Source organism: Mesoplodon bidens, assembly GCF_964165515.1.
Source record: "Mesoplodon bidens genome assembly, chromosome: 12".
In the NCBI taxonomy this organism is placed as follows: domain Eukaryota; kingdom Metazoa; phylum Chordata; class Mammalia; order Artiodactyla; family Ziphiidae; genus Mesoplodon; species Mesoplodon bidens.
This window is the reverse complement of record NC_138168.1, coordinates 85304637-85559265: the sequence shown is the minus strand read 5'-3', so window position 1 is coordinate 85559265 and position 254629 is coordinate 85304637. Positions and strand designations below refer to the sequence as shown.

At 46.8% G+C, this 254629-nt stretch overlaps 4 protein-coding genes and 1 long non-coding RNA gene across 15 annotated transcripts; 2 read left to right on the top strand and 3 right to left on the bottom strand.

Annotated features, from left to right (window-relative positions):
* Window positions 1-1178: 1178 nt before the first annotated feature.
* LOC308625973 lies at window positions 1179-3443 on the bottom strand. The gene is made up of 3 exons (XR_014017176.1): window positions 3283-3443; window positions 1861-2018; window positions 1179-1440 (listed from the first exon to the last, which is right to left on the bottom strand). It is a non-coding gene; the product is annotated as an uncharacterized lncRNA (long non-coding RNA).
* A 53131-nt stretch (window positions 3444-56574) lies between these two features.
* On the top strand, window positions 56575-105808 carry EZR (ezrin). Of its 2 annotated transcripts, none has more exons than XM_081250711.1 (14): window positions 56575-56728; window positions 57700-57786; window positions 81977-82060; window positions 86478-86573; window positions 87405-87679; window positions 88244-88327; window positions 89304-89450; window positions 96138-96234; window positions 101427-101590; window positions 101928-102058; window positions 102695-102855; window positions 103143-103235; window positions 104517-104768; window positions 104860-105808. In XM_081250711.1, exons 2-14 carry the CDS (start codon window positions 57775-57777, stop codon window positions 105022-105024), a joined length of 1761 nt encoding a protein of 586 aa, XP_081106837.1. In that variant the 5' UTR covers window positions 56575-56728; window positions 57700-57774; the 3' UTR covers window positions 105025-105808. The 2 variants fall into 2 exon arrangements, with proteins under 2 accessions (XP_081106837.1, XP_081106838.1); XM_081250712.1 differs by lacking the exon at window positions 56575-56728 and adding an exon at window positions 56736-56831.
* Window positions 105809-105943: 135 nt separating this feature from the next.
* SYTL3 (synaptotagmin like 3) lies at window positions 105944-196583 on the bottom strand. Of its 3 annotated transcripts, none has more exons than XM_081250708.1 (16): window positions 196226-196583; window positions 183638-184266; window positions 181486-181704; window positions 169763-169827; window positions 144801-144852; window positions 143705-143774; window positions 142110-142188; window positions 140630-140754; window positions 136524-136658; window positions 122531-122709; window positions 115389-115491; window positions 111915-112085; window positions 109769-109874; window positions 108770-108875; window positions 107626-107831; window positions 105944-106885 (listed from the first exon to the last, which is right to left on the bottom strand). In XM_081250708.1, the coding sequence occupies exons 2-16, from the start codon at window positions 183745-183747 to the stop codon at window positions 106776-106778; spliced, it is 1836 nt and encodes a 611-aa protein (XP_081106834.1). In that variant the 5' UTR covers window positions 183748-184266; window positions 196226-196583; the 3' UTR covers window positions 105944-106775. The 3 variants fall into 3 exon arrangements, with proteins under 3 accessions (XP_081106834.1, XP_081106836.1, XP_081106835.1); XM_081250710.1 differs by lacking the exon at window positions 196226-196583 and adding an exon at window positions 193921-193943; XM_081250709.1 differs by lacking the exon at window positions 196226-196583 and adding an exon at window positions 185745-186321.
* Window positions 196584-196648: 65 nt separating this feature from the next.
* Window positions 196649-203838, top strand: DYNLT1 (dynein light chain Tctex-type 1; the record flags this gene model as incomplete). Of its 3 annotated transcripts, XM_081250722.1 has the most annotated exons (5): window positions 196656-196736; window positions 199467-199508; window positions 202513-202636; window positions 203018-203095; window positions 203392-203838. In XM_081250722.1, exons 1-5 carry the CDS (start codon window positions 196710-196712, stop codon window positions 203460-203462), a joined length of 342 nt encoding a protein of 113 aa, XP_081106848.1. In that variant the 5' UTR covers window positions 196656-196709. The 3 variants fall into 3 exon arrangements, with proteins under 3 accessions (XP_081106850.1, XP_081106849.1, XP_081106848.1); XM_081250724.1 differs by lacking the exon at window positions 203392-203838 and having other exon boundaries at window positions 196649-196736; window positions 203038-203093; XM_081250723.1 differs by lacking the exon at window positions 199467-199508 and having other exon boundaries at window positions 196652-196736.
* A 704-nt stretch (window positions 203839-204542) lies between these two features.
* TMEM181 (transmembrane protein 181) lies at window positions 204543-252854 on the bottom strand. Of its 6 annotated transcripts, none has more exons than XM_081250714.1 (17): window positions 252817-252854; window positions 242192-242295; window positions 229301-229356; window positions 227457-227547; window positions 225957-226078; window positions 223193-223303; window positions 217479-217559; window positions 215732-215831; window positions 215071-215201; window positions 214739-214830; window positions 213689-213746; window positions 212950-213052; window positions 212318-212369; window positions 210289-210371; window positions 209244-209333; window positions 208428-208494; window positions 204543-208005 (listed from the first exon to the last, which is right to left on the bottom strand). In XM_081250714.1, exons 1-17 carry the CDS (start codon window positions 252837-252839, stop codon window positions 207927-207929), a joined length of 1443 nt encoding a protein of 480 aa, XP_081106840.1. In that variant the 5' UTR covers window positions 252840-252854; the 3' UTR covers window positions 204543-207926. The 6 variants fall into 6 exon arrangements, with proteins under 6 accessions (XP_081106840.1, XP_081106841.1, XP_081106839.1 ...); XM_081250715.1 differs by lacking the exon at window positions 252817-252854 and adding an exon at window positions 252192-252341; XM_081250713.1 differs by lacking the exon at window positions 252817-252854 and adding an exon at window positions 243232-243491.
* Between the last annotated feature and the right edge of the window lie 1775 nt (window positions 252855-254629).

Genomic DNA, 254629 nt, shown 5'->3' with positions numbered 1-254629 from the left:
TTTTCTGACCTCAAATAGGTATTGAAAAGGATATTTGTTACATTTAACCTAGCATTTCTAGGTATTTTGTATTTGGGTGGTTTTCACTTGGCTGTGGTTTGTCTGTTTGTTCTGGTGGTAGAATTAGCAGAGGTTCCAGTTTAGTTCATAGCGTTGTGTGTCTCGGGAGCAGGGCACAGGGCATTAGTTTTTGCTGGTAGAGTTCTAGCAGACCAAGCAGGGCTCAGGTTCAACCACTGTAGCAGCAGCTGCCCCACATCTAGAGTGAAGCTGACTGGGGCAAAAGTAGCAGCTCACCAGAGGCGCCGCTTCCGGGGCGCTGTTCTCAGAGCCATGCTTGGAAGCCCCACGAGGGTCCTGCCCCTTCAGCTCTTCCAGCGACCCTGGCAGAAGCTGATTCCCTTTGTCAAAGCTCTTCCTCCTTAAAACAGGAAGAGTGCTATTTGTTCTCTCCAGCTGAACCTGGCCTGACACAAACATCAGGAGCCTAAAGATAGAAGTGATTAAATATATAAAAAAGGAACCAGCCATATTTGTAATTGAAGAAATGCAAATTAAAACAAGATACATTTTTTTAAATTTTTCCTATTATTTTCTAAAGATACATTTCACCTATCACATTGGCAAATATTCAAAATATAATGCCCAGTAATGATGGAGACTTGAGGAAGCAGAGATATCATACCAGCGTTCACTGCTGCTGCTAATATAGAATTAGGACAATCTTTCTGGACAAAAAAGCTTTAAAAATGTGTATGACCTCAGACCTAGTGATTCTACTTCTGAGAGTTTATCCTAAAGGAATAATTAGGATGTGAACAAAGATTTAATTGCAAGAATGTTCAATGAATTGTAGTCTAACTTTTTTAAAAGGAAATTATGTCATGTTAAACAATTGAGGGCTGGTCAAATAAATTATGGCACCTACATAATATAGAACACTATCCAGACTTTTAAAAATCGATAGTAGAAGAATGCTAATAACGGGAAACTCTTGCCAATATATTAAATGAAAATATCAGTTGTAAACAATGGGCACAAGAGGATTCCATTTTTGGTAAAATAAGAAGTTGATAAAATAATGTTTTCAAAATATTAACCAATAATATGGATGAATCTCACAGACATCATATTTTTTAACACATTTTAAATATTTATTTATTTTTGGCTGCGTTGGGTCTTCGTTGCTGCGTGCGGTCTTTCTCTAGTTGCAGCGAGTGGGGGCTGTTCTTCGTGCCGGTGCTCGGGCTTCTCATTGCGGTGGCTTCTCTTGTTGCGGAGCACGGGCTCTAGGCACATGGGCTTCAGTAGTTGTGGCACACAGGCTCAGTAGTTGTGGCTCACGGGCTCTAGAGCGCAGGCTCAGTAGTTGTGATACACCGGCTTAGTTGCTCCGTGGCATGTGGGATCTTCCTGGACCAGGGCTCGAACCCGTGTCCCCTGCATTGACAGGCGGATTCTTAACCCCTGCGCCACCAGGGAAGTCCCTCCCAGACATCATTTTGAACAAAAGGAGCCAGATATAAAAAGTGCACATTAAAAAAAATCAAAATGGTGTTTACCTTCATGTGTGGGAGGCAGGGGTGCAGGGAGAATGGATATTGACTGGAAGGAACATAAGGGAAACTTCCAGCATGCTGGAAATACTTTCTATCTTGAGCTGGGATGTCAGCATATAGGTGTCCACAAAAGTAAAACTTTTTTGAGTTGTGCACTTAAGATGAGTGTTCTTCATGCACTTTATTGTCTGTATGATAAACCTTAATTTAAAAAAAGTAAAAATCTTTTTGCTGATGTGTCCCATGCCCTGCCCCTAAACACCGCTACCATCATATTGGAGCATCCAGTATGGTCAGTCACCTGTTCGTCGTCTGGAGGGAGGTGTGAGGGAGCGGTAGTCCGAGCAGCGGCAGAGTTAACACCCAGGGGCGTTAGGCCATCAGCAAGGTGCAGCTTCACACTGAGGCTCGGCTTAGTCTCTGCTCCTATCCATGAGGGTAACCCCATCTTAAATTGTCCTAGGGTATGAAAAGATGAGAGGAGAATATGCCCCAGGAGGGGAGGGGTATGAAGGTGAGAGGTGGGGAGCACAGACACTGAAAATATCTAGTTCATGAAATTCCTGAGCAGAAAAAGTGGTTAAATGCCTCCCATTGCAAAGGTATAAAGGAAGGAGGGAAAGAGAGAGGAAGGAAGGAAGGAAGGAAGGGAGGGAGGGAGGGAGGGAGGGAGGAGTGGGGAGGGAAGGAAGGAGCAAAAAAGACTTAAAAGATGTAGCTAAACTATAATAGAATTATGGATGATTTTTAAATTTTTCGCTTGTCTGTATTTTCTAAATTTTTTTTTTTTACAATTGTGTATTATTTTTGCAATAAGAAAAGGAAGCTGTTTGTTCGTGCTTCATGATACTTACACTGCATGCCGTGGTGGGAAGTCAACAGTTCCCAACAGGTCCTGTTCAATTTTGACCTTAGGTCAATCCACCCTGGTTTTACGTGACCTCAGGTGGACCCACCCTTGTCTAATGAGCATCTTGGGTAATATATCACCTTTAGGATTGTGCAAGAAACACGACTTTGTTGGGAGTCTTTTTTCTTGATGACAAATTACTAAAGACATAACCCAGAAAGAAAGTGTGCCCAGGCGCACGTATGCACAGAGCAGGCTGGTTTCTCTCCAGTGCTACACACAGGTGGGCCCTGGGCACAGAGCCGCAAAGGAGGGGGTGGGTTACCTCAGGCCACCAGGGCCTCGGCTTTCCATGCTCCTCCCTGCTTTCAACACTTGTTCCCAGGAAAGGTTCTGTAGTCTCTTTCATACTGAATTTAAAAGCACTTAGAGAGAGATCAGAGCTCTCAAGGGGCTCAGAATCTAAGATCAGAATCTAAGCAGAGATGCTCTAGTTGCAGATTTCTGCAAAAACAATCAACCACTGCACAGGTGTTTTAATGATAGAATAGGAAGCCTGCGTCAGCCCTTTAATAAAAGCTGCCACCAAGTCTGCCACCCTAAGGCCCTGATCCCACCCCATCTCCCACCCCAGTCACTGCTCCAAGTTCCCTGTTCCTGCCTGGGATGGTCCATGGTTGTTGGCACATTGTAAAGCCATGTCAACATTGACTGGACCCCATTCTACACTCAGTTTGGTGACCAGATGCCACTGAATAGAAAGTTTGAGGCAGGCTGTATTGCCCCAAGAGGCTTCTCTGGGGGAGGTGGGCTTATCAAGTACCAGAAAGATGCAAGTACAGACGGTCCCCAACTTACAGTGGTTTGACTTACAATTTTTCCACTTTATGATGTTGCAAAAGTGAAACACATTCAGCACTCGCTGTCACTGCCCGGCAGCACGAGAGACGATGGTCCCGCATTTCCCTGGCCCAGGAAAAGATCCAAATTCCAAATCTGAAGTACGATTTCTACTGAATGTGTGACGACAGTCAACAAACCAATACCTATAACCACTCTGTACCCAGACAAGCATTGTTTTTCACTTTCAGTACAGTTTTCAATAAATCACATGAGATATTTCAACACTTCATATAAGATAAGCTTCGTGTTAGCTGATTTTGCCCAACTGTGGGCTAATGTAAGTGTTCAGAGCATGTTTAAGGTGGGTGAGGCTAAGCTATGGTGTTTACTAGGTCGGCTATATTAAATGCATTTTTGACTTAACAATATTTTCCATTTACAATGTGTTTCTCAGAGTGTAACCCCATTGTAAGTCAAGGAAGATCTATAGTTGGGACCGGTAGGGATAGTTTGCGTAAGTCATTGAAGGCAGGACAATGATGAAACTCATGTGGCTGGAGCAGAAACTTCTAGATGGAGCTCCTTCTCCCCAAAGGCTGGAGTAGAAACTGAAACACACTTATTGATGGACAGATGGGATGGTAGGATATCAAAGAGTGAGCTGATTCATTTGTATTTTATCTTAAAAGTGATAGCGAGTCAAACAAATGATTCTGAGCAGCCCAGTGATACGCTGAAATTGTACTTTAGAAAGATGTACCTGCAGGACGGATAAGGAAGGGAGAACTGGTGATGAGGAAGCTAGGCTGTAGCCTACTCCTCAGGAGAGAAAGCACTTAGGGAGCCAGCCACAAAAACAGACATTGTGAATTAAGAAGCATTGGACTTTAGTGTCTCATTGGGTGTGAAGGGTTCAAATGAGGAAAGAATCGAAGACAGTGCTGACATATAAACCTGGAGAAATTTGATACATCCCCTAGCTCTTCCCATTCGTTCATTCACTGAGCACCAACTGAGCACTTACCATGTACAGAGAGCTAGAGATTTTTAAAAGATGGGTAAGAGAGACAGCAGGTACTCTTGAGAAGCTCAGAGCCTAGTGCGAGAGAAGCTAGAATCAACAAAATGATGTGAAGACGCAGGACTGGCACTTGGCTCGGGGTCCTGCAAAGCATGGAGAAGGGTCTTTAATTCTCAGGATGGGTACTGTCATCGACATGAACCCTGCTCCCCCATGCTGGCTCATTCTGTCATGGCTTTAAAGAGAGGCAAAGGCTGGAAAATTCCTAAGGGGCTGGGTGGGGGGTGGATCTCTGGGGCCAGTGAGAAGGAGAGCATTGCAGATGGGAAGGAGCCCCAAGAAGCATGTCTCCCTTTCCTGAGCACAAGGTGTGGTGGGTGGACCCCAACGGTACCAGGTCACCTCCCATTTGGTTACATCCCTGCTTAGATTCTCACGTATTTTTCCTCTCACTCTTCTGCAGATAACGCTGAGAGTCCTTGATGCTGGAGCTGGAAAAGGTAATTTAGCATATACAACCTCATCTGTAGATGAAGAAAACTTCCCTTTCAGTGTTCCTTGTTCTTCATTCCTCTCCATTTGCTCTCACTAACAAGACTTAACTCTGCTGGGTCATTAGAAAGCTAAGTGGGGACTTCCCTGGTGGCGCAGTGGATAGGAATCCGCCTGCCAATGCAGGGGACACGGGTTTGATCCCTGGTCCGGGAAGATCCCACATGCCGCAGAGCAACTAAGCCCGCGAACCACAACTACTGAGCATGCGAGCCACAACTTCTGAGCCCACACGCCACAACTACTGAAGCCCGCGTGCCTAGAGCTCATGCTCTACAACAAGAGAAGCCACCACAAGGAGAAGCCCGCGCACTGCCACAAAACAAAGAGTAGCCCCCGCTCGCCACAACTAGAGAAAGCCTGTGTGCAGCAACAAAGACCCAGTGCAGCCAAAAATAAAATTAAATATTTAAAAAAAAAAGCTAAGTGATAAGTACACAATAATTTTTTTTTTTTAATTTATGGCTGCATCGGGTCTTAGTCATGGCATGCGGGACCTTTCGTTGTGGCACTCGGGCTTCTCTCTAGTTGTGGTGCTTGGCCTCAGTAATTGTGGTGCGTGGGCTTAGTTGCCCTGTGGCATGTAGGATCTTAGTTCCCCGACCAGGGACCAAACCCACACCCCCTGAATTGGAAGGCAGATTGTTAACCACTGGACCACCAGGGAAATCCCCATAATAGTGTTTTAATGAAGTCACAGAATGGTGTTAAGAGCTGGTAATGACTTAATGTGTTTTTCCTTCTAGGGTCATTTACATTTTATAATAGAAAGTTCTTAAACACCCTTAACAACAACAACAACAAACCCCAAACAAATATTAATAAAAGCCAACAAAACAAAATGAAAACAGATGAAGGTATGCATGCCCCCAGGTGGATTGTATCAGATTAGAGAAGAGAGTAGACAGGCTTTCTGCAGAGGGGAGTAAGAGCTTCTCAAATTTCACCCTTCAAACCCAGGTTGCTGCCCCTTTGGCCTTCTATGAATGCAGCTGACCCTGTACATACAAATTCTTCTCACACGGACCAAGATGATGGATGTATGACCTAACTGGGAGAAAGGGGCAGGTGGGAGATAACAGTATGAAGGCAAGAGGACACCAAAGAAACACAAGACATGAGTGATGATAATCCCTCACTCCTCTTTCCTAATATTGGGATTTGAAATTATTTCACAAGCAATGTAAGGTATGTAATGTCACTTGCATATCAGAGATATAGATCAGTGATTTGGGGTCAGAATCCCTGGGAATCATCAAAAGACAGGCCATCTATTTACAGTGCTGACGCTGAGGAGCTGGGACCCACCTTCCCACAGGAGGTTGACTGTGTTCTCCAGTCTTCTGGCCTGACTTCCTCTCCAAACAATGTAGAAATGTGTGCACTGTACAGAGGCCCAGCCAAGGGGACAGAGAAGCTGAAATCCAGCTCATGCTCTGCTCACTAAGCCTTGAATCATGGGCAGGTCTGCACTGCAACACTTTTTTTTTTTTTTTCTTTTTTAGTGGTCTGACCAAAGAAGTGTCTGTTCCTAATTTGAACACAGGAATATGTAGGTTAGGGACATCTATCTACTTCTTGTCTCCCTGGAACCTACAAAAGACTAAATTGATGTCTCTGGAAATAAATAAGGTACTCTCGATCTCTCCAAGGGTCCATGTCAGACCATGCCAAACAAAACAGTGCTGAATTTAAAAGAATACTGTGAAGAGGAATCTCCCTTGTCTTTCCAAGTCCCTTGAATAAGTGTCCACTATTACCCCATCTATTCAACATTGTACTGGAGGTCCTAAACAGTGCAATAAGGCAAGAAAAAGAAATAAAATGTTTAAAAACTGGACAACAACAAGTAAAACTATATTTATTTGTAGATGACAGGATTATATAGAAGAAAATGAACAAATTATTAGAATTAAAAATAAACTTAGGGCTTCCCTGGTGGTGCAGTGGTTGAGAATCCGCCTACCAATGCAGGTGACACGGGTTCAAGCCCTGGTCCGGGAAGATCCCACATGACGTGGAGCAACTAAGCCCACATGCCACAACTACTGAAGCCCACAAGCCTAGAGCCCATACTCCGCAACAAGAGAAGCCACCACAATGAGAAGCCCGCACACCACAACGAAGAGTAGCCCCCGCTCATTGCAACTAGAGAAAGCCCAATGCAACAGAGACGAAGACCCAATGTAGCCAAAAATAAATAAATAAATAAATAAATAAATAAATAAATAACCCAACAACCCTCTCGCATGTATTTCATCCAGAAAAATGAAAATGTATCTTTACATAAGAACCTGTACACAAATGTTTACAGCAGCACTAATTATAATTGTTAAAAAGTGGAAACAACCCAAATTTTCTTCAACCAGTGAAAAAACAGTGGTACATGCAACCACACAGATGAATCTCCCAGGCATGACACTGAGTGAAAGAAGCCAGACCCAAAAGGCTACCCATTATATGATTCTATTTATATAACATTCTGGAAAAGGCAAAACTATAGCCACAAAGAATAGATTAGTGGTTTCCAGAGGTTACAAGCGGGGCAAGGATATGACTACAAAAGGGCAGCACAGGGAGTTCTGGTGTGATGGAACTGTTCCCAATCCACATTATGCTGGTTACACCCTACATGTGTCAAGTCCCGTAGCACTGTAATTTTTTTTTTAAGTTAAAAAACTCAGTGTTATTGTCTGTTCACTTTAAAAACAAAATAAAGACATCATAAGAAACTTAACAGGCAAGACACAGACTGGTAGACTATATTCATGATACATGTGCCTAATAAAAGACTCATATCCAGAAAATATAAGACATTCCCAGAAATTGTAGGGAAAAGACAAACCCATTAAAAAATAGAAGATCTGAAAAAAAATAGAAGATCTGAATAATCATTTCACAAAAATAAGTAACCTAAAAGGCCAATAAGTTAGTAAAGGGGCTCAACATCATTATTCATTAGAGAAAAACAAATGAAAGCCACAAGGAGATCTTGCTACATACCAAGAAATTGTTTTAAAAACTGTTAATGCCAACTGTTAGCAATGATGTGAAGTAACTAACTTGCATATATCAATTCAACTTTGGGGGGGAGACTGCTAAGCAGTGTCTATTAAAACTAAACATATACTATCCTACGACGTAAAATGTCCACTCATCTGTATAAACCCAAGATTGTGTGCATTTACTCACCAAAAGACCATATGAATGTTCACAGCAGCTTCATTCTTAATAACTGAAAACTGAAAACCAAAATGCCTATCAATGGTGGAACGGATAAATTAATTGTTGTATATTTCATACAGTAGGATACTACCCAGTAGTAAACAAACTACTGATATATGCAATACCATGGATGAATCTTACAGATATTATATTGGGTGAAAGAAAGCAGATGGAAGAAGGCACACTGACTGCAGACATGAAGTTTAAGAACAGGCAAAATTAATACACAGTAATAGAAGCCGGAATACTGGTTACCTCTGGGGTGATAAGTGTTAACTGGGAAGGAGCAGGTGGATACCTAGGGTGATGAAAATATCCTATATCTTGATCTGGGAGCTGATTACATGTGTAAAAGTTCACCCAGCTGTTCTCTTAAGATCTGTGCAGTGTATTATGTGAAAGTTGTACCTCAATTTTAAAAAAGGGAAGAAAGATGAGGAATGAAGGAGAAAAGACAGAAAATGAAGGAGAGAATGAAAGGAAGGAAGGGAGAGAGGGAGGGAAGAAAACGAGACGGAAATGAACATGATCTCCAGGGGAGCTCCTCAAAAATACGTTGTTGGGTAGGTACCGTTGTCTGCATCTTAAAGACGCGACCACGCCGAGGTTTGCTGATGTGTTCAATGTTCAGTGTCACAGAGCGGGTGTGTGACGCGAGCAGAGGCTGGAACCCAGTGTGCACGACGCCAAAGCCTTTGTTTTTCCACCTACTCTCTCAAGCCACCTCCTCCTAGAAAGGTGACCCCAAGAAATGCCTCCCTAAATTGATCATTTCTTGGTGGGAAGGATGTCTATCTTACATCCATTTCGAATAGGAAAGCAGTTAGAGGAGTGTAGCGCTGAGTTCTGTTGAAGTGGAGCCCGTCAGCGCCGCGTCACTCACAAAGAAACGCAGATTCCGCGGCTGCTGACGAGCCGCAGGGGACCACCCTCCCCACCTACGACAGTTGGAAGCAGACGCGCGAGGGCGCGGCTCTCGCCGCCCCTCCCCGCAGGTGGTCGGGCCCGGCAGCTCACCTGCCAGCGCGCGGCTGTGAGTTAGCCGCTCAGGACCTCACGCATTTATAAGGCGCTATTTTGGTCGCGCGTCCTGATTGGCCGGCCGCGGCTGAGGACACGCTCGCGCGCGCCGCGGGGCGGGGCGGGGCCGAAACCCGGGGGAGGGGCGCTTCCGGCGGCCTAGAGGTCTGACGAGGCCGGGGGTTGCGGCGTGCGGCCTTCCCGACCTTCCCTGAGGGTGTTCTGGGGCCGCCGTGGCCACTTAGCAGTCTGTCGGTTGGGTGACATTTTAACGAAAGAGCCTGTGTCACCGAAAAGGGGCTGCCAAGAGTCAACTGATTCACGCTTTTGGAGGGAGTTGCCGGAAGCCCTGACACTCACAAGCCACATGGCGGGAACTGCGAGAACCTTGGCAGACGCGAGCCCGCAGCCGCTCGAGTGTCAGTTCCTGTGTGTACAAGCGCTTGCCAGCTCCCTCTGCAGACCTGGCTTTCTGTCCTTCTTACCTCGCCCTTTGCTAAACCAGCCCTCTGCGGCCGCCAGCCCTCTGAGGCCGTCGTCCGACTGCGGCCGGGCCTCCATTCCTCTCTTACCTCGGTGCTGTCATTTACCCTTTTCTGAAGCAAGAGGAACAAAACACTCCCTGGACGTCTCAGGAGGATCTCATTTCCACCACATTCCCCTATCGTGGTCAGAGCCACGTCTGGCCTTCCCTGCTTTCTGGCTGTCCATCAATCAGGTGGTATTACTTCTCTGAGTTTCAAGGTTTTTTCTTTTGGTGACAGGCTGGTTTGAGCTTCTTTGGTGAAAGTTACTAAATAACTACAGAGTGTGATTCACGGAAAATCCTATCGTACTTAAAAAGATAAGCAAAAAGGACCATCTGAAGGCACCACTACCTATCGGATGGGAACTTAGCTTGAAAGGGATTCTGTTTAGGAGTTCTGTTACCTCATTAGAATCACAAATATTACCTCTGGTTGCAAAACCCTTAAAGGCCTTTGAGATTTCCTGAGCTCACAGCCTTGAAAATCATTTGCATTTAGATATGTAGAAAGAATATAACTTAGTAACTATTGAACACATCAATAAAAATTATCATTCATTATCTTTTTTAAATTGGGCTTTCTCTAGTTGTGGCGGGCAAGCGGGGGCTACTCATCGTTGCGGTGCGCGGGCTTCTCATGGCGGTGGCTTCTCTTGTTGCCAAGCACAGGCTCTAGGAACGCAAGCTCAGTAGTTGTGGCTCGCGGACTCTAGAGCACAGGCTCAGTAGTTGTGGCGCACGGGCTGAGTTGCTCCACGGCATGTGGGATCTTCCCGGACCAGGGCTCAAACCCATGTCCCCTGCATTGACAGGCAGATTCTTAACCACTGCACCACCAGGGAAGTCCCTCATTAAGCATTTTCAATAAGCCAGGCATTGTAAATGCCTAACAGGCATTTCTCTTAATGCTTACAAAATCCCCATGACTTAGATACCATTATTACTCCCATTTTACAGAAAGGGAAAGTTAGGCCAGAGGGATTGAATAATTTGACTGAAGTCACATATTAATCTGATGTCAGTGCTGGGATTTATACCCACGGTGGTCTGATTCCAATGTTTGTGCCCTTAAGTACTAAGCTCTGTAGTTTCTTTTTTCCTTGTCTTATCTGATTAGGAATTCAGTCTTGTCTGGCACAAAAGGATTTGAGGTCAGTCAGTAAGTGCTGTAACTTCTCAGGAAGATGTTTGTCCTGCTGCTGGCTTAAGAAAAGGATTGCTAGGAAGGGAAAATAATGGCGCCAGGGGTCTTAACATTCTCTGCTTCCCCTGAACAACAGACCATATTCAACCTGGAGTACAAAGTTTTGGAAAAGATTTTGAATTCTATTGTGCCCCTTGATATGCAGACTGGACTGTTTACAAAGTGGCCTCACTTAGATCCACTTGGTTGGTTAGGAGCCAAGAAGCAAACTGGTCTTAACAGTGACTTGCAAACATTTTTCTACACATTCCCCCACAGAGCTACCAAAACCACCTGATGGAAGTTAAAAATGCAAGACATGCAGTGGCTCCAAGGCTCCAAATTCCCAGCCCACCACCCTCCTTCTCTGTCTGATGTTGTGTGCGTTTCCAAACTTCTCTGAAACGCATTTTTCTTATCTGCTGCAAGGATTAACTGAGATCTGTGAAGTTCCTGGATTAGTGTGTGGTGTATATAGGTACTAGATGTTTGTTCTCTTTCTTGCCCTTTTCCTTGACTGTTTAAGAAGGAAAGCACCTAGTGTGACGATTAGCCCTTTATTTCTTACAGAGCTACATTGACAGTACTAAATTTCAGTCAAGTAATAATTTACATTAAGACCATTTATTATCATCTATAACTTTAAAAATCCTTATTGAAATTTCAGCAACATCATTTCCAAATAGCAGCTTCAGCTTTCTTTGTGTCTGTCATTCATTTAACAGAGAGTTACTAAAAATCTATTAGGTATAAGACATGGTTATTCTTTAATAGAGCTTTCTGAAAACATTTCAACAAAATAGCCTGTTCACAAGTAGGCATTAGGGAAACAGACTGTATTTTATGGTAATAATAGCTTGTTCTTTCTTACTGGTCCTAAGCTTCAACTCTGAACTTAACTCTTATTGAAAATTATTTGGTCTGACAAGACAAAAAAGAAAAACAAACAAAAAAATTAAAAACAGGAACAACTAGGCATTAACAAAAATTAAAGGCATGTTTAAAAAATATATAATGCAGAGGATGTTTCCCCTTAAAAGCCAATTCATTTTTGTTGATTGATCTTGCATAATCAATTAACAGATCGTTTTCATCACTGCTAATCAGGCAAAGAGACGCTTTTAGGTCTTCTTTTCAAATATAAAGTTGTAAAATATGCTGTGTTCGTGCGTGTTGCACAGTGAGATGGCAGTGGCTATTACTACAGAAATGCAAACTTCACGAACCATTACACATCCAGATATGTTTTAAGTAAACTGAGCCTCCAGAAACTTGCAAAGCATTACGTTTAACTAAATGGTTTGAATTTAAGTGGAGCTACTTTTTCCTAATTCAAAAGTGTGTGTATTAGGCAACACGTACTTGATACACAAATACCTGTTTGGATTATTTGATTCAGTCAAATGAGCAGCCAATTCAGCTGAAAAGAAATGAGACAAATCCACTTTTTTTGGCCACTTTAACCTATACTTTTAAACTTAGAAGCCTTTAATAGAATTTGTGTCTTAGGGGTGAGAAATTAACTTACAATTACATAGGATATGAGAAATTAATATACACCATAATATATAAGATCAGCTATTGAAAGTAAGTTATTAACTACAAAAATGTAATAATATGAATTGAGCATGTAGTGTAATAGATGCCGAATGCCAGTGTTGCTTAGTATAATGGTTTTGATTCATCCTTTTAACTCCTTTCATTGCTAGCAAGAGTAATTTAGGGTGTGATTGGCTCAGATTACTTTTTTGCTCCAATAAAGGGCTCCTTTTGAAAACCTGCCTGTCCCCTAACTCTTTACTGTTGCCCCAATAAAACATCTTCTGTTGACAAAACTGAGAAACCAAACAGTAGCAGGTAATGGAAGTGCCCTCTGCTATTGCAAAGCAAGTGAACATAGCCTCCACCCTGGAATCTCACCCAACGAGAATCTACATTTTAAATGGCCCTTCTGAAGCATGCATGCATGCATTCATTCATTCATTCAACAAATAATTCTGGGTCTCTTCTTATGTCCCAAGCATACAAATAAATATGGAGTCATGGTAACTGCTATAACTGGCTTGCAGTCTAGAGGAGGTGAGAGATGAACAAGCAAATAACGCAGCTGAGAACTAATTTCTACCATAGAAGAATTTAAATATGTGTGCAAGGGCATAGAATTGGAGAAAGCTACAGAGACTGTAGGCAACACCAAGCTCAAGGGCTCAGGCTGTGGGAGTATTGGGATATGAAGACAGTCAGAACACGACAGCCTGAGATCCACACTAAAGCATTTGATCACCAAACTGCAGGTTGTGTGGAGTCCAAAGGAATTAAGAGGATGTCAGAAAAGCTGCTTCCTGAAGTCTGCAGACTGACTTTCCGTGCTCTACCAAAGGAAGAAAAATGGAAGATTCGGATCTGGTTTACGGTTCTCCTGGGTGGTGGTATTGCCGCTAATACATTCCATGGTAAGGTATTTTACTATCTCTGCTTTACCCAGGATTAGAACTTCAGCTGAACTTGTGGGTTTTTAGGGAAATTATTTTGCCAGACATCAGTCCTTGTTCTCTCATAGTAAACAAATGGTTCCAGCAGCCTGGGGGATAATTGTCACATTTAATACACACAGTATTATAAGATGCTTAGACTTGGACTTTTGTCTAAAAACTGCAAGTTTAAGGATTTTTACTGACATTGCTCACTTTACTGTGAAACACATGATAAGCCTCTTTGCTTTACTTGGGAGTTTATAGTAATGGCTCGTTCAAGGTCTTAGCCATTTTGCATTACAGAATGCCACAGTCACTAAAGGGACACATTTTAACACAAGCACAATCGATAAGATGGAGGCTGAGTGTTCCTGCCAAAAGAATCAGTGGAGCACAAGAAATGCACACGGTGGAATGAACACCTGAGGATCCGTTCAGAGGTACATCGGAGCTAGGAAAGGTGCTGGATACTGACTCTGTAATGGCTGTGTTCAAGGATTGTGTAACTCACATTTCGTCAGGATGAAATACAGAAATGTTCCTCACCATTCACTGTGTCTTGCACTGGGGAATCTTGATTATTCCCGTGACAGTAAAACTAGGGAATTATACCAGGTGGATCTGGGCAGGATGGTTCATGATGGTAGCATTTTACAGCAGGAATCCTAAAAATGCCTGGAATGCAAGATAAACCCTTCTCTGGCTAATATCAGCAATCATCAGATACCTTCACATGGTCCTTGGTCACAAGCCCTTCTTCAAAGCTCACTTCAGATGACAGAGGTCACTGGCTGAAACACTGTGGTGATTGCTATGGGAATCTTGACTAAAGGGAGATAGCTAGCTAGATAGCTAGATAGATAGCTAGATAGCTAGCTAGGGCAGCTTCACCAGGTGCATGAAAAGCCTTTTAGGAAGGAGCTGTTTCACACCACTAGGGATAGGCTGTCAAGATGGGCAGACTTTGAAAAAGCCTGATGTCTAGCCATTTCCTAGGCATTCTCCAAAAACTGGAAGTTTCCAAGGAAGAGCCAGTGGCATACATTCTAGAACTGGCTACATAACAACTCACTTGCCAGTAGAAGTGTAACTTTCAGAAGCATGCTGGTGCCTGCAGCCCCAAGGGTCTCAAGCTCTGCTGGCCAAAGACCAAGGACAAGACTCAAGATAGGCTCCAGCTCCAGTTGTGGCTCCAGCTCAGGCCTCCTAATGGTGGCTATGCACCATAAAGGCCTCCATGTGCCATGTGAGGAAAGAAGGACTGGTGTCTTCCTGGGCTGCTGCCTGCATGAGGCTGGCGTCCTCCTGTGCTACTTGTACAAATAAACCTGAGGCAGGGGCTGTCAAAAAAAATTAATGTCGTTGATAACGGGACAAAGAAAATTATGTGTCACCTGATAAGATGCAGTAAGAACATAAAGCACTTCTGTGAAATGCCTACCAAAAATGCCTAATCTGAATCTAATTATGAGAACATATCAGACACACACAAATCGAGGAACATTCTACAAATTAACTGACCTATAACCCTCACAATGTCAGTGTTTTGAGAGACAAGGAAAGACATATCAACCATTCCAGACTGAAGGAGATTAAAGAAATTTGACATCTAAATGAAGTGCCTAATCCTGGATTGTATCATTTGTCTCTAAGGAATGCCATTTGGACAAACGGTGAAGCTTGAATGGAGTTGGTAATAGTTCTAATGTTCCAGCATTGATTTCCTGGTCTTGATGGCTACGTTGTGGTTATGTAGAAGACTGTCCTTATTTGTAGGCCATCTGCAGTAAAGTTAGGGGTAAGAGGAAATCATGCCTGCAACTTACTCTCAAATTGTTCAAGAACTAACAAGATCTTTGAATTATTCTTGCAACGTTTTTGTATTTTTGAAAAAATTTTTTAAATTTATTTACCTTATTTATTTATTTTTGGCTGTGTTGGGTCTTCGTTGCTGCACGCAGGCTTTCTTTAGTTGTGGCGAGCAGGGGCTACTCTTTGTTGGGGTGCGCGGGCTTCTCACTGCGGTGGCTTCTCTTGTTGCAGAGCATGGGCTCTACGAGCACAGGCTTCAGTAGTTGTGGCGCATGGGCTCAGTAGTTGTGGTTCTCAGGCTCTAGAGGGCAGGCTCAGTAGTTGTGGCACACGGGCTTAGTTGCTCCATGGCATGTGGGATACTCCTAGACCAGGGCTTGAACCCGTGTCCCCTGCATTGGCAGGCAGACTCTTAACCACTGCGCCACCAGGGAAGCACATATTTTTGAAATGATTAAAACAACACAAAAATCCAAGGACTTCAAGCATGCTAGGGCTAATACTTTGTATTCTACCATTCGTTCATTTACTACCATTTACTATTATTTACTACTATTCATTCAATTACTACCATTCGTTCATTAAACATTTAGTAGGCACCCACTAAGTGTGAAGCAGTCTGTCTAGTCGCCCTTGCTGAGCCAATTGTGCCCCACTTTTAAAAAAAGGATTCTGAAAAGTTGGGCCTGGCAGCACAAATTTACTATTTATTTATTTATTTATCTATTTATGACTGTGTTGGGTCTTCGTTGCTGCGTGCAGGCTTTCTCTAGTTGAGGTGAGCGGGGGCTACTCTTCATCGCGGTGCATGGGCTTCTCATTACGGTGGCTTCTCTTGTTGTGGAGCACGGGCTCTAGGTGCGCAGGCTTCAGTAGTTGTGGCGCACGGGCTTCAGTAGTTGTGGCGCACGGGCTTCAGTAGTTGTGGCGCACGGGCTTAGTTGCTCTGCGGCATGTGGGATCTTCCCGGACCAGGGCTCGAACCCGTGTTCCCCTGCATTAGCAGGCAGACTTCCAACCACTGCACCACCAGGGAAGCCCCCAGATTTACTTTTTGAGATCAGGTGTCTATTGAAGTCAGAATCTGCAGCACAGTGAACACAACCCCTCATTCTTTCCATTGAAGCGTCCTTACAGTTAGGAGCCATCTTGAATCATAAAATGCTTACTTAAATCTTGCCAAGGCTCTAATGGCCTACTGCTCAAGATTAATGTCGTCTTCACATTGGAAATACACCCAGGGGCAGGTCCAAGGTTTATTTATGCCCCACCCCCCAGATAAATAATACAAAATTATGAATTTAAAAATTGGCACGAGGGCTTCCCTGGTGGCGCAGTGGTTGAGAGTCCACCTGCCGATGCAGGGGACACAGGTTCGTGCCCCGGTCCGGGAAGATCCCACATGACGCGGAGCGGCTGGGCCCATGAGCCATGGCCGCTGAGCCTGCGCATCCGGAGACTGTGCTCTGCAATGGGAGAGGCCACAGCAGTGAGAGGCCCGCGTACCGCAAAAAAGAAAAGAAAAAAAAATTGGCACAGGACCTTTGCAGGGGGCCAGGCAAGTGAGGTGCCTGAAACTCATGCTCTACTTTCTCCATCAATCCACCCCTGACTCCACACAAATCAGACAGACCACCCTACTCATGAGAGTCCAGAGGTCACCTGACTGAACGACTTCCTCTGTGGTGGTGTCTTTTAAATCTAGTGAATCAAGATTCTTCTAGGACTTTCGTCTCCAGATAAACCTAAGCTTTGATTTGGGCTGTCGCCTTAGACACCCTCTTGGTATCAACAGAATGACCATACCCGCATGTGAAGGAGACTTGTTCGGTGGAATGCCAGCGTTCTCATGGGTTTGTTCACCAGGGGGGTCATGCTTCGTGCACAGAGGTCATATAATAAGGCCACAGAGAACGACTGTGAACTTTACAGTGTAATTTGTATAGTCATTCTGGAGAATGTCACAAGGCTGTTAAGTAGCGTTACCGTTTACTGCAGTATTTTTCTCACCTTTACCATGTAGGGAGTGTCACCTACATAATGAAACCTGCCAAGTACCTGGGCAAGTGTGGTACTGCATAAGATACTCCAGACCCTTCTCAGCAGGGAACCCCTAAGCCTCGGCTTTCTGTGATCCTCCATGACACGTCCCCACCTCCTTTCGATTCTCACGGTCCCATCATTAGAGCCACCGTGGTCCTCATTTAGCTCCTTACTGCCCACAGGTCAAGGTTTTGACGGCTTGGATGCACACAGGCCCTCACGTCAACCTCCACTGTGCCTCTCCAGCCTCCCCTCCCCTTGGTCCCATTCCCTCCTCCACTCCAGCCAACCCGGATGCTCTCCCAAAAGAGGCCACGTCCTTTCACACCCACCTCTTTGCCTTCACATCCTTCTCGCAGTGCCCAACGCATCCTTTCACCTCTTCTCCCTCTGGAGCCCCGAGGAAACAGCCTGTCTTAGTTGGCTCAGGCTGCTATAACAAAATACCACAGACTGTGTGGCTTATAAATGATGGAAATTTATTTCTCACAGCTCTGCGGGCTGGAAGCCCAAGGTCAAGTGCCAGCATGGTCAGGTTCTGGTGGGAGCCCTCTTCCTGGTTCCTAACTGAGGCTTTCTTGCTGTGTCCTTATGTGGTGGGCGGGGTGAAGGACGGCCTCTTTTATGAGGGCACTGGTCCCATTCATGAGAGCTCTTGCCTCCCAACCTGAGCACCTCCCAAAGACCCCACCTCCTGATACCATCATCTTTGGGGGTTAGGGCTTCAACATATGAGTTTTGGGGGGACACATTCAGACCGTGGCACAGCCCGAATGTCACCTCCCCTCTCAGAGATAGATTGGGCACAGAGTGTGCTAGTCTTACTTCTACCTTCGTCACCTTCAGTGTAATAATACACTTTTTGTCAGTTGTCCACAGTGGCCCGGAAACAGCCAGAGGCAGCAGGGGCCACACCTTGCCCATCTCTGTGGACCCGACACCCTCACACCGCGCCGGGTGTATGCTTGCTACTCGGTTGTTTCCGTAAGCTTCAGCTATTCATAATATCAGCAAGTATTCTATTCACTGACTGCTTATTCTCTGCCAGGTTTGACCAATACATGCAGCTGCTAAAATGCATATGTGACCCGAGGAGCGGGTGGGGCCTCTGGAAGGCCTCCTCCCTCCAGTATACGAGGGTGAGATGACTGAATTGTCATCTTGGACTGAGACCTGGGATCCAGAGGTCCACGGGTGGGAGGGGCTCCCAGCTGGCCAACTTTGGTCAGCCAGAGGCCACTGTGGGAGCCTCCCAGGTTAGGGGGCGCTCTCTGAGGTGGGGCTCCTCAGGAGGGCGGGTCAAGGAGAACAGGCCATAGGTGATAGGGCTCTGCAGCCAGTGCCAGGGAAAAGAGGAGACACAAGAAGTGGCCTTGGGTCTCTTTACCTCTACAGCTGGGAAACATCTTCGCATGTTGGCTAAATCCTTGAAAGAACAGATGAAGGACTGGAGTAGTGCTGATGCACTAATAACGACCATGTAAAAACTTCATCGTTTCACATACAAACCCATCTGAGGAAAACGCAAAGCTCAGCCAACTGGCCTTAAAACTGTTCGTTGTGCCCTGTTAAAGAGAAAGGGAGGAGAAAAAAAAAGGATTGAAAAGTGCCAGAGACTGTGGAAAATAAATCATTGCTGTTTAGATTCTGCCCATTTCATCAACATTCCCTGTAGCTCTTCCAGAGAGGTCTGGCCTAGCTGGAGCTTGACATTGCCTGATACCTTCCATTTATCTCTTGGTTTATCTCTCAGAGGGAAATATTTGGGAGAAGTGAACTCCCCACTCTCTGCTGAAAGTGCCTTAGTGACTGCATTCAGCACGGCTCTTGCTGTCCTGGAGGGCTCGAGTATGTGGCTTAGCAGGGCCTGGAGATAACCAGCATTAGAAAACCTGCCACTAGGACATTCCGATCCTGGATCTGGTTGCACCTTGGGTTCGAACATGCCCAGGTCCACTGTGGCTGAAATAGAGTCTGCTGTATGGTGACATTTCAGGGTAAGGACAGGCTTGTTTAGAATATTTTAAAGTCACTTTTTCCACCAATAAATTAGTCCTGAGCACCCTGAGTCCTTTCCCCTGTTTATGTGCAGGAACAGGGACAGTCTCAGTCCTTCCTAGGCCCTGGGATCAAGGCCCTTCTACCCTCTTGTCAAGACCATGCAATTCTCCCATCCATCCCAGCATCATGGGCTACCCAGCACCCCGAGTGCCACACATGAAAAGAAGGGGGCTCCTGCTTTAATTGGGAGCCCTCTGTTTTGGGATATGTTGGCCCGAGGCTCAGAAATAAATAGGAGACCTAACACTCTTCTGCTTCAGCTAATAATAATAAAACAACAGCAACAACAATATCAACAAGTATTCTAGCTACAGATTGCTTGTGCTGTGCCAGGCTTTACACTGAGCACTTTATATATCGTCTCATTCCATCCTCACTCCAGTCCTCGGGGATTGGTGTTACCATCCTCATTTCTCAAACCTACCTAGTCTCCCAGCTACGGAATGGCAGAGTCCAGTTTCCAAGCTCCTAGCCTCTCCACCCCTTCCACGCCCCCAGGGACATCTATCTGGCAGGCTGATCCTATCCTTGAACCGGGAGCAGTTGCCATACACCATGAGGACTCCCCTGGTCACCCACTGCCTTATGGACGATCTGGGGTGTTTTTACTCTCCTTCCCATCCAACCTCACCACGGGGGACCCATCTCAATCCCTCATGCTCCAGGAAACCTCCCTGACTCTACCAGGGTCCACTGACCAACCCCCCTCAAGAGCTCTCTAGTACCCCAAATACTCAAAGTGTGATCCACAGACCAGCAGCCTGGGCACCGACAGGGCGATATGTGGAACCTGAGACCCTATCCCAGTCCATGTTTCAACAAGACTCCAGGTGACTCCACCGCATTTAGGCCCTCTGTGATCTATGTCTTCCTCACTTCTCAATGGCCTTGTATGGTTGTAGAGCTGTTTCTTAGGTGGCCCCTGTGTCTTTCTGGAGAGATTCTAAGTGGAATGTTGGTTTGCTGCAATCACCGGAGACGGTCTAAATTGGATAGTTGGAACAGAACAGGTAAGTTGGGGTCCTTGCCCCCAGAGTGATCATATCGTAAGCCCTGTTGAACGGCATCTTGTACATCAGCATTATCCCAAGGATCCCAGTGGCCTTTTGGACCCCACCTCCCCTTGACTTTTGTTTGGGTCCTGGAGGTGCATGAACATTCATTGATTTATGTAGGGGTTTTAGGGCGCTGAGGTTTGCGGAAGAAGTGACACTTTGTTATTTTTAATGCTGAAAGAACCCAGCCCAACCTCTGGAATTCTCCCCTAGGGCCGTCTCTCTGACCCCACGTCTCAGGTGTCCCAAGTGCCCCAATCCTTACCACATTCTTGGCAGCCCAGCTACACTGAATCAAAGAGGAAGCCACCTCCTGGGGGCTCTGGAATTTCAAAGCCCTGTTCATAAAAGAGTTCATAGGAATCCTGCGGTTTCTACCAGGCTACCACCAGGTCCTCTGACTCATTGTACTTCTCCAGAGCTGTCACTACCTCTTAAACAGCTCTCACTTTTAAAAATCACCTATTTAATATGTGCATCCGTGCTGAGAGAAAAACTATATATATATTTACTCTTTCTCACTTCCTGGGGGAAGGGTGGGACCCACCGCTGACTACTCTTTAGCAGTTGCTATGACTCACTCTGGGAGTGAGGGCCTGTTAGCAGGAAGGAGAGTGATTTGTGTGGTCTTTGGAATGCAGGTATGGGCTGTACTTTCAGGCGTGTTTGCTGATAAAGGATAGTTGTGAGAGGCAAACCTGTTACCTAAAAGCACAGTTGTGTGTGTGTGTGTGTGTGTGGTGTGTGCCTGCCCCCAGCCCCCATCCCTTGGAGGAGAGGGCAGTTTATGTTAGGGCAGCCTTTGGCAGGGCTGGAGTGCCAGAAGGTTCTCTCTGTAATGAGAGTCAGTACATCTCCTTGGGCGTAGCCCCAGGCCTGCCCTTGCAGGGAATGTACCTCCTCTTGGCAGATGCCAAGTTAGATGCTCTTGGGGCTGTAAGGATGCAACTGAGGCAGGTGGTGTCAGAGCGCCTTGCCTGGCTCTCCACGAAGACCAGTCCCAGGCTCTCAGGGCTCAGGTCTGGAGCGCTGAGTCTCAAATCAAGGCCAGGGAGAGGCCCGCTCACCCACAGCATAGGCTCAGCTCACGGACAAGGGAGCTCTGGGCTGGCTCTTTCATTCACGAGGTTTGCAAGACCCTTGAGCCTTGGTGCAGGTGAGCCAGTGGCCTTAGAACAGCCCAGAACAAGGCCAAGGAGAGTGCAGTTGCAGAAGGCAGCAGTTGGGTGCAGAGGCCTGGTGTGGTGACGATTTGTGTGCTGGGCCATCCTTTCCCCTCCTCTGTTTCAGAGGTGTGTCATAGAAGGGTTAGGACAGTGGAGTCGGGCAAGCCTGTCAGGGTTCTAAACTCAGTCCTGCTGCATACTAGACGTAGAGCCCTCAGGCAACTTACTAAACCTCTCTGTGCCTCAGTTTCTTCCTCTATAAAATGGACCATAATAGCATCCACCTCATAAGATTGTTGTGAGGATTGAAGGGGTTAATTCATGTAAAGAGATTAGAACAGTGGCTTAATGAGTATACCATTCTTCTTTGGGAACAAAACTCAACGTCCCAGAGGGTGGCAGGGATGGGGTAGGGGAAGCATTTTAATCTTCTGAAACCCAAGAGACAAACTTCACCCATAGATTTTTCTATACTGTCAAAAAGAAAGGCCAACACATATGTCACTTCCTATTGTCAGGGATACCTTTTCAGATTATGTTGTAACATGGTAGCAAAGCTCTGACTCTGCTTTAGGAGAAATTCATACCTTAAGAAAAAAAACTGAACATTGAATGTGGGGCTGGCTCTCAAGCCATTTCCATTTTTAGAATTAATTCTATGGTCTCCTAAAATTAAAAGAATATCAGTGTTCTGAATCTATAGCTGAGAGGTTTTGATTGATATTTCTATGTAAAACATATGGTTTTATGGAGGAAAGACAGGTCTTTAACTTAAGTGTATTTAGATTTCTGCCTCTTTTTACAGTACCTGTAATACCAATCACCACTTCACTTTTTTCAGGGTCTGCCCTGAATCTATTGAAAATCCATGTAACTGGAAAAGGCAGCACTATATTAATTTTTGTGCATCCATTCATTCATCTGATATTCAACAAGCTTTTATTAAGCATCTACTACATCCCAAGTTAGATGTTGTTAAGACTGTAAGGATGCAAGAGGTCCAGGGCCCTATCTTGGGGAGACTATAATACAACAGCACACAACACACATACACTAAATGAGGATGGAATCAGTAAAAGAAGAAATATAGACGCACCACAACCTGTTCACACCAGGATTAGCTATAACTAATTTAAAATTATAAAATCAAATCCAGTAACATTTCCAAATGTAGACATGTTCTCTGTTGAGTAGCTCAGAGGCATATTGACTACTCAACCCGAGGAGTTTAGAGGCTTGGAGAGAATCACAGTCACACAAACCACAGCCAGACAAGCCAAACAATGGTCATCAGATGAGAAAAGGAAACAACATGTCTCTTTAAGCAAAAGATTTCGCAGGTGGCAATGAAAAGCAAACAAAAGAACAAAGATATAGAATAGCATTCCCTTTCATAAACACTGTTTACTATAATCTTACGAATTAATATAAACTCCATGTGTACTTCTTGTACTAAGAAAACGCCCTGCTTTCATGAAACAAAAAGAGCACTCTGGGTTCTTTAGAGAAAGGGAATTGTTGTCACATAAAACCTATTGCCTAGCAACAAAACAGCAACTCATCACACCTTTCCCCCAGCCATAGACACACACATTTGTAAGTCATGCCCCCTGACTTAGAAATACAGGATTCTTTTAATAGGATCTGTGGTTACGGTAAATGGGTTTTAAGGTTCTAGTTTAAAACGCAAATCAGTATGAAGTCCGGCCAATTGCTAAGAAGTTAGTTATATAGTCAGAGCCTCTGAAAAAGCCATGATATAATAAAACTGGGTTCCTTTGGGCTGGGTTCTCTTTTTCTTTTCCTATACTGAAAGTTTCTCAGAAGTCTCTCTCTCTCTCCCTCTCTCTCTCTCTCTTGCCCCTTAGCCAGGGGCACTGGGATGGTCCTTCGTCTCTGGCTCTCATGCTCAGTGTGAAAATGGAATCGTGCAACACAGCACCTCTCTTCAGAGTCTAAATCTATTGCTGAAAACCCAAGCCCATTTCAATGTCAGATTTGTTTCATTACTTGATGCTAAGTCAAAATGAGCAGCTCATCTCACTTTCAAATGTGTGTATAACAGAACCAGTGGACTCGATGTTTGGAAGTGAGTTGCTTACCAACGTTCTGTAGAATGGAGTGTATTCAGTGATATGACTCACAGATAAATTACTTCACCCTCATGGACCTCAAACTGGGTGTGCCGTTTGCTCTAGATTGACTTCAGTGCTTAACCCTTCCAAGTATAGGGAAATTCCACTCACCTTCTTTCTCCCAAAGTCTCAAATGTTTCTGAGTGGTGGCAAGGGCGTCCGTGGGAGGTACAAACTGCTGGCTTGGGAAGATGGTGGCACTCGGGGGCCACCTCACCTGAGAGCTGGATTCATTGTTTCTCACTATGTTCCAGCTATCAACAGGGGCATTAATTACGGGAAAATGCAAATCTCAGCAGTTTGGCAAGTAGGGGTAAACACTGGAATACCTTTCATCTCTAGCTGTGTAGGCAGTTTTACATTCAGGAAAAGTTCAATGTTCCATGAGATGAAGCATGTTATCCCATCCCTTTTTTTTTTTTTTTTTTGCGGTACGCAGGCCTCTCACTGTTGCGGCCTCTCCCGTTGCGGAGCACAGGCTCCGGACGCACAGGCTCAGTGGCCATGGCTCACGGGCCCAGCCGCTCCGCGGCATGTGGGATGCTCCCGGACCGGGGCATAAACCCGTGTCCCCTGCATCGGCAGGCGGACTCTCAACCACTGCGCCACCAGGGAAGCCCTCCCATCCCATTTATTGCCTTTTTGAAATAGACATTTAAAGTGTGTTTTTTCTTGTCAGCATTCCAAGGTCTTAAACCTCTAATGCTAGCTGAAGGCGTGAATAGGAAGGAGCAGTCTGGATACCTGCTCTGTGTGTGCCCTATCTAAATGTTTATAGATGTTTTCTTGTGCAAGTAAACGGGGACGTTGCTGTGACACCAATAGGCATACATTCAGCTTCAGTCATCAGGGACTTTGTGATTTGATGATCTGTCATTTTCTTCCAATCTTTTTTCCGCTTAAGGTCAGTTACAGTAGGAGTCCAATGACTTGTGATAACAGCAAAGGCAAAATATTTAATCTGAGCCCTGCAATGTTGTGATAGTCTTATTACTGCTAATAGAGGGCTGATGATTTCTGCAAGAGTTTAGAAGAATCTAGAGTGACAAGCTGAAACAGGAGACTGAGAAATTAGTTGTTTTTTTTTTAAAGACATACTTTTTTTTTTTTTTTTTTTTTTTTTTTTTGCGATACACGGGCCTCTCACTGCTGTGGCCTCTCCCGTTGCAGAGCACAGGCTCCGGACGCGCAGGCTCAGCGGCCATGGCTCACGGGCCCAGCTGCTCCACGTCATGTGGGATCCTCCCGGACCGGGGCACGAACCCATGTCCCCTGCATCGGCAGGCGGACTCTCAACCACTGCGCCACCAGGGAAGCCCAAGACATTCATTTTTTAGAGCAGTTTTAGATTCACAGCAAAATTGAGGGGACGATACAAAGATTTCCCATATGCCCCCTCCCCCCACCAGACTCCCCCATTGTCAACATCCCTCACCACAGGGGTACATTTGTTACAACTGATGGACCTGCATGAACACATCATCATTACCCAAAGTCCATAGTTTGCATTGGGATTCATTCTTGCTGTTGTACATTTTATGGGTTTGGACAAATATATAATAGCATGCATCTACTATTATAGTATCATACAAAGTAGTTTCACTGCCCTAAAAGTCCTCTGTGCTCCACTTATTCATCCCTCCCTCACCCCAGTCCCTGGCAACCACTGATCTTTTTACTGTCTCCATGGTTTTGCTTTTTCCACAGTGCCATATTGTTGGAATCATACAGCCTTTTCAGGTTGGCTTCTTTCACTTAGTAATATGCATTTAAGCTTCTTCCACATCTTTTCATGGTTTGATGGCTCATTGCTTTTTAGTGCTGAATAATATTCCACTGTCTGAATGTACCACACTTTATCCACCACCTAGTAAAGAACATCTTGTTTGCTTCCAAGTTTTGGCAATTATGAATAAAGCTGCTATAAACGCTCATGTACAGGGCTTTGCGTGACATAAATTTTCAACTCATTTGGGTAAATACCAAGGAGTGTGATTGCTGGATTGTATGGTAAGAATATATTTAGTTTTGTAAGAAACCACCAAACTGTCTTCCAAAGTGGTTGTATCAAAGTGAGGAATGAGCGTTCCTGTTGCTCCACACCCTTACCAGTATTTGGTGTTGTCAATGTTTTAGATTTTGGCTATTCTAATAGGCGTGCAGTGGTATCTTCCTGTTGTTCTAATTTGCATTTTCCTGATGAAAAATGATGTGGAACATCTTTTCATATGCTTATTGGCCATCCGTATATCCTCTTTTTTTTTTTTTTTTTTACTTTTTGGAGCTTATTGAGCTTTTTTTTTTTAACATCTTTATTGGAGTATAGTTGCTTTACAATGGTGTGTTAGTTTCTGCTTTATAACAAAGTGAATCAGCTATACATATACATATATCCCCATATCTCCTCCCTCTTGCGTCTCCCTCCCTCCCACCCTCCCTATCCCACCCCTCTAGGTGGTCACAAAGCACTGAGCTGATCTCCCTGTGCTATGCAGCTGCTTCCCACTAGCTATCTATTTTACGTTTGGTGGTGTATATATGTCCATGCCTCTCTCTCACTTTGTCACAGCAGGTTTGGGCTGAATTTTTAGTCAGGTTCTTTGTTTTCTTATTCTTGAAAGAAAGTAGTTGTAAGGAGTAAGTTAGTCTCTTCATCACCTAAACCCAGATATGTCTCTGTGCCTCTAGACCCCATGGTGCAGTAACATTCTACCTTCCAGAACAGCCCTCATGCTGCCACAAAGGTGACTCAGAGGCTAAGGGGACAGCCTTGGAGACCCCGACTCTGTACCCTTCCTACTAGATGACCTTAGGCAAGTTAATTCACATCTCTTACACTTAGGTTTCTTTTCCATAAAAATTAAGATCATAACAGTCCTTATGTCCAGCAGTTTGTACAGACTAAATAATACTGACAATGGTCTAGCACAGTGCCTGACACATAAGGTAGGGGTTAGGAAATATTACTTGTTATTAATAAGAAGTGAACCATGGTATGGAATTATTAAGTGAAACTGGGCTTTAAGAATAGGAATATTGGGCTTCCCTGGTGGCACAGTGGTTAAGAATCCACCTGCTAATGCAGGGGACACGGGTTCGAGCCCTGGTCCGGGAAGATCCCACATGCCATGGAGCAACTAAGCCCACGAGCCACAACTACTGAGCCCACATGCTGCATCTACTGAAGCCCACGTGCTCTAGAGCCCATGCTCCGCAATGAGAGAAGCCACTACAATGAGAAGTCCGCACACCGCAACGAAGTGAAGCCCCCATTCGCCACAACTAGAGAAGGCCCACGCGCAGCAACAAAGACCCAACACAGCCAAAAATAAAAATAAATAAATAATAAAGCAAGCTATAGTATTTGAAAAATAGTAAAGTATCAGTGAATACGGGCAAAGTCAGTACAAATTTGAGTATTATTGTGGAAATAAACTTTTTGCAAAGTTGTTTAATGTTAAGAAGCTCTTCTTATCTCTGAAAATTAATTACACTTGGAATAGATTTCCTGTATATTTACTAAATATTCTGTTTACTAAAAAATCTCTCATACGTGTTTAGAGAATTTTTAAGTAATTCTAATCCTCTCTTTTTAAAACAGTTGGACACCGGTTGACTGGTGGCAGATTACTAGATTTCATTAGTAGACTAAGGATTTTCGAGGTCCTCTGAGTTTAATTTAATTGAATATTGAATGATTCTGAAGGACTATAGAGCAAAGGTATTTCTGCTCCATAATTGACCTACCAAGGTTTATTGGCTTTTGCTCATAAAGATTATGAGTCTAGAGGCCCAGCCCTGGAGGAGTTGTTGATCTACCCCAGGACACAAAAATGTAAACAGATATTACAGTGCAGCAAGATAAATGCTCCCAGCGGAATGTACAAAATGCTGTTAACTTCACACAGCAAATGCAAAATACAGATTTACACAATCACCCCAACTTTCCACATTTCAATAAGTATCACAATTGGAGAGGGAAATATGACGAATAGGACAAGACTTAATTACACTGTTTGTTTGTTAGAACAAATAAGTTTATATTCATCCTTCCTTACCTTTTAGCAAGAGTAAGCTTACATGTTTCCTTATTTTGTCAGCTTTCGTGAGAAAATCGCTTCCTTTCTGCATGTCATTTCTCCCCCTTCCTCTGTCCGCCAGTGCCTTCCCCCATATATAATTATTTTTTCACTTTGTAGTTGGTCTTTTGGCACTGGGTTCCTTAAGGGAGACAAATTAGTATTCCCTAAATCACCTGACTTTTCAATGTATCCTCCTCGATTTCCAGCTTTCTTAAACATATAAAATAACTAATTTCTTATCTAGATATTTAAGAATTTGGAGTGAATGAAGAAGCTAGAATCTTAAGATACAAGTTCAATTTTTCAATTAGGTTTGGAGTATATATAATGCAGCTATCTAAACGACATGGAAATTGGTGTAGTAAATTGAAATTTAACCCATTCAACATAAATTTTCTTTTAGCTACAAGCATAATTTATTACTAACTGCTTCCGTTCTGACCCCACTGGGTAAAATTGTTCAGATGAGTCAAAACATTTTCTCAGAAACATTTTTGATATCTTTATAAATCTGATATATTTTTTCATCTATCAGGTCCAATTAAGTTCTGAAAATATTAGCAAGTAAAGCTATTGTAAAGTATCTGCTTTCATAATTTACAGAAAGCAGAATCTCTTATTTAACAAAAGACAACCCTTGCTGATAGTAGAGGCAGCTATATAGGTGACCTGCTGGTGGGTTACGGCCTCTTTTGCTCACTAGGTGGCTGTTTCCTTAGGCCCCAGCAATGACTCTGTAGCTAATCATATATAGAGAGTCATGTGATAAGCCAAATGGTCATTCATTCACTCATTCACTCATTCAACTAACTTTTATTGAGTTTCCTCAATAATAACAGTGCCAGCTACTGTTCCAGGCCCTGGAGAAACAGCAGAGAACACAGCTGGCAAAGTGCCTGCCTTCATGGAGCTTACATTCAAGTAAGCAAAACAGACCATAAACACATAAATAACCGTATACTCTAAGGTCCAGTGACATTAAGTGTTATAAAGAAATTAAAGCAGAGAAAGGGGTCAGAGCTGATGAGAGGTGATGTTTTAAAGAGGGTGAACAAGAGAAAGACAAATACCATATGATATTGCTTATATGTGAAATCTAAAAAAAAAAAGTGATACAAATGAGCCTATTTACAAAACAGAAACACACTCACAGATTTAGAGAATGAATTTATGGTTACCTGGGGGAAAGGGTGGGAGGTGGGGTAGATTGGGAGTTTGGGATTGACATGTACCCACTGCTATATTTAAAACAGATAACCAATAAGGAGCTACTGTAAAATCAATTAATTAATTAATTAATATAAAAAATGAAAAGATTAAAAAATAAAGAGGATAACATAGTATCTATCCCAAAAATAAATAAATAAATAAATAGGGTGAACAAGGTGGGCTCTCTGAGGGTTTGACATTTAATTGGAGACCTGAAGGAAGTGCAAGCCATTAAATATCAGGGGAAGAGCGTCCCTTGCAGGGGATAGAGCAGACACAAAGGCAATGAGACAGGAATATGCTCAAGATCCAAGTGCAGAAAACTTTTTTTGGGCCTCTCACTGTTGGGGCCTCTCCCATTGCGGAGCACAGGCTCCGGACGCGCAGGCTCAGCGGCCACGGCTCACGGGCCCAGCCGCTCCGGGAATTGTGGGATCTTCCCGCACCGGGGCACGAACCCGTGTCCCCTGCGTCGGCGGGCGGACGCTCAACCACTGCACCACCAGGGAAGCCCAACTTTTCTTTTTAAATCAGACCAAGAACAACACATTCTAAGTTCATTTCAAACGACAGAAAGCATGTCTTATCTTGTGAGTTACTCAATGATTCATTAGTTATGAGACGAGTTCAATAGGGATTTGTCAACCTGGAGAGACCTAAAATATTTATTTTCTACTAATTTATACCTTCCAACAGCTGGTATGTATGTGCAGAGAAGGGTAGGAAATTAGAAGATATTCAGGACAAAGGGAGGGAACAGAATTTTCTAGGTGGATCTTCTGGGTGGACTCTTTTAAAAGCGACACACTCAGCTGGTGTGTGCCTCTTGTCCTTTGCCCTTCCTCACTTTCTGTCCTGAACACAGATAGGTTGCTAGAGGTGGAGCATTTATCTTGCAGCCACCTGGCAAGGAGCATGAGGGACAAACATCACATGCAAAGGACTGCTAAACCAAAGGCTAGAAGCAGCCCAGGATCCTGATGGCCGCCCTGACCCACCAGAACCACCAATCCACAGGCTTCTTGTGTGTGGGAAAAGAAACCAAAAGAAACCTGATGTGCTAAGCCAGTCTTGTGCAGCGTTCTGTTACTCCCAGCCAAGTGAAATGCTCATTTATATTACACAGCAAAGTATTCCTCCAGATTTGAAGATGGACTTGATTATTAATAGAATGTGTGGGAGGGTTATTGAAGAAAATTTAGCCCCTGAATCAAAATTCACTGGCCGCACTTCACCAGGAAGGAAAAATTCTTAAAGGGAATCTAGTTCTTGCTCTTGCATTTCCACAAGGTCCAGGGAATAGTCATTTGTGTTTCGAGAAGAGGGTCCTGGGGCCTGACAACCTTGACCTGGACCCTAGAGTTCAGTTTTACCATCTGCAAATAAAAATGACTCAGGCCCAACTCTCCCGTTATTTTTCAGATATCTAACTGTAGCTCAAGGTTTAATATGATTCATGTGTTATAAACCTGAATGTATACTTGTAGATACTTATAGCACTTTTGTCATGTTTAATTCTTAAAGCTGTCCTTGCACAACTTTCCACATATGAAGAGGTTAGGAATTAAGGTCTGTTCTCACAAATGTGTGAGATGAGAATCTTGCTGTAAATGTCAGCAAAGCACTTTGAGATTATTCTGCATAATATTCCAGAAAATTCCTGGAAATTCTAGATAATATATAATCAACACTCAATGACTTGTACCCTTTTTTAAAAGTTTCTCCTTCTGTTCAGTCATTGCTCAGAGAATTTAAACTAATTGAAATCTGAGCCCAGTTATAAATTAGGAAGCTTATTTGCTAAGAGAAAAAAAAATAATCATGATGAAAACCCAAGGACATCACAGATGATCTTAGGCTTTGGACTATACATACATTTAAATAATATGTGTGAAGTATGTAAAGAAGTTAGTTCAAAGTACCATGCAAATTTAGGTTTATTTTTATTGTTGCTTAGTAAATTCAAGGTCTAGAATATTTTTTAAAGGATGGGCTGGCTTTTATCCTTCAAATACCGTAGCAATGGAAGGAATATTGGCAAAATAGGATTCTTTTAAAATTAGTAATTTATTTTTCTAAGTGCTTTTCTTTCAATAAAAGCACTGATATGCACTCTAAATGTTCTTTCATAGAACCTATCAGATGTATTACTTACATATCACAGTTTAGAATTTTTAAAAGAGGGCTACAAAATGCTCTGTATGTCCTGATGATGTTTCAATGGTTGCATGATAATCCAAATTTACATTCAGGTTAATATCAGTCATAGTGATCTATAATTAGTTGAATTTTAAAGGCATTGTACTGCTCCGGATTTTTCGTGGTGATTGACAGAAAACCCAACTCAAAAAGGCATAAGAAAGAGAAGGGAATTTCTTAGGTCACTTAACTGAAAGATTCAGGGAGATTGGCAGGGTTGGTCCCAGGAGCTCAAACAGTGTCATCCAGACCCAACCTTTCTTTCTTCTCTTGGTTGTGGGTTCTTCCAATTTTACTTAATATTCAGCTGTGCCAATGTCACATCCTAATAGTAGGAAGTCCATTTCTAAGTCTCCCAAGAGTTAAAAATATAAAATAAAATAACATAACCCAGAATTGAGTCCCATTGGAGGAATTAAGGATCACATGAAGCTAATCACTGTGGACAGGGGGCTCTCACCTTCTTATTGGCCATGTTTGTGTCACATGCCCAAACTTGGAGCTAAGGTTTGAGTCAGCTCACCAAACCACATGGACCAAGAATGGGGACTGAACAGATGTCCAAGGCAAGTATTGATTCTGTTACTGGAAGAAGGGGGAAAGAATGTTGGGTAGCTAAAATCAAGAAATGTCTGTGATTGGCTCAAATAGCACTTTGTGTATCCAAGACCTCTAATTGTACTATTTTATCATTTTTTCTCTATTCCCTATTAGACTGTAAACTCCTTAAAAGAAGGGGACATGATTATTTGATTATGGCCACCTTTTCCCCTTTACTCTCTACTTTGGACAATGCCTAACATTTAGCTGGTACTCATCAAATGATTTTTGAGTGAATGAATGAATAGCAATTGACACCAGCAAGGAGTATTTAAATTATTATGGCAAGTAGCAGTGAGATGAGTGCTATTAAAAGGTTTACTTATTTTCAATTCATACCACTTACTGGTTTTCTTTAAGGCAAGTCTGAGCATCTTAAGTGTAGTCTGAAATTATCTAACATTTATAAGTTATATGATTCCTTTATAGGTTGTGTACACTTAATATTCCCCAAACATAGGACAGAATTAAATACTCGTATTTGCACTTAATGACAGAACAAAAATAGACAAGGACAAGAAATATATTAGGGAATAACTTTACAAAGTATTTATTTTATTTTTTGAGGTTTTAAAAATTGTGGTAAAAAGCACATTACGTAAAATTTACCATCTCAACCATTTTTAAGAATATAATGCAGTATTGTTAACTGTATGTACATTATTATGCAACAGATCTTTACAACTTTTCATCTTGAAAAACTGAAACTCTGTACCTTGAAGAACAACTACCCTTTTCCCTCTCCCCCACAGCCCCTGGCAGCCACCATTCTACTTTCTGTTTCTGAATTTGACCACTATAGATACCTTAGATAAGTGGAATCACTTATGTGTATTTGTCTTTTTGTGACTGGCTTATTTCACTCAGCATATAAAGTCTTCAAGATTCTTCCATGTTGTAGCATATGACAGGATTTCCCTTTTTCTTTAAAGGTTGGATGATATTTGATATTTCATTGTATGGATATACCACATTTTCTTTATCCACAGATCTGCTGATGGACATTTAGCTTGCTTCCACCTCTTGGCTATTGTGAATAATGCTGCAATGAACATCAGTGTGCAAATATCTCATCAAGATCCTGTTTTCAATTTTTTTAGATATATACACTGAAGTGGTATTGCTAGATCATACAGTAAATTATGTTTTTGATTTTTTGAGGAACCACTATACTGTTTTCCATAGCAGCTGCATTATTTTATATTCCCACCAACAGTGCACAAGCTTTCCAATTTCTCCACATCTTCACCAACACCTATTGTTTTCTTTTTCTGTTTTTTTGTTTTGTTTTGTTTTTTGATAGAGGCCATTCTAACAGGTGTGAGATATCTCATTTTGTCTTTGATTTGCATTTCCCTGATCGTTAGTGATGTTGAGCATCTTTTCATATGCTTGTTGGCCACTTGTATGTCTTCTTTGGAGAAATGTCTATTCAAGTTCTTTGCCCATTTTTAAAATCAGGTTGTTTGTCTATTGATGAGTTATAGGAGTTCCTTACAGATTCTGGATATTAATCCCCTATCAGATGTGTGGTTTGCAAACGTTTTCTTCTATTCCATAGGTTGCCTTTCCACTCTGTTCATTGTTGTTTGCTGTGAAGAAGTTTTTAAGTTTGATGTAGTCTTATTTGTCTATTTTTGCTTTTGTTGCCTGTGCTTTTGATATCATATTTGAGAAATCATTGCCAAATCCAATGTCATGAGGCATTCCCCTTATGTTTTCTTCTAAGAGATTTATAGTTTTAGGTCTTACATTTAGGTCTTTAATAGGTTATTTTTTGTATATGGTGTAAGGTAGGGTGTAACTTCATTCTTTTGCATGTGGTTATCCAGTTTTCCCAACACCATTTGTTGAAGAGACTATGCTTTTCCCACTGTGTAGCTTTGGCACCTTGTAGAAGATCATTTGACCATCTACACAAGGGTTTATTCCTAGGCGCTGTATTACGTACCATTGGTCTATGTGTCTGTCTTTATGCCCGTGCCTCACTGTTTTGATTACTGTAGCTTTGTAATATACTTTGAAATCAGGAAGTGTGAGGCCTCCAGCTTTGTTTTTCTTTCTCAAGGTTGTTTTCATTATTCAGGGTCCTTTGAGATTCCATATGACTTTTAGGATTGTTTCCTATTTCTGCAAAAAATGCCATTGGTATTTTGATAGGGATTGCATTGAATCTGTAGATCGCTTTGGGTAGAATGGACATTTTCACAACATTAATTCTTCCAATCCATTAACACAGAATGCCTTTTCATTTATTTGTGTCTTCTTTAAATTTTTTTTTAACAATCTTTTGTAGTGTTAAGTGTACAAGTCTTTCACTTCCTTGGTTAAGTTTATTCCTAAGTATTTTATTCTTTTTGATATTATTGTAAATGGAATTGTTTTCTTAACTTCCTTTTTCAGGTTGTTCATAGTTGGTATAGGAATGAAACTGATTTTTGTGTGTTGATTTTATATCTTGCAACTTTGTTGAATTTTTAAATTAGTTCTAACAGTCTTGGGGAAGGGAATCTTTAGCGTTTTCTACATATAAGATAATGTCATCTGCAAACAGATATAATTTTACTTCTTCTTTTTTTTTTTTTTTTTTGTGGTACGCGGGCCTCTCACTGTTGTGGCCTCTCCCGTTGCGGAGCACAGGCTCCGGACGCGCAGGCTCAGTGGCCGTGACTCACGGGCCTAGCCGCTCTGCAGCATGTGGGATCTTCCCAGACCGGGGCACGAACCCGTGTCCCCTGCATCGGCAGGCGGACTCTCAACCACTGCGCCACCAGGGAAGCCCTACTTCTTCATTTTTGATTTGCATGACTTTTATTTCTTTTTCTTGCCAAACTGCTCTGATTAGAACTTCCAGTACTGTGTTCAATACAAGTGGCAAGAGTGGTCATCTTGCCTTGTTCCTGATCTTAGTGGAAAGCTTTCAGTTTTTCACTGTTGTATATGCTGTTAGTTGTGAACTTTTCATATATGGCCTTTATTACGGTGCGGTGATTTCCTTCTATTTGTAGTTTGTTGAGTATTTTTATCATGAAAGGATGTTGAATTTTGTCAAATGCTTTTTCTGCATCAATTGAGATTATCATGTAGGTTTTTTCCTTCATTCTATTAACGTAATGTATTACATTAATTGATTTTGTTATGTTGAACCATTCTTGCATTCTAGGAATGAATCTCACTTGGTCATGATGTACAATCCTTTTTTTTTTTTTTTTTGCGGTACGCGGGCCTCTCACTGCTGTGGCCTCTCCCGTTGCGGAGCACAGGCTCCAGACGTGCAGGCTCAGCAGCCATGGCTCACGGGCCCAGCCGCTCCGCGGCATGTGGGATCTTCCCAGACCGGGGCACGAACCCGTGTCTCCTGCATCGGCAGGCGGACTCTCAACCACTGCGCCACCAGGGAAGCACCTACAATCCTTTTAATGTGCTGTTGAATTTGGTTGATAGTATTTTGTTGAGTATTTATGCATCAGTATTCATCAGGGATATGGGTCTGCAGTTTTCTTTACTTGAAGTATCTTTGTTGGGTTTTGGATTTCAGGGTAATGCTGCCCTCATAAAGTCAGGTTGAAAGTGTTCCCTCCTCTTTAATTTTTTGGAAGGATTTGAAAAAGATTATTGTTAATTCTTCTTTAAATGTTTAGTAGGATTCTTCAGTGAAGCCATCTGCTCCTGGACTTTCCTTTTTTTTAAAATAAATTTATTTTATTTTATTTATTTTTGGCTGTGTTGGGTCTTCACTGCTGCATGTGGGCTTTCTCTAGTTGCGGTGAGGAGGGGCTACTCTTCGTTGTGGTGTGCGGGCTTCTCATTGTGGTGGCTTCTCTTTGTTGCAGGGCATGGGCTCTAGGTGCGCGGGCTTCAATAGTTCTGGCGTGTGGGCTCAGTAGTTCTGGCTCACGGGCTCTAGAGTGCAGGCTCAGTAGTTGTGGCGCATGGGCTTAGTTGCTCTGTGGCACGTGGGATCTTCCTGGACCAGGGATCAAACCTGTGTCCCCTGCATTGGCAGGTGGATTCTTAACCACTGCACCAGCAGGGAAGTCCCCTGGACTTTTCTTTGTTGGAAGTGTTTTGATTACTGATTCACCTCCTTATTAGCCACAGATCTGTTCATATTTTTAATTTCTTCATGATTCAGTCTTATTGTTTGTTTCTAGGAATGTATTTACTTATTCTAGCTTATCTAATTTGTTGGCATATAATTGTTCATAATAGTCTGTTATGATCCTTTTTCTTTTTGTGGCTTCAGTTATAATGTCTCCTCTTTCATTTATGATTTTTGTTATTTGAATCTTACCTTTATTTTCTTAATTAGTCTAGCTAAACTTTTTTCAATTTTGTCTTTTCAAAAACCAATTCTTAGTTTTAATTTTTTCTATTGTTTTTCCATTCTCTGTTTTGCTTATTTCTGCTAATCTTTTTAATTTCCTTCCTTTTGCTAAATTTGGGTTTGGTTTGTTCTTTCTGTAGTTCCTTAAGGTGTAAAGTTAGGTTGTTGACTTGAGATCTTTCTTGTTTTTCTAATATAGGTATTTACCACTATAAACTTCCCTCTAATATTGCTTTTGCTGCATCCCATAAGTTTTAGTATGTTGTATTTTCATTTTCAGTTCTCTCAAGATACTTTCTAACTTCCCTTGTGATTTCTTCATTGACCCATTGGATGTTCAAAAATGTGTTATTTAATTTCCACATATTTTTGAATTTTCCAGTTTTCCTCTTGCTATTGATATCTAGTTTTGTTTCATGTCAGAGGAGATACTTGGTGTGATTTGAATCTTCTTAAGTTTGTTAAGACTTGTTTTGTGGCCTAGCATGTGATCTATAGTGGAGGATGTTACTTGTGCATTTGAGAAGAATGTGTATTCTGCTTCTGTTAGATGGAGTATTCTGTGTCTGTCTGTTAGGTCCAGTTGGTCTATAATGTTGTTCAAGTCCTCTGTTTCCTTATTGATCTTCTGTCTGGATATTCTACCCTTTATTGAAAGTGGGATATTGAAATCTCCTACTATTATTGTGTTACTGTTTATTTCTCCCTTCAATTCTGTCAAAAATTCTGTTTGCTTCATATATTTGGGTGCTCTGATATTAGATCCTTATATGTTTATAATTTTTATATCTTCCTAGTGAATTGATCCTTTTATCCTTCTATAATGTCCTATGTATCTTGTGACAATTTTTATCTTAAATTCTACCTCTGCCCTCTTGGTTACCATTTATCTGGAATACTTTTTCCATCCTTTCATTTTCAGCCTATGTATATCCTAAAAGCTTCAGTGAGTTTCTTATAGACAGCATAAAGTTGGATCTTCTGTTTTGTTTTATTTTGTTTTAATTTATTCAGCCACTCTGTGTCCTTTGATTGGGAAGTTTAATCCATTTACATTTAAAGTAATTACTGAAAGGAATGAACTTACTATTGACATTTTATTCATTGTTTTCTGTGTGTTTTTTAAGTTATTTTGTCCCTCTTTTCTTTATTGATGCCTTATTTTGTGTTTTGCGGATTTTTTCAAGTGACATGCTTTGATTCCTTTCTCATTTTCTTTTGTGTATCTCCTCTAGATATTTTCTTTGTGATTAATGGAGATTACATAAAACATCTTATTGTTATAACAATCTATGTTAAACTGATAAAACTTAATCTGAATCACATACAATAATTCTACTCTTTTACGTCTCTCCCCCAATTTATTGATGTCACAAATTACATCTTTTTATATTTTGTATCCATAACATAGTTTTATAGTTAGAGTTTTCATGCTTTTATTTTTAAATTCTACAGTAGAATTAAATTGATTTATGTATCACCGTTACAGTATTATATGATTTTGTATTTGTCTATGTATTTACCTTTACCAGAGAGCTTCATATTTTTATATTTTCATATGTTTTCATGTGCTGTACAAGTCATTCACTTTAAGAGGAAAGTTGTGTGTGTGTGTGTGTGTATGTGTTTTTAATTGGCAGTACTCAAAGTCCTGGTACTTTAGTAACCTCAAGGTTTGTTTTTGTTCTTTCTTATTGCTATTGTCTTTTTTAAAAAAGTATTATGATCTTTTCCTTTAAGCCTGAATCACTTTCAAGGTGCTTTCAGTCTCTTGCTGGATTTTTTCCAGCACTTCAAGCAACTCAAACCTAGTCTCTGAACTTAGCAGAGCTAAATCCCCATCCTCATGTCTTAAAAAGACCTAACAATTAAGGGTATCAAAGAAGTTGTTCTCTCTCCAGCCTATTTCTCTCTTTGATTGTTCAACCTAGAATCCCAACAAAATGTAACATCTTCCAAAATCCATTTATACTGAGCAATTGGCTGGATCATGCCTGGTATGGTTCTCTGCAGTGGTATGTCCTGTCTCTAAAAGTAGAGGTCCTAGAACCCTGGAGATTTTCTGCAGGGGAGCTTTATGACCTCACTTCCTAGAGTGATCCCAGACTGGACAGTCCCTCCTTTAATGCACCTTGTGGAACTCAAATGGGAAACCCAACTTTCTCAAAGCTTCAAAGCAATTACATTATGCAGATAGTGAAAGGTTTACACAGTTTGAGTTACTTTTAGTCTACTTCAGATCACAGAGTTATAAATAACAAACATAAAGTTTCAATGCTGAAAATATATTGAAATAAGTTTCTAAACGGTGTTGTCATGCTTACCTAAAATATCACTGTAGTATTATCATCTTTTAGGTTTGAGGACCTGCCAACAGTAGTGTCCATTTTCTGGCTACCATCCAAACTACACATGAAGTCTTAGGTACTTCTTACTGCAAATTAAATGCTCTCCAGTAGTTTCTGATTAGTCATGTGGTTTAGTGGTGAAATTATTGGGCAGCTTTTGCTAATAATTATCTAGGCTTCTGAACTTAGAATTCAGCACTTTTACAACATTCTGTTATGGTTGCATAGCTCACTAGACAAGATAATTGCATGCCCTGTATTGCAGACTGCCTTACCTGGGTAAATGTAAATACAATAAATAAATAGAGAATCAGAGTGGAAACTGAATGTGGCAATCAACATACAAATTAGGATCCAAGCCATGCTAGTTAGTGCTTGATTTTCTACCTCGGATCACCTGCTTACTGAAGTTTTCTCCCTTCTCTTTATCCGGCGGTGATCTCTCCCACATTGGAAAGAGGACATCAGGTACTTTTCTTATTGCCCTCAGAGGGTGTGAGCTCTTTATTCTTCGACCTCAGCACGTTCTGTACCTCTCACAGAGGTCCCCTGGATCTGTGCTGTGCCTCGGTTATCTGTGCGTTTCTTATTCTTGCCCTCACCAGCTATGCTGGAAGGTGTAAATTTAAAAATAAAACTACCCATGTTTTGCAGTGTCTCTCAGTGTTTATCACCACACAGGTCACCTGGTGCAATGATGTCTGACTCTTAGACGTGTGGTGCCTGGATGAAATTCCATCATTTTCTTCTTTCCTAAAAATCTACAACTCACTTTGGTATACCTCCTTGAAACAATTTCCTCATAAACTTCAAGGAGTTGGTGATTAGTTTTTATGGTGGAAGCATTTGTCTTGTTTAAAGTCTAAGGAAGCCATATGCCAGGTCAGGGTTTGTTCTTAAGAAAAAGAAACCCTTTGAAACAGAAACATACAACCTCAGGTGTTAATGAAATACAGAGAGGAGAAGGGATGCTAAGTTTGATCCTGTGGCAGAGGAATGTGTCCGGGCCTTAGACATATTCTCTTTTTTTCTTACAGTAATTAATAAATTTTTCACTTTTTGCTGTAAAAATGAAAATCAAAACAAAACAAAGCTGTGGCAGTGCTTTATAAATGCTGACGTACCCTGGAAATGTATCTTCAAGGGCTGGCAACAGCGGGACGTAAATGCTCGTGGCTGCCCTTTGAATCCTGTTCCTATTTGATAGGGCAGATTTTATCAGCCCCACTTGATAGAAGAGAAAACTGCGTGCACTGAGGTCACCCCAGCCACTCCGAGGTCTATTTCTGTTTCCGACGCAGGTCTCTGATTCCCTTCTCCTTGGCTGTGCCCACTACCCACCCTCTTTCTGGAGGAGAATGTCGTCTTCACAGAAATCAGGAAGGTCCCCAGAGCTGGAGGTTCTGCTCTGGCTGCCATCTTTTTATTCCAGCCTGAATATATGCTTTCAGAAAGATGCTTGGCTCCCCTGTCCCCTGTCTCCCAGGCCCTCCCCCAGTGCGAGTACACACACACACACACACACACACACACACACGACCTAGAGGACGAAGAGCAGGGTGTGCAGTCCCTGCCTGCTCCGCGTTCACATTCCCACAGAGCCAGCCAGGATTCCGTGCCATGGGGCTTGGGGCCAGAATCTCCCTGCCCTCCAAGCAGGCATGGGCAGCGGCCACATCATCACCTCATCAGTTCCCATGATGCCAGGAGACGGAATAGTCTCCAGGGCTTTTTGGCCACTGCTTCTCCTGCCCTCTGGAAAAAATCATCAGGTCTGCAGTCCTGCCACTTTAGTAACTATTTATTAGAGGAAATGGTGACTAACATGTATTAATTGATCATCTGCTCTGTTCAACACACAATATTAATAATAGTAATTACAATTTCCTGGGTACTCACTATGTATGTGAACTGACTCTAATAAATATCACGATAACTCTAGGTATTATGGTTATTTTACAGATGAGAGAACACAGGTAGCTTAAGTATGTTGCTCAGCTTATACCAGAGGGTGAGTGACAAACCCAGGTCTGTTTCACTCCAAAACCACCAGCTGTAGGCAAGGCGCTTGGGATATTGTAAAGAATGCTGGCCTGTGTACATTTAACTGCCGTACCAGGTGTGATGGGTTGAATTGTTTTCCCCCAAAAGATATGTTGAAGTCCTCATCCCCAGTACCTCAGGTTACAACCTTATTTGGAAATGAGGTCATTATAGATATAATCAAGGTAAGACAAGGTCAGGTTGAAGTAGAGTGAACCCTTAATCCAATATGACTGATGTTCTTTTTTTTTCAATTTTTTAATTTGTTTCAAAGTTAAAGCCAAGACACACTGACTTCATAGGAAATCCATTGAGAAATGTTTTTCTAGGCTGAATGTCTGTTCCCCCTCCGTCTCCCCCAACAGAGAATGTACTGTTAATTACTTTCATTTTATAATTGCTGCACTCCTACCACTATACCAAGATCACCTAAACTGTGTGTGTGGTATTCTGAATGTTCTTAGTTATACCCTAATTTCACTAACTGCAAAAGATTTTCTGGGATAAACTGTCACTTGAATTCTTTGGCTACTTTTGACGATGAAGTCCAAGTAACCCTTAAATGATTCTCCTTTGCAGAGGGGCGTTACTTTATAAGCGTTAACAAGTAGCACCTGGGGCTGTGCTGATCCCATCTGGCATCACTGGGAGACCACTTGTAAAACCAAAGAATCATCTGATGCAAGAGCCAAGTAAGTGACTCAAAACTGAAGGTTAAATTTAAAGAAAAAACTAATTTAGAGGAAAAAAGAAAAGGCAGTCCTAGAGGAACTCATTCTAAGCAATCAATCAATCATTAGGCGTGTGTGTGTGTGTGTGTGTGTGTGTGTGTGTGTGGAAGACACAACCAGATCAATTCAGTGCAGGCTGGTGGGTCCCAGATGACTCTCCTTTTTGGGAGACAGTGCTCTGAGGGGGCAGAATCTGGCAAGTGGCCAGTAAAGAGCAGCCATGGGGCTTCCCTGGTGGCGCAGTGGTTGAGAGTCCACCTGCCGATGCAGGGGACGCGGGTTCGTGCCCCGGTCCGGGAAGATCCCACATGCCGCGGAGCGGCTGGTCCCGTGAGCCATGGCTGCTGAGCCTGCGCGTCTGGAGCCTGTGCTCCGCAACGGGAGAGGCCACAATAGTGAGATGCCTGCGTACCGCAAAAAAAAAAAAAGAGCAGCCATGAAGTACTGGGGACATTGATGCTCAACCCCCCTCTGGAGTCAAACCTACAGGTTCACTTGGGTCCCACAGAGCAATGACTGATGTTCTTACAAGAAGAAAAGAGACAGAGAAAGAAGGCAGCCACGTGTTGACGAGGTAGAGACTGCAGTGAGGCAGTCACAATCCAAAGAATGCTCGGGGCACCGGAAGCTGAAAGAAGCAAGGTAGGATGCCATCCTACAGGTTTCTGAGGGACCACGGCCCTGCTGACACCTTGATTTCAGCCTTCTGGCCTCCAGAACAGTGAGACAATAAATTTCTGTTGTTTTAAGCCACCAAGTTTGTGACACTTTGTTATGGCAGCCCCAGGAAACCAATATATTTCTCTGTTCTATAGGAAAACTGACTGGGAAGGCCTGGGAAAGGAAAAAGAAAAGCTTGCTGTCTTTGCACCTGCTCTTAAAGGAGAAGTAGTCTTCAGGAAGAGAAAGTGGAGGTTGGAGGGGCTGAAGAGCACACCTGGCCAGTGGAAAGGTACAAACTCAGACCCGGAGGAAGGCACGTCTGGGATGGGCCTGTGAGAGGGAGTGAAGTGGGGGAGTGGGGAGGGACGAGTGGCGTGATGCAAAGGGTTTGCAGCCAGGGGGGGAGTGATGGTCAGGCTGTGTCTGCCCCCCAGCATCTGCCCAGCAGCCCTCCTCAATGAGGGGCCCAGGTTGTCCCCTCTGGGCCCAGGACCCATCTTTCCGTGAAGCACGCGTTCCTCTGCTGGACATGACACCAAGCTAGCCTTGGTCCACGCCCCTTCCTGCCTGTTTTTATAACGGCACCGCCCTGGTCCCCAGTCTCCATCTCGTCGCACTGTCTGGCAGCTGGGTGCTCTGGGGCAGGGCCCTCCTTTCACTTGCTGGTCCCCTCGCAGGGACGCAAGTCCTTCCTCTGCCCTGGCGAACGGGCCCTGGACCTTCCCTCGGTCTGGTTGGCTCCAGCCTGGACCTGCATCCTCCCACTCGCAATCACCCCACTCTGAGCCTCCGGGACGCCAGCCCGCCTGGCTGTGCCCTCTGCCCTGCCGGGCCCTGCCCCTCTGGCCCCATGGATGGCCTGGTCCCAGGTGCCAGCGCTTCCTGGCCGCTCCAGCAGGCTCTGCCCTGAGTGAGCCCCAAAGGTCTGTGAGCATGACATGGTCCAAGCTGGAGCTCTGGCTGCTCTGTCGATGCTGAGCTGAAAAATCGATCATGTGGAAGCTGTCTGACAGGAACGGGCTGCTTGATGAATATTTGTTTTGTAAATGGACAGATAAAGGGGAAACAATGTGAGGATTATAGTGATTGTCCGGGAGAGGGGCACGGGGCACCTCTGTGTGGCCTTGTCCCGCTTCGGATACAGATGGCAGCAGACAGGGGGTTGAGGTGGGGACTGCGGACCAGGGGTCTGTGATGTAGAGGGGAGAGCGAGGGCTTCGCTGTCCAGCAGTCTGGCTTCAGTCCTGGCTCTGCTGCCCTCTGGCCTCTGAGCCTCAAATTCTTCCCCAGGGCATCCACCTCTCAGAGTAACAGGAACAGGTGATTTGTAACGTTTGTGGTGATCTGCATCCAGGAAATGGGTCGACAGGTGGTAGGACCCTCACCCCAAATTCTAATTCTTTGGAAGTGGAATCAAACGAATAAGGCATCATCCAGGTTCTCAAAGGGTCTGGAACACCTGGAGAAGGGGGTTACCTGGCAGGCACACAGGCTCAGGAAATAAAACAAGGCTCCAATAATCAGGACCGGTCTAGTGCCTTGCATAGGACTGGCACTTACTAAGTAAAGATGGAAACAATAGAATATCAGGACTTTTATATGATTGCATCCTACAGTTCTCAAAGTGGGGTGCCGGGACCCATAGCGGTCTCCATGACCCTTTCAGTGGGTCTGTGAAGTCAAAACTATTTTCATAGTAACAGTAAGGTCCAATTTGGCTTCTACACTCTCATTCTTGCATGAGCATACAGAGGACTTTTCCAGAGGCAACCTGATATATGATGTTGAAACAGATTGGATGGGGCTCCTGAAATGATTGTCAAATGATGAAAAAGCACGTGCAAACTTTATTCTATTGAATCTATTCAACTGAATGCAAAGGCAGAGATGAGAACCCAGCTGTCCTCTGCCCAGCTAGCCATTAAAGAAAGTTGAAAAAAAAAGAATTTTTTTGGTAATTCTATCATTTCCTTGCATATTAATAAAATGGATTATTATCAAGGAATTTTTAAAAAGATGCTTGAGAAAATAAGATCAGTTACATGAGTGACCAGATCTGGGGTGCAACATGAGAACAAGATGTAGAAGCCCAAGGCCAGCTGGACTACTTGGACGTGTGTCGTGGTGCCCAGTCCCAAGGTGTTGGGTCCACACTGACCCTTGGGGTCACAGGGCTAGTGTGGACCAAGTGGCTCTAGCTGGGGGAGCAAAGGGCTGTAAAGGCTGGAAACTGGGTTGGGAAAATAGCAGTGGGTGTCAGGCTGGAACAGAAGAGATGGTTAAGGGTGGAACTGTCAGGGATTAGACCAGACGATGTGGGTGGGAAGGAGGAAAGAATGATTCAGACATTTATAACCAGTATGAGTGCCAAGCAGGCACTGAGTGCCCTCAGGGGTAACCTGACTTGTGGCCTGCCAGGCAGAGGTCTTGGAGGGGGAGCAAGGATTCTCGTACCATTCCCAGAGTGACTGGGGACGCAGAAGGCTAGGCTGCTCTCCCATTTATCCACACAATGGGCAAGCCAGGCACAGTCCTGGTCCCTTAGCAGCAAAGGTGCCCTTCTCAGGTGACACAGCTACATTCACCTTTTTAGAGGTTTGTGCTAAAAACGTTCACAACAGTTGGAACTGAGTAGAAATGAAATACCACTCTGAATTCTATAACAAAAACTTAAAATTTGTAAAGAATCCTTCACATTTAATGATCAAACGAAGACCATGATAGTAAGAGAACAAGGTTAAGATAAAATATCTAAATGGAGCAGCTCCACCTATTCTGGACATATTCCAGCAGAGATCTTTATGAGATTCATTTGTTTATAATGGGATCTCATGAAGATCTTTGTTGATAATGAGGGGAAATTTGCCCTATCGGCTATTAAGATACACTTACTACAAAGCCATCCTGCAGTAGGATGCAAGCACTCACAGACTGATGGAGCAGAACAGAGAACCTGTAGACCCAGGAACACAGGGGAACTTCACACGTGATAAAGCTGACACCACAAATCAAGGGGAAAGGAAGGATGGTGAACTGAATGAGCTGGGAAAACTGCTTCTCTGTATGGAGAAAAATAAAACTGCGTCCCTATTAATTCCACGAAAGGGTGGACTACACTTCCAGGGAGATTAAACACCTACATATGGAAGGTAAAACTAAAAAGCTAATGGAAGAAAATGAAGAAGAATGTTTTTCTGGAACTGGGGAAAGAAAGTGCTTCTAAAACTGAATGTTAAGAACACAAAACTATAAAGGCAAGAAAACTGATGAGTTTGGTTAGAAAGAACACCATGGACAAAATTAATTCAGCGGATGGAGAGCATATTCGCAATGTCTAAAACTGATAGGGGATTAATAACCAGAAAACATAGGAAACTCTCGCAAACAACAAGAAAACCCCAACAAAAATAGGCAAAGGAAAGGAACAGCTTCCAAATAAGGAAATCCAAAAGGCCAGCAGACACATAGAGACGTCAGACATGTTGGTGATCAGAGGAATGCAGATTTCAACAGTACTGAGGCATTTTATAGTTATTGTCATGGCACCAAATAAGTGTAGTAGGATGTGGAGATGTGAACCCCCCTGCCCTGCTGGGGGAGTGCAGGTGTGGGAATCATTCTGGGAGGTCCTTGTTCCATTTACACGTACTCAGACCTTTTGACTAGAGTGAGCACGCATCTCGGTTCGCCTGAGATAGTCACGGTTTATGCTTCTTGTCCCCATGTGATTATTAATAGTGCTCCCTTTCATTCTTCTAGACTGTCCTTGTCTGGATGATAAGTTATAAGACCATCTTCCTGGGATCCAACAAGTCCTCTGAGGCATATGTGCCAGTGAAATTCTCAGGTCCATAGGGATCTGTGTGCAATATTTTTGGCATCTGTGGAGGTAACTTGAATGTCCAACCTGGGAGGGGGGGACAGGTGACACGTGGTGGATACACACACAAAGGATTATGCAGGTGCAAGGAGCAAAAGTTTAGATGAACCCGCAGCAAGCTGGGTGGGTAATAAAAACAGTGCCGAGTGGGGAAAAGTGAAGCAGAAGGAGATACACAACTTTATATCATTTATATAGATTAAAAGTATGTGTACACAGAACAATATACATTGTGCAGAAAACATATAAACAAAGAGATATGCATTAAACACATTAGGATGGTGAGGAAATGGGAAATGGGAATACAAAAGAGTAATTACAACCTAAAGACCTGGATTCCATTTTAATACGCAGAATGTTCTGTGAAAGGTCTCTGGGAGAAATGTTCAGTGAGTCACCCATTGCAACATCTTGGTTGCTGCTATTTGCTAAGAACTCTTAGTGCTATATGGGGAGTCGCAAAAGAAAACATCCTGGTCCCTTCAATAACACTGATGGGAGAAAAATGTACGTACCAGGGAATGAGGACAAATGTCTTCAAGTTGCCATAACCAAGTTCCTGCCTCAGATTAAAACACTTTCACCAATGAAAAGCTCTCTTTGATGTAACTAGCCACAACATAAATATTTGGACCAAGTAAGCCTCAGCTCAAATATTTTGAGAGTTGGTACAGTATTTAGAGAGAACGGAGTCCAATTCGTTATTCAGGGGCAGCTTGAGTCCTGAGTAGTGTTTTAAAAGAAGGGAGAGATACAGTTGCTGAAGATGGATTGTCCCTGACGGAGAAAGTGACAGAAGCAAAGAGAATGGAGGTGTTTTCAGGGGCAGTGGGGAAATGGGAGGGAAGGGTGCGAGGCGTGCGTGGATAGAACAGAGCCCAGGCTCTCACTCAGATATTGCGGGGATGAAAAGCATTCAGAGAAAAAGCCTCGCTGTCTGAGAGCACCTTGAAGTCTTTAATAAGAGGACATTTTCATTTGTTTCAGGAGGCATAAAGAGAACAGGAGCAGGAAATTTATGGCACTGAAATGACACTTGAGGGATGATCGTTCTTTTCAACTTGCATGGAACAGACCCGGGGAGAGAGATTAGAGGCCCGTGTTGCAGCCTGAAGGCGCCCAGTAAACTGGCTCCTCTCCCCATCCCAGTTCTGAAAACCCGAGAGCTTTATTGCTGATAAAGCCGCTACCAGGGAATGTGGCCCAGATCTGTGAGCGAGCGGCCATTCTAAAACCGAACCACAGGATTAAACAAACGTGCCCCCTCACAGGGAGCCCTGAACCTCACAGCCCTCGCAGACAGGCCGGGCCCTGTCACATGCATGGCTTAAAGGGGCAGAGCCGTCCTCTTTGCAGGCAGGCAGACTGGACACACACACACACACACACACACACACACGCACACACACAGAGCCAGGCTGCACGTGACCAGGTCCTTCCCTCCAAACACACCAGTCAGATCACGTGAGGCCTTCTCCATCAGAGTTACAGGGGAGCCCTGCATGTTCCCCTCGTCCCTCAGAGGCAAGGAAATAGTCTGTCTTCCATGTGAAAGCAGGAAGGGGTTCCTTAGTTAAGGGGTCTTCTCGGTTGCAAGTTCTAGAAGACTACGGGCCAGGCACTGGGACAAGAGGAAGAGAACAGAGGACACCAGAGTTCTGAGCTTCAGGAGCTCAGCAGTCCTATCAGCTTCACCCCTACCCACCAGTTAGCCTGTGCCCCAATACTTAGGAAATCCAGGATGTCAACGCTGGCAAATTCTGCCCTGAGACTTAAAATAGCTTTCTGATTGTGGGTGGACTGCCTTGCTTTTTCTTTCTTAAAAATCGTTTCAAAATGAAAGCAAGGGCTTCCCTGGTGGCGCAGTGGTTGAGAGTCCGCCTGCCGATGCAGGGGACACGGGTTCGTGCCCCGGTCCTGGAAGATCCCACATGCCGCGGAGCGGCTGGGCCCGTGAGCCGTGGCCACTGAGCCTGCGCGTCTGGAGCCTGTGCTCCACAACGGGAGAGGCCACAACAGTGAGAGGCCCGCATACCGCAAAAAAAAAAAAAAAAAAAAGAAAGCAAGTCTTAGGAAACATGTGCCTAATGTCCCAGGCTTGCTATTGGTGGGCCCGGGGAGAAAAATGTGTTCTAAGATGGTCAGGTGTCTTTAGAAGAAGAAAGGGTCATGCGATGGTGGTGACTCTGCCCTCAGCACCCACTAGGTGTTGTTCTAGGTCGTCTTTCAGAACAGGTTTCACAGCGACAGCGATGAGAGGCCAGAGGAGTCGGCCAGTCCCAAGGGTGTGGGGCATTGCTAGTCTAGATGCAAAACACAGCCGTCTGACAAGGAAATGTGCAGAAACTGGAAGCCCCTCTCTCTTGCCCAGCGAGTGTGGGGGAGGGAGAATGGGAGGGCAGGGCTGGGCGTGCTGCTCAGGACCGCATCTGGAGGCAGAAGGGAGGATGAGCCTCGGCCAGTCATTCAGGGGGTTGTGTCCACCACAAACAAGGGGAACTTTTTCTCCAACATCCCTTAAGTGTACAGCCTTGAGCTGCCAGCTGTAACCGTTCTCAGCACGGAAAGCCTGACCCCGAGAACTGACTCTGTGTTGTGTGCGGGATGGAAAGGTTGTGCACCAAGGCCTGGGGCCGGCCTGTGCGTTTTCTAGCACACCCAGACACACACAGAGCAGCCCCACAAGCAGCGTCGCCATCGTGCAGGAGCATCGTGCCTGCAGCGCCAGCACTTTGGAGCTGAGTGGGGTATTACGGCCCTGCGTCGAACCCCTGTGAACACAGACAGCAAAGCCGGCCTAGAGAGCACAGGGGATGCACACACCCAGCCTGCAGATGTGTTTTGTCTGGCTTGCATAGTGTTTTGAAAAAAAAATTTAACTCATTGCCAACATTTAAAAGTTGGGAAATTTCATATGAAAATCAGGATTTCAAGTTTTTCTTGAAAGCTAGACGTGTGACAGGGCAGGGCCCACACTCCAGCGTGGCCACAGCTGGGAGCAAAAGCTGAGGGGCAGCCGGCGCACCCCGCCTGCAGAGACCACCTTCCTCCAGTCCAGCAGCTTCCCTCCTGCAGCTGAGCTGCCTGCTCTGCTGGCCTTGTGTCTGCAGCGTGGTCCGAAGCCATGTGCCACAGTCACGGTTGATGGCAGAGCTGGCACCAGCTCCAGACTGTACAGTTGCCTTTGGACTCCACTGCCCTGCCGTCCATGCATTCCTGAATCAAATTGTTGGGGGTCACTTGAGGACCCAGTCTGAAGAAGTAGCTTGGAACTGCAGATTGACCAAGTGGCACTACCAAGTTCATAGAAATTCATGGAGAATCTGGTAAATTCCACACAGCCAAAGGCCAAGTTTAATTAAGTGTAAACTTCAGGAGTTTGTTTCATCTGTTTTGCTCCCCCTATAGCTAACTGCCTGACAAGGGGTAGGAGCTCAATAAATAGTTGTCAAATGAAGCATGTGGTCCATGTTTCAGCCTAAAGCATTCCTCAAGATGTTATAAAGATGAGTTCATTCCGGAGGGAGTCTTTTGCTATTCAGTAGGATCCAGCCAGGTCAGGTAACATCTATCATCTGCTACAGAAATTTGCCCTGTTAGCAAACAGCTTTATTTTTTTTAAGTGCCAGTTTTCCAGGTTACATGTCAAATCTCTAGGATTCAGACCTCTCATACTCAGTGAGATATTGTAATCACTACAGAGAACACCCAGGGCGCCTCTGTGTTCGAGTCAGTGCAATAAATATTTACTGAGCTCCTGTTATGTGCAATGTTCTCTTCTAGGTGCTCAAGATACCGAGAAAGCAGAGAATGGCCCAGCCTCCGAGGAGCTCCTGGTGTGAGTGGGCGGCGGTGCAGACGCCTGTGGAAAAGTCTGTATCGCGCCAGGCATTCCCAGCACATTAACTGCTTTATTAAGTTAGCTTTTTTTGTGTGTGTTACACGGGCCTCTCACTGTTGTGGCCCCTCCCGTTGCGGAGCACAGGCTCCGGATGCGCAGACTCAGCGGCCATGGCTCATGGGCCCAGCCACTCTGCGGCATGTGGGATCTTCCCGGACCGGGGCACGAACCCGTGTCCCCTGCATTGGCAGACGGACTCTCAACCACTGCTCCGCCAGGGAAGCCCCTTAAGTTAGCTTTTGACAATCAAAAAGAAGAAGAAGGAAGGAGAGAAGGGAGGAAGGAAAGAGGGAAGGACGAAGGAAAACTCATGGTGACTTTTAAATGTTTATTGTTGGGCTTCCCTGGTGGTGCAGTGGTTGAGAGTCCGCCTGCCGATGCAGGGGATACGGGTTCGTGCCCCGGTCTGGGAGGATCCCACATGCCGCGGAGCGGCTGGGCCCGTGGGCCATGGCCGCTGAGCCTGCGCGTCCGGAGCCTGTGCTCCGCAACGGGAGGGGCCACAACAGTGGGAGGCCCGCGTACCATAAAAAAACAAAATGTTTATTGTTTACATTCTGCAACCAAACACCAAAATTAAAAAATCTAATTTACTTGGGAGCTAATTTGTTTCACATAAGTGGATTTTTTTCGTATAAAACATTGAACCATGCATAAAGGAGATATAGCAACTTCAGAAGGAGGCCTCCTCCTCAGGAGGGCTTAGTGGGTTTTAGTGCTTTTCTTTTTTTCTTTTTAAAATAATCTGAAAATAATGTGATAAAATATTACCAATTGTTAAATCTGGATAGTTGGTACATAGTTGTCTATTGAATTATTTTATGATGAATTTACACCGATTTTAAAAATTACAAAATAATATGCTTCCCGATAGCATAGAACAGACATAAATAGACCCCTTTCCTGAGAAAACTACCCATATGAATATCAGTCAGTGGCCTGGGCTCTACTTTGTGCCCTCGGGACTCCCGAGGAATGTAAGGCTGTCTCTGGGCTACATGACCCCAGTTGACTGTATTCGGAGTTACTGTCTGTTTTGTGTAGTTTTTCTGCCTCTTTGCTGACAGGGTGTCTGCTTGTGCCTTGCACCCTCCCTTCTAATCTGCCGTGCCCAGAAAAGAGCTAATCAAACCTGTTAGAATCCCAACTAAAATTGGAATGAGTAAACTTTAAGAGAAACCTAGAAAGTTTCTAAATAGATGGACTCTTTTTTCTAATATTCCCCCCCCCCCCAATCTGGCTTTCAGTGGTGTTTTGGACAGTTGGAATCTAGGTACGTAAACCGTTTCCGTGGTTAGCAATCCGGGAGACAGCGGTGTGGTATGTTGGAAAGAAAACTAATGAGTGACCTGGCTTTGGTACTAACGAGCAGTGTTCATTCCTTCAGTTATTTATTCAGCAAATACTTACGGAACAATTATTAGGTGCTTGTTTTAGCTGCTGAGGGCATAGCAGCGAACAGGAGAGCCAGGAGCTTCCATTCTTGTGCCAGAGACAGGAAAAAAGACAAAACGAGCCAGTCTATAGCAGAGAGCGCTAAGTGCTCTCAACACAGTAGGTCAGGTGAAGTGGCAGGGAATGATCCCGAAGGCAGCACTTCACATGCGGAGCTGGAAGTACTCTCAGAGGAAGTGGTATTTGGGCAAAAAACTGGAACACTGGAAAAGGCCAGGCTGACAGAGATGGGGGAAGAGCATTCCAGGCAGAGGGAACCTCAAGTATGAGACCCCTGAGGCGGGCACCTAGAGCAGCTGGAACACGGGGAGGATGGGACACAGAACTGGGGAAGCAGGAGGGGGCCAGGCCACACGGGGTGGTGGGTGTGGAACAAGGAAGGGGTTTGCGTTTTATTCCAAAACCCCCCGGCAGGGGAGAGACTCCATCTGATGTACCCTTAAACAGGGCTGTTAGGTCTGCTGGACTGGATGCACAACGGGGTGAGGTTGGAGTGCGGTCAAGGCAAAGAGAGGAATTCAGGTTGACCTCTAGGGTTAGGGCCAAGGGGAAGGTTGGAAGGGGGGCAGGTTTCAGAAAATCCAGAGTACTGGAGATACCAAGTACACAGTTGTTGCTCTAGGGAAAGGTCGGGGCTGGAGATGTTATCTAAGCCTTGGAGCGGATGAGATGACCTAGGAAGGGAGTGTGCATAGATGAGGGCCCAGGAATGAGCCGGGAGCCAAGTCCACAGGGAGGCGCGCGGAGGAGGAACTGGAGAGGAGAGCCGGCTTCAGAGGGGGAACCAGGAGAAGCGGGGGAGGAGAGAACAGAAACGCTAAGAACAGAATGTTCCCAGGGAGTCCTACATGTGTCCAAGGCTGCTTAGGAGAAGGGTAAGGTGAGGCAGAGAAGTCCGGCCCCTTGATTTAGCAAGATGTAGGTCACTGGCTATCTTGACGAGAAGTTTGGGTGCAGGACTACAGACAATTTAATCATCTCTGTGGGGCTCTTTGCTCTGTTAAATGTGGGTATCTGAATAGAGGATGTTCAAGGTCCTGTCCACTATGTCATCATACAACATGGCTGTAAACTGGAAACTTTTTTTTTTTAATCTCATAAGCTGATCGGAGATAAGGAAAATAATAATAGATGCTACAATAGTTGGGAGTTTATTAGTCAAACAAGTGTTGTCATTAGTACTCTTTTACATAAAAACTATTAAGGTTATTTATGCCAAATTTTAAAAAAGCCAAAGAAACAATTAAAATAGAACACCTAGTGGCCAGAATTATTCTTAGTGGACTCAAACTATATAAGCCATACCATCAATATAGTGCCAAGAGCCTCCCAGATTACTGTCCTGTAAAGCCCTTAAAAATGATCTCCAGGGCTTCCCTGGTGGCGCAGTGGTTGGGAGTCCACCTGCCGATGCAGGGGACGCGGGTTCGTGCCCCGGTCCGGGAAGATCCCACATGCCGTGGAACGGCTGGGCCCGTGAGCCATGGCCACTGAGCCTGCGCGTCCGGAGCCTGTGCTCCGCAACGGGAGAGGCCACAGCAGTGAGAGGTCCGCGTACCGCAAAAAAAAAAAAAAAAAAAAAAAGATCTCTAGGCACGATGCAGAGGGGCCCCCTCTCAGGCTGTCTGAGTCCTTGTTCATTCTCGTGCTCTTGCACCCACTGTCCTGAATTTTCACCCAAGGTTACTGAGTCCTGCAAGATAACACAAATCATTGTTTTGCCAAGGGTACTCTATTTCCCTGTTGCCTATTGACTGTTCTTTACAAGTGATGGAGGCTAGAGACTGTCGTGCTATTTGTGAGCTTTTTCTTGAGATTAGGCTGGCACCAGCATGGAGATAGGTTCCGAAGTGACCTGACAGGCAACCTGCAATCAGGGGGCGCGGATGCTCTGTGCAGACAGTTCTCGTCCTTGTCTGCGTCTAAAGCTTCTGAGAGGGCTGCCTTAACTCAATTTCGTGTAACCTTGCCTGAAGAACTCCAAGCAATATACCAACAAACAGCCTTTCACCTGGGCTCGTGGGTAGACGTTTGATTTCCCTCCTCTGGCTGAAAAACCAAAACCCTGAAATGAGGCACAAGTGGTTCAAGGTCAACAGCTAGTGGAAACCAGAGCAGGGAATGGTATCTAAGACTCCCGGCTCCAGGTTTCTTCACTTTCTGCCAGGGCGCTGATGATCATACGTGAACAAAACCATGACTTACAAAATGGGAGAATAACTTCACCAAAGAAGGGTGAAGGGTGAGGCAAGGTAAGTAACATTTGTCAACATCCTGCCACACCTACGTCAGTGGTTCTCCAATCTTTGGGTACATCAGGCTCACCTGGAGACTCGTTAAAAACAAGATCCCAGGGTTTCCTAGAGGGGGAATCCATGAGTGATTCTAAGGCACACCTGATTCGGTATCACCGCCCTAAGCAACTTGCATAGATTCCTTGGAGTTCAGTCTTGTGTGTGTGGTGAGCGGAACAGGGTGGGGGGCAGCGGTTGGGAAGGGGCTTACGTTCTACCATCAGGTGAAAATAAATTACCCCTGAAAAATCCTTCTAAAACAGTCATAAGTTTGACAGTATAAATTTTTTGTTTTTTTGGGGAGATAAAAACCTGTACAGTAGCATGTAGTATAAGATTTAAGCTTTCAGTAATGTAAGACATGAGGAATGCATATGCAAAATATGGCTGTACTATTTTATTTTTATTAGTTAATTAAGTTTATTAATATAATTTTCCGATTTCTGTAGTGACCATTCTCTTGTAATCATTCCTTACCTCTCTGTATATTCTTTTTTTTAATTGAAGTATAGTTGATTTACAGTATCGTGTTAGTTTCAGGTATACAGCACAGTGATTCAGTTACATATATACATATATATATATACACCTCCTCATTTATCCCTCCCCCCACCTCCCTTTCCCCTTTGGTAACCGTAAGTTTGTTTTCTATGTCTGTGAGTCTCTTTTTGTTTTAGAAATAAGTTCATTTGAATCTTTTTTTTTTTAAGATTCCACATATAGCGATATCATATGATATTTGTCTAGCTTACTTCACTTAGTATGATCATCTCTAGGTCCATCCATGTGGCTGCAAATGGCATTATTTCATTCTTTTCTTTATGGCTTAGTAATATGCCATTATATATATATATTCCATATATATGGAATATATAGTAATATGTAGTAATATTATATATATATATGTGTGTGTCACATTTTCTTTATCCATTCATCTATCGATGGACATTTAGTCTGCTTCCATGTCTTGGCTATTGTAAATAGTGCTACAATGAACACGGGGGTGCATGTATCTTTTAGAATTACAGTTTTCTCTGGATATATGCCCAGGAGTGGGATTGCTGGGTCATAGGGTAGTTCTATTTTTAGTTTTTTAAGGAACCTCCATACTGTTCTCCATAGTGTCTGTACCAATTTACATTCCCACCAACAGTGTAGGAGGGTTCCTTTTTCTCCACACCCTCTCCAGCTTTATTATTTGTAGACTTTTAAAAAATTGAAATATAGTTGATTTAAAATGTACTATTTTAACTTATGCAAGAAAGTTATACCTAGAAGTTGCATTTGAGTTAGTTGAATGCTCACATTATACGATTCAGTGACCATGAAAGATCTTCTGAAAGGTGTTCAGAAGAACACCATGAAATATACATTATTATCTCCAGTCTATAGATGGAGAGGTGGGAGTTCAGTCAGGTTAAGAGACTTGCCCAAAGTGACCAGCTGTAAGTGCTGGAACCAGGATGAAGACTTAGGTCTGTGTGCTTCTGAAACCTGTGATCTTTTCATTTTTATGACACCGCCACAGGCCAGTTCATCTTTTAGCATTCCCCTGAAGGGTAAAGTGCAGAAATGCTCCAGAAGGTCTTGGGCTACTGTTATTTCAAACATCCAGTTAAAACAATATACTATAAACTGGGTGAGATAAAAAATTAGATTACAGTCATATCCTATCAGTAGAGTTGGGGACCAAAATTAGCTAACAAGGCTCCAGGCAATGATAAGAGGTGGAGATAGAGTGTGCTAGGAATGACATATCCAACCTGAACCTTTATCACTGTAGTTTAAATATCTTTCATAGTTTCCTTCCTCATGAAGTTCCCTTTACATTTTCACTTTACAATAGAAAGTCAGTTTTCCAGAGGGAACAGACTTGCCCAAATAGAGAACCAAATCTCAAAAAAGCCCTCCCTACTCACCTGGACTTCTGAAATACTCCCTACTCACCTGCAGCTAGGAGGGGGTCACAGGAGACAAGGAGTACCCCAGAAGCAGTCCGTCCCAATGACGGTTTGGGCATTACTGGGAGGCCAGAATGGTGCTAAACACTTTGCATACATTGTCTTATTTAATCCCTTCAAGCCCATGTAGTGGGTGCTACTAGTATCTCTATTCTACAAAGAGGGAAACTGAGTCTTAGAGTTTGGTGCTTTGCCCAAAGTCACTAGTTGCTCTCAGTACCAGGATAGAGTTGAGTGCTTACTATGTGCCAGGCGCTGTTCTAGGCATCTTAAATGTAGCGACTCCTTAAATCCTCGTAACAACCCTATGAAACAGGTGCCATAATTATGCCACTTTACAGATGTGAAAGTGTTAAATAGCTCTTAACTCACCAAGGAGTTAAATAACTCACTCAACTCAGACAGGGAGTTAGTGGTGAGTCCAGGAAGGGAATTCAGGAAAATCTCTGGTCTCAACCCTTAGCCTTTCACCTTTCCGACTGCTGGGCCCCAGCCCTAGAGTTTCTGATTCCGTAGGTTTCGGGGCAGTACCTGTGAGTTTCCATTTCTGCAAGTTACCAGGTGATGTTGTTACTGCTAGTCTGGGAAGCATGCTTTGAGAACCACTGCTCTAGAGCTAGCTCTCTTAATCACTGCGCAACAAATCCCACTGGGCACCGAAGTCCGTGTGTGTGTGTGTGTGTGTGTGTGTGTGTGTGTAATTCCTCTTGAGAAGCATTTGCAAATATATATATATATTTAAAATAATTCCTAGAATTTCTCCTTATGGAGATTTCTTTTCCAATACGCTTTGTGCTAGTAAAATCTAAAGAGCTTTAACCAAGAGCGTTCGGCGATGGAGCGCCTTCTAATGCTTGTGTCCTTCTCCGCCGAATCCGAGCCCGGAGGCGGCCACGTGCGCGGAGACACAGCGGCCAGGTCCCAGGTTCTCAGAAGCCCGTCTCGGTCCCGGGGCAAGGACAACAAAATGTCCCGACCACGGGACAGGCCGACCCCAAACGGCCCAGCACCTTCTCGGTGGCCGCCGGCCGGCTCCTCTAGGCTTATTTACATTTTCTTGCTCTTCTTCTGTCCACTACGGAACAATCTCACACTTTCCATCTACCCTCGGGAGCTGAGTCGAACTCGGCGAAGTTCGTCTCCAAGGGCAAGGGGAAGGGCAGCGAAGCGGGAGAGGTCTCTACGAGCGTGGGGTGAGGGGGGAAGGAGCGGGGAGGAGGCGGAGGGCGCCCCCTCCCCGGGTCTCCGCGGCCCTCGGGGGCGCCGGGCGGGCGGGGCCGTGGGAGGAAGGGAGCGCCCCCATGCGCGGGGCCGGCCGCAGCCATCTTGCCCGCGAGCCGCACCTCGCAGGTCAGGCGGGCTGGCAAGCGAGCGAGCGAGCGGGCGGGGCGGTTAGGGGCGCCGCCCCGGGGCCCCGCCCCGCCGGCGACTCTCGGGAGCGCGGGCCGCAGGCGCACTCCACCGACGCACAGACAGCGGGGAGTGCAGCCGTCCTGTGCGGGAGCCGCGGGTGAGCCAGCCGCGCGGTCCGGGGTCGACGGGCTGAGGGGCCGGGCCGGGGGGTTCGCGCCGCGCGCTCCGCGGAGGGGACAGTGGCCGGAACTCGACGACAGGTGCGGCTGGGCGGCTGGTGCGCGAGCCCGCCGGCGCGCGAGCCCAGGACTGGTGGTCCCGACGGGAGCCGGGCTCGCTCCGCCGCCGGCTCCCGGGGTCTCGGGCCGGTGGGGGTCCCGACCACGCGGTTCTCCCTGCGGCCCAAACACACGGCAGGTGAAGCTGAACCTGCCCGCGTGGCCGCCCCGGTTGCCCCGCCACCTTCCTCTTTCTGCTCTGTCCCCTCGGGTTCCTCTCCCAAATGCCAGCGAAGCCCGGGCTGCGTGGGAGCGCCCCCTCCCTCCTCGCCCGGCCGGGCGGCCCTCGCCGCTCCCGGGCGGGGACAGTTTTAAAAGTGTTTCTCAAAGGTTTGACGGTTGCGGTTTCAGCCCTGGGGCAAACGGTTGCTTCACAAAGTGAAACTTGCAGCCTTATGGGCTCCAGGCTGGTTTCCCGAAAGCCCCGAGGAATACCTCGGGGGACCCCCGCCCCGGCGCCCCCCGCCCCGGTCTCCTCCCGGCAGCCCAGGCCCAGCTGCCCCGTGCCCCTTTGCCGCCGGCTTCCCCGCCAGTCCCCGCCTGCCTGCCCGCCCTGCGCCGAGGTCCCCTCCCCCGCCGCCCAGGCTCCGCGCTCCCCGCCCCGCCCACCCGGCCCCCTCCCCGCCGGCTGCCCGCCCCTCGCCCCGTGGTCTCCCGCAGCCCCTCCGCGCAGGTCCCGCCCGCCCGGCCCGCCGTAATTGCAGGTTGGGCGGTGACTCATCCCGGCGCCCGCCCGGTCAGTTCTTAAGCAGCAGCGCGGGGTGAGCGCCGAGTCTCGGGGCGGCGGCGGCGGCGGCGGGAGTCGGAGGAGGGCTGCTAGGCGCTCTAAAGGGGTTTCCTCTGCCTCTAGGTCGGAAAAACCATTTCAGCTGCTGCTGGAGGGTGTGTTTCCAGGAGACTGAGAAAGACCCATCAGAAACCGAAAATGCCGAAACCAGTAAGTAACTCAGTTTCTGGGCGGGGTCGGATGCTTCGGGCATTATTTTCAAGTGGAGTTACCTGGGCGAGGTGTTGGGGCAGTTTTTTTTGTAGAATAGAGCTCTTTTCTAAACGGACGAGAGGACAGGAGCAGGGAATTGTCTCCTCTCTTTGTTGTTAGTTGGTCCTTTGTGGAACTCCTGGAGAAAACAAGATTATGATGCTTTTCTCTCTACAGTCTTGTTTTCGAGCCCCCCGCCCCGCCCCCAGTGGTTTGGGTCTTTTATAAAAATTAGAATTCCCTTTTACGCGGTTTCGGTCTGTTTAAAACCTGTATTCTAATGCAACTTGGAGGTTTCTTAAAAAGAAAAGTCGTCTAAATCCTAGGGAGAGTGAGGTGGCTTCCGACGGAGCACGCCGACTCCCTTCGAGGGTCTGGAGCCAGCTGCACCCCAGCTCTTCCTTTGGCGCTTTAAAGGGCATCCGGCTGTCCTTCTGGGGGCAGCTTCGTTCCAGTCCATTTTACGACAGGCCCGTGAAGCTGTGCTCTGTTAACCCGGGAATGTGCTGGTGGCAGCAGGATTCCTATCTGAAAGAGGTTTAGTAACGAATTTGAGTTGCAGATGAAGGAAGGTAGCCCTGGAGTTTGATTAGGAGGCTCCTGGGCCCTCTAGTCCTGCACTGCCGGTGCACATCGTAAACGTCAGCTGACTGGAGCGCTGCTGTGCCCTCATCTCTGTCCCCTGCATCTGATTATGTTGCCATCTCGGGTAGACTGTGGCCAGGCTGGGCTTTTATATAAGGCTTTCATTTAAGTTGTGGGAATGAGGCAGGTTCTTTGTGACCAGCGTTTCTTAGAAAGTTGTACCTGTTCTACCAGCTTTAACACAGGTGAACTGGTGGCTAGATATTGGGGAGAAGATTTTGGAGTTTTGAATCACGGTGGAGAGAATATCTGGATTCATGAAAAATTGCAATAAAAGATACATGTGGGATTTATTTCTTGTTTTTCAAACGAGTTGGTTCTGTAGTCAGTCAAAAAAACAGTTATGTGTTTTTTCTACTGTTAAATTTTAGATTCTCTAAAAGGAGTTCTTTATTAATAAAGTTTTACTTTACTGTTAGGTTAAATAAATTACTATGTTAATATGCTAAAAGATTCAGAAGCCAATAGAGCTTTTGCCTAGGTTACATCAAGATGATTCATTTGTGATGCAGAAAATTTTTTTCCTACACAGAATTCTTCTTTTCATTTACAATTTGCAATTGGCATGTGACGTTCAGGGTTTACAACTCCTGTGATATAAAACAGACCCAAGCACAACATCTTACTCAGGGACAGTCCTGTGCTGTGTTACACAGAGCAGTGATCAGGAGATTACCCTTCCTGGTGTAGTTTTCTTTACTTCATTAAAAGAAAAGATTCAGAGTTCAGCTTTTAAAATATCACTCAGAAAAAAAGTCAGTAAACCTGTTTCCTGTCACTATTTTACTTTCTCATAAGGATCTGTAATTTCTTTTATTCTCTTTCTGTCTTTTTTTTTTTTTTTGGTAGTAAAATTTACATTAACATACAGTTTACCATCTTAATTATTTTTAAGTTACGGTTCAGTGGCATTAAGTACATTCACATTTTGTGCACCCATCACCACCATCCATCTCCAGAACCTTTTCATCTTTCCAAACAGAAACTCTGTACACATTAAACACTAACTTCCCATTTCCCCCTCCCTCCAGCCCCTGGCAGCCGCCCCTCTACTTTGTCTCTGTGAGTTTGACTCCTCTAGGTGCCTCATATAAGTGAGACTGCACAGTATTTGTCCTCCTGTGGCTGGCTCATTTCACTTAGCGTGACATCCTCAAGATTCATCCATGTTGTGCTGTGTGTCAGAATGCTCTTCCTTTTTAAGGCTCTCTTTTTTTTTCTTAGGGCAGGTGTGTTTTCATTTCATTTGGCTTTGAAGTTCCTTTATGATGGATCAGAAACTTGGAAAATGTTCTTCCGACAAAGTGCCGATAGTTGTTGACCTGTTAAGGAGGGATGGTAGCCATCCTTAACTTGTAACATCTTTGTATGTTAGGGTCCCAATAACCGGAGTCAGATTTTGAAAGACTATATTTTGTATAACATTTTCAGTTATTTCCAGGTGGTATTGTGAGGTCCCCTTTTATGTGAGCCACAGCTGTTTTTCATAGGAAATTTCTACCTGCCTCCTTTTTGGTGGGGGAGGGTCTTGGAGATTTTGCCTCGTAAAATGATTACACTTAAGTCTTTCTCCATGTGAATCCTATGAGGGCCACTCCATGTGAATCCTATGAGGACCACTCCAGAGATAACTAAGAGCGAGCTTACTGGTTGATAGGTACTCCTAAGGCTGTTATAGAGTATCTAGTTTTTGTTACTGTTGTTTTTTGCTCCCTCATAGATGTTAAAGCTGAAGCATCCAATAACAAGCTCTACAGATGTGTCCTTTGAACAAATGGTTATTGATTCCTATTATTCAAGCCCAGATTAAGGTTTTTGTTAGGCGGCTTCCCATGATGATTTTTAACAACAGGATCGAAGGCAAACCATAAAGATGGCTACATCTGCATAGTCATGGTTTGAGTCTCCTCCAGACCTCTTGAATTCGTCAGGCAAAGTATTGTTGATTGGTATGTCTGAACAGAGTCAGTGGATGACTCTATTTGTAAAACAATTTATATAAATGAAATAATATTTACTTGCTGCGTTTTCTCTTAATACTGCTTCTGCGATCACCACTTGTTAAAGACATTGCACGTCCACACGTTCAGTGAGCATCTGTCGCCCCGGCACCAGGCACAGGGTATCGCACAGACGGTTGCAACAGATCTTGTCTTTGGGGAGCTTGCAGTCTGGGACCCAAGCCCAGACACAGGCCAACACTGGAATGGGAGCTGGAAAACCCGCTGGGAGCCATCCAGGAAGGAAAGAGGCTTAGGTAAAGTGTGACACAGCTGAGAGGAAAGCCACTGGTGCAGAGATGGGCAGGCAGACTGGGAAGTCTTGCTCAATCCCCCGGGGCGGGCGCCCCCCCCCTCCCCCCGCCTCCTGGCACTCCAGGGCTGTGATCCATTGCTTTTCCCAGCTGCTCTGGGCTCTACTCTTGTGTGATGGGTAGACTTTCAAGGAGGATGGTTTGAGGTCCAGAAGGCACCACACCCTCTGCCCAGCTGGCCGGTTTGGCCTGGTATGTCCCTGTCATCTGGGGAGGGGCACGGGCTTTGTGCCCAGGGCTCTGGCTCGGGAAGCGGCCCTCCTGCCCACGGTTCGGCTGAGGGTGACCAGCGGGCTCCTTTCCCCTTCCTTCTTCCTTTCCCCCATACTCGCTTTCTTCATTGTGACAGAGAGGAGACGTGGGGCGTCAGGAAGGAAAACCACTGCAGTCAAGCTTGGGGATGAAAAGGGTGTTGTGCTCAAGGCCACGCTCTCTTAAAGCTGTTTTCTGAGAAGTTTAGCCTGAACTGCCTTTAAGTGGCACCCGTGGATGCCTTAGCTATTCATTCCTAAAGAGTCGATATGGAAATTTCTAATGTAAAAGTTAAGTTTTCTCCCTTCAGTAGGAAAACTCTGAAAGTGTGTTCAAAATTCTGCCCTGTGCCAAAATCTTAAGATAATTTCTGAGATGACCTTGTCTCTGGAGAATACGTAGCCTCTTCCACTAAATATTTTAACACGGTCAGAATTCACCGAATAGCCTAATACATCCCCCCGCCCCATTGAGCACACACGGGATCCGTTTTCCCCGTGCCCCTCCTTCACCGCACGCAGATGGTGAGTTAGGCAGCTAAGGTTTTCCCATGTGGCGGTAAGGAGCGCTGGCTGGGCTTAGTCATTTGTCGTCACACTGGAAGGCACAGCGAGTGTGTCTGTACGTTCACGCATTACTGTGCTGGATGTTGAGGCTGCCGAGGTGAGCAGACACAGAAACAGTCCCTGTCGTCATGGATTTACAGTCTGGTGAGAGGAACAGACTGTAGTCGTAGAATAACTTGAATGCGTGCGATGGCGTGTGCGTGGGGGGGTGCTCGTCGGGGGTCAGGGACGCACCCGCACGCACGTCCTGACTGTGCTGAGCTACATGAAGAGTGAAGGGGCGGGCGTCCTCCAGGTGAAGGAGGGAGACGGGGGACATACCCTGCGGCGAGACGGGAAACGGCTACATGGGGGCTTAACTCGGGGAAGCGCTGAAGGGTTTTGACTGGAAGGAGGTGACCTGATCAGATCAGCCTTTTGGAAGGTCACTGCAGCTGCTGTACCCGAATCCCGAATCAGCAGGAGGTGCTGGGCTGTGGGAGGTGGTGGCAGCCTGGACCAGGGCGGGGCTGCGGGTGGAGAGAAGCACATGTGTCTGGGAGGTGAACTTGGTAGGACTCGGTGATAGATCGGACGTGCAGGGCAGAGCGCTGTGTGGAGGCTGCCTTCTGGTGTCTGGCTTGCATAAGTGTTTGGATGGTGGTGCCATTCACTGAGATAAGGAACCTGGAAAAGGAGCGGGTGTGGGAGGGGAGGTTGAGGGTTTGGTTTGTACATGTTGTTAATCAATTTGTGACTGTGATTGATGAAAGAAGTCCTCACCTGCTTTCATTATTGTAACCGCTGCCCCCTGCCAGAATATATACAAATACCAGACTTATTAAACGATAGTATTTTTAAATCCACATAGACTAAAAGTGATCCAGCAGCTTTCTTATGTTCCTCCTGAGTGTATGTACACACTATAGACACACGTAGTTCAAAGTTAGCATTAATTTAGTACAGGGTTCCCACATGCGGGTTACGCGATTATCTGGAGACGTGAAGCTTCCTGGTCCCTCACAGGACCGCTGAATCCCCATCTCTAGGGCTGGGAGGACTGGATGTCTGTGCTTTAGGTCCCCAGACGGTTCTGATGCACCCCAGAGTTCGGGCACTGATGATTTCATAGGAAAAGGACAGTTTTTTATATATTCCTCTCTCTCGGTGGGGTTGATGCTGGTGGTCGTGCGTGGGCAGCGAAGCCCAGCCCGGTTCCGGAGCCTCCGTTCAGGCAAAGGCACTCACGATCTCCCGCTCTCCAGAAGGCGGGTGCGCGGTCCCAGCTCCTAGCGCCACGGGTGCCCTCATTGGTATTTGGAACGCGGCCGAGGTGGGAAAAAAGAGATGGGGCTCAGGCTCCAGAAAGACAGGACCAGTTACGATGCACGAGAGGATCTCTCTGATTTGAACTTCTGTCTGCAGGGTGTCCAGTTGCAGAGCTTAATTTGGCAGTGACCAGCGAGCTTTCAATTTTTGGCTCTCTTTGTTTTTAAAGGGGAAAAAGAGGCCAACATTTCCTATTAAATGGCAGGGAACAAAGAGACCCCATTCCTTTGTTGTCTTTTCTTTCTTCTCTTATCCTTCCACGCCGGCCTCTCCTTTTAGTTACCATCCTAAATAATACTGTGATTTCTAACGACATTTTGAGTAATTTTATTCGTACTTGCAGTTTGGGAAAGGAAAGCAACATCACTATTCTTAGTGAATTATCGTAATTCTTTAATTTTTTTTTAACTTAAACTTTTGTGAATCTGACAATTTGGAGATTCTTTGGATGATTCAGTATGCCTCCTTCTTACAGTATTTAGACATTTCAACTCTAATCTGAAGTAGTAGAATTCAGTCTTTTTTCAAAATCAGTGAATGCATTTTGAATTATCCTCTAATTTATTTAATTTCAGTAGTAACTACACTTGGGATTCTTCCACTACTCCAATCAGTTTTTAATTTAAACACTACACAACACTGTAAAGCAATTATACTCCAATAAATATGTTAAAATATATATATTTATATAATTTAAACACTAACTGTGTGTCTGCCACTATTAATTAAATATGGAATACTTACTGAAGAGACCAGAAGGTTGCATTATTTTCCTTCTAACATGCTTAGTATCTGTGGCTTTTGATGTAAAGAATAAAGATCTTATTCCAGACTTCTGTAAATAGTGTTTTTTAAGAAAGAAAGAAAAATAAACATTGTGCTGTGATGTGAGTTAGAGACTTCTGACTATAAAGTGAAATACTTAATATATAATTAATATACATAATTTTTCCAGGCAAAAATGTAAAGAGCTGTAAAAAGAAGAGTTTCATAATTAATTTATTATTTACCTGTACTTCGGCAAGCCATTTAGTTTCTGTGAACCTCAATTTCGTCATTTGTAAAATGGAAGTAAAAACAAAAGTTTTTAAGTGAAAAGAGTGTGAGATAAACTGAGACGGAGCTTATACCTATGAAATCCAAACAATTTATCTTCAGATGCTGTAAGCTTCACTTCCTGTTTGCTCTTTTCCCCTGAAACATTTACAAACGTTTCAGTGCAACCTGTAGCTAAAGCTAAGGGCTTTAGTTCCCGAGTTGCTATAAACCAGGTAAAGTTTGTCAATAGATCTTCCAAGGGAAACAGCAACGTGAAACATTTGAGTTATTTAGTAAAAAGGAACACTTTATCTCCTTCTCATCCTCTATGTCTTCTGTGCTATGTCTTCTGTGTCTTCTAGCTGTCAGTATTCCCTTGTAGGTCACATGGGTTCCTTCCTCATTTATTGAAGCCCTATTATATGTGCTAGGTGCCAGGTCTATAAAAATAAATAGGTTTTTGCCTTGAAGGGATTCTCAGTCTAATAGGGGAGTCAGATATGTAAACAAAGAATTGCAGTGCAGTATAGTAAGTGTGGTAATAGAGATACAGAATATTGTGTACCCTAGAGAGCCAGGGAATGCCTCCCAGCTGGGTGAGATTCTTCAGGTGGGTGTTGAGGGGTGCATAGGAGTTACCCTTCTGCCTTTGGGCACTGGTGAGTTCAGGCAGCAGCAGTGGTCAGTTCTGTTTTCCTTGGATTATGATTCACATTGCATTCTCCAAGCCCTTTTAAACACCTATAGATAAACAGTAATGCTGTTTCAAAGGAAATGGAAAAGTGCATTAACATGATAATTATCTTTTTAACCTAATATACCCGAGAAAACAAACCTTAAAAGCAAAATGAAAATTTTCTGACCTTGATCTGACTTTTATTGATAAAAGAAAGGATGAAACTAATAAACAGTGTGAGACTTTGCTTTCCATTCTGTTAAATTTGAAGTCACTTTCCACAACCTAATTTTCTTTTCTGTTTTTGCCTGAGAGATGATCAGTTTGAAACTGTCAATACCAAAAAGATTGTCATATCAGATATTGTAAATAATTGTTTTTACTTCAGGATGGGGTAGGTAAAGGCCACATCTGGCTGTGGACTGTTTCTGCGTGGGCTGCCTAGCTAGGGTTGGTTTTTTACAATTTAAAGGGATTTTTCAAAGCAACAAGAACACGAACAAGAACATGCAGCAGGTGCCAGATACGGCCCCCAGAGCCTAAAATACTTACTGTCTGGGTCATTACCGGAAAGATTTGCCAACCCCTGCTTTAGGATAAAAATAATTGTTGTTAAGCCTTTGTTACAACCTTGTATATATTTAATGACTAAGCTAATAATATTTGGAAGCGGATCCACCCCATTGGTTCCAATTTAAAAAAATTTTTTGCCAAAGTACAAAGAACCTGTTTTGTGAGTCAGTGTGCAGTGCGCCACAGGCCTGAGCCTGGACGTGTGCTGTGAGGGCTGTCACCAAGGAGCAGGCATGGCTGGGGCTGAGGTCATGTTTTAAACGAGGCTGCTGTTCCGCGGGTCTTGTTTCTGTAGAGAAGGCGGTAGTGTCTTGTGTCACGTTTGCTAAGCCATTGTACAATGACAGATTTCTGGCGTATGCTAAAAGAAAGCAATTTGTACCTGATATTTGAGTTGGAAAGAGAATGTTAGATGAATGAGTTGCGTTTTTATCACTGATCGTTTAAAATTAACTATTGTCTGTGTCTGAATGTTTGAGTGTAGATAGTTTTATAATTTGATCCCCGATTGAGACCATTTTATCTAAAGTAGAGCTCCTCACTGTGCACCCCTTGCTGCTTTATTTACTTCAACTTATTTCTACCCATAACGGTGATAGATATTTGTTTCTTTGCTTTCTATCTTTCCTGGCCACAAAGTGAGAAGCCAAGTGGTTTGGGGGAAGAAGAAGCATCATTATCTGCTTCTAGAACAAACTTTAAATGCTTGCTGTATTGGCAGATAAATAGAGGGAAGGAGGATGAGCGAGCAGGTGAACAGGCCTGCCTCTGAGTGAGTGGCCTCGGGCGAGCATCCCAACCTCCCTGAGCCCTGCTTCCTCATCTGGGAAGCAGGATCCGAGGGCCTGCCTGGCCCAGAGGACAGAGTAGAGGTGGCCAACTCCACTCGTAACTACTGAATTCTCATCCGATTAAAAGCTCTCATACCTCATGATGGGCATTTTTTTTTTCTGACTTAGACTAATAATGCAATAGATTGGGCCTCCCCCTTTCTCCTGCTCCCACAGTGAAGACCACCACATTCCCTCCATAAAATTCATTTGTTCATTCAACAAGTAGAGTACCTACTGTGCGCCAGGTTTTTTAGGTCCTGGGGATACATTGGTGCACGAAAGGGGAGCAGTACCTGCCACTGTAGTGGAGAAGACAAATACCTGCTGTCAGGGAGTGGTGGGCGCTGAGGTCAGTCCTCATCCCGGCTTTGCCAAGAGGTACAGGTAGTTTTGCTCTTTTCACTGACTCTTGTTGCGTGAAGAGTTAAAACCATGGGGCAGAGTGACTTAGGAATGGGCCGAGGGTGACGTATTTTTGCTTGTTTTTTGGTGAATCACTCGACATGGCACCACGCGCCAAGGTGATATTTCTCCAAGGACCCGTTTTCACCTGGGTTTGGTGATAAGTACGTCGTCGTTTGCCATACCTGCTTGGATTCTTCCATCATTTCTCAAGCATGTGGTTTGGTGAAATTTATACTTTTTGAATAATATTTTGCCTATTGTACCATTATTGCATCTATAGGTTTTTTTAAATAAAATATGTCTTAGAAGGATATCCAGTCTTATTCCTTACTTTTTTTTTTTTTTGGCGGTACGCGGGTCTCTCACTGTTGTGGCCTCTCCCGTTGTGGAGCACAGGCTCCGGACGCACAGGCTCAGAGGCCATGGCTCACGGGCCCAGCCGCTCTGTGGCATGTGGGATCTTCCCGGACCGGGGCACGAACCCGTGTCCCCTGCATCGGCAGGCGGACTGTCAACCACTGCGCCACCAGGGAAGTCCTATTCCCTACATTTTTAAAGAGAAAATTGAATCACAGATCAGTTGGTAAAAGCTTAGGACAAATTTTAAATTGGAACCACCTCTTTATTTATGAAAATGTAATATGTTAGCCTAGTATCCTTGTTGAGATGTTTCATTGCCTTGGTTACGTAATTATGGATGTTGTTTCTTGGGCGTTCAAGTATCTGCTTACATAATACATTGCTATTTGGGTGAGACACTTAAGTGGGACTTAGATGGGGAGATAAGGTGGGGAAAACTTGATGTTTATTAAGAAACTGGCCAAACAGGGCAGTTTGGAAATATAATGGGATGACAAAGCTCCAAAGGGCATTATATGATTTGAACAAATCAACTGTAAAAAGAGAGTTTTGAGGCAATGGGGAACAGTTGAATATTGACTAAACTTTAAATATTAAGGAATAGTTTTTAATTATGTTGGCTATGATAGTGGCGTGGTGGTTTTATATATGTGTATGCTTATATATATGTGTGTGTAAGCTCAAAATATATTCATATTTAAAGTCCATTAGGGCTACATACCAAAGTGTTTACAAGTGAAATGATACACAGTGGTCTTAAAATGTGCCAGCAAAAAAAAAAAGAATGTGTTTTAGTGGTAGAAAGAGTAAATGAGTCAAGAATGCTAGAAGGGAAGTCGCCGTGTCGTAGGTGGATGCAGGGCACACGGCAGCTCATCGCACTGTTCTCTCTGCTTTTGTGAATGTTTCGAATTTTTCAAAATAAAAAGGTGGTTTTTTAAAAGCACATTATAGGGGTGGAAGGGAAAGATGGCTGTCACTTTTCAAATCAACAAGTCCCTGAGTCACTAGAGAGAGAGAGCGGGAAGGGATGCTCCTTCCCCGGGGGTCTGGGTTCCCGGGGAGCCCGCCCTGCCTGCTGCTGGGTCCCAGGGAGCAGTTCTCCATGGATCCCCGGAGCAGAACCGCAGTTCTTAGACCTTTGGTGTTCTGTTCAGATGAGGGACTGATTTAATCCCACCTGGGCCCTCTTGCCCTCCACACACCTTTTATTAAAGGAGAGCTCTAGTCAGAATTGCAGTCGACTTGGAAACACACAGAACTGTTTGTTCTCGGCTAGTTCCGCTACGACTCTGTATTCCCACGATTTTTTTTTGATGGGGGAGGGGGTGACCCAACTAGAAATAGGTCATTGTCTCAATAGCAGCATTCTCAAAGCTGAAAATTGGAAGTGAGCACACTCAAGTGTGGGGCATTACTTAGTGGAATTGTATGCAGCCGTTTTAAGAGATGAGTATGCAGTCTGTGCTGGGACTGGGGATGGGGGCAGGGTGTGAGGGGCTGAGACCCTCAGTAAATGCAGCAGCCCACGAGCTGCAGGGGCGAGGTGGGCGAGAGGATTACTCCCAATCAAGGAATCAGGTGCATAATTCTAATCGCACTCGGGATGTAGCATACTTGATTGTGACCGTACAAATTGAAGAGGTCTTTTTTTTTAAACTTCATATAATTTCAGAGAGTGGTTTAAAAGCATAAATTCAGTTGAAGTGGGCTTATTCGAGCAGATTTTGTTAGCTGGCTGCTTTAGCTTGGACTTTTAAAAAATAAAACTATTGGGGTCTTACTCTCTATTTTTGATTGATAGCAAAAGTACAGACTTCTTGGTCAAGTTCAAATATATCTTATCTAAGCTCCTTATAGGAGAAATGTTCTTTAATACTGCAAACTGTTACACGGCACAAGTGATCTTAACTAGGGGCAAAGATTGATTTCAGAAATGGCACAGGTTTAAGTGTGGCTTATTTTATATGCCCTTCCCTAAAACAGCAGGTTAGCAAAGCAATTATGTTGTTTTGACACTTTCATTATTTCATAGGCTTTCCTCCCACCAGATTAGAAAACTCTTCACAGGCTTCTAAATTTACAAAGAAAACAGTCCACTCCAGGTGGAATGAGGTTTAGTCTTTAGGCCTTTAATTTCCTATGGTTTAGGAGCCTGGAATTACAATCCATTGTAGCATGTGATAGCCCTCCTGGCCCCGTCCCTTACTTTGTGTCTTTTATGGGATCCTAAGTTTGTGGATATAATTAACCTCACTTTTCAGTGAACTAAATAGGTGCTGAAATATGTATGACACACCTAGTAAAACTGAAATGACATACTACAGAATCAAGACTTCACAAGCTTATTAGATAAAGTGACCTTGAACGGTAATTTATTTTGCCTCCCTTGGGGCGGGGAGAGGCTAGAGGGATAATGATTATTTGTGTTTCTGGAAAGGAACAGTTTCTTTTGCAGAATGTAACATTCTCTGGTTATGTATTTACCCCTTCCTGTGGAAAGTGGTGTCCAAGTGTCCTAGTTTAAATTTACACACAGGGTGTATGTCATTCCCAGTGTAGAAGAAATCAGTTCCTACTTACGGACACTCCCCAAAAAAGATCTTAAAAATCGACAGCCAGTAAGTATTAGGAATATTATTTTTACATGCCATTAGCAGGTAAGGAAATCCCCACCAGGGTTACCCTGCAGCACGGATTTGGAACTTGGGTGAGAATGACAGTCCTTTTGTTTGTCAGATGCTTGGAAAGCAGTTTCTTACTGCCTTCAGTTTCCTTCTTCCAAAATTAGTGCCTTAGCCTGGTGAACAGTGGGAAGGGCTTAGCACAAGCTCTTTCCAAAACCCCGGTTTTACAGTAGAGGAGGGAACTGTGACCCTCTTTTTAGTGGGACTGTTCACAAAGTTCCCTTCCAGCTCTAAGGTCATGATTTTTCTCTAGTTATATTGAGCAGAGACAGGACTGGTTTGTTCACTTTTTGTATTGTTAAGCAGGCTTGGCTGACAGGAAGTGGGTCTGGGGGCAGGAAGTGGCTTACTTTCAGAGGCAAAAGGAGCTGTTTAGAAAGACTTGGGAGTTCATGTTCTCGAAATTATGCGATGGATATTAGTGGATCTGAGCTCTTCCTTCCTATCTATATCTATCTGTATATATACTTCACATAATTTTCACCCTGGAATTTGGAAATACAAACTTTTCAATTCAAAAGTTTAAAGTCACTGACTTACATTGAAAGATACAACTTTAGGACTAACATTTAAGAGCTATACAAATATAAATGGTTTTAGTAGGTAAGGAAGTCGCATAAGCCTTTCTAGGCCACAGTTTCTCAGCCTTTAAAAGAAGGTGGTCAGACTAGGATAACTTTTTACCTCACCAAGCAATACCCATTTAGAGTCACCCTACGAAATAGTTACCCCTCCTCCCTTTTCTAATTATTGTACCTAGAACATATACATGTATATAACATAAAAACAGGATATAAAGTATAACATAATGTAGATACCTGAAACAAAAGTTGTTGGGAAATTCCAAGGCCCAGCCTTCATGTTTCTCTCTGCCGTGTTATCGTCCACAGCATGTTAAGGACTTAGCTTTTACACTGTAAGCTTAGCCTAACGGTGGCGGAGGAGAGCAGTTTGGAAGAGGAGCTGAGGGGGATGTAGGGTTGGTTTTCATGGTTACCTTTAAGTTATCCTCAGTACTCCTTAAAGTGATATTGAATTCTCTGGAAAATGAGCTAAGTGCCTACCGTAGGGCGTCGTGATTCTCGGAAGACGTGAGCTCAGAAACTGCTCACAGCTCTGTGGTTTATGATGGAGTCAGGTTGGCTCGTTTGACACTGAACTCTGTAGTTGTGACCTTACTTTTCATTAGTGATTAGCAGCTGGGCGGACGCTAATCCCCGGCTGCCTTTTTACACCTGGAGAAGGCGTGGGAGGGGCGGGCAGGACTTGGAATCCCAAAAGTCCACGACCTCGCCTGAGGCCCTCGATTGTGGTAGGTTAATTCGGTTTCTTGATAGGTCTCACCTACAGGGAATTTGGAGTCATTTTCATCAACTGTGAGCGTCAGTCCGCACGTTGCAGAGCTTGAATTTTCCTGCTGGGGGAGCGACCACTGCCACAGGGGCTGGAGTACCTGGAGCTCTGAGATGGACAGCGGGAGGGAGGCTGGGAGCGGCCGACGCGGGCACCCCCGCTCCTTCTCGGCGACTTTCCGGACTCCGTAGCCCCGGGAATAGCACCGGGCCGTGACTCCTGGGAAGTGCGGATAACAGGAACGGCGGGCCAGCACTTTTTTATTTTTTTTTTTGCGGTACGCGGGCCTCTCACTGTTGTGGCCTCTCCCGTTGCGGAGCACAGGCTCCGGACGCGCAGGCTCAGCGGCCATGGCTCACGGGCCCAGCCGCTCCGCGGCACGTGGGATCTTCCCGGACCGGGGCACGAACTCGTGTCCCCTGCATCGGCAGGCGGACTCTCAATCACTGCGCCACCAGGGAAGCCCCGGGCCAGCACTTTGAGCTCCTTAGGCGTTGTCTCGAGTGGACTCTTGTCAGCCCTAACATTCAATGGTTTTATTGTTCCTATTACTAGGCAATAAAAGGCTGGTATATTTATTATCCTGGTATCGTACAATTATATGAATACTTGATTAGAATATGAGTTTGTGTCTGTCCTGCCCATCTGTCTTGGTTGGCTGTGCTACAGACAAAATGATGGTGCACGGAATTCTTACTGCATCGCCTGGCAGTTTGTGTTCTGATTAATTCCGTAGACTTTTCCCAAGATTTTGTGGAGCTAGATAGCCGGTTTTCTTTGGCATTTGAAAATTTTCCTAAGCCTAACAAGCCAGTTTCTTCACCTTCACTCAGTTTCTTCTTTAACCTCAAAAAAGAAGACTAGATAATGCTGTGATTGTGTTTAATTTAAACTTAAGATACAGAAGAGCTTGAAAGAAAGGACTGATTTTAAAAAGTTATTATCCATTGGTGGTCAGGTTTGCCATAGCGTTATTAGTAAGATATACTGTTATTCACACCTTTTCTAAAGGTCAGTAAACCTCAAGAAGTCTGATGTTAAGAGCTCGAGCTTACACATGTACCCCTGAAGTTTCTAACTTTGAGTCCAGCTTGCCTTCAGGCACGCGGTGACATGTGGCTACTGCTGTTGTTGGCAGCATTTTAGAGAGAGACCGATGCCTCCCTCTTGACTGACAGCAGAGTTGATGTCTTTGCCAGTACAGTCAGTATCAGGTTACTATGGACTTGACTCCATTTAATGAAAGATTGTGTTTTAAGAGCCACATTTCTATTTTACGTGTCTTCTCTCTGTATAGTGTTTTAATATTTTGGCATATTGGTTTTTATTTTGACCTCTCCATGCTTAAAAGAATGGTGTACAACAGGGTGTTTTCTCAGCTGCCTTTCTTGAATAGAAAGGACACTTTAAAGTGGACACACTAGGGGCCTCCCTGGTGGCGCAGTGGTTGAGAGTCCGCCTGCCGATGCAGGGGATACGGGTTCGTGCCCCGGTCTGGGAGGATCCCATATGCTGCGGAGCGGCTGGGCCCGTGAGCCATGGCCGCTGGGCCTGCGCATCCGGAGCCTGTGCTCCGCAACGGGAGAGGCCACAACAGTGAGAGGCCCGCATACCGCAAAAAAAAAAAAAAAAAAAAAAAAAGTGGACACACTAAAGTGTCCACTTTAGAAGTTGGACACTTCTAAAGAACTGTGTGCTTATTAGAAACTATAACGATGTAAACTATGGTCATTGGATTTTTAACGGCAACTGCTTTTATAGAATTTTGTTGTTTATATAAACAGTGTTACTGGGAGCAGTGTTGCACATTTAACGGAGACAAACATTCATTTTATTTAATAGATAGAAACAAACATCTCTATTAGCCATTACCGGGACAGCCTGTAAAGGGTTAGTGATATGGACAGAGAAGAGCTAAAAAAACAAAAAATCCATTGCCTTTGGGGCTTTCCAACTTTGCCTTCTAAACTGGCGAAATTCACAGGTCTGCATTTCTACACTAAGCTGATTAAGGTTTGCTGAGTTAATGGTAATGTTTTACAGAGGGTGGTTATTATTTGTAAATGACCACTGTGTGTCATAGCTAATGCTGTGATTTATTGAGTTGGAGTATGTTCATGAGACTGATTTTTTATCTTAAAGATAAGGGGATCAGGATCCAAAGAGCGTACAAAAATTGGCATCCCTCTGTAGAGATACAGTTTCATTAAGAAAAACCTGTCTCTGCGAGTTTAGGTCTAGTACTGAAAAGTCTAGTAAAGGTGTTTTCACATAATGGAGTATAAATAGTAGCAGTACATACATTAATCTTGCCAGAAGGAGTTGTGGCTGTTTGCTTGTTCAGGATCCTAGCCTAGCCTCTTTCCCTGAGGGCAGGGTCTGTGTGGGTGTGGCCTTGCTTATGAGATGGGAGGAGCTGAAGATGGATGGGCCCATCCCAACCTCCGGAGTCAGAATCTCTGGGCCTGGGGCCCAGGAAACTGTTTGAACGAGCTCTCAGGTAATTCTTTTGTGTGTTCAAGTTTGAGGCGCACTGAGGGCCTGGGGAGAGTAGCATGTGAGATGTGGCTGGCCATGCTTCCTGTGCACTTGCTAACAGACACCAGCCTTCACGAAGCATGTCTGGTATTGCTGCAGTGAGCAGGGCTCTGGAGGGGTTGGTTAATGTTCATCCAAGAAAGCAAAATTCAAAGATAGTGTTCCGTTAAAAAAAATTTTTTTTGGTACTTTAATTGGGTGCTGGGCAATGACGAGCTCGGCACCAATTGGAGTTAAATGTGAAACAAGACTCAGTTTGCTGCTCAAAATTTACAAGAGCCTGGGCTCTCCCCTCTGCCCCGGGGGAGGGCTGCTCCCCCGAGCTGGCTCCTGGTTTGTTAAGGGAAGGGGCTGACCACAGTTCCTGCGGCTGGAATGACTGCTGGCCTCAGGGGAGAGCGAGTGTGCCCGTGGAGGAGACGTGTTTCCTGCTGTGCTCACAGCAGTTTGTTTGGCAGCTGGCACCTTCTTCCTGAGAACGTAGCGTATTTTTACTCACAACTTAAATGAAACAGTGAACTTAAGTTGAATTTTAGTTTTAAAAAATTCATTTTCTTTCATCTTCGTTTGCCCTTAAAATTTTTTTCTTATCAATTTGAATACCAAATTGACCATAGTCTAGTTCAAATGACTTGTTTTCTAGCTGTTTCATATTTATAATCACTAAAGCAACACAGAAAACAGTAAGATCCTCAACCCAAATGTCCATCAGCAATGAATGTATATATAGACAAAAGTGAGATATCCGGATAGTGGAATATTACTTGGCAGTAAAAAAAAAAAAGGAATGAAGTGCTGATACATGCTACAACCTGGACAAATCTTGAAAACATGTTAAGTGACAGAAGCAAGTCACCAAAGACCACATAGTGTATGATTCTGTTTATATGAAATGTCCAAAATAGGGAAATCTGTGGAGACACAAAGTAGATGCTTGGTTGCCAGGGTTGGGGGGAAGGAGTTATGGGAGTGACTGCCAGCGGGCATGGGGTTTCTTTTTGGGGTGATGAAATGTTCTAAAATTAGATAGTGGGGTTGGTTGCATAACTCTGTGGAGTTGCTAAAGACCACTCAGTTGCACATTTTAAATGGGTGAATTTTATGGGATATAAGTTATATTTCAACAAAGCTGTTGTAAAGAGTAATGACTCAATGATGAAAATAAAAATACAATGTCGTCTCAATAATTATTCAGTTAAGTGAACCAAAATAGCATCTGAAGAAGGTTTTATAATTCATTTCAGTTGTGAGAATTTTTCCTCATCATACTCCCCTGCGTTTCTTCCCCCATTTGTGGGAGAAAGTTTACCACACTACTTCCTGTCAGAGCCTTTCGAAGTATTTGAAAGGTCTTACCCAAATATTTGAAAGCTGCTGAAGTGGCACCTTCAGAAGAGGGCTGGAATGTTGGAAAACAGCATTGCCATTTTAAATGATTATGAAAGGTCAAGCTCTCAATGTAATCTTAGTGGTGCTTAGATAGTTCTACTTCGACTAATTTTTGAGTAAATGCAGGTGTGATAATATAGGGATTAATCTGTTATCACTGAATCCACTGCCTGCAATTCAAACATTCAAATGTTACTATTTGAATTTCCCTTTCATGGTTTTCCTGATTCTGCATACATAGGAAAATCACTGCAAACTTTTATTTCCCCTGCAGTGTTCTGGCTACTAAAATTACCTAAACCTGGTTAGTCTAAGAAGATGTAAAATGGCTACTTGTCTGTAAAGTTTGTGGAAGAACTGGTTTTGAACTTTTCCCTCCTGTCTCGGTCTTTAATATGGTGTGAATGTATTCTGTAACAAGTGTGATGGGGGCGGGAGGTCTTCTTACACGAAGTTTAAAGTAGTTCAGGAGGAAGTAGACATTTCTCAAAGGAAAGATTGCAGAACTAGATTTATTTACCAAAATGAGGAAAATAATGAGTGGGATAATTTGACAGCCAGAAGTTCAGCCATCGTACATGGGTTAGAAGTGAAACAGCATTTCACTGTCAACTCAGCATCTTTTCTGCATCTCTCAGACATTTAGAAGGCACTTTAGATACCATTTTGATAAAATGAAACCAAGAAGACTCAAAAATCATGTTCTTCCAAAGTGTATTCTGAAAAACACTGGTCCTTTGGGATGTTCCATGGAAAAAAACCTGTAGGCAGAAGAATCTGGGAGACCTAGACTAAGGCACCGTCTTGGAATTTCACAGTTTGCCTTAATACAGCAAAGACTCTCAAAGCCTTTCAGTTAAAGAAAGAAAGAAAAAAAAAAAATAGAGAACCTTAACCTGTGTGACCTGAAAATACTGCCTCCCCACCCCCCATGCTTTGTCCCTCTCTCTTTAAATTCAGATAATTTTGTAGAACCTACACAGCCACTGATTTGGATGACGTCAGAAGTCACTCCTATAATTAAGCTACAGAATGTTAGAGGACCCCTTACGGATAGAGTCATTTCCATTTTATAAAGGAGCAGGGAGTGCCTCCTTCAGACCGGGGCTAGGCCCGGAGGCGATCCTGCCCACCGCCTGCTGTCAGGCCTGTGTTTGTGATTGCCCAGCAAAGCGGGGATGGTGGATTTATTTGATTTTAATAGGGTGAATTGTTATTGAATTTATATTTTTAAAAAACAGATTGGGGTTTAACACCTTTAATTCCCTTTTTTATTGGAAAAAGAGCTGTCAGTTGCATTGGAGCAATAAAACTTGTACTATCGTGTGTCTGGTTAGAGACTTACATCCCCATCCTTGGAAATGTGAAAACAGGTGTGAGCTTTTCCTTTGTCCATGAAAACAGCCTCCCAGCCGGCTCGTAATAGTGTCACGTAGTTACTTATTTCCTCATGAATCTTCCCATTCCCTCTGCACGTGCACAGCTCTAGCTCGGATTGCATCTCACCTTGGGCCTTTGGACTTTAGACCGAGCATTTCAGAGCTGGAAAGGACTCAGGTCCTCTAACCCAGACCCTCTCTTTGCAGATCAGGGGGCTGAGGCCCCAGGGAGGAAGGCCTCCGCAGGTCACCGTGCCAGGGGGCCTCAGGGCTCCCAGGCCCTCGCCCACTGTTCCAGGGATCAGTGAATCTGGTTGGTCCTCAAAATCATTTGAGTGGCTTTTTAAAAATACAGGTTCTTGGGCTGAGGCCCAGAAACTCAGGTGTTTGTGAAGCTGCTCTGGGGATTCTAATGGTTGGTCCTGAAGGACTGGGGTGTGTGGCATCTATTTGAGGGCCACCTATTTAAGTCGTAAGCGGCGGGCCGCCCCCCGCCCCAGGAGGCACTGACTGGTGTTTGTGGAGGGCATGAGCCCTGAAGGCATGCACGGTGCCCACCAGCTGGAGTGGGCTGGGAACAGAAGGTGAAAGCTATTATGGTTCATCAGCTTGTTGATGGTAGTTTTGAGCTGAGCTAACCCATAATGAGAAGAGCAAATAGAAGTTTTGAAAGAGGAGATGAGGGAGTGTTACAGTTAGGAGGTCATCGTCTTCATTAAGGCAGAGGTAGGTAGGTATACGTGTTGAATCCTGATACTAAACAAGATACGCATTATATGGTTAAGTGGTCTGGTGCAAATACCTGTGAAACACCAGTCATTATATTCATGAAGAAAAAAGTGCCTGGTGTTCTGCTTAAATTTAAGAAGTTTTACTGGCTAGTTTCATTAGTTCTTGTTTTAGACATAAAATGAAATTCATTGCTATTTTTGTTTTTAGGCATTTGTCTCTTGCATATACTGATATTTTAGTAATAGATCAGAAACTTACCTCTCTTATTGAAATGAAAACTCCTACTAAGCTAGGCTACTATCAGAGGCAAAAAAGAAGAAAGATTTTTCTGCTAAATATGGTCAGTGTGAAAAACACACAAATACTCATTAAAAACCTCATTTTCCTCAAGGGCTTCAGACACCTTCAATACCAAGTTTTGTGTCTAGGATACATTATCTTACTCTAAAATTCTGACCTAGTATATAGCTGTTTAAAAAAAAAAACCTTGTTATTTTTAAATCCGTACAGTGCTAATGTAACTCTCACACTGAAACTTATGAATTTCCATTATACATAGTGGAGTATGAGTATGTCTGGTTCCTTTTAGGTTCTAACATTTTGGAACTCTAACTGCAGCTTTGTGCCATAGCTTCAAAAGGAGTAGCATTTGGAGGAGAGACATGAATGACTAAATTATCATCTACACCAACCACATGGTCCTCTGTGTGTATGTAGGGGGTTGGGGTACATGGGCAGAATTAAACTTTTATCACCGCTGCCCCCACCAAACAGAGCAGAATGTTAGAAAGGCTTTCAGTATTTTGACCAGCCTGGCATAAGCATTGCCCTTTTGGTGGGTAGATTTTAAATGACTAACTGCATACTGTACACACCAGTACCGCACTTTACTATGTGATTTTGCTGCCTTCAGAGAATATTGCCTTTGAGAAAAGTGTGTGATCTAGGGGGAAATACAAAGACAATGAAAATTGCAAACCATGTGCTTTACTCCAGCCTTTGCATGTGGTTTGGGTTTGTGTGGTGATACGTTTTACCCTGGACCTCCAGCTTTTTGTGGGACCATTCTCACATTTATCACGCATAACCATATCGTCCCACTTTATTTCTGTGGCACCACTGCAAACACGAGTGCTAGCTTTTCCCAAGTACACATTGAGTTCACTAAAAACAATTGAGGGCTTCCCTGGTGGCGCAGTGGTTGAGAATCTGCCTGCCAGTGCAGGGGACACGGGTTCGAGCCCTGGTCTGGGAAGATCCCACGTGCCGCGGAGCAACTAGGCCCGTGAGCCACAACTGCTGAGCCTGTGCTCCGCAACGGGAGAGGCCGCGATAGTGAGAGGCCCGCGCACTGCGATGAAGAGTGGCCCCCGCTCGCCGCAACTAGAGAAAGCCCTCGCACAGAAATGAAGACCCAGCACAGCCATAATTAATTAATTAATTAAGACCACATATTGTAAAACAAAAAACAAAACAACCAATTGATTACCAAGGAAACCTAACAGGATAATAAAAAGGAGAGTTGGGATTTAGGTATGTTTCCGTAATATGCCAAAGCCTGATTTCTTTGAAAGCCCCTGGATAAGTGGACCAAAACATGAATATAAATGGTCCTGTCGTCTGAGTAAATGTTCCATCTTAAACTTTGATGAAAGTTTATGCTGTATTTCAGTACGTTATTACAGATCTATAAAGTTTAAAAGCATCTTAATAGTCTTTCTAAACATGGGCCTGCTTAACCTGCTACTGATTAAGGCGGTGCCGTGCTGTGGTCCTCAGTCAGGGCAGGAGCACCCCCTTTCTCCAGAGGGTATTTTGGGGTGCAGGTGTGTTGGGTACTTTTAGAGGACTGGGGATACCTGGTGTTTAGTGGGTGGGCTCAGGGATGGTAAACATCCTGCAGTCCTTGAGGTAGTCTTGCAGAAGGAACACTCGTGCTGGCCCAGAATAGCATTTTACCCCCGACCCCATGAGAGACACGAGTAGGGTAACGACTAGTCAAGGGACACGCGCCCAGTCCTGCAGGGCAGCTTGGCTGGAGATCATTAACATGCTGTTCATTCGAGTGTTTAGCTTTCATGAGTTCTCCCATCTCAACCTTGGTCTCAAGATTGTAGACCATGCACTGTAAATGAAATACACATATATTGATTAAAATTAACCTTGATTTTGTAATTTTAGGGGGTGTCTGAAAATGAAAATTTTGGTGCCTCCCCAGATCAGAACTGGGCGTTGCTCTTTCCGACGGGGCTGGTAGGCACAGCGGAGGGAAAGGCTGTCTGCCTCCCGACACTGGTCCCAGCCATGCCTGTGACTGCAGCGCAAAGAGCTTAGCCTGATTGCTGGCTTGACAGCTTTGTTTGTGGCCATACACCAGACTGCAGGATTGCCTGGGTGTTGCAGCTCAGGGAAGGAAGTCCCTGGAAAGACCAGAACAAGTGAAGCTTGGTGGAATGTCTCACTGGAGCTGCTGATGGTCTTTTTTTTTTTTTTTTTTTTGGCTTATTTTTGGCTGCATTGGGTCTTTGTTGTTGCACACGGGCTTTTCTCTAGTTGCCGCGAGCGAGGGCTACTCTTCGTTGCGGTGCATGGCCTTTTTTCATTGTGGTGGCTTCTCTTATTGCGGAGCACGGGCTTCAGTAGTTGCGGCACGTGGGCTCAGTAGTTGTGGCTCTCATACTCTGGAGCGCAGGCTCAGTAGTTGTGGCGCACGGGCTTAGTTGCTCCGCGGCATGTGGGATCTTCCCGGACCAGGGCTCGAACCCGTGTCCCCTGAGTTGGCAGGCGGATTCTTAACCATTGCGCCACCAGGGAAGCCCTGATGGTCATTTTAAGTGCCTGTGTTGGGAGGTGCAGTTTTTGCGGGTTGCGCAGACCTTTCCAATGCACTTAATTTTTAAGAAAGTTCACTTTCTACATACTACTGGCTTGTTACATCTAATCTCAGTAAAAGTATTCATTTTGCAGGTTCTTTGCTTTTTCAAAGAGTTGTGTGAACTTTGAGTCAAATATGAACCAGCTCAGAACCTTAAAATAGTTTTTTTTCTAAATTCCTGTTAAAGTTTGCAAAATGGTTAAAAATAGTGTGATGATCACTTTTTTATGTTAATTATTAGCATTGGTTTCCGGAGGTGACCTTTTTTTCTTGGTCCTCAAATTTAGAGGTGATCGAGATGTAGGAGTTAGAGTCTGAAATCTCCTACGCATGAACCTCTGGTCTCTTATATGCATCTTAACCAGGGTAGTGGCATTCAGTACACATTGTTTGGTGGTTCAGTTTCTGAATCAGTAGGTAACAGAGAAAGAAAAGCGTATCTGAGGCCCGGCATTCGTCAGCCCCGCATCCCTCCACGTCAGTTTCAAGTGTGACATTCATTGTGGGCTTATGAGTGTAATTTAATTTGGAGCTGCGTTTGTTACAGAATATTTGACTTTGGGGCTGCTTTTCACTTCTCTCTTATGTGCCCTTGGAACCATAATTGAGAGAGAGAGACTTGCTTTGTAACAGCCATTTTGTGATTTCTTTAAATTATTGCTGGCAGGAGAAGGAAGAAACTTAGGTTTTTATATTTAAATAAACTTGAAGAATCTAAAATGTGCCTAGTCTTCTCAGTAAACTTCAGTTCTTTAATTTGTAGACTTGTGATTGGAGAGGAAACGTGTATTAAAATCTGGAAAATTATGCCTGACTTCTCTGTATGTTATATCAGTCAGAGAACCTTTAAGACAGGCTGTATGTATGTAAAAGTATCTCTCAATCATCACAGTTTTGAGCGTTAGGGGAAAAATGATTTGTAAAGACTAATTTTTGTTCAACTTAGAGTCTAAGTATCCAGCCAAGGCATGACACACATTTGGAACTCAGCACTTTTTAGTTCTTATATCAGGAAGCTAAATAATACATTTAGGGGACTTCCCTGGTGGTCCAGTGGTTAAGAATCTGCCTTCCAATGTAGGGGACATGGGTTCAGTCCCTGGTTGGGGAACTAAGATCCCACATGCTGCAGGGCAACTAAGCCCATGCACCGCAACTACTGAGCACACGAGCCGCAACTAGAGAGAGAAGCCCGCACACTGCAACAAAAGATCCTGCATGCTGCAAGGAAGATCCTGCGTGCCGCAGCTAAGACCCGACGGAGCCAAAAATTAAATAAAATAAATAAATATTTTAAAAAATAATAAATACAGCCAGTCACTGTCCTCGTTACATTTCTGTCTGTGTTAGGAAGAATTTGGAATATATGTCTCTCCAGCTATTTATATATTTCACATGAAAAATGGTGAGAAGCAAGCATTTCTTAATGTTAAGCATTATAGTTGCTGTGTTGTTTTCCTTTGGGACCGTGATATAAAGTAGCTAGATTTGCATGTTTTTCATATGCTAGCCAATTCTGGGTTTTTTCAGGTGATAAATTGGAAAATGACCTTGAAATAAATTTCTTTAAACCACCAATATGGCACCATTAGAGACGTTTTTTTAGGCCTTCCCGTCACTACCGCCTTGTGACCTTACCATCCTAGTAATGCTTCCATGTTTCCAATGTCTTCACACTTACCTTTTCTAATTACTACAGAGTATCCTATCCTCTCCGATGTGTCTGTGATCGTTTAGCCATTTCCCTCTCCACTGTCGAGGTGGTTTCTAAAGCTGCTGGCGGTGTTCTTGTGCACAGACCCTCCTCTGTCCTCTCGTTTCACTTACCGACTTGGTGTGGACGCCCAGAGGCGGCTTCACTTAGCTGTCGTAGGGTCACAATGTGAGATGGTGTATGGAAAATATGTTGACAGTTATCGAAGTATTTTGTAGAAAAACAGCTTAGACCTAAGCGTGAATGTGCTTTATTAAAGCCACAAGGGCACACATTTGAATCCAAACTGCATGCATAGGCACAGAGCTGGGTGGGGGTGTGGTGTGTGTTTTGGGGTTGGAGGTGTGTGGCTTGGTGTGTGTGTGTCTGTGTGTGGTGACAGGTATGAGAATGGGTGCGGAGGAGGGACATACTCTCACCACGTTGCTCAGGACCGCTGAGTTCAGGTGGGACACTCGGAGATTATTAAAAACACCCGGGTAAGTGTAATGTATTCCATTCTGTTTTCTAGATCAATGTCCGAGTTACCACCATGGATGCGGAGCTGGAGTTTGCCATCCAGCCAAATACAACAGGAAAACAGCTTTTCGATCAGGTTGGCTTCTGTGAACTTAAGAGGGAGGGTTCCCAGGTAGACGAACGTGTTGGCGGCATCGGAATCACTTTGTTTGCCGAGCACATTTATTACCTTGGCTGGCCGCTAGCTTCTCGCTGTGGAGTAGACCATTTGTTTCCCTCCTGCCAGCGGGATCCAGCTGTCGTAAACACTCTCCCCGGGGTGGCCCCTGTTCGCAGTCCCGAGGAGAAGGGGCGCCGTGCAGTCTTCACGAGCCAGAGCCTCACCCGAGAGCTCTGGCTGCCACCCCTCCCGCTGGGGTCTCCACGGTCCCCCTGGCCGTTTCCTGCCATCTGGTTCGCGGCCGGGGTGCAGTGGAGGACAGTGTGGGGCCAGGCGGCCTCTCCCCAGCCCTCCCTGCAGCCGCAGTGTCCTGAGCCCCTCGGAGCTCAGCACACACCTTCCCTCCAGCCAGGTAACAGCCCAGCCGCGCTCCTGCCCCTCTCTTCGTGAAAGCTGAAGGTGACGCGGAGTTTTAATAAGCGCGGTGCACCACCGTGAGGGCCGTGATAACTCTTCCACGAAACGGTTCCAAGCTTTAGACAGAACGAGAGCTACCTTGCTGGGCTTTGTGAATTCTGCTCTGGGACTGAGGACCCCGTAGGGCTCCGGGGCAGGGTGTGCGTTCACAGCCCCCTGCACCGTTAGCGGCCTTCCTGAGAGGCCCCGCCGGTGGGCCAAGCCATGCTCTGCATCCCAGCACCAAACTGGAAAGTGGAGCGGAGTCCTGGCAAATGTAGAAACTATAGGTGACTCACCCTGGGCCTGATGGGATCTCCCTTTCATCCCCAAAGTCAGCACCCAGCAGGTGAATTTCCCCAAGCCAGTGAGCAGGGCCTGGGTGCTCACACCTCCAGGGCAGGGTTCGAATGCAGCCTCCGCTCTCCCTGTGTTGTTATTTTGAGGCCATTCCCTGGCCGTGCCTCACCCGATAACGATAAAGACATTTACTGCCTGGGGTGGGGCTGGACTTGGGGTGGAAACCTAAGGGTTTTCTTCTGAAAGGAAATCCTGCGCACCATATGGGGCAGTGGTGAGAGCAGGGACGGGGAGGAAGCCGGGGGTTCGGGGCAGCTCTGCCTGCAGCTAGCGCGTCCTCAGTCACCAGAGTTAGTGTTGGAACTTTTTTCAGTATTGTGTATTCCTATTGTGAAATACTGTGTAATCTGAGGACTTGAGGCTGGAGCGGACCCGTGGAGCCGCTCGTGGGTCAGCGGGACATGACCCGGCCTGTGTTAGAACTGTGGACACAGAGCCCTGGCAGGAAAGGCCGTCTCCACAGCCTTGACCCCAGTTGCACCTCGCTCTTTGAAGACCCACTCGTTTATCCCTCTGACGTGGTCCGTGAGGCGGGGATGCTCAGGCCCGTCGGCACAGGCGGGCCGGGCGCCTCTCTTCCCCTCCGCCACGCCGGGCCTGTCTCCTCCTGAACGAACATCCAGGAAGGGCTGCGGGCTGCACGGGGCTCTGCGTCCTTTCTCTGCTGCTCCATCTGATGCGCTTCTAGGTCTCGGAAGCTCATTCATGAGCCCAGCTGCCCGTCACTAAAATGTGGTCCTTCACTGGCATCGGTTGGAGGAGACTTGGAAGGTAGTTAGTCTGTCTGTTTCCCTCCCACCCCCTCTGTCACTTGAGTCTCCTCAGCAGTTAACTGTCCCCCAGCCCCAGTGCTGTTGCTTCGTCTGTGACTAGATTCTAGTCCAGGGCTCCGAGGTGACGGAGGCCCTCACAGAGACAGTGGTGGCCGTGGAGGCCGGGCAGGTTCCTGGTGGGGCCATGGTGCTTTCCCACTACTGCAGCTGCCGACGTGCTGAGAAAGGAGTTCCTGCCACGTGACTCTCTGCTCACTGTTTTCATCACCAGAAAGTATCAGTAGTATTTTCCAGCTGTCGCTTGAACCTGGTGGCACAGTGGTTAAGAATCCACCTGCCAATGCAGGGGACACAAGTTCAAGCCCTGGTCAGGGAAGATCCCACATGCCACAGAGCAGCTAAGCCCGTGCGCCACAACTACTGAGCCTGTGCTCTAGAGCCCGCAAGCCGCAACTACTGAGCCCACGTGCCACAACTACTGAGCCTGTGCTCTAGAGCCCGCGAGCCACAACTATGGCGCCCGAGTGCCACAAGTACTGAAGTCCGCGCGCCTAGAGCCCGTGCTCCACAGCAAGAGAAGCCACCACAGTGAGAAGCCCGTGCACCACCATGAAGAGTAGCCCCCGCTCGCCGCACCTAGAGTAAGCCCGTGTGCAGCAACGAAGACCCAACGCAGCCAAAAATTTAAATAAATAAATAAATAAATAAATAAATAAATAAATAAAAATAAAAAAAAACACTACAGAGGCATAGGTAAAGGAATGGACCCCACACCCGTTCAGATTTGGCTTGCGTGCTGTGTATCAGCTTTAGGCTAAGGTAGGGACATTGGAGAGAGCAGTGATTGTGTTTTTCTAGGAATGCTGGGTTTCCCTCGCAGAGAGGACTGACAGGTCAGTTTTTAGAATGGACTGCAGAAAGGAAGGTTGTTTACTTCTGTTGTGTTGTTTTGGGGGAGCCGTAGGGAGAGAAGTAGGGCTTTGAAACACGCTGAGGACAGTTGTCCTGGAAGTAGACGGAAGAGTCATACGTAAAGATGGGTGGCAGATCAGGGAACCCAGGGACGGGCTTCCACAGAGAGAGTGAGGGACCCGGGTCAGGACCATGGCTCCAGAGTCTGGTCGGCTCCGTGAAGGGGGAGTGGCCACATCGGAGCAGATGCAGAAGAGGAGTCTGAAGATCAGCGAGGGTCTGACAGGCACGGGGCAGGGACGTCAAGTGGACAGGAAATGGTTTCACGCCGGTCAGACCCAGGCTAAGGCTGCAGTTGGGTGGATGGAGTGGAAGGAGAGGTATAGAATGGCTTCTTTACGTGGGGCTTTCTCGTGCGGCTTTGGACGGCCCGCAGAGGAGGGCGAGGCAGGTTACGTATCCAAATGTTGAGATGGAGGTTTAGGAAACTAGCAGGATTGGGTCTAGAAAACCTGGTCTTTCAGTCAGCTTCCTCTATACTTGGCTACCACAAAAAGCAGACCTGGGGCTTCACCAGACTTGCGGGGGGAGCGCTGGTAAGAGTCAAAACCGCCCTCCTGTCGCTTCGTGATGAGGAGTCTCGGGTCTAGTGCCGCCTCTTTTTTTGGGTGAGTGAAGCGAGTGGATGAGCAGGTCGTTCCCTGGCGTGTCGTAAACGGAGACTCGGAGACTCGGGAGCTCCCGCAGGCATCTGGCCCCGCAGCCGAGGCCGATGCAGAAACAGGCTCAAGGCAGACTTTGTTTGGTGTTTCAGATTTTATTGTCAATAAGTGCTCCAGATACCTGATTTTCATTTCTAGTGTGTACAGCCCTCTTTCCCTTTAAATATGATAGAAGCCATATATTTGAAGAATAGTAACCTCTTTTTTAAAGGCTTAACATTATATGTCATGGAATTTAAAACTATGCGGCACAGTGCTGACAGTATTCAACAAGTGTCCACGGCAAGTTGCTTTTTGACTTCAAGACACAAGAGTAACCATCGTGGGGCTGTCCGTGTAATGGACCACAGGAGACTTTTGTCCTAGTACTGGAGACGATTTTAAAACTGTGAAACTCACTGTGGCCTAGGGCTGAATTCTACCTTCCTGTATCAGAATTTCACGTTTCTGGAGGTTGAAAGAGGGCTCGTCGCCCCGTGGCATGTGCGAAGCTGCGCACGCCCCCTCTTCCCTGGAAGCTTGTTGCCCGCTGCCTTCTATACCGTTCCGGGACCGCCGTTTCCCGGATCCCGCTGAGCAGGGGCCTGGCCGGCTGCTGAGGGGCAGAGACGGGCGGCCAGGGGAGGCTCTGCCGCGCGTTGGTGTCGTTCAGCCCCTTTTTCATGTGGGCTCCCCGACAGGTGCAGTCACACCTGTGACACACACACACTTTCACCGGTGGGTGTACCTGGCCCATTCCCTGTGGCCCGCCCAGCTGTCTTTACTCAGAAACACATAATGGAAGACAGAGGAGTAGGGGTGACATTTCATAAGATTTAAAGTTAACCCGAAATCTGCTCAAATTTATATGAAAAGTAAATGGTTCAGGGACTTCCCTGGCGGTCCAGTGGTTAGGACTTGGTGCTCTCACTGCAGGGGCCTGGGTTCGATCCCTGGTCAGGGAACTAAGATCCCACAAGCTGCACAGTGCGGCCAAAAAAAAGGAAGTAAATGGTTCATGTCTGTTAGTAACAGACAGTGTAGCGGAGGCCTGCCCATAGTGTCTAAGCTGGCTGGCACCTGGCTCTCCTGGCAGCTCTGCTGCACCATGTGATGGTGGCGGCCCAGGGCCACTGCCATCCAGAGAGTTCCTCCTGACTGTTTCGGCCCCGCCCCGTCTCTTTCACACAGGTGGTTAAGACCATCGGCCTTCGGGAAGTGTGGTACTTTGGCCTCCAGTATGTGGATAATAAAGGATTTCCTACCTGGTTGAAACTTGATAAAAAGGTAAGTCATGTTAACTATTTACAGGCTATTAATTGGGTTTGGTCTACTTTGTTGACATTGAAACTCTGTCTTTTGTTTTCTGTTCCTTTCTATTTGTGTCAAAGTTTTTAAAGACAGAGAGGTTGTAGGTTTCCAGTAAATGGGGATAGTTGCTGGAAATTAGATCCCGGTATTTCTCCTTACTGCTCCCTTATTGGAGTGTATGATGCTTAATTGCTCAGCTTTTAGTTGACCTTAGCTTTTTTTTTTTCAATGAGATTGTTAATCTTATAAACCATGAATCATCCACTGTTTTGTAAGAATCTGTTATTGCTCTGTTTGAACCTGTGATAAGAGTTTCAACTCCAAAGACTGGATAATTCCATTAACAATTACAAAGAAAAGCAGTAAGCTAAATGCGTTTTCTCCAGACAGTTTCTCTCTTTTCTCCAACTCCTGCTTTCCTCCCATATTACTGGACCCGTCAGGAGGGTGATTGGAGGCATGGAAGGGGGTGGGGGGAGCGTGAGGAATTACTGAGAGTGAGTTCATGGTCCAGGGCTGGCCTGGCCATGTGGACAGAGGCCAGATTCGCGGGTCACTCAGGCAGTCCCCCGGAGTTGTTAGCATCGCCCCCAGAAAACCAAGGCTGGGGCTGGGGCTAGTGTGAAGGTGTAACAGGACTCTCACTGGCCTTATGTCTTCCATGCTAAAAAGGTGACTTTCAGAATAAACATTATCTTCTGAAAACTGTCCTGAAGGACGCTTTTGAGTCAGTGGTTAAAACCTGTGTTGGGAAGGCAGGTCTTTGTCTTTCGAACTTGCAGTGAGGGTTTGGCCTCTGCCGCCCAGGTGTCTGCCCAGGAGGTCAGAAAGGAGAACCCTCTGCAGTTCAAGTTCCGGGCCAAGTTCTACCCCGAAGACGTGTCCGAGGAGCTCATCCAGGACATCACCCAGAAGCTTTTCTTCCTGCAAGTGAAGGAGGGGATTCTCAGCGATGAGATTTACTGCCCGCCCGAGACGGCGGTGCTCCTGGGCTCCTACGCTGTGCAGGCCAAGTTCGGGGACTACAGCAAGGAGCTGCACAAGTCCGGGTACCTCAGCTCCGAGCGGCTGATCCCCCAAAGGTGAGCCGGCGGGGGCCGGGCCCGCGTGCGAGCGTCGTGCCAGGAGGGTCGGGAGGCAGAAGGGCTTTGTGGAGGGCGAGTGTTCCTGCAGCCGGGGGCTCTGTCTGCAGTCACGGGCCGGCCTTCCGCAGGCCCTGTCACCCCTCGGTGGACCCTGGAGTGGCTTCTGCGACGGAGGGGCTCAGCGGGGGAGGGGGCCCTCCTCACAGGGGCCGCAGGTGCCGGAGCGGAACCTTCTTAGCTCTCCCTGGTGTCTGGTAAACCGGCCCCTGTTCAATCTTTTTATTGACTGGCGGTCACATAAATTACCTGTTTTGGAAGGAGAGGCCACTTAAAATAAAACACCTTTTAAAAGTGTTTCTAGCAAGACTGGGTTTGTCTCATTCCAAGTTCTAAATCGTCCAGGCTGTTAATTGTCATAAATAGAAATGCCGCATCTTAGGAAGTAGATGGTTTTATTTGAGAGAAAAGTCAAGGTTTGTGTGAGGGTGCTCAGTGGCCGGTCGCTCGCCTCTCCCAGCCCTTTGGGCTGACGGCTCTGTGCCCTCTTCCTTTGCAATCCAGAGTCATGGACCAGCACAAGCTCACCAGGGACCAGTGGGAGGACCGGATCCAGGTGTGGCACGCCGAGCACCGCGGGATGCTCAAGTGAGTGCTGGGCTGGGAGCCGGTCTTCTTTGCAGGGGACTCGGGTCCTTTGGGTGACTTGCTCGGAGCCGTGCCTAGAAGGGCAGGGAAGGGAAGGAGCTGCCGGTGAGGTTTCTTCCTAAACGAAGCCAGGTGTTCCTCCCCACCGCCACCAGGGCCAGGAGCGGTTTAGTGTACACCTTCAGTCCCTCAAGCCTTCTCCCCGCCTTGTTTCAGAGGAAAGAAAAGCTTGTGTCTGAAACTCTTCATTTTAGTCAAGGGGGCCGGAGCATTGCTCGCAGCCCACCAGGCATTTTCTTTTCCCTGTCACAGAGGTGCTGATTCGTTCATTGTCCATAAGGTGGTTGCCTTCAAAAGGTTGTAAATGTAAAAAAAAAAGTTCCCAGGTGAGAAACACTTGCTAATAAAGAAGCACCAGCGAGGCGTGGAGAGGATCGGAGTGGGACATGTGGCTGGTGAGAACGAAGCGACCAGATGCTCTGTCCTGGAATCCTCCTCTCGGGCACTGGCAGCAGCTCTCAGCATGATGTCCCATCCTCAGAAGTTCGTTTGCAGTTTGGGCCTCAGAGACTTTGTGTCCTTAGAATTTCCTGCCTGACCCGAGCATCTTCTGTGGAGGGAAATAACTCAAAGCCCAAGCAGTGGCCGCAAGTGAGGCAGACGGTGGGCTTCCTGAAGCACCGTGTGGGCCAGAGAGAGAGAGAGAGAGAATTTCCAAGGGAAGCCCTCTGTGTCCAGAGTGGGCAGCCCGAGCCAGTTCGGTTCTTTCCTGACGCGTGACGTACGCCCGTGGTCAGTGTCCGGGATGGCTGGGCGCCCACTTGGGGCACAGGCCAGCAGAGGGACAGCGACGGAGACCCCTGGCTGTCAGCCCGTCCTCCGTGACCGCACTACGTTTCAGATCCTGGTGGCGGTGTAACTGTCGAGCGCGGGGCGCACGCTAACGACGATGCCCATGTTTGTTCTCCCCACCTAGAGACAGTGCTATGTTGGAGTATCTGAAGATTGCCCAGGACCTGGAAATGTATGGGATCAACTATTTTGAGATAAAAAATAAGAAAGGAACAGACCTTTGGCTTGGAGTTGATGCCCTTGGACTAAATATTTATGAGAAAGATGATAAGTGAGTTGAACTTTATATTTTCTTTAGTTGGTGGGGTATCAGGCCTGGAAACCATGGAGAAAATGGCAAATGTGTATATGGGTTCCTTTCAGAGTATTTATCTAGCAACTTACTGGCCCAGCGTCTGACGCTTAAGAGCTTTGTGACTGTGAAGTAGCCATGGCGGAGGTTGGTTCAGAGGTGTGCGTTATGTCTCTCTTAGCCTGTTCATTAGCACATGTAGCACGTGCCGTGGGGCCCAGCAGGGGGACCACACCGGTCTGTGACCTCAGGATTTTGGAGCTTGTGAAAGAAGGCCGAACAAGAGCTGCAGGAAGCCATCTCCCGCCCCTTCCTCTGAGGCCGCCCCCGCTGCCTGTAGGTACCAGCACGCCCACAGCCACCAGCCAGGCAGTGCTGGGCGGCTTGTTTGTGCTGATCCGACCCAGAATATTTATGGTGCTATCAGAGACCTTGAGATTCTGCGCACAGTAGCCTTTCTGTACGGACAGTCTAGCTAAATGCTCTGAACCTGCAGGAGGTACCCGATTGCCTCAGTGTGTTAGTTTGTGGAGTGGGCCCTGCTGCAGTTCATTGCAGGCAGGCTGGCCTCCCCCGACTCCCTTTGCCCATTCCTGTGGTTACCAGTTCTGCGCAGATGCCTTTTTCCTGCCAAGGGGCTAGACACACACACACACAACTCATTCTGTTTCGGTGAGGACAAGTTCTCCGCGGCGGTTCCCTGTTCCTTGCGCTTGGAGTGGCAGCTCACCTGTCTCACCTGCTCTCGGCTCCCCCAGGCCCCAGGTTCCCACCCCTACCCCGACATTCATGAGGGGAGCAGCACCGCTTCTGACACATGATAACCTATACAGAGTCCACCATAATCCCGGCCACAGGCGCTCTGGCCAGGACCCACAGTCCAGACCCATTTCCCCTGGGGTGGGGACCGGTGCCTGGCGTTGCAGCCCCTCCACCGCGTGCCCAGGGTGGGTGGAGGAGAGCGTCTCCGCTGGGAGGCGCGGTGCCAGTCGGACGAATCCAGTTACACTTAGGACATGGCGTGCTTAGCAGAGGATCGCAGGGGTTCGCCTGAGGACCCCGAAGTGAGTTACTGGGGACTCTTGGTTTGCTCCTTCCCCGGTGTGCTAGATCCAGTGCTGGGGACAGGCAGAAACAGTCTGCATAAGTCAGGGACTCGGGAAACCAGCCCTCGTCCTTGTGGAGGCCCCTGAGCTGGAGGGCGGTAGCTGGTCAGCAGGGAGCACCGCGGCCTCGTGGGAATATACACGGGAAACCGCCTTCCTGAATGAGCAGATCTTGTAACATAGCCAAGGCCAGGGCTGTCCGAACAGGTTTTTCAAGCTGCCAGATAGAGCCAGAGGCAGGGACTTGCTGCTGTCAGCTTGTGACTACCCTCGCCCACGCGGATGCCCGTTTCCTCCGAGTGGAAATCTGAGCAGCTTGGCTCTTTCAGTCCTGCCTCCGCTCTCCTCCCATCCCCCAGCTTAGCTGCGAAACGGGCAACCTCTCTCAAAGGGTCTTCTCCCCAAAGAAAAAAGCCTCTTGGGGTCCCTTTTTCATTGTATGTGTAACAGTCAAGTGGGGACATGTAGGACGGGAAGCATTGGTCCTCCTTTCTGTAAACCCTTAGATCCGAAGAGGAGAGAACATCGAGAGGGAGGGATCAGGCGGCTTCCCTGCACGCTGGTGTCAGCGTGGGACAGAGAAGTTGAGATTCGCTGTGTTATAGCCCTGCCCGGCATCCTCAGGCCAGAACAAAAACTAGAGGAGCCTGGTCCTGCCCCAGATTCTTCAGTGCTTTGAAAGCACCCTTCTCCCCCGGCTTTGTCCCTCCCCTAGTCCTCCTGTCCTCAGGAGTTTCTGAACGTGCCGTGGGCCCAGGGCTCCAGCAGGGAGGATGCTGGGAAAGGGCTGTAGACCACGAGGGGACGAAGTGAAGGCCAAGTGTCTTTTCCCTTACATTCCTTACCCAGGGTTGTAAATCATGTATTCTGATTTACATTTCTATTTTATTGGCACTAGAAATGATGTTTCAGCCATTTAAGTACATTATTTTTTTCCAGTTTCTAAAATTATGCTCACAGGCAGATTTCTTTGGCGGGCGCGGGGGGGAGGTTACATCTTCGTGCCTTACCGTCAGTGGCTTACCTGTATCACAGAGGAGAGCAAAAAGCGATTCTCTGGGTCTGTGTGTGCTTTGTTTTAACAAATACGTCCGATCGCAGCTGTCAGACCATCCTCTCCTTTCTGTCTTTGGTACCCTAACTTGAACACGGAACAGACAGAATTTTTGAATACCTTAGTTTCTTACAGAAGTTTGCCGCCGCGAGGACTCCGGCTAGACCACCTCTAGGGGGACGTTTAGAAGCCCAGCTCAGACTGGCCGAGAGAGAGGCTGGACACGTGCGGGGAGGGCCTGAGGAGAAGCCATGGTGGCTTCTCAGTGTGGCTGGGCGGGGGGCAGGGAGGGCGGCCGTGGGGACAGTTTTCTGACGGGCCTGCCCTGCAGAGGGTGGGCCCCGCCCGAGAGCGGGAGCGGAGGCCCAGGCCCCCGCCTAAGCGCCTTTCCTTCCATGTGGAAGTGTGGGAAGAGCTTCAGCCGCTGTTGGTTATCTCCGTTATCTGCCTCCGGGTGGGAGGGGCGCCTGGCAGCTCTTCTCTCTTCTCCCCCTCCGTGAGGCACGCCGTGATCTGCAGCCCATCCTCCCACCCCAGACCTTTCTAAATTCTTCCAGTGAAAACTTTCAAAACACTGCAAAATGAAAAGCATTTCACAGTGAAGCCCACGTGCCCGCAGCCACGAGCCTCCCGTTAGCATGTCGCCGCGGGCCTTGTCACGCCCCTCCCTGTCCTCATTTCATGGCCCTCCGCCCCGCTGGCCCCACCACCATGTTACAGAGTAAATTGCAGGCATCGGTATACTTCCCCCAAAATGCATACTGTTCGTTAGAGGTCAGTATGTTTTGATTTTCTTTTGATGTAAAATTTAATTACAACAAAGTGCACAATTCTGAATGTTCCTTTGCTGATGTTAGTCAGACACACGCCTGTGAAATCCTGACTCCTATCGAGAGGTGGAACATCGTCCTCGCTCTCTGCCGCACGTTTTGAATGTGAATGTTTTAACCATTTTGTTTTTTCGTTTTGAAATCATTTCAGACTTTAAAAAGGTTCCAAAAATAGTAGGTACAAAGAATTCCCACGTGCCCTTCAGCAGCTTCCCCAGATGTCAACACCGTAACATAAACACAGTCCAGGTAGCAGAGTCAGGACGGTCACCTTGATACGTGATGCCGTTAACGGTCTGTGGACTGTGTTCCCATCTTATCAGTTGTCCACCAATGTCCCTTTCCTGCCCCAGGATCTGCCTGGAATCCCACCTACATTTAGTTGTCACACTCCCCAGTCTCTTCCCATCTGGGACAGTCCCAAAGTCTGTCTGTCTGTCTAGCACAGCCTTGACACTTGTGCAGAACACTGACCATTGACTCTTTAGAAAGCCCCTCACCCTGGATCTGTCTCATACCTTCCCACGGTAAGATGTGATGTTTGTGCTTTGGGCACGAATCCGGCAGAAGTGCTGTTGCAGGCTTGCACGCAGCGTGTGGTGTCGGAATATCCTGCTTCTGGTGTTGACTTTGATCTCGGGTCAAGGTGGCGTTGGCCAGGCTTCTCTGCAAAGTTACTCACCTCCCCTTCGTAATTGACAAGTGTATTTAGGGGAGAGTCTTTGAAACTATGCGAATATCCTGTTTCTTAAACTTTCATCTATTAGTTCTACATCCATTGATGAGACTTGCATGAAACAGTTATTGTAGTATTTGAGAAATGGTGGGTTTTTTTTAAAAGAAATCATTCCATTTACACATATTAATGGAATTCTGTAAGGAACCAATTTCCCTTCTCCATTTATTGTTTAGTTACTTATGTTAATATGTGTTTTCTTCTGTGGGCCATAATCTATACTGTTATTTTGTAGCTAAAATCGTTTGAGATTTGCTTTTCAGAGCCCCTTTGAGTTGGCTCCTGGGCCCTCCTGACCCCATTATTTTCAAGGCACTTCTTACATACTGATACCTCCAGATGCTCCAGACCCTGCTCCAGCCCTGGAATCAGCTGTTTCTCCAAAGAGCTCTGGTCCCCTATCTTTCGAGAATTACACTTTTAAAAAAAATTGTGACTTATAAATCCTTTAGAGATCTGCTCTGTGGGTCCTTCTCTGTTTGTGTCCTCTAAGTGAACTCAAAAAAAAAAAAAAAAAGAAAGAAATCCTTGTAGACTTTAATTTTCCAATTGTGGTCAAGAATAAAAGGAGGTTCTTTAACTTAGGGGTGAGTCATAATTTTCATGTTTAGTCGTCATCTTTTGATACTGCAGTCATGCTTATGGAGGCTATAAATTGTTATACGACGTTTCAGAGTCTTAAAAAGACAAACTTTGCAGGTACAGCAGAAAGAAGAAGATGGAAGCCGTGGTGACAGGATGCCCAACCCTTGAGAGAAAGATGTCTGTCTAGCCTGAAGGTCCAAGTTTTCTGGGTTAGAAACCACTTTGAGAGACTCGTATAAAACTAGGAGACAGAGAACAGACCCTTGCGTTGGAAGTCTGGCCCGCAGTGCCGACTGCATGGCTGAGACCTGGGCAGCACTGCTGGTTCCTGGCCCTTCTGCTCTTCCCAGCACGTGGGCCTTGTGTTTTGGAGGAAAGTGTTCAGAAGCAACAAGTGCCTACCTGATGTCTCTCTTTTATGGCCTTTCCATGTAAGGATAGAGGTTACGTCCATGGCAGGACCAGGTGACATCCTGAGTTCCTTTCCAGTGCTCAGAGACCTATATACAAAATTACTTCTTTAGACGATATGTGTGTGTGTGTGTGTGTGTGTGTCTCCCATATACAGTGGGAGATAAAATAACAAACTCCCTGCATGCTTTTTTGAGTGCGGTGAAGCATGTTAACCAGATGTATTTCAACGGGCATTGGTGATCCTGTAGGAGAAAACTAAAAAAAGGATGTACATCAAAAAGGTTTGACACTTAAAACCACAGCCTGGCCAGTGCCCTGACTATTGGGTCCCAGAAGTCTGTCGGGCTTAGGTGCCCACTCCCGGCCTTCAGAGGCCACGCCCACTGCCTTGACCTGGCTTGTGTTGTCATAACAGGACCTACATTGCCCATCAGTTTTTATTTAAACATGTTGGTAGGCAGTAGAGTCCTCCCCACTCCTGCTCTTTTCTAAATTGGAAGTTTTCATGGCTCATGGGCAAGGACCGTTTTTCATGGCAGCATCTTTGAAAGGTTGCTTGAGGATCTGTCATTACTTCTGGAATGGTATCAGTGGTAAATGTGTTGAAAGAATAGGGTGGAGGAGATGAAGAATAGGGTGGAAATTATGAGGTAGGTAGAGCAATGTGGTCTTGAAGTCATACCATAAGCTTTCCCAGAAATGCTAATTAAAAATCCGGAGTTTCAGCCAGTAGTGGACTAGTGGGGATTAAGCAGGATTTGTTAGGGTGTGTGACATGAGTGCTCTCTTGGAGGATGACACGGGAAGGTGTCTGACCAGCCAGGAGGACATGCATCACTCAGGTGAGAACTAGAGGGGCAGAATCCATACACCAAGCCCTCAGCTCATCAAGAAGATACAACGATTGTGAATATGCATGCACCCAACATTAGAGCACCTAATATATTAAGCAAATGCTAACAGTTTTCTGAAGGGAGAGACAGACAACAATACAGTAAGGAGACCTTGGACTTGAACCATACCCAGCCCTTTCCTTTGCCATTAGTGAATAGCTGCTCATGTATAGGAAACATAAGGTGTGATCTTTGCCATCAGCCTTCTTACCTGCCTGGTTTTCAAAGAGCTAAATAACAATGCAGTAATTTAATAACACACGAATAGTTTGTGTGGCATAAGGGACTGCACGTTGAGAGGGGGAAAGGCTGCTGAAAGGGAGAGCGAGCTGGCCTGATGGTGCAGGTCTGGGAGTGGTGGGGGAGGGAGGAGGGAGCCCCTTCCATATGAGGGGCGGCAGTGACCCCGGTGTTGAAGGGTGGGCTGAACCAGGCATCTGGGTCTCGGTTAGAAGGCTCTTGGATGCGAAGTTAAGGACTGTGGATTTCATCCTGTAGAAACTGGGGGCGGGGTATTGGGGCGGCAGTGTTGACATTTTTCAGGAGGGGAATGGATTGACCAAAAGGGACATTAATCAGACAAGCAGACTGGAAGTAGGGTTCTGGCAACAAGGAGCTTGGTTGGTTAGGCTGCTGGCATGTGAGAGGTGGGATTAGGGTGGTGATGTGGGAATGAATTGCAGAAGATGGTCATGAGAGATACTTCAGACAAAGGATGAAAGGATGTAAAAGGATGTGCCTGGTTAGGAATCAAAGTTGACCTCAAGATTACAAGCCGGGGTGACTGGACGTAGTAACTGAGAAAGATGAATGTCAATGGGAGCATATCCAGGCTTCCTAGAGCTTGACCCTCACTGACACCCACCTGTCAGCTAACCTAGCACAGGTAGCAACGATTCAGTTATGATGTACACTACATAATATGATTCTTGGGCTAGCTTTGTACTTTTTTAAATTAAACTAAAAGAAATTAAGAATAGATTTACAAACCTTTCTTAGCCAATCCAAGTACACATCTAACTATCCCACCTTTTCCTTTTAACCTTAGGTTGACCCCAAAGATTGGCTTCCCGTGGAGTGAAATCAGGAACATCTCTTTCAATGACAAAAAGTTTGTCATTAAGCCCATCGACAAGAAGGCTCCTGTAAGTTCATAACAGTTACAGGTTACTGTTTTTCATTCTGCGGCCAAATACGTTTCCAAGATAAAGGTCAGATTTCTCTGTGTGACAAGGAGCCGGTGATACTCAGAATTACCTGTGTGTGGGAGGGAAGAAGTCCCAGTAGGTTACATGGAGGGTTAAGGGCCCCTTGGGCCCTGCCGCTGGGCACTGCAGTAGGAGCTATGGTGGAACCCGGCGGTGCGTCAGAAGCCAGCTGACTTGTCGTCCAAGTTTCCAGATGGTCTTCATTCCTCACGGAGAAAAGGGCAGTTCTGAGTCATCGACCTTTGCTACATAATAGGCATTTCGCAAAGTGTTGCATTTCTGGGCTTGTGAAATGTTCATATTCGTGTGGAAAACCAGCCTGCCTCCAGGCAGTGGGCCTGGGGTGGGGTGCTCACGGCAGCATTGCCCTGGCACCCCCTGGAGCATGCACTGTGATGGTTAAGCCTTGGGGCCGGGCTTTGACCTGGTGAGCTGTCCTTGCAACTTACCCACGTTAGGATACGTCAGACTTGCTGGCCCCTACATCCCCCCCTCGTCCTGGTACAGACTGCGCCTTGTTTTTCTCTAACTGCCCTGTGCCCCGCAGGTGGGCTTCACGCTGGCACCCTCACATCAGTGCTGATGTGGGAAGTGGCCCCTCACAAAGAAGAGCCTGTTGGGCAGTCATCCTGGGAGGACTTAGCTAGAAAAGGACCGTCACGTCCTAGAATTTGAAGAATATGATTGTTAGCTAATAGCTGTAAAGACCGGTACATCGTGAAAATTATGTAAACTTTCAGCTGAGTTTGCTCAAAAGATTAAGACAATACATACATACTGTAGAGTGGTGGAATGGGTGAGGAGTTTGGGGTTTTTTTGTTTTATTTTTTGAAAAGACATGGAGGAATTTTTTTTATTTTACTTGGCTGCGTTGGGTCTTCGTTGCTGCACACAGGCTTCCTCTAGTTGCGGCGAGCGGGGGCTGCGCTTTGTTGCGGTGCGCGGGCTTCTCACTGCGGTGGCTTCTCTTGTGGAGCACGGGCTCTAGGCACGCGGGCTTCAGTAGTTGTGGCACGTGGGCTCAGTAGTTACGGCTCGCGGGCTCTAGAGCGCAGGCTCAGTAGTTGTGGCGCACGGGCTTAGTTGCTCCGCAGCATGTGGGATCTTCCCGGACCAGGGATTGAACCCGTGTCCCCTGCATTGGCAGGCGAATTCTTAACCACTGCGCCACCAGGGAAGCCCAGGAATTTGTTTTCCAATTGGAAATCTGTTCTTTAAAAAACTGCCACTTGAAGAAATTCTCTTATCCTTCTTGGAGCCTGTTGTGAATTTTACCAGAATTATAGTTCGGAAAGAACTTGGTGTCTCATGTAATTTGGTTCCTTAGTTACAGCGTTCGGCTCAGAGAGGCATGTCTGGGAGCCCTCCAGGGCTTGGGCACCGCGTGGTGACGGTTAACGCTCAGGGGACAGCGTGTGGCATTGCTGTCCAGCTGCTCCTCCCATGAGGGGTTAGTCCCGAGTAAGGGAAAACCAGAGGTCTGGACGCTGTGTGTAGAAGTATTATCTTCACTGAAAGACACTTTCCGTGTTCCTGCTGTTCGCAGGCTCTTGACTCCTGCTCCATGGTAGTTGCACAGCTATTTTAAATTAAACAAGTGTTTAATACAGACTTCCCAGCTCCATGGTAACAGGTCACATTAGCATGCAGCACCGTGAACCGAGGGTCACAGCGTTACCAGTGCCCCGTGGGCAGTGAGATGGGGCAGGTAGAGCGAGAAGATCCCGCGATCCTGTGTAGGCAGCTGTTTGTTCTGACGGTTCAGAACATTTCTTAAGAAGGGACAAGCAGGAATTCTAGGTAGACTGTTTAAGAATGAAGTTGTATGTTTTCTTCAAATTTGGTTTAAGTTTAGCTTCCGAAAAGCTGAAGAATATTGTATAATCACAAGCTCCCAAGCAAAGGCAGTTGTGATACATCTGGTTGAATTAGCCGAGTGTACTTTTGCTGTAATCTGGTTTTATTTGAAGCCATCACTTGAAAGGGGAAAAGGGGAGAGAGAAACATTTGCTGGTCACGTGCCGCGCGTGTCAGGCGCGATACTAGGATGGTGTGCACGGCGGAACAGGGCAGGTCCTGCCCCATGAGGTGTACACGCCTGTGAAGAGATGGGTGAAGACAGACGAAACAAGTAACGTGCTTTCTGGCAGGGAATTTAACAGTGCAGCTGTACTGAGTGACAGGTCAGGGGACGCAGGTGAGAGGTGGGGTGGGCGATGGCTTCAGGTGGGTGGGTCGGGGGGGCCTCACGGAGGAGGCGTCCTCTGCTTGGGTGCCTTATGATGGGGGGCTGGCTGGGGGGACGGGTCCCTTGGGGCCCGCACACCTCCCAGGACTGCTCTGCGTAGCCGCAGGCAGGCTTAGTGCCTGGGGTGGTAGAACACCATATATCCAAGTTCACGCCTTTACGTAGAAGACAGAAAAGGAGACCCGAAAGGTCGCGTCACCAAAACCGGGGGAGGGATTCCCAAGCTTGCGTGGAGGGCGGTCCCCCGGGCAAGCCCCCGGCTGAGCGCAGGCCCTGCTCCTCAGCCAGGCAGCTTCCGCCCCCGGCCACTCGGGTGCCGCGGTTCGGGGCCGTGATTTTGACTCTTGTGCTGTTCCGTGCCTGCCTGGGTGGCTCAAGGGGCCGAGACAGCTGGCTCCCCTTTAGAATGGGCCTTTTGTTCCCGCTCACGGGAGAGGCGGAAGGATGGAGACCTGCACATGACAGCAGCGGGCCCTGCCCTGCCCAGCCTGCGCAGAGGGCAGCCCAGAGGCTCCGGTGTTCACCCGACAGCTCGCCAGGGCTTCCCTCCTTCCTCCTCCGTGTCCTTGGGGACTTGGGTTCGCTTTCCTCACGCCTGGTTTCAGTTTTTAGGACATTGTTCTCTGCCAGTTAAGACGGCCTGCCCCAGGTCTCATCAGGAGGCCTGGGCTGGAGACGTGGCTTTAGAAATCTCTAAATAAAAGCTTCTAGTTTTTGTTTTTAACTTGAAGTCAGGAACTGGCCTCCTTCAAAGGGGGCACGAGGGATTCCTCCACCTCCCGCGGCGCCATGGATGCTCTCACTGTCTCTGGTGTTCACAGGCCCTGTCTTCGGGCAACCGGATGCTATGGGGAGTGTCACCTGCAGTTCTGACCCTTGATATTTTTTAAGTGACATTTTTCTGAAGAGGAGTTTGTGCTAATTAGAGTTTCTTTACAAATACTTAGGAACCACAGTCAAGACCCATTTGGGTAGCATGGCTGTGCAGCCGTAACAAGAGATTATTTTCTCTTTGTGTAATAAGAGACAGGTGGGTAATAAAAATACCCGTTTCTCCCAGCTCCGCAGACACCTCCCTGGGAAACCCGATGACTTCATAACAAGTGTGTGAAACCCCAAGGAGAGCCCCCCCACCCCCAGGAGGTCCGTGGGCTCTCAGGCTTGACATTACTCTCTCCCTAGCATTTTTGGACAGGTGTACAGACTGAGGCACTAAGCGGGCCCTTCCTGGGCCTGTTGCTCAGCTCGCCCGGCGTGTTCCTGTAGGTTTCGGAAGTCGCTCTGGGACGTGCGGCACTGCTTCTTGGTCTCAGCCACCCTCTCCCTGTTGCAGTGGTCGGCATCTGGATGCTGAGGGCCCTGTGCCTCAGAAGAGAAGGGAAAGCAGGAAGAGGAAGCAGACGCGCCTTTTCCAATAGCTTTTAGTGAGGGTTTCTAAACTATACTGCCCCTCTGTGGCCTCTGTTAATTACATGGGTGATCAGGAGCTAGGAAACAAGACCCTGTGTCATCCGTGTCCCGGACTCGTGCAGTCACAAGTCATGAAGCTCTTGGATGCTGTGATTTTGTTCTTGTTTTTAAGAAGCCTTTCCAGGGCTTCCCTGGTGGCGCAGTGGTTGAGAGTCCACCTGCCGATGCAGGGGACACGGGTTCGTGCCCCGGTCCGGGAAGATCCCACATGCCGCGGAGCGGCTGGGCCCGTGAGCCATGGCCGCTGAGCCTGCGCGTCCGGAGCCTGTGCTCCGCAATGGGAGAGGCCACAACAGTGAGGCCCACGTACCGCAAAAAAAAAAAAAAAGAAGGCTTTCCAGTAGCGGTTTTGTAAGGCAGCCCAAAGTCTGAGTGAGCGTATTGTGTACCAGCTTTCATTGTGCCAGACGCCTGTCTAAGTCCTTGTGAACGTCTTCTGATTTAATCCTCACAACAAGACCGTTAATTGTGTAGCTGAAGATGCTGAGGCTCAGAGTGATGGAGCCACTTGCCCAGTATCATGGGGTCAGATGCAACGGTGCTGCGTGAACTGTCAGGCACCAGCAGATAGTTGTTCCCTGGGCACATTGGTCTGGTCCTGGGAACACAGAGATGAATGAATGTGGCCCAGCTCTCCAGGGAGCTGACCGTCTAGTGGGGGAGAGAGCGGAACAAGCCAGCGGGGTGTAAGGCACCAGCAACGCCGTGGCTGACCTCTCCATCAGGTGCAGGGGGCACAGGAGTGACAGCCACGGAGGAGGAGAGATCTCGTGGAAGTGCTGTGGCCTCGGGTGTGTGGGATTGGACACGACATGCCAAGTAGGAGTGCAGGCGTGGCGTGCTCACGGTGTGAAAGAGTGCAGTTTAGGTGAACGAGGGGTGGGTCGGGGCCGGAAGGCCTTCACTTGCGCCAGCCCGGGGCATTTGCACCTGGTCCTGGAGCTGACGGGCTGGCATCGAAGTTCCGCCGGTGACCCTAGCGGTGCACTGGTAACAACGTGGGAGGCGAAAGGTTGAGGCGGAGGAGACGGAAGCTCAGTGAAGTAAGAGGAGCTGTGCTGTGCGGGCAGGAATCGGGGACGGACAGGGCTGTGGGGCTGGAGAGGCCAGGCGAGGATGTTAGCCTGAAGGCCTGGGGGAGCTGGGCCCGGAGCAGCTTTGTGGTCCAGCCTTGGGGTTCACGCACACCCCCTCTGCTTGTCCTGCAGAATGTGCGCCCCGCAGCACCAGGAACATCTCTCTGTCATTCGGGGTCAGTGGCTTTACCTTGAACCCCCTTTCTGGCCCCTACTCTCTGCTAACATTTGTCCTTTTCGAAGAGGTATCCAGAAGTGGGTGAAGTCGGGTTTGGAAGAAGAAAGCCAAAGGAAGGCGTTCCCCTTGTCGCAGTCTGCCCTGTTCTCTTCTGCAGGACTTCGTGTTCTATGCCCCCCGCCTGCGAATTAACAAGCGGATTCTGCAGCTGTGCATGGGGAACCACGAGCTGTACATGCGCCGCAGGAAGCCCGACACCATCGAGGTGCAGCAGATGAAGGCCCAGGCCCGGGAGGAGAAGCACCAGAAGCAGCTGGAGCGGTGAGCAGGGGTGGGCGGGGGCAGGAGGGCCGGCCGGGGTGTGTTTTCCCGGGTGCGGGGACAGGCAGCCGTGTCTGCGCTGCTCCCCGCAGAAGGGCTGGTGGATCGCAGTCTGCAGGGCAGAGCCCGAGCCTGAGGTGGAGAGCAGTCAGGGCACCTGGGGTCAGTGCTGTCACCAGTGTCCTCTGCTGGACGGACGGGCCCGGGGCCTGGACTAGGCGCTGGGGACAGCCGGTAACCAAGACGCAGCTGCCCCGTCACGTGCCTGGGCTGGGATGACCAGGCTGCTGTGCGGAGTCTGAGCCTCCTGTGCCGCCGCTTCCCCTCCCGGAAACAGGCAGCAGTTGGAAACCGAGAAGAAAAGGAGAGAAATCGTGGAGAGAGAAAAAGAGCAGATGATGCGTGAGAAGGAGGAGCTGATGCTCAGGCTCCAGGACTACGCGGAGAAGACCAAGAAAGCCGAGAAAGGTGGGCGCGGCCTCCCGCCAGACACCGCTCTGCCTGGTGGGCTGGGACGGCAGGGCCGACGGTCGGCACACACCAACCAGGAGGGAACCCTGTCCCGAGGATACACACCCCAGTTAAGCACATACCCAAAGTAGAGACTTGCAGAAGAGACGTGATAAAGCGGTTGTTTGGATTAGAAAATAATTCTGTATTAACACCTGTGTGGGTTCTGTGCTGAATGCTTTACGCACAATAATCCTTTGAATTGCCCCCAGTCCTGTGAGGGGAGGGCTGAATTATCCCCCGTTCCTGACGAGGATGTTAAGGTTCCGTGAGATAGAATGCTCGGCCTGCGGTCACCAGAGCGGTGCTGCATCTCCCCCGCTATAAGCTGACACCCGGGCGAGCAGCGCAGAGGCCGCGTTTCTGGGAGAGCAGCGCAACGAGGGTGCGGCCAGGGCCTGGCCGGGGGAGGGCGTTCCCGTCAGTGTCCTGGGGAGAAGAGGGCCCGGCACCGTGGAACTCGGTCCACCGCTTTGCAGCGTTGGTGTGTTCACGCTCGTGTCCCATCCGATCCCCTCTGGGTGGGAATTCGGGGCAAGACTGCAGGGTCCCCGGCAGGAGCCTTGAGCGGCTCTGGTTGTGCGCTGTGTCTAGAGCTCTCGGACCAGATCCAGCGAGCCCTGAAGCTGGAGGAGGAGAGGAAGCGGGCGCAGGAAGAGTCCGAGCGCCTGGAGGCCGAGCGCCTGGCCGCGCTGCACGCCAAGGACGAGCTGGAGAGGCAGGCGGCGGATCAGATCAAGAGCCAGGAGCAGCTGGTAGGGGGCGCGGCCCCGCGGTGCTCAGTTACAGAGAGGCTGCCTCTGGGGACTGAAAAAGTTGACACCCGCCTTATAATAATTGGTATCGGGGCTGTAAGGTGACCTGCCTGAGGGTGTAGGGTGGCCCGTGGGGAGGGGCCCTGCGGTGGTTGGCCCTCGGGCAGCGGGTGGACACTGCTGGACGGGCACGCGGCGCCGTGTACCAAAATACGTGACCCCCCGTTCGCGAGTGGCACCTGCCGAAAGCGTCCCGGAAATCACCTGGGCTCCGGCTCCTTTCACAGGCCACGGAGCTCGCTGAGTACACGGCCAAGATCGCCCTCCTGGAGGAGGCGCGGCGGCGCAAGGAGGACGAGGTGGAGGAGTGGCAGCTCCGGGTGAGCGCGGGCGAGGACGCGGGTGGGTCAGCAGGGGCACCGAGAGCCGCTCGCTCACGGCACTCTGGCGCCCCCGTCAGGAGCTAGCTGTGTGGGATTGCGCGGGTGCCCCCAGCCGCAGCCTCGGGTCCCTGCGCGGAGCCCTCCTGCCGCTCCCAGCGCCGGTCCCCGCGCGTGGCGCACGCGTGGGGAGACCCGGACCCTGGGGATCTCCAGGCTCTGCCGGGCCGGGGGCCTCGCCTCTGAGGCTCGGTTTCCTTGCACATCGGGACGAGCAATACCCGACTTGTAAGGAGCCCCAGGGGTTTAGTCAGTTTTCGCTGTCATAGTGAGAAGCGTGTTGGTTCCGGCGTCGGGGCGCCCGTCTCCATCCGGGAGCCCCCTTGTGTACCGGGACTGCGCTGTGGGTCGGGTTCAGAGTGTAGACCTCGGCCAGGCCATGGGGCTCCTCTCCCCTCCCCAGCTCCTTCCAACGCTTCCCCCCCTCCGCGGTGGTCCCTTCTGGGGACGGCAAGCACCTCCCCCTCATGGGTCTTCACCCCCGCCCCATCCCCCAACTCTAGCTGTGCGCAGAACACTTCGGTCCTTAGGTTTTCGGAGAAAGGGCTCCTTACAAAGTGTTAAATGAGAGGAACTGGTTACAAAACGGGTGCAAGCTACGCGCGTCTCAGGATGGTGACGAGGTGGGCGGGGTTGAGTGTGCGGACCCCCAGGAGTTGCTGGAAGGACTGCTGGGTGGCGGGTAGGAAGGGCTCGAGCCGGGGGCTGGCAGGCCGGGAGGGGCTTGATGGCAGCGGCCGCGCAGGGGAAGAGCAAACCGAACACCAGCATGCCCGGTGCTCGTCAGTGGCTGGAGGGGTTGCTGCTTTAACAATGTTTTTCTCCAAAAGGATACGCAGTGAACATATACAAGGACTACAGACATAAAGAAGTTATAGTACTTAGAAAAATGTCAAGAGCTGGCGTGACAGTTTCTCTTGGTGCCGTGGGCACAGTTGATACCTGCTCAGGGGATCCGGGTCCCCAGACCTGGAAGAGGCTGCACAGACCAGGGCCACCTGGTCAGCCACATTCCTGGCCCCTCAGCTCTGCGCTGCTTCAGGCCACGCGCATCTCCAGCCCCCAGGAGTAGGGAGTGGGGGCAGGGAGGGAGCGGAATCCTCCTTCTCTTAGCACGGACAGTGGGCCTTCTTGTAGAGCAAAGGCGGCTCTTAAGAAAATGGTCCAAACACGAGGTTCCCCGTGAAAGGTTCTCAGCTGTCCATTAATCTGCCTTCAAAGGCCAAAGAAGCCCAGGATGACCTGGTAAAGACCAAGGAGGAGCTGCACCTGGTGATGACCACGCCCCCGCCGCCTCCGCCCCCAGTGTACGAGCCCGTTAACTACCACGTCCAGGAGAACCCGCAGGAGGAGGGCACGGAGTACACGGGCTACAGCGCCGAGCTGTCCAGCGAGGGCATCCTGGACGACCGCAACGAGGAGAAGCGCATCACCGAGGCCGAGAAGAATGAGCGCGTGCAGCAGCAGCTGAGGGTGAGCGGGATGCGGGCCGGGCCCCGTTTCCCCCGGGAGGGGCGGGCTCTCTGTGGGGCTTCCAGCTGACCGAGGCTGCTTCGCGTTGCAGACCCTGACCAGCGAGCTGTCCCAGGCCAGAGACGAGAACAAGCGGACCCACAACGACATCATCCACAACGAGAACATGAGGCAAGGCCGGGACAAGTACAAGACGCTGCGTCAGATCCGCCAGGGCAACACCAAGCAGCGCATCGACGAGTTCGAGGCCATGTGAAGGGCGCCGCCCCCCGGGCTCGGCGGAGCGAGGGCCGCTGGCCGACTCTAATGCGTAACTTGTATTGATCGTTCTTGAAACCTACAGCCCTCATCGTCCTCCAGGCCCTTTAAAAAGAGAGTAGTTATTTCAGTGGGAATGTTCTAGGGCTGGGAGTTTATTTTTCCCAACTGTATCATAGTGCCAAACAGGCCTGATTTTTATTTTTATTATTATTATTGAATCACTTCCTGTTCTATGCTTGGAGCAGGACTGAATCAGTTAAGATGCCTGTAATGTCTGAATAACTAACTCCGTGCTGGCATGTGTGATACGAGATTCCATATAATTAAAACCACATCGTGGCTTATATTCTGTGCCATACTTTTTTCTATTTGAAATTAGCTGAAATTGATTTCTTGATTTCTATGAAGGATGCATCTTTGTATCTTGGTTTTTGAAGGGTGAAATGTTTGAAAAGTCTGAAGCACTCTCACACACACACTTACACACACGATTTGCTTCCTCCAGGCCTTCATTCAGTTGAAATCCTGTGCTCAGTCGATCGCTCAGGATAAGCAATGCAGGAGACTATTCTTGGATAATTATTTTTTTCTTTTTTTGCTTAACAGTTAGAGGGCTACGTTGTTGGACTTATACACCTAAATAATGATCAGCTGTAGAGTACAGTATTTATATGTAAGTGATGAGATGGGTTTGTAACATTAGTCTAAAAAAGGGAAAGTTTCATTCTGTATATTTTGTTACCTTTTAAAGAATAATAAAAATTACATATTAAAAACCATGTAAACCATAGCACTTAATCTGATGTGACCTGAGGGCAGTAATGAAGCTGATTAACTGTTGTAATCTCATCTGGGAAAATGGCTTTTTACTTTTAAGCTTTCCTTGTGTGTATAATTGACTATGCGCAATTTGAATTTTCTATCAGAGCTGCTTGTTTGGAAAAGGACTCACAGGCTGTTCTGATAATTCAGACTCCAGCCGTGAGGCTCTTCTGACCCGGTCACCATCTCAGTCCCTCCACCAGCAGAACCTGCTCCGACCTCCTTCCCCTCCCGACCACGTCCTTGAACAGGCGGCAGGTGTCCGCACTCACTCGGCGCCACTTCTGCTCACTCGCATCCTGCCTCTGCACGCTCTGCTTGGTCCTTTTCCTTTCAGATGTCCTGTGAGGATGAACCCAAAGGCCTGCGGGATGCGGCGGCAGGTGTCTCTGGGCAGGTGCTGCGGGAGCAGCCCTTCTCGGACTCAGCGCCCGTGCAGCCTGGCAGCCGCGCTGTGTGGGGCTGGGCAGCCCTCGGCTGACCTACTGGAAATGGGCATCCCTCAGCACCCCGTGGGGACGGCTGACCTCCAGAAACGGTTTTCCACGGCAGAATGGTAGGAACTGACTACCCACCACGTTCTTCTTTTCCCTTTGAAACGCACATAACAAGGCCATAATTTTCACTATTTGGTAAGCACAGGGAGACCCGGGTAACTGTTGGACATTTATTGAAATTTTCCACATCTCTCAAAGCACAGATAACCAACCTGAGACCTAACTAACGTAACATCGATAATGGTTCCGTCTAAATACACACAGAGGAATGTGGAAGAACGTCTCAGCGGCAGGACGGCTGTAGACGGGGAGAGCTCACACTCCCCAGGGCCCTTTGCCGCCCCCCACCCCCGTGCCCGCACGCCCAGCCCCGCAGCCGACCATCAGGCCCCGGCACCTGCAACCCTGCTGCGCCCGGAGCCTCCGGTCAGTGCAGGGTGAGGGTCATGTCTGTCCACAGGTTGGGGCTGGAGAGCACTTTCTGCCACTGGAGCCTGGACTGTGAGCACGAGTCTGCGCCGCCCACTGGCTCTTCCTCTGCGTGTGAGCAAAGGGACAGATTAGGGATGATGGTGGCCAGGGGACACTCACCATCCTTTCGCGGCTTTTTTAAAAAGGACCGGCAGCAAAGTATACAGTAACTTCTCACCAGAACTTATGACCATATTAAACGTGCCCCGCCAGTGAGGAGAGGAGTTCCTTAGAGGAAAGGGTGTTCCTTCTTAAATTGTGATTTAACGGCGGGTCTCGTTTCTCTTCAGTGGTCTCGGAGGCCCTGGGAATGTGTGCGGGTGTTTTGGCCGTGACAGTGCTGGGGGGGGCCTGCTCCCCCCCTATGAAAAGCCAGCAGCACTTCTGCTGAGCGACACTGAAAAGCATCACCCTCTAGTCCCTCTATTGATGAAATACTTTCTGAATTGCCATTTGTTTGGGTTAAGAAGATATTCTCCTTTAAGAAAATAATCCTTTTATGATATGATTTGCCAAAAACAAAAGCAAATACTGTACCCAGCCCATTTTGAGACCTTGAATTTTTGTTTCTTTGGCAGAGCTAAATCTCATTTAAATCGTTGAAATGCTTTGCTGTCTTACGGCTCAGTTGTAAAGTAAAAGCTAGAACTAAGTGATTTCCATTTATGATGGGTTAGGCAGTTTCACAGCCAGTAAAGGCACCTGCCATCATGGAAACACTTTTTCTTTTCATGGTATCCATGTAGGTAGGACAGTCACTAAGGATCACCGATGCAGCTTGGGCCTTACAAATAGCTCAGACTTACTGGAACCAAGCCTGGCGCCTCCCAGCAAGCGGTCGTTCACCCCGAAGGGGGCCTGGTCCCAGACGGTTAACTCTAGGGTGGCTTGCCTCAGCTGAGAAGGGGTGACCCCTTTGAAAACGAAGGAGTGTTTCCACTGGGGACAGGCTTGCTTCTTCAGGACGGGGGACTTCAGCCTCCACCTCTGCTGGCCTGGCAGCGTGAGGCACCTGCACAAGGAAAGAGATTCGGACCCTGTGAGCCCCGCCCACCACACGGCCCCTCTCTCGGTCGGTACGTGCTCCTCAGTGAGCCTGAGTGCTCAGGAAAGTGCTAAACCCACTGCAGAACAAGAAGTGTGAGCAAGGAACAGGAAAGGGCATTTTGAGGTTTGGCTACGTGACCTCGCACACTAGGATGTTCCAAATTTCTCTTAGAGCTGAACGCTGCCCCGGGTACTCTATGAAGGGAACTTTGGGATTCTAGGCCACGTGGGCCTTGTCTTAATCCGCCTCCTTGGTATGACGACCACCAGGCGACCTCCCAGGGATCAGGACTCTGCACACACGTTCTCTCCTTTAACCCTGGGCTCAGGAAAATAAATGCAGAAGGGCTAAGCCACTTGCTCAAGGCCGTACAGATTAAGTGGAAGGAAGGCTTAGGAGAGGAACTCGGTTCTGTCTGGATGAGGTAAGCCATCATTCTTCCATTATGTCACTGACTGGGGATTTAGCAATTCTATATACTTATTAATGGTGTTTGCTTTACTTTTGGAGACACCATTACACCCGAAGCGAGTAAGAATGAAGCATGCAGTCATCTGTCTGACTCTTAATCCAAGAGGAGATGTTAAGCTAAAGAAATATTTACCAACCACACGGCTTCCCCCTTGCTCTCCACTCAGTCCCTAGGGCTGATTTACTGATGTTACAAGGACTGATTGATAAGATTTGGGTTTAGTTTAAACTGTGGTATTCCAAAGCCAGCCTCAGCTCTCCCAAGTCCCCTGAATTCTTGTAAACTCGTCTTTAACACGCATTCTGTCAGATTTTCACAGGAAAGCTAAAATAAGTTTAAAATGGCTGACACTTTTTGGCGTTCCCTTACAGGGACTATGCCATATGTGTGATGGATCAGTAAGTCATATTTGATTAAATGTACTACTTACCCCTTAACAAATGAGTTTAAGGTGCCGTCTGAGCGCACGGGTAAATTCTGGGCTCCCAGCACTACCAAGCAGAGCTGGCCGTAATGTGACGACTCATCTCCCGGCCCTGGAAGGAAAGCTGGCATTCACCGTCGGTGCTGCTGCTCTGGCCCGCGACGGCGCCACCCCAGACCGGCAGCTTAACCAGAGGGTGGGTTGCAGCCCTCAGGTCCCGAGGGCTCGCGGGCACAGGAGCACGGGCAGCATGGCGGCAGCGGGGAAGGACTGACAACCCAGGGAACCGGAAGCTGCCGAGAGTAACAAGGGACCAAGGAGAGGACGAGGCAGGGGCGTGCGCCAGCTGTGGCCAGCGGGTTGGGGAAGAGACCTCTGCTGACGGGGGCTGCCGCGGACCACAGGGTGTGTACTGCTGGCCTGCGGGGGCCCTGGGAGCCCGGCAGCAGAGCCCCCTCTTCCGGCAGACAGGGAGTCACGAGTCACTTCCTGGAACTGCCCCTCCTCCCGTCTTCACTCTCCACCCTCGTCTTTTCCACGTGCCCCACGTTATGAGTCAGTGACATCTCCTGACAGCTCCCTGAGGACCTTGACCCTGCCATGCAGCCGCTACTCACAGGGCCGGTCACTCGGAGCCTCGCAGGCGCCTGAACCTCGAGTTGGGGACGAACTCCCGGCCGCCACGCAGGTGGTCAGTCTGCGAAGGGGGGCCCCAGCGGCACTGTTGGCCCAGGCAGGCCAGGCGAGCCGGCCCCCTGGGAGGAAAGCCTCCAGGCAGGTGTCTTAGGAGCCCGTAAAGCAGGCACCACGGGCCTGGCTTTGGTCGCTCGTTTCCCTTCTGAGCCGAGGCTTCCAGAGAACCTGCCTCCCAGGCTGGGCTTCGCAGGTTGGTTAGGAGGTACTGGAGCACGTGGGATCGGGGGGCGGCGGGAGGAAACGCTGGGAAACTGCCCCGGCTCTGGGGACAGTGACAGACAAACGTCTGTGGGGCTGGAGGCCACCCACCTTCCTGAGCCTCCTGGAGCTTTCTGGGCCCTGCGGGGAGGACCAGTTTGGCCCGGACCACAAGTTCTCCGTTATTCGCGGAAACGCTGTCTTCGTCTTTCTCTGCCTGTGGGAAGAGCAGGATTCCCCAGACCCAGAACCTCCTGGGCTTCTCTCACTGCCTCAGCTCCATCCATGAGCGTCCCCTTCGAACCTCCCCCGGCCAAGCCTCTGCGGGCCTGGGGGAGCCCCAGGTGCTGTGGGCACACCTGTGGCAGGGCCGGGCTTCCTTCCGTTTGGGGACGTTTCACTCCTGCCCTCATCAACCCCAGCTGTGCCACCCCGGCAGATGCAGCCCACCAGAGGCAGATGAGCCGAGAAAGCAGAGGGGCTCCAAGGCCCTGGCGCATCCCCATGGGATGTGGCCTTAAGAAAGCCTGGACACAACCCGAAGCTGAAAAAGTAAAACAAAACAAGCCCCCATCGAGTCCACCCAGGTTAGTAAAGGTTCGAGCTACCCATCCGCGCCAGGGACTGCGGCAGGCACGGGAAACCACGGGGTCCGGGGCTCAGTGCCCCCGGCGAGGGGCTCCCCCGTCTGCTGAGTCAGCCCCACCCACCCCAGAACCCACACTGAGGACCCAGGTGGCTTCTCTGGTCACGAGTGATTTCTGCCAGAAAGTGAGCGAAGGAGGGGCTTGGAGAGGGTGACTGTGACCCCATCAACATTTCACCCAGCAGGGTGAGGGTGGGATGCTAGGGAAGCGTCTAGATTCGTCCAGTCCCACCGGCAGGGAGGAGCAGGCTGCCCCCTCAGCATCCCCATGGTTCCCTCCTGTCAGGGCCTAGGGGGCAGGCCCGTGAGTGGACCCCTTGCCCCGATCCAGCGTGGGCTGTCACTACCTATTAGCTGGGATGAGGAGGGACACCTTTCAGTCTGGTGATTTCTGTTCCTCGCCTGCTTATCCAAAGTTGACCAGCCTTGGTGGCAGCCTGCCTCGACCCGAGTAAGGGATCCTGGGGGGAGAAGGCGGGAAGGGCCCCTCGAGCGCACGGGAGACCCCATCTGGCAGGGAAAATCAGGAAAGCCCTCATGGAGGAGGTGGGATTTAAGGACCAACTTGGGCAGACCTTAGACTGCAGAAAGAATATCCAAGCGGATATTCCCAAGTGGAGTTCTGAAGACGGATTCAGGTTCTGAGAAGAGGAAGTGCAGGGCACCGGAGGGTGTGTGTGCGGCTCCCAGACCCCACAGAGAAGAGAGACAGGAGGCCCCAGGCTTAACCCTGTAGAAACCAGAGATGCTTCTCAGGAGGGGCATCGTGAATCAGAGCCTCCCTGTCTTGGGAGAGGAAAAGAGAGGTAAAATGGCACCGGGGACCCTCGTAAAGACTCAGCCTCCCTGCCAGGCTTTCATGGGACTGCACATCCTGCTGCCGTTTCTTAGGCGGCAGAGCCCACCTTTTCTCCCCCTTCACAATCTCACATCTTGGATCTTGGCACAGACATGCACAAAGCAGCCGCCCCAAGAAACGCTCCCCTTTCTCCCCTGCCTCTCCCTCTCACCTGCGTGGCCCCCAGCCAACTCTGCTCTCCCAGCCTATCCAACACGGAACCCCTGGCCCTGCCTTCCTGAGGGCACTGGGTCCAGTCATTCTCACCTGTTACTGTCTGGGGAACACTGCTTGGTTGGGCGTGAAGATACAATACACAAGAGCCTGCAGTCTGAGGCGGGTCCCACCAGTGGGGCAGTCTGAGGCGGGTCCCACCAGTGGGGCAGCCTGCTGGCCCCAGGTGTGGACTTTGGCCCAAGAAGGTCAAGACCTCCTCCGCTGGCAATAAGTGACCCTGAATTCTGGGAAGCGTGTGGACCCACCAGGCCGGATCCACGCTGATGTTTGGGCCACACTGGGGGTGGGACTGTTCGGGACCTTGAACAAACCTGAGCAGGTAAGAGTCCCTCGGCCCCGCCACCCCCCCCGGGGCCCAGCCGTGAGCCTCTGTGCCCCAGAAGCGCCTACCGCAGAGTCACAGGCTGGCAGGTGTGCGCTGGGTCCTGGGTTCTGGGTCCCAGGCTCCCTAGGTGGGTTTTCTCTCCTTGGATCCCCTTTGAAAAGTGGGTTTGGTTCTCGTGGCGGGATGGGGGTAGGGGCTGCCCAGACATCACCTTGGCCTGGAGCGGATACCAGCGGGCAGACTGGGTCGTGCGGTCCTCAAAGTCCCACGTGGCCAGAGGGATGATCACTTCTCCAAGAAACACCCTCCGGGCGAACGTGCCCAGGTGCCACACAGACACCCGCAGCTGCCGGGTCGCCAGCTGGGTAGGCTCCACCTGGTACTGCGGAGGGGGAACAGAGACGGTCAACCTGGGCACCTGAGCCACAGCTCCCAGGCCCGCAGCTCCCAGGCTGACAGCACCCAGGCCACAGCTCCCAGACGATTTTTAGTCTGTTCTCCTCAATACCATGGCCCATTTCCAACTCTGCCCCTTGTTCCATACTCTATCTTTAAACTCTAAATTAATCTAGTTATTTCCTTCATGGCTACATGCCCCATCAGTCAAGTCCAGGCCAACGGTGCACTGTGCTGTGTCTGCTCCCTCTCAGAACGAGCTACTTTGCAGAGGGAAGCTGACCATCCCCGCATGTCTGCCCTCCTTGGGGCAGCTGCATGGTCTCCACCCGCTCTGCACACTGGGCAGCCCTCCTTGGCTCCCTTGGAAACACAGGCCTGCTTCTCTTTGGGTCCTGACTGCTTCCTTTGGTTGACTGAGTACGCGTTTTAAAATTAGACCTAGAGCCTTCCCTGGTGGCACAGTGGTTAAGAACCCTCCTGCCAGGGCTTCCATGGTGGCGCAGTGGTTGGGAGTCTGCCTGCTAATGCAGGGGACGCGGGTTCGAGCCCTGGTCTGGGAGATTCCCACATGCCGCGGAGCGACTGGGCCCGTGAGCCACGGCTACTGAGCCTGCGCGTCTGGAGCTTGTGCTCTGCAACAGGAGAGGCCGCGATAGTGAGAGGCCCACGCACTGCGATGAAGAGTGACCCCCGCTTGCCACAACTGGGGAAAGCCCTCGCACAGAAACGAAGACCCACCACAGCAAAGATAAAGAAATTAATTAATAAAAAAACTCCTACCCCCAACATCTAAAAAAAAAAAAAAAGAACCCTCCTGCCAATGCAGGGGACATGGGTTTGAGCCCTAGTCCAGGAAGATCCCACATGCCACGGAGCAACTAAGCCCGTGCGCCACAACTATTGAACTTGCGCTCTAGAGCCCACAAGCCACAACTACTGAGCCCACGTGCCGCAACTACTGAAGCCCATGCGCCTAGAGCCCGTGCTCCGCAGCAAGAGAAGCCACTGCAATGAGAAGCCCATGCACTGCAATGAAGAGTAGCCCCTGCTCGCTGCAACTAGAGAAAACCCACACACAGCAACAAAGACCCAATGCAGCCAAAAATAATAAATAAAATTAATTTTTAAAAATGTAAAAATAACATAACATAAAATAAGACCTATTTTCCATTGCCTGTTAGGTCCACAAGGCCGTGCCAGCAGACCCTGGATTGCTAGCTTCCGCCGGGTACCAAGTGTAACTGATGCCAGAGAACAAGGATAAGGCAACAGCCAACGTCACCCAGATCTGGTGTCTTGTTTCATCCTTCCCAGGCCCCCCACTGAGTGGTCTCCAAGGGGAGTGCCAGCACCCGTTGGAGTGCAGAAAGTCTCCCCCAGGAGTGTTCTACTGAGAAAACTTGGAGGATCAGTTTCTAGATCCTCACCTTTCACATGCACTTTTCTCAAAACTGGTGAAGATAGTTCTCACACCTGGTACCTTACTCCTGTGCCCTGCCCCAGGGGTGCAACCTCGGGGGGAATTTGAAATACTGGTTTCTGCCAAACTGTTAATGATTGCTCAGCTTCTTCATCTTCCCATCTTTTCCATCTCATACATATTTCTATGAAGGCTAAGCCTGGGTCTGTGTTGAGATGTTCTACATTTAGAATGAAGACACTGATTCTTTTCACTGTATCTGGAAAGTTTTTCAGGATAACCAAAATATTCACAATATACTAGATAAAACCAATGGATAAAAAATTGTAGCTGATTTCTTTGAGATTCTGGGTGCATTTTAAATAAAATAGTTAAAACTTTAAAAATCAAAGTATATAATGAAGTATTTAAAATATAGTCAATCCTCATCTTTGTCTCGTTTCATAAAATAGGAAATATGTCTGCCTCTGTTTAGTACGAAATACCTTAAACCTGTGATGAGTAATTTTATATATCAGCTTACACCTTTGAGGGAGTACAGAGCTTTTCAAAATTCTGTTAGCAGGTACATGAGCAAAACCATGTGAAGACTACTGTCCAGTAATTCACTACTAGAGTGTCCCAGACAGGCAGCACCTTAGGTCCTGCCCACACTTGCTGAATCACAATCTGCTTTAAAAAAAAAAACAAACAAAAAAAACCCTTGGGCTTCCCTGGTGGCGCAGTGGTTGAGAGTCCGCCTGCCGATGCAGGGGACACGGGTTCGCGCCCCGGTCTGGGAGGATTCCACATGCCGCGGAGCGGCTGGGCCCATGAGCCTGCGCGTCCGGAGCCTGTGCTCCGCAGTGGGAGAGGCCACAACAGTGAGAGGCCCGCGTACCACAAAAAAAAAAAAACAAAGTAAAAAAAAACCCTTGGGGAGTCCTTATGAACAAATTTCGTGAAGGCTTGCTAGCCCATCATGGGTCACAGCTGTACTTTTAAGTACTCTCTAAGCCTCAGTTTCCCTGTTGCTAAATGAGGATTCTAACACCTGGCTCAGAGGGTAAAGTACTTGGCCACAGCAGGTGCATAGAAAACAATGGCTATTTTCATGTCTCGAACGGGACTCTTGTGCCAGCTACCCAGATGGCCCCTGGTTGGGAGTTCACAAATGCTCCTATTTGCCAAGGAAGGCAAACAAAAGTCCTCTCCTTTCTCAGGCTTGACACATAGGATCCCCGGGCTACCCAGCCTTGAGTGGGTACATCTCTGTGCATCTGGACTATTCTTCCACCTCCCACACCTACCTGCCATCTGCACTCGCCAGACATCACCTCCAAGTTTCCATCCTGAATCCCAGCAGGAGGCACTCCCTCCCTGATCTCTGCCCTAAACCACAAGTCACATTTCTTAGCACCAAGAAAATGAAACCCAAACAATTCCTCTAGACTTTTTTTTCATAAAATAAGAAATCTAGGTATACCAGATATTATCTTCATAAAAGTACTTCATCATAATAACTCAGCAGTTTCATTTACAGGGTCCCTTACTCGAGGATACCTCTCTGATAGTCATAAAAATTCAACAGGACAAACCAATTTTAGAAATTGAGAGGCAGGCAGTTTCGTTTTTACCATTTTCTCGCAAATCATTAATCAAAGGCCATTCTCAAGTCCAGCAGACTCTGCAGTTTTTCTGTACAAAGGCTGATATTTATTTTCTACCACTTGCCACTGACTAACAGAGCCCTGCAGAAATGTTTAAGTGTCTGCACTTACATTTAACTGACTCAAGAGTTTAGAAGACCCACCCGCTGGACTCTGGCCCCAGGGGCCCATCCCAGGATGGGGAGACTCAGCACGTGAATATTTCTCCAGCAAGTACCTTCAAGGTCTCCTGAAAGGTCGGCTCCACTGTGTTCTTTTGGACTCCAGTCTTGCGTTTTCCCTGGGAGGATCTGTCAGGCAGCAGATAGGTCTTTACGTACCTAGTGGCCAAACACAGACAGGACAGGGTGAAAAGCTCAGCGTCGGGAGCGGACAAAGGGTTCAGGAGGAGAATCACACGTCAGCGTTTTCTTTACCCTGCTTCCCACTGCATTTGGGGTTGACAGAAAGGGCTCAGGGGCCGCCACTGACAGTGAACAATGACAGTGCTGGGTGCACAGCCTCTGGCTTACACAGTCTCTGGCTGTAATCCTTGGGAATGCTGCTGGGGGTGTGAAGCTCCCCGGCTTTCCTCATGCCCTACTCCTGGAATCTACTCATCACACTCCACCTGTCACTGGGTGACGACCAGGGAACCAGAGGCGCCCAGGGCTCTGTGGGTGACAGATTTCTAACCCACCTGAATGCCAAGGCTGTGTGCCAGCTTGTCCTCCCCCGACGTACCTCTTCTCCCCAACCCGCAAGAAAACAAAGTTGAAATGGAAAGTGTATGTCTCACACTTTGGTTTTCCTTGTGTGGCCTCAGACACGGCGTCCTGCCTGCTGAGGACCGGTGTTCCCGAGCCCTCTCCCTGGGTCTGGAGGCCACGCCAGCAGAGGAAGCCTGACCAAGGCCAGCCCCGCGCTGCCCCCTGCCCACCCCATGAAGCTCCGTCCCAGGCCGGCCCCTCCACTCAGGTCCTGAGACTGTCCTTCCTGGCTCTTCCAGCAGCTTTATTGATGCAGTGACACCACTTGCCCAGGTCCTGTACCCACAGCCTAGAAACAGGCTCAACTTTCTCAAAGCAATAAAGAGCAGGAACCCTCCCTCGACCTGGGCTCCCCCTGGAGCCCCAGTCTCAGGCCTCTTCCCCGCTTTCAGCAAACTTCTTGGCAAAGTACTCAAGGCTCATTGTCACCAATACCTCACTGCTCGTTGACTCTTAAATTGTTGATCATTACGAGACCCCTCACACATGTAAAACAGGAGACATAAAATATACCTGTATAGCTTAAAGCATTACAATAAAATACACGCCCGTGTATCCAGTCGTTAAGTCCTCTATTTCCTTTCTTATCCTCTGTCTGGATGTCCTATCCATTACTGAGAGTGGAGTATTGACATTTCCAACTATTACTGTAGAACTATTTCTCCCTTCAATTCCGTCAGTTTTTGCTTCTTGTATCTTGATGGTCATTAGGTACACAGACATTTGTAACTGTTATAACATCTTGCTGTATTGAACCTATTATTAATACAGAATGTCCTTTATCTTTTGTAAGCTTTTTTGACTTAAAGCCTATTTTGCCTGATATTGGTACAGCCACCTTGCTCACTCTTGGTTACCATCTGCATGGAATATCTTCCACTTGTGTCTCTGGATCTCAAGTGAGTCTCTTGTAGATGGCATATAGTTGGATCTCATGTTTTTATCCGTTCTGCCAATTTCTGTCTTTTGACTGGAGAGTCAAGTTCATTTGTATTTAAGTTAACTACTGAGAAGAAGTTCTTCTGTCATTTGCTGTTTCTTTTGCCTCATAGCTTTTCTGTCCCTCACTTTCTGCCTTACTGTATTCTTTTGTGTTTAGTTGATTTTCTGTGGTGAAATGTTTAAATTCCTTTCTCATTTGTTTTGTTTTGGTTTTTGTTCTATAGCTGTTTTCTCCGTGGTTACCAAGGGGATTACATTTAATATCCTAAAGCTATAACACTCTAATGTGAATTTATACCAACTTAACCTCAGTAACATACAAGAACTCTACTTCTCAGCTCCGTCCTCACCTCTTTCCACTGCTGATGTCACCAAAATACATCTGTATATATGTGTGACCAAAAACACAAAGTAAGAATTCTTTTAAATGCATTAGTCTCTTAAATTATCTCGAAAACAAAGTGTGGACTTACAAACCAAAATGACAATAAGAGACCAATAATCTTTTAAAATGTCCTAAGTCATATAAAAAACAGAAAGTGGAATTACTTACCACTGTTACAATAATACTTGCTTTTATAATTGCCAGTGTATTTGCGTTTACTGAGATCTTTATTTTTTCATATGTCTTAAGTTACCGTCTAGTGTCATTTCATACACTCTCTCACCTTTTGTTTAGCTGAGGATGTTGTAATTTCTCCCTCACTTTTGAAGAAGAATTGTGCTGTTTCTTTTGTTTGTTTGTTTTTCCTTTTAGCACCTTAAATATATTGACTCACTGCCTTCTGGCCTCTAAAGTTTCTGATGGGAAATCTGCTGATAATCTTATTGAGGATCCCTAGTACATGATGATTCACTTTCCTGCTGCTTTCAAGATCCTTTGTCTCTGTCTTTCAAATGTTGGTTTATAATGTGTCTCAGTGTGGGTGTCTGAGTTCATCATACTTGGAGTTCAAAGAGCTTCTTTGATGTTTATATTCATGTCTTTCATCAAATTGGGGTAGTTTGCAGCCATTATTTCTTCAAGTATTCTCTCTGCCCCTTGCTGTCTCTCTTCTCCTTCTGGGACATATGTTGCTTATGTTGGTCCACTTAATGGTGTCCAGAAGGTCCTTTAGGTTCTGTTTGCTTTTCTTTAATCTTTTTTCTTTCTGTTCTTTAGACTCAGTAATTTCCATCATCCTATCTTCAAGTTCACCTATTCTTTTTTTTTAATTAATTTATTTATTTTTGGCTGTGTTGGTCTTCGTTGCTGCGCATGGGCTTTCCTCTGGTTGCAGTGAGCGGGGGCTACTCTTCATTGCAGTGCGAGGGTTTCATTGTGGTGGCTTCTCTTGTTGCGGAGCACGGGTTTCAGTAGTTGTGGCACATGGGCTTAGTTGCTCCGCAGCATGTGGGATCTTCCCGGACCAGCGCTCGAACCCATGTCCCCTGCGTTGGCAGGTGGATTCTTAACCACTGCGCCACCAGGGAAGCCCACCTATTCTTTCTTTTACCTGCTCATACCTACCTTTGAATCCCTCTAGTAAATATTTTGTTGTTAAGGTTTTTAATCTCTTTATTGATATTTCTGTTTTGTTCATACATCATTTTCTTGACTTTCTCCACATCTTTCATTAGTTCTTTGAGCATCCTTAAAACAGTTGTTTTTTTTTTTTTTTTTTTTGTTTTTTTTGCGGTACGCGGGCCTCTCACTGTTGTGGCCTCTCCCGTTGCGGAGCACAGGCTCCGGACGCGCAGGCTCAGCGGCCATGGCCCACGGGCCCAGCCGCTCCGCGGCATGTGGGATCTTCCCGGACTGGGGCACGAACCCGCGTCCCCTGCATCAGCAGGCGGACTCCCAACCACTGCGCCACCAGGGAAGCCCCAAAACAGTTGTTTTAAAGTCTCTGTCTAGTAAACCTGCCATCAGATCTCTTTCAGGCACAGTTTCTGTTGATTTATTTTTTCCCTTTGAATGAGCCATACTTTCCTGTTTCTTTATATCCCTTGTGATTTTTTTTGTTGAACACTAGACATGTCTAATAATACGTGAACTCTGGAAATCAGATTCTCCCCCTTCCCCAGGGTTTGCTGTTTTTTGTTATTTATTTTTTAATTGGGTTTTTCATAAATTTATTGATGCAGACTGTCTCTGTGCCAAGGAGCAGCCTGAAGTGTAAAATTAAGATCTTCTCAGATCTTTTCTGAACCTGAACCTTTCCCTGGGCACGTGTGGTCACTTTTTAATTTTCCTTGTATATATAGTTACTCTTGAATGTCCTGGTCTTTAGTATCCAGTTCCCAAGAAGGGGAAAAAAGAGAAAAATGAAGAAGGGAGACAAATAAGGGCACTGGCCCTTTAAATACTTTGTAAATCACTTCAGCCCAAGGAGGAGGGGATTGCAACAATGAGGGGAGGTGAAACAACACTGGCTGCCTGCCTTTTTTTTTTTTTTTTGGTACCTCTGCAGTCAGACCCAGCAATCAGAGAACAGGTCCCTGATATTTGGAGGACAGGATCCTTTGCCCATCTGGCTCCTACAAGCTGTGTTCAAGCTGCTCTAGGAACATATGCACAGCTGCCCGCCAAGGGGTTGGGCATAGGGCGGATGGGTAGTTAATACTGCACTAAGAGCCGGAATTGACTGACATTAATCTCAATTTACCATCCAAGACTTCCCCTAGGAAGTTGAAAGCCTTCAAAAGACTCCAGAATTCCAAAACAGTTCCATCAGACAGATTCTGCCAGTGCAGCTGTCTACAGGGGGAGATGGGTTCCTGAGGCCTCCTACTCTGCCAGCTTTCAGAATCCTCTCTTGACCATGTGTTTCCTTTACAAAGTATTGAGTTTTGTTCTAGCAGGCATTTCACTTACTGGAAACTCAGTTTGATCCTATCAAGGATTGATTTTGCTTAGTTAGGGTGGGTTAGAGAAGCCCTACTACCAAGCTTTTCTTTTCTGGGGTCCACTCAATGCCCCACTCCACTTTGGTCAGAACACCAATCTTGGGACTTCCCTGGTGGCACAGTGGTTAAGAATCCACCTGCCGATGCAGGGGACATGGGTTCGAACCCTGGTCTGGGAAGATCCCACATGCCACGGAGCAACTAAGCCCGTGTGCCACAACTACTGAGCCTGCGCTCTAGAGCCCGCGAGCCACAACTGCTGAGCCCACGCACCACAACTACTGAGCCCACACACTACAACTACTGAAGCCCGCATGCCTAGAGCCCATAGTCCACAACAAGAAGCCACTGCAGTGAGAAGCCTGTGCACCACAACAAAGAGTAGCCCCCGCTCGCCCCAAATAGAGAAAGCCCGTGCGCAGCAACAAAGACCCAACACAGCCAAAGATAAAATAAAACTAAAAAAACCCCCCAAAAAACACACCAATCTTTCCCAGCACTGTGCAACTCCCGGATTTTTCATTCAACTTACCACCCTCCAGTAGCTATCCTCTGACAGACCTCATGAAATCTTGTCCTGTATCTGAACAGCTTAGTATTTGGCCAAAGCCTCAAGGGATCCCTATGTGGATTTTAGGTCTACTTCTCTATGCACTTCCCACCTCACCTGCTTAAGAATAATATTTATTGAACGTTTATTATGTTCTCAACACTCTTCTAAAGACTTAATATGGGCTAGTTCAGGGAAACACAACAATCCTTTGAAGTAGGTGATAATATAACCTCCATGTTACAGTGAGGACACCGAGATATGGAGAGGTTGAATAACTTATCAGAGGTCAAACCCTGTAGAGAATTATGGGAGAGACCCAACATGCTTGGAAGGTCAAAGATTGAATAAATGGAGCTGACGGGATTGGAAATGAGTCTGAAGAATGGACAGGATTGCGATTTCCACGTATGGGAGTAGCACAGGGGAAACAGTCTCAGAACAAACATGAGAAAAGCCTCATATTTGGTACAAGTCAGGGGATCGTTTTGGAACAGTGACTATTCCAATTTCTCCAGAGCAGAAGGTACAGATAGGGGAATAAAAGAAGACTAGAAATATAGGAGGAATCTGTTACGGAGAACCATAAGTGCTATAGTGATGCACCTAATTTGTCTGGCACTGAGGAGCTACTGAAGATTTCAGAGCAGAGGAGAGTTTGACTGGACCAACAATCCATTCCTTTCGCCTAGCTGGTCCTCAAAATAGTGTGCTAAAAATGTTCCATGGTGGAGGAAAAAAAGGCCAAAATGTGGTCCGTACCTTAAGCCGTGCACAGAAAATCAGTTCCAGCTCTAATATGAAAGGATCTAAGTGGGAAAAAAACTCTGATAGAGGGCTTCCCTGGTGGCGCAGTGGTTGAGAGTCCGCCTGCCGATGCAGGGGACACGGGTTCGTGCCCCTATCCCGGAAGATCCCACATGCCGCGGAGCGGCTGGGCCCGCGAGCCATGGCCGCGGAGCCTGTGTGTCCGGAGCCTGTGCTCCGCAACGGGAGAGGCCACAGCAGTGAGAGGCCCGCGTACAGAAAAAAAAAAAAAAAAAAAAAAAAAAAAAACTCTGATAGAAGAAAACAGAGAAGAATGTATTTATAATCTTCAGGTGGAATTCTCCTACAGACTCAAACAGCAGACATTTTAAAGGAAAAGAAGGAAAAATTGGACATTAAATTCATTATAAGAAAAGTCATCATAAACAATGTCAGAAAACAAGTAAAGCTAAGAGAAGACACGTGCAATATGTAGAACCAATGGAGAATAGTCTTGAAAATGGATTTTTAAAAAGCCAAACTCCTGTAAATAACTTTTTAAATGACAAACAGTTCGATAGAAAACTGGACAAAAGATATGAAATGGGGAGTTCATAGAAGGGGAGTGTATCTTAAGTGATTAACTCATATATATCAAGTTGCTCATCTTTGTTATTAATCAGTGAGATGCATGTTAAAATAATGAGACATCATTTCATATCTACCAACTGGAAAAAAATTAATCTCTTTATGGACTGTGTGAGACAGGATTTTAATTTCATTTTTCCTACACGGAAAATCAAATTTCCCAGCACCATTTATTGAAGTTCATCTTTTCTGCATTGATTATTAATAGCCTCTTGATCATTTAAGTTCCCATGTATGCTAAGATCTGTATCTGGACTTTTGATTCTGCTCTATTGACCTCCTTGTCTATCCTTGCACCCATAACACATTGTTTGAATTACTAAGCTTTTTTTTTTTTTTTTTTTTTTGGCTGTGTTGGGTCTTCACTGCTGCACGCGGGCTTTCTCTAGTTGCGGCAAGCGGGGGCTACTCTTCGTTGCGGTGCGCAGGCTTCTCATTGCAGTGGCTTCTCTCATTGTGGAGCACAGGCTCTAGGCACGTGGGCTCAGTAGTTGCGGCACGTGGGCTCAGTAGTTGTGCCTCACGGGCTCTAGAGCACAGGCTCAGTAGTTGTGGCACACAAGCTTAGTTGCTCCTTGGCATGTGGGATCTTCCCGGGCCAGGGATCGAACCCGTGTTCCCTGCATTGGCAGGCGGATTCTCAACCACTGTGCCACTGGGGAAACCCTGAATTACTAAGCTTTATGATAATTCTTAACATGTCTTTTTGTTTTTATTTATTTATATATATATTTTACAATTACCTTGGTTATTCTTGGACTTTCACTTTTCCATATGAACTTTAGAATCAACATGTCTATTATCATATGCCAAAACTTAGACAAAGAAACTTACGGATTGCACTTTTTCTTCTTTTCCTCCCCATAGGCAAGGTTCTTACAGGCCTTGATGCATATTTCTAAAGAATGAGCTCTGAAGCAGTAGTGAATGGCAAATTCTATCTCTCCAGTGACATTTGCGTTGTCAAAATTGCCCATCTCTGTACAAGTGCTGTTAATGCTAATTAAACTTCCCTGAAATCAAGAATGACAGATATGTTACTTCACAGTTAATCAATGTTTTTGCAGTTCTGGTTTCAAGATAGCAAATAAATCAAAATTTATACAGAGCATGCGTCCTGACTCATGGTAAGTTAATAACACGCCAGCCAGCTTGTACTTTGCAAAATAAGTTGCCACATATGGTGTCTTAAGGAGACGAGGCGTCCTCAGAAGGGCCTGTGTTGCCCAGATACGGTGTTTGCCTAGCAGTACGGGTTGCACAGTCTCATTCTTGAACACAAACCACTTGGGAAGAAGCGGACTATCTCCCATGCAGTTCTGCAAAGCTAAATCTCCAAGGGCGGATAATAACCCCACGGCAGGAAGAGCCCTGGGGAGAGCAGCGTGGTGCGGGGGGCCGAGTGACCGGGATCAGAGGGAGCTGGACTCAGAGTTCAAGTGGGAAAATCCATCCTGTTCTCACTGGATTATGGTGAGGCGCACACGGACGAGAGTACGTACAATATGCAAAGACGACAATAAACTGTGTTTAAATTTTTATGGGTCCCCAGAATGACCAACAAAACCACCATCGTAAGTTAGGGCACCCTAAGCTGAGGTGATGTGGAGAAGTAGTGCAAGTGACAGAACAACCCGCCTCATCACTGTTGAATTTGCTTAGGAATTTGTCACCCTGTGCATGCAACCAATCTCAGTGAGGACTCTATAGACAGCGGGAACCCCACGTGATTCCCACTTTCCCAACTGGTTCCTCAACACCGCAAAACATCCTGGAAACAAGCTAAGAAGAAAGCGCGAGTCTCTCTCACTAGAGAGAGATCAAAACAAAACCAACAACTCAGAGGGCCCCGAACCAGAACTAGCTCATGCCAAGAACCCAACCACAATGGGCTTCCCTGGTGGCACAGTGGTTGAGAGTCCGCCTGCCGATGCAGGGGACACGGGTTCGTGCCCCGGTCCGGGAAGATCCCACATGCCGTGGAGCGGCTGGACCCCTGAGCCATGGCCGCTGAGCCTGCGCGTCCGGAGCCTGTGCTCCGCGACGGGAGAGGCCACAACAGTGAGAGGCCCACGTACCGCCAAAAAAAAAAAAAAAGAACCCAACCACTTTTACCACACCCAGTGCCTGGCCCTGAAAAATGTTATCCACCAACACCCACGCAACTGTTGGGATGGGAAACAGTTTTTAAATTTCACATACCTGGAAAGGCGTGGAGTGGTGAGACCGCACGAAAAGAGTGCAGACAGAAGGTGATGGGGAGGGAAGCTTGGCAAGAGGTGTGAGCTGCTTAAGAAAAGCTGAAGGTAGGTGTTAAAAGTTCTGGTAATTAACCTGCGCTCATCACGGGACTCCACCCCGGGCTACGTCAGACTAAACTGTACTACACCAACTCTTCTGCCAAGAACAAGTAGAAAACGGAATTGAACGACAAGCAGTTTGAAGGCACTGTAGAGCTACCGGGACAGCCAGGGTGCCAGGGTCCACGATACTAAAGAGGAGCGCAGCCAGGTGAGCCTGACGTCCTGGCTGTTTCCCTTTGAGGCATCTGTCAGTAGGTGAGCAGCAAGGCAGAAAGGCTGTGAGGCTCTGGAGCTGGACACAGTGACCAACCCAAGTGCTGGGGGCTGTGAAGCAGTACAGAACTTGAGGAGAAAAGGGAGACGCACTAAGGTGAGAGTGATGCTCGATGCTGCTTTTCCCCTCAAGGTCTTTGCTTAGTTGGAAGCCGATGCTAAGAGTCTGAGCGGCTTAGAAACACCTTCAGAAGTTTCACCTTACTAGAGAGAAGAAACTGGAGTTCAGGCCCACCACAGAGGAGGGGCCTGGTAAACGTCCAGACCCTCAGCTGGGACCCCTCAAAGGCTTTCCTCCTGGGAGTCCGAGTGCCCTGGAAGCAGACCAGTCCTCCCAGAGGCTGAAACCCAGCTCTGAATGAGCTCAGTACCGGATGAGCAAAGACTCCTGGCCTCCACCCTGGTGGTGCGCTGGAGCAAAAGCAAGTCTCGCTGAAGGACGATCACATCCATGTCTCCCATTCGGCTGGAACTCGAGGACAGCAGGGACCCTGCACGTTTCTGCCCTCTATCAAATCTCCAGCACCAGCTCAGTGCCTGGCTCATGGTAAATCCTCAAGACACACTTATGAAATGAATAAAGAAAGCGCATGAAGCATTTTCATTTAAAAAGTTGTCTCTGTAAATATTATGGCATGATGTGCTGTGCCCCTTGTCCTGAAGGAGCAGTAGAAGTGAGGTAAGAAGACTTGGGTGATAGTCCTGACCCTGGATGACTTTAGTTACATCCCTTAACTGCAGACTCCAGAGGGAAAATATTTTAAAATAAAACTACATGGGGACTTCCCTGGTGGCCCAGTGGTTAAGACTCCATACTGCCAATGCAGGGGACCCGGGTTAGATCCCTGGTCTGGGGAACTAAGTCCCACATGCTATGTGGCTAGGCCTAAAGATTTTAAAAAAACAAAAACAAAAAAAAGCAAAAAAACCTATATGTAGGCACATCATAATAAAATTGCTGAGAATCCAGGACAAAGAGAGAAAGCTTAAAAGCAAAGGCAAAAAAGCTATGATTACTTCCATGGAAGAAACAATAGGGCAGGAGAGGGTGGGGTGCAAGCATTGCTGGGGAGGCCGGCATCTTCTGTTTGGGTGGGAAGGAGAGTCGTGTGGGCGCAGACTTGAGGAGGTTAATTTCAGTATCAGGAGGATTAGGGAATTCAAGGCTCGCTCTTTTTTTTTTTTTTTTTAAGAAGTGGGAAGGGAGGTTTATTTGTTAAGAATGAGGAAGAAACGTGGGGAGAAGTTTTGAAAAGAGGTTTAAAATGACTGAAGAAGGTGTGAAATGACTGTTGTGAGAGCAGGGACCTGAGTCGCCCAGAGAAACACATCAGGATGACTGGCACTGTGCATGCATTTGGAGCTGGTGACACAACAGGGCAGACCCAATCCCATGCACTCACACTGGGCATTAGGTCTGCCCTACTGTGTGCACAGCTGTTCAGGTGCAGGTGCAGAGAAGGTGCACAGCTGGCTCATCTAGCTTGGCATCCAGAATTAGAAAGCAACCAGGAAGCACTAAAAGTACTCATCCTTCATTTTATAAGATAAGCAGAGGTCAAGACAGCTTGAGAACACAATCATAGTAGGGGACATTAACACCCCACTTTCACCAATGGACAGATCATCCAAAATGAAAATAAATAAGGAAACACAAGCTTTAAATGACACATTAAACAAGATGGACTTAACTGATATTTATAGGACATTCCATCCAAAAACAACAGAATACACTTTCTTCTCAAGTGCTCATGGAACATTCTCCAGGATAAAGCATATCTTGGGTCACAAATCAAGCCTTGGTAAATTTAAGAAAATTGACATTGTATCACGTATCTTTTCCAACCACAATGCTATGAGACTAGATATCAATTACAGGAAAAAAATTGTAAAAAACACAAATACATGGAGGCTAAACAATACACTACTTAATAACCAAGAGATCACTGAAGAAATCAAAGAGGAAATCAAAAAATACCTAGAAACAAATGACAATGAAAACACGACGACCCAAAACCTATGGGATGCACAAAAGCAGTTCTAAGAGGGAAGTTTACAGCAATACAATGCTACCTCAAGAAACAAGAAACATCTCAAATAAACAACCTAACCTTACACACCTAAAGCAATTAGAGAAAGAAGAACAAAAAACCCCAAAGTTAGCAGAAGGAAAGAAATCATAAAGATCAGATCAGAAATAAATGAGAAAGAAATGAAGGAAACAATAGCAAAGATCAGTAAAACTAAAAGGTGGTTCTTTGAGAAGATAAACAAAATTGATAAACTATTATACCCAGAATCGTCAAGAAAAAAAGGGGGAAGACTCAAATCAACAGAATTAGAAATGAAAAAGGAGAAGTAACAACTGACACTGCAGAAATACAAAGGATCATGAGAGATTATTACAAGCAACTATATGCCAATAAAATGGGACAACCTGGAAAAAATGGACACATTCTTTGAAAAGTACAACCTTCCGAGACTGAACCAGGAAGAAACAGAAAACGTAAACAGACCAATCACAAGCACTGAAATTGAGACTGTGATTTAAAATCTTCCACCAATAAAAGCCCAGGACCAGACGGCTTCACAGGCGAATTCTATCCAACATTTTGAGAAGACCTAACACCTATCCTTCTCAAACTCTTCCAAAATATAGCAGAGGGAGGAACACTCCCAAACTCATTCTACGACACCACCATCACCCTGATACCAAAACCACACAAAGATGTCACAAAGAAAGAAAACTACAGGCCAATATCACTGATGAACATAGATGCAAAAATCCTCAACAAAATACTAGCAAACAGAATCCAACAGCACATTAAAAGGATCATACACCACGATCAAGTGGGGTTTATCCCAGGAATGCAGGAATTCTTCAATATATGCAAATCAATCAACATGATACACCGTATTAACAAACTGAAGGAGAAAAACCATATGATCATTTCAATAGATGCAGAAAAGGCTTTCGACAAAATTCAACACCCATTTATGATAAAAACCCTCCAGAAAGTAGGTGTAGAGGGAACCTACCTCAACATAATAAAGGCCATGTATGACAAACCCACAGCCAACATCGTCCTCAATGGTGAAAAACTGAAACCATTTCCACTAAGATCAGGAACAAGACAAGGATGTCCACTCTCACCACTACAGTTTTGGAAGTTTTAGCCATAGCAATCAGAGAAAAAAAAGGAATCCAAATAGGAAAAGAAGAAGTAAAGCTGTCACTGTTTGCAGATGACATGATACTATACATAGAGAACCCTAAAAATGCCACCAGAAAACTACTAGAGCTAATCAATGAATTTGGTAAAGTAGCAGGATACAAAATTAGTGCACAAAAATCTCTTGCATTCCTATACACTAATGATGAAAAATCTCAAAGAGAAATTAAGGAAACACTGCCATTTACTACTGTAACAAAAAGAATAAAATATCTAGGAATAAACCTACCTAAGGAGACAAAAGACCTGTATGCAGAAAATTATAAGACACTGATGAAAGAAATTAAAGATGATACAAACAGATGGAGAGATATACAATGTTCTTGGATTGGAAGAATCAACATTGTGAAAATGACTATACTACCCAAAGCAATCTACAGATTCAATGCAATCCCTATCAAACTACCAATGGCATTTTTCACAGAACTAAAACAAAAAATTTCACAATTTGTATGGAAACACAAAAGACCCCGAATAGCCAAAGCAATTTTGAGAAAGAAAAACGGAGGTGGAGGAATCAGGCTCCCAGACTTCAGACTATACTGCAAAGCTACAGTAATCAAGACAGTATGGTACTGGCACAAAAACAGAAATATAGATGAATGGAACAGGATAGAAAGCCCAGAGATAAACCCACGCATGTATGGTCACCTTATTTTTGATAAAGGAGGCAAGTGTATACAATGGAGAAAAGACAGCCTCTTCAATAAGTGGTGCTGGGAAAACTGGACAGCTACATGTCAAAGAATGAAATTAGAACAGTCCCCAACACCACACAAAAAAAATAAACTCAAAATAGATTAAAGAGCTAAATGTAAGGCCAGACACTATAAAACTCTTAGAGGAAAACATAGAACACTCTGACATAAATCACAGCAAGATCCTTTTGGACCCACCTCCTAGAGAAATGGAAATAAAAACAAAAATAAACAAACGGGACCTAATGAAACTTACAAGCTTTAACACAGCATGGAAACCATAAACAAGACGCAAAGACAACCCTCAGAATGGGAAAAAATATTTGCAAATGAAGCAACTGACAAAGGATTAATCTCCAAAATATACAAGCAGCGCATTCAGCTCAATATCAAAAAAACAAACAACCCAATCCAAAAATAGGCAGAAGACCTAAATAGACATTTCTCCAAAGAAGATATACAGACTGCCAACGAACACATGAAAGAATGCTCAACATCAGTAATCATTAGAGAAATTCAAATCAAAACTACAATGACGGGCTTCCCTGGTGGCACAGTGGTTGGGAGTCCGCCTGCCGATGCAGGGGACACGGGTTTATGCCCCGGTCTGGGAGGATCCCACATGCTGCAGAGCAGCTGGGCCCATGAGCCATGGCCGCTGAGCCTGTGCGTCCAGAGCCTGTGCTCCGCAACGGGAGAGGCCGCAGCAGTGAGAGGCCCACGTACCGCCAAAAAACAAACAAACAAACAAACAAACAAAAAAACACAACAGTGAGGTATCAGCTCACACCAGTCAGAATGGCCATCATTTAAAAATCTACAAACAATAAATGCTGGAGAGGGTGTGGAGAAAAGGGAACCCTCTTGCACTGTTGGTGGGAATGTAAATTGATAATTGATACAACCACTATGGAGAACAGGATGGAGGTTCCTAAAAATACTAAAAATAGAACTACCATATGACCCAGCAATCCCACTACTGGGCATATACCCTGAGAAAACCATAATTCAAAGAGTCATGTACCATAATGTTCATTGCAGCCCTATTTACAATAGCCAGGACATGGAAGCAACCTAAGTGTCCATCGACAGATGAATGGATAAAGAAGATGTGGAACATATATACAATGGAATATTACTCAGCCATACAAAGAAATGAAATTGAGTTATTTGTAGTGAGGTGGATGGACCGAGAGTCTGTCATACAGAGTGAAGTAAGTCCGAAAGAGAAAAACAAATACCGTATGTTAACACATATATATGGAATCTAAAAAAAAAAAAAAAGAGGCTATGAAGAACCTAGGGGCAGGATAGGATAATGAAGCAGATGTAGAGAATGGACTTGAGGCCACGGGGAGGGGGAAGGGTAAGCTGGGACAAAATGAGAGAGTGGCATGGACACATATACACTACCAAATGTAAAATAGATAGCTAGTGGGAAGCAGCCTCATAGCACAGGGAGATCAGCTCGGTGCTTTGTGACCACCAAGAGGGGTGGATAGGGAGGGTGGGGGGAGACGCAAGAGGGAGGAGATATGGGGATATATGTATACATGTAGCTGATTCACTTTGTTATAGAGCAGAAACTAACACACCACTGTAAAGCAATTATACTCCAATAAAGATGTTTTTTTTTAAAAAAAAAGACAGGTTGAGACCCACCCAAAAACTACAGGCAAATCAGAAGTGGAGCTGGAAGTGGGCCTTTGTTTTTAATCCCTTGGGCCACTGACTAATGGTACTGTCTCCGAGTAATTCAACTGCGTATCTGCTTGGCCAGGGAAAGGGCAGCCTCAGATAATGAGAGGACTGCAGAGCACGTCCTTTGGTCTACCGCATCCCTCAGAGGTAACTTATGACTTCACCACCATTGCCCTGGGAGGGTTTTCTGCTTCTATTTTCCCTGTAGACAGAGCAGAATCTTCAAGCAAGTTGAACCTTTGAGCAGCAAACAGGGTTAATCAAGAGGTCCCAGCCCAGAAGAACAACTAAGAACTCGGCCTGACTTTTATTAGAGCCATGGGCTCTGTCTGGTTGTGAAAGAAAAGTAAATCTGAGCAAAAGCGAAGGAGAACTACTTTAGTCAGGCAGGGAGCATTCAGTGACTTTCTCTGAAGGTCACAAGTTATCTATTATACCCGCAAGCAACGCCTGATGCCCTTTGATTTTACAAAAGCAGAAATCAAGGAAAGTCAACTGAAACCACAGCTATACTAAAAACAGATAAATAAATCTTGATCCACAAGAGCACGCGGAGAGCATTACTGCAGGGAGGTCAGATGGCCGCTGTTTATCAACGTTTACGCACAATACATAAATGTTTTTGAAACCTCAAAGTTCTTTGATAATTGCAATATTGTTTTCAAACAAACATGGTAGAACCTTAAATATTACAGCATTCAGATGATTTTTTCGAGAGATAGACCTCTAAGAGATCACTTCAATATAATTGTCTATTATTTACTCTGATTTTTGTTCTTAACAAAAAATAGATTAATATGAGTATATAGCTAAATACAATACTCTTTTTTAAAAAGTCACTGCAACCAGAGATGTTCAGAAATACTAAAGGAAAGTGGAAGCTTCCAAAACCCCAATGAGTGCTGTGAGCGGGGGCGGTGAACGCTTTGAGCCACTCCCCACTTAGTAGTGACCCAAATGCCACATCTCAAATCGATGTATAAGAGAAACAACTAGGGAGTTGGATTGTTACTTCAAAGATTAAAAACCCTTCCATCATCCAAGCTCCTGTCCATCCATGTGCAAGGAACTCCTATGTGTATGCCCGGCATGTGGTCACTTTGCCAGTCACTGTGTCTTCACTGCCAGGGAAAATGTCAACTGCATGAAAACATGGATATAAATGCATTCCTTTTTAGATTTTTTAAAAACCAGAAGTGAAGGCAAAATGGAAACTCAGACAGGAACTCTAATGATTTTTCCCCCCAGGGAATCGCTAAAAATTTACCACTCTACCAAGTTCTAGCTCCTAATGACTGGAGGGGTTTTTTGGGGGGGGTTCTTTTGGTACGTCTTTTTTTTTTTTTTTTTTAACACGAATTGGGGTTTTTCTTCTCACAAACATCACATGTTTATGGAGAAGATACAGAAAACACAGATAAGACCAAAAACTATTTAATAAAAAAGCATAGGGGCCTCCCTGGTGGCGCAGTGGTTGAGAGTCCGCCTGCCGATGCAGGGGATACGGGTTCATGCCCCGGTCTGGGAGGATCCCATGTGCCGCGGAGCGGCTGGGCCCGTGGGCCATGGCCGCTGGGCCTGCGCGTCCAGAGCCTGTGCTCCGCAATGGGAGAGGCCACAGCAGTGAGAGGCCCGCATACCGCAAAAAAAAAAAAAAAAAAAAAGCATAAGCCCTTGGGCTTCCCTGGTGGCGCAGTGGTTGAGAGTCCACCTGCCAATGCAGGAGACACGGTTTTGAGCCCTGGTCCGGGAAGATCCCACATGCGGTGGAGCAACTAAGCCCATGCGCCACAACTACTGAGCCTGCGCTCTGGAGCCCGTGGGCCACAACTACTGAGCCCGCGTGCCACAACTACTGAAGCCCGTGTGCCTAGAGCCTGTGCTCCACAACAAGAGAGGCCACCGCAATGAGAAGCCCGTGCACCGCAACGAAGAGTGGTCCCCACTCACCGCAACTAGAGAAAAGTCCGCGTGCAGCAGCGAAGACCCAGTGCAGCCAAAAAAAAAAAAAAAAAAGCATAAGCCCACCATTCTCAACCTCTTGGTATAATCCTTTCAGTTGTTTTACAGTGTCTACAGTATAATCATTTTGTTTTTATAAATATGGGCTACTATATACTATTTTATAACTTGATATCTTTATCAATATCTACTTTCCACATTAATATTCTTTAACATTATTTTTAATAGTTGCAAGGTATTCCTCTGAATAAATGTACCATAATCTATTTAACCATTGCCCTATTTTAGACATTTTTGGCTATTTTCAATGTTTCAAAATTTAAAAAGATTATAAACAATGCTGTCTTTGACATCCACATATACACAGTTCTGGCAACATTCATGATGATTCTTAAAGAATATTTCCTGTAACTAAGATATTTGGATTAAAGAGGACATGCATTTTAAAGCATCTGATGTATATCGCTGGTTGCCCTCCAGTTCACCCCAGCAGTTCACATGAACACCTGCCTCTCCCGCATGCTGGCCAACAGTAAGCTGTGCCACTTTTTTTGTCTTAAGATTTTTTTTTTGATGTGGACCATTTTTTAAAAGTCTTTATTGAATTTGTTACAATATTTCTTTTGTTTTATGTTTTGGTTTTTTGGCCATGAGGCATGTGGGATCTTAGCTCCCCGACCAGGGATCGAACCCGCACCCCCTTGCATTGGAAGGCGAAGTCTTAACCACTGGACCGCCAAGGAAGTTCCTGTGTCACTTCTTAAATTTGCTAAAATGGTCCCCAAATAGCACTTGCTTTAATTTCGTACTGATTTAACTACTCAGGAAGTTGAGTGTTTCCCCTATTTATTGCCCATTTGTACTCCTACTTTTGTAATAAGTAGAGACTTAATAAGCTTTTTCTAGCCTCAACTTCCTGTTTCTCGGAGAATATAAATGTCTCTCAGAAGAGAAGGCAACATCTTTGGACAAGAAACGAAACGTATTTGCTTTGTGGGTGTTTAGTTTCCTTAAACAAACACTGCTTCAGACTATGGGGAACAGGTTCAGATTGAATATGTAATAATTCAATCTCATGATGACAAATGTTCAGGACACAAATCGGAGAAGAGTTTAGAAGAAAGGGAGTTGAGAGAGCCGGGTTGAATTTGCACTATAGTTTGGAGGTACTTCCCTAAGAAACAGTCTGAGTAAGATGCATACACTCGCCACATCCTCTTACCCGAGCATCCGTCCCGACGACTCTGAAAGATCTTCTAGGTGTGGATCAGCCCCAAGTGAGCAGAGCTGAACCAGGGTGTGGGGGGCAGTTTAAGAGTTCAACAACTCCCCTGGGATAAGACAAAAGACCTGGGCTTTGACTCACAGTCAGAGTTCTGCAGTGACTGCGTGACCTTAGCAAGTCACGTAACCTCCATGAGCCTCAGTTTTCCCATTTGTGAAATGGGACAATAGCATTTATTATTATCCCATTTCCATGGACAAGATCGTTGTGAGAATGATCGGGAGGCGAAGCTCCTAGCTCTGTAGTTAGCACACAGTAGGCTTTCAATAATAGCTCTGATAGGAATGAATCCAACCACGTCACAAATATTTACTGAGTGCCATTGAAGGGTCGGGCACCGCTCTGGGCACCTGGGTATTACAGCAAATGATAAACCACAGGTAAGCTAATTATATAGCTGTAGAAGGTGATAAGAACGCAGGTGAACAGAGAGCAGGTGAAGGCAAGGCAAAGCAGGGCAGGGGGTAGACCTCCTGAGAAGGTGACTTTGGAGCAAAGACTTGAAGGAAGGGAGGGAGGGAGGGCGGGAGGGAGGGAGCTTGGTGCCTGGGAGAGGGAACAGCCCCAGGAATGCCCGGGGCAGGCGTGAGTCTGGCTGTTCTAGGACTAGTGCTGCTGAGCGGAATGAGCAAGGGGGCAGGTGTGGATGGTGTACAGCTCGTGCAGGGCCCCATGGAGCACTGTGGGGTGGATCCTAGCCCATGTCCCTGCCGCTGCATTGGTTTCCGGGCCTTGAAGGAGCTTAGAGGCCAGTCTAGCGGACCGTGGACAGTTTGGGCTCCCTGGGAAGGAGGGTTTCGCCTCATCCTCCCGGATCAGCCTTATGAAGGCTCAAGCTAGCTGGAGTCTTTGGAACCCGTATGTTACCTGGGGTGGAAGCAAACCTTCCCATGGATCTCAGAAAAGCTCCCAGAGGCCACTCCTATGCTTCGCCTGTCTGTACCCACCACGGGGTTCAACCCTAGGAGAGAATGTTCTGGAGCCGCCCTTGCTTCCCTCCCCCTCGGGGAAGCATTTCCTCAGTGCTTTCACCTTTCTCAACTATTCTCCACTGTAAACACCACCAAGGAAGGTGCTGAGTCATCCTCCAACACCAGCACTCCGAGATACCCTGGCAGGACCACCCCAGACTCTCATGACCTCAGGGCATCCAAGAAGCGGAGGGTAACTCTGTCTGGCTCTGTTAGGACCGCTGTGCAACCCAGGACAGGAGGCTGTGCTCAGCACGAGTTGGGAAGGGCCCACAAGAGGAGCTGTGTGAACTGAACAGCTACTGCCTTGGACAGCACAGCCCCAGACTGTTCAAGAATCCTTAACAGGGCTTCCCTGGTGGCACAGTGGTTGAGAGTCCACCTGCCGATGCAGGGGGACACGGGTTCGTGCCCCGGTCCGGGAGGATCCCCCATGCCGCGGAGCGGCTGGGCCCGTGAGCCATGGCTGCTGGGCCTGCGCGTCCGGAGCCTGTGGTCCGCAACGGGAGAGGCCACAGCAGTGAGAGGCCCGTGTACCGCAAAAAAAAAAAAAAAAAGAATCCTTAACAAACACCATACTTTACTCGGGTTTCAAATTGCCAGGGCTCAACCTGTGTGTTTCTGAAACCTCACCGTGCATATGCTCTCCTAGGGCTCTTGTTAAATTGTAGGTTCGGACTCCAGCAGGCCTGGGGTAAGGCTGGAGATTCTGGTTTCTGACAAGCGCCCAGGTGGTGCCGGCTCTGCTGGGTCCCACATTTTGAGTAGTGAGTGTGCAGAGCAGGGGTCTTCGTGGAGGCAGGACCACCCCCAGGAGACAGTGGTTGGAGCCAACAGATGGGCTGGAGCTGCATTTAGTGGATTGGATCAAGGATGTTAGCTATCCTTCAAGGTCTAGCCTGCTTCTGCCGTGACTTCTGAATATTCGACTGGACATTCATGGAGATTGGGCAAGTCTGTCTGACGTGCACACCACGTTCCACTAAAATGCAACAACCCCAAGGAACAGAAAGGTTAAAGTACTAGCTCTGGACCACACTCCTTGCCACTAAAGGAGCTGGAAGGTGAACCAAGATGTTGGTTTCTAGAAGCTGAGTCCTTAACCACTGTATTACTCCACGGAATATGAGCATTCATTTGGTTCCCAAAGCAAATCCAGTGAAATAAAAAGAACTCTTCAGACTTCCCTGGCGGCCCAGTGGTTAAGGCTCCATGCTTCTAATGCAGGGGGTGCGGGTTTGATCCCTGGTTGGGGAACTAAGATCCCACATGCTGTGCAGTATTGCCAAAAAAAAAAAAAAAAAGAACAACTTTGATACCATCTCCTTGATGAGGACTCTGAAGTTTAGGGAGTCTTTATGATTGTTTAAGATCACTGAATAAGTTAAAGATCCATGACTGTAATTGAAGCCTCACGGCCCCTTACCCAAGGCTCCATCTAACATATCAAGCACATATCACATGTTTAGGCACAGAGTAAACATTCATTCAATGTTTTTGAATAATGAATAAAGTAATAAAAAGGCCTGCCTATGAACAGACACTGCATTTAAAACACCACAAAGCAATCTCAAAAAAAAGAAGAGCAAAGTTGGAGGACTAATCATGTCAGTGTGGCCTTGGCATAAGGACAAAGAGATCATTGGAGCACAATAGAGAACCTAGCAAAAGATCCACACTTATATGGTCATTTGACTTTTAACAAAGACACCAAAGTCAATGGAAAAATGAGAGTCCTTTTTTTTTTTTTTTTTTTTAAATGGTGCTGGAGGGGACTTGCCCGGTGGTCCAGTAGTTAAGACTCTGCACTTCCACTGCAGGGGGTGCAGGTTCGATCCCTGGTTGGGGAACTAAGATCCCACATGCCCTGAGACGTGGCCAAAATAAATAAAATAAATAATAAATGGTGCTGGAATAACTGTATTCATATGGGGGAAAATGAACCTCAATCTGTACCTTACACCATTCACAAAAAGGAATGAGCTGGAGCATGGACCACACATAAAAGCTAAACTTTTATAAAGCTTCTAGAAGAAAACATAGGAGAATATCTTCATGACTTATGGGTAGATAAGACAGAGAAGTAACCATGAAAGAAAAATGTGATGAATCAGACTTCATCAAAACTAAACACTGCTCATCCAAAGACACCACCGCTTATAATTAATTACTCTCTGTATGAATGAAAATGTTCACAATAAGATGTAAAAAAGAAAACCACCGTCAGAGCACAGCCAGGGTTTTCCCAGCTCTCAACCTAAGTAAAATATCACCTCTGCACTCCATATTACGCTCCAGTTTATCCCACAAGACAACACGGCACTCGGGTTGCCTAACAATCCAATTTGACGTCATGGCAACAACCACACGTCGCATGTCAAGGATATCAGACAAGACTCACGTGTCTCAAGCCTCCTGAGAATAAAGTATTGGGTGCTGGACTGGATGAGATATCCTCTTGCTTCAAAACAGGGCTAGTAGGGCATTTGGGACTCTCTTGATTAAGAGGTTTCAGAATATCTGGTGCGCTGACCTTCTGAAAAAGAAAACACAGAATTAGTATAGTACAGTCTGCACCCCAGTTTGAGTTTGTTCAAATGTGATGACTTCAGTGAGCATGGCCTGCATGTCACCAATATGCAAACTTCCGGGTGCTGAGTAAGAGGCCACACTTCCATTTGGATAAATGCATACACACACATGGCCCCAAGGCAGACATCACCAAGCTTTGGGACATTCATGAACAGTGATGGGTGGTTTACTTATGGATTAGTACAGGTCTTAAAGAAACTGATGTCCACATTTGACCTTATTAATGATGCAGGCATTTAATCACATGAAATACAGTATTCAGCCTGACAGCCTCTAATGTGCTGATAAAAAAGGAAAAAAATCAAAATATGTCTCTAAATTTTATAAAAATATTTTTTTAATAGTTGGTACTTCTATCACATGTACATCTTGTGCTTTCTAATATGGTAGCCACTAGCCACATGGGGCTATTTAAATTCCAATCAGTTAAAATCAAATCAAATAAATTCAACTCCTTGGTTACACTAGACACATTTCAAGTGCTCAGTCACCACATGCAGCAGTGGCAGGAAAGTTCTGTCGGACAGCGCCAGTACAGAGCAGGGAGGTAAACCTCTTCCTGGTTGAAAAGACAAAGTCTCCAAATCGAGACTTTAGGTTCTGACACTGGGTTGGAAGTAGAACTTGGAAATACAAATAGCTGCACTATGGTCATAATTTTCAGGAATAAAAAGCTAAGACTATTACAGAACAAATGAAAGACGTGATTACCTCTAGATTATTGTTCACGCTCTCAATTCCCAGAACTCAACTCAATTCCATCAGACATTTGTTAAGCAACACTCTATTCAGTGTGCCGCTGCTCTACGTCCTGGGAGTGGGAAGGAGGCGGGGGGTGGGGGAGAAGGAGGAGGAGATGCTTGTCTGCCCTCCACAGGCTCACTAGCTCATCAGAAATACACACCATTAAAATGGAAGTACGAGCAAAGTCAACGGGAAAGCGTGGGAGGCCTTATGCAGAAGAGGCACCTGGGATGGTCTTCAGTGGGAGTGTGACCTGAGTGTGTGTCAAGGGCTGGCTGAGGAACGACCCAAAGGTAAGGCATCCCGAGTGGAGGGGCTGTCATGATGGTCAGGTATGGAGCACGTTCCTAGACCTGCTAGAGGCCAAAGCAACTGCAGAGATGCAAGAGGCCTGGCAGAGACTCGGACGCGAGATCCCACACGCACAGTGATGCGTGATGTCGTCCAGAGGACAGGTGGCTCGGGGACACTAAAGCGTGGGCACAGGGGAGGAGACATTGGGCTGGAGGAGCCGGAGATCCAAAGGGAGGATTTCAGAAATGAAGGTGTTAGAAACGGTTTTTCGTATAGTTCAAAAGCCCGTGTGCTACACCTACTGAAGTCCGCGCACCTAGAGCCCGTGCTCCGCAACAAGAGAAGCCACTGCAACGAGAAGCCCACGCTCCGCCACGAACAGTGGCCCCCACTCGCCGCAGCTAGAGAAAGCCCGTGCGCAGCAACGAAGACCCAACATGGCCAAACATAAATAAATAAATTTTAAAAGTATTTAAAAAAATAAAGATGTACTCTTTATACTCCAACCCTAGAATTATTTAGCATTTATAGATCATGCCATGATTACCGAGTACTGTATAAACATTTGGCTAAATTTCTCTTTAAAACAGCCATATCCTCAAGTGGGGAGAGAGAACGCCTACAAGGTCAAGAGCATGTCCTGCCAAGAGCGTGGTGGTGAAGTGGACACACGCTGGACAGAGGGTCTACACCATGGAGGCTCTCTAGCCACGGCCCCCCCAGTTCGTCCTCACCTCTACCCTTGAGCACCACCAGCCCTTCAGAGAAGCCTGCACTCATCCGGCAGGCCCATTCCACTGCACTGCAGCCCGGGAGGGTGATGCCACAGATGCCACGTTACATCAGCTCCAGAACAGCAGGAGCTATGCCTACAGATACTTGGGATGCCCCAGCATGTGGCACGTGACGCCAGAAGTGGGAACCGTGCCACTCTGCAAACGTTGCTGGCATCTCCTGGCAGGCATTACAGGAATGGTCCCTGGAGCAGGCTCCACCTGGCCCTGCCACACTGACTGCGTTCCCTCGGAGTCATCTCTCAGCCCCAGAATCCTCATCTTTAATGGGACAGTAACAACACAGACCTCACAGGGTTCTTTAAGGATTAAAAAAGTTAATGCTTCCTCCTATGGGGGGCATATAATGAAGAGGTTAAGAGTTTAGAATCGTACACACCTGGGTTCTGCTCCTAGCTCCACCTTTTACAAGCTATTGCTATGAGACAAGGTGGGCAACCTCTCACTAAAACTCAGGTTCTAGATCTTTATCACGGGAGTAACAATATCTTTCTCAGGAATTTTGTTAAGTATGAAATGTAATAAAGTAGGTAACAAACACTCCATCACGCCCAGAACACAGTGCCACCTAAACGCACACTGACCCTCTCTTCCATCCATTGATTCAGGGGCAACAGGTAGGGTGGTGGAGACAACAGGAACTCACACTTGTTTGCACTCGAGGGTCTCAAAGACCTTCCGTATACACATCACGCACTCTCCAAGCCCTGCTCTTACAGTGAGGTCCGAGGACCGTGGGAGCACTGCCTGCTCACCGGCAAATGCCTTAGAAACACACCTGAGATGCTGCATCTCATGCCCATCGCAGATCTACTGACTCGGAATCTGTATTTCAACAAGATCCCCAAGTGACTCACACACGCACTAAAGTGGAGAATCGCTGCTCCAGAGTTCGGCCTCCAAACTAAGACTACCCACCATTTCTGGTTATGTCAGCAGGTCCATGTGACAATCTCCCTAAGCCTCAGTTTCCCTAAGTGTAGACTAAGGGTCACATGCACTACCCCCCTCGAGGGGTGGTGTGAGGGTAAAAAGAGTCCAGGGAAAGCTTTTAGCAAGAGCCGGGCACATAGTAACAAGAGCTGGTAATTCAGGTTTATACTTAAGATAACTTAGGTAGCAGTTTAACTGTTATCTCAGGGCATCTTTACAAGATCACTGTGCTGCTCTGGGCAGAACAGGTATTATCACCTTCATTCCCCGGGGTGGTGGGGGGGACAGGGGGCACTCGGAGGCTCAGGGAGTTCAAGTGATGTGGTGTGGTGTGGATGGAGGCTGGATTTAGCATCTTGCGAGCACGTGGAGGTCCCAGCAGGAGAGTAAGGCTGTGCTCACCCCACCGCCTACAGAACCGTCCGTCTGGGAACATCGTGAATAGAGCCCACGGCTGCAGAAAAGGGCACGTGTCCCGTCCAGCTAACCAAAGCTGTCACGGCAACCCTGCAAACAGCCAGGTGGTGGCACCTGCCACAGCCAGGTCACCTCAGCTGGACTAGAACCCAGGTTTTCTGACCCTAAAGTCCACTTCCCCTCACTCTCCAGTGCACCTGCTTCTGGCTCGGTCAATCCTGGTGTAAAGAGTAATCCTTCCCCTAAAGGCCTTTACTAGGTGAGACCTCTTCCCGGTTAGTACCTGGAGAGTCCCCCTCACGATCACACCTGAACATGCAGCGTTTATGGTTTCAGTAGCTTCAATCAGAGACCGGGACAGATTTTAACCAGAGGTTGCTGAAAGCAGGACATAGGACAGGACGAGTGTATCCACAGACCAGGAATAACTGGGCACATTGCAGGCCTGCCTTTGCCTTTGGTGTGGCCTTGAAGCCAGCAGGCAGCTTCGGGGGTCACGTGGAAGCCCCAGGGGCTTGGAATGAGGTGGAAGCCTTTCCTTGTTCTGAACCACTTTCCAAATTCAATAAAATTGAATGTTCACCCTCATGTGGCCTGTACCCGCACCCCAGCCAATGGACGGGTTTGTAAGTACGCTTTTCAGACTGCCTGATGGTTAACTATGAAGTAAAAGGGCGAAGAAATCTACGGAGAAAACGGGCAGGAGGGTGATCGGGCCGGAGGCCTGGGGTACCCTGGTGGTGACGTTGACCGCGGTGTCGGACTGGCTCCTCCTCTCCGACCGGCCCTCACACTGCCTGGGACCCACAGCTGGGCGTTGCTTGTCAGCGGTCATGTCATTCTGCGACTTGGAGAGTTCTAGAAAATCAAGACAAGGGTGACAGGTGGGAGCGTGCAGCTTTGCCGGGGCCTGTGGGAACCCTCCTCTGGGGTTCCTGCACCCCGAGCTCTGGGGTGGGGAGGAGGGTCCCCGACACCACGCTGGACCCGGGGCACCTGCACAGGACCGAGGGGCTGGATCCTGAATGTGGGTAACTGTGTGTCCCCACGTCTCTGCAGGCGGAGCCACCGTCAGGGCAGGGTTCACGGGCAACCTGCCGACCCAGGTTACTCTGCGTTCAGGGCATACGTCCCGAGTGTCCGGTTGTCCAAATGCAAAGAAGGCAGCCGAACAAACAAGCTGGTTTTTTTAGGGGTATAACTAGATACCACATCTTGAGGTGAAAGCAAGACTTGGGGTATCCTTATAACCATTTCGGGAAGCAAACCCTGAAAAGATGACTTAAAAAAATTTTTTTTGCAGTATAATCGTCTAGAATAAAGATGAGTAAAGGGAAGAGGAAGGACCCCCACACAGTGAGAGCCTCTCAAAGGTGAGTGCGGCCTTTAAAAAGGGCTTCCTTCCCCCATGAGATCCTTGTCTCTATCTTGAAACTACCTTTAGAGTAGCGCCATCCAACAGGGAGATAATACAGCTCACATATGTCATTTTAAATATTCTAGTAACCTCACTTTAAAAACTAAAAAGAAACAGGTAAAATTAATTTTAATACTATATTTCATTTAATGCAAAATATCCAACGTATTGTGAAAATATATATTCGATATTAAAATTATTAATGAAAAATTTCACTCGTTTCGATACTAAGTCTCCATAATTCAATGTGTATTTCACTCCGGCCACATTTCAAGAGCCACGTGTGGTTAGAAGTTACCATATAGGACGGCGCAACTCCAGAGCACCCCTCTGTCTTCTGATCCACCATGAATCCTCATGCTTTGCTATTTATTAGGTATCTCCTGCATGCACTGAGCAGGGGTAAGACTGTGGATCATCCCTTTTCTCTAGAGGAGATCCTGCACATGCCCCGCCAAAGCGCCCGGGTAGTCATCTTTTCCCCCAAGATGTGTCAGAGCCTCTCTCCTCTCCGAAGGCAGTGCCGACCACACCGTTCTCAAGTCTACTGTCTGGAATCTTTGGGGCACCCTTCTACACCAGGCAGCTAGAAAGGTCCCAACACACACCAGCCCCTCAGAGCTGTCGCTGACGCAAATACAGGTGGAGGGGTGAAGGGCCCAGGGCTGTGGCTTTCCCCAGGAGCCAGAGACAGAGAGTGGCCCTTCCCCAGGCAAGGTCACCGGCCAGGCCTTGGCCAGGGGGAATGGCTGGCCTGGACGGTGGTAGAAGAACCCCCGGAAAAGCATCCACTTACTTTTCATGTGGGTGGTAACAGACAGAAACAAATTTTCCACAGACTTGTTAAATCCTTTACACTGACCAAGTTCCTGGAACTAAAGGAGACAAAAGGAGAGAATGAGAGTTATGTCTGATGACCTGTGTTTGCCCTGGCAGCCTCCAGGCCGCCAACCCCCAAACCCTGGCATGCGTGGGCAAGGGTGGGTGTGCGTTCTCGGGTTGTGTGCGGACGTGCGTGTGTGTCTGGGGCAGAGGGCACTGTCCTCTCTTTACTCAGCTTCTCTCCTCTGAGTTTTGACACCTGCATTAAAGGCAGGGGCATCACCATGGGGTTGTTGACAAGATAGCAACTACCTCATAGAAATAACAGCTGACACTTCATGGGCTCAAAGACTGTACCGATTCCTGCTTCTTTAGCCTGCTTCTCTAGCCTGCTTCTCTTAGGACCCCACCCCAGCTCTGCACAGAAGGGACGCCAATACAGGCAGAATGCATGTGACACAAGGGCTGAAGGTGGTACCAGGGACAAGGTAAGCAGACTGGAGCCAAGGGTTAGCTCCACCTCCCAAAACAGAAGAGAGAAGCAAAAGGAAGAGAAACAACAGAAATGGGATCCCTCCCCTCTGCGAGTCTCATCCACCCATCCATCCATCCATCCATCCATCCATCCATCCATCCATCCATCCACCCACCCACCCATCCCAGGAATATGTCTTGAGTACATCTGTGCTTGAGTAACTTCAGAGCCTTAAAATCTCTCTCTAGGAGAAAGTAGAGCAGAATTTTGAAGGTCACTCCGGGGTCTCAGTTTGAAGTTGAAAAAAGAATACATATTTTCTCTCTCTCACCAGCAGACAGGTATATCCTCCTTTGTACAGATATAGCCACTCCCCTAATACAGAGTAATAACAATGAAAATAATCAAGACCATGTGTTTCCATGGCACTTTACAGTTTCCAAGTACCAGCAGAGACGTTATTTTGTTAATTTCTCACACCAGCCATGGGAGGTGAACCAGATGAGAAGAATTATTTCCACCTCCCAGGTAGAAGCCCAGGTAAGTCCCCCATGATCACACAGCTAACTTCCTTGCACGGAAACAGTCCTGGTCTTCTTTATGTCAGCGGCTACAAACCCTCAAAGACACACACGCACATTTCCACAGATACTCCCAGGCCTGCGAATCACACACCTGTGCATCAACCTGTATTTCCCTTTCCACCTCCAGAGACCCCTGACACATGGCAGCCCATCCAGAAGCCCACGCTCAAGGGCACAGTTAGGGGAGAGAACCAACCAAATGACAAGAGTGAAGAGATGGGGATGCGGGGTGCAGGCGAGGACATGGGGTACAGGCAGAAGATGCGTCCACTGACAGTGCGGGGGACGGGGGGATGGTCCCATGGCCCCAGAGCGTGACGGAAGCGCAGACACCAGGCAGGGCCCAGCACTCCCCAGCCTCCGATCGGGGCCCCCATTCTCTCGCCTTATGACCCACTCCAGCCATGGCTGGATCCCTTTGCCGTGAGGCTCAAGCTCGCAGGTCCCCTCTCTTCCTCTACTTCCCTCTCATTTCCCCTTCCCCGGAGGCACACAGAACAGGCACGTTACCCTGCCAGGGCCGCCGCCGCACTGGCTTTCACTGAGAGGGGGTGGAGAAGGAGGAACCACGGAAATTTTGCTGCCGAGGAAAAATACAAGGGTAAGAAAGGAGTTACGTCTTAAAATATTAGTCTTAGAAATACACGACATTTGTATTTATCCTATAATTCAAGTTCTCTGCCTTGGTTTTTTTTTTAAACACTGCCTCACTTTTCACAAGAGGGCTCAGCAGCCTGCCTGGATGTGCTCTGCACAGGCCCTGACTCCCTGGGGGCTGGATGTGGGAAGTGGGCGTCATGTGGTCTAAGGTCGGGGCATTGCACTCCATCTGTGTGTTGCAAAATAGCTGGGGAGCTCGGGACCGGCTCTGTGGCCTGGCTGCTCTGGCATCCGGGCTCCACACGTGTGTGCCGTGTGCACTTGAGTGTCCTCTCAGTGGACACCATGCAGCAGAATGCCCCAAATGTCATGGATGTAAAAATTGACCATAAGAGCAATTAGAAGTTTGGGCTAAAAGACGTGGCGGGGTGGGGGGATGGTGTAAAAAAATGAAAAAGTCCTGAGATTGGAAAATCTCACCATGAGCAAGAAAAAAGCTGCTGGTGGAGAGCTTTCAGTGATACTTTAATAAATTCAGCATAGTCAGGTGTGTGAATTACTGCTAGCTTCAGGACGGCTGAGTGTTCAGTAAAGTTACTATGTCTCAGGCCAATATTCAAATCCACCAATGTTTATTCCACAAACGTCTCCAAGGTATCAAGCACTGGGCAAGATGCTGGCGACATAATGATTCATAAAAGCAAATACTTGGTTTAGAATCTCACTGGACGTGCCATCAAAAACAATATTTAGTTTCCTTACAAGATTTCAGAATTCAAGAAACACAATGTTTTGTGAGAAAATCCTACGCTAGCTCCTTCTAGCTTTTCATAAGAATCGGGAAACATCTCTGAATCTTTCTCAGGCACTTTATCATCTTTTTTAAAAAAGTTACATTCCAAAGCAGTGACATCTGAAAGTCAAGAGATCTGTAAGTTCTTTCCGAGCGTCCTCCGTGCTCCAGCCCCTGAGGGCCCAGGACGGCCCGTTCTTTGACAACACTCACCTCAGCTTCTGATAAGATTGCAAGAGCTTTGCTCCAGCTGTCTCCTGCTTGCCTGGAAGAGATAACAATAAAGGTCATTTATTACTAAGAATATAACTTAGATGATGCAGATACAGGACGTAATAGATTAAAATTATTTTTCTAATATCACATCTTGTGATTAAAAAGACAGACACCATTTTGGGGTGACAGATGCTCTAAAATCAGACTGTAGTGATGCACAACTCCATACATTTACCAAAAATCATGAAATTGTACATTTAAATAGGTGAATTTTGTGTTATATAAATGTTCCACTAAAGCTGCTGTTATACACACACACACACACACATACATAGAGTAAGAGACCACACTTGCTGGAAATGACTGTTTTTATTGAAAGTTGATGCTGGATTAGATTTTTAAATTCTGGATAATTTGAAAACCAGTTCATGCTTCTAAGCTTCCATTTGTCCTTTGGAAACATTTCATAATGGAATGACTACATTCCTTTAAACATTGTTATGGAGATTGAATTAATCTTTTAAAAAATGTAATCTACTTATTTCTAGTTATAGAGGCTAATAAGTTCCTAAATAAGACTCCATCTGATATAGTACTCTTTTTGTTTCAAGGAAAGGGGATTTTATGATGTATTAAGACCCCCAAAATAGAATTCTCCAAGTCCGCAGTTCTGTGAACACAATGTTTCCTGGCCCAGTGCAAAGGGAGAGGTCAGCCCACTGCCACTCCGACCCCAGCTGGAGGCCAGAAGTGGATTCTGCTGCTCTGGGAAGTTCCCTAGAGGCTCCACAACACCCAACACAGCTGAGGACTGCCAGACCTGCCATCCTAGGAGGTCAGTGGAGCGCCGGTCTTGTGTGTTCGGAAGGCTTTAATCCATCCCAAAGAAAGACAGGTATTCACGTCTTCTCCAGAGACGTGAGAAAGGTCGGGGATAGTAAGACAATCAGGAATTACAGGGAGGCCTTTGGGAGGAGGGCATATGGCTCTGATATCAAGTCCAAAATCTTTAAGCCGGGGACAGCTAACCCCTCAGCTGACCTTGAGCTGACCGCCACCCTGTCAGGGGTCCTAAATTAGGGGGCTCAGGGAGCATATCAGCCCTGAAATCCTATCTCAGATTTTAAGTCCACCTGCCCGTGTGCATTTTTCTGGGGTTCACAATGGTGGTCACCAAATTCTAACAGGAGTCTCTGAGCCATGTCCCTGCCCCACCACAAAATAATTCTTTAAGAACAAAAAAGGCCTCACCCAAAGGCTGAGTGCTCAACTAGTAGAACCAGCTGGTAATGGGTGAGATCCCATATCTGCGGGACCCACAGGAAAGAAGAGAGCCAGGCCAGAAGCAAAAAGAGAGCCACCCTAAGTGCACTGGAGTTGCGAAAGCAGAGAAAAACAAGGCAAAGAGAAAGGAGAGAGAGAGAGACGCTGTTCGTCCAGCCCATCCTGGGCGAAAATGCAGAATCCAGGGGACAGGGCGCTGGCGAGCGGTGGGCTGTGTCACAGCTCAGGTGCTGCCGGCCCCTCCCCACTGCCCTGACACCTCAGCCCCTCGTCCTCTCAACCCTGGACTGTTGCGGTCGCTTCCCAGAGGCACAGCCACCAGCTATAGCCCCTCCCTCCAAGCTGATGCTCTCTCTCCTCCGCTTACAGTCCTCCAGTGGCTCCCTACTGCCTTCGCCCGAGGTCCCAGCCCCACCGGCATCCCTGGGCCTCCAGCCCTGGGCCCTTGAAGAGCTCCTATTGCCCTACTTACGCTGGGCGTTCTCCACTTACCCCGCCCCATCTCCCCTGGCTAACTGCCTTTCTACCTCCCGCCTCCTAAACCCCAGCTTAGGCCCTGTCGAATTTCTAAATACCCCTCCTGAGCCCCGGGAGGCCCAGCCCACGTGCAGGTCTCTGCTGCCCCCTGCTGGCTGCACCGGGCCGCACCGCCAGATGGCAAACATTCTAGGCTCCATGCCTTCTCTGGCCCATGCACTCAACGTTGCACTTGGGACAGCAGCCACAGACAATGTTAAAGAGTGGGGGCGTGTCTGTGCTCTGAGAGTGGACATCGAAATTTGAATTTCCTGTGTTTTGTGTGTCACAGATATTCTTTTGACCATTAAAAAATGTAAAACCCGTTCTTAGCTCATGGGAGGTACGAAAACAGGCAGGAGGATAGGTCTGGGCCGTGGGACCTAGTTTGCCCCACATCCTTGCTGCTCCAGGTGTGGATGGCGGCCCTCGGCAGGGCATCGGCGGGGAGCTTGTGGGCAATGCAGAGTCCCAGGCCAACCCTAGCCCTGCAGGGTGGGCCTCTGCTCACTGAAGGTTGAGGAGCGCCACCCTGGGGCTCTGTCCCTGTTTATTGCCATTTTGCTTTTTTTTCCCCTTCTGTTCCTCAGCCATTTCTTACCAGAGGCTTCCTTAAAAAGCACTAAATATTTACTTGTTAACATTTTTTTTTAAATGCATGTAACTACTATGAGGAAATGCTCGTGGAAAGACGCACCCCCCTTCCCCCAAGGTGTCCTGACAGGCAGGCTGGAGCCCTGCTCGGGCCGCCTCGTTAGGCTTCACAGGGAGCAGCTGTGGGCCAGGGCCCCCAGGATCCTAGGCTTCGGGGCACATTCAGGGAGGCGCAGTGGCATTTATTAGAAGCTGCCTGTCCGCCAGGGGCTGTGCGGGGCACTCTGCGTGCATTTGCTCCATGGTTCGTCACAGGTGTCATCCCAGTTCTGTAAGTGAACACTGAGGCTCGCGGGTATTGTGCAACGGGTCCAGGGCTCAGCTCCCCCTGCTGCCACCCACCCTCCGGAGCACACACGACGTCCTGACCTCTGTTAGCAACTCACAGCCCAAGTGGCTACAAAAGAAACTTCGACCAGCATAAGAAAGCCGCTTCGGGGTGAGCTGTGTCCCCTATGAAAAGATATGTTGAAGCCCTACCCACAGGCAACTGCAAATGTGACCTTATTTGGAGACAGTCTTTGCAGATCAAGTTCAGCTGAGGACATTAGGGCGGGTCCTGAGCCAATAGGACCGGTGTCCTTGTAAAAAGGGAAGATTTGGACACAGAGGCTGACAGGCACAGAGGAAAGGTAAGGAGGCGATGGTGGTGTCACAACAGAGGCAGAGACTGGAGTGGTGTGTCCACAAGCCAAGGGAACACCAAGGGTCATGGGGAACCGACAGGAGCTGGAAGAGGCAGCGAGAGATTCTCCCCAACCTGAGAGCCCTCAGAGGAAGCATGGTCCCTCTGACAACTTGACTTTGGACTTCCAGCCTCCAGAACTGTGAGACAACACATCTCTGCTGTTCAAAGCCACCCAGTCTGCACTTTGTTACAGCAGCCGGGGAAAACTACTACAGAGGTCCCGTGTGATTCGGTCCCTACTGACCTGTCCAGTGCCACCTGCTGCCACCCCCGTCCCATTTGCAGGTCCAGCTGAAGCTGCACTTCCCTGATGCCCCACACCCACGAGACTGCACCTCTTCCACACCACTTGCTCTGTCCTTCTAGTGGTTTATTCTCCAGATTCTAGGCCTGTCCTCACCAGGCTAGTCTCCTCGTGGGTGCCATGCACACTGGCTTTGAAATTCCTCTGACTGCACCACAATCACTGGCATATATGTCTGTCTCCCCCACTAGACGGTGAAAACTTTGAGGACACGGGCCTTGTCTTATGCATCTCAGTGTCCCCAGCACCCAGCAGAGGGCTTGCCATGCAGAGGTGGTTACAATAAATGACAACAATAGAAACCAACACTATTTTAACAATAAGCGTGACATCATTTAATAAGCCGTACCAAATATGGATGAAAGAAGGTCATCCTTTTTTCACCACTTGGCCTAATTTCATCCATTTGTTCACATTAATTGCATGTAATACACATGGGCTCTTTACAGAGATAAGGATAACGGGACACAACCTCTGCTCATAAGCAGGAGCTTAGGATGCTGTAAGCATCCCCATGAACCACAGGGCAGAGCAGAGGCTTCTAGATCAAAAACCAACCTGCAAATGGCACAGGCACATCATTATACATCTAAGTACTACTGTATATACCGTATCTACTTCTGTATCTACTTCTCCATCTAAAAACAATAGGGATAAGGCAACATACTTCAGGTGCTCATAAAAAGTCCTCTGGAATGGATACCCATCTTGAGCAAGGCTCCACTGTGACACCAGCCGAGAACACCAGCTGCCTACCAGCCAGCACCCTGGGCCTCAGGTCCTGCCACAGATGCCATGCCCTGTCACCCCGACACTTCTCCCTGGGGTGACATGGTTCCCAGGAAAGAGGGCACAGGGCAGACTCCCTGGAACGCCCCAGTGCAACTCTGTCGACCAGCCACATCGCATGGTCATAGGCGGCTGAGGGGCCTCACACCCTGAAGCGTGGGATCTGTGCAGCTTAGTCTTCTTCCAAGACATGGTCGTTACCTTCCCCTCCTACATTGTAAGGCCCCACAGAAGCCCTTCACTACGGAAGGTCACGGACACCCAGAGAGCCATGTCGGACAGTTGTGGAGCGGACAGACGGGGCCAACAAGCGGAAGGGTGGCCGGGCCCAGAGCCTCCTCTCTGCTGGGGCTCATGGAGCGGGAGAGAAGCATCCTTCGTAGGAAACCATACCGTGCAGTTCCAGGTGTGACCCAAAGCAAAGCGCAGGTAGGTCTACCCACACAGAGCCTCCCTGGGAACTATACAAATACACTCCTTCATCAAGACGCTTTGTCCACCCCCTAAGAGTTGGTTGTAATATATGGATTTTGTTAGAACAACACATTTTGCTGCATCTTCCAGAAAAATCATCACAATAAACACACAAACCTGGGACGTCTATGATGTGAACAGTAGCCCCTCAGATGTGGCTCTCTTGTACAGTGCCCAACCTGTAAAACTGTATGTGACAGTCCTGAGGGTTGGCCTACACTGGAGCTTAAGTACCCTCCAAATGCTAGAAAAAGGTGACTAAAACCAGAGGTTCGGTGTGTGTGTTGGCGGGGGGTAGGGAGGTATTGGACAATTATAATCTGTTTCAGGACTTTTTTCTTTCATAGGAAAGAAAAGGTCTCTAGGACAATAAAGTTTTAAACCAACCTTTGGCTCACTTATGCAAGGTGGAAAAATTTCTAAAAAAAATTGATGTAAAAAATCCCTCAGAATGTGAAGAATCTTGATATCCTGTCATAAATGGTTTCAGAGCAGGATTCCAGAGCCTTTTAGGTATATTTTAGCCCTTATAGAAGTTTCAGCTTAGATAGCACTGGAGCCAAGACATCATTCCAGGATGAAAGGAGATACAGTGCAAAACTGCGCGTCAGCCACCAATGCCTTCCACAAGAACTGAAATTAATAATAGATTTGTAATCCTGTTGGCAGAAAGTGTATCTCATCCAGTGTCCTTCTGCCACTAGACATTACTCTTCTGCTTAGCTGCAAGAAAGAAAAATAATTTTTCCCTTTAGTTAAGCTCCCTGTATTCTATCAGCAGAAATTCTGGATGGCTTCTGTGTTAATAATAATCTTCAAGATCTGGGCAGTAACTCTTCCACAAAGAGACACTTAAGGTTGAAGGTAACTGGACCAGGCATGGTGCGAACCTGGGGATAACTGGGTATAAACTGCTTTTCCACAGCCTTTAATTTTCTCTAAAAATTGAATGTGGGTTTTAAGAGTTCTCTATCCTAAAGATTCTAGATATTAATCCCTTATCAGATATGCGATTTCCAAATATTTTCTCCCATTTCATGGGCTGACTTTTCTCTGTTGATAATATCCTTTGATGCACAAAAGTTTTTCATTTTGATGAAGTCTAGTTTATCTATTTCTTTTTTCTGTTGCCTGTGCCTTTCGTATCATATCTGAGAAATCACTGTCCTCTCAGACTTCAGACAATACTACAAAGCTACAGTAATCAAAACAGCATGATATTAGCACAAAAACAGACATATGGATCAATGAAACAGAATAGAGAGCCTGGAAATAACCCACACAACTACGGTCAATTAATCTTTGAAAAAGGTGGCAAGAATATACAATGGAGAAAAGACAGTCTCTTCAGCAAGTGGTGTTGGGAAGGTTGGACAGCCACATGTGAATCAACTAAGTTAGAACACTCCCTCACACCATACACAAAAATAAACTCAAAATGCCTTAAAAAGACTTACATATAAGACATGACACAACAGAATTCCTAGAAGAGAACATAGGCAAATATTCTCTGACATAAGTCGTAGCAATGTTTTCTTAGGTCAGTCTCCTAAGGCAATAGAAATAAAAGCAAAAATAAGCAAATGGGACCTTGTCAAACTTGGTTTTTGCAAAGCAAGGGAAGCCATAAACAAAAGACAACCTACAGACTGGGAGAAAATATTCGCAAACGATGAGACTGATAAGGGCTTAGTTTCCAAAATATATCAACAGTTCATACAACAATATCAAGAAAAACAATCCAATGAAAAAATGGGCAGAAGACCTAAACAGACGTTTTTCCAAAGAAGATACACAAATGGCCAATAGGCACATGAAAAAATGCTCAACATCACTAATTATTAGAGAAATATAAATCAAAACTACAATGAGGTATCACATCACACAGGTCAGAATGGCCACCATCAAAAAATCTAGAAACAATAAATGCTGGAGAGGGTGTGGAGAAAAGGGAACCCTCTTGCACTGTTGGTGGGAATGTAAATTGATACAGCCACTATGGAGAACAGTATGGAGGTTCCTTAAGAAACTAAAAATAGAATTACCATATGACCCAGCAATCCCACTACTGGGCATATATCCAGAGAAAATGCTAATTCAAAAAGATACATGCATCCCAATGTTCATAGCAGCACTATTCACAATAGCCAAACATGGAAACAACCTAAGTATCCATTGACAGATGAACAGATAAAGAAGATGCGGTACATATATACAGTGGAGTATTACTCAGCCATTAAAAAAGAATGAAATAATGCCATTTGCAGCAATGTGGATGGACCTCGAGATGATCATACTAAGCGAAGTAAGTCAGACAGAGAAAATGAATAAAATATGTATCACTTATATGTGGAATCTTTTTTCTCAATTACAAATGACCTTATTTTCAAAACAGAAACAGATTCACAGACATAGAAAACAAACTTATGGTTACCAAAGGGGAAAGGGGGGTAGGGAGGGATAAACTAGGAGTTTGGGATTAACAGATACACAGTACTATATATAAAATAGATAAACAACAAGGACCTACTGTACAGCACAGGGAAGTATACTCAATATCTTATGATAAGCTATAATGGAAAAGAATTTGAAAAGAATTATATATATGAATATATATGAAACTGAATATACATATGAAATTGAATCACTTTGCTGTACACCTGAAACTAACACAACATTGTAAATCAACTATACTTCAATTAAGAAAAAAAATCATTGTCAAAGCCAATGTCTTCTTTCCCCTTGTTTTAAGAGTTTTATAGTTTTAGGTCTTATTTTTAGGTCTTTGATCCTTTGAGTTAACTTTTGTTTACGGTGTTAGGTAAGAGTCTAACTTCATTCTTTTACACATACACATCCAGTTTTCCCAGCACCCTTTATTGAAAAGGCTGTCCTTTCCCCATTGAATGATATTGGCACCCTTGTCAAAAATCACTTGACTATACAACACAGGGAATATAGCCAACATTTTATAATAACTATAAATGGAGTATAACCTTTGAAAATTGTGAATCACTATGCTGTACACCTGTAACTTATATAATATTGTACATCAACTACACTTCGATTAAAAAAAGTCACTTAATCGTATGCACAAGAGTTTTGTTCTGGGATCTCTATTCTATTCCACTGGTCTACATGTCTGCCCTTATGCCAGGGCCTCACTCTTTGGATTACTGTGGCTTTGCAGTAAGTTCTGAAATCAGGAAGTATGAGTCTTCCAGCTTTCTTCTTCTTTTTCAAGAAACAAACAAAACAACCCAATTCAAATATGGGCAAAGACTTGAATATACATTTCTCCAAAGAAGACATAGAAATGGCCCAATAAGCAGATGAAAAGATATTAAACATCACTAATCATTAGGGAAATGTAAATCAAAACCACAATGATATAGCCACTATGGAAAAACAGTATGGAGTTTCCTCAGTTTATTTCTTTAAAAATAGAACTACTACATGATCCAGCAATCCCACTTATGGGTACATATCCAAAGGAGATGAAATTACTATTTTAAGGAGACATCTGCAGTCCCATGTTCATTGCAGCATTATTCACAATAGCCAAGACATGGAAACAGTCTAAGTAAACATCAATAGATAAATGAATAAAGAAAATGTGGCATATACACACACACACACACACACACAGGATGAAATATTATTCAGCCATATAAGAGGAAATCCTGATATATGCAACAACATGGAAAGACCCTGATAGCACTAAGCTAAGTGAAATAAGTCAAAGAAAGACAAATATCACGTGATGTCAATTATATGTGGAATCTAAAACCACTGAACTTGTAGAAATGGAGGAGAATGGTGGTTGCCAAGAGCTGAGGGCTGGGGGAAACGGGGAGATGTTGGGCAAAGGCTACCAACGTTCACTTATAAGATGAGTAAGTTCTGGGGATCTAACATATAGTGACCATGGTGACTATAGTTAACAATACTACGTGTACACTTGAAAGGTGCTTTGAGTAGAGCATTAATGTTCTCACCACGACAACAACAAAATGGTACTTAAGTGAAGGATGTGTTAACAAACTTTATGGTGGTAAACATTTGAGATACACACATACACACACACACATATATATAGTGAAATCGTCAAGAAAAAAAAAGAATCCATACACAGAAATGAATAAATGTCAGGCTTGTAGATACCCAATAAAGGCAGACTGAATGACTAAAACAACCACCACAATTAGATATCACCTCATACCCATTACAATGGCTCTTACACAACAACAACAACAATAAAAAAGAGAAAACAAGTGTTAGCATAGATATGGAGAAATTGGAACCCTTGTGAATTCCTAGTAGGAACATAAAATGGGGCGGCCACTAGGGAAAAACAAAATGGCAGTTCCTCCAAAAATTAAACATGGAATTACCATTTGATCCAGCAATTCCAATTCTGGGTAAAAACACAAGAGACATGAAAGCAGGGACTTGAACAGATATTTCAATGTTCATAGAAGCATTATTCATAATAGCCAAAAGGTAGAAGCAACCCAAGTGTCCACTGATACATGAATGGATAAACAAAATGTGGGATATACATCCAATGAAATATCATTCAGTCTTGCAAAGGAATAAAATGCTGATATATGCTACAACATGGATAAAATTTGAAGACATGCTAAATGAAATAAGGACAAATATATTATGATTCCACTTTTATGAGCTACTTAGAGTAATCAAAATCATAGAGACAGAAAGTAGAAGGGTGGTTGTCAGGGGCTGCAAGAGGGGGGCGGAAGGGGTGGAGGCGTTTAATGGGTACAGAGCTGCAGTTTTGCAAGAGGAAAACGTTCTAGAGATAGATGGTGGTAGTGGTTAAAGAACAATGAAAAGTTACTAATGCTACTGAACTGTACACTTAGAAAGAGTTAAAATCATAAATTTTATATTATGTATATTTAAAAACAATAAAAAAATGAATCTGGAGTTCTTCAATTTAAAATGATTTCTTGAATAGCCTCATCCACCAGAGGGCAGACAGCAGAAGCAAGAAGAACTACAATCCTGCAGCCTGTGGAACAAAAACCACATTCACAGAAAGATAGACAAGATGAAAAGGCAGAGGGCTATGTACCACAGGCAGGAACAAGATAAAACCCCAGAAAAACAACTAAATGAAGTGGAGATGACAACCTTCCAGAAAAAAAATTCAGAATAATGATAGTGAAGATGATCCAGGACCTCGGAAAAAGAATGGAGGCAAAGATCAAGAAGATGCAAGGAATGTTTAACAAAGACCTAAAAGAATTAAAGAACAAACAAACAGAAATGAGCAACATGATAACTGAAATGAAAACTACACTAGAAGGAATCAATAGCAGAATTACTGAGGCAGAAGAACAGATAAATGACCTGGAAGACTGAGTGGTGGAATTCGCTGCTGCAGAACAGAATAAAGAAAAAAGAATGAAAAGAAATGAAGACAGCCTAAGAGACCTCTGGGACAACATTAAATGCAACAACATTCACATTATAGGGGACCTAGAAGGACAACAGACAGAGAAAGGACCAAAGAAAATATTTGAAGAGATTATAGTCGAAAACTTCCCTAACATGGGAAAGGAAATAGCCACTCAAGTCCAGGAAGCACAGAGAGTCCCATACAGGATAAACCCAAGGAGAAACATGCCAAGACACATAGTAATCAAGCTGGCAGAAATTAAAGACAAAGAAAAATTCTTGAAAGCAGCAAGGGAAAAACAACAAATAACATACAAGGGAACTCCCATAAGGTTAACAGCTGATTTCTCAGCAGAAACTCTACAATCCAGAAGGGAGTGGCATGATACACTTAAAGTGATGAAAGGGAAGAACCTACAAGCAAGATTACCCTACCTGGCAAGGATCTCATTCAGATTCGATGGAGAAATCAAAAGCTTTACAGACAAGCAAAAGCTAAGAGAAGTCAGCACCACCAAATCAGTTCTACAACAAATGCTAAAGGAACTTCTCTAAGTGGGAAACACAAGAGAAGAAAAGGACCTACAAAAACAAACCCAAAACAATTAAGAAAATGGTCATAGGAACATACATATCAATAATTACCTTAAACATGAATGGATTAAATGTTCCAACCAAAAGACACAGGCTTGCTGAATGGATACAAAAACAAGACCCATATATATGCTGTCTACAAGAGACCCAACTCAGACCTAGGGACACATACAGACAAAGTAAGGGGATGGAAAAAGATATTCCATGCAAATGGAAATCAAAAGAAAACTGGAGTAGCAATACTCATATCAGATAAAATAGACTTTAAAGAATGTTATAAGAGACAAGGAAGGACACTACATAATGATCAAGGGATCAATCCAAGAAGATATAACAATTTTAAATATATATGCTCCCAACATAGGAGCACCTCAATACATAAGGCAACTGCTAACAGGTATAAAAGAGGAAACTGACAGTAACACAATATTAGGGGGGCACTTTAACACCTCACTTACACCAATGAACAGATCAACCAAAATGAAAATAAATAAGGAAACAGAAGCTTTAAATGACACAATAGACCAGATAGATTTAATAGATATTTATAGGATATTCCATCCAAAAACAGCAGATTACACTTTCTTCTCAAGTGTGCATGGAACATTCTCCAGGATAGATCACATCTTAGGTCACAAATCAAGCCTCAGTAAATTTAAGAAAATTGAAATCATATCAAGCATCTTTTCTAACCGCAACGCTATGAGATTAGAAATGAATTACAGGGAAAAAAATGTAAAAAACACAAACACATGGAGGCTAAACAATACATTACTAAATAACCAAGAGATCACTGAAAAAATCAAAGAGGAAATCAAAAAATACCTAGAGACAAATGAAAATGAAAACACGATGATCCAAAACCTATGGGATGCAGCAAAAGCAGTTCTAAGAGGGAAGTTTATAGCTATACAAGCCTACCTCAAGAAACAAGAAAAATCTCAGATAAACAATCTAACACTACACCTAAAGGAACTAAAGAAAGAAGAACAAACAAAACCCAAAGTTAGCAGAAGGAAAGAAATCATAAAGATCAGAGCAGAAATAAATGAAATAGAAACAAAGAAAACAATAGCAAAAATAAATAAAACTAAAAGCTGGTTCTTTGAGAGGATAAACAATTTGAAAAACCATTAGCCAGACTCATCAAGAAAAAGAGGGAGAGGACTCAAACCAATAAAATTAGAAATGAAAAAGGAGAAGTTACAACAGACGCCGCAGAAATACAGAACATCCTAAGACACTACTACAAGCAACTCTATGCCAATAAAATGGACAACCTGGAAGAAATGGACAAATTCTTAGAAAGGTATAACCTTCCAAGACTGAATCAGGAAGAAATAGAAAATATGAACAGACCAATCACAAGTAATGAAACTGAAACTCTGATTAAAAATCTTCCAACAAACAAAAGTCCAGTACCAGATGGTTTCACAGGTCAGTTCTACCAAACATTTAGAGAAGAGCTAACACTCATACTTCTCAAACTCTTCCAAAAAACTGCAGAGGAAGGAACACTCCCAAACTCATTCTATGAGGCCACCATCACCCTGATACCAAAACCAGACAAAGATACTACAAAAAAAGAAAATTACAGATTAATATCACTGATGAATATAGATGCAAAACCCTTCAACAAAATACTAGCAAACAGAATCCAACACCACATTAAAAGGATCACACACCATGATCAAGTGGGGTTTATCCCTGGGATACAAGGATTCTTCAATATACGCAAATCAATCAGTGTGATATACCATATTAACAAATTGAATAAAAACCATATGATCATCTCAACAGATGCAGAAAAAGCTTTTGACAAAATTCAACACCCATTTATGATAAAAACTCTCCAGAAAGTGGGCACAGAGGGAACCTACCTCAACATAATAAAGGCCATATATGACAAACCCACAGCAAACATCATTCTCAATGGTGAAAAACTGAAAGCATTTCCCCTAAGATCAGGAAAAAGACAAGGATGTCCACTCTCACCACTATTATTCAACATAGTTTTGGAAGTTCTAGCCACAGCAATCAGAGAAGAAATAAAAGGAACACAAACTGGAAAAGAAGAAGTAAAACTGTCACTCTTTGCAGATAACATGATACTATACATAGAGAATCCTAAAGATGCCACCAGAAAACTACTAGAGCTAATCAATGAATTTGGTAAAGTTGCAGGATAAAAAAATTAATGCACAGAAATCTCTTGCATTCCTATATACTAATGATGATAACTCTGAAAGAGAAATTAAGGAAACACTCCCATTTACCATTGCAACAAACAGAATAAAATACCTAGGAATAAACCTACCTAGGGAGACAAAAGACCTGTATGCAGAAAACTATAAGACACTGATGAAAGAAATTAAAGATGATACAAACAGATGGAGAGATATACCATGTTCTTGGATTGGAAGAATCAATATTGGGAAAATGACTATACTACCCAAAGCAATCTACAGATTCAATGCAATCCCTATCAAATTACCAATGGCATTTTTTACAGAACTAGAACAAAAAATCTTAAAATTTGTATGGAGACACAAAAGACCCCAAATAGCCAAAGCAGTCTTGAGGGAAAAAAATGGAGCTGGTGGAATCAGACTCCCTGACTTCACACTATACTACAAAGCTACAGTAATCAAGACAATATGATACTGGCACAAAAACAGAACTCTAGATCAATGGTACAGAATAGAAGGCCCAGAGATAAACCCACGCACCTATGGTCAACTAATCTATGACAAAGGAGGCAAGGATATACAATGGAGAAAAGACAGTCTCTTCAATAAGTGGTGCTGGGAAAACTGGACAGCTTCATGTAAAGCAATGAAATTAGAACACTCCCTAACACCATACACAAAAATAAACTCAAAATGGATTAGAGACCTAAATGTAAGACCGGACACTATAAAACTCTTAGAGGAAAACATAGCAAGAACACTCTTTGACATAAATCACAGCAAGATCTTTTTTGATCCACCTCCTAGAGGAATGGAAATAAAAATGAAAATAAACAAATGGGACCTAATGAAACTTAAAAGCTTTTGCACAGCAAAGGAAACCATAAACAAGACGAAAAGACAACCCTCAGAATGGGAGACAATATTTGCAAACGAATCAATGGACAAAGGATTAATCTCCAAAATATATAAACAGCTCACACAGCTCAATATTATGAAAACAAATAACCCAATCCAAAACTGGGCAGAATATCTAAACAGACATTTCTCCAAAGAAGACATACAGATGGCCAAAAAGCACATGATAAGCTGCTCAACATCACTAATTATTACAGAAATGCAAATCAAAACTACAATGAGGTATCACCTCACACCAGTTAGAATGGGCTTCATCAGAAAATCTACAAACAACAAATGCTAGAGAGGGTGTGGAGAAAAGGGAAACCCCTTGCACTGTTGGAGGGAATGTAAATTGATACAGCCACTATGGAGAACAGTATGGAGGTTCCTTAAAAAACTAAAAATAGAATTACCATATGACCCAGCAATCCCACTACTGGGCATATACCCAGAGAAAACCATAATTCAAAAAGACACACACACCCCAATGTTCATTGCAGCACTATTTACAATAGCCAGGTCATGGAAGCAACCTAAACGCCCATCGACAGACAAATGGATAAAGAAGATGTGGTACATATATACAATGGAATATTACTCAGCCATTAAGAGGAATGAAATTGGGTCATTTGTTGAGACGTGGATGGATCTAGAGACTGTCATACAGAGTGAAGTAAGTCAGAAAGAGAAAAACAAATATTGTATATTAACGCATATATGTGAAACCTAGAAAAACGGTACAGATGAACTGGTTTGCAGGGCAGAAATTGAGACACAGATGTAGAGAACAAACGTATGGACACCAAGGGGGTAAAGCCACGGGGGTGGTGCTGGTGGTGGTGTGCTGAATTGGGCGATTGGGATTGACATGTATACACTGATGTGTATAAAATTGATGACTAATTAAGAATCTGCTGTATAAAAAAATAAATTAAAAAAACTGTTGTCTATCAGCTTCAGAATAAAGACTAAATACCTAAATAAAATAAAATAAAATGATTTCTTGTTTAAGTATATGTGCGTCTGGTCTTTTAAAAAATGTATTCATATAAAGAGTTTACTATCCGACTGTCAAGATACTCCCTGGAAACTACCCTAGTCAGTATTTTAGTCTAAACATGTAAACATATGAATTCTGAATTCAGAAATCGTATTCAACTATTTCACCTTGGTTTCCCATTCTGTTCATTTAAATAGGAAAAGTGATGACAGAGAGCAAGTTGGTCTTGACAATTCAGTACCAAAGACGTGGGCTGCCTAGACGGTCTCATTATCAAGGGGTAGTGGACAGATCATGGAGGATAGCGGGAGAGGCAGAGAAATGGTCCTGGTAGGAGCACTGGGGCTCAGAAGGCAGCAGGGAAGCCCTAGTCTCCTGGCGAATATTTGAGATACAAAAAATATATATCTGGGGTGAAATGATAGTTTCAAAGGAACTTGGACAGTCTAAACAGATCAATTTTTTTTTTTTTTTTTTGCGGTACGCGGGCCTCTCACTGTTGTAGCCCCTCCCGCTGCGGAACACAGGCTCCGGACGCGCAGGCTCAGCGGCCATGGCTCACGGGCCCAGCCGCTCTGCGGCATGTGGGATCCTCCCGGACCGGGGCACGAACCCGTGTCCCCTGCATCGGCAGGTGGACTCTCAACCACTGCGCCACCAGGGAAGCCCAACAACTCCATTTTTGAGTTGCTGCTATGGACAAACTCAAAGGCATCATATGCAACCAAAGACAACCAAACTCAAGAGCCTGCCTCCAGAAGATTATCACCTAGAAACACGGGTTGAAAACAAAGTTCGAAGGTCAAGGTCTTACTTCACTGCATTAACCATAATCTGACTGGATAGTTTCTGTTCTAACCAGTTTAAATGGTCCAGTCCAAACATCTGTCAGGGATGTGAGAAGCAATCCAATCATCTGGGAAAATCACTTCTTCTGAAAATCATTTCACCACACTCTTTTCTGGGTACCTATTTTGTCTTTTCCTCCTAAAGAGAGTAGTGAGAAGAAAATATTCAACCGAGTAAAATGCCACATTTTCTTTAAAATAAGACAAAAGCATATGCAAAAGTTTATACCTGGAAATAAACATGATTTCATAAAGACACCCTCTCATGCAAGTAAGCACTAGGCACTGCATTTGGAACTTACAGAAAGCTTGCCTGAATCATTTTTGTAGAATCCTCTAAATTGCGGAGGAGGGGCTTTTCTGAGCCAATAAGTAGAGAGGCGATAAAGGCAGGGCCTTGTGACAGAGTCACTACATACATACTGGTACCCACTTCTTTTAATTCACAAACCTGAGTGTTTCAGGCACACACAGCCAGCCAGATGCTGTCATGATGGCCCTGCAATCAGATGGACTACATCCAAGAATAAAACTGAAAAGTCACACCAAGAACTGAATCACATTCACCACTGAGAAGGGGAGAGAAAAGTTATTTCCCTTCATAATTATTAGGCATAGTATCATCCTGGTTAGTTATATAGTAGGTCCCCAAGACCATTAACAGAGGCTCTGTCTAAAGTGAAGCCTTCCTACATGATTTCCCCAATTATTGACAATAGAGCAAAAACCACAATATATTGTTTATACATCACATTTGATCATTTTGAAACTTGAAAAGTACTAGTATTAAAAGTATTAGTGCCATGACCTTTCTGCTTTTAAACTCAATTATCAAGTCATAAAATGTCAGGGTTGTAAAAATAATTTTTTTAAAGAATAAAGTAAAAACATGTACCTGTACAGCAAGGAGCCAGAAGAGGGCACTATCTTTATATGCTTAGCAGATGCCAAAAGAGTAAGTAAAGATGGGTTTTAGTTTGTTTTCTAGTTATTAGTGACCTAGAAAAGTTCCATCACAATCGTTCATTAAATTTGCTACTTTACCAGCGCCTCTCAAACTTAAAGTGCATAAGAAGAATTACCTGGGGACTTGTTAAATATAGTCGGACCCTGTGTCCACAGGGTCTACATCTGTATTCAACCAACCTCGGTGGAAAACTTTCAGAAAATTCCAGAAAGTTCCAAAAAGCAAAACTTGAATTTGTGGCACACTGGAAACTACTTACATAGTATTTATATTGCATTTACAACTATTTACATAATAGTTACATTGTATTAGGTATTATAAGGAATCTAAAGATGATTTAAAGTATATGGGAGGATGTGGACAGGTTATATAAAAATACTACACCATTGCATATAAGGGACTTGGGCATCCTCAGATTTTGGTACCCAAGGGGTACTGGACCCAAACCACGTGGATATCACGGGATGTCTGTATATACTCTTGGGTCCCACCTGGTCCACTGAATCAGGAACTTTGAATTTAATATGAAAGAGCCCTCAGCTGATCCTGGAGCAGGGGCCTCAGAAGCAGCAGTAAAACCCTCTGCAGGGAGATTCCAAATGCCTGAGAGTGGAGGGGGAGATAACAGTAACGGAAGGGCAGGGAGCTGCCTAAAGACGCCCTGGATGCCCTTGAAAATCTGTGTATTTTGATCACTCTGATATACCACAGATGAAATGCAACTATGGTATATAAGGAATTAAGAAAACAAAACTAAATATTAAATTACAAGATCTTAGAGGAAAAAAAAAGCCAGTCTATAATCAGAAAAAAAAATTTTTAAGGAAAGCAAAGTATTTAAAAACTTTTCATATCATCTCCCTGCAAAAATGGAGAACTGGGGCTAATTTTTTCGTTTTGAATCTTTTTTTTTTTTTTTTTTGCGGTATGGGGGCCTCTCACTGTTGTGGCCTCTCCCGTTGCGGAGCACAGGCTCCAGACGCACAGGCTCAGTTCCATGGCTCACAGGCCCAGCCGCTCCGCGGCATGTGGGATCTTCCCAGACCGCGGCACGAACCCATGTCCCCTGCATCGGCAGGCGGACTCTCAACCACTGCGCCACCTGGGAAGCCCTTTAAATCTTGTTAATGGTTGGAAAATTAGCAAAACAAACTACCACAATTAATACCTATTCTTCTTCAGTGGATTATTACTTACACCTTATCTATTTTTGAGGGAAATGTGGGGAGCATTTATCTTAAATGGCACATATCCAATAGGACCATTAAAAGAGACAAGTAGAAGCATAAAAGAAGGAAATTGGGTGACAGAGGGCATACTGATTCCTGGAATTACTTCAACTGGACATTAAATTTAGCTGTAGGTTGCTGGATGCCAAAAAGGAAAAGAACTCGTTTTCGTTCTTAGGTGCCTAGTCGGTGCCACCACCAGCAATGGGTACTACTATGTATAGCAACACCTTTTATCTCCAAACAGCTCCATCCTTGCTTCATTCATTCACTTACTCATTTGCTCACAGCTCATACCCTCAAAGAATTCAAAATCTGGCTGTGTATTCCATGCGGTCAACCCCGCCACCGCGCCAGGGCTCAGGGCTGGGGTACAAGATGAGCAGTGCCCTGAAGCTGTGCAAATCAATGGCCCTGGGTTACAAACCAACGGGGAAGGGACTGATTATGGAACAAATTGTACTGAGAAAACTGATGCTTGGGAGAATAAAGTAAAATTAGATCCGGCCTCCTGATGCATTGTGAAGAGCTGAACATAAATAAAACATAGAAACTAGAAGTAAATATGGATATCCAACTGATGGCAGGATAAGGAAGGAGTCTTTAAGCATAAAAGAAAGAAATTAGGGCTTCCCTGGTGGCACAGTGGTTGAGAATCTGCCTGCTAAGGCAGGGGACACGGGTTCGAGCCCTGTTCTGGGAGGATCCCACGTGGCACGGAGCAGCTGGGCCCGTGAGCCAGAACTACTGAGCCTGCGCTTCGGGAGCCTGTGCTCCGCAACGAGAGGCCGCCATAGTGAGAGGCCCGTGCACCACGATGAAGAGTGGCCCCTGCTTGCCACAACTAGAGAAAGCCCTCGCACAGAAACGAAGACGCAACACAGCAAAAATAAATTAATTTTTAAAAAAAGAAATTATACAGGAAAATGTAGACGTGACTATCAACAAGGAAAAAAAAATCTCTATGTCAGAAAACATAAAGATACATATTCAACTTACAAGACCAAAGAGGGCAAACACCCTTAATATGAAGAACATCTACAGAAAGTCAAAAAGGTGGAAAATATTCAACCCCATTAGTCATTACAAGAATTTAAAGTAAACAGCAAGCAACTATTTTGGATGACAAATGTGGTTTTACCAGATGACAAAGTTGCTGTTGTTTATTTTTAAGGATAGTTTCTACTGGTAAGAAGAAGGGTGCACCCTTCCTGGAGGCAATGCTCCAAACCTTTCATCTTGTCCTTCTGCTTCTGGAAATAGTCAGAGACATGACAAGGATTTATCTACCAGCGTGTTCACTGCACTTCTGTTTATTATTTTAATAATATTATAAGCTCCCCAAAATGTAACAACAAAACTTGAAATTCCCTAACTTTACGACGATAGCAATTTGGTTAAATAAATTCTGTCACATTCCAATGATGGAATGAGATGCAGTCACCAGAAATCATAGTAAATGACATTTAAGGATATGAAAAAAATGTTCTTTGTAAATTATTAGGTGAAGACACATCAGTATAAAAGTCTATATACCATTTGATCCCCATTTTGTAAACACATTAGCTCAACTCATGAAATTGCCTCTATTCAATTTTTTTTAAACCTAAGAACATCAATTCCTTATGACTTAGTCTAAATGCTTTTTTAAATGTGTGTGTAGAGAGTTATCCATATACATATATGGATACGTATATTCACCAAATAACAGAAATGACATGCACCAACTATAAACAGTTCTCAGGGTGAAGTCACCATATTTTTAACATGGTTATGCTTTTCTTCATTTTTCTTTTAAATGAATGTATATTAGGTTTACATTCAGAACAAAATCACAAATATAACTTGAAATCACGTTCAAGAAAACAGGATGTAATGGGGGCCAGAGTGTGGTGAGGGGGCCGCTCTCGGCCCCGAACCTGCCACAGTCGGGTGAATGAGCGCACATTTCCCCGACGGGAGTCTGGCAAAACATGTCAAGCCTCTCAAGTGTTCACACGTCTGACCAGTCACTCTCCTTCTAAGAATCTGTCCAAAGGAAATGAACAGAGATGCCAAGATACCTGTACAGGCTGTTCATTGCAGAATTATCTATAATATGATAATCTGAATACAGTGATACACTCACAGACAAGAGGGAACAATAGTTGGTAGTACATCCATCTGATATGTTATGTAGTCGTGAATGTATGTTGGAAGGTCTTAGTAGCATGAGGACATGTTTATGCTAAGCTGAATTTTAAAAGCAAGATAAAAACCTATATATACTCTGACCACAAACACACTTTAAAAATTGCTAAGTCTAGGGCTTCCCTGGTGGCGCAGCGGTTGAGAGTCCGCCTGCCGATGCAGGGGACACAGGTTCGTGCCCCGGTCCGGGAAGATCCCACATGCCGCGGAGCAGCTGGGCCCGTGAGCCACGGCTGCTGAGCCTGTGCGTCCGGAGTCTGTGCTCCGCAACGGGAGAGGCCCCAACAATGAGAGGCCCGCGTACCGCAAAAAAAAACAAAAAATTGCTAAGTCTGGGGACTTCCTTGGTGGCGCAGTGGTTAAGAATCTGCCTGCCAACGCAGGGAACACGGGTTCGATCCCTGGTCTGGGAAGATCCCACGTGCCGCAGAGCAACTAAGCCCGTGCACCACAACTACTGAGCCTGCGCTCTAGAGCCCACAACTCACAACTACTGAGCCCTCGTGCGACAACTACTGAAGCCCGTGCACCTAGAGCCCGTGCTCTGCAACAAGAGAAGCCACACACTGCAACAAAGAGTAGCCCCCACTCACCACAACTACAGAAAGCCCGTGCGCAGCAATGAAAAACCAACACAGCCAAAAGTAAATAATTTTTTTTAAAAAAATTTCTAAGTCTGTATGTGCACCCACATGCACAGGATCACCTAGAAATAAGGCCAGGAGAGTGTGTGCATGTGTGTGTGTGGTGCACATGTGTGCAATTAACAGTGGGTTTTTTGTTTTTTGGGTTTTTTTGTCTGTGCGCATGACATGTGGGATCTTAGTTCCCCCACCAGGGATCAAACCCACGTCCCTGCAGTGGAAGCGCGGAGTCTTAACTACTGGACCTCCAGGGAGGTCCCTAACTAACAGTAGTTTTAACCAGCAGTGGGATTTTTATTGCCTTCTGTCTGTTGTCCTGCATTTCCCAAATATTCTGCAATGAATAGGCATTACTTCTATAATCAGAAAATAACTTATTTTAAAAGAGAAAAGATATCTCCCCCCTCACAGAGGATGGACTGTGGGGAAGCAGGTGGAGTCACGGAGATGAGCTAGGGGCTGCAGCACTGGAAGCGGGAATGCAGGGCCAGAGGAAGATTCAAGAGATGGGGGCAGGAGAAATAGCAGTATTTGCTGACTGACCAGATATGGGGTGGGGAGGAAGAGAGGAGTGAAGAAGGATTCTGAGGTCCCAGGCTTGGGACAGGGAATACAGGATGCGGTAGCCAGCCTCCTCAAGGGCCCCAGTGAGTCCTCCCCCCCTCCTGATATCCACACCCTGTGTAGTCCCTACCGCCCTGAATAGAGCTGACCTATAGGATACAGCAGAAGTGACAGGGTGTGACTTCTGATGTTAGGTCATAAAGATATAGATGGAGACAGAAAATAGAAAGTAGGATCATGGTTACAAGGGGCTTTGCAAGGGGAGACCGTGGGATGATAAATTCTGAAGATGGACAGTAGTGATGGCAGAACAAGTGCATGTACTTAACGCCATTGAACTGTATAGTGAAGAACGGTTAAAAGAGTAAATTTCATATCATGTATAAATTTCACCACAATAAAAAATTTTTTTTAATATGAAGATGGATCGCAGAGCTCTGCCTTGGTCTGTCTTGGGTCACTTGCCCTGGAGGAAGCCAGTCGCCAAGTCGTGAGGGCCCTCAAACTGCCCCGTGGAGAGGTCTAGGCGTGGAGGAACCGAAGCCCGCTGCTAACAGCGGCACTAACTAGCCAGGTACGTGCATGAGCCCCCAGAAGGCAGATCCCCCAAACCCAGGCAAGCCTTCAGCTGAGGATAGAAACCATATAAAATGATGTTAATTGTTTTAACCCACGAAGTTTGGGAGGAATTTTTAACCCAGCAATAGGTAACTCATGCCTAGAAAGAGGCACAAATTTGAGCTGTCTCGTCCCCTTTCATGGTTTAAGCCACCATCTCATTTTCCTAGCTTCCACTTAGGATGCAGAAGGCTGGAAAGAGCCGTGTTCACACCATTACAACCAACACACTAGGTAATACGCAGAATCACACTTTTTCTCAAACACATCCGAGCACGAGGTGGCAGCTGGCTGCCTAGCAGGGCCCAGCAGGGAGTGGGAAAGGGAGCCGGGAGTCGGTGGGGAGGGGCCTGACCCTCCCTCTTCACCAGCACCCGCTCAGCAGCGGCCCTGGCGGTGTGTGCTGCCTGCAGTCACCATCACTGGGCTCCCTCGCTGGGCTCCTCTTGTCGTTCCAGTCCTCCAACGATACCTGTTGAACCTATTCCCTAAACTAAATTCTGTTTCTTCAAATCTGTGTGGTTTCTGTTTTCCTACCTGGCCCTCAACTGATAGAGCACCCCAAACTCAGTTCAATCTCTTTTGGGGACAGAGATAAGTGTGGTAGAGCTCCCGCCTGTCCAGATAAAGCTGCAGCATCCTAGCCTGGACCACCTTTGCTGACTCACCTCCTCCCCACCTCCCCCGACCTGTGGTCTGGCGCACAGTCCGCCTTGTGACCCCCAACACGGCCCTTTTCTTCACCTCGCCACGCCTTCCAAGCCCAACTCTACTAAAATCGGACAATAGGAAAATAAGGCACCGCAGCATTTGAGGAAGCATTGAAGAGAAGGATTCGTTTTCCTTTGGTTTGTTTTATACCTTGGGAACAGACAACAAAAATGGAAAAGGATGACTTATGCTTAGGCTGACTTCCATTCCTCTAATTATTTTCCTCGCTGATGTTTTCACTCTGGTGGAAAGTCAGTGGACAAGAACGAGACACCCGGGAAGTCAGGCTCATCTCTTTCCTCCTCCCGTTCCTATCACCAGGATAACCTCCTTCTTCCTCTCACTCAGAAGAGGAAGAGTGCTGGACACATGCACGTGCATGCACGTGCACACACGTAGGCTGGCCTGCAAATCAATTTCCCTATCTGAAGTAATGAGACCGAAACTTACAATGTATTAAAAAAAATTCTGGGATGTCTTCAGTGAGTTGGTTTAATAACAGGAACTTCACTCCCTACAGACTTTTTATGCACTAGGACTAGATGTGGAAAAAAAAAAATGAGAATCTATCTACCGCCTGAAGAAAACCCTAGCCTCCCAACCGAGAAGTATTTAAGAAACAAAACAATAAAATGTATAGGAAGGGGGCTTCCCTGGTGGCGCAGTGGTTGAGAGTCCGCCTGCCGATGCAGGGGACGCGGGTTCGTGCCCCAGTCCAGGAGGATCCCACATGCCGTGGAGCGGCTGGGCCCGTGAGCCATGGCTGCTGAGCCTGCACGTCCGGAGCCTGTGCTCTGCAACGGGAGAGGCCGCAACAGTGAGAGGCCCACTTACCGCAAAAAAAAAAAAAAAAAAAAAAAAAAAAAAAAAATGTATAGGAAGACTCCAGACGGCCATTGCTCGCTTAGATGATGCAATGGATATAGGCTGATGGCCCCAAGGGAGCAAACACTGCTCGGAAGATGAAAAACATCTTAGATATCTCAATGGTTTGTGCCCTGCTCCAAAAGGCCTCCACACATAACTATAGAGCTATAGCTATGCAGTATAGCTGGGATATGAAACTTTCATGGACTGGTAATTTTAGGGGAAAAAAGTGTTAACATGGCTGTTTGGGAATGAGAGAGAGGACACTAGAGAAAAAAGGATTGAGAAACACAGGTCTAGACAAAAATCATAGACACTGCATTTTTTTTTTTGGCTTGAGCACTCCCATCAGTATTATATATTCCTCCAGATTTCTAATAAACTCAGCAGAATCATCACTTTTTCTTGAGTAAGAAGAGTTGGGAATGTAATCCAGGGGAGAATTTACCGCCGACTAAATTTCGGTGCACAGTGCTTTTATGAAAGCTGATTGTCAACACTCAGACGAATGGCTTCCTTTACGTGCCAACACACACTTTGGTTGAGGCTAAATAGCTTATTTCTCCACCTCAAACTGTTACTATTCCCCCCCCACCAGAAAAAAAAAAAAAGTGTTTCCAGCCACCCACATCCCCGCTAGGTCAGTCCAGGCTCCCCTGTGTGCAGTCCCCACAGTGACACATCAGAGACGGGTGCCACCCGTGTTACCACTGTGGACAGATGGGGTGTACAGAGCATGCTGCCTCTGCTCTATTCTGATGACACATGTGGTGCCTTCGCCTAATAAGTTATCCTCTTACCTGCACAGCTCACATGCTGTGACGTGACACTTCTGTAACCGAAGCACGACCCGCTTTCTCCATGGCCTTGAGTCCCAGTTACTAATTGCACCATTATGTCAACTTTGCAAGTACTTCATAAGACATCCGGGGTACACAAACCAAATACACACCTCCACTCACAGAATCACATGTGCTCACTCCATAGTCACCAATATCTGCTAAATTCTAACGCAATTCACTCACCGTGGTCTTCAGTTATTCATTCAATCATTTTGATCAAGGTTTGGGGCTGTAAGGGGCTAATAAGATTTTAAAAGCACCGTTTCTGCTTGTGGAGAGAAAGAACGGCACAAATCATGATATAATATGAGGCATTTCAACAAGGATGGAAGAGACGTATTTACAAACCGGTGTTTCGGAAGAGGGAGACATTACCCCCAGAAGCAGAAGTCAGGGAAACTTCATGGAAACCAGGTGGATTTCAGCAGAGTTAGGGTTGGGGTAAGTGCCGGGACAGAGGGAACCCCACAAGTGAAGGCAGTAAACCGCATGAGCTGAGGGGCAGAGACAGAAAAGTTCAGACAGAAGGAACAGGAGGGCCGACCAGACAGGAGCCCATATACCATGCCTTGTTAAGTTCTTCATATCCAACATCTTAATACCAAATGTTTTTAAACTGGGAATATGTCATTTTACTTTAGTAAACGTTTTGACAGCATTTACCTTCTGTTGGAAATTTCTTGGCTCGTTCCTCAAAGAACCATTCTCCAGTTTTTATTTTCACATTTCTGAAAAGCAAGCAGAAAGGAAGCCTCAGAGGGAGATGTGGGTGGTGCCGTATTTGGCTCATACAAGGCAGGGAGATATCATCAAAACATCAGTCTGGCAAAGGACCTCAGAGTTCAAATTTCTGGCCCAAGTCCCTAATTATACAGATTTCCCAGAGAGATTAAGTGATCTGACTAGAAAGCAGCAAAGCTGCAAATCTGAAAAAGAATATATATAAGAATACATTATAGGGCTTCCCTGGTGGCACAGTGGTTGAGAGTCCGCCTGCCGATGCAGGGGACGCGGGTTCGTGCCCCGGTCCGGGAAGATCCCACATGCTGCGGAGCGGCTAGGCCCGTGAGCCATGGCCGCTGAGCCTGCGCGTCCGGAGCCTGTGCTCCACAATGGGAGAGGCCACAACAGTGAGAGGCCCGCGTACCGCAAAAAAAAAAAAAAAAAGAATATATTATACATATATATACATATATATATAAACCAAATCACTTTGCTGTACACCTGAAATGAATACAACATTGTAAATCAACTATACTTCAATAAAAAATAAAAATAAGTAAAATAAAAAGAAAGATAATTTTTTTAAAAGCAGCAAAGCTGGAGTTTCTACTGGGGTACGTTTTACCCTGCATGTCAATGTAACGTAACACAATAAATATACAAGGAGAAACAAAGTTGCCATCAAAATGATCAATTTATCATGTTTATGGTGGGGAGAAATGGCATGAAGGCGAATCAACAAAGACATTCAGCGCTGTCTATTTAGCTAAGAAAGAGACCATCCGCAGTCAGGTTAGGCTGAGGTGAGTCTGAGCTATAACTACAACATTTGCCGAGAACCAACAGAGCAGATTCACCTGAGAAGTCTCCTGGGAGCACCTGCAATCTGGGATATGGGATCAAAGGGCCTCACTGGAGATTTGGGGACCACTTGAGAGACAGGGGACATGACCTCTCGTTGGGAAGCCGGTCTAACAGCGGCTCCCTGGGCATCTCTACATCCCCTCCCATCCTACTCACAGACACAGCAGCACGGGAGCACTTTGTACGGTCACCAGTTGAAACTGAAATCCCAAAGCCTGTTTTACTCTTGATAGTTTCCAAGTTTCCAAATTTCTAAAGAAACCACCCTCAACCTCAAAGAGCTTCAGAAAGGTAGAATTACCAATAGCCTTTCAGGACATAAAAAGTTAAACACACAGATACTATAAATTATTCACACCATTAAAATAATGTGCCATAAAACTTGTCAATTCCAAGGTCATGCAAATTTAAGAAAAATGAAAACTTCAGTCAAATTCTCTTCTATAAGTACTTACTGAAATACATTCTCCATTAGGTTCTTTCAGGCTATACATGATCTCAAATGGATTTTAAGTTAATGCTTACAAATGCAGTAAATTCACAAATCTATTGCAATCTACTTTTTTTTTTTAAGTATCCTATCTTTCTCTCTGGAGCTTTAGTTGTCAGAAGACATCAGCCAACTCCCTCTCCCTTTCATCTTGTTAACAGCTATTATATTCTCTGATTAGTAAGCAAATGATTATTCCCAATGCTTAGGGACCAGAACAAGGAAAACATACGCAGAGCATTTATGAATTTTGGCAACAGAATTTTGATAATCAGTTACAATCATTCAGAGTCAAAGATATATAAAACATGCAACTGTGATGTATCACTAGAAAGACGGGAAACTTTTCATCTGTAAAATCAGAAACTCAGATATCTAATCTACTAAATCGACACAAAACACGTGAAGGAGAGCTCAGCACCTCAACGGAAGTTTTCCCCTCTGGTACTTGAAGACAAGCAGAGGCTCAAAACCCAGGGAAAGTTCGCAGAGATTAACGGGGGGTGGGGGGGTGCATTCACACTCCTTTGGAAAAAAAGAAATAGAGCAGTTGTGCCATACCCACAACTGCTTTTTTTTTTTTTTTTTTTTTTTGCGGTACGCGAGCTTCTCACTGCTGTGGCCTCTCCCGTTGCGGAGCACAGGCTCCGGACGCGGAGGCTCAGCGGCCATGGCTCACGGGCCTAGCCGCTCTGCGGCATGTGGGACCTTCCCGGACCGGGGCACGAACCCGTGTCCCCTGAATCGGCAGGCGGACTCAACCACTGCGCCACCAGGGAAGCCCCCAACTGCTCTATTTCTGAGGACGCTTTCTCCATCCTTATACAGCGGGACAAAGTCTAAGGGGAGAGTAGGAGAGGAAAACCATATGTGGAAACAAGGAGGCCTCCATCTGATAAACAAACGTCACTTCCTGGGGGTGGTGACCCTTCCAGCGCATCTACTCTCTCACGCTCCCCAGCCCATTACCTGGGACCAAAAGCATTTATATATGAGACAGGTGCTGGGGGCGGGGCATGGCCTCAGCCTGGACCTGAGAGAGATCAGAACTAAGAATTCAGCGGCAAATCAAACCATGAAATTACAGTCAGGTGAGCTAGCCAGACACAGGCCACCACTGAGGAGTAATCACACCCGTAGACGCACAATCACGAAAAAGGAAGAACAGCTAAGGGGACGGAGGAGAGGAAGGTGAAAACGCCCGAATAAACCTTTTATTTTTATTACAGTTTACAACATTTTATTACAAAGTCCTCTTCTAGCCCTGGTTTCAGAACCTATATGAGAAGCATTTAAAGTAGAATATTAGTATCTCCTAGGGCTAGTCATCTAAGGTTACCGTCTAATCATCTAACTGAATCCCAACGGATTACTTGTGAAATTCAAGCAGGACCTTCCTTGGCAGGGACAGATTTGAACACAAACCCACAGGCCTCTCAGGCTTATCTGTGACTAAAGAATGGAAGGATAAAAGTATCACAGGCCTAAACCATACAAGTATTTCTTGCATTCGAGGCTGTTTCCTTTGAGAACTAGATTGGAGCTGGATCTCCACAAACAACTTCTGCAGAATCAGCTGTTTCATAAGCATTTGTTCCCTAATGGCCTTCATAAGGGCTCCCAGTCCACACAAGTCCCAAGTGTTACAAGAAGGACCATTTATGGCTGTTACTGTCTAAGACAGAGGTGAGCAGATCTTGCAGTGTCTCTGCCCTCATTAGGGCCAACACAGGGTAGCATGACTCACGGTAACCAAAGGAAACATTGATTATTTCTCCCCCCCCTCACCGAGGACTCAATCAGAATTTGGCTGTGAAAGCTTCTTGGAACATTTTCTGAACCCAGCAACAGATTAATGGCTTTAAAATTTCTCCCACAGAATCATGACTTGTTCCTTTAAAACTTTTTCAATCAATTGATAAATCCATCTCAGAAAGCAAAATCCAAGGATGGTGAAGAGAGCAAGAGATCTAGAGTTCCATGTCTGACTTTCCATGAACTCTGCATGAGGATCGCTGTAACTAGAAACACCAAGCACACGGTACATCGACAGCTCTTGATAAGCTGCTGGAGGTTCCAGCATCCAAGTTCATAGCCTTGAACTCTGCTAACGCTGTCATTTCATTAGCAAAAGAGAAATAACGGTTGAAAAGCACTTTGCAAATTCTAGCATGCAAAAGTTCAATAATACGATGAATGGAGGACCCTAACAGAAAGATATTCAATAGTCTGACCTCATTTCTATTGCAAGCAGTGAGCCAAAGAGGCCTGCTGGACTGCACTTTTACTTTGCATTCAAATTACTAGCATCTGCAGGTGGGTAAGCTGTTGCATCCAAAGCACATGCTTCATGCTCCAAGAAGAGTCAGCGTCATGTCCCTAGAATTGCTTAATGTATTTCTACCATTCAATGAACAAGAGGTAGAAAATTTATCTGCATGCCAGGATTCTTTGAATGACTTAAAGACACACATCTCCCAGGCAGATCTGTGCTCTAACCAGTGCCCTGATGGCAAGGAAGCCTCAATAAAGCCTTGGTGGCTTATCGGACAAACAAGCTGTAAAAACACCAAAAGCAGCGGCCAAATATTGTAAAACTAAGATCAACCGAATTTCTTTGTACTGGCTTGTCCAACCACTTGGTAATTCCCAACTAAAGTGGTCCTATGCACCCATACAATTGAAAAAAAATTCTTTTTACTTCAAATAATCTTATACCTAAGGCGGTTTTCAGTTACAAAGCAAAATAATGAGGTTTTTTCCATCCACTAGCTCAGTTGATCTGATTTCAATGTTCTTATGGGAAAAAAGACTGATCATTATGATTAAATCCTAGGTAACCAGGAGTCAGAATCAAGATGAAGATAAAGAAACGATTTTAACCAAGCAGCTACCATCACTTCCTGCAAAACATGAATAACTCTACTTAACTGCAGAGAGAAGGCAGGTCCCCCGCCGTGTCATATTCAGTGCTGTATCCACAGCCACGAGCACAGCCGAGGGACACGGTGGGGCTGGTGACTACATGTGGGTTGAGGAATGAATATCCCCACCCCTGCAGGGAGCACCCTGAGAACTGAAGGGATAAGGTGGGACCGACATAGGTGGAGCCCTGGTGGTACCGAGGCATGATGTGCATCACGCCCTCTAAATGTGTAGGGGCAGGGATCACAAACTCAGGCACCAAGCAAACACTCTAAATGAAGAGAGTGGCTAAGGGATGAAACGAGAGGGGTGGGCACTGTCATGAGCTGCAGAACCCATGCCCCGTTTTAAGGCATTACAATGATAAATATTAGACATGGAGCAGGCCAACAAAACAAGGCCTGGGGGCTGTCTGCAGCCTGCTGGCCATGAGTTTGTGATTCCTGGTTTGTTACAGCAGATAATTAGTCAATGAAAGAAATAACAATTTACTGCAGCTGGACAGAGCTGCACCTGTTAAAGCCTCAAACAGAAATCGAGTCGGACGTTGTGCATCACCCTGTCTTCCCCACAGATCTAAGAAGGGACTCCACCACCACCGACAGGTCACGAGACCACAGAGACAAGGAGCGTGCACTCTGTTGGCAAACCCTGAACGTGGATGTCTGAAGACAACGCAGAGCCTTTGACAAAAGGCCACGGGCAGGAGAAACAGAGTCCTGCAGACCAGGAACAGCTACTCAAGGTGCATCACTGCGGGAACCAGGCAGAGTTTCAGAAAGCAGTTGTCTCCAAAAGCATTTAAAAACCGCCTCCATGAAAAGGAAACAAAGACATAAGGAACAGCCAGGCTGAAGTGAAGAGACAACAGACTAGAATAAAGGAAGGTTTACAAAACGAACAATGCAAACGCAGAACAGCTGTTTTACCAACAGGAAGGAGCAGAATGGCGTCTGGAAAGTTGAGTCAGCTGTGCTGTCGCAGAACATGAGAGAAAAAGACATTCAATACTGAAGGAGAAAATAATACAAATGTAGGAGAGAGAACAAGGCCAACCCAAGTTATTCCCGAAGAAGCCAGGGCAAGTAGCATAGAAGAATAATCAGAATAATTAGACCAGACTGAAGAAAATGTTACAGAGTCAAAAAATAAGCAAACTCCCACCTCACACCCATTAGCGGCTACCATTAAAAAACAAACAGGGCTTCCCTGGTGATGCAGTGCTTGGAGGTCTGCCTGCCGATGCAGAGGACACGGGTTCGTGCCCCGCTCCGGGAGGATCCCACATGCCGCGGAGCGGCTGGGCCCGTGAGCCATGGCCGCTGAGCCTGCGCGTCCGGAGCCTGTGCTCCGCAACGGGAGAGGCCACAACAGTGAGAGGCCCGCATACCGCAAAAAAAAAAAAAAAAAGATACATACATGCTAAGGAATGTGATGCAGCCTTAAAAAGGAAGGAATTCTGCAATATACTACAGCACGAATGAACCTGGAAAACAGTATACTTAGTGAAATAAGCCAGTCACAAAAAGACAAACACTGTATGATTCCACCTGTGTGAGGGACCTAGAGTAGCCAAATTCAGAGAGACGGAAAGTAGGGTGGGGGCTGCAGGGGCTTGGCGGGGAGGGGGAAATAGCGAGAAATGTTTAACGGTTACAGTTTCAGTTTTGCAAGATGAAAAAGCCTGGAAACGGATGGTGCTGATGGTCGCATAGTAACGCGAACGAGTTACCTAGCCGAGTTGGTTTGCCCGTCGCTCAGCAAGCCGAAACGCTGGGACGCTGAGGTTAGCAACAAACAGCGCAGAGACAGGGAACAGACCGCAGATCCACCTCCTGAAGGGCAAGGGGCTCGAGGCATTTATGGGATGAAGGATAAAGACGCTGGGCGGTCTGAGCGTGGGCAGCGTGGGGAGCGTGGGGAAAGGTGATTGGAAAAAGGTGGGTCATCGCCCTTCTGCGTAGTAACTAGGCTACAGCTCTATGCACGTGGGAAGATGGAGGAGCTCAGCACCACCTGAGGATGGAGTTTTCTGCCCTCTGACGTCAAAAGGTCAACACCCGGACGCTTGCGCATGCCCAGTTGGAGGGTTGGGCCAGTCTTAACCAGTTCAGCTCTAACTAGACGCAGCTGACTCCAAGTTCCTGGAAAACAACTCTGGCAAACATCTCACTGTTTAGGACAATAACGGAGGGTCTGCAAGTCTTGTAGATGACCTTGATGAGTGAAGGCCGGTGAAATGGATTTGACTAACGATTACCCATGGTTTCAAATATATTTAATGCTACTAAACTAAACACTTGCAATGGCTAAGATGCTGAATTTTAGGTTATGTGTATTTTGCCACAGTAAAAGGTAATTTTTAAAAAAACAAAACAAGCAAATGAAAGAGACAGGCAGCTCAAAGGAACTTTCCTTATTCCATAAAAATCAATGTGGAGAGACTCAGACCCAGGCATGTACTGGAAACTGTTTTTAATTACAAGGATACGGCAAAAAACCAATATGCTTCTAGTACATAAAATCCAGATGATCAGTAAAGAAATAAAAATAAAGCTAGTCTCCAATGTCTCTGCCACATTAAATTCCAAAAGACAACGATAACACATTAACTGAACTTTGAGATGAAAAGTTGGGACTTGAGATTTAAAAGCCAGTGAAGTCCTTACTCATGAGAAAAGGCTACCGAAGGCATCCTCAGATAGGCAATGGCTTAGGACACATGCCACCCACATGCTCTTCTAGGAAGAAAAATCTTTGAAGAGACACTTCAGTTCACTGAAAATGAATCAAAATAAAGGACCTGCAAACTGGGAAATCATGGTCTCAAAGATACCTGCATTCATGAAACAGTGCAGCAGTGGAATCATCTAAAATCGGTAAATCCACCCATGACTCCTATTTGGCACTAGAGTGCACTCTTGGTCTGATCTATGGACATGGGCCTGTTATGGTAGAAATTGCTGTGAACACATGACTGGAAAGGACGTACAGCCTGTCTGGTGTCCTGACGTCTCCAGGATCCTTAACTCTCGCCTACATTTCAGCCCAGAGTTTTAACCAAGGCAGCACTTCACCACCACGCTGAGTGCCAGACTGGGAAAATGGCCTCGTGGCACTGACCTTCCTGCAGGGCGAAAAGTTTCAGCTGAACTGAGTGAGCTGATAACTTCGAGTATGAACTCAAGGGTATGGAAAGCTTACTCATCTCAAAAAGGCTTTAAAAGCAACACCTGCCATGACTAATCAAGTGCTGACCACAGAAGAAATTTCAACTTCAACAGCAACAATAAAAATGATACTCAAACTACTGTGAAAACATTCCCTTCAGTAAGCACAAAATAAGCTTTTCAAAAATAAACTTTTTCAAAACGTACCCCATAAATTTCCACTTTTTCACTATACGTTTGGTAACATAAGGCTTCAGAGGCTGTTAAGTAATCCTTGCTCTCATTTGGCCAATGGATAAAAAGAATATCATGATCCTTTAGTAATTATCATCTATCCTGTTCCCACAGAAAGCAGTGTACCTATACCATGTGCAACAGCCAAGCGTTCTTGTGAGAACTAAAACAGATGCTATCTCCAAGTCAGAACTAAGAAGAAAAAACTGTATTTCAAAGAACAAAAGGCTTTTTCTCTGTGAAATTAATCTTAGTGGCTAACCTTTTGAAAATTTATGGCTAACCTCTTGAAAATTTATAAATGTACAGCTGTGTGAAATATTTTACTCAGTATATTTAACTTGTCTATGTACTTTTTCATGTGAAACGAATTAACATAGTTCCTATCGACAATGCTAAAAATCAGATTAGAAAAAAGAAGAAATCAAGTTCTGAAACAAAGAGAAGCAGTAGAAAAATGTCACTTTAACCTTGGCACCAAGCTAAAATCCTTCCTTGGCCAAATCTGTTAAACCATACCTGGCATTCAATTTCTTTTCAATCTTTTATAGAGTTATACCTTTTACTCACTTGAAGAGCAGAAGGATTTACAATAATGATTTGGAATTATTCCATTCTCATACATTAGTTATTTGCCTTGTGGATATAAAGGGGTGATTCGGTATTTTACCAAAACATGGGATTATGAAAATACTGGGCGTATCAGTCTGAAATTTGAAAGATTACATTTTCCAAATTCTAGGAATCTGACTTCTTTCCTTCTCCCAAGTCACCCCTCTTCTGATGGCTCCTGCTAAGGATAACACACGGCCCCCATCACTGGACGCAACTTTCAACCAACCTTCCCTTCTAAGTCCTTTCCCACTTGCCTTTGTTTACCTAGTTCTTTCTGTTGCTTCTCTTTTACTCTCTATTTCCTTTTGTTCTTCCAGTTAAGCATGAAGAGCTATCAGTTTTGCTAGTCCTCAGAACTTTTTTTCACTTTTCCCTCTTTCATCCCCTATGACCAAGTTCCATCACCCCTTTGTTGAACTGTCCCTCACATTCCCCTTCTCTATTGGCGCCAGCCTCATCCCTTCACACCTTGTTCACTGAAAAGACTTTCACCTGCTTCATTCACCTTCATCTTCCCCTCCTGAGTCTGTCCTGCAGGATGCAGGCAGACTTTCACCTGGCTTTCTTCTGGCAAAGTGCATATGCTCACACCCCACTTCCTACAGCCTCCAATCCAAAGTCTTCCGAGTGGCTTTTAAGACCCCGTCCCTCCGGGCAAGTCTCCCAGAAGGCAGGAGAGGGAGGAGATCAAAAAGGGATGGGATAAATTAGGAGTTTGGGATGAACAGATATACACTACTAAATATAAAAGAGATAAAACAACAAGGACCTTAGAAATTTAAAAAGAGAGAGAAAGAGAATCATTTCTTTGATATATAGTCTTCCAGATAATTTTGCTTATGTATCTTTTTGAAAATGAAAGAAAAGTGTACCACAAGGTTTGATAAGCTGCCCTTGAAACTCACAACAGCTGGTATGCATCTCTGTGTTAACAGAGCACCACATCACACTGTTACGGGCTCTGTAATATTCTACGTACTTGTATGTGTTCATTTTTACCATTAAAAAGAATTTTGGATCACTCACAGTGATTTAAATTTAAAACAAAAAGAAGAGACGGGACTCTGGAGACCTGGTTCTAGGCTTACTGACCGCATGGCCTCGGGCTCCCTTGTGTCTCTAAGCCTCCGTTCCTTCCCCTATAAGATTGAGATAATGGTGGTAGCTGTCACGTAAGATTGTTTGAAGATTTAAATAAAACATTTGGTGTCAAGAAATGCTTAACACAGCCTCCCACATGGTGAGTGGTCCACACTCATGCCCACGATGTTCCCTCTCCCTGACAATGTCTGTCTCCCTCTCTAATCCCGACCCGCTTCCAGAAATGCTCCCACCTGGGTGCTCTGGGAAGTCACCTTGAGCCAGTTCAGCCCTCCCTCGCCTCTCCGTCCTCTGAGCTCCTGTGCTCCTCAGGAGAAAACCTGCCCAGAAGGCAGAAACCTCAGGTGTCTCCTGGACCCTCAACACAAGCCCAAGGCCAGTGCTGGTCACAGGACCTTGGCACTGACTGCAGCAATCTGTACGTTGCTTTTGCTTTTTAAAAATTGCTACCCTAGAGCTTCTTCTTTCTTGATTTTAAAACCTATTTTCTCTCCTGTTCCCACAGCAAATCCACTTCTTGAGGAATGAGTCTTAGGCTGAGGAAGAAGCAGGGAGAGGAAAGTGATAGGGTCCAAAACCTGTCCAGGTCCCAGTTCAGTTGTGACTATCGTCTAGCCTCAAGTTTTACCAAGCCTTTTCTTTGGTTTGGCCCCAGGATTGGAAGGCAGCCCAGCGTGGACAAAACTAGAGAGAGAGAACAGAGAGCTTCGAAGAAAGTAGGCGGGGAGTGGGGGGAGTTGGGTTATAAATTACTTAGCTCTCTCCCCAAACGATTTCCTAGGTCAGTTCACTCAGAGCAAGGCAGTCATCTTAGATATTTTGAAAAACATCCTTATTTCAACATAAGGAAGCTGGGGTTTCAGAAATCACGCTTCATGAGCTTAGAGCGGTGAAGTTACAATGACCCGGGCATGGTGCCCTCCAGGGCAGAGACTTCAGCAGGGCCAGCTTCCTGGGAGGTTGCCTCAGCCCCTCTCCTATAACCCTGTGGCTTATAGTTAACCACTAGATGAAGAAAAAGTGCTGAAGAATTTAATACCTTACGCAGTGTTTATCATTAGTGTTTATCAACCAAATATATATGGTTGACTGGAGATCTTAGGACCTTTCCTCCTCTCTCAAGAGCCCAGACCTGCTTGAGCACAAGGGCGGCCAGGCGGCTCACAGTAAATCTTGGTCTTTCCCTCTCAAGCTGAGAAAAGCCTGCAGGGCATTGGCTTCACAAACTGAGGAAATGCGAGATGTGTGGAGATAACTCTGACCACGTGGGAGTGACCTGGCGTGCTGCTTCAGAGAGGGGGAGCTTAGGAACAAGGAAATCTGGTTGAACAACCGGCCTTCGAATGACTGACTGACTGAAATACATTAAGCCTTGCAAAGGGATGGGAAATTTAAGGAGATTAGTATCGGGATGCCCACAGACACAATCCTCCGATTTAGTGGGAGAGAAAACCCAGTTGCTGTGCCCACACTGTGTAAGCACCTCTCACAGTCTTAGTCCCCCGGGGCACTCACGCATCTACAGCAACATTGACAAGTTGTTTTCAAATCTCAGTCTCTGCTTCCTCTCCTAGATTCCCACCAGACGAACATATCTACCTCTCATAAGTTCTGTGATGTCCTTGTGCACGCTACCCCACAAGAGGCAGAAACACTCCCCGTGTTTCCAAGGAATTGACGACCAGCCCGTCCGTGCTTCGAACGGTGTGAGATCAAGCCACAGATGTTCTTTATCATTTTCAAAACTGGTAATTCAAAAATGCTGATTCCATGTTTAAAATATTTTAAAACCTCACAACATCAAAAGATTAGAATAAATGTAGATTCACGCTATCACTAATAGAAAGCATACCCATTTCTTTAGTAGAGCATCCAATACAGGTCAGCTTGCCTCCTTCAAAAAGGCCTTAATAAAGCTGCACAGGACACTCTAATATTCTCTATGTTACAATTCACTCCACTTTTCCTCAGAGATAAATTAAGCTCTAAGAAAACTAACAAAATGAACCAGTTAAGAAATTGACAGGAATCTTAACTCCTACCTTAACTGACCCTCAGCCATTACAAACAAACTTCTGTAAATTAAAAAAAAAACGCATTTTTGGATTACAATAACTTCCACTTCTAGAAAGGCAGCTCCATATTAAGCACTCTGCAAACATTTCCCGATTAAGTTTGAGGAGTGACAGCTGTCTTTATCACCAGTTTGTCCTGGACCATCTCTGAGGCTCCCTGGCCCATCCTCACCCACCCCCCATCCTCACCTGTCCTCAAAGCACACGGTGCACTTCCAGGCGCGGGTCGTCCTCAGGAACACGCGGCACTTGGCGCACACGCGGTGGCTGCAGCCCTGGCACACGGCCCCCCGGTTCAGCAGGAGCCCCAGGGCCTGCTGGCAGCGGGCACAGGACTTCTCTTGGTACTCCTGGCTCCCGCTCTTCGAGCCTTTCCACCTGAGATGCTGCAGGTGTGTCTTCAGTTTCCTGTGGCCCAGAGTTAAACGATAAGAAGCGAGTGAGTGGAAGGACAGATGCCAGCCAAATTCCTACGTGGCAAGGACCCCAACAGCACCAGCCATGGCGAGAAAGAAGGGGCGTCGGCATCCAGCACCCCCGGGTTCCAACACGGCTGTGTGAACCAGGATCTCTTGCGACGTCTCAGAGGCTCAGAGGTTTTCTCGGCTGTGCAAGCCTTACCTCCCAGGGTTGCTGTGAGGATTAAACGGCAAAGCATAAACACTATGGCTGGCACGGAGGAGTTAGCTGCTGATTTTGCTCTAGGTTCATCCCTCTGTGCCCAAAGGGCATTATAATAGCAAGCAAGAACAGTGAAAGAAGAGGAAAAATGCAGAAAATGGCATCAATTCTAAAATGCAAGGCAGGGAATGATCTATAAATATACAGTGTACATGCCTGCTATTGTCTTCAGTTCCCCAATAAAGTTATTTAACTGATGCTATGCTTTTTTTTTAATGGAATAAATTTTAAAAACATTTTTTTATTGGAGTAAAATTCCTTTACAATATTGTGTTAGTTTCTGCTGTACAATGAAGTGAGCCCTAGTGCAAAGGGACATTATACATTGGATCCCAGAAGGTATCATTAGCCAGAATACTCTTTTATGAAATGTCTCTGTTACTTACTTTTATTATTATTATTATTTGTGTGTGTGTGTGTGGGGGGGTACGCGGGCCTCTCACTGTTGTGGCCTCTCCCGTTTTGAAGCACAGGCTCCGGACGCGCAGGCTCAGCAGCCATGGCTCACAGGCCCAGCCGCTCCGCGGCATGTGGGATCTTCCCAGACCAGGGATTGAACCCGTGTCCCCTGCGTTGGCAGGCGGATTCTTAACTGCGCCACCAGGGAAGCCCTACTGTTACTTACTTTTAGAAGAGAGAAGCTAACCCCAAGAAACAAGCTTATATCCAACTTTCAGGATTTGCTCTAGAATCAGTACCCTTTGTAACAAAACCTTTTACCACGGTAGCCATGTTACTTTGTTGATATTCAAAACGATGCTTCTAAATCACCGAAAGATCTTGAATCATCAAAGAAAAATCCATTTTGTTCAGTGTATCTTTTTAGTGGAAGAAAGTATAAGTACACTTAGAGAGCTTTGGGATAACGGGAGGGTAGAAAAAGAACATTGTACCTTCTAGTTAACCAGACATTTTCGCTCCTTCCTCAGACATTTGGTGGTCCAAAGTTTTATTTTATATGTTTATTTTTCTCGGCAGACTCTGAAGGAGTTCTGCCATTAAAAACAAAGCAAAACCAAAAAGCCCATTCCATTTACTTAATCTCTAGACCTCACACTCTCCATAAACATCGATCGATAAACAAAACATCACCATATTAAAGATGGATCTTGACAGCTAACCACGGACACCGCCCGGCCCTGCTTTGTTAAGTGTTAAACTTAACGTCCAACAGCCCGCGGAGCTCAGAGAGAGGGAAGAGGCTGTCTGTTGACAGCTCAGTCGGAGAGCGGGCTGGGCAGGTTCCCCCTTCCCTCAAAGCCGGCTGGGAAGCAAAAGAAAGCAAAGAAAAGCACAGGAATGGATTCCAGTAGATCTGCTGTTTCTAAGCTGCTTTCTTTGTGCCTTCAGTTACCACCAAAAATAATTTAGGAAAACCCTTAGCCGGAGGTCTTTCCCTTGAAGGGCGTGTGAGAAGCCTGAAAGCTTCCCTTGAATTATTCCTGCCAAGTAGGCAAATGGACAAGCTGACAGACAGCAAACTTATCATTAGTTTAAAGGAAAAACAAAAGGCAGTCTTCCCCCTAGAGCCCTTCATTTCCACTCTTGTCAGAAAGAAGCTGAGCAGGAAGCAAGCAGCGATACGCCAGGTAGAAGCAGCCTCCAAGCAGAAAAAGCCAAGAAAAAAATGAAAGAATCCACCCACTAACTGACAGCATACCGTCTCCTTTCCTCCTCGACGTTTTGCACCTCCCGGTCCCGGTACAGGACCTGGAGGATCGCCTCGCACTCTGATTCCCGGAGGGACTTCAGGCTGACTTCTTGGGCCATTTCTGTCTCTTCTTAGACCCACGCTGAGGTTCTACTCCATGGCCTTGCGCTCCTGTCCTGTGGATGAGCTCAGAGAGTCCAGTGAGAGCCCCACGTGCTTTTGAAAGCAACCCCTCTCCTATTTCACTGGCAGCTGTGTTGCTTGTGGCTCTCTTTTTCCTTCCTTTTTAACTGTGTCACACTCCTCAGGAGAAGGAAGTTCCAAGAGGCCGTCCCTCGGTTGGGATGGTCGCTCCCAGAGCCTCATGCCACCTGGGGAGCCTGTTCCCTGGGTCCTGCCACAGCCTCTGACATCCGGCTAAGTCAAAAGTATATCTTTTTTCTGAGGTTTTGCCAGAGATTGTTATAAATTATGCAGGGCCCCCTGCAGATAATTTCTGCAAAGCAGAAGTAATCCCCAATCTGAGGGAATTTACGAAGAGCAGTAAGAAGCGTATCAACGACTATAGAAGTTAAACTTCCCCTTCATATGTTTACAGGTAGCAGTAATGATGGTTAAACGCCCAGCCAGTTCAATACCTGTAGAAAAGACAATAAAAATGGCATCATTTTTCCTGGCTGATGTACCTATACTGCAGCATTAGTCCAGAAAAGACAAAATGCTCTACACAGACAGATCTTTGCCTTTTCTGCCATGAGGATAACGTAAGATTTTACATTTTATTAAATTGGCCTTCTCATGTTTCTAAAAGCCTCAAACTTATACACTTGAATTTTTCTAATATGACTTCTGTATCTTGAGTGATTAGAGGCATATAGGTCTATATTTAACGTACATCATCCTAATTGAAAATACATTAGAACAACCACGTTCTCAACTGCTAACTGTAATTTTTACAGTTAACTTCAAAACTCAAAAAAAATGTTTAATCAATTAAGTATGTATAAAGGGATATCACCACAACCTCAATCTACCCATTATTTATGGTCTTTAATGGTCTTCAGTGACTGCCTTATGCCTGGGGTCTTGTTTCTGGTTAATGCTAGTTGCCAGGTTCTGCATACATTCTTCCTACTTTCTTTTGCCATCAGTGAGGTTGGACACACATCACCTTCAATCTGTTCTTCCCCCCAACAAAGAAGATGGCATTGAATTGATAAAGCACTGGATAGTTGCATGTCAATGAAAAGCAGAAAATGCAGATCTAATTGATGTACTTTCTATAAGGCCATTTTGTTATCAAATCTACATGAATTCCTTAGTAATAAGACTTCCTTTCAATTCTTTAGAAGCTAAACTCCCTTTGTTCGGCTGCAACAGAAATTCACATTATATTAATTTATGATTCATAGCAAATCAATGAATGAGAAGTTAATAGAACCCCAAGGAATCATTTCTTTAAGCAGAGATTCTTAATCTTTGGTCATCTGGTGAAGCTTCTGTATTTAAGTGCATAAAATAAAATACATTATTACAAAGGAAATCGATTATACTGAAATTTTTAAAGATTATAACATAGTAATATATGAGTCCATTAATGCATGAAATCTAGCAGTGATCTAACGACTGTAATTTCAAAGTAGTGATGATTGTAAACAATGTTTTCAGATATCTGCAACACACAATGTGGCACAAAAATATCTGTGATTTCTATTTGTGGCAGTCACCAGTCCTGCTAGTTCTACTGTGGTTCAATGCCTATACTCATAATTGCAGGAAATGCTAAATTTTAGTTACGGGTTAATGAAAACAATGATGTAAAATTTTTTCATGTCCAAGGTCATGGACCTACAGGCTAAGGACCCCTGGCTTAAGGGATTCTCTATCTGTCAGTTTCTCTATTGTAGGATAAAGTTAAAATACGTGGCCCACCCAAACTGCAGAGGTTGCATGAGAAGTAGGAAAGCCCAGGGCTGCAAGGGGACGCTCCTGGCCTCTGGTCTCCAGCCAAGCTTTCCCAAGTGCCTGCTCCCAAAAGGTGTCCTATGTAGACGGTGGGAAAATGACAGGGACAAGGACTTGGGGCTCCAGCCCCACCAGAGTCAAAGCCACATACCTCCTTGGGCCCGCGTTTCCAGATGAATAGATGGAGCTCCCCAAGGCTCTGAGTCTCTGGGAAAGAGGAAAGTGCTGGGAAACAGCATGTAATCAAGTGGTAAGTGGTAAAGTGCAAACTAGCCACCGTGTCACCAACGTCATGAGCCTACTTCTTCTAAACATGCCCTCGGTTCTTCCTGCTTTTTTCTTATTTCTAACCTATTAACCATACTACTAGGCCAAGTACTATCCTGTTTGTCTGATTCTCAAGTGTTTTTTATTTTATTTATTTATTTTTTTAAGATGTTGGGGGTAGGAGCTCATCAATCAATCCATTTATTTATGCTGTGTTGGGTCTTCGTTTCTGTGTGAGGGCTTTCTCCAGTTGTGGCAAGTGGGGGCCACTCTTCATCGCGGTGCGTGGGCCTCTCACTATCGTGGCCTCTCTTGTTGCGGAGCACAGGCTCCAGACGCGCAGGCTCAGCAGTTGTGGCTCACGGGCCTAGTTACTCCGCGGCACGTGGGATCCTCCCAGACCAGGGCTCGAACCTGCATCCCCTGCACCAGCAGGCAGACTCCCAACCACTGCGCCACCAGGGAAGCCCAAGTATTTTATTTTTATTTATTTATTTATTTTGCGGTACGCGGGCCTCTCACTGTTGTGGCCTCTCCCGTTGCGGAGCACAGGCTCCGGACGCGCAGGCTCAGCGGCCACGGCTCACGGGCCCAGCCGCTCCGCAGCATGTGGGATCCTCCCAGACTGGGGCACGAACCCGTGTCCCCTGCATCGGCAGGCGGACTCTCAACCACTGCGCCACCAGGGAAGCCCCCTCAAGTGTTTTAAATGAAGATTTTTGCACTTGGCTCAAAACATGTGATCTGTGCACTGAGCTTTCTCTCCATGTGGCCTTTGGACGTTGCTGTCTAGCAGAAGCAGTGCAGCCCTGGGCTGGAAGAGAGTGCTCCTGGAGCACTCAGTGTTCACTCCTTCAGGGGGAAAGGCCTTACCCATTCCAGAAATTCAGGATTCCGTTATTTAAAAACACTACTGTTCTCTAACAAACGCATGCCTGTGGCCTCAGAGAGCCCTCTGCAGGGAGGAGTGGGCGCTCTTCCTCCCCCTAGTGGCCATCTACTGCTATTTACAGAAAAGTGAAATTGAGTTCGTTTCCAGCATCCATCCAGCATCCATTCATTCAGTAAATGTTGATAAAGCACCCAAGTGCCAGGCACTGTTCAGGTGCTTAGGGTACAGGATTAATGACTGGTAATTTATACTCTATCCTACTTCTCACAAGAATATGATGTAGCTCACAATAAAAGCACAGAGAGGACGATTAAAGTCAGAGAAACAGCAGCCAGAACGAAAAGGGCCAGACAATTTCTACCAGGAACCTGCGGTGAAACAGTCACTGTATTTGAGCATTAGCTGTATCTCTGACCTTCCTAGTAACCAAGGCAAAACAAAACAGAACGAAACAAAACCCAAAATCAAAGTGGTGTTTATAGTTCTGATAAACCGAAAGAAAACAAGGGCATTCTCGAGGTGTAAAGGGCACGGACCAAAAAGGCAACCAACTATCTGAGCAGTGGTTTGGCAGAAGATGCAAAACTGTGCTTCATGTATCATCATTATATTGATTTCAAATTAACTAAGGATGGAGCACCAAATTATAGTTCATTGAAAGCCTTTCAAATACACACCAAAACATGGTGCTTTCTGCTGTTCCAAGTTGACACAGGGATAAAGCTTAGATAAAGCGTCACCCCAGGATCATTCATTTCAAGATTTAACAGAAAACCTAGGAGGATGTTTTCTCTTTGGTTACCAGTGTCCTCCTAGTGTCCCAACTGGCTTGGTGGCTTAGACATTCCACACATTTAAGCCACAGGTGCTTCATCTTATTTGGATTTGTTCAGGATTTTTCAGTAGGGGCAGTACCATGCTTCCCTGTAGATATCTGTGGGGTGCTTTTGGTTGTCACAATGACAAAGAGTTACCTTGCCATACAAATGTTGGCTATCTTACCAGATAATTCAACTAGGAAAAAAGTATAATTTTCTGATAATAGATTTTAACTCATAGAAACACAAAGTATATTTTGCAGGGTTTTCACATACTCTGAGTTTTCCAGAATGCAACTATTGTGTAAATTGAAGAAAGACTGTACTTGGTTTCATTTAGAACTTTAACAAAAATTGTTTATCATTTCAGAGAGTTGCATCACCAAGGGCAGCATGGCTTGTAGTATTTGAATCACTAATGCCATAATACTGGTAATGGTCTGCATTTGTAGATGTTCTAGTCAATGTGATTCTATGTATGCGAACATTTGACAACTTCACTGTGTCTTCTGATGTAGTTTACATATATGCGTACACATTATATTCTTATAATTTACTGCCCCTTTCTTTCTCCTTTTATTACAGTAATGACGTATTATTGTTGTTGTTGTTATTGGTGTAGGTAAATTATACATGAATTCCAACTCCAGACAGCAAAAGGTGAACTACAAAATATTCCCTATAAAGGGTGAGCATTGGGTCCTTGGGGTTTACAAACCACTGAACTAGAGAATCCAATGATTTCTCAGGTCACTTACAAATTAAACTGTGTGTATCATTCTCTTGTTCATTTTTCAACATATTATTGGGTTTTAGGAGAATGGCGTGGGGAAATTAGAGGATTGGTCAGTTGCTTTTATTGTTTTAAGTTGTGTTGGGGTTTTAGTTTGATTGTAAATTTGTTTATGCAATTCCAGGTCTGATTTCCAGGTTCTAACTGAGAGCTCAGAGTTTCTCTTTCAACAGCAATCAGGCAAATTATTTCAACGGCATCTTTTCAATCCTCTTGAACAGAATCTGGAGTTCTTTCTTCACTTCATCCCTGGTAGGCTGGCATTTGAATTCCTCTAAGTTTTATATCAACAGCCAAATTGGAGATTTTACTCTGTAATCCACCTTTCAAATCACTCAAACCCAATTCACTAAAACTAATCTTCACCTATAGTCTATTTATCCAAGACGAGGTGCCCTAGACTTATGGCAATGATTTACTTATTTTTTTTAACGATTTATTTATTTATTTTTAGTGAACTTTTTCCTAGTCAAGAGAGGTTTCTAGGGTGGCAGATGGAGTTAATTAGCAAGCAGCATGGCCCATGGTAAATACCAAGAAAGTAAGAGAATTCCATCCACCTGGCGGCCTTAGCAAGCTAAGGTCCATCTTTACAGATTCCATTTCTGGTCACCGACGCTAGCAGGAAACTAGAAGCCACCCTGGATTATTTTTCATATTCTTCAAAACAGGGATAAAACAAATAGACTTCTCTGTTGGATGCTTTGATCTCTCTGATGTCTTTGAGTCAAAACATGGAGATTGTAAAAGAATTCTATGAAATCTATTAAAATCAGTTGGCGTGTTCCTTGCCCTGTGCTGTGTACTACTGTCTGGGATGAGGGAGCGAGGTGTGAGCATGGCATCTGTAACACAAAGTGGGTAACAGGAACAACTGGCTGTGTCCAGTAGCCTGCAGCCGGACAGCAGTGACAGCATTGAATGGATGGTGAGTAAGAGGGAGACTGGTGACCAGAGAGAACAGGAAGATCTTCACAGCTGAGCCTGGGAGGGGAAAAGGAGTTGCTCTGAGGAAGGACAGGAACAGCTCTAGGGTGCGGGACAGTCCACTGAACAAGAACGAGGCGGGAACACATCACTCCTCCCCCAGGGAAGGAGCCCAGGCTCTCCACCGCCTACAGGCGAATTCTAAACTACGAAACGGCCTTTCTCACCCGCACTGGTCTGGCCTCCTCCCCGCTCCTCCATCCTTAATTCCCACAAAACGCTGCAACGCTCCCACATTAAACACGCTCGAGAGTGCTCCCTGAACACACCGTGCACTTCTCTTTTTCCGTGCATCCCCTCCTGCTCTGGCCTCTCCCCACCAAAAGCTAATTCACTCGGAGGCAGTGAGGGGAACAGTCCGCAAAGCAGGATTTGGAGCCTGACCGGGTGAGTAGCTCTGGTCTGCCCCTGACTGACTACTGAGATGCTGGGCAAGTTACCTAAGCCCCTTGGGATTTAATTTCCTTGCCCATAAAGTAGAGAGGATGACAACACCCACTTCCTAGAGTTGCTTTTTTTTTTTTTTGCGGTACGCGGTCCTCTCACTGCTGTGGCCTCTCCCGTTGCGGAGCACAGGCTCCGGACGCGCAGGCTCAGCGGCCATGGCTCACGGGCCCAGCCGCTCCGCGGCATGTGGGATCTTCCCGGACCGGGACACGAACCCATGTCCCCTGCATCGGCAGGCGGACTCTCAGCCACTGCGCCACCAGGGAAGCCCCCTTAGAGTTACTCTGAGGATTAAATGTGTTGATACCCGTAAAGTACTTAGATCACAGTGGTGAGCATATAATAAGCCGCTGACAAATGTTAACTGTGGTAGTAGAAATAGTACCATCATCATCATCATTATTATTAATCTTTCAAGGTCCAGATTAATTGCTAACTAATTCAGGAACTTTCTCCTTATTTACAAGCACAGTTAATTGCTTCTTCATTATGACCCCTTTTTCCTTTGTGTATTTCTCTATCATGACTCGGACTTCTTTCTGTCTGATTCAAGTGCCCTTCTAGTGGTGACATGGGTTTTTAGTGACCCCTCACCACCCAGCAAACAGGTCCTTAATGTTTCGCTGGGGTTGAGAAACCCAGTGAATATTGTGACATGCGGATTTGCTTGCCAAAGCAGGAAGCGTGAGTTCGAGTAGAGCCGGAAGGGAGGATAGTCAGGTGAGCGAGCAACACTCACCTCAGAAAGCTCCAGGCTCCAGAAATCTGGAGAGCATCGGGAAATCTGAGTCATGTCAGACTTGAGAAGCATACTAAAAAGTATTTTATTTTAATGATCTCATGCAGAAATTTTCAATCTCATAGCTTGAATAATCAAATCTCCCAGATCCGGTTTTTCTATGATGATATTTAGTCACTCTCTCACGCACCCAACAAATTCTTAAATTGTGTTTTTGTCTCAAGAACTGGAATCGGGCTCTGTCCTCACCCACATGGAGCTGAGTCTAGCCCCCAACCTCCTTTCTCAGTTGCATTTTTGTAAACTTGAAATGGTGACTGCCTTTGTTTTACAGGATCCCATCTACCAGTCTAATTTTATCTACCAATTAAAAAATAAATAAAACCTACACCAAAGCACCACTTTGAAGGAACAAGTCTCCCAGAGCCACTTGGAGAAGCACTGCACAGCAAACCATCCCATCTCAGCATGGGTTTGGGTGTCGGACAACCTGGGGTCAAACCCCAATTCTGGAATCATCACAGCCCTAGAGCCAGAGCTGGAACAAAGCAAGCAGCACCCAGAACTCGTCCTCTCTGCTCCCATCTTCCCCGTCAAGAGGGCCCCAAAGCAGGACTCAAGCCATTTCTCTGGGACCGAGAGGGACTGGGACAGCAGGGGCCCCTCCTGAGCCCAGCACAGTGCTTCAGTCCGCGTATTTCCATCTTGTCGGTAGCCAGTCATGCTGTGTCCCAGTGGAACTTTGCATCCAGAGAAACGCAGTTTGGTCGTGGTGATTAGTGCATTGATTCACAGCGCTGATTTCATTGGGCCTTGTGTGTGCCAGGCATGTGCCAGGGATTGAGGATATAAAATAAGTAGGAGCCAGGCTCTGCGTTCAAAAAGCTCACACTCCAGCCAGAAAATGGACATGCGAACAAACAAGTTACGACATGGTAGGATGAGTATAGACACATAAGGATCTTCAGAGGAGGATGCTCAGAGGAAGGCGTGATTCACTGCATATGGAGAGAGCAGAAACGGCTGGGGGGCAGGGGAGGGGGCACAGAAAGAGTCCCAGGGGAGAAACGTGTGGGACCCCCTTTTGCCAGGGGAAAGGAGCATCCAAACGTGTGTGTTTTTAAAAATTTTTTGGCCGAGCAGCTTGCGGGATCTCAGTTCCCCGACCAGGGATCGAACCCGCGTCCCCTGCAGTGGAAGCACGGAGTCTTAACCACTGGACCTCCAGGGAAGTCGCTAAACACGTGTGAGTTTTGAAACCACGCTTGCTTTCTTTCCTCAGCCTAACAGCCAAGATTGACTTCGGCTTTTTAGATCTGACGAGGGGGAAAAGTACAAGAAACGTGAAACTGAGGGCGAGAAGAGAAAAGGAGGACAGGAAAGGAAACGCTCTTTATCTGCAGGCCGTCCCCACGTCCTTTCATCTAAATATCTATCATCTCTGAGCAGCTGGTCATCACATCAAAGGAACGCAAGCACCACCCCCTGCCTGTGATGGAGGGAAATGCGGCGGATCAGGCGACACGCCTGACATGCCTGCGTGTGAACAAGACTGTCATCGCCACCAAGACTTTCAAGGCAAACTAGAGACCGTGCCCAAGGCTGAAAGTCACAGCCCAGCAAGGCTCACAGCCCCCGTCGCTTCACAGACTGCACCCTCCGCTGCTGTGTTTTACCACAGCTGTTTCCTTGAGAAGCTGCAGTTTTTTCCGAAGGCAGCCACAATACTTTCTGCCTCGAATGCAGGGGGAAAGTTGAGTGACTATGCAGACCTTGCAGCTTCACCTGAAAATGTCATCTCTTTTTTGCACGTGGACTTTCCTTATGGACGCCTGGAACAGCCGCAAGGACCACTAGTCCGCCCTCCTAAGGAAGGAGCTGAACGCAAGGCGGCTCTTGTGTCTGTGGTTCCAGCTCAAGCTGGCCTCATACTCACAGGCTTGATGGACTCCTTTTTGCAAAGGTGAGACAACTCGCCTGTGTGTCTCTCGGGAAGTGTGACATGGAAATAGAGACAAGCCTTTTAAAATTCTTTGTCTCTCTGGTCACTGAACCAGAGGTGGATTTTCCAGGAAGCCAGTGACCTTGGGCTTCTGGCCCCTTCATTTGCCATTCCTGATCTTGTATTTGTTTTCTTAAAGTCTCCAGACATCATATAAGCTTCAGGTCCCTCAAAACTCTGTCCTTAATATATGACGCTGTGTGTTTGTGGGTTTAAGCCTAGAAAACTTGACACCTACAAGAGACAGGAGGAGGCGGAAAGGGTGCCCCTTCTGGAAGGCTCCTGCCATTCACTGTGGAGTCTATTCTTTCTCATTCACATAGACATCTTGCCACCAAAAAAAAAAAAAAACTCCAAATGCCTTTTTAGAATCAAAGTTAAACACTGAAAGAGAAATCCATGATATTTCAGGCTTAAACTTGACCTTTTCTCATGGAAAGGTAAAAAGATGAGAATTAATATTATCATATTGTTATATACAGGAGGTACTACTCATAATTATTGCTATACTTTTTTTGTACCAACCGCTACTGTTTATTGACATTTGGCACTTACTCTGGACCAGACAGTTTGACAAGTTCTCTACACACACAATCTCAGTCCTTGTTGCAACCTTATGATGTAAGGACACCCATTTTACAGACGAGGAGAGTGAGGCTTGCAGCAATTAAGTAATTTACCTAAAGTCACACTCTAATCTGGGTCTGTTTAACTCCAAAGTCTATGCTTTGTTTAGACAGGAAAGTTAAGAACATAGAATCTTCTACTATCTTGGCTAAATAATCTTTTTCTACATCAATTCTAACTTCTCAGTAGATACTTAATATCTAACATGCGTTTTCTTCTCATAATCTCTCCTCTTGTCAAGAAATTCTGTTTGGGGGTTAAGGAGGCTGAATTGCAAGACATTTAAATCAGACCCCGGCTAACTTAATTTTCTTAATTTTAAAATTACATTTATGTTCCACCTCCAAACTAAAGATTATGGGGGATCAAAAATTGGAATCTGTGAAGTAGATTCAGAGCCAAACAATAATAAACTGTATGTATAAGAATTTACAGACCAAAAAGGAAATCAAACAACACTCTCTACCCCCTCAGAAAAAATTCACACCGTATAGCTTTCGGATAGTGTTCTTTGGTTTAGTTTTTTAACTAACTCTAAAGTATTCCTCCTTTCCATTTAAATCATTCTTATCCTACATTTAAAATGTGTGCTATCCAATAAAATTACAAGTTATCCTTTGTCTGATATATCATTGCTTTTATTTCCTACATTTTCAAAGCCATTAGTTTAAGAGAAGTTATATAAACTGTAACCTCTATCCACCCCACCCTTAAAACAAGCTGCCCGAAGGGCTGGACGCAGGTGCTCAGCCTACCTTTGCCTCAGCTTCAAGAGAGGAGACCAGGGGAGCTCATTCTGGAGAAGGAAGTCAATTTTTCTTCGTGCTAGAACAACTGACGTATTTTTCTTTCCTTCCTGTCGGGCGGGGAGGCCCTGAGTGCCTCTGTGGCTACTAACACCCGTTCGCCAAGGACCCCGGGGCAAAGCCACCTGAAACCACACCCAGGCGCTCCTGTACGCCAACAGTGTGTGTTTTTTGGTGGAGGAAAGACCACGCTGGTGCTACTGCAATGTTTCACCCCGACCAAAGAAACCCCCAGAGAGACTAGAGGCTTCAACTAGTCAAACGTTCCCACGTTTGCAAGGGGTTTCTCCATTGATCTCAAGTGTAAATGACTAATGTAATGACATCTCAAAGACAGCTGTTAACTCAAGAGTTGATTTATAACAAGACTGTCACGGACTTTGGGGAGGTAAATTTCACTGAAGTATAGCGTACGTATGGAATATGATACAAATCATAAGCACAGCTTGATAAATTCTCCCAAAGTGAACACATCCCTATCAAGAAACAAAACTTAAACAGCATCTTGGGAGCCCCTCATGGGCTTCCAGTTACACCTTTCCCCCCCAAAGGTAATGATTATCTTGACCTTTAACATCATTCATTAGTCCTCCCGATTTTGCACTTTGTGTAAATGGAATCATACGATATTAACAATTTTTTGGCCTGGCTTCTGTTGCTCAGCGTGTTTATGAGATTCATACTATTGCATGTAGTTATAGTTTGTTCATTCTCATTGCGGTGTTGTATTTCATTGTATGATTAGCAGCAGCAAAGCGAGTGCTCACTGTCATGTGTGTTGAATAAGTGAACAACTAGTTCTGAAGATAAACAGACCAACTTATCCATTTCTGGGGCAGACGCAATATAACTATGGCATGCATTATGATCATTTAATGAATGTTCTATTGATAGTTAAAATTGGAGAGTGGTACCCAATGCAGATAAGCTAAAGTCATGTAAAATTTTTTAAAATTCACATTTACATGTTTTCCGTTGATTTATGCACATGCTGGTGATTTTCAGTCACAGTATAACTTAAGATCTAAGCATTACGAATGTACTATCCCAGCAGCCATTCAGGACACTCATTTGAATTAGGAAATTCTTAAAAGGCTATGGAACAATTTAGAAAAGATGTCCCAAACCTCACTCAGAATTGTTCCCTCTTGCTTTGCACGTAATTCTAACACCTTAGCTAGTGGGCCTCCGGGGCCACCCTAGGAGAGCAGAAGAAAATTAGAAGAGGGTGAAAAGGCCCCTGATTGGCTCAGGACTGTGGTGCTGCTGAGGGGCTGGAACTGGGGTCCAGTGATGGAGAAGGACACGTGATAAGGGATCTTGGGATCTTAGGTGAAGCTGGGAATGTGAGGAAGACAAAACAAAGAAATGCCAGACTTAGAATCCCATGTAGACTGAGGCTTGAGGCTGAAACCCTGGAACAGGTGAGTCGAAGCCAAATAACAGGAAGGGAACAAAGCTCAAAAGGTAGAGTTCAGAATCTGAGAAGCAGAAACCAGGTGTGAGAGGGCAGCCGATTCCCACCCAGCAGGTCCCCTTGCTCAAGCCAGGTATCCAGGGCAGGGCAGCCTTGTGTCTTTCACCCTCTCCCCCTCCCCCTTTCCCAGGAGGCAGGCGATTGCTTCTTCCTCCACTCCCAGTTCTCTGTAACTGGGTATGAGGCAAAACTAATGTGTAGGGAAATCATTCATTCAATAAATTTTAATTGTGCACCTACCATGCGCCAGGTACAATGGAAGGGGCAGGGGACACATTAGTGAATAAAACGGATTCTGCCAGCATGGAACTCAGATTCTATAGCACAGAAACAAGGGTTGCAGATGAACTGAATGTGGGCTCTGCAGCTTAGTTCTACCAAGTCTCAGGGTCCTGTGGTCAGCCCTTCCTGGGAGGATGGGAAGTGGGTTTTAGCTACTGGTCTTTGGAGAGGTAAGAAGTGACAGATGGACTTCGAGGGTGTGGTAAAAACAACAGAAAAAGTAGCCCCCAAGTCAAAGGTTTTAGCCTCAGATCACATGCAAGCAAGCAGGTACATATACCTCGGCCCTTCTTGGAGAGCGCCATACCAGTGCCCAGCGCCATTACTAATTTTTATAAAGACCCTTGTAGACAAGTTAAGTGTATGTCTAGGTCATTCTGGTTAAGGCAGCCAGGAAGTGTGCAGCATTTTACAATGTTTTCCACCCCCCAATTTTTTTTTTTTTAATGGTGACTAGAAAAAAAAAAAAAAAACTCATTTATATGGAAAACTTACCTCCCCAAAGGAAGGTTTCGTTCACAGCTAAAGTTTCCTAACCCTGGATCCTTAGGGGGACTGCAAACAATATCTCAGACAGACCATCATGTTCAGAAATCACTTTACAGTTTGTTACTAGGTGTGCAAACTCGCTTGAACGTTCAGATTAACCCACGCAGTACGAACCGGAGGGAGGGGCCAGGACGACTCTTCCCCTCCCGGACTGGCTTTGTCCATTTGTTCTGTTTTCGTTGCTGAGGTGTAGGGAGCTGCCGGGATTCCCTGGCGGGTTCCCGCGGAAACCGTCGGCCCCAGGAGCACGGGAGAAGGGTCGAACGCCCAGCGGCCGCCGGACTGGTCGGAGCGTTACCGGTAACGGGGTCAGGGCGGGAGTGGGCGGGGGCCCTAGAGGAGGGCGGGGCCAGGCGCGAGGGGCGGGGCCTGAGCGCGCCTGCGCAGTGCGCTCTACTCAGGGAGGCGGAGGCGAGGCGCCGAAGGAAAGATGGAAGACTACCAGGCTACCGAGGAGGTAACCGCTGGGTCGGCGACGGGACGGGTGGAGGCCGGGAGTTCCGGTGCGGGTGGGCGGCGGTAGCCAGGGGCTTGTGCGGGCACCCGGGCCGCGTCTAGACGTAGGCAGCGGCCGTCCCCGGCGCAGGCTGACGGCACCGACGCCCCGCTGAGCGCTTCGCGGTGACCCACCGCCGGGCCGGCCCAGGGCGTCGTCGCCCTGCCCGGGGCGGGGCTCGGGGGGCGGGGCGTGGAGGGGACTCCGCAGCCCCGGGACGCCTTCTGCCGGCGGCGCCTCCGGGAGCCCCTCCGCCGCGCCGCTCGCCTCCCCGGCCCGCCACGCCCCCGACCCCGAGAGAGCGCCGCCACTCGCTCCGTTTATTCCGTGATGCAGACCCCCGCCCGCGGGTGGGGAAGACTGAAGGCCGCCGCTTGTGTGTCGCTGATACACGCAAGACTGCAGAGTGACCCGCACGTACAGTCACATCTCTCAAGTCCCTTTAGTCAAGGATTGGATCCTTTGGCTGTGGGCAAAAAGCAGACGTGCCCAGTAGGAGAACCTGCCTTTGTCTTCGTTTCCACCTGTTCTTCGGTGCTGCGCGCAGCGCCCACCGAGGCCACCGTCACTCCCATTTCATTTGAGTTTGAGACGACAGTAAGATAGCTCCTATTTGTGAGGGGAGAAGAGTCATCTCTTACTGCCCCAACGAAGAAGCAGGGTGGTGCATACAGTTACTTACCAAGCAGAAGACATTCGCTGTAGTGACGTGCGCCGTTTCATGGCTTTCCTTCAAGCTTACGAGCATTCAGGGAATATAGCTGATGGATGCTCCTCTGAGAGAATAGCCGCCCGTTTGTCTTCTCGCTAAATAATTCTTGTTGAAATACAAATACATGGAGTCCTATTTATTATGCAGCCTGTCAAAAATAACAGGTTATTTTTACCATTTTTGAAATTTAGTCTAAGCAGCAATGTTGAGGGAAATACACATATATATAATAAATATATATAATATATATATATTATATATATATATATAAGGCTTAAGGACTGATCTTAAGAGTTTCAGTTTGTATCTAATTTCCAAACTAGCACAAACTGTCTATGGTAGTGTCATCATCAGTGTCTGAATGCTGGCAGCAATCAAGTGAATAATTAGGAGAAGTCATAGTTCAGGAGCAGGGAGCCAAGGAAAAACTTCTCCCTGTAAACTGTGCACTGATATAATGTTGGGAAATGGCTTGTATTACAGGAATATTGAGTAACTTTTAAGAAAGGAAATGGCAATGTAGAGGAAGTCCTTAATACTGGCATTTTAATACTCTGCGCTCTAATTCTGGCTCTCACCAGTGAGGCGACCAAGTGACTTCATTGTTTTAGATCTCAACTGCATATCCGAGAAATGAAAGGGCTCAAGAGAGTGATCTGTGTTTTACACAAGATAAAGCCCTGGGAGGCCGAGACCATGACTCTCCTCTTTCTAGCGGGCCTGCTCTGGGCGTTTACTAACCCACCCCACTCCTGACAGCCTCTACATATCCCCTGACTTCATGTAGACACCTGGATCTTTGTATTAATAACTCTGCTCTCCGTTCATTGTTCATGTTTCCTGTAGAAACTGAAACTGCCCAGTGGATTCTGTACAGCTGCTGTACTTTCCACGAAAAGTCCATTGAAATGCCCCTCACCCTTTTTCATATTTTAACCACACGGAAAGTTACACAGGGACTTTCCTGTATGGTTTAGGATCACTGAAGTCTCTTGGAAGGATCCTTTAAGCTTCGAGAAATAATTTAATCTAGGATACTGCAGATTTTCATTAACTGGGTGAGTTGGCTTTGTCTCCCAGTATGACTTCTGAGTACAGCAGGTGGGCTTCCTGGGAAGAAAGGGGCATTGCTAGCACGGGGCCACAGCGGTAGCAGCCCGGCAGGGAGGAAAACGCCCTGCCCAACTCTCTGCCTTTATTCCACCGGGATGCCCATGGACTGAGGGCCTGGGGCTGCCCTCTGGAAAGCATCTGCAAAGCTCAGGAGATAAGGTTCCCAGGATTCAGAGGGAACCTTGTACGCATTCCGATGTACCATATGTAAAAAGAAAGAAAAAAGAAAGCCATTTATATAAACTCCTGGCACTAGATTCCTGCTGAGAGCCCACCTCCCAGCTCACCTCGACACACTGGCGGGGAATGGCTGTGCCAGCAGCTAGCTGTACAGTCCTGAAGTAGGACAGCATTGAGAAAGAAAATACTAACAGAAAATAGTAAAATCATGGTATATCTTACCACAAATAGTGGTTAAAAACAAACCCCCAAAACCAAAACGTCTTACGTTTCAAGCCTCCTAGCAAGTTTACATCAGGGAAAGAGTCAGTTAATTTATATAGAAGTCAAGTAACTCATTAAACTTCTATAGTAATGATCCTAGCGGCCAGCTGCAATGGATGGAGAGATTGAATTCTAGTTTAAGGTGAAGTCAGTCTTTTGGGTCATGGCATGATTAAAACAAAAACAAACCAAAAAACCTTTAAATTGTATACATGGATCCTAAGTCTCCTGACTGCCTCTCATTAGCTCTGGGATCCTCAGAAAGCTACTTAATGTTTTCCTCAGTAAAATGAACAGCCTGGTTAGAGTATTTCTAAGGTCTTCATTTCTAAATCATGTTCATTACCTAAATTTGCATTCATCAGTGCAGTGGAAAAGGATCTTTTACATCAATCAAACATAACTAATTTTCTTCCTTACAGACTGCTTTTGTTGTTGATGAAGTGAGCAACATTGTAAAAGAGGTAAGAGGAGAAATGCTCCCTTTTTCAATGTTTGATTAATGGCTTATATGAGTGAAAATAATGTGTTTTAAATACTGTCTTGGAATTGTTTCAACTGAGCCTGTGTGTTTTGGCATTTCAAATAACAGTTTTTATTCCAATGAATATCTAGATAAGAATTCTCCCATATTATGTAAATTATATATTTTTAATGAGACAGGACATTTTATATACTAGCATTATTACCGAATGTTACTAAGGCTTGATTCTAGCACCTTTTAGCATCAAAGACTCATGGTAATAATCACATTGGAAAATGTAAACGTGCATTCCCCGTGTGGTAACTGCCACGGCATGTGGTGCTTTGAGGGATTAACCCACCTAGTGAGTTCAGAGCTGGAATCTGAGAAAATGGGAGGAGTGTTAACTCAGTGAAAAGAGGGGGACAAATATTCCAGGCAGTGAACAAGTGCAAAGGCCCTGTGGTAAGGAGTGTGCATGGTGTTTGAGGGATTGGAGGGAGGGCGGTGTGGCTGGACTAGTGCTGAGCCTGGGGGCAGCCTGGGGCAGGAAGGAGGCCAGAAACGTTTTCCTAGTCAGTTTCCCTCCCTGGGTACACTGAGCACATAATGAAGCCAGTGGCTAAAAGACGGTTATTAGATGATCTAAGTTTATCGATACCATTTGAGGTTATATATGTGATTTCGAATTGACTCCAATGCAAATTATTATTAATGCAAGTTATTGACTAATGCCAGAGTGATAAAGAACCACAACCTATTTTCGTGAACATCATTAAAAAGCAAAATGATTTTGTTCTGCCGTATGTATTATTCCATATCAGACATGATTTTCTACTTGCTTTCAGGATCTGTAACAATTTGCTTGTCATTGTTTTTCTTTCTTTTTTAAAAATTTACTCATTTAAAAAATTTTTTTATGTTTGGCTGTGTTGGGTCTTCATTGTTGCGTGCGGGCTTTCTCTAGTTGCAGCGAGCGGGGGCTACTCTGTGTTGCAGTGCGCAGGCTTCTCATTGCGGTGGCTTCTCTTTGTTGTGGAGCACGGGCTCTAGGCACGTGGGCTTCAGTAGTTGTGGTGCACGGGTTCAGTAGACGCACAGACTTCAGTAGTTGTGGCTCACCAGCTGTAGGCTCAGTAGTTGTGGCGCATGGGCTTCGTTGCTCCACGGCATGTGGGATCTTCCTAGACTGGGGCTCGAACCCGTGTCCCCTGCATTGGCAGGCGGATTCTTAACCACTGTGCCACCAGGGAAGCCCTTGTCGTTTTTTGAAAAAAAAAATTAAAAAGTGTTTCTCAGGAGCACGGTAGGGAGCAGGAAGATGGGTGAATTCCACTGGAAGTCAGATATGGAGTTGGCTTGTCATGAAGCCTCCTTGGGCCTCGCTTGTTTTCTTCACTGTCTTTGACTTGGTTCCCAGGCAGCAAGTACCATTGCAAGTAGACATCCCAGTCTCCGTGGAAGCATAAAGTTACAGTGTGGTGTTACTTTCACATTGGCCTCTACAGCTATTTTTTGCCTCTAGGCAATAGGTTAATTCTGTACTCGAGCTATCTTAAGTATTGGGTAGTAGTACATTTGGATGGGTCCAAAATTAGCGGAGGGTTTTCCTCCCTCCCTGAAAAACAGTGAATTCCGAAGCATGTGTGGAGAGACGTGCCAGAGTGAGAGGTTTAGCTCAAGTGCAGCCCCTACTTCTCTGGGGACGCCCAGAGCTATCACCACCCTGGTCCCAGGTTCAGCTCTGAGCTGGGGAGGGAGCAGGACGCGGCAGAGGGTGCGGAAGAGCTGTGCCAGTTGGTGGGGGCAGCAGCCCGCTCACGGTCCCAGGGTGACGGTAGGCAGCTTTTGTTCCTCAAAACCAAGGTCTCTGGGCAAGGCCCCAGGCAGTAGGCCCCAGGCTGTCACCATTGTGTACAACTCAGGGACTTTTTCTCTGCACGTCTGAGGACAGAACTTAGCCCTCACTGAATGTTATTATTTTAGGTCATAAGTGTCCTAAAAACTCAGTTTTCTGGTTTCCAGCACAAGTTAGAAAAGGAGTTGAAAAGAAAGCCGCTTAGAAGCAGGCACACAGGCACCAGCATAAAAGGCCCAGAGAACCGTAAAATGGGACTGTCCTTATGACCAGCTGGACCAAGAGTTGGGGCCAGGGACCGCGTGTATTCCTGAATACCCTCTGAAGCACACAGGGTGAACCCACCCAGAATACGGCACAGAAAAGGAGACAAGGAATTTCATAATAAACAATTCATCACAAACTAAGTTTTGGAATAGATGGAGGAGTTCTTTAGCTGTTTCTGAACAATGTACGTCTGTGCTAACACAGCCCCAGAAGATGCTGGGTAAAGGAAGGATGTGTAAATACCAATCCATGATTATTTGGATAGGTTCGTACGTGGTCAGTTGTACAACCGACAAAAGATTCCTCCATCTCTAGTGTACTTTTAAGAAAGAAATAGGCAAAGGAAGATATTTTCTAGCCTCAGTAGGAAGAAAACGCGTTGCTTATCTCCAGACAGTAACCACAACAGCAAACATTAAATTCAGTCAAAATGTTTAAAAAACTTGACAGATGAGATGCTATACAATTACTTTTTTTTTTTTTTAATTTATTCATTTGGCTGCACTGGGTCTTAGTTCCAGCATGCAGGATCTTGGTGGTGGCGTGCGGACTGTTTAGTTGGCGGCACGCGGGATCTAGTTCCCCGAGCAGGGATCGAACCCAGGCCCTTTGCATTGGGAGCGCACAGTGTTAGCCACTGGGCCACCAGGGAAGTCCCATATAATTACATATTTTTAAAAATGAATATAAAGCATTCAAATGAAGTACAACACTGTTAGAACAAAAGGAATATTTGCAAAGGAGTCCTCGTGGTTACACTTTATGCAAATTGTATTTCAGCAGTTCTTAGGCTGTGGTACTAACTGCGCTAACCTCAGGAGTGGCTGGAAGGTGTCTGGCGTGTCCTGCTAACAGTGACCAGCTGTGCTCTGTCTTCCAGGCCATAGAAAGTGCCATCGGTGGCAACGCCTATCAGCACAGCAAAGTGAATCAGTGGACCACAAACGTAGTGGAGCAAACCTTAAGCCAACTCACCAAGCTGGGGAAGCCGTTTAAATACATTGGTAATGAATTTCTGCCTCTTGCTTATATTGGTGGTGGTTCTTTACATACTGATCAGAGGCGAGTCTGTATCAGGAGAGCAGTGTGGCCTGAGCTCAGAGGAGGTTCCTGGTAGGAGCAGGTCACTCGGCTTGTGCACGTTACCACCCATCTGGCCTGTGGGGCTGCGGGAACGCAGGGACATACCGGCATTTCAGATCTGATGCTTTTAGAACAAGCCTGTGGTGGTGATCTGTTGATGTCCTAGGACCAGGCACTCTAGCCCTAGAATTTCTATCATGAACATCAGCCACGTGATCTATATATATATATGCTGAAAGTGGACAAAAAGGAATTTGTGTTGCCAAGTATATTTCTCTAATAAAAGTCTGTTTTTATCGAAGTGACTTGTGTAATCATGCAGAAGAACGGAGCGGGATTGCACACGGCAAGTTCCTGCTTCTGGGACAGCTCTACTGACGGTACGGTTTTCATTCCTTTCGTGAAGGCTTGTCACGGGCATTTCCCTGAAGGCTCTGCAGTGCCTGGACCCTGCTGAGATCTAGATTATTCAAAGTGTTGTTTTATGAAATATGTGCTTGGATGTTTCCTGTCTTTGAATGCATGTTTATTAGAGTCACCTTTTAAAACATTTTATAGAAGAGAGACTGGCCAGCCTTCTTTATTGGCCACAAGGGTTAAGTACGTGATCGTGAGGACTCGGAAGGTCCCCGTTCTTCCCAGCTTTCTGTCCTAACCCGCCTCCTTCCTCCCGCAGGGAGCTGCACTGTGCGATGGGAGAACAAGACCATGTACTGCATTGTCAGCGCCTTCGGACTGTCCATTTGACCGCCTTGTCCAGCCTGCGATCTTTCTCCTTTTGTCCCAACATTTCTCTTCCATCTTCTAACCACCAGCCATCTAGTCAGTGATCACCTGTCTCACTCTCTTTAAGTGTGTTTTTGTGGCGCTCTCAAAATGTAGAGAAAAAAACCAAATAACCACACTGTCCTGTGACCTGCACACCCTAAGTCAGAGGAATCATCACCGAAGGTAGTCAGGAGCCTGTCCTGCCACTTGTCTTAACTTTGAATGTTTCTTTTCAAAGGTGCTAAAAGCCGAAATCTGCTAGTGTGAAACTTTCTCTACTCTCTGAAATGATTCAAATACACTAATTTTCCATACTTTGTACTTTTGTTAGAATAATAAATTATTCCAATTTAAAGTGTGTGTTTTCTTAATAGTCTAAATAGTATCACAAATGAATTCTCCCTATTTAGTTAGTGGCTTTAGAATCTATAAAACTGTAAAAAACAGAAGAAGTTGCAGTTCAGCTTTGGTCCTCTCCAGTACAGCAATCTGCTGATTCACCCGTGGAACCAAGATCTTGACTGCTTTGCTGTGTTCTGGTTGGAATTCTACCCTTGGGCATCACATCCTTCCCTCAAGGTCTTCTCTCCTGGAGCTTAAGGGGTGGCAAGTGGGTGAGCTGGTCTTCTGTGATAGCTGGAGAGCTCGGACTCACACTGTCGGCCCAAATCTGCGACACTACGGCCTCTGCTCCTGCGTTTTCTTTTTCAGTAGCAGTCACAGCAGAAATATTTTAGTACCTTACGGCTTACACAATGCTTTCACAATTACTCATTTTGTGTCCACAACAGTTAGACCATTATTTATGAATCAGAAAAAGTGTCTGGAGGTTTTCTGATTTAAAGTCATATCCAAGTAAGTGGGGAGGTGGGCCCCAAACCAGGTGAAGCTCACCTTCGGGGCTCGTGCCTGGGCCACATTAACATGGCAGTAAAGACAGACACACCTCCGCGCCCACCTGCTGCAATGAAAAAACCCTGCTCTTGTCCCTAAAACACCAATGCCTGAATGATCAAGTTAACTCCACGTGCAAACAGCAAACAAATCAATGTCCATAAATAAGGATCAAATATTAAAAATTTATTAACATCTACCAGAAAGGTAGTCTCTTAGTAAAAGGTGAAAGATTTATACGATCTGAAGAGAAACCGGAGTATAGAACGGTAGTCTCTTAATGAAGCCATTCCTGAAGTGTAAATTTGCCATAAATAAACATTTATTCACTTTGACTAAAATGATCATTCTGTGATCAAGTACTACTGTGCTTACTGACACAGTTCCAAGGTCTAACACATAGCTTTATCTTTCCTTTTGAGCTCAAGGTTTAGAGTTGTTTTATTTTACAAATATTTACAGTCTCTTTGTAAAAAGGCAGTTTTCAGTAGCAGAAAATCCTGTGTTTCACAGTCTGGGATTACAGTTCCCAGTATACCTAAAACATGTCAAATCAAGATAAACAGGGTAACAAGATGTCACAGACTAAAGCAACTTCCCTTTGGCCTGCGGAAAAGATTTGTACCTTTGTTTTTCAAAAGTCTAACCTCTAAGGCAACTGGTTTTTAAAACCCTCAAAATACATAAATGTACTTAAGTGTTCTAAGTCTAGTCTTCACTAGATGTCCCTTTTAATCATCCCTTCTATGAGCCTCTGTGTTTTTCCCTGTGAAAAGGATTCCAGGAAATAAGTTACTGACCACATTATAATCTACTGAACGTAACTGTACCTTCAGTAAGTAGCTCATGGAATTCTTGAGGCTGGTGATGTCTGTCTTGTAACCTGACCATTTAATGGGTTGGGTTTACATAATGTATCTAAACTTTTATTGCAATCTGTATGTACAGGAACAATCTTACAAACCTTGAATATATTTTATATATCCTCTTCTTTAGCCTTTCAAATGGGGCTTAAGAGAGAGAAAACTGCATCACTGCACTGCTTTAATGATTTAATAATAAATCAAGCAGACCTTTATCCACATGGATAATGAAGCTCTCCCTAGGGAAACTGTGAAATGCCTATGGTCATCTTCCAGGTTCCCCTAGACTGGACCAGTATAAAAAATTATCCCAAAGATGATGTTATTCAAGCCGTTACCATGGAAGAACTAAAGTCAGCCCTTTATAATTTAAGTTTGCAATACTTTGATACCCTCCAAGACCAAAAAATAATCATAGTAATTTTCTTGCTACTGTCTAAAGTTTCTGGCAGACTTTAGTGTTTTAACCTAATACCTATGGCACATATAATACACGCTAAATGCTATACATTTTAAGCAAATTTTTACATGTAAGATGTAATATGTTGACATATATGATACCAGAGAAGAGAAACTGAAAATGCATGACTTAATAAAGAACCATTTCCCGCTTAAGTACTTTCTTTTGTAACTTTTCCTCGTTTCCAACTTAGTTACAAAAAGTAAATAAATACTCCCACATTTTTCATTTCACTGATTTGATGCCAATAAGAAAGGATGAAGATATCAGTCATCAGTTAACAATTATACTATAGGATGAGGATAAGTTTTAAAATGTACCTAATGTGTACAGCTAAATGCCTCAAACACTATACATTTACTGATAAATAACAGCATTCCAAATTATGGACAATTATTTTATAATGATTAACACTTATAAACTATATCATACTAGGATACATTAATCAGCACAAGTAAGTTTTCATCAATTTACATAAAATTACTTAGTCTTAATAGAAGTTGTAAAATTTGGTAACAGAAAATTTCTTCAATACCTTTGAATACACAGAATCAAAAAAAGTAATCACATCATTGCAGCAAATGTAAAAACCATGTAAACTTGAATTACCCTTGCAATAATACAACTGTTTTATTTCAGACTTTATTTACAAGGTTTTAAAAACAAATATAAATGGAATCCATATTAAAGGTGCATTATCATTAAAGTTAAATTAAAAAGAAAGCTATGAAGTCAAAATGAATAGTCTCTCATGAACCTCTCTAAGGTCCCAGCACTACCTAAAGTGGAATATAACTTTTAGCTCTGAATGGTAATTGGTGAGTTAATGTATACATGAAGAAAGTGCAGGGGCTGTTTGCAGAGCAGAACAATCACGTCCCATACCTCTGTGTCTGCCGAGATGGCATCAATCAGCATGTCTGCAATGATCACAGGTAAACCATTCAAGAGAGAGATTAGTATGCATGCCAAATGAAAAGCAAAGGAGATATCTCTACCTCCTATAATTCGTCTTTGACAAAAAGGAACTGGAAATCTCCAGGGCCTTCTACGGTGCCAGATTCAGCAGCTCCAGAGGGCTCTTACACAGAGCAATTCATCTGTTTACCTGACGACCATGCGAGACACACAGGGCATGATTCCCAACAAGTTACCTTCTCCCCAAAGATGTTCCTCCGTAAGCCATCTAAAATGTTTTACCTTCTTTCATCTAGTTTCCAGATGTGAAGCTGAAGAACTTTTTGGCAATAACGAATCTGTAGTAGAGTATACCAATCACTTGTTTAACTTTTATTAAAAAAACAAAACAAAACAAATAGAGCTCTACAAGGTATCATGTTTAACAGAGCTGCGGAAACTCCTGCTTTACTGGGATTGCACTGGATACCCGCCTCTCCATGAATATGAATCATGTCTCTCTGCACAGGGACATCATTCATACTCACGACATAACGCTCACATGCTTTACTCACGTGTGCACACAGGCCCTTAGAAAACTCTGGCAACAAGACCCTTCCCGTGGGAGCGGACAACCTGTCAATCATCTTACCCTTTCCTTGCGAGCCGTATCAAACGCTCCTCAGAACTCCAAGACACCAGCTCTGCTCTGGCGGCAGTGAAGGGTTAGGACCTGCCCACCCTCCTCCCTTTCCCCAGAGACTCATTACATACGGACACAGTTCACACGGCAACCGACACAAGTTACCCATCGCTTGAGATGCGTGATCATCCAGAGCACAGGCCACTCAGTGGGGAAGGGCTGCCCTCGTGGGGCAGCCACAGAAATACGCTTCCCTTTGAGTTTAAAGGGTCAAAAGCTGGTACCACGGGGCAGGGAAGAAAGGAAGCCAGCAGAGGAACACCACCACGCTGTGGACCTTATTCATAAGGGCTTTCCAGGAACTTGAAATTAGTAAAATTTTTTTAAGTACATAATTCTCTCTACTAAAAACAGCAGTCATTTCTTTCTCACCCACCACTGAAAACAGCTCTCTCATATGAAATCTTTGAAAAATGATCTGGCTGTTTAAACTTCTTGTCAGTGCTTCTCTTCCCAAATAAATGCAGTCAGTCTAACAGTAAATTTGGCCCAATGTCTAAATTTGTCCTCAGTTTTGGTTTTCCTTTCAAAACTATGTAAACAAATAAGGATCAGGAAATCTCTGCTTGTAAGAGAGGTCTGCGTTCAGGCAGGTACAGGGCGGGCCAGGAAGCAGGCACGGGGGCTCAGTCACTCTCAGACCCCTCCTTGTACTGGGCCCGGATGGCCTGGCCGTTCTGCAGGGGCATCTCTTCATAGTCGCTCCTGTTACGAGAGAGACCTCTGGTACCATGCGGCTTCTGACAGCACTGGGTTTCTCCTCTTCACACTGACCCGCCGTCCGAACAAGAGCCCGTTTCCTAGCCTTGCTCTCTCCACCTCTGTCACCAACTGATTCCCCCCACTCCTCCGGCCCCAGCCATCACCAGGGTGTCTGTTCTTCCAGAAAGAACTGCTCTTCCTGTGGTCACCACTCACTCAGGTGTCCAGCTGGAAGGGACACTACCCACCTAAGCCTGAGTAACGTGACAACAGAAAACCAGGGGATCACATGACTCTCCCAGGTGAAAGAGACCGGACGATACCTCGGAAATCATCTCAGAATGATCACCAGCCTCTCCGGTAAACACGTGAAAGTGGGCTGAGCGCTCGCCTCGGGGCAGCCTTCGGCAGAGATGGGGACTTACCCGTATATCACGTCGTCGTCCGAGTCATTGAGCATGGAGAAGGCGGGATTGTCCTTCAGCTGGGACTCTGAAAACCAACAAGCATGTTAACGTCACTAGCCCAGAGAGGCAGGATGCTGTTCTAGAAGAAGGGTGGGAGTCACAGAGAGCTGGATTCCAATCCCCGCTTCCCCGTTTACCGCCTGCGTGAGCCGGACAGGTCGCTCTGTCCCCCGGGGGACGCTGTGGGAAGACTGAGCGGGACCCTGGGGGGAAGGGCCACCCGGAGCAGCCGGCGGGCAGGTTCCCCGCACCCCAGGGTCCCGCAGGTCCCCACTGGGAGCAGGGCCGGGAGACCTGGTCTGCCCGCCCCGGGCCTGAGCACGGCTGCTGGTCCACAGCCCGTCACCCGTCACCTCCGCCCGGAACGTCTGTGCACGTGCTGAGAGCCCCCTCCACGGACAGCCAGGTGGCCCTGCCGCCCCGGCTCCAGGGAGTTCTCACCCTTCTCACCCCGGGGCAAGAGGGCTGTTTTGGTTTGGTTCTTTTGGGAGGTGGGGCGGGGTGTACGTCTGGCTTTCTTTTGGTGGTCATGGCACTCATTTCCAACAGACTTATTTCGCGGGGCTGACGGACACGCTTGTGTCAGGACCCACGGACACACTCCGTTCCTGCATCTTGGGCTGTAGGGACAGCACCTGCTGGGCTCCACCTGCGGCTCAGGGCTCACTATCCGAGCCCGTCTGGTCTCTCCGCTAGAGGGAGCCGGGGAGGCGGGGCCCGGAGCTACTGCCCAGGCTCCCTGCTCAGGGACCATGGCCGGCGGTGGCGGCTTACCGTACAGGGCATTCTTCGAGGGCGAATACACAAAGGCCAAGGTGTAGAGGTAGAAGTTCAACAGGCCGTAGAAAGATAAGAATTCAGCTGGTGACACTGGTCAAGGGAAGCAGCAGAGCTGGGACACCGTCGATTTGGACACCTCAGCCGGCCCCTCCCCCAACCGTCAGTGACTGCTAAGCAGCAGCCAGGACCCCGGGGGCCACACCCACACATCAGGGCACCACAGGGCAGGCCCGCACCCTCTCCTCTGCATGGCAGCCTCTGGAGGTGGCAGGACCTGATGAGAGCACGTCACCGGCAAAGGGCAGGAAGGCCACAGCAATACGGGTGAGTCAAGAATAAAAGGAAGAGCTGCAACCAGACTCTCAAGCTAGTCCTTTTTAATCTTTTCCGGATTACACGCCCCTTTGAGAATCTGATAAAAGCTTTGTGTGAAATTCAGTCACAAAAACATGAAAAAGCATGCATTGATTCTAAGGATGTAAGTAAGAGAAGAGGCCCCACGGAAAGAACCCAAGACGTGAGGGATGAACCCCAAGGTTTCCCCTGATGGATGCCATCACTGAAAGCGGGAGTGGGAGGCACACACTTGACCCGATTATGCATCCAAAAGAGGAGTTTACTGCCAAGGCAACAGGGCCTCAGGGAATCGAAGGAGGTCCCACTGTTCACAAGCCCTCCCCAGAGACACAGGTGTCAACTGCAGCTGGACACATCTGGGAGTTGGTAAGGGATGCCATCTGGGGAGAGAGGACCCTCGAATCGGGCCTCGGCCTCTCCCCAGTGCCCTGCAGGGAGAGGTGGGCAGCCCTGGCCTGACCCAAGGCTTGGATGGTGAGTGGACCCGTTGCAGTCCCTGCCCCACAGAGAGAAGAGTGGGGCGTGGAGGGCGGGGGCAGGCGCTGGGGCCCCTGGGCCTCTTATTCACACGGATGGGGTGAGGCCCCCAGGCACGCCTCTTCCTGACTGTCACAGGCCTGCAACGCTGCCCACTCCACCGGGCTGTGTGCGTGACACCTGGCGTCTTCCCACGAAAGGATATAATTCTGGTAGTGAGTTGAGAGTTCAGCTACAAAATTGTCTTGTAAAACTTGTGCTCCAAACCTTAAATAAAGGATGACGATGCTGAAAGAGAAGGGGGGTGGACGGTACATAAAACATCCCAAGAAACAGCACTAGCTGCATGTGACTTGCCACATTCACTGTCTAATCATGACTTTATCTGCATGGAGACTCGTACACGTGCCCACAGCCCCTCCACTGGGCTCCTGGTCTCAGATCCAGGGACAAGGTCAGCCGAAGCCGACACAGACCTTGTTACAGCCTCGAATCCAGGTCCCCGGGCACGTGCTCCTCCGCTTCTCTTACTCAGTTTGTGCCTTCGGGACCGTCTCCTCCAACAGACCACCAGCCCCCGGGGGACAGTCTGCCCGTCCCTGTCCTCTTCCACCCGCCGGGCAGTGGTTCACATACCTATCTGACACCTGCCCACCAACGCACGTGCCGACAGAGGGTTCTGGTACTGGGGCGCCCACTTCCCCTCCCTGGGGTCCAATCTCCACTCCAGCCAGACAGGCTGTTTAATAAAATATGAACCAGGTCCCTTCACCTCCTGGCTTAAAACCGTGCGAAGGGTTCCCACCACTGAGAACAGAACCTCACCACGGCCTGCGAGGCGACCTGACCTCCCGGCGGCCACCCTCCCTCACGTCCTCACCCCCTGCGATGCCGCTGTCCCTGAGCCCAGGCTTCAGGGCCCTACTTCAGGCCCCAGGCCCCCTGCTCAGAGAGCCGTCCCCCACGAGCCCCATTAAAGCAGCCACGGCCCTCCTGCCATCGTCCATCCCTCTGCTTTCATTACGGCGTTCAGGCTATTTTTAAATTTTTTATCACTGCCCTCCTTCACTGGACTATAAACGCCATGACAGGGAGGAACCTGTCTGCCCAGGTACCAGTGGAGGCACTTCCTGGATATCTGCTGCACGAATGAATCCCCTTGAAACTCAGACGAAGGAAGATCACAAAAGCGTAACAACTTCTAGACAGACGTACAGAGGCCACCACAAGGAGACAACAGCTCCCAGCCCGTGGACTGGGGCAGCCTGAGGGCGAGGCTGTGCGAGGGGACGCGAGGGCTGCTGATGTGTCAAAGGAGAGGGTGTGCACGCAAGGCTGCACCAAGGGCTGCACAGAGACTGAGGAACAACACGTGAGCCTCTGTCTTCAGGTGAATTTAGATGCTGAATAAAACCAAGCTCGTTTTGAAGACCAGGCCAAGTTCACATGCTTTGGTGAGGGATGCACACAACTCCTGCAGGGGCGGGTGAGTGAACCCAGATGCCTCCAGGATCCCCCATCCAACAAGGCTGGGACCCCAGCGCAGTGGCGGAAAGCCAGCCACTCGGAGCCCGGAATGGCTCCCACCAGGGAAAGGGCTTGACGGCCACTTATTTACCATCCAAACAACCGAGAAAGAAATGCAGACAACTAGATGTTATTCCCCTTTGCGATTCTGATTTTAGGAGAAAGCGACAAACCAAAAACAAGCCAGCAATTATCTGGAATTCATTCAAAGACCCGGCTTTCTGCGCTCCCTCGGGCCGGCCCGCGGACCCGGGAGAGTCCTCGGCACCTGCTCTGCTGCATGGCATCTCCTGCCCGCTTCCCTTGGGCAGCAGCGTGTGTGCTTCAATGATGCCCACTTACAGCCCTGTCCTTGGGGCAGCTAAAGGACCCCAGGTGCCAAGCATGTCACCCAGGATTCTAACTCTCTGACTTGTCTCTACTGCGTCTGCTGCCTTACAGGGCACATGTCAGAGCAAGGGGGGAACTCGAGCAGTTCTGGGCCGCGGGCCTTCGCCGAGCTCCTCTCTCCCCTGGCGTGAACAACAGAACAGGCTCCCTCAGCCACCACACGCTCAGGGCCCTGCCGGGGGAGGAGGCCTCAGACCAGTGGATACGGCTGGCTAGAAGCACCCTAAAATTAACCCCATAACACGGGAGAAAGGATATTCATGACAGGAAAATAAAGACTCACATTTTGCTTCTGTTAAGAAATAAAGTCTTCTTACCTAATGATGAGCACTACAAAAGTCAACGCTGTCAAAAATTTCAACCTGAGATCTGAAAAAGAAGTAAATACTCCCTTCAAATCACCGAATTGGAATTAAATTCCACTAATCCCAGAGATCTTAAAAATAAAGACAAAAATAAAGCCAAACCTTCTGAACAAAACCCTCCTTCCCTCTGGACTTTAAACCTGTTAGTACCTGAAGCCCAGGAGAAATGCTGTGTCACCTCCCCTGAGGCCAGGAGGGTCTCCAGCGAGGCTGTGGCCACTATTATTTGCTTGTGACAGATTGGGGGAAAGGATCCTATGACATCAGGTGACTTGTCCCGATTCAAGGACGAGGAAAACCACCCCTGCCGCTTTGTAAGGTGCGATTCCAGAAGGATCCAGGCAGCTCCAACAGCCACATTGGCACCTGGGGCCCCAGCTGGCTTCCACCCCACAGGCCTCCCTCCAGCGTTGGCCCGAAGCACTGTCCAAATGGCCCAGAGTCACCCCTGCAGCCCTGGGCTCCCTGGGGCTGAAGGTGCTGCTCCAGCTCCTGGGTCTGCCCTCCGGGTCAGGCCGCCGTTCCCCCCAGCCCGTACCAACGCGGGCAGCCCTGCACCAGGGGGGTCTGAGACCAGCGCTTACCTACATAAGGCATGTGACGCAGCTCGGAGCAGGCCCGCACGATCAAGAACAAAAGGTATAAGATGTACATGGCAGCCACCACCATGAAGAAAACCTTCATTCCCTGGAGAGAAACCACATGGGCACTTGAATGACAACAGGGTCTCGTTGTTGCTTCTCCCTCCGACAACATGAGCAGGAAAGCCAGAGCTTTCTACGTGGGGCCCGGAGCCCTGAAGGCCACAGCCTAGAGCAGCACAAGAGCACGCTGCCACCGCTCTGACTGTCCTCATCCCGGCTCAACCTCTCGGCGAGCGCAGGTGGCCAGCTCACCCCAGGAGGACACCCCGGCCCCTGCTCATCAGACGAGCAAACGCCTCCATGACACACGGAAAGCTCCGAGCATGGGGCCTGGAACGTAGGAGGTGCTCAATAAACAGCAGTGGCTCCTACTTGTCTCTCCCGGGATGAGGGCCTGGCTCCCTGCCCTGCTTAGGAGGACAGTGCTATGTGTCCCAGAAAGCATCCAGGCCTCGATCTCAATTTTTCTGGACCTCGGTTTTCTTTTCTGTGAAATGAGGGGTTGAACTAGATCACCTAGAAGACAAGGGGTCTAAACCACACATGAACTTTCTATGGACCTTGCCACATAACCAGTTAGCAAGCTTGTATCAACAGCACAATTGAAGTTACAAAATTCAGCGACTTTTTAAGACAGCAGTTAAAAAAAAATTCCTCTGGCTTCATTAACAATCCTTACCTGAAAATTTCCTGTGTCAACTCGATACTGGTACATTGGATCATGTAATTCATTAACTCTAGAAATACGATGTTATATATATAAAAAAACATAGATTAGTAACTAGGTTACTTTTTATTTTATACTTTCTCTCACTTGGCTTTTTAAAAAACTTACTAACATAAACTACTTGCTGACCAACAGTAAAAGATTTTTAAAAAGTAATCCTCAATTTATGAGAAATCCCAAATTACCTGTTGAAAATGCACACAACACTACTCAACTTACTGTCCACAGTCATCAGTATTGTGAAGTACAGTATTTATCATTAAGAAAATCCCTATACTAGTTCTCTTTCCATTTTAAGAGCTGTTTTCCAGGCACCTTTTCAACGGCACATATGGGCACCAGGCAACAGATGAGCACACAAAGAAAGCAATAGAAGTAAATATAAACTTCTAGGAAGCGCATTTCAAAATGACACTGGGCTGCTGAGACGACAGGCGGGCGGGAAGAGGGAAGCGGAGATGTGAGCTGAGTCCTATCATTACTGTGCCAGGTGCCAACATCATACCCCTGAGATGGGACTAGTTTCTGCAGAAAACCCTATTTGGGTGAATCAGGTTGTTACTATGTTAGGCTTCTGCGGTGGTGCCATTTTACAGATGGACAAAAATACTAAAGATCAACCCTGGGAGCTGGTGTAAGGATGGGGAGGTTTAAAGACACAAGCCAAAGGAGGAACTTAAAACATCTAGGGACACTGGCGAACCAGGAGCTGACCTGAGCGTCATTCCTACAAATGAAGTCTCTGCCTCTCCGAAGGAGAAATCTGAAAAGACGTGGTCTTTTTCGTTTTCCACCTTAGACTAGAAGAATCGTGTACATCTCTACATGCCATTCAAGCAGAAATGAACCCTCAGTTTAAGTCACACTACCAAGTCATGAAACACTGGGTGACAGATTCCCTTCTGGATGAGTTCACAAAACAGAGTCAACTCTGGGTCTGTCCACCTTGTTAAATTAAATGCTTTCCAAGACTGAAGTTTCACACATAATAAAATTACTCACGTCTGCCATATTCCGAGGGTAACACAGGCCAACCACAATAGTCCAACAATGAAGAATTTGGGCAAATAGAAAGTCAAGCACTTCCTTTCTCCCTTAAAAAAAAAAAAGAAAGAAAAAGAAATAGAGAAGTTAGTAATTCTAGCAAACTATTACCCCCTCACAGACCACAACGGATCACAGATACTCCCATCATTTCCACACAGCACACACTCTTCTGCTGACTATGAGGCTGAAGACAGATTCCCAAGGACAAGTTCACCCTGAGGTTATCACCAGAGTCTGGAACAGAAGGACTGAGTCCCCCACTCCCTCCGGGAGCGCCGACGGCTCACCTGCACCCGGATCCCATGGTACACACACAGCCAGAAGAGCAGCAGGGCGCACAGGAACACAGACTGGAAGAGGTCGTCCAGCATCCCCGGGAACCAGCTGTTCACCAGGAAGGAGAGGGGGAAGAACGGGTCTGGAAGGCAAAAGGCAGACAGGCCTGGGGAAGGCAGACTTGCCAGCACCCGCAGGGCACCCCGTCCCCGTGCGAGGGCAGAACTCATGAGCGCTCTCCCCCCGGCCAGAGCCACGGGGAAGGTAGCGAACTAAAGGCTGTCTTGTTCTTCAAAAAACTGAAAAGCCAGAGAACAGATTGCTCCGGGAATGAGTACTGAGTGTCGCCTGCTCGTGCCAGCCGCTCCTCCCCGCGGGCCTGGGAGGCCCGGCGCTGCAGCTCTGGAAGCAGGTGCTTTCTGGAGCAGGGCACGAGAAGCAGACAGCCCTGCTGCCGCCCTCAGCCGAGGCCCAAGACGGCGTCTGCGGCCCTTCCGGGTTTTAACCTCCAGGCAGGGGGAAAGCTGCAGACACCCGCCGCATCCTGGAGCCATGTCCCTCGGGCCGCACGGGGCTACCACCTGCTCCTTCAGGGGCCCCCAGGCCACCTCCAGGACGCCTTTCAGCTTTCAACGTTAAAGGGGAAAGCGCCGAAGTAAAAATGGCACCTACCGTTGTAAAGCAGCAGCAGAGGCAGGAGAATGGACATCCACTTCTGCTCGATGCCCCAGTCTCGCATGGAAAACTTCCGGAGGGAGTGAGCAAACAGGCCCTGCGAGCCAGACCAGGCGCCCCGTCACCGTCTTCGCCCACCCCGCTGAGCGTCACCTTACGTCTGTCTTCCTAAATCAAAGGTCTCAGTGCCAGCCAAACCCCTTGCTGAACCGACCCTGAGACCATCAGTGACAACTGGGAGAAGACGGTGAATTGCTGCAAAGGAGCCTCGATAAGACGGTCACGGCTGTTCTCACAGGGGCAGGAGGTGACGAGGAATGTAACGGCCATAACCCCCCTGGCCCCCCAGCCTCCTCCTGGGCAGGCTGTTTCTACCAGGCCGGCTCCCAGTGAGCCGCAGGGAAGGACCTCCCCGGGCACAGGCCACAGGCTCCCAGAGGTGCGACTTCCACAGATGACACCAGCTTCTAGGGAGGCACCAGGGCTCCCAGAGGAAAAGCCAAGGAATGAGGCATATATATAACCACGGTCAGACGATGTGCTTCTTTTCAAACACCTCCCTGAGGGGGCAGTGGCCCGTGGGAGAGGTTTCTTTAAACTCTAAAACATCATACAATTTGTGATGTTTAAGCCTGGAGTCGTTTTGTTTTTTTCTGCAGTCTAACATAAGCCAATACTTTCCTAAGCAATTTGGACTTCCTGATGGACCATTTCCCCCAGTCTATCTGTCAGAATCAGGCCCATTTCTCTTGTTTGAGAACATGGGGCCCTGGGTACCAGTTCTCTGGGCCCCTGAGTACGGCAGCAGAATCCCAGGCAACAGAAATCCTTCAAGGAACAGCAAGGATTTCTGAACAAATATAAACAGCGGTTTTCCGCTTTCCTTTAGTGAGTTCACCAGGGGAGGCCCTGGCCATCCCAGCTCTCAGGGTACTCTGTGGCCGTGTCCTGCCTTCCAGCCACACCCAGATCACCACCGTCTGGCACTTTCCTCACACGTCCCGTGAGCCTGTGTCCTTCTGTATACAGTTAGTCTGCGAAGCAACAAGTTCCTTGGGTGGCAACTGGAGCGGCCACCACTGCTAAGAATGGACGTCCTAAACGTCACACCCTCCGCATCAGCACAGGGCAGGCAGCTGACGGGGGCAGGATACCACCCTCCAGGCACACTTCCTTTTCCTGCAATTTATAACTTCCCACCTTCACTGGCTGGGCCTCTGTGGGGACTGCCTGTACTCCGTGGGTTATCACCCCCCAAAGACACGGTGCACTGGTGGACAGAGACCTCGGATCCCAAGTGAGCCGAAAGCCTGCACGTCCAAAGCTCCTCATCTGCACTCTCCTGAAAAAGCCCAGAGACTGAAAGTTCCGGTCCACTTTTCCAAATGTAAAAACCCAAGAACGTGCTGTATCTGCACTCAGAGAAGGTCATTCAAATGAGGCAGAATCTCTCCACACAGGTTACATGGCACTTCTCACTGCACACCGATAAGAATTCACTTAGAAGCCAGCGACCTGTAATTACTGTGACACTACGCAGTGCTTACTTACTAAAGATACCACAGCGTTCCTGCAGCACGGCACCCCAGCAGAAATACAGAATATTTAGTCCCAGCAGGTCGGCCCACTGGATGGAGTGTCTCAGAGTTCAGGTAAATCTCCCGCACTCTAACAACCATAATTTATGAACTATCTTTGCCCTTGTTTGGATTCTGACGTAATCTGTTAGGTGAATGGTACTTACAGTGACAATGAAGGTGAGCACCACAAAGACGAATCGGAACCAAATTTCCAAGTGGGAAAATGCAGGGTCGTAAGTCTTCCACTAAAATGGAAAGCAGGAAAGCAATTTGAAAAAAAATGCATCTGAAAGGAAGCACACCACATTATTTATTTATTTTTTATGTGGTGTGCCCATACAATGGAATACTATTTTTTTTTTAATGTCTTCTATTTATTTATTTATTTTTGGCTGTGTTGGGTCTTCGTTGCTGCACGCGGGCTTTCTCTAGTTGCAGTGAGCGGGAGCTACTCTTTGTTGAGGTGCGCGGGCTTCTCATTGCGGTGGCTTCTCTTGTTGCGGAGCACGGGCTCTAGGCGCGTGGGCTTCAGTAGTTGTGGCGCTCGGGCTTAGTTGCTCCGCGGCATGTGGGTCTTCCTGGACCAGGGCTCGAACCCCTGTCCCCTGCACTGGCAGGCGGATTCTTAACCACTGCACCACCAGGGAAGTCCCCACCACATTATTAATAATAGTTATCTCTAAATGTGAGACTACAGGTAGTTTACAATGTTCTCTTACACTTTCTTACACGTTCTAAAACTTTAACACTTAGTACATTTTATTTTTATATTAAAGAATACACACCTTGTACCAAGAGTTGAAAATAGCTTTAAATGGGGGCACACTAATGATGAATCTGGCAGGTAAATTATTCTAGAATAATAGTAATAGCACTTGGCTTTTAAATCTCATATCAAAGATCAATGCTGTCAATCTCTTTAATTAGAAAAAGCCATGCTTTCCATTAAAAGAAACAGATTTTTTTTTTTTTTTTTTTTTTTTTTTGTGGTACGCGGGCCTCTCGCTGTTGTGGCCTCTCCCGTTGCGGAGCACAGGCTCCGGACGCGCAGGCTCAGCGGCCATGGCTCACGGGCCCAGCCGCTCCGCGGCACGTGGGATCCTCCCGGACCGGGGCACGAACCCGTGTCCCCTGCATCGGCAGGCGGACTCCCAACCACTGCGCCACCAGGGGAGCCCAAAGAAACAGGTTTTTAAACGATACAAACATGTAAGTATGATGTTCTAAGAAAGACTGAGTGACATGTGCAGATATGAATCGGAGACAAAAAGCAATACTGAGGAATTACTGTTGTCGGTTCTTGTGCTGAGTAGTCTCACTCATATCAAGGGCATGGCTAACAGAGCAAGGGTGAGGCCCCACGTGCTGACAGTAGGTGGAAGGCAGCCCGTCCCACCTCGGTTACCAGCCAGATTCATCACCAGACCCCAGGATTCAGCACTGCACTGGGCTAGGGAGCCCCATCATTTTAATGCACTGAATTAAAATCATCTGAGCAATTTAAAAATTGTCACAGATAAAGCAACAGATAGAGTTAAAGACACCAGATTCACCTTATTTGCCTCAAACATTAAATGTATACACACACACACACACACACACACAAAGACACTGGACACGAGGCAATGAAGGGCCGTAAGCTCTAGCTGATGGGGGACAGACAGGTGCACCCTCTGGTCACCCCAAGCCCTGGGGGAACCCGAGCAGAGCCCAGTGGTCTCTGAGTCGCAAACACACCGCTGTGAGTGCAGGGACACAGCTCACCGGCTGTGGCTCACAGGACACAGCACTAACAGAGGTACAGAGCGAGCTCCGGCCATCTGCTGAAGGTCACCCTCCCCACGTCTTCACCTGAATACTGATCCGCGCATGAGAGTGGGTAAACCACCCAAGGCCAGGGAAAACCCCTAAAAGGATCACTAGCGCTCACAGACAGCCAGTAACAGTAAGGAAAATGCACAATCAGAGGGATACTGTAGAGCGCACTCCAAGCACTTTTATCTCAGTGGTGGGGAAAAATTAGCCTTAGACTTGGTCCCACCTAGCAAAGTTTAACATCAAGGCCTGAAAAGCACAAACTGTTTCCAAGTAACATTACCACATCGTAGAACAGAGCTCAAGGATATTTATCAGAACACAAAACTCTAGCAATCAATAATGTCTGACATTAAATCAAAAATACCAGATGTGTAAGAAAAGCAAGAAAATATGAAACATGATGAGAAAAAACTAATCAATCAAAACTGACCCAGAAATCGCAGACGGACAGAATTAGTAGATATAAGGACATCAAGAAGCTAGAGGAGAGTCTGCATACGTGAAGCGGAGACCTGGAGGGTGATCAACAGCAGAGTAGACATCACTGCGGGTATAAACATGAAGACAGCAAAAGAATCCATTTAAAATGCAACAGAGAGAAAAATGAACAGAGCATCAGGAAGCTGGAAGACAACTTCAGGTGGCCTAGTAGATGTATATTTAGAGTCCTCAAATTTCTATTGGCGGGAAGGAGGCAGGAGGATAGAAAAAACATTTGTAGAAATATCGGCCAAATTTTTCCCAAATTTGTTGAAAATTATAAACTCACAAATCCAGGAGGCTCAATGTACCCTAAGTACAAGAAATACGAAGAAAAGTATACCAAGGAACCCCACAATCAAACTGCTTAAATAAGTAAAAGAAAAATCCTAAAAGTGGCGGGAGGGGGCTGGAGGGGAGGAGAACTGTTACAGAGGACAAAGATAGGATGATAGATTTCTTGTCAAAAAATGCAAACCAGAAGACCAATGTTTTCAAAGTACTGTAAATCAAAACCACAATGCAATACCACTACATACCTATTAGAGCGGCCAAAACTAAGAAGACTGCCCTACCGCGTGTTGACGAGATGAGGATGTGAAGCAGCTGGGACCCTCACACACCGCTGACAGGAATGTGAGACAATACAGCCACTCTGAACCCCGTCTGTCAATGTCCCAAACAGTTAAACAGACGCCTGACACATGACTCAGCATCCCATTCCTAGGTATTTACCCAAGGGTAGTGAAAGCACATATGTCCATATAAAGGTTTGTACGCAGAAGTTCACAGCAGTGTTATTTATAACAGCCCCAAACTGGAAACAATCGAAATATCCATGAGCCGGTGAGGGGATAAACTAACTGTGCTGTATCCACACAGGGAGTGTCACGCAGCAACACAAAGGAATGAACTACTGATACACCAACATCATTCATCAGTCTCAAAGTAATTATACTGAGTGCACGAACCCAAACATACTGTATGATTCCATTTACATAAAATTCTAAAAAATACAAACAAATCTGTAATGCAAGCAGAACTATTAACAATTGATGTTAATGGGAAAGTGGAAATCACAGTAATTAAGATCATACGGGGCTTCCCTGGTGGCGCAGTGGTTGAGAGTCCGCCTGCCGATGCAGGGGACACGGGTTCGTGCCCCGGTCTGGGAAGATCCCACATGCCGCGGAGTGGCTGGGCCCATGAGCCATGGCCGTCGAACCTGCGCGTCCAGAGCCTGTGCTCCGCAACGGGAGAGGCTGCAACAGTGAGAGGTCCGCGTACCGCAAAAAAACCCACAAAAAACCCCCCCAAAAAAACCAAAGCTCTGGCTGCTGGCATCACTCAAGGAGAGCTGCTCTGATGGCAGCTTCCTTGTTGAGCCCGAAGGTGAGATCAGAGGGCCTGCCTTCCACCAGCAAGGGCGGGATGACGTGAACCAGGTTTATCTGAAACATGTATCAAATTATTTAGGAATAAGTTTAAGAGGAAATGTAAACAGATACAAAAGATGGAAGGAGAGAACCACAATCAAAAACACAACAGTGGCCCCAGCCCACATAACAGGGCTGGGGGGAGGTAAACCCCGTGGGGGAAAACTGCTGAGCACTTTAGATAAAGGGCTTGTAGGGGATGACGTTCCTATAAAGACGACAGAAAGGAGAGATCCCTCGCTGGGAGAACGTGGTGCTCTTTTCTTTCCGCATTCTCCAATCAGAAGGATGCGAAATAGCAAAGTCTAAAGCACAGATGTTATCACAAGATGAGTCTAAAGAGTGCCTGAGCTCACGGCATCTGTCTGAGGCCCCATCTGGGCTCAACCTCTGCATCGCGACGCTGAGGATACAGGCAGACGCTAATCAGATCTTCTGAAGACGAAGTTTGAGGAAACCATTCGCACAACAAGGAACAGAACCCAGATTCAAACTCAGAGATCGGGAGAGACTGGGGAAGAAGCTAAAAGCATTGAGAAGAAATTCAGGAGCAGAGTGTAACGTCTGAGTAGCGTCTGAACTGTGAGAAGCCCACCACAGGAGCCAGGAATGAAGGAGACTAGGCTGAACAGCAGAATAAGTCCGCGGGGTCCGACAGGTGACGCAGCTTCTAGAGGAGCTGGCACCTGGGGGGCCACCTGCTCCCTCCCCAGCGGGGCACCCCTCTCGGCCAGGCTGACTCGGGGCCATGGGGAGGAAACCTGGAGTCTGAGGGGTCCAGAAGTCACACCCCCGGGGCTTTGTGAAGGAAAGGAAAAACCTCAGAGACAGCCATCTTCAAACACCTGCGGAGCGGATCAGGCAGATAAAGAATAAACAAACTCGCTTTGGGTAGTCTAGAGACAGGACATGAAGAAAAGTAGCAAGACTGTAACATCGGCTACCATTTGTCAAGCACACACAACGAGCAGGCGCTGGGCACGACCCCAAGCCCAGCCGACCTCCAGAGGCCCCCCAGGAAACAGAGAAAATCACAGAGGTGGGAGTGCCCGTAAGGGTGCAGGAGGGCTCCCACACCCCACAACCTCTCAGCAAAGGGGACCCCTTTGTCCAAATAAAAATCTGTGTATAAATGTTCATAGCAGCGTTACTCACAATAGCCAAAAAATGGAAACAACCCAAATGCCCATCCACTGATGAATGGATACACAAAAGGTAGCACACACGTACAATGAAATATTATTTGGCACAAGAGGGATGAAGTGCCATTACCAGCAAAGCACAGATCAACTGTGAAAACACTGTTTAGTGAAAGAAGTCATTCACAAAAGAGCACAAAGTATATGATTCCATTCATATGAAATGTCCACTACAGGCAAATCCATACAGAGAGAAAGCAGATTAGTGACTGCCAGGGGCTGGGGGAGGGAGAAATGAGAAGCGACGACTAACAGACTTCTTTTATGGCATGTGAATTACATCTCAAAAAAGCATAGTTTAAAAAAGGAACCCACTGGCACCTCCCTTTAATAGTCACAGCTGTATGAGGTAGCTATTTTATGATAAGGAAACAGAGGCACAACAGTGTCAAACTGTAAATGGTGGTGCTGGGATCTGAACCCAGCTCTTCTGGCTGATCTAACACCCGTGTCCCTAGTCACCCTGATGATTATTCTGACTTCCAACAAGCGGCGGGAACAAGGAGGCTGATTTCAGCCGGACACGAGACAGGAAAGTCTAACCATCAGAGCTGCATGACTGGGGGCAGACAGGCACAGGAGAGCAGGGACCCTTCACCAAGAGGTCCGGCAGGGTCTGAAGACCACTCACAGGCCTGGAGAAGGGGGTCCGGCCTTCCTTGGAGGGTACACCTGGCAACTTCTCCATTACCTCCCAGCTGGAAGGCTACTCTCTCTGCTAAACCTCAGAACGCCATGGTTTTCCAATTCCATGCTGTTTCTTTAAGCAACTGTGGTCCCACATACGTAAGAAACTGTGGTTTTTCCACAGTTTTTAGACTGTACATGTCTTCCACTGTCCAAAATAACATGATTTCGATGCTGTGATTTATTTGAGTCATTCCACAAAGAATGGAAGCTAAACAAGTGAGCCACGGAAACGCTGTGGTCAGCTGGTATACTTACGGTGAAGTTCATTTCCTTGATGCGTTCCTTCAGGTGTTTGAATCCCACAGTCACTGTATATTGAGTGTAATTCAAGTAGCTGAGGTGAGCCACGATAATTTCTGCACATTTCTGCAAATGCACAAGGAAGATCTGTGTCTTTAAAAGGCAAGCAAGACTCACTCGTGAACCAACTGACCCACGAAGTAACACATTCCAACAACAGATGAACCAAGAGATCATCTCCAGGGAACTTGCCAGAAGCTCAGAAAAATTCAGATGCCAGCCAAAACCAGTTCTTAGAAAGAAAGAACCAAATGGATATATTTAGAAACAAATAATACATGGTTTACAGTCATTAGAACCTTTCTACTTCATACAATTCAAAATAATATGTCACCTAGAGAACAGACTTGTGGTTGCCAAGGGGGAGGGGAAATGGGGGAGGGAGGGATTGGGATCAGCAGATGCAAACTATTACATACAGAATGGATAAACAACAAGGTCTTCCTGTAGAGCACAGGGAACTCTATTCAATATCCTGTGATAAACCATACTGGAAAAGAACATAAAAAAGAATGTATATATGTATAACTGAATCACTTTGCTGTACAGCAGAAATTAACACGATATTATAAATCAACTATATTTCAATAAAATAAATTTTAAAACTAATAATGTCACCTGCATAAAAAAGTAAGTTAATGCAACACAAACCTGACGCTTCCACAAATACACTAGTGCAGGAGGCATGTCAGCTAAGACACAACAGAACAGACCCCTCGGCCTAACTTTCCTCCTCGGCCCACTTCTGCAACTGCTATAACGATGCACAGAGTGGACTACGTATTTTTTTTCCTCCACTTGCCTGTCGTTCCCATGCAGAGTCCCCTGCGATCTCTTGAAGTGTGTGGTGTGTGTGCCCACTGGCCGGCTGAGCCCCTTGCTTTCATCCTTCAGAATTAAGAATCGGGTCTGCTCAGGTCTCCTCTATTTCAGAGAGGTGAGGGGAAGGAAACCCACCCTCCAGGGGCGAATGTAGGTGTGGACTCAGTGGCCGGGCCAGCATGCCCCTCAGGCCCCGACAGAAGGCCCCTTCCTGTGCCACGAGGAACCTGGCCACAGCCCAGAACAAGCAGGCCATCCCGTGGCACCTGTTGGAGCCTGGGGTCTGAAATGGGCAGTCACCCTGCCGTTGAGCAAAGGCTTTCCAAGCCAGGACTGCCTGAGGTCGGGTAGGAAAACAGACCTGAGTGCCACGTAAGAAGGCTTAAGAAGACAGGAAGGCAGTGGGCGGGGAGCGGGAGCTGATGCAGGGGATGGGAAAGAAGGCAGAGGAAAGGCGAGAGCACAGCGGGGGGCTGGCAGGCCTCCTGGCCCAGCCTGCGCGGGACGGAGAAGCCACTGCTGCTGCAGTGGTCCCTTCAGACCTCACACCTGCCGTCCCTCCTGTCTGTTCAGTACAGTGGGGGTGCCTGGACCCTCACGCCTGCACGAGCAGCGCGAGCTCTCACCTTCCTAACCCACCTCCATCCTCACCACTCTCCGCCAACTACAGGGGAGGCGTGACCCCCCGCTTTACAGACGAGGAAAATACAGTTTAGAAACTGGCACAGCCCCGTGCACACGGGCAATGAACGGAGGACGCGGGAGAGTCGGGTCACTTCTGCTGCTTCCCCGGGCTCCGCTGCCCAGGTCCACCCAACGAGCCAGGCAGAGCCGCGGTGCAGGGTGCAAGCAGATGCTGCCGCGACTGTGCTGGGCGCACCGTCAGCTCAGCCTTCCTGCAGCCCAGGCCCCTCGGGCGACGGTTCGGACCCATCTCAGAACCTCCTAGCCGACGTCGACACAGAGGGGCGAGAGCCAGCGGCCAGCCTCTGAACAGGAACCCTCCCTCTCCGAATTCTTTCTCACCAGGAAGAACTGTCCAGTATCTGTTACTAACCAGGCGCTGTGCGTGGGTGTTAAGGGCACACAGGCTTCGGAATAAAAGAGCCTGGACTGAGGCGGCCTGGTCCCGTCCCTCACGATCTGTGTTATCTTGGGCAAGTGCCTTGACCTCTCTAAGCCTCAGTATCTTCGTCTATGAAATGGGGCTCTAACAACAGTTCCTGCTCGTGGGCCTGCTCTGGGGACGGAATGAGACCATGTATGGACAGTACCCGCCACGAGGCCATTTCCTAATCCTATAACCAAACACAATCCCTTTGGATGCTCCCACGCATGCACAACCCGTTAGGTCCCAACGGGGCCTCCTTGCTACAGCAGGATCTGGTTCCGACTCTTGGGGTTCTGACGGAATACGGCATCAACAAAACCTAGAGTGAGGGCTCCTTTCCCTCTGTGGACCATGGGTCTCCTAGCCCAGAGCCACATGCTGCACCCTGGAGTAGACGCTCAAAAAAGGAGGCCACTCTTCCCAAGAGGCCTGGGTCCCAGCACCCCGAATGGATCAGGGAGTTCATCCCACAGCTGGAAATAAACCAAGGCCCCAGCAATCAAGAAAGACCACAGGACAGTGGCAGGCCACCCTCCTGTGAGACAGGCAGCCAGTCAAGTCATCTGTGGATGCACCAGGCAGTAGGCTACACTGACAGTAAAAACAGGCACCAGGGTGTGTGTATGTGTATACTGTGTGCATGTGTGCGTGTACGTTTCTAAGAATTTATAAGGTATCAGTGTATACAGTTAGATGGGTTTTCCATGCCATCATTGGTATGACTCCGTTTTTTTTACCTAAGAGAGCAGCAAGATGACTCACCACGGACCAGTCAAATGCACTCACCCCTGCACATGTGAGGGTCCTCGTCCGATTGTGAACTTTATTATGAATGAACATGGTGGTCCCGTCCTGAGCTACACCATCAACCTTAACAGTCATAGTGAAGTTTGTCTGAATAGCTGTTTCTACAAAAGAAAGAAATCCAGTGTTAAGAGACCACGAGAGGCCGTCACACCTGCAGAAGTGCCTGCCTGGCTGTGTGTCGGCCCGGGAAGGTTCTGTGACGCATCAACCTCCACGCATCTGCCAAGCTCACACTTGCCAGCCAAGCCCAGCCCTTCCATGAACTTGTTTCTCACCCACCCCCAAGTTTCATTTCACAAAAGGGCAAATATTTCATGGCTAATAAAGTTTTATTTTTTAATTTCCCATATAAATTTTAATTTCACTTCATACCAAAATAAAAACAGGTTTCTTATTTTTTCTGATTATATAATTCATTGTTTTTCTGATTATATGCTCATTGCTTAAAAACATCAAAGACCAAAAATACAAAGATGGTGTTAAACATGTATAATCCCACAACCAGAGAAACTATAATTTCATGTTTGTGTCCATCCTTCCAGACTGTTTTCTAGACACACAAATATATACTGATATCAAATTTATTTATGCTTTTTAAAATGTTACAAAAAGAGGTTAATTTTTTTGTAATATGCATTTTTTTTCACTTAATTTACTGCAGTCGTTGGGTTATCTTTTCTAATTCTTTCAACCGAAGTGCTTCCTCTAAATCACAGTATATAGAAAACGATGTGGAGCATCTTCTCGGTTCTCAGGGAGGGTGCCTGACAGGGTCGCCCTAGGTGGATAGAGCAAGGTCATTATCAACTGTCAGTGCTCTGGGCAGGGGTTCTCAGCCTCAGCACCATGGCTATTTTGCGGTCAGATACTTCTTTACTGTGAGGAATCTGTCCTGTCATTGTAGCATGTGTAGCAGCATCCCTAGCCTCCACCCACTGGATACTGACAGCACTCCCTGCTCCCCAGTTGTGACAGCCATGTCACAAGGTCTCCAGACACTGCCAACTGTCCCTGAGGGACAGAACCATTGCCTTAGGACACCAGGACTTAATTCTCTCCCAGAAGCCCACTGGAAAAGGCTGCTGCTGCAGCACCCACACTGTGCAGCCACGGAGCTAGGCTTCACCGGTATCCTGGAGGATGACCGGTATCCCAGAGGATGACCGGTATCCCGGAGGATGACCGGTATCCCGGAGAATGTCCGGTATCCCGGAGGATGACCGGTATCCCGGAGGATGTCCGGTATCCCTGAGGGCCGACGGGAGCTCCCTGAGCCGTGACGGGTACTCCCCGAGCGCTGCAACGTGACTCTCCTTGGAGGACATGTAAGGGGCTCCCAACTTGCTGGTATTGAAAAGAATAATCACCACGTTATAATCCATCTTTGAGCACTTGTTGAAAGATTTTAAAGCTCTTTAAACCTTTCAAATACGGTGCTCTGTACAAATAAAAGTCATTCTAAAATGTCAGGCTTCATACCTTTTGAATGCTCCAACTCGACAACACATGTCAGCCATAGTTGCTGATTATATGTAGACAGTGGGTTTGAAAGTATTTGAACTGGCTTTAGCTGAGGCAAAAAGAAAAAAAAGTTTAAAAATCCATGTGATCTCTTCAGTTGAGTCTACCCAATGTCTCACCTTAACATACAAAATCTACATTTACGAAAAAGGTTGGAGTGTTAGCTCTGAAACAGAAACATGTAGTTTTCCTTTAGTCAATATAAATAAAATTCTGCCTTTCAAAAAAATAAAGGACTAACTTTCTGCTGCAATTCACTTGTCTCTCATGAAAACTTCTAAAGCAGGCAGTCTCCACTACCTATAGCCTTGGGACAATATACCTACTTAAATACCAAGAAAAAGCCATCTTGGAGAAAAGAATTGAAGTGCATAAGATGATACATATAATAAGATAATAAAGGACGCCAACAAATATTTTCATATTCACAAGAATCATTTTTTTTAGTAACAATATGCCAGACATGTCACTGATATCTGTCATTTTCAGCTTTAATGGCCCTAGAGAGAAAAATTAGAGGGGGACCACACTGTCAGTGACGTTTCTGCAGTGTCTGCTGAAAAACACAATACTGGTGCCTAACAGCAAGTGACACAGAAGAAGTTGCCTGAGGAGCCCGATCCTAGCTCCAAAGACAAGCATTATTTGAACGTAAATGGGTAGTTTTTGTGTTTTAATGCTTCTGGCAGACCTCAGTGAAACTCCCTGTGCCCGGAGACTTGCCCCAAATCCACCAAAACAATGAAACCAACTGGAGGATGATCTATAACCTTTCAGAAGTGAGGACCATCTTTTGGAAGCGAGTCAGTTCCGGGGGACGGCTGCTATTTTCAGTGTCAAAAAAGGACTTACCTCCTGAGATGGAAATTTTAAAAGACCAAACTATGGTCAGGAAACCCTATGGCAGCACCTCTTCAAACAGATCCTCAATCTGAGAGTTAAGGAAAATAAAGAAATGCCAAAAAAAAAAAAAAAAAAGGGATGATAGGCCAAACAAGGGCCCAAAAGGTAAGTTTTCAGACATTTTTCTCCTTTTGCTTTTTTGAGAATTGGCGGTGGAAACCTAGCAGGGAGCTGGGAGAACGAAGACGGGGGTGGGGTGGGGGGAGGTACTGGGTCAAATAATCAGATTTAAGCGCACACCTTACAAGGCAGTGAGAATGTGGGATGACTGCTTTCAGTTTATAGATGAAGATACTTCGATATCAGAAAAAGAAAAGGCTTAGTTGTTTGGGCTCTCACAAAAGTTAGCATTTATTAAAGAAAACCAAAATTTTCCAATTGGAAGGACCTCTGTTTTTCTCTAAAGATGGTGAAGAATCAAGACACATTTTATTTTTTAAAAAAGAAAAGAAACAGGATTTTTCATTTAAACTGAGTTCATGCAAGAAATACCAAACAATCATTAGAAAAAAACTGTTACCGTTAGAAACCTGACAAAAAGACCACTTCTTAACGTAGGCAAATGTAATTAAAAAAGAGGCAGAAACCTAAGTGAGCATCGTTAGAATTTATAACCTAATAAGTCTTGCGCACAGGAGGAATCAGGAGGACTTCACCAGCCTTTGGGAATGAACTGCTCTTCCCTAAGAGGTAACATCACCATCCTTTCTCAGCACTGAGGGAACTATTACAGCAGCAAAGGTACTTTTAGCAAACAAGGACCCAGAGGCCAGCAGCTGACGGTAGAGTGAGAAATGTGTGTTGCCCAAGAAGCAAGCTGCCGGGCAAGGGGGATGGGTTTGACCTTAATGGTCCTTTAAGCAGGACCATTTCTTAGTGACCCTTAGACCCAGTCTTACCTCTTTGCTGTTATTTAGTGAAAAATTAGCTGCAGAAGTCTGGATCACTTTGGGTCCTAAAGTGTAACAGGGAAAGAAAAAAGCAGGTTATAACTATACTGATAATTAATGTTGATTTTTTTCAAATGCCAAGAAAGATTCATATATTATACAGAGGTAGTCTTTTTCCTGGTCTATCTTTAAAGGTTTTATATATATATATATACACATATATATATATATACACACACACATACATAAACACACACACATATACGTGTAAAACATACAAACAGGGCTTCCCTGGTGGCGCAGTGGTTGAGAGTCCGCCTGCCGATGCAGGGGACACGGGTTCGTGCCCCGGTCCGGGAAGATCCCACATGCCGCGGAGCGGCTGGGCCCGTGAGCCATGGCCGCTGAGCCTGCGCGTCCGGAGCCTGTGCTCCGCAACGGGAGAGGCTGCAACAGTGAGAGGCCCGCGTACCGCAAAAAAAAAAAAAAAAAAAAAAAAACATACAAACATAGGAACACAGGCACACAGTACCCACTCTGCTGCACGTGCTGACTGCCCAACGCAAGTGAACACAACATGACCCCATGCAACGCACACTATGTCCATGGGGCTCTGTGTGTGCAGACCCCCTCCCTTGCTCTCTGGGAAGGCTCTCTCTGGAGGGCTTGGATTCAAGAAAGCATTAACGACACAGACACTATCTATATATTTTGTAGAAAGATTTCTGCTAAAAAAATTAAGACACATTTATCCATTCATCCAATTAATCCAATCTTCCAAATTATTAAGTTGAGAATATTTTTTAAAAAGTATATATACTAACAATATACTCAAGGCTTTTCCCAAAATAACATAAACACGCTTCATAGAATCTTATACTGTAATATTTCAGAGCTTTGGCCTTAAAAGAAGTAGTCAAAGGAAACACTGTGAACCTGATTTCATTTACAACTGGGTTTGTCCTGAAGCAAACACTTGCAGCTTGAGAGGCCAGTGTTCCGGCTGCCTCCGTGGCCACGCCCAGCCTGTTGCCAACCACCCTCCACTTGGAGGAGGAGATACCTGAGTAAAAACCTGAACCAGTGCAGGAGCATGTCTCTGGGGCACATTCTTGCAGGCTGAGCAGAGATGTCTCTGCGTAGGAAGGAGGTGTGCACCCACAGAGAGGCTTACTTCTTTTTTTTTAAATATTTATTTATTTATTCATTTATTTTTGGCTGCGTTGGGTCTTCGTTGCTGCGCGCGGGCTTTCTCTAGTTTCAGTGAGAGGGGGCTACTCCTCACTGCGGTGCGTGGGCTTCTCATTGCGGTGGCTTCTGTTGCTGTGGAGCACGGGCTCTAGGTGCGTGGGCTTCAGTAGTTGTGGCACGCAGGCTCAGTAGTTGTGGCTCGCGGGCTCTAGAGCGCAGGCTCAGTAGTTGTGGTTCGTGGGCTCTAGAGCACAGGCTCAGTAGTTGTGGCTCGCAGCCTCTAGAGCACAGGCTCAGTAGTTGTGGCGCACGGGCTTAGTTGCTCTGCGGCATGTGGCAACTTCCCGGACCGGGGCTCGAACCCATGTCCCCTGCATTGGCAGGTGGATTCTTAACCACTGCGCCACCAGGGAAGTCCCAGAAAGGCTTATTTCCAACGGATTCACAATCGGAGTGCACTCCTGTCCCAGGAAGTAAGGCAGCCTGGCTTCTCAGGAAGAACTAAGAACTGGGAGTCAGGATAAGTCTAGGCTCGAGTCTCAGCGAACAGGCTTTCTGGACCTCATTTCCTCATCTGCAAAACGAGGTGACTGACCCAGTGGTCCCTTGGGCGCTCTGAACTCTGAACTCCTAATAACCTTTTACTATGGAAAGTAACCAGAAGCAGAGGCCTTGTGTGTCTCCTCGACTAGGCCACACGGTGCCCAGGTAACTGGCTACACATCACGCTGGGTGCGTCTGTGAGGGTGTTGCTGGACGAGACCACCTCTTGAATCAGTAGACTAAGTAAAGCACACTTCCTCCCAATGTGGGTGGGCCTCATCCAAATCACCGAAGGCCTGAACAGAGCACAAGGCTGAGTAAGGGAGAATTCGCTCTCTTCCTCGGGGCTCTCGGTCTTCAAGCTGGTACACGAGTCTTCACCTGTCTTCACACGCAGGAACGCTTACACCATCGGCTTTCCTGGGGCTCCAGCTTGCCGACTGCAAACCGTGCCGCTTCTCGGCCTCCATAATCATGTGAGACACTTATAATAAAATCTCTCTCTCTCATCCACCCCCCACCCCCACCATCTCTCTCTCTGTATCTCCTATCGGTTCAGTTTCTCTGGAGAACCCAGACTAACACAGATTTTGGTACCAAGAGTGGTTCTAGAGGAACCGCATGTCAAGGGTGAGTATTCTGTGCTGGTTCTGGGGTTTCTGGAATTGGTTCTCTGACCTGATTAAAGATGCTAATGACTGTATGTTCAGTAGTAAAGAGGGCACTGATAGTTCATGAACACAGGCAAAATATTCCCTTTAGATGCTCCTAATCAACCATTTATTATGAGAAGCAAGGAGGTAAGTGACTCTCTTTACGATACCGTAGAACATTCTTGGAAAACTAACAAACATAATGAGGCTTGCTGGTTGCTCCTAAGGTCACTGGACAAAGTGGTGAAAGAAAAGGATGCGCTCAGGGATTTGCATTCCCAGCTCAAGTGCCACACCCACGACCTGAAAGCGTCTATGTGTGCCCTGGAGGAGACCCTTATTTCCTGTGGCCACAGCGCTGAGAGTGCTGAAAATCAAACCGGAATCTCATCCAGCAACTAGTGGAATTACACCACTGAACTCCCAGCCTCGCAGGGTGTCTTGATGCTAAAGTGACTGCACTGACTGGGAGAGAATGGGATCCTGTTCCGGGGACGTGCAGGAAGATCCTGACGAAGCTGGGGACACTGAGCTGCTAAATTCTCACGAGTCCTTTCCCGGTGGAAGTTCTCCCCATTCCCGGTGGAAGTGGCCTTCCCACCTCCTTCTGTGGGATTAGCCCTGCATTGCCTAAGGAATCAGTAATGGCAGCTGCCGTGCAGGACGATGCTGATCCTCCTCATGACCCGCCCCCCACCCCTCTTCACCTCTAGATCTATAACTAGACTCACATCCCAGCAGGCCCAGCGGTGAGGCACGTGACCCATGAGGACATGTGCTACACTCCAAAAGAACTACTGGAGTCTTCTGATTTTTTTTTTTTTTTCTCCTGTGGTACGCGGGCCTCTCACTGTTGTGGCCTCTCCCATTGCGGAGCACAGGCTCTGGACGTGCAGGCTCAGCGGCCATGGCTCACGGGCCCAGCCGCCCCGCGGCATGTGGGATCCTCCCGGACTGGGGCACGAACCCGTGTCCCCTGCATCAGCAGGCGGACTCTCAACCACTGCGCCACCAGGGAAGCCCGAGTCTTCTGATTTATACAGACAGAAGCCCAGGGAACACGTATGGGATAATGGTGGAAGGAACATAAAGTTGTCTCAGGCCAAACTTACAGATGTGGGCTCACTAAAAAGAGATTCTGCATGGAAAGTTGTAGCTCAGGTAGTCGGAAAGGACTCTAACAGTCTGATTGGGTGGTTGGCTAAAACGTGGACCAAAAGGTGGTTCCCGGTGAGTGAATTAGAAACGCTGCACCTGCCCAGGTGTAACGCAGAGGAGGGGAACCAGAGGCTTAGGGAGCTGCATTGCTAGGGTGGCTCTGTCGTTTAAGACCTACTGGGAGATTCCAGAAGACACACCTTCCACCACTGCTGTGAGAAATAAAGTTGTGCGGGGAGACCCGAGCATCCTTAAAGAGCTCTATGACTGCCCTCTCTGCAGGCCAGGCCTTACCGTGGCAACTATGGTCCCTGAGTCGGGAAAACAGCATGCAGAGGGAATAAGTGGATCCCAGCAGTGGCGGGGCCGTGTAAGATGAGGCGAGTGAGCTCACGTAACAGGCTGCAGAGGCACAGCAGCGGTCAGAAGAGACCAGTCCCTGCAGACCTACGGCGTTAGCTAGCTGCTCATGGGGTCCCTAGAAGTGAAAGACACAGGAAGCCTACCAAATCATTACTTGATCTGCATAAGCAGGAAAGTTCTAGATCAAGTGAACAACAGCCTAACCTGTATCATAAAAACAGAGAATGACAACTCATCAGTAGTTTCCAGATTTGAGCCAGCTTACAGACCCGAAGGCCCTTGAAAAAAGGGAAGGTTGGGTCCCCTTAAGAAAGAACCCCAGTACACTGCCGAGCATTTATACTGTTAATCATTCGCCCAAAGAAACCTATAGCCTTTTACCAGGACAAATGCATCAAGGGAAAAAGATCAGACGTTTACGGAACTACTGGACACTGGCTCTGAACTGACACTAATTTCAGGAGATCCGAAACATCACTGTGGTCTACCGTAGCAGGGACCTATGGAGCCCAGATGATCAGTGGGGTTTTAGCTCAGGTATGTGTCACAATGGGCGCAGTAGGTCCCCAAACCCATCCTATGGTTAATTCCCCAGTTCCAGGATGCATAATTTTTTTTTTTTTTTTTTTGCGGTACGCGGGCCTCTCACTGCTGTGGCCTCTCCCGTTGCGGAGCACAGGCTCAGACGCGCAGGCTCAGCGGCCATGGCTCACGGGCCCAGCTGCTCCGCGGCATGTGGGATCTTCCCAGACCGGGGCATGAACCCACGTCCCCTGCATCGGCAGGTGGACTCTCAACCACTGCGCCACCAGGGAAGCCCCCAGAATGCATAATTTGAATCGAAATACTCAGCAGCTGTCAGACCGCCACATTGGTTCCCTGACTTGTGGAGTGAGGGCTATTACGGTGGAAAAAGCACTAGAACTGCCTCTACCTATGAAAATACTAAACCAAAACAATATCGCATTCCTGGAGGGATTGCAGACATTAGTGCTACCATCAAGGGCTTGAAAGATGCCCACCACATCCCCATTCAACTCACCTATTTGGCCTGTGCAGAAGCTTAACCAGGTGGTGATTCCAGTTGAGGCTGCTGTACCAGATGGGGATCCACTGCTTGAGCAAATCCACACATCCTCTGGTGCCTGAGATGCAGCTACTGGTCAGGCAAGCACCCCTCTCTCCATCTCTGACAGTAAGGCCCACCAGAAGCAGTTTGCTTCCCACTGTCAAGGCCAGCACTACTCCTTTGCTGCGCTACCTCAAGCTGTATCAGCTCTCCAGCCCCATGTCACGATTTAGCTCACAGAGATCTCCATCATCTTTCCCTTCCACACGCCATCACACTGGCCCATTACATTGATGAGATCATGCTGACTGGACCTACTGAGCAAAAAGTAGCAGCTACTCTGCACTTACTGGTAAAACATTTGGAGTCAGAGGGTGGGAAATAAATCCAATTAAGATGCATGTGCCTTCTACCTCAGTGAAATTGCTAGGGGTCCAGTGGTGAGAGCCATGTCGAGAGATCCCTTCTGAGGTGAGAGATAAGTTGCTGTATCTGGTCCCTCCTACAACCAAAACGGAGATACAACGCCTAGTGGGCCCCTATTGGATTTCGGAGGCAACGTGCTCCTACTCTGGGTGTGACACTCTGGCCTATCTACCTGGTGACCCGAAAAGCTGCCGGTTTTGAGTGGGGCCCAGAACAAGAGGAGGCTCCTCACGGGTCAGGCCACCATGGGAGCTGTTCTCCGCTCGGGTCACGTGATCCGGCAGATCCAGTGGTGCCTGAAGCACCAACGGCAGAAAGGGAGGCTGTTTGGAGCCTCTGGTGGATGAATCTCAGCACACGCCCTGAGGGTTTCGGAGCAAAGCCCTGCCGTCCTCCACAGACAACCACTCTCCTTTTGAGAAACAGCTCTTGGCCTGACACAGACTGAACGCTTAACCACGGACCAACAAGTCACCATGTGACCTGAGCTGCCCATCAGGACCTGGGTGTTACCTGATCCATCAGCCATAAAGCCGGGTGTGCACAGCAGCACCCCACCATCGAATGGAAGTGCTACATACGTGATCCGCCCGAGCAGGCCCTTGGAAGGCTCAAGTCACACGAGGAAGTGGCCAAATGCCGCGGCCCCCACTCCCGCGACACTGCCTTCTCCTCCCAGCCCACACCTACGGCCCCACGGGGAGCTCCCCGTGATGAGCGGCCGGAGAAGAGAAGACGGGGCCTGGGCTCTGCCCGATGTGCGGACGCCACCCCCCAGTGGACAGCTGCAGAGCCACGGCCCCTCTGTGGACACCCCTGAAGGACAAGGTGACGGAAATCCCCGCAGTGGGCAGAACCTGGAGCACCTGGCTGCTCACGTTGCTCGGAAGGAGAAATGGCCTGATGTGCAGCTGTTTACCGGTTCTTGGGCTGTGGCCACTGGTTTGCTGGATGGTCAGATACTCCGAAGGAACGTGATTGGCAAACTGGTGACAAAGAAATCTGGGGAAGAAGTATGTGGCTAGACCTCTATGAATGGGCAAAAAAGGTGAAGATGTTTGTGTCCCATGTGAATGCTCGCCAAAGGGTGACCTCACCACAGGGTGACCTCAGCAGCAGAGGATCCTAATTATCACGTGGAGAGAATGATCCATTCTGTGGATCGGTATCCACCCGTCATCGCCTAATGGGCTCGTGAACAAAGGGGCCACGGCGGCAGGGATGGAGGTGACACATGGGCTGGGCAACGTGGACGTCACTCACCAAGGCCGACCTGGCTACGGCCACCGCCGAGTGCCCAACCTGCCAGCAGCAGAGATCAGCACTGAGCCCGGCATCACACCCTTCCCCGCGGCCATCAGCCAGCGACCTGGCGGCAGGCTGATCACACTGGACCACTTCCATCGTGGAAGGGGCAGTGTCCTGTCCTGACTGCAACAGACACTCTGGGTATGGATTTGGTGTCCAATTACGTGGAGCCAATTCTCCCATAGCCGGTATACACAGGTCCAGGAATCCAGGGGTGGAAATGGGCACGGCACCACTATTACCCCAGGCGACCCACTAGCAAAATGTGTGCTTGCTGTTCCCACAGCCCGACGCTCTGCTGGCCTAGAGGTCTGAGTTCCACAGGGAGGAATGCTTCCACCTGGAGACACTGCGCTGGAATTAACACCGCCACCCGGCTACTGTGAGCTCCTCATGGCTCGGAGTCGACAGGCAAAGCAGGGGGTTCCTGCGTGGGCCAGGGTGACTGGCCCTGACCCCTACTCCACACTGGAGGCAGGGAGGAGTACATCTAAGGAGATCGTTTAGGGCATCTCTCAGTATTACCAGGCCCTGGGATTAAGGTCAATGGAGAACTACAACAACACAATTCAGGCAGGAACACTAACGGCCCAGACTCTTCAGGAGTGAAGGTTTGGGTCATCCCACCAGGTAAAGGACCACGACCAGCGGAGGTGCTTGCTGAAGGCAAATGAAATGTGGAACAGGTCATGGAACAAGGTAGTTATAAATAGCAGCTATGACCACCTGACTAGTTACAGGCACAAGGACTTTAACTGTCATAAATATTTCCTCCTTACTTTGTCATGAGTATGTTTGTGTGCATAAATACATACACTAAGCAAATACCTTTGTTTTCTTCCCTCTCTTATTCCCTTATCAAGTAACAGAAGCTGTATTATTGACCTTATATCACAGTATTTAAGTTACCGGATACGAAGAAGAGTAAACATCACTCCAGGACCCTACGTGCTCTCCTGCGGAAGGGGCCGTGAGGTCTGGGTTATATGCAGGGTAGCTGTCATCACGTCAGAAGGAACAATGACCTTGTTATTGTCTCTATTTGGAGATCAGGTATGGTTTAAGGAGACGTGCATGGATGCCAAGTTGACAGGGGGTGGATCTGTGAGGTTTATGTACCCAGATATCTGGTTGAACATTATTCTAATTGTGCACTGAAGGTTTCTGGATGAGATGAACATTTGAATGGGTAGCTGAGTAAAGCGGGCTTCCCTCCCCAGCGTGGGTAGGCCTCAGCCAATTCACTGAAGGCCTGAATACAGCAAAAAGGCTGAGTGAGCGAGGAAGAATTTGCTCTCCTTCCCTGACTGTCTTCAAGCTGGGACATCAGTCTTCTGCGTTTGGATGGACTTGGGCTCAGAACGGAACTTACACCACTGGCAATCCTGGGTCTCCAGCTTGCTGAATGCAGATCTGGGGACTTCTCAGTGTCCAGAATCACGTGAGCCAATTCCTTACAATAAAACTATATACCTGAATCTATATAAACAGATCTGGTTCTGTTCCATATATACATACTGGTCTGTTTCTCTGGAGAACCTGCTAACGCTAGTACTCTACAGAAGGAAACGGCGATGGAAATCCTGACGTGGTCTTTTTCATCTCAGCCTTGGTGCAACACTTTTCATTTCTGCAAGAGTGGAGAAGGTTTCATATAATCATGGATGTTGGTGCTTAAGGAAACAAGAGTGGGCTGAAGTGCTGTGAGACTGGAGACCCAGGAGAATACTAACGCCTCCCCTACCAATCTTGACGGACAGTTGTGAAAATCAAGTAAGATAACCGAGGTGTCTCGTGCTGTGACTCATGTAATTGGGATTCCTTGGTGAATTCACGGGGAGAAAAAGAAGAGGCTGGACACAGCCGCTGTTGTCACCATCCTCATCTTCATCAGCAGGAGACAAATGGCACCTAAATAACCACCCTCTCCCCCAGCTTCCTCAGCCCATTCACTACCTAAGCTTCAGTTCAGGTCAAGAAACCAGCCTTTTGGGACTTCCCTGGCGGTCCAGGGGTTGAGACTCCGCGCTTCCACTGCAGTGGGCACGGGTTCGATCCCTGGTCGGGGAACTAGGATCCCACATGCCGCACAGCGTGGCCAAAAAAAAAAAAACTAAAAAAAAAAAAAAAAAGAAAAAAAGAAACCAGCCTTTTGAGGCACAACTGCCTCTGGGATAGGTTAAGCCCAACTGTCTTTCACACGTTAATGTTAAGTGCTGTAGTTAAATAAACTACCCTCACTGAAAAGGGTATTTAGGAGGGCAGGAGGAACAGCCTAAGCAGGCTCCTGATCTCGTACCCGTGGACTGAAGAGACCTGGGTTTCTGGAAACCTGACTTTGGTTCTCCATTTCCCATCTGTGTGAAAGGGGGCTGGACTGGGTGATTTCAGAGGCATTTTCGAAGCTCAGATGGTGATGGGTGGCTCTTCCCCTCAAACTGCACCTGCAGGCTCCCTCCTGCTCTGGGTGTCGCCACAGCAGCCTCCCTGCTCCTCAGTGGCCTTCCCCGCCCCTGTTCACCGCTATCTCCCTCCCTCCCCAGAATCTGCTGCACTGGAACCATTTATATGGCCCAGCTCCCCAATCAGCCAGCACGTTCTGGATTCCCCAGCACCCAGGCGGGGCCTGGAACCCAACAGACTCTTCCAACACAAGGTACATGGTCAAGGCCGCCTGGCGCTGCCAAGCTGAGTGTAGGCCCTGGCTGCTCTGCAGGGCAGGACCAGGGTCACCCCTCCGTGTGCCACCCTCCATGATGGGGCCGTTAGGAGGTGAGAGCAAGTGGGTACAGCTGGGCCGGGCTGAATGGCACTGCACCAAGGTAACCATAAACGATAAGATGGTCAAAAACTGTGCCTCACCTCAGGGAACAGTCCCAAAGTCATTCTATGAAGACACCAGCACCCTGATACCAAAACCGGACAAAGACACCACCAAAAAAGAAAATTACAGGCCAATATCTTTGATGAATATAGATGCAAAAATTCTCAACAAAATATTAGCAAACCAAATCCAACAACATATAAAAAAGATCATACACTATGACCAAGTGAGATTCATCCCAGGGTAACAAGGATGGCTCAACATACACAAATCAATCAATGTGATACTGCACAGCAACAAAAGACAAAAACCACACGATCATCTCAACAGATGCAGAAAAAGCATTTGATAAAATTCAACATCCATTCATGATAAAAAACTCTTATCAAAGTGGGTAAAGAGGGAACCTGTCTCAACATAATAAAAGTTATTTATGACAAACCCACAGCCAACATAATACTCAACAGTGAAAAGCTGAAAGCCTTCCCGCTAAAATCTGGAGCAAGACAAGGAGGCACACACTCACCACCTCTATTCAACAGAGTACTGGAAGTCCTAGCCACAGCAACTGGACAAGAAAAAGAAATAAAGCATATCCAAATTGGAAGGGAAGAGGTAAAACTGTCATTATATGCAGATGACATAATGCTATTTATAGAAAACCCCAAAGAATCCATGCAAAAACTATTAGAACTGATAAACGAATTCAGCAAGGTAGCAGGATACAAGATTAACATACAGAAATTGGTTGCATTTATTTACACTGACAATAAAATATCAGAAGAGAAAGTAAAAAAAAAAATCCCTTTTAAAATCACATCAAAAAAATAAAATACAGGATTTCCCTGGTGGCGCAGTGGTTAAGAATCCGCCTGCCAATGCAGGGGACACGGGTTTGATCCCTGCTCCAGGAAGATCCGACATGCTGTGAAGCAACTAAGCCCATGCGCCACAACTACAGAACCTGCACTCTAGAGCCCTCAAGCCACAACTACTGAGCCCGCGTGCCACAACTACTGAAGTCCGCACGCCTAGAGCCCAGGCTCCACAACAAGAGAAGCCACCCCAATGAGAAGCCCGCACACCACAACGAAGAGTAGCCCTCGCTCACCACAACTAGAAAAAGCCCACGTGCAGCAACGAAGACCCAATGTAGCCAAAAATAAAATAAAAATTAATTAATGAATTAATTAAAAAATACTCAGGAATAAACCTGACCAAGGAGGTAAAAGACTTGTACCCTGAGAGCTATAAACACTGATAAAGGAAACTGAAGATGATTTAAAGAAGTGGAAAAATATCCCATGTTCTTGGATTAGGAGAATTAATATTGTTAACATGGCCATACTACTCAAAGCAATCCACTGATGTAATGCTATCCCTATCAAATTACCCATAACATTTTTCACAGAACTAGGACAAATAATCCTAAAATTTACATGGAACCATAAAAGACCCAGAATTGCCAAAGCAATCCTGAGGAAAAAGAAGAAAGCTGGTGGCATAACCCTCCCAGACGTCAGACAATACTATAAAGCTACAGTAATCAAAATAGCATGGTATTGGCACAAAAACAGACATATGGATCAATGGGACAGAATAAAGATCCCAAAAATAAACCCATACACCTATGGTCAATTGATCTTTGACAAGGGAGGCAAGTACATACAATGGAGAAAAGACAGTCTATTCAGCAAGTGGTGCTGGGAAAGTTGGACAGCTGCATGTAAATCAGTAAAGTTAGAACATACCCTCAAACCATACACAAAAATAAATTCAAAATGCCTTAAAGACTTAAATATAAGACATGACACCATAAAACTCCTAGAAGAGAATATAGGCAAAACATTCTCTGACGTAAATTGTAGCAATGTTTTCTTAGGTCAGTCTCCCTAGGCAATAGAAATAAAATAAAAAATAAACAAATGGGACCTGATTAAACTTATAAGCTTTTGCACAGCAAAGGAAACCATAAACAAAATGAAAAGACAACCTATGAACTAGGAGAAAATATTTGCAAATGATGTGATTGACAAGGTCTTAATTTCCAAAATACACAAACAGTTCATACAACTCAATAACAACAACAAAAAAAACCCAATCAATAAATGGGCACAAGACTTACATAGACATTTCTCTAAAGAAGACAGAGATGGCCAATAGGCACATGAAAAGATGCTCAACATTGCTAATTATTAGAGAAATGAACATCAAAACTACAGTGATGTGGGGCTTCCCTGGTGGCACAGTGGTTGAGAATCTGCCTGCCAATGCAGGGGACACGGGTTCGAGCCCTGGTCTGGGAAGATTCCACATACCACGGAGCAACTAGGCCCATGAACCACAACTACTGAGCCTGCACATCTGGAGCCTGTGCTCCACAACAAGAGAGGCCGTGACAGTGAGAGGCCCACACACCGCGATGAAGAGTGGCCCCCGCTCGCCGCAACTAGAGAAAGCCCTCGCACAGAAACGAAGACCCAACACACCCAAAAATAAATAAATAAATTTATAAAAAACAAACAAACAAATAAACAAAACTACAGTGATGTACCACTTCACACCAGTCAGAATGGCCATCATTTAAAAAATCTACGAATAACAAATGCTGGAGAGGGTGTGGAGAAAAGGGAACCTACACTGTTGGTGGGAATGTAAATTGGTGCAGACACTATGGAGAACAGTACGGAGGTTTCTCAAAAACTAAAAATAGAGTTGTCCTATGATCCAGCAATCCCACTCCTATATGCTTATATCCGGACAACACTATAATTCAAAAAGATATATGCACCCCTATGTTCATAGCAGCACTATTTACAATAGCCAGGACATGGAAACAACCTAAATGTCCAATGACAGATGAATGGATAAAGAAGATGTGGAACATACATACAATGGAATACTACTCAGCCATAAAAAAGAATGAAGTAATGCCATTTGCAGCTACATGGATGGACCTAGAGCTTATCATACTAAATGAAGTCAGAAAGAGAAAGACAACGACCATATGCTACCACGTATATGTGGAATCTAACATATAACACAAATGAACTTACTTACAAAACAGAAACGGTCTCAGACAGAGAACAGACTTGTGGTTGGAGAGGAGGCGTGAGAGGGTTGGATTGGGAGTTTGGGATTAGCAGATGCAAACTATTACATATAAAATGGATAAACAACGAAGTCCTACTGTACAGCACAGGGAACTATATTCAGTATCCTGTAATAAACCATAATGGAGAAGAATATGAAAAAGAATATATAATAGGTATAACTGAATAACTTTGCTGTACAGTGGAAACTAACACAACATTGTACATCGACTTCACTTCAATTAAAGAAACAAATGGAAAACTGCTGCTCACCTCTGATCCCCACGAAGACGGTCAGGCCGAAACAGACGAAGAAGACGACGAACACGAGGACGAAGTGGCGCTTGGAGAGCGTGTACAGCCGCATGGGCGCCAGCCTGCGGGGAGAAGCCGGGGTGAGGGGCGGCGGGGCGAGGGCCTCCCCGACCTGCGAGCCCTCGCCTCAGACGAGGACCTATTCTCAAACCAGGTGACTCGGCTGACGAAACCACCTAAATAACCTCAGTGACCACTGCTGGGGTGGGGGCCATTCTGGTATGTTCTGGGCCTGGCACCCCGTGCCGCAGGGGGTCAGGCAAACCCCACCCTCGTGGCAGGAGAAGGCGCTTCAAAGCCCACTCAGGGCACGTTCGCCAGGCCCCAGAGTGGGGCTGAACCCCTCCACACCCCTGTTTTCAGCAGCTAGAGCAGAGTCCAGGCGCAGGGAGGACCCTAACTCCTCACACGCAGAGGCCACAGTCAAGCCCAGACTGGGGGTTCCAGGCGCCCCGGAATCGTATGTCCTAGCCGATCTTCCCGCCAGCCCCCAGCTTTGTGTTTCCTGTCCAGGGCTCCCCCCGTCACTGGCCTCACCCGTCGTGGTGAAGCTCAGCCTGGCCTTCACTTGGGGTCTGCTTTTGATGCAACTCAGCAAGCTGCCGCGGTTTTCTGCGAGTGACACCGATATGAAGGCAAAGCAGAGGATGCGTCCTAACACCCTAGCATCGGCTCCCTCCTATTCATCCCTACTTCCTTCTTTGGTCAGAAGAAAATGGTGGTGGGGTAGGTCTCACCGGTCTTTTAGAACTCCCTACACCAGGAGCCGGGAAACAGAAGGGAGGTCTGTGAAGGACAGACAAAAACGCTGGAGAGCGGCAGGTCCTCAACGCTGCCCCTACAGGCAGCCCCAGACAGGCTGGAACGCAGGCGCAGGCCCAGCTCCGATTCCCCCGAGACAAAGGGGAGGCCGGCCCCCCACCTGTAGCCCGCCGAGGAGACCCAGAACCCCGAGAGATGAGAGCCAGGGGGGTGTTCTGTCTTGCTTTGCTCCTGACCTCCGCTTCCGTGCCCAGCGCTTCCTGGTCTGGGGAGCTGGGCGGGCAGGAGGAGTCTCTCGTGCCTGCCTCTCGGGAAGGTGATAACAGCCCCCCACCGGGAGGGGGAGAATAGGCCTCTGAACCGGAAAGGGAGGGAAGGCTGTTTGCTCTTGCGGTATCAAGTTCACGGCCGTGTGCACACACACACCCTCTCCCTTACACCAAGGCAGCCAGTCCCGAGCTGGAAACCAGCTGGGCGGCATCTCAGGGCAAAGGTGGCCCTAAGTCTCTCTGACGTGGCTTCGCTGACACTGAGTCAGCGCTTTCCTGCCAGGCCCCGGTGAGTGAACTTTCAGGTCCGCATCCCCGTGCTTCACTGGGTGACGGGACCAGCGAAGAGATAAAGGAACCAGTGTCTTTCCCTCGGGGACTCAGGTCTGAAGGCTGGACCACCAATGACCCCGCTGTGCGTGGGGAGTGAGAGCTCGTGAATTAAGTGGCCTGATCCCAACTCAGATTTTGGACCCTAAAGATCCTAAGAGGCCCGAAAGCCTTACACTATTAGAGCCAGAAATCGCGTCAGGGTGGAAGTCCGGCTCCTTGGATTGGCACACGGGGAGCCCGAGGTCTAGAGACGGCAGGACTCTTGCCCAAGATGCCACAGCTCTGCCGTTGGCGGTCCCGGCGCTGCCGGAAGGAGGCTCTGGGAAGCAGGACGGAAGCGAGCTGACCCCGCCCCCACCCCCCACCCCACGAGGGCCTCTGTGGAAGCCGGGTGGGGTGCAGGGCTGGCACGAGGAAGGGCTCCTGTGTCGCTTCCCTGTCCCCTCCTCCCCCTCCCATGAGAGGCCTCAGCACACCCTGCAGAGGGAAGACTTCCTCGTAGCTGCGCATCTCCACGTGGAGCAACAGTGCATGAAGCTAAACGGACTAGATGCTGGGGACGTGCAAACACGGTCAGGTGTGAACAGCACTGCCCCGATGCCGACCTGAGCGCTGACAAACGTGCCACGGGTTCTGGACACCGACACGAGGGGAAGCCCCGTGAAGGGTGCGCAGAAACACTCGGTGCTGTCTTTGCCACTCTCCTGTAAATCGAAAGTCGTTTTAAAAAATTACACAAAGTCATTCACGGCCCCCCCTCCCCCGGGCTGCTCTCGGGGTGACCCTGGGGCTCTGAGGGGCACCAAGAGCTCCCCAGCAGAGGTGGAAGCACAGAACAGAGGGCTTGGAAGCAGAAGAAAACAGAGTAAGAAAAGTTACATCTAAAATTTGATTTTTAAAACATTACCAACAAAACGCATTCTCAATGATTTACTATAAAAGCCCAGCTACTCAGCAGGTGAGAAGGAGCGCTGAAGAAAGAGGCTTCAGAAAGACGATGGCACAAGGCCAAACGCCCGCGGCACACGGACCACGCAGGGTCTTTTTCCAGTTTTCTCCTCGGGAACTCAATAAAGGTCTGTCGTTTCCCCTTCCTTTTAACTTCCACTTCAATCCCATTTATGAGATACGTTCCTGCCTCGGCAATCGAGCCTCACCCAGCTGGACAAAAAAAGACACGGAGGCAGCAAAACGAGCCCCCGCGTGAGCAGATGTCACCGCACAAGCAGCCCCGCTGACCAGGGCTTGCTGGGGACAGGGTGGGCAACGGGCCTCGTTCCCCTCCGTCCCCGTCTCCCGAGCGACAGGACACCACCTCAGGCAGCCTCACGCCGGGGGGACGCTGCAGCCCCCGTGTCCCGGGCGGGGGCCGGCGCCCAGACTGCAGGACCCAGCCGGCGACGCCTCCGTCTCCACCGGCCTGCTCACGACGCGTCACCGAAAGCTCTGACGCAGTTCGCCGAGAACCCAGAGGCCGCCGGCACCTCGGGGACCGCACCTGATTCCCGACGAACCACAGGCCCACACGGCTGACCACAGTCCACGGAACGCCCGGGCGCCGTCGTGACGGCTGGAGAAGCCGCGGCGGCGGAGAGTCACGGAGAGCAGCCCGGGCCGCCCCCGCGGGCTTCGCCCGGCCCCTCTCCGCCTCCGGCTTCCTGCCCCGCCGCGGCACCCGGCAGCTCCTCTGCCTGCTGCCCATGCCCCCTGCCTGCTGAACAGCCCGGCCAACGTAAAGCAGCCCACAGCCGGCGTGTCCCCGTGGGCAGACAGCCGTCACGCCGCCCTGTGATCGGGCCACCGGCCGGAGGAGCACCTCTGCAGAAGCCAGACTGCGACGCGGAAAACAGACGCGGCCGAGCACCCAGCGGGCTCCGAGCCACCCTCATCTCCTCCTCTACAGCCGCCCATCCCCTTCTGGGAACTCTCCAGCCCAGAGTCAGGACCCCACGCGGGCCCTCCAACACCCGTGGACCTCCTGCTTCCTCGTTAACGGTCCTTCCGCCTCCAGGACCATCCCCAGCGTCCTGCCTGCCCCGACCCCACTCAAACCTCGTGGCTCCCAAGACACTTTCCCTTAGGAGTCGTACATCCCATCACGGTCAATAGGTTTAAGACTGAACCCATTAAAAAACAAAATAACAGAAACGAAAAACCTGCTTCCACTGCCCATTTCCGGCCTCTCGCCTTTCTCCATCCCCACCTCCGGAAACCCTGGAGTCACGACCTCCGACGTCCGTCTCTCATTCATCCCACACAGCCAGCCCGGAAGAGGTGACGCCTCTCTTCTGTGCACCCCCAGCACACCAGTCCCGTGGTCCAGGCCCTCATCACCTCCCACTCGGCCCCTGCGGCAGCCTTCCAGCTGCGCCTTCCCGTGCGGGTATTATGGCACTGTTAACATGCTGCCCCGACACAGAGAGCGACTCGACTGAGTTCAAATGCCTTCCTATGGCCTTCGAGGCCCCCAAATCCGCCCCTAAATTCCCACCGTCCTGCATGTACCCTGCGAGAATCACTACCTCCTTAGCCACCACAGCTGCCTTCTCAGGTAGGGACTACTAACAGCCCCATCTCACAGATGAGAAAGCTCAGGCTCAGCAAGGTAGGTGACCTGCCCTAGATCTCAAAGCAGAGGCTGCACTCAAACACAAGCGTCAGACTCCAGGGCTTAGGGCTTAACTTCTATAAAACTTCCCACCGTGGTCAAGCCTGAGTCCAGACTACCCAGCATTCATGGCTCACCTGTGTGTCCCACCTTCTCCATGAAGCTTTCCCTCGCTTCTCCACCTCTCATGGCTGCCCAGGCCTTTAAACCACTACAACATGTGTGGCCTGCACTACATAGCTGAGTGCCTGAAAATAAAGCATCAATCTACCCACATGGACACCAGACAGACACATGGTGTGCATTCAGAAAACATCTATTCGACTCAACTTTTGTTAGTTTTCTCCAAAGCGTTCATGTCGTTCCCTCAAATTGGTGGTGAGATGCTACAGAGCAGGGAAAGGGCTCCCCATTTCCCCATGCAACCTGGCCAGGTCAAGCACAGCTGCCGACGCAATCTTCTACCTAGGTAACCACGGCAGGAAGACTTCCTACAAAACCCTGCCAGCTCATGATCAGTGTCTCTCTTTTTCTTCTCTTGATGGGTCCCATACATCAGTCTTCCTCTCCAGGTCCATGGATCTTTCCACACTCAGGCATCTAAAACACACACTTGAAAATTCTGGTCTCTTTGGAGCCCCCATGCCCTTGGAAGACCTTTCAAATGCAATGGAACAGATTGTTGCCTTGGCACCAGCTTGTACTCTTTAGGTTCCTGCTAAATTAATCTCAATTTTCATGGGTAACTTACAATATCACAGACATATTTCCTAGAGAAACTAAAAACACATTTCTTGGAAAGCCAACGCCCAAAATTGCAGCTTTAATCCAAATCACTGTAAGCCCTGCCTTCCCTCCATGATGCATATTCATAACCACTTCCAAGAGACGGCTTCCAAAGAAGGTGAATCTTTGGAGACTTCAATTCCCATGAGAATGGCTGGAAAACTTATTCTGTAGGGCTCTGCACAGGTGAGCACCATCTTCACCTTACTGGGGCTCCTTGGCATGACGCTGCTCTAGGCCTCTCTTCTCTACTCCCACTCCCCAGATGATCTCATCCTGTTTCAGGCTTTAGAGACAATGCACATGTGGGCAATTCCACATTCGTATCTCAGCCCAGCCAGACTCTGGACTTACATGAAAAGCCTACTTGACAGCTCCACTTGGATATCTGGTAGGCATCTCAAGTGTGACGCATTGAAAACCAGACCCCTGACCTCCCACTGAGGTCACACCCTTGGTCAGATGCCCCTTCCTTCGCTGGCCAGCGGGAAAGCCCGTGTCCCCATTAGGGCCATCGAGCACTCCCGACAGGCCACAGCCAACACTCCTTTTCCCACTCAGCACCTCTCCCTCCCACGCAGGTCTCACAGGAGTTAATAAAGCAGCACTAGAAAGAAACTGCAGGAGAGGTGAGTACTCGATGAGCCTCTTTATGGGCCTGGAGCAGAATGACCATGAAATGGACAGAACTCGGTGAGCAGAGAAGGCGAGAAAACGCCTCGAGGTGCGTCTCTAAGCGAAGCGGAGAGCAGGATGGGAGGACACCAGCACCACAACCTCTGCCTTTGACGGAGCCCCCGGGACGACCGGCATGCAGCCGGGCAGGAGAAAACAGCACCGGGAGCTGCAGGGGTCTCGGAATCACGCTGCATTTTTTTTTTTTTTTTTAAATCTGAAGACTTCTTTCCCAGAAAAATGCCATCATGGATCTTGTCCAATTTTGACACATCTTTATGACACCACAGAATTACATATTTTGTCTCAGCTCATCAAGTCATGGTACAGCAGGCAGGTAAGACTGAAACTGTTCCGGGATTACAAATTTTGCTGTTTGCTCACCTCATACCCAGATTTCCCACTTTAGAATTAAAAAATTAGAGTCTGGGCAGTAGAAAGGGATTTTTGATCTCTCAGTCTGTTCTCAAGTTTTAGTTAGGATTTTATTTTTCTCATAATCTGTATAAAAATCATTTGTCTCCCGGGGCCCAGAGCACTGGCCTGGTGCCCATAAGTCTGGGTTCAAATCCTGGCTCCCCCACTTCCCTGGGCAACCAGGTAACTTCTCAGGATGTTGGCATCCTCGTCTGCAAACCAAAGACAGGCAGAATGACACCCACAGGACCAGTGGGAGCACAGACGAAAAATGAAACACTTAGAACAGTGTAGTAAGCACAGAGGAAGAACTCAATCATGTCAGTTATTAATAGTAATGGTTGTGCTCTTCCCCTGCCCCCCCCTTTTTTAATCTCAGTTTTCATCCAACCGATATCCCTGATGATTCACTGCGTAAAATGTCCCCTCCTCTGGTTCAGAACCCAACCAACTGCAGGAAAGGGCAGGAGGAGTCAGTGTTCCCTATGCACCTACTTGGTACCCAGCCAGGTGCTTCCCTGTGAGGCAGGTATCATCAGCCCATTTTATATATGGGAAAATAGAGGCTGGGGAAAGTATACACCTGCTGAGGTCCCGGTCAGCAGGAGACAGAGGTGGGATTTGAATCCACAGGGTCAGGGGTGGAAACGAGGCCCACCACTCCCTCACTCTTTGGCCCCCTCACCAAACTTTCCTTTTTAAATAACCCACCATTTAGTGGGGTTTGAGAGGGAGAAACTCTGAGAAGAAGAACAGAATAGGAATTCTGAAATTTCAATCAACCAACTTGAATATATCACAGAAAAATTATCTTTAGTTATTCAAAAAAGCCATTATACAAACATTCAAGGCCCAACGACCTCAAAAAGTATTTTAATGAACGATGCTCTAAGCTCCTCAAGGAACCACGAATTCACGTGTATCCTTGCCAGGCCGCAAGCCCAGTGACTCACAGCCAGGAGCGCGTTGGTCAGGTCATGGATTACCCTTCCCACTGCAAACAGAACAAAGAAGCCGGCCACATGCTGGGCAGCGTGGCCCTGTGGTTAAGAACTTGGGCTCTGGAGGCCGACTCCCTGGGCTGGAAGGCCCCTGCACCACTGACCAGCAGGGTGACCTGGGGGGAACAACGTCACCTCCCGGGGCCTCTGGTTCCTGAACTGTAAAATTCAGGAAACTGAGGGACCCCACCGCCGAGGGCTGCTGTGACAATGAAGCGAGTTACGACAAGGGAGCCTTGCTAACAGTCAGGGCCAGCTGTTACTGAGGCAGGGGAGTATATCGCCCTCAAGACTGTGGGCCCTAGAGCCAACTCCCGGGCTTCTATCCTCTGTGACTTACTAGCCATGACCTGGAGAAACGCACTTGACTTCTCTGCACCCCCGTTTTCTCATCTGTAACACTGGGATAAGAGAAACTTCTTCATGGGAAGGGTGTTTATGAGGCTTACGTGAAATGACGTACGTGAAGTGCCGCAGCAGTACCTGGTACACGGTAAACGCTATGTCATCTTTCATTAGCTTTAGAGATCCTTCTGGCTCAGAAAAAAAATTATCCGAAGGGATGCGATCCTAAACAACTCTATGGCTGCAGGAACAGGATTGTGCCCCAGGTCTACTGCTCAAGCACCAGGACACTCAGAAGGCCTGGGCCACAGCAACCACAGCAGGACTCCACTGTGCTCACTGGTGTCACCCCTTCGCTGCTGCAGAGAAGAAGTCTAAACAACACATTTCTGCACTTAAATGCACCCAGGATGAAGGAGACATGTAAAACACACTCTTTAAAAACTGGCTGTAAATACCAATCAAGACACACACAAGAGGCAACCTGAATCAAGTTTGCAGAGAAATGCTAGTTAAGAGCAAAGCAACAAATGAACCTGAGAAATCTCAGCCACGCAGGGCCCACGCAGGAACAGCTCAAACAGGTGTTCCTGTTAGTCACGTTTAGCAACTGATTGAGACACGACCTGCCCCATCCTCCCCACCACCACCACCCCAGGAACTCTCAGCGTCTCTTGCTTCCCTGGCATCATCAGAAAAGGAATGGAGTTTGCAGGAAACTTAAGCATAAAGTTTTAAAACTGGGAACTCTTTTTTTCCGACTGGTTTTGGTGGCAATCTCTCCTGCCCTCTTGAAAAGAATAGGCTGGGCTGCACCTGCAACAGGGAGGTCAGTGCAAAAGGCCTGTGTGAAATCCCCCGGCCCCTAGGCGTGCTCCTGCAGGCCCCTCTATTCTCTTCCAATCTCCCCCAGCCCGCTCCTTCTCCTGGCTTCTCTTCCCGCTCCTGTCACTTCTCACCTTTGTCGCCATGGACTCCTTGTCACACCTGCCAACAAGAGCACTTTGACCCTACCAGGCGCTGAATTCCCGTACACACTTCAGATTTTCAGGCTTTGTTTGTTTGTTTTGGTAGGATGTTTATTGGCTGCCAAAGACTTTTTTGTGATTTGCAGGTCCATGCCGTTCTGAGCGCTGGACGATGGTGGCTGGCTGACCTCCAGATAAGCACACCCCTGGCCCCTTGCTCAACAGGAGAGCATCCGCATGGCCTACCCTCCGCGGGGGGAGCAACTCGAAGACTCCACTCAAGTCCTTCATTCAAACTGTGGTTTTACAGCTCCTCCGTTAGTTACTGGCTCAGCCTGGTCTACTTGGCTGTCAAGTAACAGAGCACAGGACTCCCGCAGGAGACACGGACTGCAGTCAGCTACCACCCACACGGCTTCAAACTCTCTGCCTCTCCACGTCCTAGGGAGATCACGCCACCACACGCCACCCCGGCTGCCGTGCAGCGCGGGCCCAAGGAGACTCGGTATGCGAGGACCTCCTAAACATGCTACATTGTCACTCCGCCACAAGGTCACAATTTCACGCAGTATTCCCAGCGGTGCTCTTCACATACGCCACAAATGAACGGCGCCCCCGGAGCTGCACGGAGGCAATACTGCTAGCCTATCTCCGTCTAGGGTTTAATTAAAAGAAAGACCCCTAAAACACCCATCTGGGACTGACATTTTGTGCAAGTCCGTTTTCCTATGCTGCGTTAAAGTGATCAAGTCAGAAACTTCTACAGAAGCAGGAGGAAACACCTTTCTTCCACCACACGTGTTTGCATTCAGGCAACACGCTCAGAGTCTCTTATGTCCCCAGTCAGAGAAATCAGCAGGGGTCCACTGCAAACCTCTAAAACCTCAAATGCACAGAGAAACTCACACAGTCCCGTCTTAGGGCCGCCTTCAGTTGTGGGAACCTGCCCGCCCAGCCTGCTCCACGCTGCCGAGCCTCCGGGCAGCCCTCTCGCCACATCTGGAACTCAGGTGCTAAACTTCTTTTTAATTCTCTCCTCCTTTTCCGCATGTCCCCTGAGGGGCACCCAGGTGACTCTGCTGCATCAAAAGCAAGCTTTAGGGATGGCGTCCATGGGGCCCTGGACGGGTTTTTCCTCATTAAAACCCCTGAACTTCACGGAAACAATAGGTCCGAAGTCAGCATATTGTAAAACTCATAAACCTCGGTACCCCCCGATCTAAAGAGGCTGCAGCGGGCTCCCAGCGCGGCAAAATCACCAAAACGCCAATGGAGAGCGCCTCTCTCCACCTGGCGCTGGGCTCCAACACAAAACGCAGTAGGGCGCCCAGGGCGCTTTTCGTAAGACGTGACGAACAGGGCCACTGCCCGGGGCACGGGGTCACCACCTTTCCAGCGGGGAGGCCGGGCGGGGGCTCCGGGAGGGACCAGCCACTCCTCAGCCATCTCCTTGGAGCTGCCCTGGGGAAGGACGGGGGTCACCCGGTTCTCCGGGAACCAGCAGGGCCAGGGCTGGCCTCGCAGGGCCTTCCTGAGATGCGCTCGGGCCAAGGCCCGCCCCGGATCCCTGACCCCGTCTCCGCTGCTAACTCCGGCCGGGCCGGCAGGCCCGTGGAGGGGCCCCTGAACCGAGTCACCCCCACGAAGCCCCGGCTGCGCCCCGAGCTCCACGTGGGCGGGGGGCCCCGCGGCAGGGCTCCCGGGAGCGGGACGCGGGAGCCCCAAGTCCGGGCCCGGGCGCCCGGGGGACCCCCGCCCCGCACCCACTCACGCGCCGCCCGGGCCTGCACTCACGGTTCCATCGCGGGGCCCCGGCTCTCGGCGCCGGGCGGGCTCGGGGCACAGCAGCCGCGGCAGCCGCAGCCGCAGCCAGAGCCGGAGCGACGGCGGGCCGGGAGCAGCCGGCTCCCTGCAACTCGTCAGAGCCCGACGCTCGGCCGCGGTCACGTGCGCGGAAGCGGCTCGCGCGGCGGGGGGGGGAGGGGCCGGGGGAGGGGGCGCCGGCCGGGCTTTGAGGGCGCGGGCGGGGGCCCGGCGGCGCGTCCACCTCCCCTGCGCCCCGGGAGCGCCGAGGCCGCCCTGGGAGCGGGGGGCGGGGGTCAGACTAGGGTTCACAGGAGAATGAATGAAGGACCTGACTCTCACTCCTTGTCCCTAGCCGAGGGAACAGCACGTCGATTCAGTCACCCTCCTGCATCAGGGCGTGAGAAAGGCCGTGGGAGCCCATGAATGCCCTGCCGTTGTCTGAAAGACCCCTTGGTGTCTGCAGTTTTCTGGGGGGAAGGATCTATACGTTTTCATATTCCCAAAGAGGTTTGTGACCCCGAAGATGTTAAAAGCCAGGGCAAACCTCTGACGCCCCCAAGTGATGACGACAGGAGAGCCTTCCCAGCTCTTTCCCGTAGCCTCTCCCGCAAACCTTGTCTGAATCACAGCTGCCATAGCGTGCAGATTTTCCGTCCGCTGTGCAAGCGCCGTCCCTCAGGAAGGATGTGGGGTGGAGGCCGGGCAAAGCAGCAGCCCGAATCCTAGGAATGACAGAAGACACTCTGGAGTGGGGAGGAGAGGGTGCTTCCTGACAAGACCAGGGAACACAAACGCCAGTAGCTCTGGGGACAGGGGGCAGCAGCGGCTAAAGGGGCAGCTGCCACTCAGCGCTTTGAGGGCGCCTGACTTCAAACATGACTTTTCGTGTGATATCCTTTTGATTCTAAAATGTTCGAAACTAATTCAAAAAAGATTTCAAACTCTGAGCGTGAAAGAAAACACACGTGCTGGCGGCATTTGCCCAGAGGCAGCCCGTTTTTACCACCCAACTGAAGCAGGATTATCTGGTATAGAAATGCCTGCTCTGAGGACTGTGCCAGCCACCCCGCCTCCCTGAGACATCCCCACAGAGCCCTTGCTGTTTTCCGATGACTCCAGGCTTTAAAAGAGGTGACATCTTTGAGGCCCAAACTGCCACCTGGTAACTGCTCCAGGAAGTTGGTCCTCCCTTGAGCTGCGGCCCAGCATCACTTCAATCACACTTATCCTCAGTTATTTTTCTTCCAACATTAATTGAGCTCTCAGTGTGGGCCGGGCACGCCTCTCAGCTCTAGAAACACGAGGTGAATACATGGGCAGGTCCCTGTCCTCCTGGGACTAGCCTTCTAGTGGAGGACACAGCCAGCGAATGAAGACTAACCAAATAATTACACAGTCATCACTGTGATGGGAAAGGAAGCGGATGGGTGCTGTGAGGTGTCTGTGACCAAGGGAGGGGAACCATGTATTCTGGGGCTCAGAGGAAGCTGGTCTGACCATCAGCCATCCGGCACAGGACACTCCTCCACGTTCACCTCCAGGCTCCCCTCCTCTGAGCGCGCTGCTGTGTGGTGAGCTCCCTCGTTAAGCTCTGAAGGGAACATGTATCAGGGGAGGCCTGTATCAGCCTGAGCGTGAGTTCGTCCTCTGGCAGCTTCAACCCATTGGGCCCATTATTCCATTCTCAGGTCGTCCCCCCAGCTGTCCACTCAGGTTCATGCTCTCCAGTGAGGATAACCGGTAAGTGCTGAGCACCTGCAAAGCCTAAGCCCTGAGCCAATGAATTCTCTTAACAACTTGATGACTTATCAGTGGTCGTTGTCCTCATTTATAGCTAGGAAACTGAGGCCTGAAGACGTTGCCTGATTCTCTCAGGAACCACTGATAAGAACCCAGCATGACCTGACCCCATTGTGGGACCTCCAGTGTTGGTGTATCATGCACTGATGAATGTGACAGGGATACAGTGACCAGCTGAGGTCGGATGCAAATGGGCCGCCAGCTGCAGTCTCTCTAACCACAGAGACACTCAGATGCTAATGGACCACCATCTGTAGTCCCTAACCACAGAGACACTCAGCCCACATTTATCAACTCTGTTCTTGTTTTAAAATCTTCTAAAATCCAGTTATGCTATGTCCACAGTATTCCCCAGTAATTTCATTTAGTTGGGAAATTTGACCCATGGGTAAATGAGGATATATGTATTTGAAACCCTGCCTTGCTTCAAAAAGGATCAAGATGTTAGAAATAAGATTGGCCTGACACCACGTATTCTTAGAAAAACGCTGCTTATACCTAACGTTCACTTCATTTTCTAAGGGCCAACAAACCATCCTTTTAAATAATTTCCTTCTAGAACAGGACCAAAGTCAAGCCCACCAGTCTGCAGCTTGCTGACTTCCACTCACAGCTGTTTTTCGGAG

What these genes read in the sequence shown, in the direction of transcription:
- EZR (XM_081250711.1), top strand. An exon ending in GAAAACAGCTTTTCGATCAG is followed by an intron (nt 82,061 to 86,477) that starts GTTGGCTTCTGT and finishes TCTTTCACACAG; the next exon opens with GTGGTTAAGACCATCGGCCT. An exon ending in GACCAAGAAAGCCGAGAAAG is followed by an intron (nt 102,059 to 102,694) that starts GTGGGCGCGGCC and finishes CGCTGTGTCTAG; the next exon opens with AGCTCTCGGACCAGATCCAG.
- SYTL3 (XM_081250708.1), bottom strand. Translation starts at nt 183,747, where the DNA reads ATGGCCCAAGAAGTCAGCCTGAAGTCCCTCCGGGAATCAGAGTGCGAG. An exon ending in TGTTACCACCCACATGAAAA is followed by an intron (nt 140,755 to 142,109) that starts GTAAGTGGATGC and finishes TTGATTTTCTAG; the next exon opens with AACTCTCCAAGTCGCAGAAT. An exon ending in TCTCAGGAGGCTTGAGACAC is followed by an intron (nt 122,710 to 136,523) that starts GTGAGTCTTGTC and finishes TCTTGATTTCAG; the next exon opens with GGAAGTTTAATTAGCATTAA.
- TMEM181 (XM_081250713.1), bottom strand. Translation starts at nt 243,476, where the DNA reads ATGCCGCCCAGCTGGTTTCCAGCTCGGGACTGGCTGCCTTGGTGTAAG. An exon ending in GCGTCACATGCCTTATGTAG is followed by an intron (nt 212,370 to 212,949) that starts GTAAGCGCTGGT and finishes CTTCTTTTTCAG; the next exon opens with ATCTCAGGTTGAAATTTTTG. An exon ending in GACGACGACGTGATATACGG is followed by an intron (nt 208,006 to 208,427) that starts GTAAGTCCCCAT and finishes CTCTCGTAACAG; the next exon opens with GAGCGACTATGAAGAGATGC.